Source organism: Podarcis muralis, chromosome W (assembly GCF_964188315.1).
Source record: "Podarcis muralis chromosome W, rPodMur119.hap1.1, whole genome shotgun sequence".
Classification (NCBI taxonomy): Eukaryota; Metazoa; Chordata; class Lepidosauria; order Squamata; family Lacertidae; genus Podarcis; species Podarcis muralis.
In genome coordinates this window covers 17,157,806-17,446,163 of record NC_135674.1, presented here as the reverse complement: position 1 = coordinate 17,446,163, position 288,358 = coordinate 17,157,806, and the positions used below count along the sequence as shown (strand labels likewise).

General features: G+C 45.3%; 2 pseudogenes; both read left to right on the top strand.

Moving 5' to 3' along the window:
- Positions 1–51,260: 51,260 nt before the first annotated feature.
- Positions 51,261–55,177, top strand: LOC144326421 (uncharacterized; annotated as a pseudogene).
- A 29,291-nt stretch (positions 55,178–84,468) lies between these two features.
- LOC144326420 (inositol polyphosphate 5-phosphatase OCRL-like) lies at positions 84,469–185,066 on the top strand (annotated as a pseudogene).
- The last annotated feature ends 103,292 nt before the right edge of the window (positions 185,067–288,358 follow it).

The window sequence follows — 288,358 nt, the reverse complement described above, 5'->3', positions numbered from 1 at the left end:
CTCCCAGGTCTTTGCTGCCAAAATACTATCACAATTGTTATATGGATCCCAGATCTGCAGCTTTAAAAACCTTACTCTCTTAGAGGCATTTCAAACTAAGTTTTTCCGTTGCCTGCTGGGGATCCCCTCTTGCGTATCCAACATAGCGGTCCGTTTGGAGGTTGGGCAAATTCCTATCAGTACTTGGATATGGATATTGAAGATCCATTATTGGCTAAAGCTTATTTTCTTCCCGGTTGGGCTGGCACCTTTAACCTTATTAGATACCTATCAATCCAGATGGAAAGCTACACTGCTGGAAAAGCTTAAAGGCTTGGGGATCCCACAGCAGACCCTGATAGCGACAGGCTTCGAGAAAGCTAGGACTACAATCCGCCAGCGTATCTGGGACGTAGAATTACAATGCCACATGAGCGAAATGATCAAACATCCAGCAATAAGGGACCACGGGAGAGGCTTCTCTCCAGCTAACTATCTGTCAGGTCTTCAGGTACCCAAATACAGACGGTCTTTTACCCTCGCCAGATTTAACGTTCTCCCTTCTGCCTTACTTCAGGGCAGATTTGAGGGTAAACCATACACAGCACGGGTCTGTCCTTGTGGCTCGTTGGAAGTTGAAACTGCTTCACATGTTCTATTACGTTGTCGTCTTTATGAGGATATACGTTTGACTTTTATTACACCTGTTTTGCAAAAGTCCAGGAAAGTATTGGAATACCATAGTTTAAAACTACTGCTAGAGGACAAGAAGCCCAAGACTACATTAAATGTAGCTAAATTCTGTGCGTCTGCAATCAATCGCAGGAAGCAAGTGGTATCCCATAATGTCCAATCCCCTAAATGTTAATTACAGGGGGCACGCTAACAATTTTAATTTTTATATTTAAATCCTAGTTATGGTCATATTGTCCCTTGTATTTCTGATATCTTTTATGATTTGTGATATTGTGTGTGTTGACGCTGGTCTGTGACCGTATTAATAAATTCATTCATTCATTCATTCATTCATCCTGAATGCATTCTGTACTGTTCTTGCCACCTCTTCGGTTTGTAGCTTCAACCATTGTGCTATCTCTGTTATTAGTTTCTCTCCAATATTCTCTCCTTGAACTTCAGGCACGGCTCTCAACCTAAGGTTCACTTCCCTCTGCCTTAATTCATTCATGGCAATTGCATCCCATATCTCCTCTTGTTATTTATTAATTTCCGATAGCCCCACTTTGATTTTCTCTTCCTCACGTTTCACTTCCTTCATTTCAATTCTTGTCTTTTTCATCCCCTCCTCCAGGGATAATGTTCTCTTAGATACCTCTTTAATTTGCCCTTTCAACTCACTTACGGTCTCATCAATTTTTCTGTCCATTTTCCCAATTCTCGTATCCACTTGTTCTAATTTTGTTTCTAGGTTCTTTTCACTTTGTCTGATTTCTGCAAACATTTTTAACATTTCTCCTTTAAAGTCTGATTCTTGCTTCGACCCCCTTCTATCAGCTGGTGTTCCCCCCTCACCTACTTTCTTCGGTTGGTGAGACATTTCCCCAAATATGCTTATATACTTCTTACAAACAAATCCAAATTAAATCTGAGAAAATAAATTCCCACCACCATTTCCCAGAACACAAATATCTGTTAAATCTTATCCAATTAAATATCCGTTAATGTCTGTTAATCTTATACCATTAAATTCAAACTTAATAATTTACACAATATAAATGTATAATTTATATAGTGTTGGATTTTTAGTTCAATCCTTTGTATGTTCCAATTTCCAATCTCCACTTTTAGTTCGGTTGTCTTCAGCCCAATCCGATCCTTAAACTTAAAACAGAAGTTTAGAACAGAGGCCCAAATGTAAATATTCTTCTTGCCACCAATTAGGCTACTCCTTATGGAAACCTGTTGTAATCCAATTGCAATCCAGTTTTATTCCAATTATACTCCAGTAATTAAAATCTTCTGCCACCAATTAGGCTAATCCTTTCCGAACCTTTATAATCCAATTTGTTTTATTTTATAATCCAATTTAGTTTTATAGTTATTCGAAGTAAAAAATTAGGAGTTAAAAAATAATCTCCTAATCTTTATCTCCCAGCATAGAGTAAAATAGTCCTTTTCAAAATTGAATCAAACTTATATCCATATAAGAAATAGTAAGAATGCGCAGCAAAAAATAAAAATAAAAATTTCCACCTATTAACCCTCCAAAAATTGAGCAGAAGTGTTCAAAATAAAGAAAAGGGATATGCCTTCTTTACCACAATTGCCTCCGTCTATCTGTAAAAAGAAACAATGGAGTCGGAACTGTCTTCCGTTGCGCAGTTTTTTAAAAAAGTGAAACTGGGAACGTTTTCCCTTTCTCCTTTCTCTCACAGTTGCAAAGAGGACCTTCAAATTCCAATATTTATCCCTCTGTCCCCCCTTTTAACTTTGTTACACTTTGTGTTACTGTATCTTCTTAAAAAGTTATTCCTTTGCAAGTTAGAAGGGGGAAAGAAACAATAGCCGCTAGCGGCAACTCATTTTCGCTTTCTCCCGTTTTGCTTTTGTTAATGCGTCTAAGCTGATTACAGATGACAGATGACCTCCGTATTTATTCCTTTTGTATCCGAATCCTTCCAAATGTTAAAATCAGTCTTTTAAAATCAATTTTGGGTCTGAATTTCTTGCGATTGAGAATTAAGCGCTTGCCCTGCAAGCTCGGGGCTTCGTTTTCCAGAGGTAGCTGTGGCTTCCCTTCAGCCCGCTTCTCCCCCCGCCGCACTCTTCGCTCCACCGGGAGTTGCCTGGCGGCCGGGTGGTCTGCGTTTCGGCTTCAGCGGGAACCAGAGTATCTGGACACCCTCCAGATACTACTTCTGGGGGCCACTGCGCCCTGTGGCACCCCAATTTTCCTCCAAAAAACACGGGATTCTCCGCTTGGAAAAATCCCCGCTTGTGGTGAGTTCGCGCTCAACCGGAAGTCCTCCTATATAATCGTTATTTAGAAGTGCGATAGGCCTATAGTTGTTAATAAGTAGATTGTCCGTTCCCTGTTTTGGAATTAATGCAATAAGGCTGTCTTTCCAAGAATCCGGCATGGTTCCGTCTTTTAAGATGTTGTTCATGATACTTCTTAATGGGTCAGACAGTAAGTCCTCAATTTTTTTATAATATATTGCCTGTAGGCCGTCTGGCCCTGGTGGCTTTCCTATCTTTGCTTCCTTAATTGCTCTTTGAATTTCGTACGATGTAATAGGGGCATTCAACAGTTCTTTTTGTTCTTTAGTAAGTTTTGGAAGACAGTTCTGTTCTAAATGTTCTTTAACTTCTTCTGTTGTTTCATTTCCTTCCTTATAGATTTCTCTAAAGAATTCGAGAAATCGTTTCTCTATTTCTTTAGGGTTGTTTATTATTTTGCCTTCGCACTTAACTCTATTTATAAGCCTTTCTGCCTCTCTCTTCTTTAATTGCCATGCTAATAACCAGGCTCAGGTTCTGTTTCAGGCTGTGTCTCTGTTTCAGGCTCTGGCGCTGTATCAAGCACTTTTTCAGGCTTAGGCTCAGGCTCAGACTTCTGCTCTTTATTAGGCTTTGTCTCAGTCTTTGGCTCTAGCACTTATTCTAGCTCTATTTCAGGCTCGGCCTGTGTCTCAGCCTTTGTCTCTGTTTCACGCTGTTTCAAGCCCTGTTTCTGCCTCTGCCTCTGTTTCAGGCTCTGGCACTCTATCAAGCACTGTTTCTGGCTCTGGCTCTCTTTTAGGCTCTGGTTCTGAATTAGGGTTTTGTTCTGGCTCTGGCTGTGTCTCTGGATCCAGCTGTGTCTCTGCTTCAGGCTCCTACGCTGTATCAAGCACTGTATCAGGCTCTGCCTCTCCCTCTGCCCCTGGCTACGTTTAAGCGTCAGGCTCAGTTTCAGACAGTGTCTCTGTTTCAGGATCCAGCACTCTATCAAGCACTATTTCAGACTCAGGCTGTGGATCTCGGCTGTGGCTGTGGATCTCGGCTGTGGCTCTAGGCTCCGTCTGTGGCTCTGTCTGTGGCTCTGGCTCTCTTTCAGGGTCTGGTTCTGAATGAAGATCTGGTTCTGACTCTGATTCAGGGTCTCATGATGGCTCTTCCTCTGCCTCTGGCCCAGCTATGTTTCAGGCTCTGGCTCTCTTTCAGGCTCTGGTTCTGAATTAGGGTTTTGTTTCTTTGTGACTTCCGGAGGCGGCGCGAAACTGTAATGGCGGTCCTCTTCACTCTTTGAAGAGGGGCTCCGCGGGAAAGGGTCGCACGCTGCGGCATAGCGGCGACCCACTAAGAAAAACCACGGGTAGAGTGAGCCCGTGGCCGTGGGACTCGGCGGGCACCAGAAGCTACCCTGAAATCACAGAAGGGACCCCGTAAGGGGCTCCGGAGTGAAGGAGGGGGAGCGGTGCTGTGAGTTCATCGCTCTTTCCGCGGAAGCGAAGCTGCGCAGCTGTTACAGATGAGCGCCGACCTTTCTTCCTAAAAGCAACGAATTGCAAGCAACATTCCCGTGAGTAATGGACATTAAAATTGGGAGATAACAATTTAAATCTGGCTGAAAGCGGGAGACGAGAAAAAGGAAGTCCGTCTTCCGGCATTGCTGACAAGATCAAAGCAAATATTTGAGAAGCGGGAAGCAAGCTAAAAAGGTCGCTGAAAGCAAAAACTTTCGTGCGCATATGAAGCTGTTTTCTTTAAAGGGAAGGGAAAGAATTGGTACTGAATTAAAGGGACTTTAAGCACTAAGTTAGAACTATCCTCCTGTTCTTTTGGGCTGCAATTTTAAAGAGCCAGATCGTCGGGCTGCCAGGCAGGAGAGAGCTGTTAAGCTGCGGATACAGTTACCGAAATCAAACGGAACTTAACTGATACTTTTGAGCAGAAATAGACTGGATTTGATATTGTTGCAGACACCTTCTATGAAACTTTGTTTGACTTTAAAAAGTGCTCTGGAGAACTTTTTGACTGTGCTGGGACTATTGCACTCTTTGAACTGAGATAAACTGGGATTTTAATGGCGGAAACTTCCTTCTTTGTTCCTGAAGTTTGGCAGAACTCCCCCTAGAGGGCTGTGGGATTACAAAGGTCTGGGAACTGATTTTAGTTTTGACTTTCTCTCTGCTGATTGTTTACAACTGGAGCTGTCTTTCCCATGGAATAACAGACAATTTGACCTTGAGTTTTGACAGATGTGTAATGAGCGGTGCAGGGAAAACAAGAGGAGCGAAAGCGAAAGAAGCCAAGGAGGCTAAGGAGAAAGAAAAGGAGAAAAAACCTGCACAACCTGCACAACTTGTACAAACAACTTTGACCCAAGGATGCCGTTCATCAGTCCCAGCTGTGCTGGTTGCACAGGAGAGGGAAGAAGACATGGCATTAGGTAGTTCTGAGGCAGTCTTGAAACAAATATTGGAGCAACTATCAACGTTAAATCAAAAGGTGGACAACCAGTCATTGAAAATTGACCAAGCAACATCCTCGATTCAAAAACTGACTGAACAGGTTTCACAGCATACACAAGCAATAGAAAATTTGCAAGGAGCAACGGCTCAAAACCGGGAATTAGCTGGAGAAGCCATTGAAAAAGTAGGATTATTACAGAAGGAGGTTGAGGAGATCAAAGGAGAAGTCAAGCCTTTGCACAAACAGGTAGGCGAACAACAAGCCTACCTGTCGATGGTGGAACTGAAGGAACGGCAGAATAACCTCAGATTAAGAGCCATACCAGAACTGGAGCAAGGAGATTTGATTGGATATTTGACACAAGAATTTTCCAAGTTCTGGGGTATAAAGGAAGATACAGACTTTAAAATTGTGTCGGCGTTTAGACTGGGAAGATTAGTAAGGAAAGACAGATCCAGAGACTGCTTGATAATTTTGAGATCAAGGGAAGAGAGAGACAAAATTTTAGGCCTTCACTTTAAGAAAGGAATTGAAATACAAGATAAAAGGGTGGAAATTTACCGAGACATCCCGAGACAACTATTGGACCTTAGAGCCACCTACACGGAGTTAGCAAAATTGTTGAGATACAACGCAATCCCTTATAGGTGGGAGTTCCCACAAGGACTATCTTTCACATATAAAGGAAAGAAGGTTAAAATTAGAACAACTGAAGACCAGCAAAAGTTCCTGCACGACTACGGGGAAGATCTCCAAAAAGGAGCAGCCTGGCCACTACCGTCACCTACACCTGCACCGCCGGGAGGCGAGCCAACACCTATACCCTCGGGATCTGAAGAATAGGAAGACACCACATCTTAAGAACAACAAAACAGAACAGGATGTCCCTGCAGCTACTTAGTTGGAACATAAATGGTGGAAACTCTCCGGAAAAAAGAAAGAGGATATTTCACATTTTAAAGAAAGAACAACTAGACGTAACTTGTCTACAAGAAACACACGTGACTAGGCTCCACAGGAAAGTGCTAATTAACAAAAGACTAGGCCAAGAATTTATTTCATCGGACAAGGTTAAGAAAAGAGGAGTGGTAATCTATGCAAAGGAGAACCTGTCACCAAAATTTCTATTTAAGGATGACCAAGGAAGAATTTTGGCAATTGAAATTCAAACACAAGGAGAGAAAATTTTGATATTAGGAATCTACGCACCAAACGATGGAAAATCAGAATTTTACAAGAAGCTGCATGAGATCATGCTGGACTATATGGACTATGCTAACATCATTATGATGGGAGATATGAATGGAGTGGTATCAACAAATATGGACAAATCACAAAATCAAAATTTAACAACAGACGGCAGACTCCCTAAAACTTTTTTTGAAATGACTGACAATATGGATTTGATTGACATATGGAGGACAAAGAACCCCTTAGGTAAAGAAGGAACTTTCTTCTCTGAGGCCCACCTGTCATGGACGCGAATCGACCAAATATGGACATCTAGAGGGCTGGCACCCAAAACAAGAAAAGTGGAAATCTGCCCAAAAACCTGCTCCGACCATAACGCTTTGAAAATGGAACTGAGACTTACTCCAACCGGATCCTTCAGATGGAGAATGAATGACACCTTGCTAAGAGATCAAGAGATTGTGAAGAAGGCCCAAAAAACATTAAAGGATTATTTTGAAATAAATTTGAATACCACGGTAGAGAAAAGAACAATCTGGGACGCCAGTAAAGCAGTTATGAGAGGGTTTCTGATACAACAGAATTCAATCAAGAAAAAACTCTGGAATGGAAAAAAGGAGAAAATCTTGGAGAAAATAAGTGAAGGAGAGAAAAAATTGAGAACTAAACCAAAGTCAAAGGAGGTGCTGAGAGAAATCAAATTCCATCAAGCACAATATTCGAAATTGATTAATCAAGAGATTGAATGGAAAATCAAACAAATGAAGCAGAGATCGTTTGAATCAGCAAACAAATGTGGAAAGCTGCTAGCATGGCAGCTGAAAAAAAGACAAAAGTTAAATACGGTTACAAATCTAGAGGTTGAAGGAAGAATGGTTCAGAAACCAGAAGAAATTAGGAAGTGCTTCCACAGATATTTTAAAGATCTTTATGCACAGGGGCCGCAGAAAGAGTCTGAGATAGACAACTTTTTAAAGACAAATGGACTATTAAAAATAAGTCAAGATAAAAGATCAATCTTGAACTGTAAAATAACCCAGCAGGAAATTGAAGGTGCCATTCAGAATATGCAATTTGGCAAATCTCCAGGCCCGGATGGGCTTACCTCCAAATACTATAAGACTTTGAAGGACTATTTGATACAACCTTTGATGGAGGTATGTAATCAGATTATGGAGGGGAAGAGGGCACCGGAAACGTGGAAAGAAGCATTCATCACATTGATACCCAAGTCAGAATCTGAAAAGACCCAGCTTAAGAACTACCGCCCCATCTCACTCCTGAATGTGGATTACAAAATATTTGCAGACATTTTGGCAAGCAGACTTAAAAAGGTACTAAATGAAGTAATTCATAAGGACCAAGCAGGCTTTCTCCCTGGCAGACATATGTTTGATAACACCAGGAACATTATTGACATTTTGGAGCTCTTGCAGACTAAGAGGAACACAAGGGCGGTGTTAATCTTTATTGATGCGGAGAAAGCCTTTGACAACATTTCTTGGATGTTTATGAAGAAAAACTTGGAAGGGATGGGAGTGGGGCGGGGGTTTGAAAATGGAATAGAAGCAATTTATTCAGAGCAAAAAGCAAATCTGATAGTGAACAATGTGGTGACGGAGGAATTTAAAATTGAAAAAGGGACACGACAGGGGTGCCCTCTATCCCCTCTCTTATTTATTTCAGTCCTGGAGGTGTTGCTGAACATGATTAGGGAGGACCGGCTGATACAAGGAATAGAGGTCGGAGTGAAACAATATAAACTGAAAGCCTTTGCAGATGACTTAGTTTTAACATTACAGGAGCCAGAATCTAGTACAAAAAGAGTTTTAGAACTTATTTCTGAGTTTGGTCGGGTGGCGGGATTTAAGTTGAACAAGCAAAAAACCAAGGTTCTGGCTAAGAATTTGACATCTACAGAAACAGAGGGGTATCAGAAAGAAACAGAATTAAGCGTGGTTAAAAAAGTGAAATACCTAGGGGTGTATTTGTCTTCCAGGAACTTGAATTTATTTAAAGATAATTATGAAAAATGTTGGTTGGAAATTAAAAAAGATTTGGAAATTTGGTCAAGATTGAAACTCACCTTGTCGGGTCGAATCGCAGCTATAAAAATGAATGTTTTGCCAAAAATGTTATTTCTGTTTCAAACCCTACAGATCGTGGACAGAGTGGAATGTTTTGGAAAATGGCAGAAGGATTTATCTAGGTTTGTCTGGCAGGGCAAAAAGCCCCGAATAAAATTTAAAATACTAACTGACTCGAAAGATAGAGGGGGGTTTGCCCTGCCGGACTTGAGGTTGTATTATGAAGCTGCAGCCTTCTGCTGGCTGAAGGATTGGTTTCTGTTGGAGAACACTGATGTCCTAGATCTGGAAGGGTTCGACAATGCTTTTGGTTGGCATGCATACTTGTGGTACGACAAGGTGAAAGTTCACAAATTGTTTAAAAATCATATTGTCAGAAAAGCAATTTTTGCCGTCTGGATGAAATACAAAGACCTATTAGAAGGTAAGACCCCGAGGTGGCTATCACCGATGGAGGCCAAGGCCCGAAAAAGACCCAATATGGAGGCCTACTGGCCAAAATATTGGGAACTAATTGAAAGAACTGGAGATAATTGGAAGTTGCAGAGCCAGGACAAATTAAAAAGTAAGGTGCGAGACTGGTTACATTATGCTCAAATTCAAGAGGTATTTAAAATGGATAAAAAAGTTGGTTTCCAGGTGGAGAAATCGAAACTAGAAACGGAACTGCTAGAGCCAAAGACTAAGGTACTTTCGAGAATGTATAATTTGCTGCTTAAATGGAATACACAGGACGAGACAGTTAAATCTGCTATGATAAAATGGGCACAGGATGTAGGGCACAACATTATGGCTGAGGACTGGGAAAGGTTATGGAGCACCGGTATGAAGTTTACGGCATGTAGTGCCTTGAAAGAGAATATCATGAAAATGGTATACCGGTGGTACATGACCCCAGTCAAGTTAGCAAAGATATATCACCTGTCTGATAATAAATGTTGGAAATGTAAAGAGGCAGAAGGGACATTCTTTCACCTCTGGTGGACCTGCCCAAGAGTGAAGACCTTCTGGGAAATGATCCATAATGAACTGAAAAAGGTATTTAGATATACCATTCCTAAGAAACCGGAGGCCTTCCTTTTGGGCATGGTGGACCGGAAGGTGCTAAAGAAGGATAGAACTTTGTTTATGTATGCAACTGCAGCAGCAAGAATTCTCATCGCAAAGCATTGGAAGACACAAGATTTACCCACACTGGAGGAATGGCAGACGCAGCTGATGGACTATATGGAGCTAGCGGAAATGACTGGCAGAATCAGAGATCTGAGCGAGGAAACAATAGAGGAGGACTGGAAAAAATTCAAAGAATATTTGCAAAAACATTATAAGTTGTTTGAATGTTAAGATTGTGCACGATTAGGAAATGGTATGCTTCTGCAATTTGATCAGATAAAGGGTAAACTAGGTTATAACAAAAAAGAGGAGACAATTTGAAACAAATATATTATGTTTATTTTGAAAGGAATCAGAATTGAACTACAACTTTTGGAATTTGGAAACATAATAACTGAAAGATACATTGGGTTGCGAAATAAGGTAACAAATTGCTGACACATACTGTATTACAGGGAATGTAGGGCCTGGAGGATGTGAGGAGGTCCAGCTGACATGATAAATTATGGAAAAATGACTTGATAAGCATATATTTTTTCTTTATTTTTTCTTTTATCTTTTTTCTTCTGTCATTATCTTCTTATTTCTTAAATTTGTTTCTTGTCTGTGGCTTTTGTACGTTGTGGACTTTGTGAATATATGGAAAGAAACGCAATAAAAAATCATTATAAAAATAAAAAAAATGAATTAGGGTTTTGTTCTGGCTCTGGCTGTGTCTCTGGCTCTGGCTCCAGCTCCAGCTTTGGCACTGTATCAAGTACTGTTGCAGACTCAGGCTGTGGCTCTAGGCTGTGGCTGCAGCTATGTTTTGCGCTCCGGCCCTGTATCAAGCCCTATTTCTGGCTCTGGCTCTGGCTCTGGCACTCTATCAAGGACTGTTTCAGACTCAGGCTGTGGCTGTGGCTCTTCCTCTGTTTCAGGCTCAGGCTCTGTTTGAGGCTATGTCTCTGTTTCAGGCTCCGGCACTGTATCAAGTACTGTTGCAGACTCAGGCTGTGGCTCTAGGCTGTGGCTGTGGCTGTTGCTCTGGTTCTGGCTGTGGCTCTTTTTCAGGCTCTGGTTCTGAATGAGGGCTTGGTTATGGCACTGATTCAGGGTCTCGCTCTGTCTCTGGCTGTGTCTCTGTTGCACCTCAAGCGGTGGTTTGTTGTTGTCGTTGTTGTTATTTTCTTTCTGGGGTGGGACAAATGTTTAGTTGGGGTGGGGATTATTTTAAGTTTAGCATAATTGTTTCTTGCTTTGTTTTTCTTTTACTATTTTTTTAGGTTATTGTATAGTTTGTATTTTGCTTTTTAAGGGGAAAGGGTCAGGGCTGCCTGGGAGGGGGCCTCAGCCAACAGAATGGCTGGGGCAGGTTCCCTACGGGGGGATGTATTGGAACACCCAATCTCTGTTATCGCGGGTGGGAGGAGCAGTTGCGCTAAGACCAGACCACGTCTTTACCGAAGATCTGGTTCTGACTCTGATTCTGATTGTCTGATTCTGGCTCTCTATCAAGGGCTGTTTCAGACTCAGGCTGTGGCTGTGGCTGTTGCTCTGGTTCTGGCTCTGGCTCTTTCTCAGGCTCTGGTTCTGAATGAGGGCTTGGTTCTGGCACTGATTCAGGGTCTCGCTCTGGCTCTGGCACTCTATCAAGGACTGTTTCAGACTTAGGCTGTGGCTCTGGCTCTGGCTCTGTTTCCATTCTTACAATGGAATGTACACAAAAAAATAATCCTTTCTATATAAATTTTCCAATGCATTCTGAAAACATAATAAATCCTTAATTGTTGTCCACCTCCTTTTAGTTCCTTTATCACTCGAATGCTAGCACGGAGTCAAAACTATTATTGTATTTTTGAACACATCTTGTATAACCATCCCATTTTTCTGCAAATTTTTGCTTTGAGATTCCTCTGAGTTTGCTAGTCAATTGAGCCGTCTCCACCAATTCCTGTAATTTGATTTGCCAATCTGTTATTTTTGGAGCCTCCTGATCTTTCCATCCCTTGGCCACAAGTATACGAGCTGCTGCGGTTGCATACATTAATACCTCTCTTAGATTTTTTGGGATCTCTTTAGCTAAAATACTTCATAGAAATGCCTCCGTTTTTTTCGTAAAAGTTATCCCCATCATCTTTTTTAATTCATCGTATATTCCCCCCCCCAAAAAAATATCGTAATCTTTTCACACGCCCACCACATGTGGCTCATGTCACCGTTATTTCCTCCACATCTCCAACAAGCATTCGCCAAATTTTTATACATTCTTGATCATCTGGAAGGAGTGAGGTACCACTTATGAGCCATTTTCATCATGTTCTCTCTTATATTATAGCTGGCTGTAAATTTCAAATTTACATTCCATCAGTTTTCCCCATCTTTTAGCATAATTGGACGGCCCACATCTTGGGCCCACTTTATCATTGAAGCCTTAACCTCCTCATCCATTACTTTGTAGTCTAAAAGAAGTCTATACATTTTTGCGATTATTTTGGTTTTACTATTCAGTAGTTCTCTTTCAAATCTTGAAGGCTCCTTTTCAAAACCTATCTGCTTATCCTGTCTGAACACTTCATTCACCTGGAAGTAATCTAGCCAACTAGAAAAGTGATCTTTTATTTTCTCATAACTTATCAATATTAGTTGACCCTCCTCCCCCCCTTAATATTGTGTTATACGTTATCCAGTTCTCTTTGATGTTGTTGCTTTTTTTAACAGCGATTGCTTCTAGTGGAGAGTTCCATCTTGGGGTTTTCTGTTCCAAATATCTTTTGTATTTTCCCCATACCTTATATACAGCATTTCTTATTATATGATTTGAAAAACTCCTATGCGTCTTTATTTTCCCATAATTAAGATAGCCATGCCACCCAAAACGGGTGTCATGACCTTCTAGATCTAAAATATCCCAATTTTTTTTAATAAATACCAATCTTTCAACCAGAGAAGACATGAGGCTTCGTAATATAGCTTCAAATCCGGTAACCCGTAGCCACCTCTTTCTACAGTATCTATTAATATCTTATGCTTTACTCTTGGTCTTTTACCCTTCCACAAAAATTTAGAACTTTCTTTTTGCCACTTGTTGATACTGCTGGTCTTTCCTGTAATTGGAATCGTTTGGAATAGAAAGAGTAGCTTCAGTAAAACTATCATTTTAATTACCGAAATACGGCCCAGGAATGATAAATTTAACCTTGTCCATGTCTCCAACTGTCTTTGGATATCTTTCCAACAATTGGTATAATTATCTTCATATAAGTTAATATTCTTTGGTGTTATCCATAATCCTAAATACTTGATTTTGGGGTAGATTTCAATGTGTATTATTTGTTCTAATTCTGCTTTTTCATCTGGCGACATATTTTTAAATATTAGTTTTGTCTTGTTTAAATTCATTTTGAACCCCGCAACTTTACTGTAGCCATATATTATTTCCAACGCCTTTCTTAAACTCTGTTTTGGTTGCTCCGTAGTTATAATTAAATCGTCAGCAAATGCCCTCGTTTTGTAACTTCTATTTCCCAGCATAATCCCTTTTATTTCTTTTTCTTCCCTAATTTGTTTACATAAAACTTCCAATGTTAATATGAAAATTAAGGGGGATAGTGTTGGGATACTGCCAGGGAGATAACGTCCATCTGAGCCCCCAAGCCGGCTGCCGGACGATCCATCGACCTCCCGTAGACTCGCAGTCACACAGTATCAGCAATTAGCGACACGAAGCCTCAGAAATAGCTTGCCACATTCTTAGGCTGGTGCACACTCTTTCAGCAGACTTCACACAGCAAAAGATGCACAGCAAGGGAGCATATTTACAGTTTATTCAACGTTGGTCAGAACAAAGAAAAGACATGACCGCCTGTTTCAGCGTTCAGGCACGAAGAGAGAAACGAAAGCAACTGAAAACATAAACATCCTGTGCAACAGGAAATACGCAGACTCTGTGACTCACAGCCTGCTCCCTTTTAAGGTGGAACGGAAATATCCTAACATCCTCCCCCTTTCCGTGTAACCTGTAGTACCTGTGGTTCAACCCAATTGCAACCTTTGTACGTAAACCTTAAGTTGTTCTCTGTTAACAACCTTAGACAACAGATCAGCAGGAATTTCATTTCCTGGCATGTAGGACACCTGAATGAGTCCTTTCTGAATACACTCTCTTGCACGATGTAGCTTAATCTGCAAGTACTTGGTTCTTTGCTTGCAACTCTCCGAGTTCAGCAAAGCCAGACAAGATCTATTGTCTTGATACACTTGTATAGGACATTTCACAGAAACCCCGATGTCCTTAAACAGTTGCATCAACCATTCACAATCCATGAGTGAAAATGACAGAGCATTGAGTTCTGCTTCACAGGAACTTAGGCTCACTGTCGTCTGCTTCTTGCACAACCAGTCAAACAGGCAGTGGTTGTACATGTAGCATACTCCAGAAGTGCTTGTACCATCCGTGGTGTCACTTCCAAAACTTGCATCTGCAAAGATTTCAAGACCTCCAGTCTTCTGACTGGTGAACCTCAGCCTGTAGTGCAAAGTCCCTTTCAAATAGCGGGCTATGCGCTTCAGAGCTTTCCAATCCTGAACAGTAGGATTGTTAGCATGTCTGCTAAGCAGGTTAGTGCTTACAGCAATGTCAGGTCTTGAGCATCTAGCAATGAAATTCAACTTGCCTAGAATACATCTGTACAGCGTAGTGTCAGAAAATGCTTCAGCAGTACTATCTACCTGGTAACCTGTCACCATCGGTGTGTCTGCTGGGTTTGCATCAACCAAATTCAACCTGGTTAATACATCAGCAATTTTCTGTGTCTGGTGTACCAGAAAATTACCTGCCCGGTCCCTCTCCACCTGCAGAGAAAGATAGTTGGATACCTCACCAAGATCCTTCATGTCAAAGTGCTCCTTCAGTTGAGCTAGGGTGCTTTGATAGAATGCCTGATTCTTCCAAAACATCAGAAGATCATCAACAAAACATAAACAATACAGTTTGTTTTGCCCCTCCTCCTTGACAAACACACATGGATCAGCTTTGCCCTGGTGAAAACCTAGAGAAAGCAATGTCTCAGTGAGTTTTGTGTTCCAACACCTGGCACTCTGCTTGAGACCATATAAGGATTTCCGCAGTTTACAGCCCATTCCCTTCTGTATCTGCATTCCATCAGGTGGAAGCATGTACAGCTCTTCGTTCAAAATCCCGTACAAAAAAGCTGTATTAATGTCATGATGGGAAACATGCAGTTTCTCCTCCGCAGCGATCTTGAGCATCAGCCGAATGCTCTCATATTTGACGGTGGTGTTAGAGGACATTCGGCACAGAAACATGTGTGTATACCTTTAAGAAGTTTCTGGGATTAATTGGCTGCAGGTGACCGTTGCTATAAAGGAAAAAGGCTGAGTTTTGTTGCCTGCCTGCAGGAATAACACCCACCAGAGTTTGTGTTTATTTGCTTAGTAATAAAGTCTTCGTTTTACTTTGGGTTTTTACACCTATGTCTCCTGGAGTCACTCTGTCCTCTGCCACCGGCTGGAAATCCCCCTCCAACAGGTTATGGGCCCAGTCCCCAGTCCTGAGTGGGCATAGACAGAGCGTGAAAAGAACCCAGAGACTGGAAGCAACTCAGCGTTTCTCAAGCAGCTGGCTGTGTGAAGGCATCGGCAGGGAGTGTCTGTTTGGGACCAGGAGCTGAACATTTCTTCAAGCCACGTGTGAGTAAGAACTGAGTGGAAAGCTGAAAGCTGGGTGGCGCCATGGCTGGACTTGGAGCTGGAGCTCAAGGGGGAGCTTCCTATTTTCCAGTAGAGAAACTGGGAGAGTCCAATTATATGTCATGGAGTTTACAGATGCAGGCGTTTTTAAAGAAAGAACAATGTTGGACTGCTATTGTTAACCCTCCTGTAAAAGAGGAGGATGAAGAAGTAGATGAAGCAGACCAAAGGCTGGAGGACAAAGCCTATGCCAATTTAATTCTGAGTTTAGAGAAGTCTCAGTTATCTCATGTGCGAGACCTTGAAACAGCAAGTGAGATTTGGCAAGCACTGAGAGCAATACATATTAGAGACACTGCTGGCAGCAAAATTACTCTAATGAGAGCTCTGTACCGAGCCAGACTAAGTGAGGGTGAATGTGTTTCAACACACCTTCAAAGAATGCGTGATTTATTTTCACAGTTAAATGAACTTGGGGAACATTTTTCTGAACAGAGAAAGGTTTATATTGTGCTGTCTTCACTTCCTGAGTCATGGGACAATTTAGTGATGACTCTGGAAGCAATCCCAGAAAGCCAATTAACAATGCATTTCTTAACTGGGCGTTTGCTTGATGAGGAGGAAAGACGCCATGAGAGGAAGGCCACAACCCCTCACCGTAACTCCAGAAATGGGAGGCAGTCCAGTAAAAGATATGCAACTGATGAGGAGCGGCAATCTAAAGAGGTTGTAGACCACAGAGAGGAAGCAGCGTTCACAGTTAGAAAATGCTATCGTTGTGGGTCAACCAAGCATTTAGTACGACAGTGCACTGTGTCTGTGGGAGAAAATACAAGACAAGGGCGGCCTGCGTTTGCTGGGAAGCGAGGAGACAGGAAGAGTCGAGTCCAGTATGTTTCTGCAGCAGTTCGAGGCACCAGTCACGACGTTGGACAAGACTGGATTTTAGACTCGGCAGCGACAAACATTTTTGTTAAGTCTGCACAAACCCTTGTAGAAAAGCAGCCTTGTAAATCTGTAAATGTAGTACTAGCTGATGGAACAGTGCATGAGTCAGCTGGAAAGGGTAGTGTGAATATCAACTGTTTAAGTACCAAGTTTACCAATGTTTTATGTGTACCAAGTTTAGAAAATAATTTGCTTTCAGTAACAAGTCTTGTTAAGCAGGGATTTAAAGTAACCTTTTCTGGTTCAGGCTGTAGAATAGAGAAAGCTGGAAAAGTAGTTACAGCGTCGCTACAAAATGGTTTGTTTGTTTTGAAAGACCAGCTAGTAAGTGAGTCTGGGGCATGTGTTAAAGCCTGTAATAGCGCCTTGCATGATGAGTGCCAGCATCTGTGGCATCGTCGTTTGGGGCATGCCAATTTCCGCAGTATTGCAAAAATGGCAGAATTAAGCAAGGGAATTAAAATGAAAAAATGTTCAGTTTTTCTAGACTGCAATACCTGCAAGGAGTCTAAAAGTCAGCGAGGGTCTTATCCTGAAAGTACTAGAATTAGCAAGAGGCCATTTGCTTTAGTACATTCAGACCTTTGTGGGCCATTTGCAGAGTCTGAAGGAGGAGCAAAGTTTTTTTTGGTTCTTGTGGATGATTATAGCCGGTATACTTGGGTATATTTGTTAAAACACAAAAGTGAAACTGGTCAACTGATTAAGAATTGGGTCAACTATATAGAAAGGCAGTTTCCCTACAAAGTTACCCAGTTGCAAAGTGACCGTGGAGGCGAGTTCATGTCTGAAGCCCTCCAAGTTTGGTTGAAAAAGCGTGGTATTAGTCACCGTAAATCGTGTCCTTTTTCGCCTGAAGAAAATTCAGTTGCAGAACGCAAGATAAGATCTTTACAAACAATGCTAGATTCAATGCTATGTGATTCTGGCCTATCCAGAAAGTATTGGGGGGAAGGAATTCTGTGTGCTAACTACATACAGAACAGATTGTTTCATTCTACCATAAACAACACCCCTCATTTTTTGCTTTATGGAAAAAAACCCTTTTTGGACCATGTTAAAACTTTTGGTTGCTGGGCTTGGGTTCACATCCCAAAAGGACAGAGAAGGAAAGGAGAGCCCAAGGCAAAGAAACTTAGGTTTGTTGGCTATCAAACTTGGTCAAAGGGGTATCGTTTTGCACTAGGGCGTGGCAGAGTTGTAATATCAAGACATGCAGAGTTTTGTGAGCAAGATGGTTGGGTTCGTTTACATGGAAATTCAGAAGTTATGTTATCTTCTGATGATACAGATAAATTTGTGAAATCTGAGGAAGAAAAGCCACAAATTAAAGAAAGTTCTGAAAGTGACAGTGATGAGGATTCAGGGGATGAGGATCCCAGTACACAATCTCCTAAAGCTGAACCAATTTCTCCTGAGCAGGATGAATCAGAAGGGGAAGATAGTTCAGAGGGGGAGAGTGTTCAAGTTAGAAGGTCACAAAGAAGCAATAAGGGGGTACCTCCAGAAAGGTTTACTATACAAGAAGCTAAAACTGTTGATGTGAAAAAGGAACCTCGTGATTATGAGGAAGTTTTAAAGTTACCACACCAGGAAATAGTAAGGTGGAAAAATGCAATGAAAGCAGAAATGAAATCTTTAGCAGAACACAATGTCTTTACCATTGAGCCATTGCCAGAAGGAAAAAAGGCAGTGGGCTGTAGATGGGTGTATAAAATAAAACACTTGGCAGATGGTGATGTTAAGTACAAAGCCAGGCTGGTAGCACGAGGCTTTACTCAAAGAAAAGGTGAAAGTTTTGATGAAACCTTTTCTCCTACTGCAAGGAGTGAAAGTGTACGCTTATTGCTAGCTCTTGCAGCACAACGTGGGTTTAAGGTAAACCATTTTGATATTGAAACAGCTTATCTTAACGCAAATCTGCAAGAAGAAATTTTTATGAATCAAGCGCCAGGTTTTGAGGCAGGAGAACAGAATTCTGTATATAGGCTGAACAAAGCAATTTATGGGCTCAAACAGTCAGCTAGAAATTGGAACGAATGTCTTGATAATGCTTTAAAAAATCTTGGTTTTAAAAGAAGCTTAGCTGATAACTGCTTGTACACTAAAGGAAAGGGTGATAAACAAGAATTGTGTTTGTGTTATGTTGATGATTTGCTTTACTCTACAAAAAGTGACAAGCAAGTGGAAAAATTTGCAGAACAACTAAGAAAGGTATTTAAAGTAAGAGATTTGGGTCCAGTAAAAAATTATCTCGGTTTAGAAATTCAAAGAACAAACGATGGAAGTTTTTTGTTGAGTCAAAAAGACAAAATAATGGAGTTACTTGAAAGAAACAATATGCAAAACTGCAAGGGAGTAAAAACCCCAATGGAAATAGGTTTTTTCAAAAATGAAGGAGAATGCACAGAACCTGTAAATCCTGAAATGTACCATTCAATAATTGGAAGTTTATTATACATTTCATTGTGGAGCAGACCAGATTTGAGTTATGCAGTTGGAATACTAAGCAGACTAGTAAGCTGTCCTACAGAAAATGCCTGGAAAGGTTTAAAACGTATTTTCCGGTATCTAAAGCAAACACTTGATTATTGTTTAAGATTACCATCTTCTGGGTCCACAAAATTGCAGTGTTACGTTGACAGTGATTGGGCCAACCTGCCTGATAAAAAATCAATTTCTGGAATGGTATTTCAATTTGGGGATTCTTTGATAGGTTGGAAATCCAAAAAACAAAGTATCGTGGCCACATCATCAACAGAGGCCGAATACTGTGCATTGTCGGAGTTATGCAATGAAGTAAAATTTTATGTTCAGATCCTCAAGGATATAAACGTACAGTGTGATTATCCCGTTCAAGTTATGGAAGATAATCAAGCCGTAATAACTTTGTCTGGGTCTGACCAGTTTAGAAACAAATCAAAGCATTTAGAAATTAAATATCAAAATGTAGCTGAAAATGTAAAAAAGAACCAGATAATGCTGAAGTATTGTGAAAGTACACAAAATGTGGCGGATGTATTTACAAAAGCGTTAACTTTTGAAAAACATGCACGACTGGTAGCAAAGTTGGGAGTTGCTGTGTGTGATATGTAAATAGGTTCTGTTCTGTTTAAAATACTATTGTTTCTGTTTGAATGAGAGGGGGTGTTAGAGGACATTCGGCACAGAAACATGTGTGTATACCTTTAAGAAGTTTCTGGGATTAATTGGCTGCAGGTGACCGTTGCTATAAAGGAAAAAGGCTGAGTTTTGTTGCCTGCCTGCAGGAATAACACCCACCAGAGTTTGTGTTTATTTGCTTAGTAATAAAGTCTTCGTTTTACTTTGGGTTTTTACACCTATGTCTCCTGGAGTCACTCTGTCCTCTGCCACCGGCTGGAAATCCCCCTCCAACAGGTGGGTGAGTAGGTCTCGTGGTAATCCTGTCCTGGTACCTGTGAAAAACCTCTGGCAACCAATCTGGCTTTGTGTCTGACAACCTTGCCATTCTGGTCTGTCTTGGCCTTGAAGACCCATTTGCTGCCAACCAGTCTCATTCCTGGGACTACCGGTACCAGTTCCCAAGTTTGGTTCCTGTTCAAGGAATCAACTTCAGCCTTCATGGCATTTAGCCAAGGCTCAGCATCTTTAGAGGTTAACTCCTGAACCTCTTTGAAGCTTGAAGGTTCCCACACCTTCTCTGAGCTACTAAGAACAGCAGTTGCCGTCTTAGCAAACTCATCAGCAAATCTCTTTGGAGGCCTGCCCTTCGTGGCTCTATCAGACCTGCGTACAAGACGCAAGTCTTCTGGACTCATCTCCTCTTTCTTTGGAGAAAAGTGACCAATGGTGAACAGTGGTTCTTCCAGTTCATTGTCAGACGCATCAGATGGTCTGACTGAGGCCTTTGCGCTCTTGTAGTCTGCTGTGTCATCACTGTCACTGACACCAGCAGCAGCGCCGCCCACTGAACTGGAATCCGAACTCTGATCATCATCATCATCATCCTCAGCTTCCTCAGCTTCCTCAGCATGATCTGCTTTTTTCACATCACCTACATCTTCCTCTGGGTAACTCTGGAAAATTCCCACATTTCCCCCCCACTTAGGATTGTACTCAACACTCCTTGTGAACTTTATGGATTTAGAGTCAGTCATCCATACTCTGTATGCACCTTTTTCGTACCCCATGAACAAACCATGTGCCCCACGCTTCCCAAGCTTGTTGCTTTGTGGGGTGTGTACCCACATGTCAGAACCAAAGATTCTCATGTGCTTGACGCATGGTTTCTTACCAAACATCTTCTCGTAGGGAGTAAAACCAATAGGTGATGACAGTCTCCTGTTAAAAGAATAAACAAACGTCGACAGAGCTTCCCCCCAAAACTTCTCAGGGAGGTTTGCATCATGCAACATTGTTTTCAGTCCTTGCAGCAACGTTTGATTTGCTCGCTCCACAAGCCCATTCATCCATGGCGATCTAGGCGTTGACAAGTCATGCTGGATTCCCTTCTCAGTCAGGAAAGCTTCAAACTGCTGAGAAGTGAACTCCCCGCCTCGATCAGTAAACAGACAGCCGATACGTTTACCGTGAGCATTCTCCAACCAAGCACAGAATGCTTTGAACCTAGGAAACGCTTGCGATTTCTGCTCGAGCATAAACACATGAATGTACCTGGAAAAAGAATCAATTAGAACCATGAAGTACCTTGCTCCTCCCAAAGAGGGCGCAAGAGGACCAACCAGGTCTGCGTGCACTAGCTGGTAGGGTTTGGAAGCCTGCCTGCTAGACTCCTTGCCTTTTGGGTTTTTTTTTAAAATATATTTATTAAAATTTTCAAAAAATCCAGAAAAGAAAAAGAAAAAACAGAGAAAAAAATTAAAAACATTCACCGTTTAAACCCTGTTTTCAATAACATATTTCCAAGACTTCCCCACACCTCCCCTTCTTGTATTCCAATTCCATTTATTTGGTTCAACAAGTTCTTGTCCCCAATTTTTAACCTTATTGTATTTAATTCATTGTTATATTTGATTCATTTTATATAACCAATTTTAACTTATAAACATCAGCCTTTATACATCAGTTCCCATTCTTGGAATCTTTTCCTAAGGTCGACCCCACTTCCCTTCCACGAATTCCCCATTTTATACTCATAACAAAACAAAATAAAAAAAACCAGAATATAATTATACACCCTTTGGATTCCCAAACTCCATCCCCCCTTTCCCGGTTTCGATCCCCAATGTCCATCAGTCTATCAGCTATCAGCCTGGAGACCTCACGTCCGAGGCTCTTAATTCTCTCTCAGTTCCTCTCTGCCGGTTTTTTTGATAGTCCTTTAGATCAAACACCAAATCTCGGAGAAGCTCTGTCTCGATAATGTCCATTTTTCTTCCAGCCAGACCTCCATATTTAAAAGTGGAGCTCGAATCTTGTTTCTTAATCCTTTTAAGTCTAAATGTCCCAAAAGCTCCAACTTCCATCTTGATCAAATTTGTAATCCATAGGTCTTCAGATCCCCACATAAGGAGATCTCTCCATTCTTCATTCTCCAATTCAAACCAAATTTTCATCATCCAGTTCTTATTTTCCTTTGTATCCTTCCTGACAGGCCTCTGGCTTTCCTTAATCTTCTGCGGCCTTGTAGCTCCTCCTTCCTTTCCCTCCAGATCATCATGTATTTCTTGTTCCACTTTCTCAGATTTCTCAGATTTCTTTTCCTGTTCAGCTGCAAAAACTTTTGATTCAGCTACAAGGACCTTTTGTTCAGCTGCAAAGACTTGAGTCAAGTCCCTTCCAGATTCAGTAAGTTTATTTACTGTTTCATTCAGTGTGGTAACCCTTGTAGCCAAAACATCACTTTGTTCTTGTAGCTTTCCCAGGAGAAAAAAAGTCCTATTCAACTCAATGAGTATTTTTCCACTTGCAGCCATTTTTGTAATGTCCCAGAACCCCCTTCTAGAGGGATTCTGGTTACTTAGTATTCTTTCCGATTCCAACCCAAAAGCCAAATTAACTTGTTCTTCTTTATTTTCAACAATTTATAACCAAACTGTAACAAATCTTTTTTTTTTTTTTTTTTTGCATTTTAAGATTTTATTGATTTCCAACTAGTTATACATTTTGTCCATATTACAACAAATCTTATCCGTTTTGGACGTCACTGACAATCGTTCGTAGTCATATCTTTAGTACACATTCCATTCTCTCATATTGCCATTTGTTTTTCCATTCCAATATTATTTCAAATAAACAATACTTATTGATTCTTTACAGTGCCTCTTTAAACCCCACTAGTGTTGTAGTTACAGCACAGTTATTTTCCAGATAACCCACAAATTTCTTCCAGTCCTCAATAAACTTTTGATCCTTAGTATATCTGATTTTCCCGGTTAATTTATCCAGTTCCACATATTCTATCAACTTTGCTCTCCACTCTTCTACCGTTGGGACTTCTTCCTGCTTCCACTTCTGGGCTAACACTATTCTGGCTGCCGTTACCGCGTACTGGAAAAGTTTACAGTCCTTTTTTCTGATATCCTTTCCTACAATGCCTAATAAAAAGGCTTCTGGTCTTTTCACAAAGGTGTATCTTAACATCTTTTTCATTTCATTGTAAACCTCTTCCCAAAAGCCTTTTACTTTCTTGCACTCCCACCACTGATGGTACAATATCCCTTCTTTATATTTACATTTCCAGCATTTGTTGTCTACCTTATACATCTTTGCCAATTTTACGGGTGACATGTACCACCTGTAAAGCATTTTCATCATATTTTCTTTCAATAACGTACATGCCGTAAATGTTATGTTCACTCTCCTCAACCTTTCCCAATCCTCAAGCTGAATATTATATCCGAAATCCCTTGCCCACTGTACCATCACCGATTTCACTTCCTCGTCCTTTGTATTCCACTCCAACAGTATTTTATACATTTTTGACAGATTTTTGCATTCATTATTTATTATATCTTTTTGGAAAACTGATTCTTTTTCTTCATAACCCCTTTCCTTCACCTCTTTTTTAAACATTTCGTTTATCTGGAAGTAGTGCAGCCAATCATATGTAAACATTTTAACCTGGTCATATGGTTTAACTTTCCACTTCCCTCCTTCATTGGTAACCATCTCTCCATACTTTCCCCACTTTTCTCTCATATTAGTTTTCTTTATACCCATTATCTCCAACGGGGATAGCCAATGTGGAGTTTTTGGTTCCAGTATGTTTTTATATCTTTCCCAAACCTCTATTAATGAACCTCTGAAGATGTGATTACCAAATCCCTTGTGCACCCTCTTTTTATCGCACCATAGGTACGCGTGCCACCCGAATTTGTTATTGAACCCTTCCAAATCTAATAATTCTTTGTTTTCTAACTTTACCCATTCTTTTAACCAGCACAAACATGCTGCCTCATAATACAGTCTCATGTCTGGTAGGGCGAAGCCACCTCTTTCCTTTGCGTCTGTTAATAACTTATATTTAATTTTTTTTTAAAATAATATTTATTAAAGTTTTAAGAATACAGAAAGTAAAGATGAAAGTACATTCAAAGCCTTATTTTCAAACATCCACTTTCTGGGACTCCCCCCTTCCCCCACCCCTACCATATTCCCCTTTCATATTGTTGTCTCCACAAGCTCTCACTTCTAATTTAAAACTTAATTTGTTTACCCCATTATTCAAATTTAAATTTATGCAATCCTTATCAATACCCTTGATAGAAAGACAAAAGATCTCTCCCCAAGGCCCACCCCATTTTCATTCCACAATTTCCCCTTTTTTGTTTTTTATAATAAAAACACACAGAATAGAAATGTAAAGAATAAAAAGTATAGTAGAAAAAAGAAAACCAATTCAGAAGATAGTTGCAAGCCTTTGGATTCTAATTCTCCCCCCCCCTTCCCCGGTTTAATTTCCCCCTGTCCACCAATCTATGTTTTCTGCCTGGAAATCTTAAATCCATCAATCCCATTTTTCCCCCCAACTCCTTGCAGGTTTTTCCCTTTTTTAGAATTATTTTTAAAATTAATTCCTTAAATCTTTAATCTTTAAAACTGTCAAGTTATAAAGCTCCCCCCATTGTTCTTTCAAGGTTGTAGTCCAGATTCCTCTTGTTCCGCTGCTAAGACGTTCTTATTCAGAAGTTTAGTAACTCTACATGGGTTGTTGTTATTCAGGAACAAAAACTTGCGTTCAGTCCCTTCCTTTCTTCAATAGAAAATTCTATTGTCTCCTTTTAGTCTGAACACCCTGTAGACAAAATACTGTTTCAGTTTTGCAGCTTTCCCAGGAGATAACCAGTTCTGTAAAATTCCGAAGTTTTTTTTCTGCTTACGCCCATCTTTGTAATGTCCCGAAACTCCTCTAGGGGGATTGTTGTAACTTTGTTTCCAAAAGTCCGGTTGTTGTCCGTGTTTTCGCCATTTTGTATTCAAGTCTTAACAAATTATAACAAATTGTAACAAATTTAGCCAGCAAAGTCCTTGTAATAAAATCCTCTTTAAAATTCCGACTTTGACAGCTACTTTGACAGCTGTCAAAATCTCCGGCTCTTTTCACCAGGCTCACTCCTCAATCGCCCCGGTTCCCAGGGGGGGGGGGTACGTTTTCCTTCTCCTTCAATTCTTCCTCCAGCACAGTTCTTGTAGTTTCCCATCATGGAATTCTTGGTTTTTATCAAAAATACCGTTCTTTTTGGGCCTTGGCTTCCCAATCCTTGTTTTAGAATGTCTACAATAGGGAGGGGGACTGACTTCCTTTTTGGATCCCCCCCCCCCCGCTCGTCTCAAATCCCAAAAAAAAAATTTTTTTTCTCCTTTTGAACCCGATTTCCAAATTACTCACGGGTTGTTGTTAAAAGTCCGAATTCTCAATGGAAGAAGTCAGGGCTCTCCGCCGGATGGCATGCGGCTTCGCTCGGCAGGGATAGCAGAGGACTCAAAGCACCACGCTTCTCCCTGGCACCCGATCCGTAGCCTTTAAAAAGGCTCCTTCACGAGTCGGGAGGGCGCTGACGGTGCCAGCCGAGTCTCCATGTCCACGGCCTCCGTGTCCGTGGTTTTTAAGGGTCCCCGCGTCGCCGGCGCGGTAGGACCCAGCCCCTGCCGAGCAGGCTCCCTCCGGAGCTGGAGGGAGTCCGCCATTCGGCGATGGCGCCAACCCGGAAGTGTGTTAATAACTTATATTTAATTCTGGGCTTCTTCCCTTCCCAGACATATCTTGAGATCACCTTTTGCCATTCTTTAAAATCTTTTCTACCTTTTATTATGGGTATCGTTTGAAATAAGAATAACAACTTAGGAAGCACCATCATTTTGACCATAGATATTCTTCCCCAGAATGATAGTTTCATTCTAGCCCAAACCTCCAAATCCTTTTTTATTCCGTTCCAAACTGGGGTATAATTATTTTGGTATAAATCAATATTCTTATTAGAGAGCCAGATTCCCAAATATTTGACCTTTTTTACCACCTCGATCTCCATTCGTTGCTGTAATAGCTCAATCTTATCTTGGTCCAAATTCTTAACGATCATTTTGGTCTTTCTCTTATTCAATTTAAATCCTGCTATATTTCCAAATTTTTCCATCTCCTCCAAAATCCCCTTTATACTTTCTATAGGTTCTTCCACCGTCAGAACCACATCATCTGCGTAGGCTTTGACTTTGTACTCATTTAGACCTAAAGTTACCCCTTTAATTTGCTTATTTTGTCTTATTGCGTTTAGTAGGACTTCCAGGACCACTATAAATAGCAGTGGCGAAAGCGGGCACCCCTGTCTTGTTCCTTTAGATATTTCTATATCTTCAGTGATAACGTTATTAACTATCAGTCTTGCTTTCTGTTCTGTATAAATTGCCTTTATGCCGTTAAGGAATTCTTGGCCCACCTCCATAACCTCCAAATTTTTCAACATGAAATCCCAGACTACGTTATCGAAAGCTTTCTCCGCGTCCACAAAGATTAAACTTGCTGGTTTATCGCACCTATCGGACAGATATTCGATAATATTAACTATATTTCTTGTATTATTTCTTATTTGTCTGCCCGGTAGGAAACCCGCTTGGTCTTTGTGTATAATTTTTGTTAGTATCTTTTTTAATCTTTTAGCTAGGATTCCAGCAAAAATCTTATAATCAGTATTTAATAAAGAGATAGGTCTATAGTTCTTAACTTGTGTTAGGTCCGAATCTTGTTTTGGAATTATTGTTATGAATGCTTCTTTCCATGTCCCTGGAATGTCCCTTTCTTTTAAGATGTTATTCATTACTTCTATCAGTGGGGCCATCAGCGTATCTTTCATTTCTTTGTAATAGCTTGATGTAAACCCGTCTGGGCCCGGTGCTTTCCCTCTTTTCAGTTCTTTTATCACTTCTTCTACCTCTTCTCTGTGTATTGGGGCGTTTAACTGTTCTTTTTGGTCTGTCGGGATCTTCCTCACCATTTTTTCTTTTAAGTATCTTTCTATTTTTTTCTTGTTGTTCCTTTCTTTATTCCTGTATAATTGCTTATAGAAGTCCACGAATCCTCTCCTAATTTCTTTCGGGTCTGTTATTTCTTCTCCATTTATTTGAATTTTACTAATTGTATTTTGTTCTTTCCTCCTTTTTACCTGCCAGGCAAGCCATTTTCCTGATTTATTAGCGAACTCAAAATTCTTCTGTCTTAGCCTTTTTATATTCCATTCAACCTCTTTATTTATTAACATTGCAAATTGAGTTTGGAGAGTCTTTATTTCCTGCTTTATCTTCTCATTATTGGGTTTTTTAATCAGTTTTTGTTCATTGTTCATAATCTGTCTCAAGATCTCTTTTGTCTTTTTTTTCTTTATTGTTTTTCCCCCACACATTTTGCTGTATAAGTAGGCCCCTCATTACTACCTTACTTGCGTCCCACACCACGCTTATTTTTATCCCTTTATCTAAGTTGTCCAGGAAATATTCAGACAGTTTTTTCCGTATTTTTTCAACGAATTTTTGATCATCCCATAGATTATCATTCAACCTCCATCTAAAAGTTCGCTCTTCGAAACCTTTTAGCTCCATTTCTATTGGGTTGTGGTCTGAAATGACTTTGGCCTGTATTTCGATTTTTTGGATTCTTGGTGTCAATTCGTTCGATACCCATATTTGGTCTATTCTTGACATTGATTGATTCGGTTCTGAGTGGTATGTAAATTGTTTCTCCAGAGGGTGCCTCAATCTCCATATGTCAATTAAATTACAGTTCTTAGTCATCATGAAAAATGTCTTAGGTAACTTCCCTTCTTTCTTCTTCGATTTCCTTAATCTGTCCATTTCTGTTGAGACTGTTGGGATACTGCCAGGGAGATAACGTCCATCTGAGCCCCAAGCCGGCTGCCGGACATCCATCTGCCTCCCGTAGTCACGCAGACACGCAGTATCATTTAGCGACACGAAGCCTTTGGATCCACATTCCTAGGCTGGTGCACACTCTTTCAGCAGACTCCACACAGCAAAAGATGCACAGCAGGAGAGTATATTTACAGTTTATTTAGCGTTGAACAGAACAAAGGAAAAACATGACCGTTCTGAGTCAGTGACTCCGACCGACTGAAATCGAAAGGAAACAGCAAACATAAAACATCCTCAACAGGAAATACGCAGACTCTGTGACTCACAAGCCTGCTCTCTCTTAAGGTGGAACGGAAATATCCTAACATCCTCCCCCTTTCCGTGTAACCTGTAGTACCTGTGGTTCACCCAATTGCAACCTCTGTGTGTAAACCTTAAGTTGTTCTTTGTTAACAACCTTAGACAACAGATCAGCAGGAATTTCATTTCCTGCCATGTAGGACACCCGAATCAGTCCTTTCTGAATACACTCTCTTGCACGATGTAGCTTAATCTGCAAGTACTTGGTTCTTTGCTTGCAACTCTCCGAGTTCAGCAAAGCCAAACACGATCTATTGTCTTGATACACTTGTATAGGACATTTCACAGAAACCCCGATGTCCTTAAACAGTTGCATCAACCATTCACAATCCATGAGTGAAAATGACAGAGCATTGAGTTCTGCTTCACAGGAACTTAGGCTCACTGTTGTTTGCTTCTTGCACAACCAGTCAAACAGGCAGTGGTTGTACATGTAGCACACTCCAGAAGTGCTTGTACCATCTGTGGTGTCACTTCCAAAACTTGCATCTGCAAAGATTTCAAGACCTCCAGTCTTCTGACTGGTGAACCTCAGCCTGTAGTGCATAGTCCCTTTCAAATAGCGGGCTATGCGCTTCAGAGCTTTCCAATCCTGAACCGTAGGATTGTTGGCATGTCTGCTAAGCAGATTACAGCTTACAGCTATGTCAGGTCTTGAACATCTGGCAATGAAATTCAGCTTGCCTAGAACGCATCTGTACAGCGTTGTGTCAGAAAACGCGTCAGCAGTACTGTCTACCTGGTAACCTGTCACCATCGGTGTGTCTGCTGGGTTTGCATCAACCAAATTCAACCTGGTTAATACATCAGCAATTTTCTGTGTTTGGTGTACCAGAAAATTACCTGCTTGGTCCTTCTCCACCTGCAGAGAAAGATAGTTGGATACCTCACCAAGATCCTTCATGTCAAAGTGCTCCTTCAGCTGAGCTAGGGTGCTTTGGTAAAAAGCCTGATTCTTCCAAAACATCAGAAGATCATCAACAAAACATAAACAATACAGTTTGTTTTGCCCCTCCTCCTTGACAAACACACATGGATCAGCTTTGCCCTGGTGAAAACCTAGAGAAAGCAACGTTTCAGTGAGTTTTGTGTTCCAATACCTAGCACTCTGCTTGAGACCATATAAGGATTTCCGCAGTTTACAGACCATTCCCTTCTGTATCTGCATCCCGTCAGGTGGAAGCATAAACAGCTCTTCGTTCAAAATCCCGTACAAAAAAGCTGTATTAATGTCGTGGTGGGAAACATGCAGTTTCTCCTCCGCAGCAATCTTGAGCATCAGCCGAATGCTCTCATATTTGACGGTGGGTGAGTAGGTCTCGTGGTAATCCTGTCCTGGTACCTGTGAAAAACCTCTGGCAACCAATCTGGCTTTGTGTCTGACAACCTTGCCATTCTGGTCTGTCTTGGCCTTGAAGACCCATTTGCTGCCAACCAGTCTCATACCTGGGACTACCGGTACCAGTTCCCAAGTTTGGTTCCTGTTCAAGGAATCAACTTCAGCCTTCATGGCATTAAGCCAAGGCTCAGCATCTTTAGAGGTTAACTCCTGAACCTCCTTGAAGCTTGAAGGTTCCCACACCTTCTCTGAGCTACTAAGAACAGCAGTTGCAGTCTTAGCAAACTCATCAGCAAATCTCTTAGGTCTGCCTTTGGTCGCCCTTTCAGACCTACGTACTAGACGCAAGTCTTCTGGACTCATCTCCTCTTTCTTAGGAGAAAAATGACCAATGGTGAACAGTGGTTCTTCCAGTTCATTGTCAGACGCATCAGATGGTCTGACTGAGGCCTTTGCACTCTTGTAGTCTGCTGTGTCATCACTCTCACTGACATCAGCAGCAGCGCCGCCCAATGAACTGGAATCCGAACTCTGATCATCATCATCATCCTCAGCAGCTTCCTCAGCTTTAGCTGCTCGCTTGACATCACCTTCATCCTCCTCTGGGTAACTCTGGAAAATTCCCACATTTTCCCCCCACTTAGGATTGTACTCAACACTCCTTGTGAACTTAATGGATTTAGAGTCAGTCATCCATACCCTGTATGCACCTTTTTCGTACCCCATGAACAAACCATGTGCCCCACGCTTCCCAAGCTTGTTGGTTTGTGGGGTGCGTACCCACATGTCAGAACCAAAAATTCTCATGTGTTTGGTGTTGGGTTTCTTGCCAAACATCTTCTCATAGGGGGTACAACCAATGGGTGATGACAATCTGCGATTATAGGAGTAAACCAGATTCCCCAAAGCTTCCCCCCAAAACTTATCAGGGAGATTGGCATCATGCAACAAGGTTTTCATTCCTTGCAGCAATGTCTGATTTGCTCTCTCCGCAAGCCCATTCATCCATGGCGATCTGGGGGTTGACATGTCATGCTGGATTCCCTTCTCAGTCAGGAAAGCTTCAAACTGCTGAGAAGTGAATTACCCGCCCCGATCGGTAAACAGACAGGAAATACGTTTACCGTGAGCATTCTCCAACCAAGCACAGAATGCTTTAAACTTCGGAAACGCTTGCGATTTCTGTTCGAGCAAAAACACATGAATGTACCTAGAAAAAGAATCAATTAGAACCATGAAGAACCTTGCTCCTCCTAAAGAGGGCGTAAGTGGCCCAACCAGGTCTGCGTGCACTAGCTGGTAGGGCTTGGAAGCCTGCCTGCTAGACTCTTTGCCTTTTGGAGCAACCTTCACCTTGTTCTCTGCACAAGATACACACCTCATGTGAAATTTACAGGGTTTGATGTTCAAACCCTCAACCACCTCTGGCATCTTGGCCAGTGCCTTCCAAGACCAAACCTTCGATGCGCTTCATGAATGCAACCTGCATGAAGAACTTTGTTAGTTTGTGCAACACAACAAGAATCAGCATTAGATACAACAGCAGTGTCCTCATAAGTTATATGGAACAAACCATCCATAAACTTTGCATGCAAATAGTCCTCTTTGCCTTTACTGATGACACAGACGCTCCTCTTGAAGGAAATCTGAAAACCACGTCCAGTAAGCTGCGGGACGCTCAACAAATTGCTTGCAGCTCCAGGAACATACAGAACATTACTGATGGTTGTATGCAAACTTGCAAGTTTCACAGTCCCTTCTCCTGCAATTTGCAACGTCCTTCCATCAGCCAGGTGGATCTCACCTTCCTGAGGCTTGAAGGAGATAAACAGGTGGCGATCCTTCGAAATATGGCGGCTGGCACCTGAATCGATAATAAACCTGCCTTTGGCTGTTGGAGCAGTCTTTACAGCAAGCAAACCCTTGTTTTCCACTGACTTGGGCTTTTGCAGCTTGCCCCCCTGCTGCTCCTGGCCAGCAGACGTGCCTTTAGCCTTTGGTGAAGCTGTGCCAGCAGACATAGCCTTGTCTTCCACTGGCGTGGGCTTTTGCAGCTTGCCCCCCTGCTTCTGGTCAGCAGACGTGCCTTTAGCCTTTGGTGAAGCAGTGCCAGCTAACAAAGCCTTGTTTTCCACTGGCGTGGGCTCTTCACCCCCCTTCTGCTTCGGGCCATCTGTAGGCATCTGTCTTTGTTTACCTTTGCCTTTCCGGCCTCTGCAAAGGCGATGACCTTGGTTCTCACGAGAAACAGAGCTCTCAGCTGCCGACTCCTTGGCTCCCTCTGGAGGCTGGAATGCTGCCTGGGATGACGTGACGGTCAGCTCCCCCTGCAGCTTGCAACCGGTGCCCTCAGCATCCCTGCATTCACTCGCATTCTGGGAAACAGCCAGGACCTCCGATGCAGTCAAACTCTGGGCTGGGACGACTGACTTGTGTGCTTTCATCAAAGCATACCACATTCCACGTGCAGTGGTGTTGCCAGCCAGCGTCTTAATTTCCTCAAGAGATACGGATAAGACTATTACGTCTATCGCCTTCGAATCATCGGCTTTCCATCTCTCTGTCAGAGGAACTGGGGGGGCCTCACTCACGGTATGCCACACCCTAAACTGACGCAGCAAACTCTCACACCATTTTGCCCAGGTTTCATAATTCTGCCCATGTAACTTAAGGCATTCAGCATTTGCCTCAGAAGCTTGGAAAAACTCCATTTCCAGCTTTCTGCTTTAGCCGTGAGTCTTTTTTAACTTCAGAGACTCCTTATCGTGGCAGCTCATTAATCACGATGCCTTTTGGCTCGGCTCCCAGGCCAATTAAGCCTTGCCGGACATCAAAGGCTCCGTCCGAGGTAAAACAGAAAAGCCTCCCTTTCTTTTGCTTTTCCCACGTACCTCTCAAACGCAGTCTGTTGCAGCTTTACTCTCCTGTAGGTGCTGTGAATCTGGGCCCGAAACCTTGTTGTTGGGATACTGCCAGGGAGATAACGTCCATCTGAGCCCCAAGCCGGCTGCCGGACATCCATCTGCCTCCCGTCGTCACGCAGACACGCAGTATCATTTAGCGACACGAAGCCTTTGGATCCACATTCCTAGGCTGGTGCACACTCTTTCAGCAGACTCCACACAGCAAAAGATGCACAGCAGGAGAGTATATTTACAGTTTATTTAGCGTTGAACAGAACAAAGGAAAACCTGACCGTTCTGAGTCAGTGACTCCGACCGACTGAAATCGAAAGGAAACAGCAAACATAAAACATCCTCAACAGGAAATACGCAGACTCTGTGACTCACAAGCCTGCTCTCTCTTAAGGTGGAACGGAAATATCCTAACAGAGACCACACCATTCATATCTCCCATTATTATAATTTTTTGGTCCATGTATTCAAATAGTTTCTCTTCCAATAATCTAAAAAATTCTGTCTTATTCCCGTTTGGTGCGTAAACCCCGACTATTATCAATTCTTCACCTTGCCATTTAATTTGAGCCGCTATTATTCTTCCTTCATCCTTAAATAATTGGCGAGATTCAATTTTATTTTTAATATATAGTACAACACCTCTTTTTTTCTCTTTATCCGAGGATATAAATTCATTCCCTAACCTCTTGTTAATAAGGATTTTCCTATGTTTTTTGGCCACGTGCGTTTCTTGGAGGCATATAATGTCCAAATTCTTCTTTTTTAGAATACGTTCAATTCCATTCCGTTTCTTCTTATCATTCATTCCATTAATGTTCCAGTTCCATAATTTTAGCGTCATTCTTCTTACCATTATTTAAATTTGGGTTTTGGCCTTATAATCTTTCTGTCTCTTCTCCTTCTTCTTCTTCTTGTTCTTCTTCTGATTCTCTCCCAGTCTGTTCTTCTTCTTCCCCTGATTCAAGTTCTTCCCTCAATCTTAATCCTCCTTCTGCTCCTTTAGCCTCTTCCTCTCCTTGTTGTAGCTCTTTATATCTTCTTGTAAATTTTCCTATTTCCTCAGGGCTTATCAATCTTCTTTTTACTCCTTTATAGAAGAATGAGACTCCTTCCGGAAATTCCCATCTGAAATCAATCTTGTTTTTCTTGAGCAATTGCACCAGTGGTTTGTAAGCTTCTCTTCGTTTCAGCAACCTTATTGGAATATCTTTGAATATGATTATGTAATTCCCGTCGATAAATAATCTCTTCTCTGTTTCTTTGCAAAATCAGATTTCTCATCTCTCTATCTTTAAATGTAACCAAACAATCGCCCGGGAATTTCTTTAGCCTACTTGATTTAATTTTCATTCTATATGCATTTTGTATTGTCTTTGCCACTTCTTCCTCCGATAGCTCCATCCACTGTGCAATTTCCTTTATCAGTCTTTCTTTTATATTTTCATTTTGTATTTCCGGTACTTGCCTCAGTCTTAAATTAACTTCTCTCTGTTTCAGTTCGTTCATTGCAATAGAATCTTTTATTTCTTCCTGTATTTTATTTAAGTCTGCAATCTCATTTCTCATCTTCTCTTCTTCCCGCTTCATCTCTTTCATTTCCTGTTTTATCTTCTTTAGACCCTCATCCACTCTCCTTGAAACCTCTTTAATCTGTCCTTTCAATTCACTGACTGTCTCCTCAATCTTTTTATCCATTTTCCCAATTTTGTTATCTACCTGTTCTAGTTTTGTCTCCAGATTTTTCTCACTTTGTTTTATTTCTGCAAACATCTTTAATATTTCTGTTCTAAATTCTGTTTCTTGCTTTGAAGCTCTCCTCTCTGTTGGGGTCCCCCCCTCTACCCCTTTTTTCTGTGTATGCGACATTTTCTTAAATATTGGAATATCAGATGTTTACACCGAATATTTCCTATACAATTACACTTACAATTACTATTAATTATTATTAGAATAACCACCAAAGATAGGAGATACGACCTAAAAGAAAAGATTATAGATCACAGCTTCTTTAGCCCTTCACCCACAAAGTCGTGTCGTTGAATATTGTCCTTTCCCCCCTAAAATTTAAGGGGGGTTAGTTGTCTGTCGACTCTGTCTGTATTCTTCTTGTCCCTATTCGGACTAATCCTTCCGAAGCGTTGTTTAAGCAGTGCTCTGATTTATAGTTCCAAATATAGTCCAAGGTATAATGACAAAAATTAGGAGAAGAATCAGCTTATAATTTCAAATATACTCAAAATTTTAAATTCCAAATTGACTGTAATTGTCTATGTTATTTTGTTTACCCCTTCCACAAAAAAAAGAAAAAAAGAACAAGAAAATTTCAATACTGGGCAGTTCCAAAAGTTCAACCCAGTAAGGGGGGAGAAGTCTCTCAGGCAAAGTTGTTACTCAGTTGTTTCACAAAACCTAAGATACCTCAGCCAAGGTTTTCAGCATTGAGATATCATATTTAACTTATTAAACTTAGACCGCTGGGAATCAAGCCCTATCAGACTTAGGTAGAAAGTTCTTAAATATTTTTCCCAGCAACCCTCCGTCAGCATTCACCTTGGTTTTCAATTTTCACTATTTTGGGATTTCAAAACAGAAGTAGAAAGAGTAGGTATTAATCAGGAACACCCAAACTGTAACAAATCTAACCAGCAAAGACAACAGATACAAAGTTCTCTTTCTTCCCCAACTTTGACAGCTAGTTTGACAGCTGTCAAAATCTTCTATGTCTCTTCAACAGGCTCTCTCACGGATCGCTCCCGGGTCCTGAGGGGGAGGTAACACTTCCACTCTCAAAGTTAACTTTTATCCTCCAGCAAAGTCACTTCTACTGCCAAAACGTGAAAGTAATTACTTTTATCCACCAAAAAAGAAGATTTTCTCTCAACCTTAGTTATTTGGTCCTTGTTTTAAGTTGTTTACAAGGCGGGGAGACGGACTTCCTCTTTGCGCCTTCCCCGATCGTGCCAATTCCAGAAAAAAATTTTATAAGTCCAATTTCCGTATTACTCACGGGTAGTTGCTTTTAGTCCAAATGTTCAAAGGAAGAAGTCAGCGCTCTCCGTCCATGGCATGCGGCTTCACTCCGTAGGGGGAGCAGTCAACTCTCAGCACCATGCCGCTTCCCGTCCCCCGTTCCGTAGCCTTTAAAAAGGCTCCTTCGCGGGTCGGGGGGGCGCAAATGGTGCCCGCTGAGTCACCAAGTCCACAGGCTTCCGCGCCTGTGGTTTCTAAGGGTCCCCGCGTCGCCGCCGCGGCAGGACCCGTCCCCTACTGAGCCGATTCCCTCCAGAGCTCGGAGGGAATCCGCCATTAGACGATGGCGCTAACCCGGAAGCCTTGACTCCTTGCCTTTTGGAGCAACCTTCACCTTGTTCTCTGCACAAGATACACATTTCATGTGAAATTTACAGGGTTTGATGTTCAAACCTTCAACCAACCCAGGCATCTTGGCCAGCGCTTGCCAAGAGAGGTGACAAAATCTTCGATGTGCATCGTGAATGCATCCTGCATGAAGAACTTTGTTAGTTTGTGCAACACAACAAGAATCAGCATTAGACACAGCAACAGCATTGTCATCATAAGTTATACAGAATAAGCCATCCATAAACTTTGCATGCAAAATGTCCTCTTTGCCTTTCCTGATGACACAGATGCTCCTCTTGAAGGAAATCTCAAAACCACGCCCAGTCAGCTGTGGGACACTTAGCAAATTGCCCACAGCTCCTGGAACAAAAAGTACATCTCTGATGGTAGTGTGCAGACTTGCAAGTTTCACAGTCCCTACTCCTGCAATTTGCAACGTCCTTCCATCAGCCAGGTGGATCTCTCCATCTTGAGGTGTGAAGGAGATAAAGAGGTGACGGTCTTTCGATAAATGGCGACTCGCACCAGAGTCCACAATAAACCTGGCGTTGGCCTTTAGAGCAGCTTTTCTGGCAAGCAAAACCTTGTTTTCCACCGGCGTGGGCTTTTGCTGCTTGCCCCCCTGCTCCTGGCCATCAGACTTGCCTTTAGCTTTTGGTGAAGCTGTACCAGCAAACAAAACCTTGTTTTCCACTGGCGTGGGCTCCTCACCCTCCCTCTGCTTCGGGCCATCTGCAGGCTTTTTCCTTTGTTTATTTCCAGTCTTTGGACAAAACTTCTGAGTATGACCTTGGTTCCCAGAGTTCCAGCACTTCACAGCTGCCAACGCTTTGGCTCCCCCTGGAGGCTGGAATGCTGTCCGGGATGACGTCACAGTCAACTCCCCCTGCAGCTTGCAACCGGTGCCCTCGGCATCCCTGCATTCATTCGCATTCTGGGAAACAGCCAGGACCTCCGACGCAGTCAAACTCTGGGCTGGGATGATTGGCAGATGGGCAGCTTTCAAAGCATTCCACATCTCACGTGCACTGGCCTTGCCAGCCAGGGTGATTAACTCTTCAGGAGCTACTGAGAGCAAAATTATCCCCATGGCTCTTGAGTCCTGTGCCGTCCATTCATCTGTCACAGGGGCTGGGGGGTCCTCAGAAACGGTATTCCACACTCCAAGCTTTCTCATCTGGCCCTCACAGTACCTTGCCCAGGTCTGATAGTTGTGGCCATTTAGCTTTAGTGGACACGGAGCAGCTTCTGAGGATTGTAAAAGATCCACCTCAGCTATTCACTTGAGCCGTGAGCCCTTTATGCCTTCAAAGACCTCTTATCTCAGCAGCTCATTAATCACAAATTTTCTGGCGGCGCTCCCAGACCTATTAGCCAGCCGGAGTTCAGAGACTCTTGCCCACAGTAAGCCTCATGTGCTTTTGCTCTTGCACATACCTCAGCAGTCTTTCGCAGTCTTACTCTCCTGTAAGTGCCGTGAATCTGGGCCCGGAACCTGTTGTTGGGATACTGCCAGGGAGATAACGTCCATCTGAGCCCCCAAGCTGGCGGCCGGACGATCCATCGACCTCCCGTAGACTCGCAGTCACGCAGTATCAGCAATTAGCGACACGAAGCCTCAGAAATAGCTTGCCACATTCTTAGGCTGGTGCACACTCTTTCAGCAGACTTCACACAGCAAAAGATGCACAGCAGGAGAGCATATTTACAGTTTATTCAACGTTGGTCAGAACAAAGAAAAGACATGACCGCCTGTTTCAGCGTTCAGGCACGAAGAGAGAAACGAAAGCAACTGAAAACATAAACATCCTGTGCAACAGGAAATACGCAGACTCTGTGACTCACAGCCTGCTCCCTTTTAAGGTGTAACGGAAATATCCTAACAGATAGTGGGCAACCTTGTCTGACCCCTTTACTGATTTCACACTCCTGTGATAAATTTCCATTGATTATGATTTTAGCTTTTTGTTTTGATTATATTGCTTCAATCCCTTTTATATACTGTATACCAAAATCCATATGGTGTAATAGACCTTTCATAAATTTCCAGGATACACTGTCGAAAGCTTTTTCTGCATCTATAGCCATGAAGACTGCCTTCTTTTCTATTCTTAAGTCTAAATACGCTAATAAGTTTATAATGTTTCTAGTGTTGCTATAAATGTGCCTCCCAGGCAAAAAGCCAGCTTGGTCATTGTGTATCATCTGATGGTGTTTCCTGCTTGGCAGGGGGTTGGACTCGATGGCCCTTGTGGTCTATTCCAACTCTATGATTCTATGATTCTATGTCCGGGCTGGTTGCATAGGAAACACTTCCTGGTCTCTTTCCAGCCCCTCCTCTCCTCCTTGGTTGCTGTGCTAACGGTCGAAGTGGTTTTGGCGCGCACAGCCCCCAATTCCATCGCCTCCTCCCCATTCTTCCTGGGCCCACCGCCAGTTCTACGCTCTGGAATCTCAGGAATGCGGTTTTCGCGCCAATATTTCCCGGCTGCACTCCTTCTCTCTGCCTCCCTAGTTTCCTTTCTCAATCCAATCTGAAGGCAGATTCTCACAAGTTCATCAAACTTAGAAGGTTCTGGCATTCTGGCCAGCTGGTCTTGAACCTCTGTGTTCAAGCCTCCTCTGAAAATCGCTTCCACCGGTGAAGAATCCATAGACCACTGTAGCTGGTGTATTAACGTAGCGAACTGAGCCCAGTAAACTCTTACTGGCCTGCTACCTTGTTTCAAGCTCAGGAGCTGTTGTGATGTAACCTTAGTATGCAAGGCACTTAGAAACACAGCGTCCATCATATCTATAAAGTCTTTTACACTCCTCAGGGCAGCGTGATTCCCTGCCATCAGAGGAACCACCCAATCTCTCGCATCTTTTTCTAGGTGAGCAATTATAAATCCAACTCATCCCTGATCCGATCTAAAGTCATTTTTCCTCAGCTCCAACATGTATATTACCTCTGTTCGGAAGCTAGAGTATCGCTGGCTGTTCCCATCAAATTTATTGAGGTGCAAGGGTACAATCTTGCTAGCCTTGTTTGCTCTCTCGGATTCCAACAATTTAACTTGCAGGTCCAATTTATTTGCAAGTTGTTCAACTTGCGACTGCAACAAAACATTTTGCTGCCAGACTGCCTCCATCGATAGCCCTCCTCCGGCTTCCCCAGCCCTCCCATTTTCCATCTTTGCATGGCCACATACCTGAGTTCCATTCTTTATGAGACAACCATCCCGCGTGAACTTAACACTATACCCTGCATTAATCAAACAGCTTACAGACAGTAGCACCTTAAAGACCAACTAAGTTAGTTCTTGGTATGAGCTTTCGTGTGCATGCACACTTCTTCAGATACCTGGTATCTGAAGGAGTGTGCATGCACACGAAAGCTCATACCAAGAACTAACTTAGTTGGTCTTTAAGGTGCTACTGGAAGGATTTTTTTTGTTTTGACTATGGCAGACCAACACGGCTACCTATCTGTAACTGGAGCTTACAGACAGTAAACAATAGTCCAAACTGCTGACAAACAGTGTCTCTGGTAGAGTAGTGTTCAAGCACTGCAGGAAACATGTTCAGCAAGATAGATTGAGTCTTTTCCATCGGCTGGCTTCCCCGGGGTCTTAAAGTCCTCCCGACTGTTGCAGATAATCCTGCTGCTCCCAGAGTCCAGCAACCATGTTCCTCGAGGTATCTTCCTTTCCTCTCGAGAAAATGCAGACACAAACTGAGCAGAACGCGTGTTCTTCTTCCCTGAAAAGAACCCCTTCTGCTTACGTTTCTGCATCGATTGCTGTCTCTGCTCCACGTCGTCTCCTGGAAGTCTTGCCCTGCATTGACGTTGGAGATGCCCGGGTTGGTTGCATCTATAGCACCTCCTCACCGCCATGGCCAAGTCCAAACCTTGGCGTTGCTCCATTAGCAGATTCTGCTGCTGGCCCCCTCGGCTGCAACTCCTCCGCTCTTGGAGTTCAGCCTGTTTATCTGACCTTCTTTCTGCTTCTTCGGTCAATCTTCCAACCACATATTCAAGTGTCAGATCTCGGGGACGCATACTCTCCATGCTGTTAATCATGGGCAACCAGCTTTCAGGCAAACTTGAAAGGCTAATGTATGTTTGGTCAGTCTCATCATAACGCTTACCTCTCTGCTGTAGTTGAAGAAACAGAGATTTCAGCCTTTGAAGATGAGTTGCCAAACTCTCACCTTCTTTCATAACAATCCTGAACAGCCTTCTGGTCAGAGAAATTATAGTTCCAGCAGTTTCTCTGACATGCATTGCCCTTAATAAATTCCAGCACTCAAACGCTGTGCTGGCATTTGCTACACGCAATAACTGAGAGTTGCTCAAACACAGCATAATTTGGGCACAAGCCCTTTCATCCAGCCGTTTTTCCTCAGCAGAGTCCCGTCTCAAAACCTCAGTTTCAACACAGTCCCATAGTCCATCTCTCCTTAACAACTGCTGCATTTTAATTGACCAACTCAGCCAGTTGCTCTCTGATAGAAGTTCAAAAGGGATGCCTCCCCCAATATTTACAACTTGGGAAGACTGGAAATCTGCCATCTCTGCTGGTGCTTGCTGAGCCCCTTCTTTGGGGCCTCCAGCAATCTCTCCTGACTCCCTCTTTAGAGTCTGACTGGACAGTCCTGGCTGGCACTCACCGGCTTCTAGCTGCTGCCTCTGTTGACCCTCAGGTCCCACCTGGCTCTGTAACTGGTGTAGCTGCTCTGTGAGTCACCTACTGTGGTCCTTCAGCAGTTCAAACTGTTCCAGTAGCCGACGCTGAGTGCTTTCCTGATCCTCAGATCCTAGCTGCTCCAGCGTCGCGGCAGACAGTTACAGCTTGCCACCAACTGCTCCAACGCACAGCCACTGGCTCCATACACCACCAGGACTCACCAGCTCCCTGCTAAGATGCTGTCCGTCGTTTTGCACTCTGCACATGCTCAGAAACACTGGGCCCATAACCTGTCAGTGTTTGTAAAAAAAAGGGGGGGTTCTGACCTCCCTTTGTCGCCTCAGGCTGGTCCTCGGACCCTTGTCGGCATAAAAGGGTCCACAAGAAAAGTGTCCTTGCAGAGTACTTTCTGCTTTTATTCTTAAAAGTCTTTCTGCAAAAGCGACTGACCAACTATACACACAACACTACCAGCTTTCACTAACCAACCAACCCAACCACAAACTAACATTTCTCACCCTATATATACAACCCGGTGCAGGCCGCTGACTCATGCTGACCCAGCTTTTTAAGCATTATAGAAACAGCAGCCAATTTTTAGGGATGTTTGTCCAGCCAGCAGGTAAACTTCCTGTTTCCTTCTGGGCTGGGACAGACTTCCTCTGCATGTGACTAGAGGTGGGTGTGGCCTCACCTGTGCAGGTAATGCCAAAAGCACAGGGCAGGGCAGCCATCTCTCTCTCTCTTTCACCACATGCATTGAAGAAACAACATCTACTGAGCCAAAGATGCCCTCTTGGCTCCCAGCCAAGAGAGAACAAAGGGACTGTCTTCTTAAGAGATAGATTCCAAGTGTATGTTACTTCATTAAGCTAAGTCTGCCTTCTGGGATCTGATTGTGAACAGAATGTGAGTAAACTCTTTTTTATACTTTTGTAAAAGACTGTCGTCTCTTCTATTTTTATGAGGGAATAAGGGGAAAATACCAGAACAGTTATTATAGAGGCTTTAGCGAGCCTGAGCAAACGCAGACGCTGCAAACTTAAAATAAAGGGGAATGTGTTACTCTGCTGAAATTGGGGAACTTGTTAACACAAGTTGGATAAGGATATAATCAGACAATATATCCTCTCCTGCATCCCTAAACATTCTCACAAAGGGTTAGTGGCCCCAGCATTGCATATTTTTGTGTATTTTTGAAGGATTGCGTTGGATTGTGATTTTGAGTTAAGTAGTATTTTTCTGAGAGAACTTTCTGGTAAGCACATGGTCTTTTGTTCCATTGTGCAGTGGGGATTAAGCAACCCCCCCCCCCCCTCAGAGTTCACAGTGACCCAAGGCAGTGAAGATTTGTTTTGTATTTTGAGATTTTTATTTTAAAATTTTGACAAATTTTTGAATTCTAAGATGGCTTGTTGTTGTTGTTGTTGTTTAGTCGTTTAGTCATGTCCGACTCTTCGTGACCCCATGGACCAGAGCACGCCAGGCACTCCTGTCTTCCACTGCCTCCCACAGTTTGGTCAAACTCATGCTGGTAGCTTCGAGAACACTATCCAACCATCTCGTCCTCTGTCATCCCCTTCTCCTTGTGCCCGCCATCTTTCCCAACATCAGGGTCTTTTCCAGGGAGTCTTCCCTTCTCATGAGGTGGCCAAAGTCTTAGAGCCTCAGCTTCACGATCTGTCCTTCCAGTGAGCACTCAGGGCTGATTTCCTTAAGAATGGATATGTTTGATCTTCTTGCAGTCCATGGGACTCTCAAGAGTCTCCTCCAGCACCATAATTCAAAAGCATCAATTCGTCGGCGATCAGCCTTCTTTATGGTCCAGCTCTCACTTCCATACATCACTACTGGGAAAACCATGGCTTTAACTATACGGACCTTTGTTGGCAAGGTGATGTCTCTGCTTTTTAAGACACTGTCTAGGTTTGCCATCGCCTTTCTCCCAAGGAGCAGGCGTCTTTTAATTTTGTGACTGCTAAGATGGCTAGAGCAGCTTTTGATAGTAATGCAAAACTAGGAATGCCTGTGCTAAATGAATACAATTTTGTGCACTGGAAGCAGTGCTTAATAGCATGTCTAGATTCAAAACACATTTTGGAAGCTATAGAAGACCCTCAGGCTACAGGAACAACTGAGGAAGCTTTAGCCAAGATAAGAGCTTGGAAACACAAGAACAGCGAAGCCAGACACATAATTTTGAGTGGACTTCATGATGAGCATCTATCATTAATAAATAGTAGAGATGATGCATCTCAAATCTTAAAAGATATTGAGCGCATGTAAGGAGAATCTACCAAGAACTCCTACAGAACCTTGATGTGTAAATTAACCAGACTGAGGATGAATTCAAAAGAGGAGTTCACAGAGCACATCAACAAGTTTACTGAGATTATTCAGAGGATTGATCTTACTCCCAAAGCTTTTGATGAAGATACAAAGACATCATTTTTGCTATCATCCCTAGGACCAAGGTTCAATGCATTTGTTAGCATCATGGACCACAGAGAAGGTCTAACTTTTAAAGACCTGATCAGTCATTTAAGAGAGGAATGCAGAGAGAGAGCCGAGTCTCCAGTAAGAAATGCTAGAAGCAAGGACAGTAATTATGCATCTAGGCAATTTACAAAGTCCAGAGAGATGCCCAAGAAAGTGGTTTGCTTCAATTGCAACAAGGAAGGGCACATTGCAAAGAACTGCAGAGCTCCTAGGACAAGGAAACCCCACCCCTTTAAGCCAAAAGGGGAAAAGAAGGGGAAATCTGAATGCACTTTGCTACTGCAAGAAAGGAATTTAGCTGTCCAGAATCGTGAAACTAAACGTAATAAGTGGATTATTGATTCTGGGGCAAGCTCACATTTTTCATTTGAAAAGGACTATTTTAATGAGATAAATGATGAAGAAGGATCTGAAATTGAGATTGCAGATGGCAGCATTGTTAAAGCAAAAGGTGCAGGTTCCATGGACCTGAAATTCAATATAAACAATGAATCTATTGAATCCACAGTTTCTAGAGTTTTGTATGTACCACAATTGAGCTGCAATTTACTCAGCGTGTCCACTTTGGACAGAAAAGGTTTCCAGATCACAGTTAGAAGTGAATATAAACACTAAAGCAGTTTTGATATTTGTGGATGCGGAGAAAGCCTTTGACAATATTTCTTGGAGTTTTATGAGGAAGAATCTCCGGGGGATGGGGGTAGGCCAAGGGTTTGAAAATGGTATAGGTGCAATATACTCTGAACAAAAAGCAAAGTTAATTGTAAACAATGTGGTTACGGAAGAATTTAAGATAGAAAAAGGGACACGTCAGGGGTGCCCAATCTCTCCATTACTTTTTATATCAGTCCTGGAGGTTTTGCTGAACATGATTAGAAGGGACCAGCTGGTTAAAGGAGTACAGGTCGGAGCTAAACAGTACAAATTGAGAGCATTTGCAGATGATCTGGTACTTACATTACAAGAGCCTGAATCTAGTACTAAAAGGGTCTTAGAATTAATTCAAGAGTTTGGTCAAGTAGCAGGATTTAAACTGAACAAGTTAAAAACTAAGGTATTGGAGAAAAATTTAACACCTATTGCAAAAGAGAGGTTTCAGAATGAGACAGGATTAACCGTGGTTAAGAAAGTGAAATATTTGGGGATTAATATGACAGCTAAAAATGTGAATTTATTTAAAGATAATTATGAGAAATCTTGGACAGAAGTGAAAAAAGATCTAGAAATCTGGTCAAATCTGAAGCTTTCCTTGTTTGGTCGAATTGCGGTTATAAAGATGAATGTATTGCCTAGAATGTTGTTTTTGTTCCAAACATTGCAAATAGTGGACAAGATGGACTGTTTCAAGAAGTGGCAGAAAGATATTTCGAAATTTGTCTGGCAGGGCAAGAAACCCAGAATAAAATTCAAGATTCTAACTGATGCAAAGGAAAGGGGGGATTTGCCCTGCCAGACTTTAAACTTTAAACTATACTATGAATCGGCAGCTTTCTGCTGGTTGAAAGACTGGCTACTTCTTGAGAACACAGACATTTCGGACCTAGAAGGTTTTAACAATACTTTTGGGTGGCATGCATATTTGTGGTATGACAAGGTTAAAGCTCACAAAGCCTTTAAAAATCATATTGTCAGGAAAGCACTATATAATGTCTGGATTAGATATAAAGACTTGTTAGAAAACAAAACTCCAAGGTGGCTGTCGCCAATGGAGGCAAAGGCTGGGAAAAAGCTCAATATGGAGTCCAAATGGCCGAGATATTGGGAAATTTTGGAACAAGAAGGGGACAAATTGAAATTGCAGAGTTTTGAGAAATTAAAATATAAAGTGCGAGATTGGCTTCATTATTATCAAATAATGGAGGTTTTTAAGATGGACAGGAAAATTGGCTTCCAGGTGGAAAAATCAAAATTGGAAACAGAATTGTTAGAATCCAATACTAAAAATCTGTCAAAAATGTATAACTTGCTGTTGAAATGGAATACGCAGGATGAAACGGTTAAATCAGCAATGATTAAGTGGGCACAGGATATTGGTCATAACATTATGTTTGCTGACTGGGAAAAGTTGTGGACCACCGGGATGAAATTTACGGCATGTAATGCCCTAAGTGAGAATATTATGAAAATGATTTATAGGTGGTACATGACCCCAGTCAAGCTTGCAAAAATTTATCACTTGCCTGATAATAAATGTTGGAAATGCAAAGAAAATGAAGGTACATTCTTTCACCTTTGGTGGACGTGCCCAAAGATTAAGGCGTTCTGGGAAATGATATATAATGAATTGAAAAAGGTATTTAAATATACCTTTCTGAAGAAACCAGAGGCCTTTCTCTTGGGTATTGTCGGCCAATTGGTGCCAAAGAAGGATAGAACATTCTTTATGTACGCTACAACAGCAGCAAGAATACTCATCGCAAAGTATTGTAGGACACAAGATCTACCCACCTTGGAAGAATGGCAGATGAAGGTGATAGACTATATGGGACTGGCAGAGATGACTGGCAGAATCCGAGACCAGGGAAGAGAGACAGCGGAAGAAGATTGGAAGAAATTCAAGGACTATCTTAAGAAATATTGCAAAATTAATGAATGTTAGAATGACGTTGGTTTAGAAATTATGTGGTTTCCAGCTGTAATGGATAAGTAAAAAAGAAAAGAAAGGCTAAAAATTAAATGAAAAATAAGGGAAAGGATTTGCTGAATTAATAAATTAGAAATTGGAATACAGAAAGGGGAGGTATGAGGAAGTCGGGGAAGTAAGTTATAAGAAAATAAGGGTTGAAATTATACCTGTTTTCATTTTTTTTTTTTGTATTACTGTATTGTCTTGTTTTGTCCTTATAAAATTTTTGAAACTTTAATAAAAAATTTAAAAAGAAAAAAAAAGAAAAGGTTTCCAGATCACGATTGAAAATGGAGAATGTAATGTGACTAAAAATGGTAAAGTGTTTGTTCAAGCCAAGCTAGTAAATGGTGTATATGTTGGGATACTGCCAGGGAGATAACGTCCATCTGAGCCCCCAAGTCGGCTGCCGGACGATCCATCGGCCTCCCGTAGTCACACAGTCACGCAGTATCAGCAATTAGCGGCACAAAGCCTTTGGAAATAGATTGCCACATTCCTAGGCTGGTGCACACTCTTTCAGCAGAATTCACACAGCAGAAGTTGCACAGCAGGAGAGCATATTTACAGTTTATTCAACGTTGGTCAGAGCAAACAGAAGACATGACCGTCTGCTTCAGCGTTCAAGCACAGAAAGAGAAAACGAAAGCAATAGCAAACATAAACATCCTGCAACAGGAACTACGCAGACTCTGTGACTCACAAGCCTGCTCTCTCTTAAGGTGGAACGGAAATATCCTAACATCCTCCCCCTTTCCGTGTAACCTGTAGTACCTGTGGTTCAACCCAATTGCAACCTCTGTACGTAAACCTTAAGTTGTTCTCTGTTAACAACCTTAGACAACAGATCAGCAGGAATTTCATTTCCTGCCATGTAGGACACCCGAATCAGTCCCTTTTGAATACACTCTCTTGCACGATGTAGCTTAATCTGCAAGTACTTGGTTCTCTGCTTGCAACTCTCCGAGTTCAGCAAAGCCAAACAAGATCTATTGTCTTGATACACTTGTATAGGACATTTCACAGAAACCCCGATGTCCTTAAACAGTTGCATCAACCATTCACAATCCATGAGTGAAAATGACAGAGCATTGAGTTCTGCTTCACAGGAACTTAGGCTCACTGTCGTCTGCTTCTTGCACAACCAGTCAAACAGGCAGTGGTTGTACATGTAGCATACTCCAGAAGTGCTTGTACCATCCGTGGTGTCACTTCCAAAACTTGCATCTGCAAAGATTTCAAGACCTCCAGTCTTCTGACTGGTGAACCTCAGCCTGTAGTGCATAGTCCCTTTCAAATAGCGGGCTATGCGCTTCAGAGCTTTCCAATCCTGAACAGTAGGATTGTTAGCATGTCTGCTAAGCAGGTTAGTGCTTACAGCTATATCAGGTCTTGAGCATCTAGCAATGAAATTCAACTTGCCTAGAATACATCTGTACAGCGTAGTGTCAGAAAACGCTTCAGCAGTACTATCTACCTGGTAACCTGTCACCATCGGTGTGTCTGCTGGGTTTGCATCAACCAAATTCAACCTGGTTAATACATCAGCAATTTTCTGTGTTTGGTGTACCAGAAAATTACCTGCTTGGTCCCTCTCCACCTGCAGAGAAAGATAGTTGGATACCTCACCAAGATCCTTCATGTCAAAGTGCTCCTTCAGTTGAGCTAGGGTGCTTTGATAGAAAGCCTGATTCTTCCAAAACATCAGAAGATCATCAACAAAACATAAACAATACAGTTTGTTTTGCCCCTCCTCCTTGACAAACACACATGGATCAGCTTTGCCCTGGTGAAAACCTAGAGAAAGCAACGTCTCAGTGAGTTTTGTGTTCCAACACCTGGCACTCTGCTTGAGACCATATAAGGATTTCCGCAGTTTACAGACCATTCCCTTCTGTATCTGCATTCCATCAGGTGGAAGCATAAACAGCTCCTCGTTCAAAAACCCGTACAAAAAAGCTGTATTAATATCATGATGGGAAACATGCAGTTTCTCCTCCACAGCAATCTTGAGCATCAGCCGAATGCTCTCATATTTGACGGTGGGCGAGTAAGTCTCGTGGTAATCCTGTCCTGGTACCTGTGAAAAACCTCTGGCAACCAATCTGGCTTTGTGTCTGACAACCTTGCCATTCTGGTCTGTCTTGGCCTTGAAGACCCATTTGCTGCCAACCAGTCTCATTCCTGGGACTACCGGTACCAGCTCCCAAGTTTGGTTCCTGTTCAAGGAATCAACTTCAGCCTTCATGGCATTAAGCCAAGGCTCAGCATCTTTAGAGGTTAACTCCTGAACCTCTTTGAAGCTTGAAGGTTCCCACACCTTCTCTGAGCTACTAAGAACAGCAGTTGCCGTCTTAGCAAACTCATCAGCAAATCTCTTTGGAGGTCTGCCTTTGGTCGCCCTTTCAGACCTGCGTACTAGACGCAAGTCTTCTGGACTCATCTCCTCTTTCTTAGGAGAAAAGTGACCAATGGTGAACAGTGGTTCTTCCAGTTCATTGTCAGATGCATCAGATGGTCTGACTGAGGCCTTTGCGCTCTTGTAGTCTGCTATGTCATCACTGTCACTGACACCAGCAGCAGCGCCGCCCACTGAACTGGAATCCGAACTCTGATCATCATCATCATCATCATCATCCTCATCATCATCATCATCCTCAGTTTCCTCAACATCATCTGCCTTTTTCACATCACCTTCATCCTCCTCTGGGTAACTCTGGAAAATTCCCACATTTCCCCCCCACTTAGGATTGTATTCAACACTCCTTGTGAACTTAATGGACTTAGAGTCAGTCATCCATACTCTGTATGCACCTTTTTCGTACCCCATGAACAAACCATGTGCCCCACGCTTCCCAAGCTTGTTGCTTTGTGGGGAGTGTACCCACATGTCAGAACCAAAGATTCTCAAGTGCTTGATGTTCGGTTTCTTACCAAACATCTTCTCGTACAGAGTACAACCAATAGCTGATGACAGTCTGCGATTAACGGTATAAACTACTGTTGACAGAGCTTCCCCCCAAAACTTCTCAGGGAGGTTGGCATCATGCAACAAGGTTTTCATTCCTTGCAGCAACGTTTGATTTGCTCGCTCCGCAAGCCCATTCATCCATGGCGATCTAGGCGTTGACATGTCATGCTGGATTCCCTTCTCAGTCAGGAAAGCTTCAAACTGCTGAGAAGTGAACTCCCCACCCCGATCGGTAAACAGACAGCCGATACGTTTACCGTGAGCATTCTCCAGCCAAGCACAGAATGCTTTGAACCTAGGAAACACTTGCGATTTCTGCTCGAGCATAAACACATGAATGTACCTGGAAAAAGAATCAATTAGAACCATGAAGTACCTTGCTCCTCCCAAAGAGGGTGCAAGAGGACCAACCAGGTCTGCATGCACTAGCTGGTAGGGTTTGGAAGCCTGCCTGCTAGACTCCTTGCCTTTTGGAGCAACCTTCACCTTGTTCTCTGCACAAGATACACATTTCATGTGAAATTTACAAGGTTTGATGTTCAAACCTTCAACCAATCCTGGCATCTTGGCCAGCGCTTGCCAAGACATGTGACAAAATCTTCGATGTGCATCGTGAATGCATCCTGCATGAAGAACCTTGTTAGTTTGTGCAACACAACAAGAATCAGCATTAGACACAACAGCATTGTCATCATAAGTTATACAGAATAAACCATCTATCAACTTTGCATGCAAAATGTCCTCTTTGCCTTTCCTGATGACACAGACGCTCCTCTTGAAGGAAATCTCAAAACCACGCAGAATCAGCTGTGGGACACTGAGCAAATTGTCCGCAGCTCCAGGAACATTAAGTACATCTCTGATGGTAGTGTGCAGACTTGCAAGTTTCACAGTCCCTTTTCCTGCAATTTGCAACGTCCTTCCATCAGCCAGGTAGATCTCTCCTTCTTGAGGTGTGAAGGAGATAAAGAGATGGCGGTCCTTCGAAAGATGGCGCGTGCACCCCGAATCCACAACAAACCTGGCTTTAGCCTTTGGAGCAGTCCTTGCAGCAAGCAAAACCTTGTTTTCCACCGGCGTGGGCTTTTGCCGCTTGCCCCCCTGCTCCTGGCAATCAGACTTGCCTTTAGCCTTTGGTGAAGCAGTGCCAGCAAACAATGCTTTGTTTTTCCCTGGCTTGGGCTCTTCACCCCCCTTCTGCTTCGGGCCATCTGCAGGCATCTTGCTTTGTTTACCTCTGGCCTTCCGGCCTCTGCAAAGGCGATGACCTTGGTTCCCACGAGAAACAGAGCTCTCAGCTGCCGACTCCTTGGCTCCCCCTGGAGGCTGGAATGCTGCTTTGGATGACGTGACAGTCAACTCCCCCTGCAGCTTGCAACCGGTGCCCTCAGCATCCCTGCATTCATTCGCATTCTGGGAAACAGCCAGGACCTCTGATGCATTCAAACTCTGGGCTGGGATGACTGGCAGATGGGCAGCTTTCAAAGCATTCCACATCTCACGTGCCATCACGTTGCCAGCAAGCGTAGCAATTTCCTCCAGAGAGACGGATAAGACTATTATGTCAATGGCCCTCGAAATCTGGGCCTCCCATTTCTCTGTCAGAGGATCTGGACGGGCTTGAGACACAGTATGCCAGACTCCATACTGACGCAGCAAACTCTCACACCATTTTGCCCAGGTCTGATAATTGTGCTGATTTAACTTTGGGCACTCAGCAGCTTCAGAAGCTTCAAAAGCGTGGAAAAACTCCATTCCAGGCTTTTTACTTGAGCCGTGAGCCTTTATGCCTTCAAAAACTTCTTATCTCGGCTCCCATTAATCACGAAGCCTTCTTGGCTCGGCTCCCAGGCCAATTAAGCCAGCCGGAGTTCTGAGACTCTTGCCGCGGCCCACAGAAAAGCCTCTGCTTTCGCTTTTCCAACACATACCTCAGCAGTCTGTCACAGCTTTACTCTCCTGTAAGTGCCGTGAATCTGGGCCCGAAACCTTGTTGTTGGGATACTGCCAGGGAGAGAACGTCCATCTGAGCCCCCAAGTCGGCTGCCGGACGATCCATCGGCCTCCCGTAGTCACGCAGTCACGCAGTATCAGCAATTAGCGGCACAAAGCCTTTGGAAATAGATTGCCACATTCCTAGGCTGGTGCACACTCTTTCAGCAGAATTCACACAGCAGAAGTTGCACAGCAGGAGAGCATATTTACAGTTTATTCAACGTTGGTCAGAGCAAACAGAAGACATGACCGTCTGCTTCAGCGTTCAAGCACAGACAGAGAAAACGAAAGCAATAGCAAACATAAACATCCTGCAACAGGAAATACGCAGACTCTGTGACTCACAAGCCTGCTCTCTCTTAAGGTGGAACAGAAATATCCTAACATCATATGAGATTGATCTTTCAGAGAAACAGTCTGCAAAAGTGGCACATTCCAGCCAGAAGGATGAGGCAGACCTGGACCTATGGCACAGAAGGCTTGGACACAGAGACACCAGCGTTATTCTGGATCTACAGAGAAGAGATCTTGTAAGAGGTTTGCAGGTAACAGAGAGCAACAAAGCTCCAGTAAAGTGTATAAGCTGTGTTACTGAAAAGGCTGTAAAACCTTCATTTCCACATTGTACAGAACACAGAAGCACCAAAGTGCTTGACATTGTGCACACTGACTTATGTGGACCCATGAATGTTCCTTCACTGGGAAAGAATAGATACATACTAATATTTGTTGATGATTTTTCAAAGTACTGTGTTGCATATTTCCTCAAAGAAGAGTGTGAGACAGTGGACATGTTCCAGGACTACATTGCCAAGGTCAAGAACAAGTTCCAAAGAGCTCCAGCTGTGTTAATGAGTGACAATGGAGGTGAGTACTGCTCAAGTGAAATTCAGGCTCTCCTGGCCAAGGAAGGAATTGCACACGTAACCACAATTCCCTACACACCACAGCAGAACGCCAGAGCAGAGAGAAAGTTTAGATCCATTATGGATATGACAAGATGCATGCTAAGAGATGCATCCCTGCCACAGAAGCTGTGGGCAGATGCGGCAAACACAGCAATTTATTTGCAGAACAGACTGCCAACCAAAGGAGCAGAGCACACACCATTTGAACTTTGGCATGGGAAAGTTCCCAATTTGTCACACATATGTGTGTTCGGAAGTCTGTGTTACTACCACGTCCCCAAAGAACACAGACACAAGCTTGACTCCAGGGCAAAAGCAGGTATCCTTGTGGGATACGCCTCTGGAGGCAAAGGATACAGAATCTTGGACTTACAAACTGGTAAGACAAATGCGCACCATGCAGTTTATTTTGATGAACATGGCAAAGCTGACACTAAGAACAGTGTTGTAGATTTTTCCGACGAGTCACAGAAAGGACTCAAGAATTTGTATACTTCCCTTCTGAAACCCCACAAAGTACTAATCTGCCTTCCAGTGTTATAGCCCCCCCCCCCAGGCGAAACACCAGAAGACGCAGAGGACCAGACCCCTGGCGGCACCAGAGACGAAGAGGAGGACTCAGATGAGGACATGCCAGCGTTGGAGGAGGAGGAGGGGGAAGCTGATGCGGTCGCAGAACCAGAGGTCAGACGCTCATCCAGAACCAACAAAGGTGTCCCACCATTACGGCTGTCCTACTTCGCAGGGTCGGCGTTTCCACAGGAACCTTCCACTTGGGAAGAGATACAGGAGATGCCAGCTGCTGAAGCCAGTCTCTGGAAGAAGGCCGCGCAGGAGGAGATGGATGCACTGCATCAAAACAAGACCTGGACACTCACTGAGCTGCCTCCCGGTAAGAAGGCCATAGGCAGTAAATGGGTTTTTAAGGTTAAGAAGGGGTCAGAAGGAGAAGTGCAGCGCTACAAAGCTAGACTTGTAGCACAGGGATTTTCACAACGTTTTGGTGAAGACTACGATGATATTTTTGCACCAACCGTGAGGTACAGCAGAGTAAGAATGCTTTTGAGCATTGCAGCCTCCAAGCAAATGAGGGTGAAACACATTGACATTGCTACTGCTTTTCTTCACGGGCAGATTTCTGAGGAAAATTACATGAAACAGCCCAAAGGTTTTGTAAAACCACATGAGGCCCATTTAGTATGCAAACTGCAAAGGGGACTTTACGGACTTAAGCAGGTTGCTAGAACCTGGAACCAAAAGTTGCATAAAATGCTGACACAACTTGGGTACAAGCAAAGCAATGCTGACAAGTGCTTGTACAGTAAGTCAAATAATGGACAATTCTCATATATTCTAGCATTTGTTGATGACCTGATTATTGCCACAGCAAGTGAAAAAGACTATGCACAGATAGTAAAACACCTTAGCAAAGAGGTGGAGGTCAAGGAGCTAGGAGATATTCAATACTACCTTGGGATCCAAGTGGAGAGAGAAGAGGACGGCTCATTTCTTCTCAGCCAGAGGCAAAAGATCCACGAACTGATTGAATGCATGCAGATGCAAGACGCGCACCCAGTTGCTACACCGATGGCTACTGACTTCTTGAAGAATCAGCAGGATTCGAAGCAGTTGCCAGACAACAGTGAATACAGGTCGGCGATTGGTAAACTTTTGTATTTAGTTACCACATGTAGACCTGACTTAGCAAATGCTGTGGGGATTGTTAGCAGAAAGGTGAATTCTCCCACTGAGCATGATTGGGCAGGTGTGAAAAGGGTGGTGCGGTATTTGAAGGGTACCATGAATTGTAAATTAAGGTTACCAGCTGTCAGAGATCCTAAGTTGGTTGGGTATACTGATGCAGATTGGGCTGGGGACAATGCTGACTATAAATCAACAAGTGGTCATGTTTTTATGTTTGGGGATGGACCTGTTGCATGGGGTAGTTATAAACAGAGCTGTATAGCATTATCTTCCACAGAATCAGAATACGTTGCAGCAACAGAAGCCTGCAGGGAGATCACCGGGCTTGATCAACTCATAAAGGACTTTGGGTTGGTGAGAAAGGGACCTGTCAGCTTGCTAGAGGACAATCAGAGTTGTCTGAAGCTGACGCAGAGTGAGAAGTTCCAAGCAAAAACAAAACATATTGGGGTGAAGTACCATTATATACGCAAGATGATCCAGGATGGACTTGTGGAACTGTCTTACTGCAGCACTGAAGAGATGACTGCTGACATCCTGACAAAGCCCCTGCCAAGAGAGAGTTTCCAGAACCTACGTGTCAAGCTGGGACTCTGGGTGGTTGAATAAAGTTATTTATGTTTTGTGCATGTTGTATTGACTGAGAAGGGGTATGTGGGATATGAAACACAAGAGCAGTCAAGTACAACATTCCTAGAGTGAACATGTTTACACATGGGGAGGGATGTTTGTCCAGCCAGCAGGTAAACTTCCTGTTTCCTTCTGGGCTGGGACAGACTTCCTCTGCATGTGACTAGAGGTGGGTGTGGCCTCACCTGTGCAGGTAATGACAAAAGCACAGGGCAGGGCAGCCATCTCTCTCTCTCTTTCACCACATTCATTGAAGAAACATCTACTGGGCCAAAGATGTCCTCTTGGCTTCCAGCCAAGAGAGGACAAAGGGACTGTCTTCTTAAGAGATAAATTCCAAGTGTATGTTACTTCATTAAGCTAAGTCTGCCTTCTGGGATCTGATTGTGAACAGAATGTGAGTAAACTCTTTTTTATACTTTTGTAAAAGACTGTGTCGTCTCTTCTATTTTATGAGGTAATAAGGGGAAATTACCAGAATAGTTATTATAGAGGCTTTAGCGAGCCTGAAGAAACGCAGCCACTGCAAACTTAAAACAAAGGAGAATGTGTTACTCTGCTGAAATTGAGGAACTTGTTAACACAAGTTGGATAAGGATATAATCAGACAATATATCCTCTCCTGCATCCCTGAACATTCCTACACAGTAACCCTCCAGCCTCTCCGGAGCTGCAGAGGCTCAGGACAGAGAGGCGGAGGGAACTAAGTTCTTCACAGGAGGAGTGCTCGCCTTAAGGCCAGGAGAGGCGAGTCACCTGTGGGCCGGGACCGCCCTATGCCTCAGAGGAGATAAAGGCCAGTCAGCCCAGTCCCAGGTTGCGGGAGCAACATCGTTGGTAACCTGTTCCTGCCAGACCCTGTTCTGCTCTTCCAGAGTTCCTGACCACGCCCGGCTCCTTGCTTTGGACCCCGCTTCGCCCTTGGCGGACAGCCTCCATACCCTCCACCTAGGACCGGAGTCAGACCATGCTGCACGGTACCCCCCCCCCCCGGGACCAGCACAGTTTGCTCCCGCCACACCCACACTCCCCCTTCGTTGGGGTGCGTTCGGGAAGAACCAGAAACCATGACTGACCAGGCGGTTGTGCTGGGGGCATTGGCCCAGGAAAACCAGGCCTGTACCCACACAGTGCAGCAGCTTAGAAACGCAGTTATGGCGCTTCAGCAGCGTTTGGACGCCAAGGCCCCAGTTTCTGGCAAGTACCCAGTGGCCCGGCCAGAGAAATTTGATGGGTTCCCGGCCAGCTTTCCCATGTTCCTTGCCCAGGCCAAGCTGTACATTCAGGGGCGAGCCCAGAATTTTCCTGATGATCGCACCAAGGTGCACTTCTTGATCAGCTTGCTGAAGGACCAGGCGGCCAAGTGGGCTTTGCCGCTGCTCCGGCAAGACTCTCCTTTGCTGACAGACTATGTGGGGTTTTGTAACCACTTGGAGACTGTGTTTGGCAACCCTCTGAAGGGTTAGGGTTAGGGTTAGGGCTGGGGCGTCATGGGTCATCCGGAGAACCTCAGCCCGCAGTGGTCCTGGCGGGATGTACAGGCAACCGTGGTGTAGCAGTAGGCCCTGGTGCACGACCATCCCCGGATACTGAGGGCATGACACCCCTGCCTCGTCCCCTTTGTTATCTCAATTCTTTCCGTAAGAGTGTTATTATTAATCTGGCATATTGTTCCAAGTAGATAAACTTAATTCCTTTCATAAATTTCGTTCCCATATCCATAATTTCTAAATTTCTTTTCATGAAGTACCAAGACACCTTATCGAATGCCTTCTCGGCATCCAAAAACATTAACACCGCTTGTTTTTCCCTTCTGGCATCCAAAAATTAAATTATATCAATGATGTTTCTAACATTATCCTTCAATTGTCTGCCAGGCAGGAAACCAGTTTGATTCTTCCCAATCTCCTCTCCAAACATTTGTTTAAACCAATTGGCTAATATACTAGCAAATAGTTTATAGTCATTGTTTAGGAGAGAGATTGGCCTGTAGTTTTTAACTCGAGTCACGTCTGTGTCTGGTTTAGGAAGCAAGATGATATGTGCTTCTTTCCAAGTCTCCGGAATTTTATTTCCTCCTAAAATGCTGTTCATCACTTCCGCCAATGGGGCAGACAGTTGTTCTGAACATTTCTTATAGTATTTGGCTGTCAAGCCATCTGGGCCTGGTGCCTTACCAATTACTGCTTGTTTTATTGCAATTTTAACTTCTATTTTTATGCTGGCATTAAGTTGGTTTTTCTTCTCCTTAGAAATTTCCTTCAATCTGTTCTGTTCCACATATTCTTCTATTTTTCCTTCATCCTCCTTTTCTTTTCTAACTAATTGTTTATAATATCTTTGAAATTTTTTCCTTATTTCATCTGGGTTTCCGATTGTTTTCCCTTCGACCGTAAGTTTCGTTATTGTATTCTGTTTTTGTCTCTTCCTTAATTGCCAGGCAAGCAATTTTCCTGCCTTATTCGCAAACTCAAAGTTCCTTGGGTTTAAAAATTTAATTTTCCATTCTATCTCTTGATTTATCAATATCGAAAATTGTGTTTGTAACATTTATATATATATTTTTAGCTTGGTTATCTTTGGGATTGTTTGCCAAATTCTTTTCATTGCTTATTATTTGTTTTAGTATCTCCTCCTTTTTGCTCTCTCTTAATCTTTTCTGGAATGCATTCTGCTGTATCCAGAATCCTCTTATTACCGCCTTTGATGCGTCCCATACTGTGTTAGTAGCCACTCCTTTGTTTAGGTTGAGCTCAAAATAGTCTTTCAATTTTTTTGTGCCTTTTCCAGTATTACTTGATTGTCCAGTAAACCATCATTCATCCTCCCCCTGAATGTAGCCTCTTCTTTCCCTTTCATTTCCCTTTTTATTGCATTATGGTCCAAAATAGTTTTGGGGGAAATTTCTATTTTTGTTACTCTTGTTACCGATTCTCTGGAAGTCCAAATATAATCAGTTCTTCCGGCACTCTGGTTTGGCTCAGAGAAGCGACTAAATTGTTTTTCTAGTGGGTGCTTCAGCCTCCAAATGTCTATCAGGTCATTGTTTTCTACCAAAGTAAAAAGTGTTTTGGGCAGCTTCCCTTGGTTTGCTATCCTTTTTCTTTCTGTTTTGTCCATTTCTAGGGAGACTACCCCATTAAAGTCTCCCATTAATATTATTCTTTGATCCATAAATTCAAGTAGTTTCTCCTCTAATTCTTTATAAAAGTCCGCTTTATTATCATTTGGGGCATAAATTGTTAGAGGGGGATTTTCCACTGGCGGCAAATGACAGAGACTGTGACTCTATGAGACAGGTGTAAAACCAAACTAAGCAAAGGCTTTATTTCAAAACAACAAACAGCAAAGCTTGTGGGTGTTTTTCCTGCAGGCAGAGTTCAAACTGCAGCTTTTCTCCTTTTGTAGCCATGGCCAGCTGCACCCAATCAGCCCAGAGCTTACAGAAACTGTTCTTAAAGGTACAAACATGTTTCTGTGCAGAATGATTCTTTCCCAACACCCCCTCTCATTCAAACAGAAACAACAGTACTTTAAACATATGCAGAACATATTTATACATCATGCACAACAATTCCTAATTTTGTCACTAGTTGTGCATGTTTCTCAAAAGTTAGTGCTTTCGTAAATATATCAGCCACATTTTGCATACTCTCACAGTATTTTAGCATTATCAGGTTTTGCTTCACATTTTCAGTCACATTTTGATACTTAATTTCTAAATGTTTGGATTTATTTTTAAACTGCTCAAACACAGCCAAAGTTATTACAGCTTGATTGTCTTCCCATATTTGAACTGGATAATCACATTGTATATCTAAATCACTGAGGATTTGAACATAAAATTTTATTTCATTACACAACTCTGATAAAGCACAGTATTCGGCCTCTGTTGAAGATGTGGCCATGATTCCTTGCTTTTTGGACTTCCAACCTATCAAGGAATCCCCAAATTGAAACACCATACCAGAAATGGATTTTCTATCAGGCAGGTTGGCCCAATCGCTGTCAACATAACACTGCAATTTTGTAGACCCTGAAGATGGTAATCTTAAACAATAAGCAAGTGTATGTTTTAAATACTGGAAAATACGTTTTAAACCCTTCCAGGCATTTTCTGTGGGACAGCTTGCTAGTCTGCTCAGTATTCCAACTGCATAACTCAAATCTGGTCTGCTCCACAATGAAATGTACAGTAAACTTCCAACTATTAAATTGTACATTTCAGGATTCACTGGTTCTGTGCATTCTCCTTCATTCTTGAAAAAACCTATTTCCATTGGGGTTTTTTACTCCCTTGCTATTTTGCATATTGTTTCTTTCAAGTAACTCCATTATTTTATCTCTTTGACTCAACAAAAAACTTCCATCGTTTGTCCTTTGAATTTCTAGACCAAGATAATTTTTTACTGGACCCAAATCTCTTACTTTAAATTCCTTTCTTAGTTGTTCTGCAAATTTTTCCACTTGCTTGTCATTTTTTTGTAGAAAAAAGCAAATCATCAACACAAGACAAACATATTTCTTGTTTATCACCCTTTCCTTTAGTGTACAAGCAGTTATCAGCTAAGCTCCTTTTAAAGCCAAGATTTTTTAAAGCATTATCAAGACACTCGTTCCAATTTCTAGCTGATTGTTTGAGCCCATAAATTGCTTTGTGTAACCTATATACAGAACTCTGTTCGCCTGCCTCAAATCCTGGTGCTTGATTCATAAAAATTTCTTCGTGCAGATTTACATTAAGATAAGCTGTTTCAATATCAAAATGGCTTACCTTAAACCCACGTTGTAATGCAACAGTTAGCAATAAACGTACACTTTCGCTCCTTGCAGTAGGAGAAAAGGTTTCATCAAAACTTTCACCTTTTCTTTGCGTAAAGCCTCGTGCTACCAGCCTAGCTTTGTACTTAACACTACCATCTGCCAAGTGTTTTATTTTATACACCCATCTGCAGTCCACTGCCTTTTTTCCTTTTGGCAATGGCTCAATAGTAAACACATTATGTTCTGCCAAAGATTTAATTTCTGCTCTCATTGCATTTTTCCACATTACTATTTCCTGGTGTGGTAACTTTAAAACCTCCTCATAATCACAAGGTTCTTTCTTCACATCAACAGTTTTAACTTCTTGTATAGTAAACCTTTCTGGAGGTAATCCCTTATTGCTTCTTTGTGATCTTCTAACTTGAACACTTTCCCCCTCTGAACTACCTCCCCCTTCTAATTCATCTTGCTCAGGAGAAATTGGTTCAGCTTTAGGAGATTGTGTACTGGGACCCTCATCCCCTGATTCCTCATCACTATCACTTTCAGAACTTTAATTTGTGGCTTGTCTTCCTCAGATTTCACAAATTTATCTGTATCATCTGAAGATAAAACAACTTCTGAATTTCCATGTAAACGAGCCCAACCATCTTGCTCACAAAACTCTGCATGTCTTGATATCACAACTTTGCCACGCCCTAGTGCAAAACGATACCCTTCTCTGTCCTTTTGGGATGTGAACCCAAGCCCAACAACCAAAAGTTTTAACATGGTCCAAAAAAGGTTTTTTCCCATAAAGCAAAAAAATGAGGGGTATTGTTTATGGTAGAATGAAACAATCTGTTCTGTATGTAATTAGCACAGAGAACTGCTTCCCCCCAAAACTTCCTGGACAAGCCAGAATCACATAACATAGAATCTGGCATTGTTTGCAAAGACCTTATGTTCTGCAACTGAATTTTCTTCAGGCAAAAAGGACACGATTTACGGTGACTAATACCACGTTTTTTCAACCATATCTGGAGGGCTTCAGACATGAACTCACCTCCACGGTCACTCTGCAGTTGGGTAACTTTGTAGGGAAACTGCCTTTCTATATAAGGTAAAGGTAAAGGTACCCCTGCCTGTACGGGCCAGTCTTGACAGACTCTAGGGTTGTGTGCTCATCTCACTCTATAGGCCGGGAGCCAGCGCTGTCCGCAGACACTTCCGGGTCACGTGGCCAGTGTGACGAAGCTACTCTGGCCAGCCAGAGCCGCACACGGAAACGCCGTTTACCTTCCCGCCTGTAAGCGGTCCCTATTTATCCACTTGCACCCGGGGGTGCTTTCGAACTGCTAGGTTGGCAGGCGCTGGGACCGAACTACGGGAGCGCACCCCGCCGCGGGGATTCGAACTGCCGACCATGTGATCGGCAAGTCCTAGGCGCTGAGGTTTTACCCACAGCGCCACCCGCGTCCCGCACCTTTCTATATAGTTGACCCAATTTTTAATCAGTTGACCAGTTTCACTTTTGTGTTTCAACAAGTATAGCGGCGACAATCATCCACAAGAACCAGAAAAAACTTTGCTCCTTCCTCAGATTCTGCAAATGGCCCACAAAGGTCTGAGTGTACTAAAGCAAATGGCTTCTTGCTAATTCTATTACTTTCAGGATAAGATCCCCGCTTACTTTTAGACTCCTTGCAGGTATTGCAGTCCAGAAAAACTGAACATTTTTCATTTTAATTCCCTTACTTAATTCTGGCATTTTTGCAATACTGCGGAAATTGGCATGCCCCAAACAACGATGCCACAGATGCTGGCACTCATCATGCAAGGCTCTATTACAGGCTTTAACACCGGCCCCAGACTCACTTATTAGCTGGTCTTTCAAAACAAACAAACCATTTTTAGTGACGCTGTAACCACTTTTCCAGCTTTCTCTATTTTACAACCTGAACCAGAGAAGGTTACCTTAAACCCCTGCTTAACAAGACTTGCAACTGAAAGCAAATTATTTTCTAAACTTGGTACACATAAAACATTGGTAAATTTGGTACTTAAACAGTTAATATTCACACTACCCTTTCCGGCTGACTCATGCACTGTTCCATCAGCTAGTACTACATTTACAGATTTACAAGGTTGCTTTTCTACAAGGGCTTGTGCAGACTTAACAAAAATGTTTGTCGCTGCTGAGTTTAAAATCCAGTCCTGTCCAACATTGTGACTGGTGCCTCGAACTGCTGCAGAAACATACTGGACTTGACTCTTCCTGTCTCCTCACTTCCCAGCAAACGCAGGCCGCCCTTTTCTTGTGTTTTCTCCCACAGACACAGTGCACTGACGTACTAAATGCTTGGTTGACCCACAACGATAGCATTTTCTGACTGTGAAAGCTGCTTCCTCTGTGTGGTCAACAACCTCTTTAGGTTGCCGCTCCTCATCAGTTGCATATCTTTTACTGGACCGCCTCCCATTTCCGGAGTTACGGTGAGGGGTTGTCGCCTTCCTCTCATTGCATCTTTCCTCCTCATCAAGCAAATGCCCAGTTAAGAAATGCATTGTTAATTGGCTTTCTGGAATTGCCACCAGAGTCATCACTAAATTATCCCATGACTCAGGAAGTGAAGACAGCACAATATAAACCTTTCTCTGCTCAGAAAAATGTTCCCCAAGTTCATTTAACTGTGAAAATAAATCACGCATTCTTTGAAGGTTTTTTGAAACACATTCACCCTCACTTAGTCTGGCTCGGTACAGAGCTCTCATTAGAGTAATTTTGCTGCCAGCAGTATCTCTAATGTGTATCGCTCTCAGTGCTTTCCAAATCTCACTTGCTGTTTCAAGGTCTTGCACATGAGATAATTGAGACTTCTCTAAACTCAAAATTAGATTGACATAGGCTTTGTCCTCCAGCCTTTGGTCTGCTTCATCTACTTCTTCATCCTCATCTTTTACAGGAGGGTTAACAATAACAGTCCAACACTGTTCTTTCTTTAAAAATGCCTGCATCTGTAAACTCCATGACATATAATTGGTCTCTCCCAGTTTCTCTACTGGAAAACATGAAGCTCCCCCTTGAGCTCCAGCTCCAAGTCCAGCCATGGCTCCACCCAGCTTTCAGCTTTCCACTCAGTCTTTACTCACACGTGGCTTGAAGAATTGTTCGGCTCCTGGTCTCAAACAGACACTCTCTGCAGACGCCTTCACACAGCCAGCTGCTTGAGAAACGCTGAGTTACTTCCAGTCTCTGGGTTCTTTTCACACTCTATCTCTGCCCACTCAGGACTGGGCCCATAACCTGTTAGAGGGGGATTTTCCACTGGTGGCAAATGACAGAGACTGTGACTCTATGAGACAGGTGTAAAACCAAACTAAAGAAGGACTTTATTTCAAAACAGCAAAGCTTGTGGGTGTTTTTCCTGCAGGCAGAGTTCAAACTGCAGCTTTTCTCCTTTTGTAGCCATGGCCAGCTGCACCCAATCAGCCCAGAGCTTACAGAAACTGTTCTTAAAGGTACAAACATGTTTCTGTGAAGAATGATTCTTTCCCAACATAAATTCCCACTATGATCAGTTTTTCGCCCTGTGTTACCATTTCAGCTGCTATAATTCTTCCTTTATCACCTTTGAAAATTTGGCGTGATTCATATTTTTCCTTTATATACAAAGCCACCCCCCTTTTCTTGCTATCATCTGCTGAAATGTATTCCTTACCCAATCTTTTATTTTTAAGAATTCTTTCATGTTTTTTCGCAACATGTGTTTCCTGTATACAGGTTACATCTAAATTCTGTTTTAATGATATATGTTCAATTTTATCACGTTTAATTTTGTTATCTAAAACATTCACATTCCACGATATTATTTTCAACCCCATTGTTATCAACAGTTTACCGGTAATACAAAGTCTTTATATCTTTAGGTTTCTTTCTCTTCTTCTTCCTCTTCTTCCAGTGGCGTATCATCTTCTTTCTTCCCCAGTTCTTTTCCATATCTTCTCATGAATTCTCCCATCTATTGGAGGGATTTGATCTTACATTTCTTATCCTTGTAGAAAAAGGATATCCCCTCCGGAAACTCCCACTTGTACCATATTTCATTTTTCCTTAGGATTTTTTTTAAAATAATTTTTATTAACAGACCAATCAAATCAAATCACATTAATTCCAAATTACAGAGCCAAATTTTAAATTTTTGTTGGGGGTACCCATATTTCAAGTTCCGAAAGGGATCCAATCATCTTGTTGCTGCTGCTTTGATATCCACAATTCTGTCCAATCCTTTCTTGTTGTTTTCCACGTCTCTTCATGTTATTTTCATATATTTTTCCTTTCTCTTTGTGGCCTCTGATAGTCTCTGCAAGCGAGTTGAAGACAAATGTTTTTGTAATCCTGTGTGGGTTTTCCCATTCATCCAAGAGTCATATTCAGACGGCTGCCGCCTTTCATCACTTCCATAGAGAAAACAATTTTACCGTTCGTTAATCTTCGCAGGCCTGTCACTCCCTTTCTCGATCTTCCGAGGAGGTTCTGCCAGGAGTCCAATATGATAACAACCATAGCTTCCTCCTCCTCGATCATCAATCTTTCGACAAAACCTGCCAACATGGCGACTCTCTTTTTATAGCTGCATCATTCCAAGAGCCCTTAAGCCAAGCCTTTGGTTAATAATTCATTTCCACACAGTTTTTTAATCATCCTGCTTATAGTCAATTGTGCAACGGTTCTTTCTTGGGGAGGGGTTGTTAGGTAATCACATAGAGAAAAAAGAAAAGTCCCCCCCCCCTTCCAGTCCCGTTCCAACATACCGACCCTTTGATGTATCTTCTTCTTGATTTATTGTCCTGTTGAATCCAACCCGTCGCTCTACTTCACAGAGGTCACTTCAATTAGCAGTCTTAACTCCCGTTCTTCACTTGAAATATGTGCATTTGCTTCTCTCTAATTGTTTGTTTTGAGCTCCTGCAACCAGTTCGTGCGATCAGAGACAGCGTCAGGGAGAGCCGTCTCCCACGGGTGCTGTACGCCTAGTGCCTTCACCCCCTTCTTTCGAACTCGGGGGTGATTTATGGCAACAGCAGGCGAGGCAGTGTTTCCCCATTCCCTGGGGTAACAAGGGAGGCTGCATACTCCCATATCAGCCTCTTAATTACCCTGTGTGAGACGGAGAGATGGTATTGTCGGCCATCTTCCAATGCGCCCCTGGCGGTCCCCCCATCCCCCCCCCTTAGGATTAGGGTAATGTCTCTGTATTCTTCTCGTCGTTTCAAAAAACTTTTCGGTGTTTCCTTGCAAATTATGATGAATTTATTATTTATGCATAACCTCTTTTTTCGGTTCGTTCTTAAAATTAAATCTTTCATATCTCTCGAATTCAGAAATACAAGGCAATCACCAGGAAGTTTTTTTTACCTCTTTCCGTCTTATATTTAATCCTGAAAGCCTTGTCTATTGTTTTTCCAACTTGTTCTTCATCCATTTCCAACCAAGTTGCTATTTCCTTTGTCAGTCTTTCCTTTATATTTTTCTCCTTCTTGCTCTATTACGCCTCTGAAGCAGAGATTTAATTCCATTTGTTTCATTTCCATAAAGGCAAGAGAATCCATAGTTTCTTCATGCATTTTTGCTAATTCGGCAATCTCTGATTTTATTCCCCCCCCCCCTGTAGTAATGTTGCGACACACACCCCTTCCTCACCTGTCCTACAATCCAGTGGGACCCGGCTAAAAGAGGGAAGGTAGTGCCACAACATTTACTTTTTTCAGGACAGAACACAACAAAAGGGGTAGTTGCTGCCACCACTCCCTTGTCCAGGGATAGCCCAGAAGATTAACCCAAGGGAGAAGGTTACTCTCCCTGGTTACTGGCTACCCCCACCCTGCAATTGCTTCCACAAAATGCAGGCAGAAATTCAACAGGTTCCACAAATTACAGGCAGGAATTCACAGGTTCAGTAGGAGGCTAAGTGGTCAGACTTTGGATTCAGACTTTCCCCAGAAAGTCACACAGAACAAATAGGAAAATCCTCTTTTTAAAATTTATTTAAAAAACAAGATTAAACATACTTAAAAGTAGGCACATCTCTTATATAGTTCAGACAGGAAAATAACAACATTGTAAAGCATCATTAGCTAATCATACTTACAAAACGAGAACACAAGAAAAGTTAAGGCAGTTCGTAAAGTCCTCAGCTGAATCCGCATCTCAAGAAGACAATAGGAATGCTTCATCACAAAGAACACGCATATGCATGACAACTGCCAGCATGATGGTAAGCCTGACAGAAGGGCAGATGTGCTGTGCGCTTGCAGGTTCCTTTCCTAAGGTTTTTATCCTTTAAAACCCCACGTATAATCGGAACCCCAAGACCAATCAGAATTCCTGATTAATTCCAAATTTACCAATGGTCACCAAGCTGGGTAATAATTCAGCGGGTGACAGCTGAAGCTTGTTTGTTCTCAAGACCTTGGGATCAAAAGGTTCCTCTCAAACGTCTCAGAGACACAGCAGAACCTCCTTTCTCCTGTAATGAGGTTTGATAGCCCTTGCTCACACAGGGACGTCACTTAGCACTGTATCGGGCTCTGCCTCTCCCTCTGCCCCTGGCTACGTTTAAGCGTCAGGCTCAGTTTCAGACAGTGTCTCTGTTTCAGGATCCAGCACTCTATCAAGCACTATTTCAGACTCAGGCTGTGGATCTCGGTTGTGGCTGTGGATCTCGGCTGTGGCTCTGTCTGTGGCTCTGGCTCTCTTTCAGGCTCTGGTTCTGAATGAAGATCTGGTTCTGACTCTGATTCAGGGTCTCATGATGGCTCTTCCTCTGCCTCTGGCCCAGCTCTGTTTCAGGCTCTGGCACTCTATCAAGCACTGTTTCTGGCTCTGGCTCTCTTTCAGGCTCTGGTTCTGAATTAGGGTTTTGTTCTGGCTCTGGCTGGGTCTCTGGCTCAGGCTGTGGCTCTAGGCTGTGGCTGCAGCTATGTTTTGTGCTCCGGCCCTGTATCAAGCCCTATTTCTGGCTCTGGCTCTGGCTCTGGCTCTGGCTCTGGCTCTGGCTCTGGCTCTGGCACTCTATCAAGGACTGTTTCAGACTCAGGCTGTGGCTGTGGCTCTGCCTCTGTTTGAGGCTGTGTCTCTGTTTCAGGCTCCGGCACTGTATCAAGTAGTGTGGCAGACTCAGGCTGTGGCTCTAGGCTGTGGCTGTGGCTGTTGCTCTGGTTCTGGCTGTGGCTCTTTTTCAGGCTCTGGTTCTGAATGAGGGCTTGGTTCTGGCACTGATTCAGGGTCTCGCTCTGTCTCTGGCTGTGTCTCTGTTTCAGGTTCTGACTGTGGCTGTGGCTTAGTTTCTGGCTTAGTTTCAGACTGTTTTTTCTGTTTCAGGCTCTGCCTCTGCCTCTGCACTCTGGCTGTGTCTCTGTTTCAGGCTCCTTCAATCTATCTAGCTGCAATCCAATTCCATCGGGCCTAGGGGGCAGGTCCCACACTAACCTCCACAGCTTGAGAAGCTCCAGGAAGGCCTTGGGACACTGTGGCTGCTGTGATTGTTTTTTTTGCAATACGGCTCCCTCCTGCAAGCCAATTCCATCGGGCCTAGTGGGCGGGGACCACACATACTTTGAACAGCTATCTGCAGCAAGTGGCGAAAATGTTTTTAAATGTTTTGAAAGCGTTATTAATTTATTGCACCTCAAACGGTGGTTTGTTGTTGTTGTTGTTGTTGCTATTTTCTTTCTGGGGTGGGACAAATGTTTAGTTGGGGCGGGGATTATTTTAAGTTTAGCATAATTGTTTCTTGCTTTGTTTTTCTTTTACTATTTTTTTAGGTTATTGTATAGTTTGTATTTTGCTTTTTAAGGGGAAAGTGTCAGGGCTGCCTGGGAGGGGGCCTCAGCCAACAGAATGGCTGGGGCAGGTTCCCTACGGGGGGATGTATTGGAACACCCAATCTCTGTTATCGCGGGTGGGAGGAGCAGTTGCGCTAAGACCAGACCACGTCTTTACCGAAGATCTGGTTCTGACTCTGATTCTGATTCTCTGATTCTGGCTCTCTATCAAGGGCTGTTTCAGACTCAGGCTGTGGCTGTGGCTGTTGCTCTGGTTCTGGCTCTGGCTCTTTCTCAGGCTCTGGTTCTGAATGAGGGCTTGGTTCTGGCACTCATTCAGGGTCTCGCTCTGGCTCTGGCACTCTATCAAGGACTGTTTCAGACTTTTTAAATACCAATCTTTCAACCAGAGAAGACATGAGGCTTCGTAATATAGCTTCAAATCCGGTAACCCGTAGCCACCTCTTTCTACAGTATCTATTAATATCTTATGCTTTACTCTTGGTCTTTTACCCTTCCACAAAAATTTAGAAATTTCTTTTTGCCACTTGTTGATACTGCTGGTCTTTCCTGTAATTGGAATCGTTTGGAATAGAAAGAGTAGCTTCGGTAAAACTATCATTTTAATTACCGAAATACGGCCCAGGAATGATAAATTTAACCTTGTCCATGTCTCCAACTGTCTTTGGATATCTTTCCAACAATTGGTATAGTTATCTTCATATAAGTTAATATTCTTTGGTGTTATCCATAATCCTAAATACTTGATTTTGGGGTAGATTTCAATGTGTATTATCTGTTCCAATTCTGCTTTTTCATCTGGCGACATATTTTTAACTAATAGTTTTGTCTTGTTTAAATTCATTTTGAACCCCGCAACTTTACCGTAGCCATATATTATTTCCAACGCCTTTCTTAAACTCTGTTTTGGTTGCTCCGTAGTTATAATTAAATTGTCAGCAAATGCCCTCATTTTGTAACTTCTATTTCTCAGCATAATCCCTTTTATTTCTTTTTCTTCTCTAATTTGTTTACATAAAACTTCCAATGTTAATATGAAAATTAAGGGGGATAGTGGGCAACCTTGTCTGACCCCTTTACTGATTTCACACTCCTGTGATAAATTTCCATTGATTATGATTTTAGCTTTTTGTTTTGATTATATTGCTTCAATCCCTTTTATGTACTGTATACCAAAATCCATATGGTGTAATATACCTTTCATAAATTTCCATGATATCCTGTCGAAAGCTTTTTCTGCATCTATAGCCATTAAGACTACCTTCTTTTCTATTCTTACGTCTAAATACGCTAATAAGTTTATAATGTTTCTAGTGTTGCTATAAATGTGCCTCCCGGGCAAAAAGCCAGCTTGGTCATTGTGTATCATCATCTGGAAGACTTTTTTTGATCTTTCGGCTAAAATATTTGCATATAATTTATAATCGTTATTTAGAAGTGTGATAGGCCTATAGTTGTTAATAAGTAGATTGTCCGTTCCCTGGTTTGGAATTAATGCAATAAGGCTATCTTTCCAAGAATCTGGCATGGTTCCATCTTTTAAGATGTTGTTCATGATACTTCTTAATGGGTCAGAAAGGAAGTCCTCAAATTTTTTATAATATATTGCTGGTAGGCCGTCTGGTCCTGGTGGCTTTCCTATCTTTGCTTCCTTAATTGCTCTTTGAATTTTGTACGATGTAATAGGGGCATTCAACAGTTCTTTTTGTTCTTTAGTAAGTTTCGGAAGACAGTTCTGTTCTAAATGTTCTTTAACTTCTGTTGTTTCATTTCCTTCGTTATAGAGTTCTCTAAAGAATTTGAGAAATCGTTTCTCTATTTCTTTAGGGTTGTTTATTATTTTGCCTTCACACTTAACTCTATTTATAAGCCTTTCTGCCTCTCTCTTCTTTAATTGCCATGCTAATAACCAGGCTCAGGTTCTGTTTCAGGCTGTGTCTCTGTTTCAGGCTCCGGCGCTGTATCAAACACTGTTGCAGACTCAGGCTGTGGCACTATGGCTGTAGCTGTGGCTCTGGTTCTGTTTCAGGCTCTGGCACTGTATCAAGCACTGTTTCAGGCTCAGGCTCAGGCTTCTGCTCTTTATTAGGCTTTGTCTCAGTCTTTGGCTCTAGCACTTATTCTAGCTCTATTTCAGGCTCGGCCTGTGTCTCAGCCTTTGTCTCTGTTTCACGCTGTTTCTTTGTTTCAGGCTCCGATGCTGTTTCAAGCCCTGTATCTGCCTCTGCCTCTGTTTCAGGCTCTGGCACTCTATCAAGCACTATTTCACACTCAGGCTGTGGATCTTGGCTGTGGCTGTGGATCTCGGCTGTGGCTCTAGGCTCCGTCTGTGGCTCTGTCTGTGGCTCCGGCTCTCTTTCAGGGTCTGGTTCTGAATGAAGATCTGGTTCTGACTCTGATTCAGGGTCTCATGATGGCTCTTCCTCTGCCTCTGTTTCAGGCTCAGGCTCAGGCTCTGGCCCAGCTATGTTTCTGGCTCTGGATTCTTCTCTTTTTAAGGCTCTGTTTCAATCTTTGGCTCAGGCACTTATTCTAGCTCTATTTCAGGCTCGGCCTGTGTGTCAGGCTTTGTCTCTGTTTCACGCTGTTTCTCTGTTTCAGGCTACGTAGATGTCAAATTGAGCTCCTCCGAGGAAAAGAGGGGATATAAATGCACTTAATGAATGAATAAATAACATCCGACCAGGGTGTTGTGTTGGAATGTGTGCCCCTCCTTCTCTTTTGTTCCCTTTTTCGTGCGCCCATTTGCTCCACGCAGAATAATAGAAGAACATAAGAACGTGGGGCGGTTGCCTTTTGCCAAGTCAGAGACTCCTGGTCTATAGAGCTCGGAATTGTCTACACTGACTGGCAGCATCTCCTCATGAGTCTTCTCCCAGCCCTGCTTGCTGGAGATGTCCCTGGGGACTAAGCCTGGGACCTTCTGAACTATAGCCCTTCTCCGCCCCTCATGGCGACCCCTGGTGGATAAAGCCATGTGAAGGCCAGTCGCAAGGCATCACAGGGTATGGGCACTCTGCATGCACTCAAAGGCACTGCAATGGTATTGCTAGAGAGTGTTGCGATGGGATTCAATCAGGAAGGGAGAACCCTGTACCTCTGCCACGTTAAGCTCCTTGGAGAATGAGGTGGGATATAAATGCAAACAAATATTTTGGACTACAACTCCCATCAACCACCACCAGCTGGGGCTGAGGGGAATTGTAGCTCAGAAACCTCCGGGATGAGGCCCAAGGTTTCATCACACCAAGGCACAGAACAGAAGAATCTGGCGGACACTGATGTCCATCTAACTCACCGGTATTGTCTGCTGTGCTGGCACCAGCTCTCCGGCCAAGGGTCCTTTTAAGAGGGGTGGGGGTGCCAGGGATTGAACCTGGAGCCTTTGGCATGCAAAGTGGGGGCACTTCACCACCGAGCAGATCTCTCCCCCCCCCATGGTGCCTGCTGTCAGAGGGGGCTCCGGCCAGCCAGGTTCTGCACAATGGGCGTGCCCAAGGGACTCCAGTGAGGCCCGCATCCCAGTCCACTGCTTGGCTGGACACTCAGCACTGCTCAGGATAGGAGGCTATTTCCTTGCAATGGTAGAAGAAGCTGAGCACCCGATTTAAACAAAAAATAAATAAACAATGTATTATGTAATATGCATAGCATGTATACAGGAAAAATAGAGCTTGCAAATTTTCTAATACACATGGGTCATCACTTCTTATTGCTGAGAATAAATTGAGGATCTTTGGGACTTCCGGTCAATCGTGGTACTGAGCGCAAGCAGGATTCAGCTCCCCGGAGAGAATCCGGCTTTTCGGAGGAAAAGGGGGGTTTGCAAGGGCGCCGCAGCCCCCAAAACCCCCAGGAGGAAGATCCAGGGGTCAGGTTCCCAGCACAGCCAAGAAGCGGTCTCTCCGCTGTCAGGAAAGCTCCTTATAGGAGCAGAAAGAGCGGCGAGATAGAGACGCCGGCGCGGGACGCCATTTTCTATCCTCGAAAAGCGCAGCCTCGAGCTTGCCCGGTATAGCGATTGATTCTAAAACAAAAAAAATCTGGATCCATTTAGTGGATAGAGCGTTAAATTTAAAAATTATCAATTCGGAAGCAGCGGGGTGGTAAAAAGGAGGTCAGCCCCAACTGGGATCTATCATTATATGCAGGAAGTACCTACGGAACAACAAAACAGTGAGTTGTTCTGCAGTGGAAACTTTTTTTATTAATTTAAACACACTACTGAATCGGAAACTGTATATTAAACTAAGGAGGGGGTTTAAAATCCTTAACTGAGGGTGATTTTGCCTTTTTTTACGTGAAACTCTGGGATCGCAGGAAGAGAATCTTCCGGGGGAACTTTTACTTTCGTTTTTAAAAGAACTGCGTAGTCATTTTTTAAAATTTTGTTGGGGATATCTTCAGTCTGGTTTTTGTTTTTCTTTCTTCTTATGCCCAAAAGCAGCATGTTAAGGAGCTGCTAAGCCCAAGCTGGATGTAAGACATTTGAAGTTCTTATTTTTATTTACTTCTTTTTTTTTTCTTGGGAAGAGCCGAGCGAAGAGGAATGATTGTTTACCCACTCCCCTCCCCCCCGCCTCTGGTATCTGAGGAGTGGATTATTAGGAGATTTGGAAAGATTGCCACGTTATTCTATTTGAATGCCAGATGGTGTTCTCTGGGAATATATAAATTGATTTAAAGGTTCTTCCCCTTCTTCGGTTTTCTTTGGTTTTTTGCAGCCTGCCGGCTGTTTGTCCTGTAAAGTGGATTAAGTGGGGTGGTTTTATTTTATTTCCCCCCCTCCCTTTTTAATTTTTGTGATTTTTCTATTTTTTTCTGGATTTTTCCCTTTTGCTTCTCCCTTTCGCCCCCTCCCCTTTCCCCCTTCCCTCTTAGTGGATATAACTAATTACTATCCTGTTGGAATTTTGAGACTTGTTGGATAAGTTTAGCCAAGCAAGTGGCACAATATATATTTTTTGTTTTTTGTTTTTTGTTTTTTTTTTTGAAATTTGGCTCAATTGGTTTAATCGTCTCCTTTTTTCTTTTTCTTTTGGTTTTTTTGTCTCGCCTGCTCCCCCCCCCCTTTCCCCCTTGGTTTCTTTTTTTGTCTTTTTTGGTTTTGTATGCTATCTTGGATTGGCCAAGCAAGTGGCAGAAATTGGGATTATAAATCCTTAACTTAAATGATTTTGGGACTTTGAAATTTATATAATATTTATGATATTGGATTGGCCACACAAGAGGCAGAAGGCTTATTGATTGGAAGTACAAGGGTGATATTGAGTGGTGATACAAGAAATAGCGAAGGGACAGAGTAATAAGAAAGAAGAAAACACAGGAAAAAGCGGGAGAAGGTGGGACACCTGTGGAAAGAAGAGGATCAAAGCAGGAATTGGAGTTTAAGCGAGATATTTTTAAAATGTTTACAGAAATTAAAAAAGATATTAAGCAAAGTGAAAAGAATCTGGAAACAAGATTAGATTTGGACAAAAAATTTGATATGACAGTTAATGAACTAAAGGGGCAGATGGAGGAAATAACAAAAAGAACTCAAAATTTGGAAGAAGGAATGAAACGGACAAAACAAGAAGTGAGAGAGATGAGGAGAGAGGAGGAGAAGGTTAAGGGAGAAGTGTCAGAAATTAATAAAACACAGGAAGAATTGTGGGACGCGATTGCCATGAATGTTCTGAGGCAAAGAGAACGTAATCTGAGATTTAGATCTGTGCCTGAAGTAGAAGGAGAAAATATTTTGGAGAAACTAACAACAGAGATAGCGCGATGGTAAAGCATGGAAGTGGAAGATGTTGCAAAGACAATACAGAATGCTTTTAGAATTAAAACAAGGACTGTTAAAGCAAAGAAATTTCCAGGTGATTGTTTAATTATTTTTAAAGATAGGGAGATGAGAAACATGATTTTACAGAAAAATAGAGAAAAAAGGCTTTGCATTGATGGATCGTTTACAATAATTTTTAAAGATGTTCCACTTTGGCTGTTGAAAAAACGCAATCAATATACCGTATTTTTCGCCCCATAGGGTGCACTGGCCCATAGGGTGCACCTAGGTTTTTTTTTTTTTGGGGGGGGGGGATAAAGAAAAAAATTTTTATTTCCCCCCCAGGCGCGGGGCTGGGGCGGGGGAAGCCCGAGCTTCCCCCGACCCCAGCCCCCAGAACAGGCTGCTATCCACAAGCCTAGGGAGCCCGGCGGGCAGTCGTGCCGGTCTCCCCAGGCTTGCGGATATCTGCCCAAAGCCTGGGGCATGCTACTCAGCGCGCCCCGGGCTTCGGGATGCAGGCAGCTCTCCGGAAGTCTTGGGAGACCGGCAGGAACTCCCGCGGGCTCCCAAGGCTTGCGGATAGCTTCCTGAAGCCTGGAGAGCGAGAGGGCGTCGGTGCGCACCGACCCCTCTCGCTCTCCAGGCTTCAGCGAAAGCCTGCATTCGCCCCATAGGACGCACACACATTTCCCCTTCATTTTTTGGAGCGGAAAAAGTGCGTCCTATAGGGCGAAAAATACGGTAAATCTCTGACACAGATACTAAGGAAAAATGGAATTGAATTTAAGTGGGAATTCCCAGAAGGGATTTCCTTTTACTATAAGGAGAAAAAGTTCAAATTTACAAATGTAGATGAAACACATAATTTTTTGAGAAGATATAAAGAATTGGGAAAAGTAGATGAAGAAGTGGAAGCAGGGCCGGCAGGACTGGAAGAAAAGGATAAAGACGTTAGTGAAGAAGCAGAAGAAGAGGAAGAAGAAGAACAAGTTTAAGACTTACTTTTTTTCTTTTCTTTCTTTCTTTTATTCTAAACAGGACACAAAATGGCACTAAAAATTTGGACATGGAATATTAATGGCGTTAATGATAAAAAGAAGAGAAATAAAATTGGACATTTCCTTAAAAAAAAGAATCTGGACATTATTTGTTTACAAGAAACTCATGTGGCTAGGAAACATAGAAGAGTACTGATTAATAAAAAATTAGGAAATGAATTTATTTCATCAGACAGAAGCAGGAAAAGAGGAGTGGTTTTGTATATAAAAATAAACTTGAAGCTCGGCAACTTTTTAAGGATGAAGAAGGTACAGTAATAACGGTACAAGTCATGTGGCAAGGTGGAAAACTGATAATTGTCAGAGTGTATGCACCAAATGGTAGTAAGGCTGAATTTTATAAAGATTTAGAATAAAAATTATATGAATTCGTGGATCAGAAAATCATAATAATGGGAGATATGAATGGAGTGGTATCGTTGGAAATGGATAGACTGAGAACAAGAGAAAAATCAAAAGAAGGAAAACTACCTAAGACTTTTTTTTCTATGATTGAGAACTGCAATTTAGTTGATGTCTGGAGATTAAGACACCCATTAGAAAAACAATTTACTTATTTTTCAGAGCCAAATCAATCAATGTCAAGAACAGATCAGGTTTGGGTAACCAGCGAATTAACACCAAGAGTTACAAAAATAGAAATACAACCAAAAATACTTTCGGATCACAATGCAATCAAGTGTGAGATAAAAGAAATAAAGGAAAAAAACTTTCCAATGGAGTTTAAATGAAAATTTATTAGACAACCAAAAAATAAAGGAGAAAGCGCAAAAGATGCTGACGGAGTATTTTGTGATTAATAGTAATAAAGAAACAAAAATGAACGTGGTCTGGGATGCTAGTAAAGCGGTTATGCGAGGCTTCTTCATACAGCAAAATAGTATCAGAAATAAATTTTGAGAAAAAGGAAAGAAAGAAATATTAAAACATATTATGGAAAATGAGAAGAAGCTAGTTAAAAACCCAAACAACGTGAAAATAAATCAGAATATTAAGATCTTACAGAGTCAATTTGCAATGATTATAAACCAAGAAGTTGAATGGAATATGAACAGACTGAGACAGAAAAACTTTGAATATGCTAATAAATCTGGAAAATGGTTGGCATGGCAAATTAAAAAAGGAAAGAACAGAGTGTAATAAATAAGATCACAGTGGAAGGAAAAGAAACAGATAATCCGAAATAAATCAGGAAAGAATTTGTAAAATTTTATAGACAATTATATAAAACAGCTGGGAAAAATGATGGAAAGAAGATAGAGGACCTCTTGAGACAGAAAGGGGTGCAACAAATTCCGACAGAAAAGAAAGACCGACTGAATGATCCAATTGAAAAAGAAGAAATTAAAGATGTTATAAAAGAATTGAAAAGTGGGGAAACACCGGGACCGGATGGATTTAAAGCAAAATACTATAAAGAAATGAAACAAACCCTACTTGAAGGAAGTTATGAATAATATATTAAGAAAAGGAGAATTACCAGAAACATGGAAAGAGGCATATATTACATTAATACCAAAACAAGATTCGGACTTAACGCAAGTATAGAATTATAGACCAATTTCGCTGTTAAATAATGATTATAAGTTATTCGCAAGTATATTGGCAAATAGATTGCAAAAGATTTTCAATGAGATAATTCATAAAGACCAAGCAGGTTTTTTACCTGGCAGACAGATGAAAGATAACATAAGAAATATAATAGAATATCTAACTGCCAAAAATAAAAAGCAAGCGATGTTAATTTTCGTTGATGCGGAAAAGGCCTTTGACAATATATCTTGGGAATTTATGCTGAAAAACTTAGAATTAATGAATACTGGACAATCCTTTTTAATAATAATAATAATAATAATAATAATAATAATAATAATAATAATAACAACAACAACAACAACAACAACAACAACAACAACAACAACAATAATTTTTATTTATATCCCGCCCTCCCCAGCCGAAGCCGGGCTCAGGGCGGCTAACAACAACAATAATAATAATAATAATAATAATAATAATAATAATAATAATAATAATAATAATTTATTATTTATACCCCGCCCATCTGGCTGAGTTTCCCCAGCCACTCTGGGCGGCTCCCAATCAGTGTTAAAAACAGTACAGCATTACATATTAAAAACTTCCCTGAACAGGGCTGCCTTAAGATGTCTTCCGAATATCAGGTAATTATTTATCTCTTTGACATCTAATGGAAGGGCGTTCCACAGGGCGGGCGCCACTACCGAGAAGGCCCTCTGTCTGGTTCCCTGTAGCCTCACTTCTCGCAATGAGGGAACCGCCAGAAGGCCCTCGGCGCTGGATCTCAGTGTCCGGGCTGAATGATGGGGGTGGAGACGCTCCTTCAGGTATACAGGACCGAGGCCGTTTAGGGCTTTAAAGGTCAGCACCAACACTTTGAATCGTGCTCGGAAACGTACTGGGAGCCAATGCAGGTCTCTCAGAACCGGTGTTATATGGTCCCGGCGGCCACTCCCAGTCACCAGTCTAGCTGCCGCATTCTGGATTAATTGCAGTTTCCGGGTCACCTTCAAAGGTAGCCCCACGTAGAGCGTGTTGCAGTAGTCCAAGCGTGAGATAACTAGAGCATGCACCACTCTGGCGAGACAGTTCGCGGGCAGGTAGGGTCTTAGCCTGCGTACCAGGTGGAGCTGGTAGACAGCTGCCCTGGACACAGAGTTAACCTGCGCCTCCATGGACAGCTGTGAGTCCAAAATGACTCCCAGGCTACGCACCTGGTCCTTTAGGGGCACAGTTACCCCATTCAAGACCAGGGAATCCCCCACACCAACCCGCTCCCTGTCCCCCAAAAACAGTACTTCTGTCTTGTCAGGATTCAACCTCAGTCTGTTAGCCGCCATCCATCCTCCAACCGCCTCCAGGCACTCACACAGGACCTTCACCGCCCTCACTGGTTCTGATTTAAAGGAGAGGTAGAGCTGGGTGTCATCTGCGTACTGATGAACACCCAGTCCAAACCCCCTGATGATCTCTCCCAGCGGCTTCATATAGATATTAAAAAGCATGGGGGAGAGGACAGAACCCTGAGGCACCCCACAAGTGAGAGCCCAGGGGTCTGAGCACTCATCCCCCACCACCACTTTCTGGACACGACCCAGGAGGAAGGAGCGGAACCACTGTATGACAGTGCCCCCAGCTCCCAGCCCCTCTAGACGGTCCAGAAGGATGTTATGGTCGATGGTGTCAAAGGCCGCTGAGAGATCCAGCAGAACTAGGAAACAGCTCTCACCTTTGTCCCTAGCCCGCCGGAGATCATCAACCAGCGCGACCAAGGCAGTTTCAGTCCCATGGTGAGACCTGAATCCCGATTGGAAGGGATCCAAATGGTCCGTTTCCTCCAGGCGTGCTTGGAGTTGTTCAGCAACCACCCGCTCAATCACCTTGCCCAAGAATGGTAGATTTGAGACTGGGCGATAGTTGGCCAAATTGGCCAGGTCTAAAGATGTTTTTTTAAGAAGCGGTTTAATGACCGCCTCTTTCAGCGGGTCTGGGAAGGCTCCCTCACAGAGGGAAGCATTCACCACCCCGCAGAGCCCATCGCCCAGCCCTTCCCGGCTCGCTTTTATCAGCCAGGATGGGCAAGGATCAAGGAGACAGGTGGTCGGTTTCACTTTTCCAAGCAGCCTGTCCACATCCTCGGAGGTAACAGACTGGAATTGATCCCATGTAACAGGACCAGACAGAACTCTAGCACTCTCCCGCCCTGGCCCTGCTCCCACGGTGGAGTCTACCTCCTTCTGAATCTGAGCGATTTTATCTGCAAAAAACTTTGCAAAAGCATTGCAGGAGATCTTGGGGTCCCTACCAGGCCCCGGTGGTACAGGTGGTTCCGATAGATTGCGAACCACCTGAAAAAGTCTCCTGCTGCTGTTTTCTGCAGATGCTATGGAGGCAGCGAAGAAGGCCCTCTTCGCCGTCGCCATTGCCACTTGGTAGGCTCGACGTTGAGCTCTAGCCCGTGTCCGGTCTGATTCAGAATGAGTTTTCCGCCACCGGCGCTCTAGCCGTCTCAACGATTGTTTCATCACCCTCAGCTCCGGGGAAAACCACGGGGCTGTCCGGGCTCCATGCAATCGGAGAGGGCGCTTCGGAGCCAGACAGTCAATAGCCCTGGTTAACTCCGCATTCCAGCGTGCCACCAGGGAGTCAGCTGAAAGGCCATCAACTTGGGATAAAGCATCCCCTACCACTCTCTGGAAGCCAATTGGATCCATTAAGTGGCGGGGGCGGACCATCTGAATTGGTCCCACCTCCCTGCAGAGGGGAAGGGTTGCGGAGAAGTCCAGTTGCACCAGGAAGTGATCTGACCATGGCACTTCTTTTGTTTCGCTTTTAGTTAGTGTCAGATCACCAGCATCCATAGAGGTGAACACCAAGTCTAAGGCATGTCCATGGCTATGAGTTGGGCCAAACTTATTCAGGGACAGCCCCATGGAGGCCATGCTTTCCACGAAGTCCCGAGCGGCCCCTTGTAAGGTCGTGTCGGCATGGATGTTAAAATCCCCCAGGACAACCAAGCTAGGTGTCTCCAGGAGCATATCCGCCACGACCTGAAGCAGCTCGGGCAGGGAATCCTTGGTGCAGCGGGGAGGTCGGTACACCAGTAGGAATCCTGTACTGCCCCTATTGCCCAACTTCCAGAACATGCACTCAGAGAACTGGGTCTTCCCAATAGGACGCCTGGTGCAGACTAATGACTTCCTAAAAATCACTGCAACCCCCCCTCCCCGCCCACATGACCTGGGTTGCTGTGCGTAAGAGAAACCTGGTGGGCAAGCAGCGGCAAGGACAGGCCCATCTGCTTCATCCAACCAGGTCTCTGTCACACATGCCAGGTCAAATCCTCCATCCACAATCAGGTCGTGGATGGCAGTGGTTTTATTCATCATTGACCTGGCATTGCACAGCAACACTTTCAGGTCATAAAACAGTACAAAAGTACAGCATAAGCAACACTCTAAAATCATTCATTCTAAAATTAATTAATTCAAGCCACTGGCAACCATTGGGCCAGAGCTCCGCGAAGATTGCCGAGGGAGGGAGTCAGGCTGTGCCCTGGCCAAAGGCCTGGTGGAACAGCTTTGTCTTGCAGTCCCTGCGGAAAGATGTCAAGTCCCGCAGGGCCCTGGTCTCTTGTGACAGAGTGTTCCACCAGATCGGAGCCACAGCCGAAAAAGCCCTGGCTCTAGTTGAGGCCAACCTAACTTCTCTGTGGCCTGGGACCTTCAAGATGTTTTTATTTGAAGACAGTAAGTTTCTCTGTGGGGCATACCAGGAGAGGCGGTCCCGTAGGTACGAGGGTCCTAGGCCGTATAGGGCTTTAAAGGTTAAAACCAGCACCTTAAACCTGATCCTGTACTCCACCGGGAGCCAGTGCAGCTGGTATAGCACCGGGTGAATGTGATCTCGCAGCGAAGACCTCGTAAGGAGTCTCACTGCAGCATTCTGCACCCGCTGGAGTTTCTGGGTCAGTCTCAAGGGCAGCCCCACGTAGAGCGAGTTACAATAATCCAGTCTGGAGGTGACCATCGCGTGGATCACAGTGGCTAGGTCAGGGCGAGAGAGGTAAGGAGCCAACTGCTTAGCTTGGCGGAGATGGAAAAATGCCGCCTTTGTTATAGCTGCAATCTGCGCCTCCATGGAAAGGGAGGTGTCGAAGATTACACCCAAACTCTTAACGGACGGTGCTGGCACTAATTGCGCCCCCGCAAGAGATGGGAGTTGCCCCCCCAATCCCATATCGCCCCATCCCAGCCACAGGACCTCTGTCTTCGAAGGATTTAGCTTCAACCGGCTCCCACGTAAACATCCAGCCACAGCTTCCAAACATCTGGTCAGTGTGTCTGGGGCCGAGTCAGGATGGCCATCCATCAACAGATAGAGTTGGGTGTCATCGGCATACTGATGGCAACCCAGGAATTAAAAGGAATTAAAGCTATCTATTCAGAACAAAGAGCAAAATTGATTGTGAATAACATAGTAACAGAGAGCATTGAGATTAAGAAAGGTACGAGACAAGGGTGTCCATTATCGCCACTGTTATTCATATTGGTACTGGAGGTTCTTCTAAGGACAATAAGGAATAATGAGACAATAAAGGGAATTTCAGTCGGTCGGAAAGAGTATAAAGTGAAAGCCTTTGCCGATTACTTGGTATTAACAATAGAAAATCCAACTATAAGTACTAAAGAAGTATTAGAAGAGATAGAACAGTTTGAGCAAGTAGCAGGTTTTAAACTGAACAAAAGGAAAACTAAAATGATAGTTAAAAATATGAAAAAGGACCTGGTGGAAGAGTTGCAACAAGAAATTGGTATTGAAGTGGTTAAAAAAGTTAAATATTTAGGAATTTGGTTAACAAATAAAAACATTGACCTCTTTCAAAATAATTATACACCGGTGTGGAATGGAATTAAAAGAGACTTGGAAATATGAGGAAGGATGAAATTGTCATTTTGGGGAAGGATTTCTGCTGTTAAAATGAATGTGCTACCAAAGATGTTATTTTTGTTTCAATCAATTCCAATAATCAAAGGGGCAACAATTTTTAAAGAATGGCAAAAAACAATTTCAAGATATATCCGGCAGGGGAAGAAGCCGAGAATACAGTATAAATTACACTGGTCAACAACAAATTTGTTGTCTGCATTTTTTCAGTTGATTTAGGACGAATCTGATGCGCTGAATCAAAAAATCACATTGGTTTTACTCAATCAGGTCAAGTTTTTTTAATGGAAAATCAATAAAATGATAAGTTGCCCCTGCCAAAGGGTTGCATGACATCTGGCTGAAGACTTTTTGTGTGATTTTTAAAGAAGTCATTAGTTTGCACGAGGCGTCCTATTGGGAAGACCCAGTTTTCCGAGTGCATGTTCTGGAAGTTGGGCAATAGGGGCAGTACAGGATTCCTTTTGGTGTACCGACCTCCCCACTGCACCAAGGATTCCCTAGCCGAGCTGCTTCAGGTCGTGGCGGATGTTCTCCTGGAGACACCTAGTTTGGTCGTCCTAGGGGATTTTAACATCCATGCCGACACGACCTTACAAGGGGCCGCTTGGGATTTCGTGGAAAGCATGGCCTCCATGGGGCTGTCCCTGAATAAGTCTGGCCCAACCCATAGCCGCGGACATGCCTTGGACCTGGTGTTTACCTCTATGGATGTTGGTGATCTGACACTAAGTAAAAGTGAAACGAAAGAAGTGCTATGGTCAGACCACTTCCTGGTGCAACTGGACTTCTCTGCAACCCATCCCCTCTGCAGGGAGGTGGGACCAATTCGGATGGTCCGCCCCCCGCCACTTAATGGATCCAAATGGTTTCCAGAGAGTGGTAGGGGATGCTTTATCCCATGTTGATGGCCTTTCAGCTGATTCCCTGGTGGCCCACTGGAATGTGGAGTTAACCAGGGCTATTGACTGTTTGGCTCCAAAGCGCCCTCTCCGATTGCATGGAGCCCGGACAGCCCCGTGGTTTTCCACGGATTTGAGGGCAATGAAACAATCGTTGAGACGGCTAGAGCGCCGGCGGCGGATAACTCATTCTGAATCTGACCGGACACAGGTTAGAGCTCAACGTCGAGCCTACCAAGTGGCGACGGCGACGGCGAAGAGGAGCTTCTTCACCACCTCTATTGCATCTGCAGAAAACAGCAGCAGGAGACATCGGGGCCCAGTACGGGCCACATGATCTCCGTCAATGATTTTGCAAAGTTTTTTGCAGATAAAATCGCTCAGATTCGGGAAGAAGTAGACTGCACCGTGGGAGCAGGGCCGGGGCGGGAGAGTGCTAGAGTTTTGTCTAGTCAAGTTGCGTGGGATCAATTCCAACCTGTTACCTCCGAGGATGTGGACAGGCTGCTGGGATGAGTGAAACCTGTTACGATATGAGAGCAATGCAGCTGCAAACTGCCAGCTCGATGTTTACATCACATGATGCGACTAGCTGTGGGAAAGAATCTTCCTGGAAGTTTACAGGCTGGAAAAGTCTTTGTGAAGTGTGTAATATGAGACCTTCCTGTTGTGTTTGTAAAGGAGGTCCTTGTGACTTGCTTGAAGGAGTCTGAAGTGATCGGATGTGTTTTCTTGTAGGCTTGTACGGTCAGAAATAAACATGATGTAAAAGGACTTTCTGACTACTCTTCTTTCCCCTGCCAAGGGGGAGAAGTGGGTGTGCATTTTCCACGCTGGGAAATGTCGCCTATTGAGATCTACCCTGGACTTGCGGGGATTGCAGCCAGGAAGGTCACCGGTAAACAAGCCGGGAGCCTGGGAGAGATGGGCCAGCCTCTCCTGTTAAGGCTTGTTTTCCAACATGTGGTAGCAGAGGATGGTTGATGGATCGTAAACATCCTCTGCAATGAGTTGTGGTAGCACGCGGATGGTGGCTACAAAGTAACGGCTAAGAACAGCTGGAGCACCGGTGGAGACGTGTTTTGCTGATAAGCGACGTTCCACGGACCCCTGATGATTGAAGATTGATGGCTGGATGGTGTACATGGATTGAAAATTCTCCGGTTCACTCTGATGCTGCCGTGTTTTTGGATTAAAACAGGCAGAGAAAGCCACATACTTCGCATTCCAGGGGAGCTGATAAAGTCTGCCGTCGCCTGCCAAGTGCCATTGTCTGCCAATGACTTTCGTGAGCACTTTTGAGCTAATTTATGAGCTAGTTAGCTTCAAAAGCAAAGAGAGAAAAGCAAGCCGAAGCGAAAGCGAGGCTGAGGCTGAGAGGCTGGAAATAGCTGTTGGAATTCCAGTGTTTGCTTGTTATCTCACTGACTCTTGGAAGGGACTTTCCAAGCGAGGCTAGCTGCCAGGTGCATAGCAGCTAGTAAACAGCACTATAGGCTTTTGGGTTTTTCAGCTCGTGACTGAGAGCTGAAGCTTGGATTCAAAATGGATGCCAAAAAAAGGGGAGGTTTACCTTATCCACTTCCCCTAAGAGAGAGAGACCGCCTTACTGCAATAGATGTCGCTGACAGGGGGAGCGATGCTAGCACCCCCACTGCTAATGCAAGTGAAGAGCAAGCTGTAGCTCTGAACATTGTCCGTTGTTACAATTGTGGACAGACTGGACATATTCAGAGGAACTGTAAGAAGCCATGTCAGCAGAAAGGAGCTAGAGGGAGCTCTGCAAAGCCTGAGGCCTCATGCAAAGGTCGTCCGAAGTCCCAGGTGAAACCTGCGAAGGCTTTGCTGTCGCTAAAAGTCACATCATTGGTGGAAAACGCTTTTGTTTTGGACACGGGAGTGACGCAGCACATGGCATCACGCCGGGAACTGTTTTCTACATTTGAGAAGCAAAGCTTCACAGTGAAACAGGCCAATGGTCAGGAGATCGCAGCGACTGGGTTTGGAACTGTTTACCTGGAGAGCCTGAACTTAACTATAAACAATGTGTATTTTGTTCCTGATCACCACCTGTCTCCTGGATCCTTGCCCATCCTGGCTTATAAAAGCAAGCCGGGAAGGACTGGGCGATGGGTTTTGTGGGGTGGTGAATGCTTCCCTCCGTGAGGGAGCCTTCCCAGACCCACTGAAAGAGGCGGTTATTAAACCGCTTCTTAAAAAAACATATTTAGACGAGGCCACGATGGCCAACTATCGCCCAGTCTCAAATCTTCCATTCTTGGGCAAGGTGATTGAGCGAGTGGTTGCTGAACAACTCCAAGCACGCCTGGAAGAAGCGGACCATTTGGATCCCTTCCAGTCGGGATTCAGGCCTCATCATGGGACTGAAACTGCCTTGGTCGCACTGGCTGATGATCTCCGGCAGGCTAGGGACAAAGGTGAGAGCTGTTTCCTAGTTCTGCTGGATCTCTCAGCGGCATTTGATACCATCGACCATAACATCCTTCTGGACCGTCTTGAGGGGCTGGGAGCTGAGGGCACTGTCATACAGTGGTTCCGCTCCTTCCTCCTGGGCCGTGTTCAGAAAGTGGTGGGGGGGGGGTTGAGTGTTCAGACCCCTGAGCTCTCACTTGTGGGGTGCCTCAGGGTTCTGTCCTCTCCCCCATGCTTTTCAACATTTACATGCAGCCGCTGGGAGAGATCATCAGGAGGTTTGGGCTGGGTGTTCATCAGTATGCGGATGATACCCAGATCTGCTTCTCTTTTAAATCAGAACCAGTGAAGGCGGTGAAGGTCCTGTGTGAGTGTCTGGAGGCGGTTGGAGGATGGATGGTGGCTAACAGATTGAGGTTGAATCCTGACAAGACAGAAGTAATGTTTTTGGGGGACAGGGGGCGGGCAGGTGTGGAGGATTCCCTGGTCCTGAATGGGGTAACTGTGCCCCTGAAGCACCAGGTGCGCAGCCTGGGAGTCATTTTGGACTCACAGCTGTCCATGGAGGCACAAGTTAATTCTGTGCCCAGGGCAGCTGTTTACCAGCTCCATCTGGTACGTAGGCTGAGACCCTACCTGCCTGCGGACTGTCTTGCCAGAGTGGTGCATGCTCTAGTTATCTCCCACTTGAACTACTGCAACGCGCTCTACGTGGGGCTACCTTTGAAGGTGACCCGGAAACTGCAATTAAACCAGAATGCGGCAGCTAGACTGGTGACTGGGAGCAGCCGCCAAGACCATATAACACCGGTCTTGAAAGACCTACATTGGCTCCCAGTACGTTTCCGAGCACAATTCAAAGTGTTGGTGCTGACCTTTAAAGCCCTAAACGGCCTCGGTCCAGTATACCTGAAGGAGCGTCTCCACCCCCATCGTTCTGCCCGGACGCTGAGGTCCAGCGCCGAGGGCCTTCTGGCGCTTCCCTCATTGCGAGAAGCAAAGCTACAGGGAACCAGGCAGAGGGCCTTCTCGGTAGTGGCACCCACCCTGTGGAACGCCCTTCCAGCAGATGTCAAAGTGATAAACAACTACCTGACATTCACAAGACATCTTAAGGCAGCCCTGTTCAGGGAACTTTTTAATGTGTGATATTTTAGTGTATTTTTGGTTTCTATGGAAGCCGCTCAGAGTGGCTGGGGAGGCCCAGCCAGATGGGCGGGGTATAAATAATAAATTATTATTATTATTATTATTATTATTATTATTATTATTATTATTATTATTACTAAAAGTTGAAGCTATGGTGGGGTGTGTGGGTGTCCGTCCGTCCATGTGGCCGCTGTGTATTCAACATTCCATCCCCTCCAAAGCATCCTAAGAACCTTAGTTTTCCTTTCACAGTGCTACGATTCCCAGCACCCTTAACAAACCATTGTTCCCAGGACTTTTTGGGTGTGGGTGGGAGGAGATGTGCTTTACATGTGTGGTGTGGTTGACTTCCGGGTCAGCGCCATTGGCGAATGGCGGAGTTCCTCCGACTGGAGGAACTGGCTCCGTGGAAACTGGGTCTTCCCACCGCGGCAAAGGTGGGGACCCGCTAGAAATCCCAGGCGGACTTTCCCCACAGAGAAGATGGCCATCTGGTGTGATGCCAGATTTTAATTAAGTTTGACGAAGGAGGATTGCTTTGGATTGATCTGGGTGGTGCCAAACTTGTGTGCTTCATAGAACAACGATCCTTCGGACCTGCACCTCCGGCACGAAGAGAAACTCCCCTGTTTAAGGTGAGGCCTTTGGGAGTTTCCCTTTCATCTGAGACCGACCCGCGGTGGGCCCTGTGATAAGCTTTGAAGGAGAAACTTATATTAGTCTTAGTCCTGGTGGGAGTAGGACTTCAAAGGAACGGTCTGTGTTGCTTACCGGTAGTCTCCTTATAGACCTAAATTGCCGGCTTGTGAGGGTGAAGGTGAAGACGCCGACTTTGAAATACTATCCCCCCTCTTCTTGATATCTGAATTATGGGATATGGGAAACGTCTTAGAGATTCCGAGGAGATAGTCCCCGCTCCCTTTCCGAGATCAAAGCAAAAAAGGGTTGAACCAGGTCACTTTAAAGAAGGGAGTAATCTACTGGATTGTTCCTACATGGTAGAAACTCAGAACCGTTTCAACCCACTGATTGATTGCGCGTCAGCACTTAAAGACGAAGAGCGAATAATTCCACAAATAACAAGCGATGTGGCCAACAGTAAGAGTGTAGTCTCGCCTCAGAAGGAGGAACTGGTCCTTGGCACGGCCAATCATATGACATTTGAACAGTCCCATTTAATAATCAAAACTTTGCACTGTATATTCAAAAGACTAGATGATCTTTCGTCCCAGCTGCACAGCCTTCAACAAAAGCTAGTTACTACTCCCCCAGCGTCAGCCGGTGTTAAGTCCCTTGAAGAGAGGAAGGGGACGAGGAGTTTGTCCTTAAATAACAAACGTACTGACAAATTTAAATACAACCTTAACCTTCAATTAGGTCATCAATCCTTGATCTTAACTCCAAGGAAAGTGAGCCTAACTATACAAAATGGGGACCCAAGATGGAGAACTCTGGGTGGTGCCAAGGAACTCCTAAAGGTGCTTTTAAATATGGAGGCAACACAAATTGACCTCTGTGCAGTCCTCCCCCTTGTCCATCATCATAAATCCCAGAGAGTCCTGCTTGCGTTCCAATCCACAAAAATTCCCACTATCATATTACGAAAGAAAGCATTTTTGTTTCGCTGTGGGATAGCACCAACGAGAGCCTTTATAGACCCTACGCCTAAACCCCTACTGTTGGAGGCAATAACCAAAGAGGGCTCAAAATCTGCTAAACCCGATCCACCAGTGGACACCGGAGTAGGTGTTCTACCCCAGGAGAAGAGTTATGTGGCCTCCACTCCCCTAGCAAAGAACAATGACCAACCGAAAAGTGGCATGATACCACCAGAAGAGATCGAACTCATTGCCTCCTTTGCTGATTTACCAGTGGTGGAACAAAAAGAAATTATTAATAGACTGGAATCGCTTAAAACCCAACTTATTAGGAAGCTCAGCACCAGAATACTCACGTACAGCGAACATGACTCCCTAGAAGAACCAGATCATATGGATCTCTCAATATCTAATGCTAAATGTATGTCGGCAATGGAGGATAAGATACAACCCCAAGAAGCAACTACCAGTCCTTCCCTCCAAGCAGAACAATCCTCTGTGCTCTTAATAGATTTACATGACTGTCCATTGAAAAACATACCTGAAGAAAGCAGCACACAACAGGAAAAATCCCCTTCTACACATTCATCGATGCCAGACCTGGAACCTTCTTATAGCACTGACCAATCAAGAGAAGAGGTGCCTTTGCAAACCCTCCCAAATAGCCCTCTCGCCCAGCCTTATCCCTTTTTGTGGAGTGTTACGGATTCAACAGCAAGACCAGTGACGGAACTGATTGAAGACCCAACAGGCCACATAAATCAAGTAGCCCAAAAGACCAGTAGCAGGCTACAGAGAGACCAAACTTCTGACGAGATAGCTGGTCCATCCTGGGTGGCCCACCAAACTCTTTTGGAAAAGGGGTCCGCCCCTGTTCAAAGTCCTACTCCTAGTAGATCGAGGGGCCAAGCTCAACAGTCAGATGACCTTGTAAATCCCACTCAGCCTTTACGAGAGGTTTTTCATCAGAGGAAGATAACTGATTTCTTTATTGGCTCCCCTCTTCCCGCATTAAAGTTGAGCCAATTTTCCGAATGACAGTCAATTGGAGGAACGGGGATACCCCAGCCTTCAATATTAAGTTGGAACATTGCTGGATGGAAAAGTAAAAAATTAGATCCAGAATTCCAAAAATATATTAATTCCTTTCTTATCATACTATTACAAGAAACTTGGGTGGAGGAGGAAATTGAGTTAAATGGCTTTGAGTTTATATGTCTGCCTGCTAGCCCGTCAACGAATGGTGGCCGCCCTAAAGGTGGCCTTACAATTGGTATCTCCCTCAAACTTTGGGCTAAACTTTCACTAGTGCATGCATTTCCGCCTTATGCTATTACCGGACTGATCTCTGGTGGAAACTTCACTTTATTGGTTACAAATGTCTATTTCCCTCCGGGAGGGTTAGCAGCTGATCTTACTTCTAGATGGGAATCCCTAGAGGACTTTTTACTTTCTTGTTATCTTAAATATCCCAATGTCCCCTCCATTACTGGAGGCGATTTTAACGCTCGGATAGCATCAAATCGGGAGGCTCTTAAAAAGTCTAAGTGGTGGGTTGACCCCGGCGTTCAAACTTACGATCTAGTATACACCCCCACTAGAATATCAAAGGATGTAAAAGTCAATAAGGCGGGAGTGATGCTTTATCAGATGACTCTATGCCTTAATTTAATTATATTAAATGGCAGGTGTCCTCCAGACATACCAGGAGAGTTCACCCACCTGGGGTTAAAATCAAACAGTGTTCTCGACTATGTATTGGTTTCCCGGGATCTATTTTTGAATGTCACCTCTTTTAAAATTGATAATGCCCAATTTAGTGACCATCTTCCCCTGACAACCAAGTTATGTGTTGACTGGCAGTTGCTCGACCGCTCCCACCCAATCCTGGTGATTGTGGAGTCGTCCACTAAAATAAAGGGGACTAGATAGTCCCCTGCCCTCGCTCATAGATATACGGATTTTATCCGAGAAAAGTTTTCTGGTGATCAGATGGACGTAGGAATAGTCCCGCGTGATCCTATTACCTGTATGAATTGTTTTTCTTGCCTGATAGAAGTTTTAACTCGCTTTTTTACTTCTACAACCTATGGAGCTAAAAACGATTATTTTAAATTTGGCGCCCCTTGGTTCAACTCTGCTTGCAAACTAGCCAGACTCCATCTACATACAATATATAATGACTATAAACTTTCCGGCGCTCCGGCCTTACCTCCATCTTATTCCCTGGCTAAAAAAGCATACAAACAGGCCCAGAAATCGGCCAAACGGGAGTGGCACTTAAATCGTTGGCAGACTATAATTTCTGCCTCAAAATCTCATAACTCCCGGAAATTTTGGTCCTTAATAAAGGGAAGAAACACGAAATATCCCTTAACGATGATCCCGGCCCCTACATGGGAGCAGTTCCTGAGAAAATATTTCTCAGTGGCAGAAGCTCCGGCCACTCATTGGAGACCTTCTAATCCCCTTCCCGTCTGGCCTAATACCGACCCTGCTGAAATCCTAGAATTGATAGCTGAGCTGAAAACTGGTAAGGCCCCTGGGCCAGATTTGGTCCCTGTTGAGGCTATAAAGCTTCACTCTGCATGGTGGGCAGGGATTTTAGCTAAAACGTTCGACGCAATAAATGCCACGGGCTTAATACCAGGAATGTGGAAGGAGGCCATTATTATTCCTATCTACAAAAAAGGCCCTCCTGGTGACCCAGGGAATTATCGGAATATCAGTCTGCTATCGTCCATCGGGAAAATATATGCCCGTTTTTTGCTGGCAAGGCTGATGAAGTGGTCAGTTGAGGCTGACCTGATTGGACATGAGCAAGCTGGATTTAGATTACCGTATTTTTCGCACGATTGGACGCACCGGACCATAGGACGCACCTAGTTTTTTGGGGGAGAAATAAAGAAAAAAAAATTCCCTTTATTTCCCCCCCCCAAAAGCAGGTCAGGGAAACCGAACCAGGTCGAGGAACAGCGGGATAGTGGCGCTGCGCCTCCCTGCTGTCCCCCGAGCTTGTGGGGCTGGCTGATGTCTGCCTAGCGTGCGGGGCGCTCTGCTTCAGGGCGCCCCACCCGCCGGGCGGCAGGCTGCTATCCGCAGCTTGGGGAGCCTTGCGGGGAACTGCTGCAGGGCTCCCCACGCTGCGGATGTATGCCTGGCGCGAGGGACGCTCTGCTTCAGGGCGCCCCACCCGCCGGGCGGCAGGATGCTATCCACAGCTTGGGGAGCCTTGCGGGGAACTGCTGCAGGGCTCCCCACGCTGCGGATGTATGCCTGGCGCGAGGGGCGCTCTGCTTCAGGGTGCCCCTCGCGCCGGGCGGCAGGCTGCTATCCGCAGTGTGGGGAGCCTTGCGGGGAACTCCTGCAAGGCTCTCCACGCTGCGGATGTGTTCCCGAAGCGCCGGGCGCTCTGCTTTCAGGGTGCCCGACGCTCCGGGAAGCAGGCTGCTATCCACAGCTTGGGGAGCCCTGTGGGGAACTGCTGCAGGGCTCCGCACGCTGCGGATGTCTGCCCGGCGCGAGGGGCGCTCTGCTTCAGGGCGCTCCTCGAGCCGGGCGGCAGGCTGCTATCCGCAGCTTGGGGAGCCTTGCGGGGAACTCCTGCAAGGGTCCCCACGCTGCGGATGTGTTCCCGAAGCGCCGGGCGCTCTGCTTTCAGGGTGCCCGACGCTCCGGGAAGCAGGCTGCTATCCGCAGCCTAGACACGGCTAGCGGAGCGCTAATCCCGAAGCTAGACGGCTAGCGGAGACCTTGCCGGCACCCAGAAGCTTGGGGCGCGCTGAGCTCCGCACGCCCCAAGCTTCGGGATTAATGCAGCGCTCCGCTAGCCGTGGGAGAGCTGGGTCTCCCACGGCTAGCGGATAGCTTCCTGAAGCCTGGAGAGCGAGAGGGGTCGGTGCGCACCGACCCCTCTCACTCTCCAGGCTTCACCGAAAGCCTGCATTCGCTCCATAGGACGCACACACATTTTCCCTTGCTTTTTAGGAGGGAAAAAGTGCGTCCTATGGTGCGAAAAATACGGTAAACCGATCCACAACAGACCAGGCAATTATTCTTTATCACTTAGCCCGGAAATACTTGACACCTCGACGGGGCCAACTCTGCGCAGCTTTCATAGATCTGAAAGCTGCGTTTGATATTCCGAGGAAACTACTATGGGATAAACTTGCCTGTTGGGGAATAGATAGAAGGCTATTGTGGCTTATCTCCCAACTTCATGCCAGGTCCGTGGCCAGGGTGAGATTATCCCCTGCTGGAGACCTGACTAACCCAGTGCCAGTAAATAAGGGTGTACGCCAGGGTTGTATTTTAGCGCCTCTTCTTTTTAACTTATTTATCAGTTATATGAGGAACCCATTAGCTGTCTCACAAAAATTTATCCACTCCCCTCGTATAGCAGATTACCGCTGTCCTTTACTTCTCTACGCAGATGATGCGGTACTACTCTCTTACTCCAGAGTGGGTTTAAGGAGGGCACTAAAGATTTTTGCGACATATTGCCATTCTAATCATCTGTCTATCAACCACACCAAGTCCAAAGTACTGATATTTTCAAGGAGTCGAAAACTTTATTCATGGAAACTGGAGGGCACGAAAATCGAACAAGTACATAAATTTAAATATTTAGGAATTTATTTTCAATATAATTTAGGGTGGAAAGCGCACGTTGAATATCTTCAAAACAAGACAAAAGCCCTATCACACTCCCTCCTCTGTTTTTTCTACTCTGAGGGGGCCTTATTCATCCCTGCGGCCTTGAAAGTGTATAGCATCAAAGTGATGGCCACAATGGCCTATGCTGCACCTTTATGGGCTGCCTTTGCAAATCTCTCACCTTTAGAGTCACTTCAAAGCCAATTCTTACGCCGACTTCTAAAATTACCAACATGCGTAAGTAATGCGGCTATCCGCTTAGAAATGAAGATCCCCTCAGTGGAGATAGTTATATGGAGGAGAGTTTTGATTTACTGGATATCCCTATGGCATAAACTCCCGAACCACTATCTCATTCAATGCATGTGGCGAGATGACTTCACAAATTTGTGGTCAGGAAAAATCCATGCCAAATTGCTGTCCTATGAGATCTCGCCCACTGAATTGCTCAAACTGGATCTAAATGTGGCAAAAAGGTGTATAAATCAAAGGCTGGATGATGTGGAGCTATACCAAAATTTCGTAGCTGGTGGTGGAGTCTGCTCGCCGCTAAATTTCGGCATAACCCCTATCTACCGCGCTCCGTCCTACTTAACATCGCTTATGGCCGCGTCTCACCGATATGCCTTCATTAGAGCTAGGTTTAATGTCTTTCCAACAAACGTGCTGAGACATAGATTCACTAAGGGCCAAGTCCCTTCAATGTGTGCGTGTGAAATGAAAACATCTGAATCTCTACATCATATTATGTTTATCTGCCCTTTGTACAGTTCAGCCCGTGCTAGTATACTAAACTCCATAATCCAGCCTATGGCTGACAAATCAGTAGACCTACAGCTTGCCTGGGTTCTTCAAGATGTGGATCCTTATATTACCCTACAGGTTGCTAAATTCCTAACAGCCGTCCTCTCGTACAAGAGACGGAATGGAATGTTAGCTGATTATTGATAGTTATAAGAATTTTCTATAATGACATCAGATATTGATTTTAGTGTAGTGCCTAAAATTTTTTAATCTTAATCTTAAACTTTTCTTATGAATGGCTAATATCTGTCCTTGTGAGTTGTGAACTGTGTTATACTACTTGTGGCTTGTACGAGTCCGCTATTTTATTTTATTTGATTTGTTTTGATTTGTTTTGTTTTGTTGTGTTGTGTTTCATGATGGGCGTAAAGCCGAATAAACATTTTGATTCCCAGGCGGAGGAAGCCTGGGAACGTGGGGTTTGGCAGGGCAGCAGGAGCGCCTCCCCTACTCGCGGGGAACCCCATTTCGGGGCTCCGGAGCGAAGTGGGGTGAGTGGCGCGGTGCTGCGAACTGATTGCTATTTTCACGGAGTGAAGCCGCACAGCCATCGCCGGAGAGCGCTGACTTTTTCCTGTGGACAATTGGACTCTAAACAAGTACCCGTGAGTAGAAACGGAAAATTGGATCAAGAAACATATTAATTTGGCATCGAAGCGGGAAGGTTCAAAACAGGAAGTCCGCCTTCCGCTTTTTGTAAATAGACTGAAGCAAAACCCTTGTAAGCTAATAGCCTGGAAAGTCGTTTATAAAGGTCGAAATTTCCTTCATTTATAACCACTAAAACCCCCCTGGAAGCAGGAGAAAGGGGGGGGGGACTTTGACTGTTTAAGCCTGCAGGAGAGGGAGTAAAGAAAGATAAGTTTCCACCGTCTCAAACCTGGGAACGGGGTGTCAGAGACAGAAATTGTCGGAGACGTTCATTGACTGTGAATGGAACATTTTGACAGATAGTTAAAAAAAGAGAGAAACAAACTGATTCCAATGTTGCCTTTTGCATTTTAAAGAAACAAAGTATTTGAAAAACGAAAGTAATCTTCCTTTGTTGGACTTGCTTTAAAAAGATGGATACAAATAGAAATTGTCTCCTCTAGAGGGAGCTTGTTAAATTGTTGCTGCAGTCTGCTTGGAGACTCTACAGCTGTAGGATTAAGATCGTGGGACCAGTCTTTTGACCTTGGACAAAATGTGTTGGGAGGAAGCTTTGGTGCTTGCTTTTTGCAAGACAAATGCACTGTTGGAGCAGATGCATGAGAAGATGGATTTAATAAATGAAAAGCTGGATTTGATGACGGCTGTAGGGAATACTGTCACAGAAATTATTCAGGGACCAACTCAGGAACCTGTTTTAACTGGGCAAGTTCAAGTGCAGAAGATAATGGATGAGGTTGCGGTAGCACCTCAAGCAATACAAATGGAGAGATCTGAGGCCCTGCAGGAGCATAAGCCACTGTTTTTGACGATTGCATTTGGAGTGGGCCAGGGGAAGTCTGGAGCTGAGGAGGCTCCTAATTTCGGAGGGACTCTGAAACATGCTGTTGAATATTTTTTGGATTATGTCGATGACCGCGGGGCGTGGGACTCTGGGGAGTGGGTTGGTCTGATGAGGGGAGGCAATTTTGGGCTGGAAACCCCCAGAGACCCACTCTTCAATGAGAAAGGAAAGAAATTAAGAGACCAACAAAAGACAAGGAAAAGTGCAAGTATAAACAAGAAGAAGATCTGCAGAAGGGGCATGGAAGAGACTTAAGAGCCTCGGACATAAGACTACCAGGTTGATGGACTAGATGGAATGGACAGTAAGGACTGACATAACCCGAGACCAGGAGGAAGGGACGTTGGATGGAGATTGGAAGAAAGTCTATAAAGAAAAATTGTTATACTGGGAATTTTTTGTTTGTTTGTTTAGTCATTTAGTCGTGTCCGACTCTTCGTGACCCCATGGACCAGAGCACGCCAGGCACCTCTGTCCTCCACTACCTCCCGCAGTTTGGTCAAACTCATGCTGGTAACCTCGAAAACACTATCCAACCATCTCGTCCTCTGTCGCCCCCTTCTCCTTGTGCCCTCCATCTTTCCCAGCATCAGTGACTTCTCCAGGGAGTCTTCTCTTCTCATGAGGTGGCCAGAGTACTGGAGCCTCAGCTTCACGATCTGTCCTTCCAGTGAGCACTCAGGGCTGATTTCCTTAAGAATGGATGCGTTTGATCTTCTTGCAGTCCATGGGACTCTCAAGAGTCTTCTCCAGCACCATAATTCAAAAGCATCAATTCTTCGGCGATCAGCCTTCTTTATGGTCCAGCTCTCACTTCCATACATCACTACTGGGAAAACCATGGCTTTAACTATACGGACCTTTGTTGGCAAGGTGACGTCTCTACTTCTCAAGATGCTGTCTAGGCCTGTCATTGCCCTTCTCCCAAGAAGCAGGCGTCTTTTAATTTCGTGGCTGCTGTCACCATCTGCAGTGATCATGGAGCCCAAGAAAGTGAAATCTCTCACTGCCTCCATTTCTTCCCCTTCTATTTGCCAGGAGGTGATGGGACCAGTGGCCATGATCTTCGTTTTTTTGATGTTGAGCTTCAGACCATATTTTGCGCTCTACTCTTTCACCCTCATTAAAAGGTTCTTTAATTCCTCCTCACTTTCTGCCATCAAGGTTGTGTCATCTGCATATCTGAGGTTGTTGATATTTCTTCCGGCAATCTTAATTCCAGCTTGGGATTCATCCAGCCCAGCCTTTCGCATGATGTATTCTGCATATAAATTAAATAAGTAGGGAGACAAAATACAGCCTTGTCGTACTCCTTTCCCAATTTTGAACCAATCAGTTGTTCCATATCCAGTTCTAACTGTAGCTTCTTCTCCCACATAGAGATTTCTCAGGAGACAGATGAGGTGATCAGGCACTCCCATTTCTTTAAGAACTTGCCATAGTTTGCTGTGGTCGACACAGTCAAAGGCTTTTGCATAGTCAATGAAGCAGAAGTAGATGTCTTTCTGGAACTCTCTAGCTTTCTCCATAATCCAGCGCATGTTTGCAATTTGGTCTCTGGTTCCTCTGCCTCTTCTAAATCCAGCTTGCACTTCTGGGAGTTCTCGGTCCACATACTGCTTGAGCCTTCCTTGTAGAACTTTGAGCATAACCTTGCTAGCGTGTGAAATGAGTGCAATTGTGCGGTAGTTTGAGCATTCTTTGGCACTGCCCTTCTTTGGGATTGGGATGTAGACTGATCTTCTCCAATCTTCTGGCCACTGCTGAGTTTTCCAAATTTGCTGGCATATTGAGTGTAGCACCTTAACAGCATCATCTTTTAAAATTTTAAATAGTTCAGCTGGAATACCATCACTTCCACTGGCCTTGTTATTTGCAGTGCTTTCTAAGGCCCATTTGACTTCACTTTCCAGGATGTCTGGCTCAAGGTCAGCAACCACACTACCTGGGGTGTACGAGACATCCATATCTTTCTGGTATAATTCCTCTGTTTATTCTTGCCACCTCTTCTTGATGTCTTCTGCTTCTGTTAGGTCCTTACCACTTTTGTCCTTTATTATGGTAATCTTTGTACGAAATGTTCCTTTCATATCTCCAATTTTCTTGAACAGATTCTGTTGTTTTCCTCTATTTGTTTGCATTGCTCGTTTAAGAAGGCCTTCTTGTCTCTCCTTGCTATTCTTTGGAAATCTGCATTCAATTTCCTGTATCTTTCACTATCTCCCTCGCATTTTGCTTGCCTTTTCTCCTCCGCTATTTGTAAGGCCTCGTTGGACAGCCACTTTGCGTTCTTGCATTTCCTTTTCATTGGGATGATTTTCATTGCTGCCTCCTGTACAATGTTACGAGCCTCCATCCATAGTTCTTCAGGCACTCTGTCCACCAAATCTAAATCCTTAAACCTGTTCCTCACTTCCACTGTGTATTCATAAGGGATTTGACTTAGATTGTATCTTACCGGCCCAGTGGTTTTTCCTACTTTCTTCAGTTTAAGCTTGAATTTTGCTATAAGAAGCTGATGATCTGAGCCACAGTCAGCTCCAGGTCTTGTTTTTGCTGACTGTATAGAGCTTCTCCATCTTTGGCTGCAGAGAATATAATCAATCTGATTTCGATGCTGCCCATCTGGTGATGTCCATGTGTAGAGTCGTCTCTTGTGTTGTTGGAAAAGCGTGTTTGTGATGACCAGCTTGTTCTCTTGACAGAACTCTATTAGCCTTTGCCCTGCTTCGTTTTGATCTCCAAGGCCAAACTTGCCAGTTGTTCCTTTTATCTCTTGACTCCCTACTTTAGCATTCCAATCCCCTATAATGAGAAGAACATCCTTCTTTGGTGTCACTTCTATAAGGTGTTGTAAGTCTTCATAGAATTGGTCAATTTCAGTTTCTTCAGCACCAGTAGTTGGTGCATAAACTTGGATTACTGTGATGTTATTTTTTTTAAAAAAAAAACTTGGATTTTTTTTTTTTTTTAACTTGGATTACTGTGATGTTAAAAGGTCTGCCTTGGATTCATATCGAGATCATTCTATAATTTTTGAGATTGCATCCCAGTACAGCTTTCGCCACTCTTTTGTTGACTATGAGGGCCACTCCATTTCTTTTACGGGTTTCTTGCCCACAGTAGTAGATGTGATGGTCATCTGAACTGAATTCGCCCATCCCTGTCCATTTTAGTTCACTGATGCCCAGGATGTCAATATTTATTCTTGCCATCTCATTTTTGACCACCTCCAACTTACCCAGGTTCATGGTTCTTACATTCCAGGTTCCTATGCAATATTTTTCTTTACAGCATTGGACTTTCCTTTCGCTTCCAGGCATATCCGCAACTGAGCGTCCTTTCGGCTTTGGCACAGCCGCTTCATCAGCTCTGGATCTACTTGTACTTGTCCTCCGCTCTTCCCCAGTAGCATGTTGGACGCCTTCCGACCTGAGGGGCTCATCTTCCAGCGTCATAACTTTTATATGCCTGTTGTCTTTGTCCATGGAGTTTTCTTGGCAAGGATACTGGAGTGGCTTGCCGGTTCCTCCTCCAGGTGGATCACGTTTGGTCAAAACTCTCCACTATGACCTGTTCATCTTGTGTGCCCTGCTCGGCATAGTTCATAGCTTCTCTGAGTTCTTCAAGCCCCTTCGCCACGGCAAGGCAGTGATCCATGAAGGGGACTGGGAATTAGTGTAAATTAATGAATACAAAAGGCCAAGTTAATTGTTAACAATGAGGTGACGGAGGAATTTAAGATAGAAAAAGGGACACGACAAGGTTGCCCAATTTCCCCATTGCTCTTTATATCAGTCCTGGAGGTTTTGTTGAATATGATTAGAAGGGACCAGCTGGTTAAAGGTATACAAGTCGGAGCTAAACAGTATAAACTGAGAGCATTCACAGACGATTTAGTATTGACATTACAGAAGCCAGAATCTAGTACCAAAAGAGTTTTGGAACTGATTCAAGAATTCGGTCAGGTTGCAGGATTTAAACTGAATAAGTTAAAAACAAAGGTTTTAGAGAAAAATTTAACAGTGATTGAAAGAGAGGTTTCAGAATGAGACAGGTTTAACAGTGGTTAAGAAAGTGAAAGAGAGAGATAATAGAGAGAGAGAGATAATATTTATTACGGCCATAGGCCCATACAGGTAAAAACAACACATAAGTGACAGCTTGTGCCGTGGGGAAAAGAAAAAACAGTCGCTAAAACACCACTATAACAATAAATACTATAAGATGGAAAGGCATGCTACGCCTTAATTAGCTTGTAGCGCTCCTTGGCGTCGCTTTTGGGAGAGGACAGTGACCAGGAACCTAGCCACTTTCAGGGTCGTGTGGGAATCCTTATCCTGCAAGATTTGGGCAAGGTGGAATTTTGGTGGGGTACCCTCTAGTTTCTGTATGATTGATCCCAACAAATTTGCCCGTGGCACATTGAACAGGGGGCAAGTGAACATAATGTGCTGGAGCGACTCCGGCGTCACCTTATCACATTCGCACGTGGCGGGGACTTGGCCCTTTGAGAATCTATGTCTCAGGACATTGGAGGGGAAAACGTTGAACCTCGCTTTGGTGAAGGCCAGTCTATGGGCAACAGTCGAAAGGGAGGATGGAACGCAATAAGTTAATGTGATACCAATGTTCTGGGGCGAACAAACACCTCCCCCCAGCGTATAATTTTGCTGCAAGTCGATGTCATCCAGTCTTTGACGGATCAGTCTTTGAGCAGTGATTTGATCTAGTTTTAGGGAATCTGAGGGAGAGATTCCATAGCTCAGGAGTTTGGCATGAATTTTACTAGTCCAAAGGCTGGAGAATTCATCTCGCCATAAGCATTGGACAAGGTGATGATTTGGTAATCTATGCCACAATGATAACCAGTAATTGAAGACTTGCTTCCACAGGCAAGTTTCTAAGGATGCGATCTTCAATTCTAGTCGCATGGCTGCGTTGCTTACGCACAGGGGGAGCATTAGGAGCCGGCGTAGGAATTGGCTTTGCAGAGTCTCAAGGGGAGCAAGATCTGTCATCACGGCCCAGAGCGGGGCAGCATAAGCAAGCACTGCAACCACTTTTGCCTTGAACACCTTTAGGGCCGAGGGAACATGCAGAGCTCCGTCCGAAAAGAAAAATCGGAGGAGCGCATATGACAGGGTTTTGGCCTTGTTAAGTAGATGTTGAATTTGAGCTTTCCATCCCAAGTTGTATTGAAAAATAACTCCTAGATATTGAAATTTTAGGACTTGCTCTATTTTTGCTCCACCAAGCTTCCATTTGTATAATCTCCGGCTTCTGGAGAAAATCAGAATCTTGGACTTAGCATGGTTGATGGTTAATTGGTTGAGTTGGCAATACGTGGCAAAGATCTTCAGAGCTCTGGTTAGTCCAACACGTGTATAAGATAGAATTACCGCGTCGTCCGCATATAAAAGGAGTGGGCAGCGGTAATCCGCTAGTCTAGGCGCGTGTGTACTTGGAGATGAGTTAACTAGGGGTGCTCGCATGTCGCTGATGAAAAGGTTGAATAGGCAGGGAGCCAATATACATCCTTGGCGCACTCCCTTGTTTATTGGTATCGAATTTGTGAGGTCGCCCGCAGGAGTAAGTCTCACTCTGGCAAGGGTACCTTCGTGGAGCTGACTTATGAGCCATAAGAGTCTTCTATCAAAGAAAGTGAAATACCTGGGGATTAACATGACAGCTAAAAATGGGAACTTATTTAAAAACAATTATGAAAAATGCTGGACGGAAGTGAAAAAAGATTTAGAAATTTGGTCAAATTTGAAGCTTTCACTGCTAGGCCGTATTGCTGTGATAAAGATGAATGTATTGCCAAGAATGTTATTTCTGTTTCAAACATTGCAAATTCTGGATAAAATGGATTGTTTCAAGAAGTGGCAGAGAGACATATCTAGATTTGTCTGGCAGGGCAAGAAGCCCAGAATAAAATTTAAAATATTAACGGATGCAAAGGAAAGAGGTGGATTTGCCCTGCCAGACCTTAAACATTATTATGAATCAGCAGCTTTCTGCTGGTTGAAAGAATGGCTACTTCTTGAAAACACAGACATCTTGTATTTAGAAGGTTTTAATAATGTATTTGGATGGCATGCATATTTATGGTATGATAAGGTCAAAGCACATAAAGCGTTTAAAAACCATATTGTCAGGAAAGCATTGTTTAATGTCTGGATAAGATATAAGGACTTGCTTGAAAATAAAACCCCAAGGTGGCTGTCACTGATGGAAGCGAAGGCTCAGAAAAAGCTCAATATGGAGGCCAAATGGCCAAAATATTGGGAAATTTTGGAACAAGTGGGAGACAAACTGAAATTGCAGAGTTATGAAAAACTAAAAAACAAAGTGTGAGATTGGCTTCATTATTATCAAATAATGGAGGCATACAATTTGGACAAAAAAAAATGGATTCCAGGTGGAAAAATCAAAATTGGAAACAGAACTGTTAGATTCCAAAACTAAGACTTTGTCAAGGATGTATAACTTGCTGTTGAAATGGAATACTCAGGATGAAACGGTGAAATCTGCTATGATTAAATGGGCACAAGATGTTGGTCATAACATTATGATGGCTTACTGGGAACAGTTATGGACCACAGGTATGAAGTTTACGGCATGTAATGCCTTAAGAGAGAATATTATGAAAATGATATACAGGTGGTACATGACACCAGTCAAGCTTGCAAAGATCTATCATTTGCCCGATAATAAATGTTGGAAATGTAAAGAAACTGAAGGTACATTCTTTCACCTTTGGTGGACGTGCCCAAGGATTAAGGCTTTCTGGGAGATGATATATAATGAAATGAAAAAGGTATTTAAATATACCTTTCTGAAGAAACCAGAGGCCTTTCTCCTGGGCATGGTCGGCCAATTGGTGCCAAAGAAGGATAGAACTTTCTTCATGTATGCCACAACAGCAGCAAGAATACTTATCGCAAAGCATTGGAAGACGCAAGATCTACCCACCCTGGAAGAATGGCAGATGAAGGTGATGGACTACATGGAACTGGCGGAAATGACTGGCAGAATCCGAGACCAGGGAGAAGAGTCGGTGGAAGAAGAATGGAAAAAGTTTAAAGATTACTTACAGAAATATTGCAAAATTAATGAATGTTAGAATGATGTTGGATAGAAGTTAAGTGGTTTTTAGCTGTAATGCTATAAAGGAATATGAAAAAATGGATTATTAACAGGTAAAAATTTAATGTTATAATACTTTATGATTAAAGACTAGGATAAAGAAAGAGGGAAGGATTTGCTGAACTAACAAATTGAATTGGAATACAAAAAAGGGAGGTGTGAGGAGGTCCGGGAAACAAGCAAATGAAAGATAAGTAATGGAAAGATTGAATTGTTTTTAACTATTTTTATTTTGTATTTTTCTTTTTTCTTTTTGTAATAATTTGAAAATCTCAATAAATATCTTTAAAAAAAATAAATTAATGAATATTGGGGAAAATGTTGGAATGAAACTATCGGGCTTTAGTAGAAATGATATAAGGAGTTATGTATAAATAAGTATTAAGTTTTAAGTTCTAAGGCATTTTACGGCAAGATAAGGTTAAACAAATAAAGGCAAATCGAATAACAGAATATGGTGAAAGATGAAAAGGATCTGTTGAGTTAAGTAATAGGTTAGACTGTTAAGATAACTATTTAATAAAAATTGAGAAAGATGGAAAGAATTTGCTGAAACAACTAATTAAGCTAGAATACAAAAAGGGAGGTGTGAGGAGGTCAATGAAACAGGCAAATGAAAGGTAAAGATATGCAAAAAGGGATGTGCAATTTTTTTCTTTTATTTTTTTGTTGTTGTGTTGTTTTGATTTTTTTATGTATTTTTTCCGTTTTTCTTTTTTCTTTTTTATATATTGTGGTGTTGTTTTTTCTTGTTTTTTCTTCTTTCTTTCTGTAATTTTGAAACTCTTAATAAATATTATTTTTTAAAAAAAATACATGTGTGGTGTGCAGGCATCTCCCAGCACATGTGTGTGGGGATTCAAGACTAACTCCTATGCTTTTCTTCCTTAGACCAGCTTGACGTTGAGAGCCACGTGGTAAGGAAGATCTCCAAGCACGCTTCCTAGGGGGTCCTCTTTAATCCTCAGATGTGCCCACAAAGGCATGATCCGGCACCCTCATGCCACAGCTGCCTCTGGAGTGACCCTCCCTCTGGTAAGAGGCATGCCTCACAGCTGAGTGCCTGGTTGTTTGTGTAGGGCGGAGGCTAGGAATCTTGTGGGCTCCCAGATATTGCCAGATCCAATGGCCTTCTGCCTCAGCCAGCATGGCCGACGGTCAGGGGTGATGGAATCCAACAACATCTAGAGGGCCACACAATTCCCCATCCCTGGTCTAGTGAATTTGAGGTTCTTGGTTTCTCTCCCTCTGCCCCCTTTTGCCTGGAAAAGCACTTTGGCAGATCCCTTTGGAGGATTTGGGTGTGACAAGCTGTAGCAGCGCACTGAATAAAACAACTTTGAGAAGCTGGAACACCAGGCTGTTTTCTTTTCTAATAAAAATATTCACTGTGCAGTTCACAGGCACAAAACACAATGTTGATATTGTCCAGGAAATGGGTTTTCAGTTGGAGGGCATGGGTTGCGTGAGAGCATGTTGTGTGGGATAACCAGTCTCATATAACCAACATGCTTCAGTCTACTTAGTGCATGAAGGGGTTAACACCATAGAGTAAACTGTCCTGCCATCTTAGCCATGTCTCTTACCTTGGGAGTGAGTTCTGATCTATTCTGGTATTCACTTCTTCAGCGTTTAATGTACTGTAGGTTTTTCCTTATTTTATGGTTTTATCTTTCTGTAAACGGCTTTGATGTTTCTTACCATCTGGTAGTGTATAAATTTTATGAAATAAATAAATAATTTTGAATAAATAAATAGGAAAATGTAAAACCACAACCTCGGAAATGAAAGCTACTGTCCTTCCAGACGGATGTTTTTGCGTGGAGGGGGGCCGTATTCTGCAATGTGCTATCGATGCAATAATAGTGCAGCTTTCTAATGGACTGTCCACGCAAACATCATTCTGCTTTCTCAGTTGCTCTGCAATGCTTCGCCAGAGATCTCGGAGGCCAAAGAGTTTGCTTTTCTGCTCAGTACAGGGGATCTTGCCAGCTCTTCACCCCTGACTGGCCGAATATGCCCATCTCTCGTCCATGCAGTTCCACAGCGTGCCTGGATGATGACTCAGATGGAGCTGGACACACCATTCCTGAAGGATGCAATAATATTGCAATTGTGGTGGGCCAACTACATGTCATTTTGCTTTGCAAGTTGTTCTGTGATGCTTCCTCTGTGCTACTATATTATTATCAGCCAGAGGGGCCCTCTTGAACTATAAAGTGCAACTTAAGTGGGACAAATCCCCCCCCCCCCATAACATTTAGATGGATTTAGGGGAGTGCAACTGGTTTGGTCACACTGGCGTGAAGCCTTGCGAGCCCCATAGGGGACACCGCAACTATGATGTTGAATAGACTTTGAGAGGCGTGGGGGCACTGAATTTTGGCATCGTACAGGGCTCCCCTGGAATTTGAGATGCCATGGTTCACCACTGAAGAACAGGTACCTGGTTTCAGCTGGAAGTTAGGAGGCACTGGTTGGAAGTGTCAGAGTATGTCTGTCCCGAAAGCTTTGCAGGCACGAACAGTACTGAATACAGTCTTGCATATAACTGCCCTCCTACTGTCATGAATAGAAACCATCATGAATCGACAAAAACGGGCATCTGGAAGGAACCACTATGCCAACAGGATGTCGGACTGAATGGGCCTTGGCCTGAACCAGCAAGGCTCTTCAAATGCGCTTATGTTCCCCTTACTTTGGGGACGCCTTGCAGGAGTCTCACCCCTCTCATGGCTATTCTTCTAGTGTGGACCAGTTCTACAAGCTCTCCCCCGAAAGCAGGTGCACCATCCAGAACATGCTGGCGCTGTATCTGAAGAAGAAAGCGAACACAGACCAGGAGTCAGGGACTTCTTTTTTTTAAAAAATAATCTTTATTAATTTTCCAAAAAGGTTACATAAAGTAAAAAAAAAGACAAAAAATCAAAACTCAAAAACATAAAAACATACAACACACAGAGAAAAAGAAAAAGAAAAGGGATTCACCACTTCACGCTTATTTTCAATAACTTCTTTTCACAACTTCCCCACATCTCCTCCTATTGTTTTCCAACTCCAGTTTATTTATTCTAGCAAGTTTTCCCCCTAAACATCCTGTACCTTATTTTATTAAAATTACTTAACCCTAATTTAATTAGATTCATTTTAGTTATGAAGTTATACTTTAGTTCATTATTGTACTTTAACATTTTATTAGCGTATATACCTTAATCCTCTATATAAAAATGAAAGAACAAACAAAGATATAAGCATAGATCTAAAAAAGAGATACCTTTCCTAAAATTGCCACTATTTCCCTCCCACGGATTCCCCATTCTTATAATGCTAATCTTTATTCTATAGAAAATAAAAAAAAGAAGAAAATTCCAAGCCCCCTTCGGACTGTTAAATCCCACCCTTCTCCCCCCGGTTTCAATCCTTAATCAAAGTACATTTAGTCCATCTTTTTAGCCTGGTGATCTCACGTCCGAGGCACGCAAATCTCTCACAATTCCTTTCAGCCGATTTCTTTGAAAGTCTCTCATACTTAGCTCCCAGGATCGAAGAATTATTTTCTCAATGCTGGCCGTGGTTCTTTCAGCTGGGCCTGCTTGCTTGTAACCAGTATTCCAACGCTGTTTCATAAGTCTATATGTCCCAAATAGTCCTGTTTTCACCTTGGTCAGTTTAGGTTTCTTCTTAGCAGGTCTCAGTCTCTCTTCTCTCTTATGTAGTGTCTCGGCCTTCATTTCCTTCAGCTCCTCTTGCTTGGCAGGTGTCTTTTCCTCCTCAATCTTAGGTTCTTTTCCTTGTCCAGCTGCCTGTGTTTTGAACAGCGAGTCCCTTTCCAAGTCAGTTAGTGTGTTTTCAGATAGCTTCGGGTTTGGTGGGCTCGTAGACAAAACAAGGCCTTTCTCATTCATCTGTAACAATTTTCCCACGAGGGAGGTCAGCTTCTCCAAGCCAGCACGTATTTCCTGTATTCCTTGTTTTAGTTCCATTCTTGCAATGTCCAAGAATCCCCTCTAGAGGGATTCTGGTTACTTAGTAATCTTTCCCTCTCCGATCCAAAAGTCAAATTTGTTTGTAACAATCTTTCCTTATTTGCAATATTTTGTAACGATTTAGTCGGTTAAAGTTTCAATTTTCAGTTCTTTCAGCTTTGACAGCTAGTTTGACAGCTGTCAAAAGTATCTATGTCTCAGCAGGCTCTTAACTCGGGTTGCTCCCGGGCTTGAGTAGGGTGGTACTTTATTCAAACAAAGTAATCTCTTGTCCTCCAGCACCTTAGCTTAGTTCTTTTAAATCCGTGAGGTTTATATCTTTTATCCAATCACACAAGTTTTGTCTTCAACAATACCAGCTTCTGCATTGTCAATTCCCACCTTGCTGCCCACGTGGAAGACTTCAAGCGCCGAAACCAGGATTAGAAGGATATCTGTGCTCAGATGAACTCCCTGCCCCCTGACCAGGGTCTGCTGCAGCTGACAATCATGAAACACGAGTGCGTTTCGAGGGCTTGGAGGAAGATAGCCTTGGCTGATGTAACTTGTTGGTCTCCGCTATCTGTAGAAGCAAATCGAGCCACGTTTCTGTAACTTTCCTGCCTGTGTGTAGCTCAAGGGTAGGCAGCATAGTGCTCTCCTAATGTTGATAGACCAAAATTCCCATAATCGCTAAGAATTGGCCTTGCTGACTGGGGCTCATGAGAGTTCCACTTCAGCAACACCAGGAGGGTGCAGTGTCGGCGATCCCTGCTGCAGCTGCACCACTAAGGTTTCTACTAGAGCAGCCAGAAGTGCCCAGCATTGTAGGCTCCTGCTTCATTCAGGGCAGGCAGATACTAAACATCTGTGGAAGTGAGTGCTGGGCTTAATTCATTAATTTCTGTTTATTGTGGGGATTTCTTCCCCAGAGTGGCTTATTTAAAATAATAATCAGAAATGCACCTCAAGATAATTTAAAGCATATAAACAGTACCTTAATAGCAGCAGATCTAAAGAGAGCAATGTTGTAGTCTAAATAAGCACATCTTCCTACAAGTGAATAGTAAATTATAGCAAATGTGGGCAACTTCTCCAGCAAAAGCAGAGCAGCCATTTTGCATGGAGAAGGCTGGGAATGATCTCTGAGTAAAAGCTGCTGCCAGTCCATGTAGTCAGTCCTATAGAATGGCTGGGGCAGGTTCCACAGGAGGGAATGTATTGGGACACCCGATCTCAGTGATCACGGGCCGGAGGAGGAGTTACGCTAAGACCAGACCATGTCATTACCGAGGAGGCAGGTTTAGTCGTTGTTTGAGGACTATCCCTGCCTCCAGGTCTGGTCGTGACCGGAAGGATACTGGAATCAGCAAGGGAAACCCACATGACCTGAAAGTGTTGCTGTGCAATGCCAGGTCAATGATGAATAAAACCACTGCCATCCACGACCTGATTGTGGATGGAGGATTTGACCTGGCATGTGTGACAGAGACCTGGTTGGATGAGGCAGATGGGCCTGTCCTTGCCGCTGCTTGCCCACCAGGTTTCTCTTACGCACAGCAACCCAGGTCATGTGGGCGGGGAGGGGGGGGTTGCAGTGATTTTTAGGAAGTCATTAGTCTGCACCAGGCGTCCTATTGGGAAGACCCATTTTTCTGAGTGCATGTTCTGGAAGTTGGGCAATAGGGGCAGTACAGGATTCCTATTGGTGTACCGACCTCCCCGCTGCACCAAGGATTCCCTGCCCGAGCTGCTTCAGGTCGTGGCGGATATGCTCCTGGAGACACCTAGCTTGGTTGTTCTGGGGGATTTTAACATCCATGCCGACACGACCTTACAAGGGGCCGCTCGGGACTTCGTGGAAAGCATGGCCTCCATGGGGTTGTCCCTGAATAAGTTTGGCCCAACTCATAGCTGTGGACATGCCTTAGACTTGGTGTTTACCTCTACGGATGTTGGTGATCTGACATTAACTAAAAGCAAAACAAAAGAAGTGCCATGATCAGATCACTTCCTGGTGCAACTGGAGTTCTCCGCGACCCTTCCCCTCTGCAGGGAGGTGGGGCCGATTCGGATAGTCCGCCCCCACCACTTAATGGATCCAATTGGCTTCCAGAGAGTGGTAGGGGATGTTTTATCCCAAGTTGATGGCCTTTCAGCTGATTCCCTGGTGGCTCGCTGGAATGCGGAGTTAACCAGGGCTATTGACTGTCTGGCTCCGAAGCGCCCTCTCCGATTGCATGGAGCCCGGATAGCCCCGTGGTTTTCCCCGGAGCTGAGGGTGATGAAACAATCGTTGAGACGGCTAGAGCGCCGGTGGCAGAAAACTCATTCTGAATCAGACCGGACACGGGCTAGAGCTCAACGTCGAGCCTACCAAGTGGCAATGGCGACGGCGAAGAGGGCCTTCTTCACCGCCTCCATTGCATCTGTAGAAAACAGCAGCAGGAGACTTTTTCAGGTGGTTCACAATCTATCGGAACCACCTGCACCACCGGGGCCTGGTAGGGACCCCAAGATCTCCTGCAATGCTTTTGCAAAGTTTTTTGGAGATAAAGTCGCTCAGATTCAGAAGGAGGTAGACTCCACCGTAGGAGCAGGGCCAGGGTGGGAGAGTGCTAGAGCTCTGTCTAGTCCTGTTACATGGGACCAATTCCAATCTGTTACCTCCGAGGATGTGGACAGGCTGCTTGGACAAGTGAAACCGACCACCTGTCTCCTTGATCCTTGCCCATCCTGGCTGATAAAAGCAAGCCGGGAAGGGCTGGGCGATGGGCTCCGCGGGGTGGTGAATGCTTCCCTCTGTGAGGGAGCCTTCCCAGACCTGCTGAAAGAGGCGGTCATTAAACCGCTTCTTAAAAAAACATCTTTAGACCCAGCCAATTTGGCCAACTATCGCCCAGTCTCAAATTTACCATTCTTGGGCAAGGTGATTGAGCGGGTGGTTGCCAGACAACTCCAAGCACGCCTGGAGGATGCGGACCATTTGGATCCCTTCCAATCGGGATTCAGGCCTCACCATGGGACTGAAACTGCCTTGGTCACGCTGGTTGATGATCTCCGGTGGGCTAGGGACAAAGGTGAGAGCTGTTTCCTAGTTCTGCTGGATCTCTCAGCGGCCTTTGACACCATCGACCATAACATCCTTCTGGACCGTCTAGAGGGGCTGGGAGCTGGGGGCACTGTTATACGGTGGTTCCGCTCCTTTCTCCTGGGCCGTGTCCAGAAAGTGGTGGTGGGGGATGAGTGTTCAGACCCCTGGGCTCTCACTTGTGGGGTGCCTCAGGGTTCCGTCCTCTCCCCCATGCTTTTTAATATCTATATGAAGTTGCTGGGAGAGATCATCAGGGGGTTTGGGCTGGGTCAGGGGTCTGCAACCTTTAAGACAAAAAGAGCCACTTGGACCCGTTTCTGAAGAAAAAAAAACCTGGGAGCCGCAAAACTCGTCATCATAAAAATAACTTTTTTGTCACTTTTTTAATTATTTCTTTGTTTGACCCCTCAGAATTACTCCTCCTCATAGAAATAAACGTTAAATTAACAAGTTACCTTTTTGTGTGTGTGTGTTCTTCACTCCCCTTCAAAACAGTGACCAGCGTACATGCCCCTTACAATGTAGCGGGCGGGCGGGAAGGTGACGTCAGGACGGTGCGTGACTAACGCACGCACTGCCTCCTCCCCTCGCTATGTGGCTCTTTTACACCTTTGCCGCGGCTCCGGAGCCGCGGGTTGCAGACCCCTGGGCTGGGTGTTCATCAGTATGCAGATGACACCCAGCTCTACCTCTCCTTTAAATCAGAACCAGTGAAGGCGGTGAAGGTCCTGTGTGAGTGCCTGGAGGCTGTTGGAGGATGGATGGCAGCTAATAGACTGAGGTTGAATCCTGACAAGACAGAAGTACTGTTTTTGGGGGACAGGGGGCAGGCGGGTGTGGGGGATTCCCTGGTCCTGAATGGGGTAACTGTGCCCCTGAAGCACCAGGTGCGCAGCCTGGGAGTCATTTTGGACTCACAGCTGTCCATGGAGGCACAAGTTAATTCTGTGCCCAGGGCAGCTGTTTACCAGCTCCATCTGGTACGTAGGCTGAGACCCTACCTGCCTGCGGACTGTCTCGCCAGAGTGGTGCATGCTCTAGTTATCTCATGCTTGGACTACTGCAACGCGCTCTACGTGGGGCTACCTTTGAAGGTGACCCGGAAACTGCAATTAATCCAGAATGCGGCAGCTAGACTGGTGACTGGGAGTGGCCGCCGGGACCACATAACACCGGTCTTGAAAGACCTACATTGGCTCCCAGTACGTTTCCGAGCACAATTCAAAGTGTTGGTGCTGACCTTTAAAGCCCTAAACGGCCTCGGTCCAGTATACCTGAAGGAGCGTCTCCATCCCCATCGTTCAGTCCGGACACTGAGATCCAGCGCCGAGGGCCTTCTGGCGGTTCCCTCATTGCGAGAAGTAAGGTTACAGGGAACCAGGCAGAGGGCCTTCTCGGTAGTGGCGCCTGCCCTGTGGAACGCCCTCCCAGCAGATGTCAAAGCAATAAACAACTATTTTACTTTTAAAAGTCATCTGAAGGCAGCCCTCTTTAGGGAAGTTTTTAATGTTTGATGCTGTACTGTTTTTAATATTCAGTTGGAAGCCGCCCAGAGTGGCTGGGGAAACCCAGCCAGATGGGCGGGGTATAAATAATAAATTATTATTATTATTATTATTATTATTATTATTATTATTATTATTATTATTATTATTATTATTATTATCCTGAGCTTGATGGGTCACTGGTCTGCCTCAATATAAGGTAGCTTCCTATGTTCCTGTGTACTGCAGCAGTGTTTGGAGGGCCACAAGCGCTCTACCCATGAATTAAAGAACCATGGGAAATTCTAAAAGTCTTCGCTGAAATGACATCAAAGCAGAGGCCAGGTGAACCTCTTTGGGAGAATATTCTGAAAGGTAGGGTGCCATTACTGAAAGAGCCATACTTGAAAGAGCAGGAGTTCCCTGGGAAAGGGCTGCCCCTGCTAAAGATTCTAGTCAGTGGAGAAGCAGTGCAAAAATTGTGGGAATGTTCAGGGATGCAGGAGAGGATATATTGTGAGATTATATCCTTATCCAACTTGTGCTAACAAGTTCCCAAAATATCAGCAGAGCAGGACATTCCCTTTTTAAGTTTGCAACAGTAATGTGTGCTCAGGTTCTCTAGAACCTCTATAATAATCACTCTGGTAATTTCCCCTTTGTTCCCTCTTAAAATACAAGACACGACACAGTCTTTTATAAAAGTATAATAAAGAGTTTACTCACGTTCTGTTCACAATAGGATCCCAGAAGGCAGACAGGCTTAATAAGGTAATATACATTTAGAATCTATCTTATAAGAAGATAGTCCCTTTCTCCTCTCTTGGCTGGGAGCCAAGAGAGCATCTTTAGCAGATGTTACTTCTTTGAAGGAAGATGGCAGAGAGAGAGAGATGGCTGCCCTGCCCTGTGCTTTTATCATTACCTGCACAGGTGAGGCCACACCCACCTCTGGTCACATGCGGAGGAAGTCTGTCCCAGGAAGTTTACCTGCTGGCTGGACAGACATCCCTCCCCATGTTTAAACATGTACACTCTAGGAATGTTGTAATTGACTGCTCCTGTGTTTTACATCCCACAAAAATAAGTGGGCCTTCTTCTGGTACCCTTTTCCCAAACCTTGAAACACTTTAAAGGCCAAATGGGATACTCTGAATTGGGCCTGGAACCAGTTCAAGAGCCAGTGTAGTTCACAGAGCACTAGCCTAATATGATCATACTGCCCAATTCTAGTTATCAGTCTTACTACATATTTCAGGAAGTGGCAGCAGGCTGCCCCCCACCCCCCGACCCCATGAGCTAGCCTGTAGCTGTGGTTTCTTTGCTTTTTTCCAGCATTGTCATCTGGTTGGGTGATCTGAACTACAGGCTTTGCCTTCCTGATGCCAACGATGTGAAAACTCTGATCACTAAAAATGAGCTTCAGAGACTTCTGACCTACGACCAGGTGAGAGACATATTTGTGTTATATGTGGTGGTTCAGGATATTGCCCTGTTTATTTCCTATGTCTGGGATACCCCAGCCTAGGCTAGAGAAACCACTTTCAGACAGTTAGGAGCAAAGTGTAGCTATAACATAGAATGACTGTGACTTCTACAAATGCTTTTTAAGGTTGCAGTTTTGTGCAACCTTAATTAGAAGCAAGTCCCAATTAAGTTGGAGGGTTGCCTTGGAATAAGTAGGACTGCTCTGCAATTTCCCAGTTAGAGGGCTTTCCTAGCTCAGCACACGCTCCAGATGTTGTTGGACTCCCATCAGCCCCAGCATAGCTGCTGTCCAGCAATATCTAAAGGTGTAAGGTTTCCTGCTCTAGGGTTTGCATCTATCTGGAAAATCTGCGTTGCTCACATGTTCTTATCAGCAGATACTTCCATTAAATCAAATTAAATTGCTGGTGCTTTTTGTTTTAAATTTTTCTCTCCAAGGTTTGTGTGTTCATAATGTTTACGACCTTTCTCCCACTTGGCATAAGGATCATTGGTATTTTGTGTTGAAACAGAGGCCTGATTGCTGCACCTTACGGTGGATTAAAACTCTGTGAGCGTAGTCATGCCTTAGCCCTTTTAGAAGGATGCTGCAAGGAAGGCGGGGGGGGGGCAGCCTCAGACTTCCAACATATGCAAAACCATCATAAAACATTAAAAACTTCCCTAAAGGTTGTATAGTTACTTATCTCCTTGACATCTGACGGGAGGGTGTCCCACAGGGCAGGTGCCACTACTCAGAAGGCCCTCTGCCTGGTTCCCTGTAACTTCGCTTCTCACAGTGAGGAAACCGCCAGAAGGCCCTCGGTGCTGGACCCTGATGCTGAACAATGGGGATGGAGACACTCTTTCAGGGCTGAGGCCATTTAGGGCTTTAAAGGTTGGCCTTAGAATTGTGCTCAGAAACGTACTGGGAGCCAACGTAGGATGCAAAAGGATGGTTTTGCAGTTGTTCATAGTGTTGGGGTGTATTCTGGTGGTTGTTAACAGTTTGTATGGATTATTGGTACATATACCATTGCATATTGTAGGTATGGCTAAACTGTGGTCTGCCAGATGTTATTGAGCTGCAGTTCCTGTTGGCTCCAGCCATCATGGCCAGTAATCAGGGATGATGGGAATTGTAGTTCTGCAGCATTGTGAGGGCCACGTGTCTGCTGCTCCTGAGTTAGAGGATTTTCCTGTCGTGTGATGCAGCAAAGTAATTTAAGATGACATGGGGCAAAAATGCACAAGCATCCTGTACCTTTAATAATTGTGTATAAGATAGGATTTCAGCAGGTATACCTCTTTTTTTGCACTTGGCTAACCTACTAGTAGGGATGCGGGTGGCGCTGTGGGTTAAACCACAGAGCCTAGGGCTTGCCGATCAGAAGGTCGGCGGTTCGAATCCCTGCAACCGAGTGAGCTCCCCTTGCTCTGTCCCTGCTCCTGCCAACCTAGCAGTTCGAAAGCACATCAAAGTGCAAGTAGATAAATAGGTACCGCTCCGGCGGGAAGGTAAACGCTGTTTCTGTGCGCTGCTCTGGTCCGCCAGAAGTGGCTTAGTCATGCTGGCCACATGACCCGGAAGCTGTACGCCGGCTCCCTCGGCCAATAAAGCGAGATGAGCGCCGCAACCCCAGAGTCGGTCACGAGTGGACCTAATGGTCAGGGGTCCCTTTACCTTTACCTTTAACTTTAACCTACTAGTACTTCCCCTTTGTCTTCCAGCACAATAGTGGCTGTTAATAGACTCCATTGTCAGGCAACAGGGGGTCTTTTGCTTCTCTGCTTATAAGCGATTTCTTTTTGGCTTTAGCTAAACATTCAGCGTACCCAAAAGACAGCTTTTGCTGATTTCACAGAGGGAGAGATCAAGTTCATCCCGACATACAAATTCGACTCTAAAACAGATCGCTGGGACTCCAGGTAAGCACCTGCTTGATAGTTGAGCCTTTGTAAGTAAGTCCTCTAAATCATTCTTCTGCAAGGCTTGTTTGTTTTTCCTAGTCTGCTGAGATGCTAGTAGTGTCCTGCCTTTCCATCCTCTTGAGCAGGCTAGTAAAAAAATATATTTTAAAAATTGCTTTCTGCTAAGCAAGCTGGTGGAGGAGGGATAGAGTTGAGCGCTGGATGGACTTATTTTCCTCTGCAGCCAGAATGGACACCAAGCAAAGGAGGGAGAGAGAGATCCAGCTCTCCTTCACCTGCTCACTTTGCTTGCATGGAATTCCGGGTTGCCAAAGGCTGCTAGGTGAACTGTGAAATGCAAGGCTGTGATATGTTGTCTTCCTCAACCCATCCCTGCTCAAAGTCTCTGTTTTGGCTCCTTTTCCACAAGCAGCCTTTCCCCCACATTTTTCCTGATAACCAGCATCCTCTGTTTCATGGTGTGTATAACCGATGTTGCAGTTCATTGAAAGGTGCAGCAGGCTGAATGAGAATCCTGTTTGTGTCAAGGAAGTCTGGGAATTAGACTTGGTGCTCTCTCAAGATGAGTCTGCCAGGGCATAAGAACATGAGAGCAGCCCTGCTGGATCAGGCCATTGGTCCATCTGGCCCAGCATCCTGTCCTTACATTGGCCAATGAGATGCCTCTTGGGGAGCCCACAAACAGGACCTGAGTGCAACAGCACGCTCCCCTCCTCCAAGCCATACTGCTTCTGTTGGTGGAGTATGTTCTGTGGCCATTATGGCTAGTAGCCATTGAGCCTCATCATCCATGATTTTGCATATTATTGTGGTTATTGACAACTGTAAGAAGCCACCTAGGCCTGCTAGTTTAATTTCTCTTGCTGTGGTACTGGGGAAATCAAAAGGACAGGCGGAACATGTAGTGACGAAGCCGGAAAACGGCAGGCTCCTTTGGGCAGCATTTCAGGTGCCAGAAATGGTATTTTTACATTTCTTGAAGCTTGGATCACTGAAAAAATAGTGTCTGAACAAGAATAACGGGGCCCATTGCTTTTGGGAAGGATCATAATTTGGTGGTGTGCCATATGCTTTGTATGCAGAGTCTCAAGTTGAAAGGCACCTCCACCTGAAAAAGGATTGGGCCACAGAGAGCTGCTGCCAGCTAGAGTAGACTTAATTATTTGTGGGTGTCAGGGAACTGCCATAGGAAGGACGGGAGGTGGAAAGGCTCACTGAGGTTGAGAGAGACGTAGCAGCTGAAGAGGGAACCAGTAGGGGGAGAGAAGGGACTCCAAGGGAAAGTGAGTCGGAGGGATGGCTCAGAGACACTTCCAGCGAAAACAGTGGGGAGGTCTCAAGACCTCCTATAGGGACACCCACTCCTCGCCGGAAACTGTCACGTCGAGAGTCCAGAAGACGTGTTTCCGTTAAGGAGCTTTTATGTTGGAAGAGATTCCGAAAGCGACCACTTTCGGATTCTGCTAGCGACTGACGCAGCCATGCCGGAGGGGCTCCGTCGCAGGCAGAGGTTTGAGAACTTGACCAAACTCTGAGGGACTTGCATTTTACGCACAAGCAGCTCATCATCCCATCACAGCAATCCGAAAGTCTCTGTAAGCAGCTTGTGCAGGGAAAGGCATCATGAGCAACCCAGCCGAAACCGGAGGAGCAGGAGGAGCTGGAGCCGGTCCAAACCTGGAAGAAAGGTACAGGGTGTTGGAGGTCCAGCTAGCGCTGCAAACGGCACGGCTCGAGGAGAGGAGGGCTCAGGATGCGGAAAAGGGAAAAACCACCCCGCTCGCCAGAAAGGGATTGGTGCAGAAGTTTGGGGGGGATCCCAGGAACTATCATGCCTTCAGAACAGAGATGCAATATGCTCTCAATCTGCAGTTTGATGACTTCCCCGACGAGGAGTCGCGAGTGGCTTTTGTGATTGGCCATCTCGAAGCGGGGGCGAAAGACTGGGTCAGGCCCCTGATGGCAGTGAATAATGAGATCCTAAAGGATACGCGGAAGTTTTTTCGCGCCATGGACCTGATGTTTTCCAGCGACATTGAGCAGGGAGTGGTGCGAAGGCAGTTAATGGCTTGCAAACAGGGGAGCCGATCTGTCCGTGAGTACTGGACTGAGTTTACCATGCTGATCCATAAGTTGGGGTGGGATCTATCGGCGGAACCCATCCAAATGCTTTTCGAAGAAGGGCTTTCTTCGGCGGTGAAAGACGAACTTTCCCGGGCGCCCAGGGCGGAGTCTATGGACCAGCTGACCAAATCCGCGCTGACCATAGGAGCACGCCAGGAGGCGAGGGCTTTGGAAAAGCGGGAAGGGAAAGGGGAACGTTGGAGGGAGTTCCGCATTCCAGACATTCCAGAGCCACCTTTCCCGCCGGCAGAGCCGATGGAAATTGGAACAGCGTGGGCGCGCGCAGTTTCAAATCCCAGTGAAGGGCGGAAGAAGGAGGGGAAGAGCGCCAAGAAATGTTATCTCTGCCAACAGCCAGGTCACTTTGCCAGAGTCTGCCCACAAAGAAAGGAATGGCAAGGGATGGCGGGAGCTGTTGGGGAAAAAGAGGAGGAAGGCAAGGAGCAAGTAAAAGCCAACGCCTGGCTGCCACCGTCGGGGCACAGCAGCCAGGCCAAAGAGCAGTGAAAGTGCCCACGCCGGAACCTCCAAGACCTGCCTTAGTGATAGAGGTGTTACTAGAGCTGCCAAACGGACACCCACTAAAGATCAAGGCGCTTTTGGATTCAGGCAGCTCCTGTAATTTCATGAGTAAGGAGTTTGCAGCTGAGCACCAGATACAGACTATCCCTTTAAGTAACCCCTTGCAGGTGACCACGATTGACGGCAGAGAGCTGTTAGCAGGAGAAGTCAGCCAACAGACGGTTCCAATGATAATGAGGGTGGCAAGGCACACCGAACGGATAGCGTTTAATGTGGCCACCTTGGGAGGAGCTCCCATTATTTTGGGGATGAGCTGGCTGGCACTCCACGATCCACTAGTGGGCTGGCATCAGAGGGTGGTCTCCTTTGGGTCAGCGCTTTGCCTAGAACACTGCAAAGAGGGGATGGTTCCGGGAGGAGCCAGAGTCACCCTAGCCGGGATGGAAGTAACGGATAAAGGGAAGGTGCCCCCGCAATACGCAGATCTGAGCAACGTATTCAGCGAAAGGGAAGCAGACAAACTGCCGCCGCATAGACCCTTTGACTGTCAAATCAATCTACTCCCTGGGGCCCAACTCCCAGTGGGCAAGCTGTACGCCATGTCAGACAGGGAGATGCAGGAGTTGAGGGAGTTCATTGACAAAAACCTGAAACGAGGTTTCATCAGAGAGTCCCGAGCGGTGGGGGGCAGCCCAGTGTTTTTTGTGGACAAAAAAAACACAGATAAGCCGAGGCTTGTAGTGGACTTTAGGGCCCTGAATGCAGTGTCGGAACCCCTGGCTTTCCCTATGCCCCGAATCGATGACATTTTGACTAGGGTGAGGAAGGGAAAGATTTTTACAAAACTGGACCTGCGGGGGGCGTACAACCTGATACGAATAAGGAAGGGGGATGAATGGAAGACCACCATGTTCACCCCTTTGGGAGCCTTTGAATATATCGTTATGCCCTTCGGTCTGCAAGCAGGCTCGGCGTGTTTTCAAGCCTTTATGAACCACGTCCTGGGACCTTTGCTCTACAAGAATTGTGTGGCCTTTTTAGACGACGTGTTGGTATATTCGGAGAATGAGGAGCAGCATGTGAGGGACGTTCGAGAAGTGTTGGGCAGGCTGCAAGCCAACCAGCTATGGGTGAAACTGGAGAAGTGTCAGTTTCATACCAAGGAGGTGGAATTCCTGGGATACCGCTTGTCAGACAAGGGATTGGCCATGGATCCAGGCAAGGTCCAGGCGGTACTGGAATGGAAAACACCGAAGACCAAGAAGGATGTGCAAAGATTCCTGGGGTTTGGGAACTTTTATCGGAAGTTCATCAAGAACTTTGCCCACTTGACGGCTCCCATCACCGACTGCCTCAGCAGCAAGAAGAAATTTGTTTGGACGGCGGAGGCGGAGCGAGCATTTGAAGAACTGAAAAGGGCATTCGCCTCGGAAGAGCAACTTCTGCATGTGGATTTACAAAAACCCATGAGAGTGGAAACCGATGCGTCAGACCGGGCGGTAGGGGCGGTGCTTCTTCAACCGGGAAGGAGTACGTCGGAGTGGAGACCGTGTGCCTTCTTCTCACGGAAGCTGAATAAATCCGAGAGGAACTACACGGTGTATGACCGGGAACTACTCGCCATTCACGAAGCGTTCCGGAGGTGGAGACATTTATTAATTGGGGCACAACATAAGGTGCAAGTGTGCACCGACCACAAGAATTTGGAGTATTGGAGAACGGCTCGAGTGCTCAACCAACGACAAGTGAGATGGGCACAGGAGTTCTCCAAATTCCACTTTGAAATTCGTTATGTGCCAAGCCCAGAAAACGTCAGGGCGGACGCTCTCTCACGTAAACCAGAGTATTTGGAGGGGGAGGGGGCAATCGAAGAGAGACATGTCATCCCTGAGGACCGCTGGGTGTGTGGGGCGGCGCTGGTGGGGCAACGAGAACTGGTAGAGGAAACGGAAAATGATGAATATGCCCAGGATAAGCTCAGAGGTCTCAGGGGGGAGGGCGAGAGCCCCGGGGGTTTGAGGAAAGAAATGGGGCATTGTATTACAAAGGGGCACTGTATATACCCGAAGGTGAATTGAGGGGGAGAGTACTCAAGCAGTTGCACGATAGTCCCACGGCGGGACATTTTGGGCAACACAAGACCATGTGGTTGGTTACCAGGGAATTTTGGTGGCCCAAGGTGAGGGAAGATGTAAGGGAGTATGTAAGAGGGTGTGACCAATGTCAGCGAGCTAAAGGGGAAAGGCGGGCGCCGGCAGGGTTATTAGAACCATTACCCACGCCAGAACGGCCTTGGGAAGCGGTATCGATAGATTTTATGACGGATCTGCCGAAGTCCAAGGGGAAAACAGCCATCATGGTAGTAGTAGACCTGTTAACTAAGATGTGCCACTTTGTAGCATGCTCGCATGCCGTCACAGCGGAAGAAACCGCGAAGTTGTTTGTAGAACACATTTTTAGGTTGCACGGCGCCCCCTTGAGGGTGATCTCAGACAGAGGCAAACAATTTACGTCCAGGTTCTGGAGGAAGCTCATGAGCTTGCTGCACGTGGAGGTCAATTTTTCGACTGCCCGGCACCCTGAAACCAACGGGCAGGCGGAAAGGGCAAATGGTATCCTCCAACAATACCTGAGGTGTTATGTCAATGACAGAGAGAACGATTGGGTCGAAAAGTTGGCGCTGGCAGAATTTGCCTACAATAATGCGGAGAATGTGTCTACAGGGATGAGCCCCTTTTTGGCTAATTATGGGTGTCACCCCAGGGCATTTCCAGGGGATGGAGGGGAGAGATGGAGCGTCCCAGCGGCCGAACATTTTGTAGAAGAGATGGAAGCGATCCATCATCAGCTCCAGCTCAACTTAGAAAGGGCCAAGGAACAATATAAGAAGCAGGCAGACAAGAACAGAAGGGAAGGTGAAACCATAAGGGTGGGGGATCAGGTGTGGCTGTCAACCCAAGGGTTGCCTTTCAAAGGGGGTTGTAAGAAATTGAGACCCAAAAGATTGGGACCCTTTGAGGTCATTCAGCAGGTCAACCCAGTGGCTTTCAAGCTCCGGTTGCCCAACCACATGAAATTGCACCCAGTGTTCCACAGGTCGTTACTGTCACCGTACAGGGGGGGACGTGAAGGGGAGCACGCCAGGGGGTCCGCCTTGGAAGAAAGGGAACGCAGCAACCATGTAGCGGAAATCCTCGATTCCAGGGGGAAGGGAAATCAGGTGGAGTATTTGGTGGCGTGGGAAGGGGAACCGGAGTCAGAAAACACCTGGGTGACTGCAGGGGATGTCAATGACGAGGTTTTAATAGAAACGTTCCACCAAAGGTTCCCGAGGAAACCTCAGCCTGTAGCAAGGTTTAGGAGGGAGTATTTCGGCACCACCGACGAGGAAGAGGAACTGGAAGGATTCGCGGAATCGGAGTTGGAAGAGGGAATTGACTCCGATGACGAGGAGTACCGGGAGACCAGGGACAGCAACAAGTGGAGGGAAGTGTTCGAGACTTCGGAAGATGAGGGAGGTTCTTTCAGGGGTTTTGCCTCCTCACCGCCCATAGAGGAGGGGACGGGAGGGGGTGAAGGGGGCCCTGGAGGGGAGGTGGATGTCAGGGAACTGCCATCGGAAGGACGGGAGGTGGAAAGGCTCACTAAGGTTGAGAGAGACGTAGCAGCTGAAGAGGGAACCAGTAGGGGGAGAGAAGGGACTCCAAGGGAAAGTGAGTCAGAGGGATGGCTCAGAGACACTTCCAGCGAAAACAGTGGGGAGGTCTCAAGATCTCCTATAGGGACACCCACTCCTCGCCGGAAACTGTCACGCCGAGAGTCCAGAAGACGTGTTTCCGTTAAGGAGCTTTTATGTTGGAAGAGATTCCGAAAGCGACCACTTTCGGATTCTGCTAGCGACTGACGCAGCCATGCCGGAGGGGCTCCGTCGCAGGCAGAGGTTTGAGAACTTGACCAAACTCTGAGGGACTTGCATTTTACGCACAAGCAGCTCATCATCCCATCACAGTGGGGTTGAAAGGGATCATGAGGGTCATCTAGTCCAACCCCCTGCAATGTAGGAATCAAAACTGGGGGAGGTCAGAAATTCATTCTGACCTGGTAGAAGGCAGCTTTTGATTTCCTGACAACTCTCTCCATGAGGCAAAATGCCTGCACACCTGCAAGGTCCGCCCCTTCAGAAGTTGGACTCCCAAGCCCCATCATCTCCAGCTCTTGACCGTGGTCAAGATCACAGGCCGTGTGTGGAGCCAAAGTTTGACTGTGTGAGCCTTGTGTGTTGCCTCAGCCAGTCCAACAGTCCTGGTGTCTCTCCTGTCTCCTTGCAGTGGGAAGTGCCGTGTGCCAGCATGGTGTGAGCCAATCCTCTGGAGAGGAGGCAGCGTGAATCAGCTCAGCTACTGAAGCCACATGGAATTGAAAAGGAGCGACCACAAGCCCGTCAGCTCCCTCTTCCTCACAGGGGTAACACCTGCCCTGGCCAGGGCTATCGTCTATTCAGGGTTTTAGTTGCCTGCTATGTGGCACCTCCTCGAATCTGGGCAGGCCCTGACCAACAACCAGGCCCCTTTCCACAGAGCTCCTCCTTGGCCAATGACTTCCGGTGCAAGGAGTGGGCAGGTTTTGGCTCTGTTAAATCCCTAGGCTTCCATTCTCCACTCTTCTGAGTAAACGCTGCTCCTGCAGGCATGGCAGACCACATGGGCTGAACTGTATACCTTAACCGTTGGCTCCATTCATCCAATGGAGCTTCTGTGGTACTTGGCTTGGAGCATTTGGCATCAGCCCATTGGCTCTGGAAGTCATAGCCGCTGCCATCCTGGGGAAGATCTCAGAGTTACAGTACTTGCCTCTTTCAGGGCTGGGAACAGGGGGGTGCATCAGGCATTTCTGCTCTTAACTCATGCCCCCCCTTTTTAGTCCATAGCCCCAACAAATGTGCTCTGTTCCCCCCCCCCCCCATAGGTGAAGGTTGTGGATGACCAACGGTACCAGAAAGTGTTTGAGGATATTGTTCAGTTGATGGACAGGATGGAGGAGGAATTCCTTCCCTCACTGGAGGGAGGTAAAGATGAATAGGATCCTCTCCAACCCCTTAAAGAGGGTTTGCTGCAAAAAGACCAGGGGGGAAAGAAGCCTGCTTTATAGCATGTCAGGCCCTTGGCCCATCTAGCTCAGTCTTGTTTATACTGTCTCCGAGTGGTTCCCCAGGATTTCCGGGGGATCTCTCCCAGCCCTACCTGGAGATGCTGGGGATAGAACCTGGGACCTTTGCATGCAAGGCAGATGCCCTTCCACTGAGCTGCAGCCTCTTCCTCTTCCTCGCACCTCTTCCTCGCAGGCAAATACTCCAGGGGTAGCCAGCGTGGTGCCCTCCAGATGCCCTCCCATCATCCCCAGCCAACATGGCCAGTGGCAATGGGAAGTTGCAAGTGTGGGAACGTTCAGGGATGCAGGAGAGGATATATTGTCTGATTATATCCTTATCTAACTTATGTTAACAAGTTCCCCAATTTCAGCAGAGTAAAACATTCCCCTTTATTTTAAGTTTGCAACGGCAGCGTTTGCTCAGGCTCGCTAAAGCCTCTTTAATAACTATTCTGGTAATTTCCCCTTATTCCCTCATAAAATAGAAGAGACGACACAGTCTTTTACAAAAGTATAAGAGTTTACTCACATTCTGTTCACAATCAGATCCCAGAAGGCAGACTTAGCTTAATGAAGTAACATATACTTGGAATCTATCTCTTAAGAAGACAGTCCCTTTGTCCTCTCTTGGCTGGGAGCCAAGAGGGCTTCTTTGACTCAGTAGATGTTGCTTCTTCGATGCATGTGGTGAAAGAAAGAAGGAAGAGAGAGATGGCTGCCCTGCCCTGTGCTTTTATCATTGCCTGTACAGGTGAGGCCACACCCACCTCTAGTCACATGTAGAGGAAGTCTGTCCCAGCCCAGAGGGAAACAGGAAGTTTACCTGCTGACTGGACAAACATCCCTCCCCATGTCTAAACATGTTCACTCTAGGAATGTTGTACTTGACTGCTCTTGTGTTTCACATCCCACAGCAAGTGCAGCAATATCTGGAGAGCCCCACATGGACACTCAAGAACAAACGTGGCCACTGTGAGGTGGCGTTTGGACCTGTTGCGTGTGCAGTCCCCTAAATGAGAGCCCGGGGCCAAGGACAAAGTTCCCCCTGGAGCACGTTTCCTTGCCATCTGCTGAAGGCAAGCACTCTCTTTCCTCCCCCCCCCCCCCATTTTGCTCTGCAGTTTTCATTTGAGAATGTGAAGTTCCGGCAGCTGCAGAAGGAGAAGTTCCAGATCACAAACAATGGGCAGGTCACCCTCCATTTCTCCTTTATCCCCAAGCTCAGTGACAGCCAGTATTGTAAGCCATGGCTTTGTGCTGAGCCCTGCGAGGGATACTTGGAGCCCAGTGAGTCTCTCTCTGGAATCATAGAACTGTAGAGTTGGAAAGGGACCCCAAGGGTCATCTAGGGAAGGCCTTTGTTTCCTTTTCATCCCCCCTTTTCTCCTCCTCTTCCCAACCCTCCTCCCTCAAACCTTGGGAGTTTTGTAGAGCAGGGGAGGCTTAACATTTGTGGGCTACATTGCCCCATGCTCAAGCCTCCAAGGGCCACACATCAAAGCAGGTGAGCCCAAAGTGTAAAAGTGTGTGACCAGCTTTAAACAAGCACACACACACACACACACAAATGAATTGAAGCCCCAAAATGCTGAAGGGTCCCAAAAAACCTTTTGGCATCGCAGGGAACCAGTGAGAGCAGTCCGTCAAAAAATAACTATTTTTTTTTAAAAAATGCCTATTTTTACGTTGTGGAGGCACAAAAATATCTTGGGGATCATATAGAACTAGCCAAACTTTTAAAAACTCAATGAAATGTAAACTATGGGAATTGAGTAGCTTCTTTTCCTAATTCTTGAAGTTAAGGTTTCCCACATACACCTGTGAGAACAGGATGCTGTACTAAATGGGCCATTGGCCTGATCCAGCAGGCTCCTATTGTGTCCTTCTGTTCAATTATTCACTATCTTAACTTTTAATTTACAGACAAGCAAACTTGGCTGTGTCAAAGAGTGTATCTACCTGACCTCCTCCCGTTTTAGGTGAGACGGTGGACATTTCCCTGGATGTGTACGTCAGCAAGGACTCTGTGACGCTTCTCAAATCAGGAGAAGATAAGATTGAGGATATCTTTCATAGAATCATAGAATCATAGAATCATAGAGTTGGAAGAGACCACAAGGGCCATCGAGTCCAACCCCCTGCCAAGCAGGAAACACCATCAGAGCACTCCTGACATATGGTTGTCAAGCCTCTGCTTAAAGACCTCCAAAGAAGGAGACTCCACCACACTCCTTGGCAGCAAATTCCACTGTCGAACAGCTCTTACTGTCAGGAAGTTCTTCCTAATGTTTAGGTGGAATCTTCTTTCTTGTAGTTTGGATCCATGAAAGAAGATCTTTGTCCTTCACCTTGACCGTGGCAAGGACTATTTCCTCACCATCAGTGGGAACTACCTACCAAGCTGCTTCAGGACCTCCTTGGAAGCTTTGTGCTGGATGAGGCAGGCGATTCACGTAGTTCCCGTCACCAAACTTATTGACCTGGCAGGGAAAGGGGTTGATTTACCTGGCAGGTTCATTTGCTGAATGTCTAACCTTCCCACTCTGCTTGCCTGCTTGAAAAACAGCTGCTCTTCCACTCAGAAATGTGTGGGCTGGGGGTCCTTTGCTGCATTCAGCTTCAGCTTCTGTAGCTGTGCATTCGCTTCCTGTGTGCTGTTCATGTCCTTTGTTTGCGGTGACTGAGTCATATCAAGTTCTTGTCTTCCCACCTGCCCTTTCGCAGGGCCACTAAATCGTGTGCACTAAATCGTGTGCATTTCCCTGCCATCTGCCCAGATACTGTTCAGCCAATGGGCTGTTTCTTTCTCTTCTCAGGGCCTGTGCCATTAACACACTTTGTTGTCTTTTCCCCACTTTTCTTTTGCTCTTGCCTTCCTCCTCTGATCTCAGGGAGAAGACAGCTTCCTAGAAAAGGTAACAGTTGGTTTGATATCCTCTAGATGTTCTTGTTCTTTCCTTTCCTGGAAGCGAAAGGAAAGTCCAATGCTGTAAAGAAAAATATTGCATAGGAACCTGGAATGTAAGAACCATGAACCTTGGTAAGTTGGATGTGGTCAAAAATGAGATGGCAAGAATAAATATTGACATCCTGGGCATCAGTGAACTAAAATGGATGGGAATGGGCAATTTCCTCCCCCCTCCCAGGGAAAGCCCTTGGATGACGCCCATGATTGGCAAAGAACGGAATCATCCCAGTGGATACATTCTCCGCGTTATTGTAAGCAAACTCTGCCAGGGCTAGTTTGTCCACCCAATCATTCTGTTTCTGACTTTCATAACACCGCAAATACTGTTGTAAAACAGCATTCGCCCTCTCCGCTTGCCCATTGGTCTCGGGGTGCCTAGCCGTTGTAAAGCTCACTTCCACCTGGAGCAGCCCCATGAGTTTGCGCCAAAATCGTGAGGTGAATTGAGCCCCCCGGTACGAAACCACCCATGCAGGTACCCCATGCAACCTAAACACATGCTCTACAAACAATTTGGCTGTTTCTTCCGCCGTCACTGCGTGCGAACAGGGCACAAAATGGCACATTTTGGTCAGGAGATCCACCACCACCATGACCGCGGTCTTACCCTTACATCTGGGCATATCAGTGATAAAATCCACCCCTACCACCTCCCATGGCTTCCCTGGTGTGGGCAGCGGTTCCAGCAACCCCGCTGGTGCCTCCCTTTCCCCTTTGGCCCTCTGGCATGTGTCGCACCCTCGCACATATTCCTTTACATCCTCTCTCACCCTTGGCCACCAAAATTCCCGTGTGGCCAGTAGCATGGTCTTATGCTGTCCAAAATGCCCTGCCATGCAGCTGTCGTGGAGTTGCTTGAGAATTCTGCCCCGAAGGTTTTCTCCTGGAACATACAAGGCCCCTTTATGGTACAGTAGCCCCCCTTTCACTTCAAAACCCCCCTCGGCACCCCCTTTTTCTCTTAACTCCCACATTTTTTGTCTGGCAAAGACATCGTCTCTGAGCAGTTGCATCAGTTCGTCGTCCTTGACTAACGTCCCCCCGCACATCCATTTGCTCTCAGGGAACATCAGTCTTGCCACCGGAGGACCTTCCCCCATCATATACTCGGGTTTCCGGGAGAGCGCATCCGCCCTTGCATTCTGCTCTCCCGGCACATATTGGATCTTGAAGTTGAAGTTGGCAAAGAACTCTGCCCATCTTATCTGTCTCTGGCACAACACCCGCGCCGTACGCCAGTACTCCAAATTGTTGTGGTCAGTGCACACCAAAATTTGGTGCTTTGCAGTCATATGGTGGCAACGCATCTGCCTCTTTCTCGCTGAATACCTCCTGTAGATCCCTGTAACACAGCGGAATCTCACTCGTCCCCGCTCTGCATGCTGCTGCCCTCCTGCCCTCACTTTGCCGAGGTAGCCCTTGAGCCAGGCAGTTCTCCATGCAGTGCGTCGAACCGAACGTCAGGGACCGTTGGTGCGAGGAAACCACCTGATCATGCAACGCCAACCAGCTCATGCCCAATATGATAGGCGGACCCGCCAGTGTGGCCACGTGAAAGGCGATGACCTCTGAGTGGGTAGCCACAAGCATTCAAATTGGAGGTGTTCGATGCGTCACTTCACCTCCCAGCAGTTCTCTTCCATCAATTGTGGTCACTTGCAGCGGAAAATCCAGAGGCCTCAGGTTCAGTTGGTGCTGCGCAGCAAACTCCTTGCTAAAAAAGGACGCTGACGCACCAGAATCAACGAGTGCCAACTCCTCCACCGTCTGTCCATTTGGGAGTTCTAGGACCACCTTCAACATTATGCTTGCTTTGGGGTGCCCAAGCCGAGGACTTTCTGTGTTCCTCCCGCCTGGCTGTTGCCCCGGTTCACCACCAGCCAGGCTTCTTCGTTTCCCGAAGGCTGGGGCTCCTCTGCCTCTGCCTGCTGGGTGGCCACCACCATTCCCTGCCAGTTACGACGCTCTGGACACACTCTGGCAAAGTGCCCAGTCTTCTGACACACAAAACATCTTTTTGCCGCTTGCCAGTCTTTTTTCTCCTTCCCGCCAGACCGTTGGGCTTTCAAACTCTCCCGCGCCCAGGCTATGCCTATTTCCATGGGCTCCGACTCTTGTTGACGTTCTGAGGCAGCTGCAGGCATCTCAAGAATGCGGTCACCATGGAAACTCGTCTCAAACCCACCCCAAGAGCAGCCTTTGTTAATTCATCCATATTTTTAGATCGTGGCCCCCTTGCAAGCTCGTCCTTAATTTCTGGGTTAAGTCCATTTTTAAAGAACGCTTGTACAGGTTCAGTCTCTAAATCCCAACCCAGTTTCTGCACGAGCATAGCAAATTCGGACCAGTAACTGTGTACCGTGGATTTGCCTTGTTTCAAAGCCAGCAGCTCCTCCTGCGTTTTGCCAATTAAACTTTGATCTGCATAGATAAAGTCCATAGCTTGCCAAAATTTGGCCTCATTTCTGAGGGCTTCATTCCCCGAGGCTATTAACGGCCTGATCCAGCTTCTAGCCCCTCCCGCCAGGTGTCTAATGATGTGAGCAGCTCTCTGGGCATCGTTCCCAAACTTGGCTGATTCAAGCTCTAAAAAATATAGCATCTCGGTCTTGAAAATCCAAGTAACTTTCCGGATCCCCATGGAACCGTTCCACCCACACTGGCTTGCACCCATCTGCCGATAGCCCACCTGGGGTTCCTCTCTGAGCAGCCCTGGCTTCCTCCAGACGGCTCTGCAGGTCGGCCAATCTTTGTTCCAGAGCGACATTTCGCTTTTTCAGCTCCAACACCTCCTTTTCCATTCTGAGGCTTATTCCTTATTCCACCAGCTTTCCAGCAGCAATTTGAAACGCGGCAAGCTGTCATAGGCTTTATGCTGTCAAGCCGGCATAGATAAAACTCCGGGCTCACAGCCAGTTCCAATCTATTTGATTTATTGACAAAGTTCAAAAGTACATCTCCTGTGTTTCAAATCACGTCCGACCCTTCCGGCACAGTTGCCACGTCTGCTTTCTTTTTCCTTTTTTTTACCCAACATGCAAGTCTGCGGAAACCACGCCCCTGACTCCCTCTGTTTACAGAATGACTGGTTTCAGGCTCATCCTCCTCCCTCCCTGCTTCTGGCTCGCTGTCAGACAACAGACTGCTAATGATCTCTTTCGGCTCTCTATAAGTGCTGGTTTCTCCCCTTAAATCTTTCCCCGTTTGACTCTCCCTGACATTCTCTGCAGCCAAAGATGGAGAAGCTCTATACAGTCAGCAAAAACAAGACCTGGAGCTGACTGTGGCTCAGATCATCAGCTTCTTATAGCAAAATTCAAGCTTAAACTGAAGAAAGTAGGAAAAACCACTGGGCCGGTAAGATACAATCTAAGTCAAAACCCTTATCAATACACAGTGGAAGTGAGGAACAGGTTTAAGGATTTAGATTTGGTGGACAGAGTGCCTGAAGAACTATGGATGGAGGCTCGTAACATTATACAGGAGGCAGCAACTAAAACCATCCCAATGAAAAGGAAATGCAAACATGCGCTGGATTATGGAGAAAGCTAGAGAGTTCCAGAAAGACATCTACTTCTGTTTCATTGACTATGCAAAAGCCTTTGACTGTGTTGACCACAGCAAACTATGGCAAGTTCTTAAAGAAATGGGAGTGTGTGATCACCTCATCTGTCTCCTGAGAAATCTCTATGTGGGAGAAGAAGCTACAGTTAGAACTGGATATGGAACAACTGACTGGTTCAAAATTGGGAAAGGAGTATGGCAAGGCTGTATATTGTCTCCCTGCTTATTTAACTTATGTGCAGAATTCATCATGCGAAAGGCTTTGCTGGATGAATCCCAAGCCGGAATTAAGATCGCCGGAAGAAATATCAACAACCTCAGATATGCAGATGACACAACCTTGATGGCAGAAAGTGAGGAGGAAATAAAGAACCTTTTAATGAGGGTGAAAGAGTAGAGTGCAAAATATGGTCTGAAGCTCAACATCAAAAAAACGAAGATCATGGCCACTGGGCCCATCACCTCCTGGCAAATAGAAGGGGAAGAAATGGAGGCAGTGAGAGATTTTACTTTCTTGGGCTCCATGATCACTGCAGATGGTGACAGCAGTCACGAAATTAAAAGACGCCTGCTCCTTGGGAGAAAGGCGATGGCAAACCTAGACAGCATCTTAAAAAGCAGAGACATCACCTTGCCAACAAAGGTCCGTATAGTTAAAGCCATGGTTATGGAAGTGAGAGCTGGACCATAAAGAAGGCTGATCGCCGAAGAATTGATGCTTTTGAATTATGGTGCTGGAGGAGACTCTTGAGAGTCCCATGGACTGCAAAAAGATCAAACCTATCCATTCTGAAGGAAATCAGCCCTGAGTGCTCACTGGAAGGACAGATCGTGAAGCTGAGGCTCCAGTACTTTGGCCACCTCATGAGAAGAGAAGACTCCCTGGAAAAGACCCTGATGTTGGGAAAGATGGAGGGCACAAATTGCGTATATTGGGGACAGCATTGGAAAAGCCTGCAAACACCCTCTAAACTTCCGGAAACCCTTTTGAAAGGCCTTTTGAAAACCAGCAGCACTTGCCAGACTCCCTGCAAAACTCCTTGCTCCAACTCTCCACAGGCCTGAAAGGTCGGTGCAAAAGTTCCTGGGAGGGAGTCTAGATGCTGTTTCCATGCCACTTTGCCGCTTTTGTGCTCTTTGGGGGGACATTTTTGCCCCTTCAAGTGCCCCTTCCAGCTTTGCGGCAGTGTGCATGTGCCTCGAAGGCACGTAAATGGAGTTGCACTTGTCAACGATCAGCAGCTGCTCCATGCAGTGGCAGCTGGTCCCTTAGGGCAAACCAGGCACTACCCCCAACAACCTCACTTTCCTCTCAGGCAACCCTCACCTGCCTGCCTTCTTACTCAAATCCAGTCCAGGTGGTGGCTCTAGCTCTCTGCTTTTTTCTCTTCCCTAGTCTCAACGTGGCCCTTGTAGAACTCGGAAGAGGAGAACCGAGACGAAACCAGAATTTGCCATCACTGCTTGTAACTGATTTTGCTCTGCTTGACTCTGGGTCCGCTTGCGATTGGCAGCACGGGAGGCAGAAAGCCCAGTCTCATGATGCAGGCGCCAGTCCCCTCTGGCCCCAAGAGCCAGTTTTCTCCTTGTCTCTGTGCTCAGCAACTGCTGCACAGGCTATGCCACTCTTGCTTACTCTTACCACCTGAGCACTGGCATTTGGGAAGCGGTAGTGGCTGCTTTAGGGACGCGGGTGGTGCTGTGGGTAAAACCTCAGTGCCTAGGACTTGCCAATCGTATGGTCGGCGGTTCGAATCCCCGCGGTGGGGTGAGCTCCCGTCTTTCGGTCCCAGCTCCTGCCCACCTAGCAGTTCCAAAGCACCCCTAAAGTGCAAGTAGATAAATAGGTACCGCTTTATAGCGGGGAGGTAAACGGCGTTTCCGTGTGCTGCGCTGGTGCTGGCTCGCCAGAGCAGCTTCGTCACGCTGGCCACGTGACCCGGAAGTGTCTTCGGACAGCGCCTCTTAAGTGAGATGAGCGCACAACCCTAGAGTCAGACACAACTGGCCCATACGGGCAGGGGTACCTTTACCTTTTAGTGGCTGCTTTGGGGTGGTTCAGGGAAATGTCACTCCTCTCGAAATCAGATATACTTGGGTGTATTATCATAGCCACAAGGAGACAGTGGTGACTGTCAATTTGGACAGCTGAAGACATTTAGAATCATAGAGGATATGTTTATCAGTGGCTACCGGTCAGGGCTATTTATTGCCACTATTATCATAAACCACATGCTTTTGATTACTAGTTTCTGGGGAACATGATGGACAGAGTGCTATTGTCCCCGTGTCCCTATGGACTCCCAAGGGCATGTGGTTGGCCATTGTGGGAACAAAATGCTGATCTAACCCAGCAAGGCTCCTGTGTTCTTTAGCATGCATCAGCTACTCTTGCACTAAGACTCTGATACAGTATGTGTCATTCCCCACACTAATACACTCTCTCTCTCTCTCTGAAGACAGGGGCGGGGAGTATTGGCGGTGGCGGGGGGGGGGGTGAATTGGGTCCTAATGAACAGCTTCCCTGGGGATGAGAGGAAGTGGAGTTGGGATCAAATTCTCCATCCTTGCCAACTCCTTTTAGTGATGGGCTGCTTGCCATTGCTGTGCTCCTAAAGCTCTCTTGCTCCCCCCTCCTCTCTTTCTCTTTCTCTTGAATGTGGTAGCTTGAGATAGAACTAACCACCCTGAACATTTCTGGAGAGGAAGATGGGAAGGAGGCAGGAGGCATTGTTCACCAGCTGCTGTGTGCTGCATTGCCCATACAAAGTAGTGGGCTGGGGCGCCAGCTGTTGTTCAGTTTCTACCACTGCCTCTGCAACGTGCTCTAGACAAGGGGTGGTGAACATGTGACCCCATCATCTCATCATGCTGGCTGGGGCTGCAGCCCATCAACCTATGAAGGCCCATCCATGTTCTGTTGCTGTTTTTGTTACTTATTTCCTGCCCTTCACCCTAAGGTCCCAGGGCAGGTTCCAACAATTTAAATAAAATGTTAGCCAAACCTCATGTCCACAGCTGCATATTTAGTAAGCTTTTGGGTGAACTGTACATCCAGAGTGGGAGGATTACTAGCTGCATATTAATAGGGGGAGGGGGAGCTTGGATTTGGGGTGCGAGCAATTTGTTTTTTGTTTTCCCACTTGAGATGCTTGTTGTGGCTAGGGCCGGGCGATATGTCAATAAAGATATATTTATATATATATATATATATATATATATAATTTTTATTAAGGTTTTTACATTACAAAATAGAAAAAGAAAAAATACAAAATACAAAATAAAAATAGTTAAAAACAATCAATCCTTTCATCACATTATTTTTCATTTACTTGTTTCCCGGACCTCCTCATACCTCCCTTTTTTGTATACCAGTTCAATTTATTAGCTCAGCAGTTTCTTTCCCTCTTTATTCTACCCAGATCTTAAATCTTAAATTATTATAACATTAAATTTTTACTTATAAAAAAACCATTTTTTCATATTCTTTTATACCATTTAACCATTGCCTGGTTAAACCCTTCGGACTGCACAGCCCATCTCCGCTTGACTGCCTCAGTCACTGGCAGAATCTGTCTGCGGAGCCAATGGAAATAGGTGGTGCGCGCGCCCAGGAGGTTTCAAACTCCAGCGAGGGTCGCAAAAGGGAGGGAAAGGATGTAAAAGCGACCAAGAAATGTTTCATTTGCCAGCGGCCAGGACATTTTGCCAGAGTCTGCCCACAAAGAAAGGCCTGGCAAGGAATGGTGGGGGCCGTGGGGGGAGAGGAGGAGGAGCAACCGACCCAGGAGCAGGGAAATGGAAACGCTTGGCTGCCAATCAGCGGGCACAGCAGCCAGGCCAACAACCAGTGAACGTGCCCAAACCAGATTCTCCAAGAGCAGCCATCGCCATAGAGGTGGTGCTAGAACTCCCGAATGGGCACCCAGTCAAGGTGCAGGCAATGCTGGACTCGGGGAGTTCATGCAACTTTTTCAGCAAGGACTTTGCCTTAGAGCATCAGCTTCACTTGCTACCTTTGGATGCACCCCTTGCAGTTACCACAATTGATGGGAGGGAACTGATTGTGGGAGAAGTGACCCACCAGACCCCACCGATGAGAATGAGAGTGTCTAGGCACTCAGAGACGATCGCCTTTCACGTTGCCTCATTAGCGGGTCCCCCAATAATATTAGGAATGAGCTGGCTAGCGCAACATGATCCTGTGGTGGCGTGGTACCAGAGGACAGTCAGCTTTGGGTCAGACTACTGCCTGCAGCACTGCCTAGGAGGGGAAACGCCGAGGATGAGTGTAGCCAGAGTGGCAAGTATGGCAGTGGAACGGAGAGGGGAGGTGCCGCCACAATATGCTGATCTGAAGGAGGTTTTTAGTGAGAAAGAGGCAGATAGGCTGCCCCCCCCCCCATAGGCCGTTTGACTGCCAAATCAATTTACTCCCAGGGGCGCAGCTGCCGGTGGGTAAGCTGTATGCCATGTCAGACAGGGAGATGAAGGAGTTATGGGAATTTATCGACAAGAACCTAAAGAGAGGATTTATAAGAGAATCAAAGGCAGTGGGGGGCAGTCCAGTATTTTTTGTGGACAAGAAAGACACTGATAAGCCCAGGCTCGTAGTGGACTTTTGGGCAGTCAATTTGGTGTCGGAACCCGTGACCAGAATTGACGACATTCTGACGAGAGTGAGGAAGAGAAAGATTTTCACCAAACTCGATCTAAGGGGGGGCTTACAACTTGATCAGGATGAGGGAGGGGGATGAATGGAAGACCACCATGTTCACACCCCTGGGGGCCTTTGAATATCTAGTTATGCCTTTTGGATTACAATCAGGCTCCGCCTGTTTTCAAGCTTTCATGCACCACGTGTTAGGGTCTCTGCTTTACAAGAACTGTGTAGCCTTCCTGGAAGACGTCTTGATTTATTCGGAAAACGAGGAGCAACATGTGCGAGATGTCAGGGAAGTGCTACAACGATTGCAGAAACACCAGTTGTGGGTCAAGCTAGAGAAATGTCAGTTTCATGCTCGAGAGGTGGAGTTCCTGGGGTACAAGTTGTCTGACAAAGGCTTAGCGATGGACCCAAGCAAGGTGCAAGCAGTATTGGAGTGGAAACCCCCAAGACACGGAAAGACGTGCAAAGGTTCTTAGGTTTCAGCAACTTCTACAGGAAGTTCATCAAGAACTTTGCCCACTTGACAGCACCAATCACGGACTGTCTCAGTAGTAAAAGGAAGTTTGTGTGGACGGAGGAAGCCCAGCGGTCCTTTGAAAGCTTGAAGAAGGCGTTCGCGTCGGAAGAGCAACTATTACACGTGGATTTGGAGAAACCACTGAGGTTGGAGACAGACGCATCAGACAGAGCCATCGGAGCTGTTCTTTTGCAGCCAGGATTGGGCAAGCAAGAATGGAAACCGTGTGCCTTTTTCTCGAGGAAGCTGAGCAAGTCGGAACAAAACTACACCGTGTACGACCAAGAACTGCTCGCAATCTACGCTGCCTTTCGTCGGTGGCACCATCTGCTGATAGGGGCGCAGCGCAAGATCCAGGTTTGCACAGATCACAAGAACTTGGAATACTGGAGGACAGCACGAGTGCTCAACCAGAGACAGATTCGCTGGGCGCAGGAATTCTCCAAGTTTTCTTTTGAAATCCGGTATGTGCCAGGGGAGCAAAACGTGAGAGCAGACGCTCTTTCGCGGAAACCAGAGTACTTCGAAGGAGAGGGGCCGCTGGAGACACGACACGTCATACCTGAGGACCGATGGGTGTGTGGGGGAACTCTGGTGGGCACGAGAGAACTGGCAGGGCTCACTAGGAATGATGAATTCGCCCAAACAAAAATCAGGGAACTCCGAGATGGGCGGGGAGCACCAGAAGGGTTTGAAGAGAAGGAAGGGGTGTTGTACTATAGGAGGGCAATGTACGTACCGGGGGAAGTTCTAAGAAGAAGGGTACTCAAACAACTACATGACACCCCCACAGCGGGACACTTTGGACAACACAAAACTATGATGTTGGTGACCAGGCAATTCTGGTGGCCAAGGGTGAGGGAAGATGTACGAGAATATGTACGAGGGTGCGACCGCTGCCAAAGGGCCAAAGGGGAACGCACGGTACCAGTGGGTTTACTGGAACCCTTACCCACACCAAACAAACCCTGGGAGGTGGTGTCTATTGATTTTATGACGGATTTGCCCAAATCAAGGGGGAAAACAGCAGTAATGGTAGTAGTCGACTTGCTAACCAAAATGTGTCATTTTATAGCCTGTTCACACGCGGTAACGGCAGAAGAAACGGCACGGTTGTTTGTAGAGCACATTTTTAGGTTGCATGGCGCCCCCTTGAGGGTTCTCTCCGACCGCGGAAAACAATTTACTTCCCGGTTCTGGAGGAAGCTCATGAGTCTGCTGCAAGTCGAGGTGAGTTTCTCGACAGCGAGACACCCAGAAACCAATGGGCAAGCAGAAAGGGCAAACAGCATACTCCAGCAATACTTGCGCTGTTACGTAAGCGAGAGGCAGAATGATTGGGTAGAGAAACTAGCGTTAGCGGAATTTGCGTACAATAACGCTGAACATGTGTCCACGGGAATGAGTCCGTTTATGGCCAACTATGGGTGTCATCCCAGGGCATTTCCGGGGAGTGAGGAACAAAGCTGGAGTGTGCCCGCTGCTGAACAGTTTGTGGAAGAAATGGAAGCTATACACCAACAACTTAAGATGAACCTAGAGCGGGCCAAGGAGAATTACAAGAAGCAAGCAGATAAGCGCCGCAGGGAAGGGGAAACCATACGGGTGGGGGATCGAGTGTGGCTATCCACCTCAAGGGTTACCCTTTAAAGGAGGGTGCAAGAAGTTGCAGCCTAGACGGCTGGGGCCATTTGAAGTCATACAACAGATAAACCCTGTGGCATTCAAGCTCAGGTTGCCCGACAGTATGAAAATACATCCTGTGTTCCACAGATCCTTGCTCTCACCACACAGAGAGGGGAGGGAGTTCGTGGGGCGGGAAGTAGAAGTCATGCCACAACCACAGGTAGAAGAAAGGGAACACCAAAACTCGGCCGCGGAAATAGTGGACTCAAGGTGGAGAGGTCGGCAAGTGGAGTACTTGGTGGCGTGGGAAGGAGAGCCCTTGTCGGAAAACACGTGGGTGCCAGCGGGAGCAGTTGGTGACGAGCATATGGTGGAAATGTTCCACCGCCGGTTCCCGGATAAGCCCAAGCCCTTAGAGAGATTCTGGGAGGAACAATTTGGCACCACAGATGACGAAGAGAGCTTCGAAGGGTTTTCAGAATCCGAGGAAGAATCGGTCCTAGCACAAGGGGGAGACTCAGCTTGGTGGAAGGGGAAGGAAATACGCGTGACACCAAGAGTCCAGGAGAGCAAGGGGAAGAGGAGGTGGAAGGGCTCCGGGATTCTTCCCTGGAAGTCAGTGAAGAGAGCCCAGGCACTCCGCTACCCACGCCCACCCTGCGCAGGAGACTCCCGCGCAATGAGAGGCGAAGACGATTAGGTGTCAAACAGCTTTTATGCTGGCAGAGGTTTAAGAAACGCCCACAGACAGATTCTGCCAGTGACTGAGGCAGTCAAGTGGAGATGGGCTGTGCAGTCCGAAGGGTTTAACCAGGCAACCAAGCACCCAAACGGGGTCGGCTTACGCACGAGTAACTCCAAATCACAACAGTTATCTTTAAATAAATTCCCATTTTTTGCTGTCATATTGATCCCCAAGTATTTAACTTTCTTAACCACTGTTAAGCCTGTCATGTTCTGAAACCTCTCTCTCTCAATTGGTGCTAAATGTTTCTCTAAAACCTTGGTTTTTGACTTATTCAGTTTAAACCCTGCGACCTGACCAAATTCTTGAATCAGTTCTAAAACCCTTTTAGTACTAGATTCTGGCTCCTGTAACGTCAATACTAAATCATCTGCAAATGCTCTCAGTTTGTACTGTTTGGCTCCGACCTGTATACCTTTAACCAACTGGTCCCTTCTAATCATGTTCAGCAAAACCTCCAGGACCGATATAAAAAGCAATGGGGAGATTGGGCAACCTTGTCGTGTCCCTTTTTCTATTTTAAATTCTTCCGTCACCACATTGTTTACAATTAATTTAGCCTTTTCTGAATATATTGCACTTATACCGTTTTCAAAACCTTGGCCTACCCCCATACCCTGTAAGTTCTTTTTCATAAAAGTCCAAGAAATGTTGTCAAAAGCTTTCTCCGCATCCACAAATATTAAAACTGCCTTAGTGTTTATATTCACTTGTAGTTTCTCTAGAATATTAATTATGTTTCTCACATTGTCAGATAAATGTCTTCCTGGGAGAAAGCCTGCTTGGTCTTTATGTATCTCTTCCACTAACACTCTTTTTAGTCTTTTAGCCAAAATATGTGCAAAAATTTTGTAATCCACATTAAGCAGTGATATGGGACAATAGTTCTTAAGCTGTGTCTTTTCAGTCTCTATTTTCGGTACAAGTGTGATATATGCTTCTTTCCACGACTCTGGTGCCCTTTCCCCCTCCATTATTTCATTACAGACCTCTTTCAAAGGTTGTACTAACCATTCCTTTAAAGATCTGTAGTATCTAGAAGTCAGTCCATCCGGTCCTGGAGAATTACCCAATTGCATATTCTGAATGGCACCTTCTATCTCCTGTTCAGCTATTTTATAGTTCAACATTGATTTATTTTCTTGAGAGATTTTTTGTAATCCATTTTTTTTCCAAAAATCGGTCTACATCGGTTTCTCTCTGTGGCCCTTGTGTATATAGTTGTTTGAAGTACCTCTGGAAGCAATTTCTGATCTCAGCTGGGTTCTGTATGTTCCTTCCTTCCACTTCTAAATTAGTGATTGTATTTAGTTTTTGTCTTTTTTTCATTTGCCAAGCCAACAGTTTCCCACATTTATTAGCCGACTCGAATGTCTTTTGTCTCATTTGTTTAATTTTCCATTCAATTTCTTGGTTCATCATTTTCATCAATTGTACTTGATATAACTTTATTTCTCTCAAAATCTCCTGCGACTTGGGTTTTGCTCTCAATTTTTTTTCACCTTCCTTTATTTTCTCCAAAATTTTATCCTTCTTCTCATTCTGGATTCTCTTTTTTAGTGCGTTCTGTTGTATCAAGAACCCTCTCATAACAGCCTTGCTAGCGTCCCAGATTACTCTTTTTTCCACATTGGTGTTCATATTTATCTCGAAGTAGTCTCTCAAGGTTTTTTGGGCCTTCTTTAACACTTCTTCATCTCTAAATAAGGTGTCATTCATCCTCCATCTGAAGGAACCAGTTGGTATTAGTTTCATTTCCATCTTGACAGCGTTATGGTCAGAGCAGGTTTTTGGGCAGATTTCCACTTTTCTTGTCTTTGGTGCCATTCCTCTAGTTACCCATATTTGGTCAATTCTAGTCCATGTCATTTTGGCTTCAGAAAGAAGGTTCCCTCCTTAGCCAAGGGGTTCTTTGTTCTCCAAATGTCAACTAAATCCAAGTTGTCTGCCATCTCAAAAAAAGTTTTCGGTAGTCTACCATCCTTGGTGACTACCTGTTTTTGTGCCTGTCCATATGTGTAGATACCACTCCATTCATGTCTCCCAGCAAAATTACATTGTAGTCCAAATAGTCCATCAGGATCTCATGCAACTTTTTTAAAAAATCAGATTTCCCCTCATTTGGTGCGTAAACACCTACTATCAAAAAATTTTCTCCCTGTGTTTGAATTTCAATTGCCACAAATATAAATTTCGGTAGTAATCTCTCTTTTGCGTAAATCACTACCCCTCTTTTTTTTTTACCTTGTCCGATGAAATAAACTCCTGACCAAGTCTTTTATTAATCAATAGTTTCCTGTGTAACCTTGTTATATGTGTTTCTTGTAAGCAAATCAGATCCAATTGTTCCTTTTTTAATAAATGAAACACCAGATCTCCTTTTCTGAGGGGAGTTCAAACCACTGCAATTCCAACTTAGTAGTTGCAGAGCCATGATGTAGTTACTATGCTTCTCCTCCAACTGCACCCAGTGCCTGTTCCTGTTCTGTTGGTGGTATCACCTTCTTCAAGCGGTCTTTTAATTCAGGAGGTAAGTCTGGTATATCCAAAGTTTCGCTTACAAGGGCTCTTAACTCTCCTGCAACTTTCTTCTGCAGGTCTTCTCCGTGGTCTCTCCAAAATTTAACTTTGTCGTCCTCTGATCTTATTTTTATCTTCTTGCCTTTGTAACTAAAAGACAGGCCTTGGGGGAATTCCCACCTGTCAGGGGTTCAGGGACAGAGGCACAGGTGAGGGAGGAGACAGAGAGCAAGGGGGAAGAATCCCAGGGCAGCGAGGAAGAGGATGACGATGACTTGAGGGATTCCGTGAGTCTTTCAAGTGAATCGGAGGATTCCCAGAAGGGGGCGCCTGTGGTCAGGCCAAGGGGAGTCACAGGGGGGACTCGCCAGGAGCAGGGGACCAGCGGGGGAACCCAAAGTGGGAGCTGGGAGTCGGGACCGGCTTCTCCGCCAGAGCGCAGTGAAGGGGGTGGAGATTCCAGAGTGACAGGAGAAGCAGGTCCGAAAGCAGAGAGGGAGGGGAGATCGGAACAAGACATCCTCCCGGAAGGGGAGGGGAGTAGTGCAGGGAGTAGTGTAACTGTCAAGAGGAAGGTTAGCGGTTGCGAACGCGCGCCAAGTTCAAATGTGGAGGCGCGCGGAAGAACAGGGAGCCCGGAGGAGGAGCCAGGTCCCAAAGCACGCAGGAGGGGGGAAGAGCTGTCTGGGGATTCCGCGTCAGGGGAATCCAGGAGGGGCAAAACCCCAGGGGGCAGGAAGACCCTGCGGAAAAGGAAGGAAAGGAAGAGGTGGAGCAGCACAGCCCTCTTAAACTGGTGCAGAGGAGGGACTGACTCAGAGGGGGCTTCAGCGGTCTAAGCGTAACAGACGTGGGGCTGCGCGCCTCGGCTGTGGAGCGTACAATGGACTTCAATAAACATTTTTGTATATAAACTGGACTTGGCGTTGGTCTCTTGTGAGCTGGGACCTGAGGCAGCCCTGACAGTAAGTCCCCTCTCCAAAAGAACGCAAATTTTTTTTGCAAAGCTCACGAAGTTTGGCAGCCATGAATGCGGAGGAACAGTTAGCAGCCCTCCGAAACGCAGTCTCCGAGCTTTCCACTGCGGTAGTGGTCTCCCAGAAGAAGAGTGAAGAAGCGGAGGCGCGATGCCACGATCTGCAAGTCAGGTGGGAACGTGCGTGCAAAGAGGGGTTCCCGGGGTCCAGATCAGAGGGAATCGGACTCGGAAGGCGGGGGGGGGGGGCAGTTTAGTAGCCCACTTCGATGGGAACCTGAAGCACTATCCCAGTTTCAGAGCAGACGTCGTATATGCACTGCATTTGCTTCGGAAAGACTTTAAAGATGAGGAGGAGAAAGTGGGTTTTATTGTGTCCCACTTGCATGGGGAAGCTAGAGCCTGGCTGCGCAATTTGTGGCGCGAAGATGGTCCTGCCCGCAGAGATTCTGACGAATTTATCAAAGGTATGGACGCTTGCTTCCAATCTACCGTGGACGTTGATGTGGCGCGTCGGGAGATGCATGGATTGCGGCAGGGCAAAGCAACAGTGCGTCAGTACCATTCTCGCTTTTTTGCACTGCTGAACGTACTGGGTTGGGAAAAGGACTCCAAAGCAGTGAGAGATTTGTTCTGGGAAGGGCTCCATGGCTCCATAAAGGATGAATTGGCCAGGGGAGACAGACCTCAGACCCTAGCAGACGTCGTGCAGAGGGCACTCACGATTGGAGTGCGGCACGAAGAACGTCCTTGGCACAGTGAAGAGGGTCGCCAGGTGCGCGCACCAGCTAAAGCGCCTCCCTTTATTCCCAGGGATCTGGGCCGTGCGCATCCCTCGCCTCTGCTGAGGCAGGGGGAGGAACCGATGGAGCTTGGTGGTGCTAAGGCTCAGACAGCGGCCGGAGCCCCAGCGTCCGGTGCAGTCAAGGCGAAGCCTCCTAGAGGGAGCAGGAAGTGTTACATCTGTGACAGTGTGCAGCACATGGCCAAAGAGTGTCCCCAGAGGCTCCAGAAGCACACTGCAGCATTAGCAACAGTAACAGAAGAGGTGCTTCACGGAGAGCAGCTTCAGGGAAACGGCAGTGCCTGGCTGGAAGCAGAAATGCTGGGGTTCAGCCAGGCGAGTCAGTAAAGCAGTCCCCAGCGATTTTGCAGCATACAGACCCCTTACCACCCAAGCCAGTGGTGCAGCTCACTGCAACGCTCCAGCTGCCCAATGGAACCACCCTGGAAGTCCCCATTACAATCGACTCCGGTAGCAACGCGGACTTCGTGGGGGTGCAGTTCATCAAGCAGCATCGCATAGCGCTTCTACCAGCCACACTGCCCCTGAACGTCATCACGGTCGATGGCAGGAAGTTGCTGGGCGGGCAAGTTGTACAACAGACGCCGCCCATGGTGATGCAGATTGGGAATCATCGCAAGGTCATCAGCTTCAATGTCACCCGCCTCTCAGACACGCCTATAGTGTTAGGCATGAGCTGGCTGGAAAGACACAGTCCAACATTAGCGTGGTACCAGCGGCAGCTCACCTTTGGCTCATCTTACTGCGCACAACATTGCATCCAGACAGGCCAGGAGGAGGAGGGCCAGGAGGAAGGGCGGCAGTTACACCTCGGCATGGTGCAGGCAGTCCCCCACAAGTACAAGGGGTTTTTGGAGGTCTTCTGCGAAAAAGAAGCTGACCAGTTGCCACCCCACCGGCCCTACGACTGTGCGATTGACTTTTTACCAGGGGCGACGCTGCCGACTGCCAAGCTGTATTCCATGTCTGAGGATGAGATGCAAGAACTCAGGGAGTTCATAGAGCACAATTTGAAGCGGGGATTCATCCGGGAATCGAAAAGCAGTGGGGGGCAGTCCTGTGTTTTTCGTGAAGAAAAAGGACACGCCCCAAAAGAGACTCATTGTGGACTATCGGGCCATAAACTCGATGACAAAGCCCAAGGCTTTTCCCATGCCCAAGATTGACGACCTGCTCGCGACGGTGAGGAAGGGGAAGATCTTCACCAAGTTGGATCTACGCGGAGCATACAATCTCATACGCATGCGTGAGGGCGATGAGTGGAAGACGGCCATGTTCACGCCGTTGGGTACCTATGAATACAGAGTTATGCCTTTTGGTCTCCAAAATGGCTCCCACTGTTTCCAAGCATTTATGCACCACGTGCTAGCGGGACTCCTCTACAAGAAGTGCGTATGCTTCCTCGATGACATCCTGATCTTCTCGGAATCGCAGGAAGCCCACGAGAGGGACGTAAAGGAGGTCCTGCAGAGACTACGGGAACACAGGCTCTACGCCAAACTGGAGAAGTGCCAGTTCGACGTGAAGGAGGTGGATTTCCTGGGCTACAGGCTATCCGACAAGGGACTAGCCATGGACAGCGTCAAGGTCTGCGCGGTGTTGGACTGGAAGAGCCCGTGCAATCGGAAGGAGGTCCAGAGGTTCGTCGGTTTCGCCAACTTTTACCGCAAATTCATCAGGGGTTTTGCGAAAGAAACGGCAGCGATTACGGACACTCTCAGTTCCAAAAAGAAGAAGTTCACCTGGACGGACCAGGCAGAGCAGTCCTTTCGGAAACTTAAGAGCCTCTTCGCATCCGAGGAACAGCTGCTGCACGTGAATCCCGGCAGGCCCATGCGGGTCGAGACTGACGCATCCGACAGAGCGGTTGGGGCCGTCCTTTTGCAGGAAGATCCGCAAGGGAACTGGAGGCCCTGTGCTTTCTATTCCCGGAAGCTCAGCAAGTCGGAACAGAACTACACCATCTGGGACAGGGAGTTGTTAGCCATTCACGCGGCTTTCAAAGCGTGGCGGCACTTCCTCATAGGAGCCAAGCACACCGTGCAGGTCCGCACGGACCACAAGAACCTAGAGTATTGGCGCACGGCGAAGCTCCAGAGCCAGAGGCACATGCGCTGGGCGGAATTCTTCGCGGATTTCGACTTCCGAATAGAGTACATCCCGGGAGACTCCAATGTCATAGCAGATGCGCTCTCCAGGAAACCGCAATATCTCGAGGAAGCGGCAACAGTGGCAGCCAAGCACATTTTCGCACCGCAGGCGTGGGCGTGCGCTTCAGCCGTCGTGGACCTGGACGCGGTGCGTTGCGCGCTGCAAACGGATCAGTTTGCACAATCCAAGATGGAAGAGCTACGCAGAGGTACAGCACGGGACGACGAGTTCCAGATACGCGACGGTCTGCTAACTCGCAAAGGTGCCCTCTACGTGCCGGGGGACGATCTCCGCACGAAGGTTCTGCAGCAGTTGCACGACGCACCCAGCGCGGGTCATTTCGGCAAGGAGAAGACAGCGGACTTGGTAGCCAGAGACTTTTGGTGGCCCCAAATGCGAGGAGAGGTCGCGGATTACGTCGCCAGGTGTGACACCTGTCAGAGGTCCAAGCCAGTGCACAAGAAGCCAGCGGGACTACTGGAACCGCTGGAGACGCCACTACAGCTGTGGGAGCGGGGTAGCGCTGGACTTTGTTACTGATCTGCCCAGCTCCCGAGGCAAGACGGCGGTACTTGTGGTTGTAGACCTGTTCACCAAGATGGCGCACTTCATTCCTTGCGCGAAGGCGGCGACAGCGGAACAGACCGCCAAACTGTTCATAGACCACGTATTCAGGGTGCACGGCTTGCCACGGTCCATCCTGTCCGACCGGGGTCGCCAATTCATTTCCAGTTTCTGGCAGAAGCTCCTAGGTATCCTGAACGTCAAGATCAACTTGGCGTCGGCAAGACATCCACAGACCAACGGCCAAGCGGAGAGGGTCAACGCCATCATGCAGCAGTACCTGCGATGTTACGCCAATCAACGACCTGCAGCTTGGGTAGACTACTTGCCGATGGCCGAGTTTGCCTACAACAACACGAAGCACGCGTCAACGGGGGTGACACCGTTCTTCGCCAACAATGGGCGACATCCCAGAACCTTCCCGGGGTTGGTGACGACGGGGGAGGGGGAGCCGCAGGGAGCTGACCATTTAGCAGCAGAACTGCAGGAGGTCCACGAGGAGCTTCGGCGGCACTTGGAGCTAGCTAAACAAGCCTATAAAGTGCAGGCAGACAGGCACAGGAGGGCAGGAGAAGACATCCAGGTGGGGGACTGTGTATGGTTAGCGGCCCAAGCGATGCCGGCCAAGTCGTTAGCTAAGAAGAAGCTAGGACACAGGCAGCTAGGGCCGTACCAAGTTGAGGCCAGGATCAATCCCGTAGCTTTTCGGTTGACCCTCCTGGATGGTTCCAGAATGCACCCGGTCTTTCATAGGTCGGTGCTCACTCCCTACAAGGCCCCACACAGATTTCAGGAGTCAGGGACGGCACCAGACCCACGCAGAGAGTCACCAAGAGGGGGGAAGTCACCGAGGGCCACGCCACTCAATGAGGTCACAGAAATTCTGGACTCGAGATGGGGGGAAGAGGGAGTACAATATCTTCTCGCCAGAGAAGGTACCCCGGCCAGCGCCAACAGTTGGGTGCCGGACTACGCTCTGGAGGAACCTCTTCTCAAAGACGAGTTCCATGCCCTTTTCCCACACAGGCCCATGCCAGCCGAGTATTTCGACGACTGGCTTTTTACGCCCACACTTTCAGCCAGCACTTTCCGGGGGTTCTCCTCCACAGAGGAGACGACGCCAGAATCGAGCCCTCCAAGGGGATCGTGCTCGGGGGTGGACACGGACCCCTCTTACTGGTGGGACGATCAACCAGAAGAGGACTGGCGCAGGAGGTGGCTGAGGGGTCCTTGGCAAACAGCACCGCCCGAAGCAACAGGGGGAGAGGAGGACGCGAACAACTTGGGGGATGAACCCGAGTTCGAGCACACATACACTGAACTGGAAGCAGAGGAGATCGATGTCGACGACCTGTGTCCAGCATCTACCCCCGCAACGACGGAGCTCCCAGAACCTGCGCCCGAGCGGCGGGAGGGGGAAGGGGGGGCTTCGAGGGGGGATGGATGTCAGGGGTTCAGGGACAGAGGCACAGGTGAGGGAGGAGACAGAGAGCGAGGGGGAAGAATCCCAGGGCAGCGAGGAAGAGGATGACGATGACTTGAGGGATTCCGTGAGTCTTTCAAGTGAATCGGAGGATTCCCAGAAGGGGGCGCCTGTGGTCAGGCCAAGGGGAGTCACAGGGGGGACTCGCCAGGAGCAGGGGACCAGCGGGGGAACCCAAAGTGGGAGCTGGGAGTCGGGACCGGCTTCTCCGCCAGAGCGCAGTGAAGGGGGTGGAGATTCCAGAGTGACAGGAGAAGCAGGTCCGAAAGCAGAGAGGGAGGGGAGATCGGAACAAGACATCCTCCCGGAAGGGGAGGGGAGTAGTGCAGGGAGTAGTGTAACTGTCAAGAGGAAGGTTAGCGGTTGCGAACGCGCGCCAAGTTCAAATGTGGAGGCGCGCGGAAGAACAGGGAGCCCGGAGGAGGAGCCAGGTCCCAAAGCACGCAGGAGGGGGGAAGAGCTGTCTGGGGATTCCGCGTCAGGGGAATCCAGGAGGGGCAAAACCCCAGGGGGCAGGAAGACCCTGCGGAAAAGGAAGGAAAGGAAGAGGTGGAGCAGCACAGCCCTCTTAAACTGGTGCAGAGGAGGGACTGACTCAGAGGGGACTTCAGCGGTCTAAGCGTAACAGACGTGGGGCTGCGCGCCTCGGCTGTGGAGCGTACAATGGACTTCAATAAACATTTTTGTATATAAACTGGACTTGGCGTTGGTCTCTTGTGAGCTGGGACCTGAGGCAGCCCTGACACCACCTGAAAAAGATTCCGTTTCTTCTCAGCAGAGCAGTCAAATCTCTATAATTGGACCTAAGGTCCAAAAGGTGTTTCGGAATATCCTTAAATATCTCCACTCTTGACTGATTTATTAGCAAGGTCTTCTGGAAGTGCAGACTCAGGATTTTGTCTCTCTCCTCTTTTGTTCGGAGGGTGATCAAACAGTCTCTCACTCTGTTCTTTCTCCCTCCTTTTCCAAGTCTAAAAGCACTCACGGAGGACCACTTCCGGAGGCGGCGCGAAACTGTAATGGCGGTCCTCTTCGTTCTCTGAAGAGGGGCTCCGCGGAAAAGGGTCGCACGCTGCGGCATAGCGGCGACCCACTAAGAAAAACCACGGGTAGAGTGAGCCCGTGGCCGTGGGACTCGGCGGGCACCAGAAGCGACCCCGAAAACGCAGAAGGAACCCCGTAAGGGGCTCCGGAGTGTTGAAGGAGTTGCGGTGCTGTGAGTTCATCGCTCTTTCCGCGGAAGCGAAGCCGCGCGGCTGTTACTGATGAGCGCCGACCTTTCTTCCTGAAAACATCAGGCTGCAATCAACATACCCGTGAGTAAGGGCATTAATTCGGAAACTAAATTGTTGAATTTGGCTGAAAACGGGAGACGAGAAAAAGGAAGTCCGTCTCCCGACCTTGCTAGCAAGATCAAAGCAAAGACTTTGAGAAGCGGGAAGCGCTTTAAAAGGGAGCTGTCAAAGTTGGGGCTTTCGTGCGTTCATGGACTTGGTTTCTAAAAGGAAAAGAATAGAACCTTTTTTAAGCTAAAAGGACTTTAAATTGGAGCTATCTTCTTGCTGTGGATTACAAAAGACAAAGAGCCAGATCGCTGGGCTGCCAGACAGGAGTGAACTGTCAAACTGCGGAAACTGTTACTGTGTTACTTTTGAGCATAATAGACTGGATTTGACACTGTTGCAGACACCTTTCTTGAAACTTTGTTAAACTTAAAAAGAGCTCTGGGGAACCTCTCTTTTGCTCCGGGACTATAGAGCTTTTGGACTGGGACTATAGGGACTTTAAATGGCGGAAAAACTTCCTTCTTTTTTCTGAACTCTGGTGGCACTCCCCCTAGAGGATTTTGGAATTATAAAAGCCTGGGAACTGCTTTTTATTTTGACTTTCTCTCTACTGATTGTTTACAAACTGGATCTGCCTTTCCCATGGGATAATAGTTAAGTTGACCTTGAACATTGACAGATGTGGAATGAGCGGCACAGGAAGAACAAGAGCAGCTAAAGCCAAGGAAGCAAAGGAAAAAGAAAAAGAAAAAAAGCCTGGGCAACTGGTACAAACAACTTTGATCCAAGGACGTAGATCATCGGTCCCAGCCGTACTGGTACCACAAAAGGCGGAAGCTGAAAAGTTTGCAGAGGAAGATATGGCAGCAGGAGGATCCGAAGTAGTTTTGAAACAAATTTTGGAACAACTGTCAACTTTGAACCAAAAGGTGGACAATCAATCTTTAAAAATAGACCAAGCTACATCCTCGATTCAGAAATTGACGGAGCAGGTTTCCCAGCATACACAAGCAATTGGAAACCTACAAGGAGCAACAGCTGAAAATCGTCAATTAGCTGGGGAAGCCACTCAAAAAGCTGAGCAAGCGATAAAGGAGGTCGAGGAGATCAAGGGAGAAGTCAAGCCTCTGCGCAAACAGATTGGTGAACAACAAGCCTACCTGTCAATGGTGGAATTGAAAAACCGTGAGAACAACCTCAGACTTAGAGCGATTCCAGAACTGGAACAAGGAGATTTGAGTGGTTATCTGACAACAGAATTTTCCAAGTTCTGGGGTTTAAAAGAGGACACAGACTTCAAAATTGTATCGGCATTCAGATTGGGAAGACTGGTAAGGAAGGACAGATCCAGGGACTGTTTGATAAAGAACAAGAGAGGAGAGAGACAAGATATTAGGCCTTCACTTTAAAAATTCACTTGAAATACAGGGTAAAAGGGCCGAGATCTACAGAGATATACCGAAGCAACTATTGGACCTTAGAGCGGCCTACACAGAACTGGCAAAACTGTTGAGACAAAACGGAATTCCTTATAGGTGGGAATTTCCACAAGGACTATCTTTTACCTATAAAGAAAAGAAGGTCAAAATCAAATCGACAGAAGACCAGCAAAAGTTCCTACACGAACATGGAGAAGACCTCCAAAAAGGAGCCGCAGCAGCTTGGCCGATACCGGGCCTAACATCTGGAGCTGGACCATCGCCCATACCCTCGGGAGCAGAAGAAAAGAAGGAGACCCCACAATAGGACCAACAAATTAGTACAGGATGTCTCTGCAGCTATTAAGTTGGAATATAAATGGTGGAAATTCCCCGGAAAAAAGAAGGAAAATATTTCACATCTTGAAAAAAGAACATTTGGACATTATTTGTTTGCAAGAAACCCATGTGACTAGGCTCCACAGGAAAGTACTAATTAACAAAAGATTGGGCCAGGAATTTATTTCATCTGACAGAGTCAAGAAAAGAGGAGTGGTAATCTACGCAAAGGAGAGCCTTTCACCGAAATTCTTATTTAAAGATGAACAAGGAAGAATTTTGGCGATCGAAATTCAGACACAGGGAGAAAAATTCCTGATATTAGGAATATATGCACCCAACGACGGGAAATCGGAATTTTTTAAGAAGCTGCATGAGACTATGCTGGACTATTTGGATTATTCCAACATCATTATGATGGGAGACATGAATGGGGTGGTATCTACAAATATGGATAAGTCACAAAACCAAAATTTGTCAAAAGATGGCAGACTGCCTAAAACCTTTTTTGAACTTACTGACAATATGGACTTGATTGACATATGGAGGACAAAGAACCCCTTAGGTAAAGAAGGAACTTTCTTTTCTGAGGCCCACCTGTCATGGACAAGGATCGACCAAATCTGGACAACTAGAGGGCTGGCACCTAAGACTAGAAAAGTGGAAATCTGCCCAAAAACCTGCTCCGACCATAACGCCTTGAAAGTGAAATTGAGACTTACTCCAACCGGTTCCTTCAGATGGAAAATGAATGACACCTTACTAAGGGATCAGGAGGTTGTGAAGAAGGCCCAAAAAACTCTAAGAGATTATTTTGAAATAAATTTGAATACTACGGTAGAAAAAAGAACCATCTGGGACGCAAGTAAAGCAGTTATGAGAGGGTTTCTGATACAACAAAATACGATCAAGAAAAAACTCTGGAATGGAAAAAAGGAGATGATTTTGGAGAAGATAAGAGAAGGAGAGAAAAAATTGAGAATTAATCCAAAATCGAAGGAGGTGCTGAGAGAAATTAAATTCCATCAAGCACAATATTCGAAATTGATAAATCAAGAGGTTGAATGGAAAATTAAACAAATGAAGCAAAAATCGTTTGAATCAGCAAATAAATGTGGAAAGCTGCTGGCATGGCAGTTGAAAAAGAGACAAAAACTGAATACAGTTACAAATCTAGAGATTGAAGGGAGAATTGTTCAGAAACCGGAAGAAATTAGAAAGTGTTTCCAGAGATACTTCAAAGAACTTTATGCACAGGGGCCACAGAAAGAGTTTGAGATAGACCGATTTTTAAAAACCAATGGACTACCAAAAGTAACTCAGGAGAAGAGAACAATCCTGAACTGTAAAATAACGCAACAGGAAATTGAAGGTGCTATTCAGAACATGCAATTAGGTAAGTCTCCAGGCCCTGATGGACTTACCTCCAAATACTATAAGACTTTGAAAGACTACTTGATACAACCTCTGATGGAGGTATGCAACCAGATTATGGAGGGGAAGAAGGCACCGGAGTCATGGAAAGAAGCCTTCATCACATTGATTCCAAAAGTGGAAACTGAAAAGACTCAACTTAAGAACTACCGTCCCATCTCACTCCTAAATGTGGATTACAAATTTTTTGCAGATATTCTGGCAAGTAGACTTAAAAAAGTTTTGAATGAAGTAATTCACAAAGACCAGGCCGGCTTTCTCCCTGGTAGGCACTTGTTTGATAACACTAGGAACATTATCGATATTTTGGAACTTTTACAAACAAATATCAACACGAGAGCAGTGTTAATTTTCATTGATGCGGAGAAGGCCTTTGACAACATTTCTTGGATGTTTATGAAGAAGAACTTGGAAGGGATGGGAGTGGGACGGGGGTTTGAAAATGGTATAGAAGCAATTTATTCAGAGCAAAAAGCCAAATTGATAGTGAACAATGTGGTGACAGAGGAGTTCAAAATTGAAAAAGGGACACGACAGGGGTGCCCACTATCCCCTCTGTTATTTATTTCAGTACTGGAGGTCCTTCTGAACATGATTAGGGAGGACCGGCTGGTGCAAGGTATACAGGTCGGAGTGAAACAATATAAATTGAAAGCACTTGCAGATGACTTGGTTTTAACATTACAGGAGCCAGTATCTAGTACAAAAAGAGTTCTAGAACTGATTCATGAATTTGGTCGGGTGGCGGGATTTAAGCTAAACAAGCAAAAGACCAAGGTTTTGGCTAAAAATTTGACACACACAGAAACAGATGGGTTCCAGAAAGAAACAGAACTAAGTGTTGTTAAAAAAGTGAAATACCTAGGGGTTCATTTGACTGCCAAAAATTTGAATTTATTCAAGGACAATTACGAAAAATGTTGGTCGGAAATTAAGAAGGATTTGGAAATTTGGTCAAGATTGAAACTTTCCTTGTTGGGTAGAATTGCAGCTATAAAGATGAATGTATTGCCGAAAATGCTATTTTTGTTTCAGGCCCTACAGATCGTGGACAGAGTGGAATGTTTTGGAAAGTGGCAGAAGGATATATCTAAGTTTGTCTGGCAGGGCAAAAAGCCCCGAATAAAGTTTAAAATACTAACTGATTCGAAAGAAAGAGGGGGGTTTGCCCTGCCGGACATGAGGTTGTACTATGAATCTGCAGCCTTCTGCTGGTTGAAGGATTGGTTTTTGCTGGAGAACACTGATGTCCTGGATCTGGAAGGGTTTGATAATGCTTTTGGCTGGCATGCATATTTGTGGTACGACAAGGTTAAAGCTCATAAACTCTTTAAAAACCATATTGTCAGAAGAGCAATTTTCGCGGTCTGGTTAAAATATAAAGACTTACTGGAGAGCAAGACCCCGGGGTGGCTATCACCGGTAGAGGCCAAGGCTAGAAAAAGACCCAATATGGAGGCCTACTGGCCAAAATATAGGGAAATAATTGAAAAAACTGGAGACAATTGGAGGCTGCAGAGCCAAGACAAGTTAAAAGATAAGGTGCAGGACTGGTTACACTATGCTCAAATTCAAGAGGTGTTTAAAATAGATAAAAAAGTTGGTTTCCAAGTGGAAAAATAGAAATTAGAGACAGAATTGTTAGAACCAAAAACTAAGATATTATCGAAAATGTATAATTTGCTGCTTAAGTGGAATACACAGGATGAGACAGTTAAATCTGCCATGATAAAATGGGCACAGGATATTGGACACAACATTATGTTTGAAGACTGGGAAAGGTTATGGAACACCGGTATGAAGTTTACGGCATGTAATGCCTTGAAAGAAAACATTATGAAAATGATATACCGGTGGTACATGACCCCAGTCAAGTTAGCTAAGATATACCATCTGTCTGATAATAAATGTTGGAAATGTAAGGAGGCAGAAGGGACATTCTTTCACCTTTGGTGGACCTGCCCAAAAGTGAAAGCCTACTGGGAAATGATTCACAATGAGTTAAAAAAGGTATTTAGGTATACCTTCCCTAAGAAACCAGAGGCCTTCCTATTGGGCATGGTGGACCAGAGGGTGTCAAAGAAGGACAGAACTTTGTTTATGTACGCTACCACAGCAGCAAGAATTCTTCTTGCAAAGCACTGGAAGACTCAAGATCTACCCACGCTGGAGGAGTGGCAGACGCAGTTGATGGACTATATGCAACTAGCTGAAATGACTGGCAGAATCCGAGATCTGGGAGAGGAAACAATGGAAGAGGACTGGAAAAAATTTAAGGACTATTTGCAAAAACATTATAAGTTGTATGAATGTTAAGAAATATGCACGATTAGGAAATTTTTGCTTTAGCAACTTGATTAGGTAAACTGAAAATTAAGACAAGAAAAAAGAGGTGGTAATATGAATCAACTTTATTATGTTAATTTTAAATGTACAAAGTTTGGGATATGAGATTGTGAATTTGGAAACATAATAACTGAAAGATACAGTAAGTTAAGAAACAAGGTAACAAATTGCTGAAACTTTTATTGCAAAGAACGCAGGGTCTGGAGGATGTGGGGAAGTCCACCTGGAATACTGAAAAAACTATTGAAAGTTGAACAGAAATAACCTTTTTTTTAAAATATATATTACTTCTCTTTGTATTTGTTTCTTGCACTTTCTTATTGTTATCTTGTGTTTATGAACCTAAGAAAAGAAACTCAATAAAAAATATTTATAAAAAAATAAAAAAATAAAAAATAAAAGCACTCACTATCTTGAAGCTGTCCTTCTCCAAATCTGGATTCCAGAAGTCTGCAAATTCCTGTGTAAGAAATTCAATCAAATTATCTTTCTCCCGTTCAGGAACCGCCCTGACCCTTAAATTTGCTTGTTTCTCCCTCAACTCAATCATAGACAATATTGATCTGTGGTCTTCTAGTTGTTTATGTATCGGTGGTATCTTCTCTTCTACAACGGTGGCTGTAGTGGTTGCAATTTCTTTTGCCTCATCGGCTGTCTTTCGTATCAAAGTTGATTCCTGTAGTAATTTCTGAATAGTCTCAGTATTAGTATTTACCTTCTGTCCCAAATTATTAATGCTTGTAGTGTTTTGATTAATACTTGTGGTGTTTTGGTCAATTTTACTCGATGCCTCGGCTACTTGTTTGCTTACTTTATCCAAAGATTCATTTATTTTACTAAGTGCCTGGGCCAGGGCATCGTCAGCAGCCATACCTTTAGGTTTAGATTGTGCCAATGGGGTTGCTGTTGGCAAGCCAGCAGGGCCAGATGTCGAAGCTCTCCTTTGCAGCCCACCGTCTGTACGAAGTACTCTGCCAGACCTGGTTGCTTGTAGCGAATCTAACTTGTCTTTCCCATCTGCCATAACCCTCCAGATAAAAGTCAAGGTCAGTCACACACTCAGAGTCAGAGTCAGAGTCTGTCAAGGCCAGTCACACACTCAGAGTCAGAGTTTGTTTTGAAATGGAAAATTCCCTTAGTCCAGCTGCAGTTGCAACAATTTCAAAGTTCCTCTAGGGGGACACAGTAGCAGCAACAGTCAATAATGTCTTAAAGTAACTTACTTTTCCCTTTCGCCCCCCCAGTCTCAAAAGGACAACAGTTTCTATTTCAATTATTTCCTGATACTTTGAAATCAGGAGAAACCAGTCAGTAATATTGTGTCTTAATTGTAGCCTCAGACGCAGAGTTAACTGTCAAAAGAAAAGGTACTCTTATCAACAGCACGTTTCCCAATACGGCATTTTTACTGTTCACTGGGAGCCGGTCTCAGGGATTTGAGCAGTGGATTTTAGCTGCTCTTGCTCTCTCTTTTTGCAGGGAAATACCGTTCAAATCCTTTCCCCCCTCCTCCCCTGCATCAAAGGGGAAAAATCGCTTGTTTGATACTCGGATTGTAATCCTTAGGAACGTCCTTTGAGGTTTCCGCTTACAAGTTCATTGCTTTACTCCATTTACAAGAACGGAAGGCAGACTTCCTGTTTATGCCTCTCCGCATTCGGTGCCAAATCGTTTATACAGTTCCTTTAATTCCGAAATTGACCTACTCACGGATCGTTGTTTTAGTGCAAAATTTTCAGGAAAAAGGCAGCGCTCTCTGGCAACGGCTACGCGGCTTCACTCCACGGAAGAAGCAGACGACTCACAGCACAGCGCCACTTCCCCGCTCCGCTCCGGAGCCCTTAACTGGACTCCTTCACCGATTGGGGGGGCGCAAAAGGTGCCCGCCGAGTCCCACGGCCACAGGCTTCACCCGCCTGTGATTTTTGAAGGGTCCCCGCTGCGCCGTAGCGGTATAGACCCGATTTCCGCAGAGCCAGTCTCCTCCAAGTTAGAGGGAATCCGCCATTGCCGATGGCGCCACCCCGGAAGTCCCAATAAAGATATACCGTATTTTTCGCTCTATAACACTCACCTGACCATAACACGCACATCGTTTTTAGAGGAGGAAAACAAGGGAAAAAACATTCTGAATGAAACAGTGGATGTATCATTTTTGTGCTTCATGCTGTGGCCACAGACATGTGATCTGATGGTGAATTTGGGGTGACCCAATGCAAAAATCCTGAGAATTCCTGTGGATCCATGCTTTGTAACCACGTTTTTGCACCATTGCAGCCCCAGGCAACAGTGGGTGCGTGATTTTTTGGGTGCAGGCTGTAGCCATGGACATGCTATGTGATCTGATGGTGAATTTGGGGTGACCCAATGCAAAGATCCTGAGAATCCCTGTGGATCCATGCTTTGTAACCACATTTTTGCACCATTGCAGCCCCAGGCAACAGTGGGTGCGTGCTTTTTTTGGGTGCAGGCTGTAGCCATGGACATGCTATGTGATCTGATGGTGAATTTGGGGTGACCCAATGCAAAGATCCTGAGAATCCCTGTGGATCCATGCTTTGTAACCACATTTTTGCACCATTGCAGCCCCAGGCAACAGTGGGTGCGTGCTTTTTTTGGGTGCAGGCTGTAGCCATGGACATGCTATGTGATCTGATGGTGAATTTGGGGTGACCCAATGCAAAGATCCTGAGGATCCATGTGGATCCATGCTTTTTAACCACGTTTTTGCACCATTGCAGCCCCAGGCAACAGTGGGTGCGTGATTTTTTTGGTGCAGGCTGTAGCCATGGACATGCTATGTGATCTGATGGTGAATTTGGGGTGACCCAATGCAAAGATCCTGAGGATCCATGTTGATCTATGCTTTGTAACCACATTTTAAGTGGGGAGCGAAGGAAAAACAAAGAAGGGACATGAGAGGGGTGTGCAGAGAAGCAGCTGGCTAAGAATGCTGGAGAGGGATTTAACGGGTGGGAGGAATGAAAGGCAAAAGTTCCCCCCCAAGCCAGCCATCTCTCTCTCTCTCTCTCTCTCTCTCTCTCTCTCTCTCTCTCTCTCTCTCTCTCCCTCCCTCCCCCCCTCTCTCTCCCTCCCCCCCTCTCCCTCTCCCTCCCCCACTCTCTCTCCCTCTCCCCCAGCAGCACCGGAGCACAGAGAGGAATTAGAAAGAACGACACTCTGCTTGCCTGGAGGGGAGGGGCTTTCCCTGCTCTTTGTTCCGTTTCAGCAAACACAGCAACGAAACAGAGAAGGGTGGGCAGTAAGACCCTGAGGCAGAATGCAGGAAAGCTGCCACTTCCTCTTTTCAGGTTTCCCTTCTCCGTGACTCGCGATTTGACTTTTGCTTGATTTTTTGGCTCCAGGGACCACACATTCGCTCTATAACACGCACAGACATTTCCCCTTCCTTTTTAGGAGACAAAATCTGCGTGTTATAGAGGGGGAAATACGGTATTTTCAAGTCAGCTTGAAGTCTAGATAGTGAGACTGGTTTCATAATTTCTGACCTGGCAATATATTGCGAATCATGATGTGTGTGTGTACTATGCAAAAAACACAATGTGGGGGGAAACTGTGAAGCCAGACAATGCTTCTCTAGATTCCTGCAGCCCCTGTGGACTCTGCTGGTTCAGCTTTCCCCTGCCCTCCTGCAGGGGGCAGCAAATCACAAGAGAGCAGGCACCAGCAAAAATCACAATGCGGGGAAAACCGTGAAGCCAGCCAATGCCTCTACATAGCTCCATCTTATTTCAGACATAGTGATATATTGGTGTATTGCAATGTTTAGCTAGTGATATATCACAGTGTTGAAAGCCAGCTATCGCCCAGCCCTAGTTGTGGCCTCAGAGGGCAAGACTTGTCCACCCAGCTGGAGCAAGGAAAGAATGCATACAGGCACACATTCTGTCAGGCTCTCATGCCAGTCCCGCTTGTCATTGGACCTCCAGGAGAAGCAGTTTCTGGATATAGTACCCCAGGATGGTGATGACTCCACTGAGCGGCCAAGGAGATCTGGCTTTTGGTGGACCACCTCTTCAAGAATGCCTGCCACCAGGTGAGCTGAGGGGGACTGTACTATTTAAAGGATGGGTGTTGGCTGGAATCCAGTACCAGTTTTGGGGTGTGCAGGTTCCAAACGTCACAATTGATTTATATCTTAGCTACCGACTCGCTCTTACAAACTCCTGCTGTGAGTATAGTGGCACCTTGGTGGAGTGGCAGTGGGTGGGACATCCAGCATATGGTATTCCTTAGAGCGGCTCAGAAAAACCCAAGTGTTCACAACCATTATCTGTCTATCCCTAGCAAAGCGGCTCTCTGAGACTTGCCACTAGAAGAAGCGGGGAATGATTTCACTCTCACATTGCCCCAAATCATGAGAAGGGTAGTAGGAATGCTACTGTGGAAAGCAGGCAGGATAAAATTCTCAGCCCTTGTGCCAGCTCTCTTGGTGATGGGCTTCACTCCATTGTTGCATTCCTCGACCTCACATTATGCACCCCAGGGCTGGATTGTTCTTCATGCTATCCAGGATGTACCTCATCCCTTCCTAATGCATGGGTGATACTCTGCTTCAGGAGGACCTCTTCCAGACCCCGGGCATGCAGGACGAGCTGCAGGAGATAACTGAGTGCCTGGACACCAGCATTCCCGAGACGATCCGTATCCTCTTTGGGGGACATTGTTGGGGAGCAGGGCTGCTTGGTGGTTTTCTTTCGCTCTTGGCTGGAGTGGACCTCACTTTTATATACCTGGTGGCTTAGGTTCCTTTTTTTTTTTTTTAAGATATTTATTAAGATTTTCAAAATATTACAAAATGAAAAAAGAAAAAAAATACAAAATAAAAATAGTTAAAAACAATTCCATCTTTCCATTACTTATCTTTCATTTGCTTGTTTCCCGGACCTCCTCACACCTCCCTTTTTTGTACAGTGGTGCCTCGCAAGACGAAATTAATTCGTTCCGCAAGTCTCTTCGTCTTGCGAGTTTTTCGTCTTGCGATGCACGGTTTCCCATAGGAATGCATTGAAAATCAATTAATGCGTTCCTATGGAAACCGCCTTCAGACCAGGTCCGGGGACAGTCTGTCCCCCGACCTCTTCTGAAGGCTGGGGGGGGGGGGGACAAGGGCTTTTCTTCCCACCCCCAGCATTTAAAAAAACCCCGGGACAGCGGAGGACTTCTCCGCTGTCCGGGGCGATCTTAAAATGCTGGTGGGCGGCATTTTAAAATCACCCCGGGACAGCGGAGGACTTCTCCGCTGTCCGGGGCGATTTAAAAGCCCCTGGGAAGGCAGGCAGGGGGGACAAAGACTTTTGCCCCCCGCCAGCCTTCAGAAGAGGTCCAGGACCTCTTCTGAAGGCGGGCGGGGGGGGAAAGTCTTTGCTCCCCCCCGCCTGCCTTCAAAAGCCTTCCGGGACAGCGGAGAAACGCACTGCGTTTCTCCGCTCTCCCGGGAAGGCAGGCAGGGGGGAACAAAGACTTTTGCCCCCCGCCGGCCTTCAGAAGGTGTTCCCGCCCCGCCGCCCAGCTTCGGAGCATCCTTCCGAAGCCGGGCGGCGGCGGGAAGTGTTCCCGCCCCGCCGCCCGGCTTCGGAGCAGCCTTCCGAAGCCGGGCGGCGACGGGAGGTGTTCCAGCCCCGCCGCCCGGCTTCGGAGGAGCCTTCCGAAGCCGGGCGGCGGCGGGAGGTGTTCCCGCCCCGCCACCCAGCTTCGGAGGAGGTCCGAGGACAGTGGGGAAGACGCGCTGCGCTTCCCCGCTGTCCCGGAGATTTCCCTATGGGCTTTCGTCTTGCGAAGGAAGCCCATAGGGAAATTCGTTTTGCGAAGCGCCTCCAAAACGGAAAACCCTTTCGTCTAGCGGGTTTTCCGTCTTGCGAGGCGTTCGTCTTGCGGGGCACCACTGTATTCCAGTTCAGTTTGTTAGTTCAGCAAATCCTTTCCCTCTTTGTTTGTCCTAGCCTTTAATCTTAGAATATTTTAACATTAAGTTTTTACCTGTTAATAAGCCATTTTTTCATATTCCTTTATGGCATTATAGCTAAAAACCACTTAACTTCTTATCCAACATCATTCTAACATTCATTAATTTTACAGTATTTCTGTAAGTAGACTTTAAACTTTTTCCAATCTTCTTCCACCGACTCTTCTCCCTGGTCTCGGATTCTGCCAGTCATTTCCGCCAGTTCCATGTAGTCCATCACCTTCATCTGCCATTCTTCCAGGGTGGGTAGATCTTGCGTCTTCCAATGCTTTGCGATAAGTATTCTTGCTGCTGTTGTGGCATACATAAAGAAAGTTCTATCCTTCTTTGGCACCAATTGGCCGACCATGCCCAGGAGAAAGGCCTCTGGTTTCTTCTGAAAGGTATATTTAAATACCTTTTTCATTTCATTTCATTTCATTTCATTTCATTATATATCATCTCCCAGAAAGCCTTAATCCTAGGGCACGTCCATCAAAGGTGAAAGAATGTACCTTCAGTTTCTTTACATTTCCAACACTTATTATCGGGCAGATGATAGATCTTTGCAAGCTTGACTGGTGTCATGTACCACCTGTATATCATTTTCATAATATTCTCTCTTAAGGCATTACATGCCGTAAACTTCATACCTGTGGTCCATAACTGTTCCCAGTCAGCCATCATAATGTTATGACCAACATCTTGTGCCCATTTAATCATAGCAGATTTCACCGTTTCATCCTGAGTATTCCATTTCAACAGCAAGTTATACATCCTTGACAAAGTCTTAGTTTTGGAATCTAACAGTTCTATTTCCAATTTTGATTTTTTCACCTGGAATCCATTTTTTTTGTCCAAATTGTATGCCTCCATTATTTGATAATAATGAAGCCAATCTCGCACTTTGTTTTTTAATTTTTCATAACTCTGCAATTTCAGTTTGTCTCCCGCTTGTTCCAAAATTTCCCAATATTTCGGCCATTTGGCCTCCATATTGAGCTTTTTCTGAGCCTTCGCTTCCATCGGTGACAACCACCTTGGGGTTTTATTTTCAAGCAAGTCCTTATATCTTATCCAGACATTAAACAATGCTTTCCTGACAATGTGGTTTATATACCTGGTGGCGTAGGTTCCTAGGCCACCCCATCCTTAAGGCTCTGGGACACAGCAAAATGAAATGCCCACAGTAAAGTCCAGTCATGCATCCAAACAGCTTAACAGCTTTAACCCCCATTTGAAAACATCAGCCTGGCTAGATAGAGCAGAGGTGGGGAATCTTTTTAAAAAAATATATATTATTTTTATTCAATTTTTCCAATACAAAATTTATACAATTCATACATCTTTTTTTTATATCCGTTCTCTTTTCGACTTCCCTCAACTTGACTGATACTCCTTCCCTTCTTAATTTCTTTTTTTAAAAAATAATTTTTATTAACAGGCCAATCACATCACATTATCATATCACATTAGTTCCAAATTGTACAGCCAAATTTTAAATTTTGTTGGGGGTGCCCATACATCAAGCTCGGCTCGAGTCCAAAACAGCTTCACTTATCTTACTGCTTTCATTAGACAGTTCTGTCCAGTTTGACAGTCCTTTATTACTTCCTTTCTCTTCTTGTTGTTATCATAAATTCCTTTCTTTGCGATCTCTGATGGTTTTCACAAGCAGGTTGAAAGCTGGCATTCTATGTGGATTTTTGTACTCTTCCAAAAATCATATCGATCAGGGACAGCCTCTGTACAACGCTTCCATACACAAGATTAGTCTCCGATCTGTCCTTTATTTTTCAAATAAATCAAATGAGTCTGGGGGCTCTGTCAGGTCAAACTTGCATTCCACCATTCCTTCTCGTTCAAACAGTCCTGATTCTCCTCCCCCAGTCCTTCTTCCTCCGACAAGCCTGTCTTATCGAGACGCCATATTTTAACTGCGTCATAAGAATTTTCCACTTTTCTCACCATTCTCCAGTCTTCTTTCCTGTTTTAATCCATCCCACATAGTTCTTAAAATCCTGCCTGTGATTCATAAAAACGCAACGATCTTGTTTCTATCTGGGCTGAAGGGTTATTTATGTCACATCATGCAGGGGGGAAAAAGAGTTTTTTCCTCCACACCCCCCCTTCATTCCAAACATACAGTCTCCTTGTGGTAATTCATCAGAAGATTTACTTATCTGTCCGTCACTCCTGGTCGCAGAGATCCATTAATCAGCAGTCTTATCTTCGAGCTTTACTTGATGTATGTGCTTTCAGCTTCCGTTCCAATCGTATATTTCCAATTATAATTCCAAGCTGAAGCAACCAGCACGCGCTGATTGGAATCGGCGTCAGGAAGATCTGACTTCACCGAGGGCCTTTTGCCAAGTGTTCGGCACCCCCATCACTCGTATCAGGGGGTGCATTGTGAACACCGCTGGCAGGGCAGAGCCCCCCCGCATCCTGGGGGAGCTTAGGAAGGCTGCATACTTCCCATAGCAGCCCCTTAGTACCTCGTATGGGTCAGAGAGATGTTATTGTCAGCCATCTTCCAACGCACCACCTGGTGGCCTCCCTCCCTTCTTCCCTTCTTAATTTCTTACACATTTCTATTTTTTTAAAAAAAAGATATTTATTAAGGTTTTTTAAAAGTTTGTATAAAATAGAAAAAACAGAAAACAGAAAAAACAAAAATACATACATACAAAACACATACAACAACAAGTATAATTTCAATCCCTTATATTCGTAAAACTTACTTTCCCGACCTCCTCATACCTCCCCTTTCTGTATTCCAGTCTCTAATTAATTCAATTCAGCAAATCCCTCCCCTAATTTCTATTTAGTTTTTGACCTTTCTTTTCTTATTTACCTAATCATTACAGCTAAAAACCACTTAGTTTCTGAATCAACATCGTTCTAACATTCAATAATTTTACAATGTTTCTTAAGGTAGTCCTTAAATTTCTTCCAATCTTCTTCCGCTGTCTCTTTTCCCTGGTCTCGGATTCTGCCGGTCATTTCTGCCAGTCCCATATAGTCTATAACCTTCATCTGCCATTCTTCCACGGTGGGTAGATCTTCTGTCTTCCAATACTTTGCGATGAGTATTCTTGCTGCTGTTGTGGCATACATAAAAAATGTTCTGTCCTTCTTTGACACCAATTGGTCGACCATACCCAGGAGAAAGGCCTCTGGTTTCTTCAAAAAGGTATATTTAAATACCTTTTTCATTTCATTATAAATCATTTCCCAGAATGCCTTAATCCTTGGGCATGTCCACCAGAGGTGAAAGAATGTACCTTCAGTCTCTTTACATTTCCAGCACTTATTATCAGGCAAGTGGTAAATTTTTGCAAGCTTGACTGGGGTCATGTACCACCTATAAATCATTTTCATAATATTTTCTTTTAAGGCATTACATGCCGTGAATTTAATACCGGTGGTCCACAACCATTCCCAGTCCTCAAACATAATGTTATGACCAATGTCTTGTGCCCACTTGATCATAGCTGATTTAACTATTTCATCCTGTGTATTCCATTTCAACAGCAAGTTGTACATTTTTGACAAGTTCTTAGTTTTGGATTCTAACAATTCTGTCTCCAATTTTGATTTTTCCACCTGGAAACCAATTTTCCTGTCTAACTTATAAGTCTCCATTGCTTGATAATAATGAAGCCAGTCTCGCACTTTGTCTTTCAATTTCTCATAACTCTGCAATTTCAGTTTATCCCCTTCTTGTTCCAAAATTTCCCAATATTTCGGCCATTTAGACTCCATATTGAGTTTTTTCACAGCCTTTGCCTCCATTGGGGACAACCACCTTGGAGTTTTATTTTCCAGCAAATCTTTATATTTGATCCAGACATTATACAATGCTTTCCTGACAATATGGTTTTTAAAAGCTTTATGAGCTTTAACCTTGTCGTACCACAGATATGCATGCCACCCAAAAGTGTTATTAAAACCTTCTAAGTCCAAAATGTCTGTATTCTCCAGAAGTAGCCAGTCTTTCAACCAGCAGAAAGCTGCTGATTCATAATATAATTTAAGGTCTGGCAGGGCTAATCCACCCCTTTCCTTTGCATCCATTAATATCTTGAATTTTATTCTGGGCTTCTTGCCCTGCCAGACAAATCTAGAAATATCTAGAACAAAAATAACATTCTAGGCAATACATTCATCTTTATAGCTGCAATTCGACCCAACAAGGAAAGCTTCAAATTTGACCAAATTTCTAAATCTTTTTTCACTTCTGTCCAACATTTCTCATAATTATCTTTAAACAAATTCGCATTTTTAGCTGTCATGTTAATCCCCAAATATTTCACTTTCTTAACCACAGCTAAACCTGTCTCATTCTGAAACCTCTCCCTTTCCATAGGTGTTAAATTTTTCTCCAATACCTTAGTTTTAAATTTGTTCAGTTTAAATCCTGCTACTTGACCAAACTCTTGAATTATTTCTAGAACCCTTTTAGTACTAGATTCTGGCTCTTGTAAAGTAAGTACCAGATCATCTGCAAATGCTCTCAATTTGTACTTTTTAGCTCCGACCTGTACCCCTTTAACCAGCTGATCCCTTCTAATCATGTTCAGCAAAACCTCCAGGACTGATATAAAAAGTAATGGGGAGATTGGGCACCCCTGACGTGTCCCTTTTTCTATCCTAAATTCTTCCATAACCACATTATTTACAATCAACTTTGCTTTTTGCTCTGAATATATTGCACCTATACCGTTTTCAAACCCTTGGCCTACCCCCATCCCCCGGAGATTCTTCCTCATAAAACTCCAAGAAATATTGTCAAAGGCTTTCTCCGCGTCCACAAATATCAAAACTGCTTTAGTGTTTATATTCACTTCTAGCTTTTCCAAAATGTCAATTATGTTCCTTACATTATCTGACAAATGTCTTCTTGGGAGAAAGCCCGCTTGGTCTCTATGGATCTCCTCCATCAATACTTTTTTCAGTCTCTTAGCCAAAATGTCAGCAAAGATTTTGTAATCCACATTTAATAAAGAAATAGGGCGGTAGTTCTTAAGTTGAGTCTTTTCAGTCTCAGTCTTCGGTATAAGTGTAATATAAGCCTCTTTCCACGTTTCTGGTGCCCTTTTCCCCTCCAAAATTTCATTACAAACTTCCTTCATAGGTTGTAATAGCCACTCCTTCAACATTTTATAATATCTGGAAGTAAGCCCATCCGGTCCCGGGGACTTGCCCAGTTGCATGTTTTGAATGGCACCTTCTATTTCCTGCTCAGCTATTTTCTGATTCAACACTATTTTACTTTCATGAGAAATTTTTTGTAATCCGTGTGTCTTAAGAAATTGGTCTATGTCCATTTCTTTCTGCGGCCCTTGTGAGTATAATTGTTTAAAATATCTCTGGAAGCAATCTCTAATTTCATTTGGCTTACATATGTTCTTTCCTTCCACTTCTAGATTTGTAACCGTATTAAGTTTTTGTCTTTTCCTCATTTGCCAAGCCAATAATTTACCACATTTGTCTGCTGATTCAAATGTCTTTTGTCTCATTTGTTTAATTTTCCATTCTATTTCTTGATTCATCAGTTCCATATATTGTGTTTGGTATAATTTAATTTCTCTCAAAATCTCTTGGGACTTTGGTTTTGATCTTAATTTCCTTTCCCCTTCTTTTATCTTCTCCAAAATCTTATCTTTTTTCTCATTTTGGCTTCTCTTTTTTATTGCATTTTGTTGTATCAGAAATCCTCGCATAACGGCTTTACTTGCGTCCCAGATTACTCTTTCTTCAACATTGGTGTTCATATTTATTTCAAAATAGTCTCTCAACGTTTTTTGGGCCTTTTTATAAACTTCTTCATCTCTGAATAAGGTGTCATTCATCCTCCATCTGAAGGAGCCAGTTGTTATTTGCTTCATCTCCATTTTTACTGCATTGTGGTTGGAGCAAGTTTTTGGGCAGATTTCCACTTTCTTTATCTTTGGTGCCATTCCTCTAGTAACCCAAATTTGGTCAATTCTGGTCCATGTCATTTTGGCTTCAGAAAAGAAGGTTCCCTCTCTTTCAAGAGGATTCTTTATTCTCCAAATATCAATTAAATCCATATTGTCAGTCATTTCAAAAAAAGTTTTTGGTAATCTTCCATCCTTGGTAAGTATCTGTCTTTGTGCTTTGTCCATATTTGTAGATACAACTCCATTCATATCTCCCATTAATATTAGGTTGTAGTCCAAATAGTCCAACAAAATCTCATGCAACTTCTTAAAAAATTCAGATTTCCCCTCATTCGGTGCATAAATTCCTACAATCAAAAATTTCTCTCCTTGGACTTGAATTTCAATTGCTAAAAATCTTCCTTGTTCATCTTTGAAAATAAATTTCGGTAGCAATTTTTCCTTTGCATATATCACAACTCCTCTTTTTTGACTTTGTCAGATGAAATAAATTCTTGTCCCAATCTTTTATTCACCAATATTTTCCTGTGTAACCTCATCACATGTGTTTCTTGTAGACAAATCAAGTCCAATTGTTCTTTCTTCAATATATGGAAGACAGCTTTCCTCTTTCGGGGCATATTGATACCATTACAATTCCAGCTTAGAAGTTGCAGAGCCATGATGAGACTATTTACTTACTCCTGCTGCTCCAAGTAGTTGTTCTTCCTCTGTCGGTGGTTTCAACCCGAATGATAAGTTTGATATGTCCAGTGTTCCTTTTCCTGATGGCGTCAGTTCCTCCCCAGATTCCACCTCCTTCTGAAGATCCTCTTCGTGGTCTCTCAAAAACTTGTCTTTATCACTCAGTGTCCTTATTCATACCTTCCTTCCTTTGTATTTAAAAGATAGGCCTTGTGGGAATTCCCACCTGAAGAATATCTTGGTTTTTTTTCAGTAGAACAACCAGATCTCTGTAGTGGGTTCTTACATCCAAGATATGCTTCGGGATATCTTTGAAGATCTCCACATAAGAACTTTCAATCTCCAAGGTTTTTTGGTAGTGCAGATTCAAAATTTTATCTCTTTCTTCTTTTGATCTTAATGTTATCAAGCAATCTCTTGCCTTATTCTTCCTTTGTCTTGTGCCAAGCCTAAATGCACTCACTATCTTAAATTCTTCCTTCTCCAGGCCCTGTTGCCAAAAGTCCAAAAATTCTTTTGTTAGGAAGTCCGCCAGGTTATCTCTCTCACTTTCCGGAACTGATCTGATCCTTAGATTTCTCTCTTTTCTTTGCAATTCAATCATAGACAAGGTCAGATCATGATCCTCCAGTTTCTTAATGACCAGTGGTATCCCCTCCTGGGTGGCCACAGCAATTTCTTTTGCTTCCTCGGCAATCTTTCGAGTTGTAGCCGAATCCTCCAAAAGTCTTACAATAGTCTCTGTATTAGAATTTACCTTCCTTCCCAATTCGTCGATACTTTTCGTGTTCAAATCAATTTTTGCTGAGACCTCAGCCACTTGTTTATTAGTTTCCACAATTTGTTTATTAGTTTCCGCAACTTGTTTGCTTGTCTCTGTTCCCTGCTTCGTTAAATATTCCAAAGATGCATTAATTTTGCCAAGTGCCTGTGCCAGAGCGTCTTCTGTTGACATAGCTCTTACTTTTGTTTGAGAGGCAGCAGCTGCTCCTGTGCCTCCAGATGTTGAAGCTCTTCGCTGGTGGGAAATATCAGTCTTGTATTGTCTACCAGATCTTAAACTTAAACTTTTTTCTTCAAATTTCCCCTTTTCTTTATCCATAACACTCTCATTCAGAGCCAAGGTCACGTCCCACACTTTTGCTTTGGAAAGGAAATTTCCACTGGTTCCACTGGTTCTTACTTCTAGTGGCTTAGTTGTTGTTGTTGCAACAAAGTCTCTACTAGGGGGAAAAGTTCCAACTTCACTTTAAAATTTTATAACCAATGTCTCTTTAAAAGCCCCCTTTTCTCCCCCTTTTCTCCAGTTAGCCACAGTTTCAATTTATCTTCAGTGCTATTTTATGTAAAAGTCCATCCACAGACACTGTATCTTTACACACAGTTAATGCTACAAACAATCCCAATGTACTGACAGTCCACCATTCAATTTCCCTCTCAAGGCAGTCCGACTCCAGAGATCAAAGCAGCGGATGTTCTTTTTAAATTCGTTCCTTTCTTGCAGGCATAAAGAGTTCAGTTTCCACCCCCCCACCACTCCTGCAAAACGGGGGGGGGGGGGGAATACTCTTCCAAACGATAGATTACTAATTTCAGGAAAATGTTCACTCTTAAGTTACAGCTTACAGTCACTTTGCTTTGGATTATCTACAGGACGGAAAGGCAGACTTCCTTTTTGTACCTTTCCCCGTACTAGTGCCAAAATTCTTGAACATTTGATTTCAAATTAAATCCGTTGATCCTACTCACGAGTAGTTGTTTTTGAGTCCAAATTCTTAGGAAGAAATCAGCGCTCTCCGATCATGGCGATGCGGCTTCACTCCACGGGCTGGGTAGACGACCCTCAGCACCACCCCACTCACCCGCTACTGCTCCGAAGCCTTTAAAAAGGCTCCTTTGTGGTTTTGGGGGGGCGCAAAAGGTGCCCGCCGGGTCTCCTCATTCACAGGCTTCCGCGCCTGTGATTTTTAAGGGTCCCCGCTTCGCCGTAGCTGCAGGACCCGAACCCGCGGAGCAGACTTCCCCCGGAGCTCAGGGGAAAATCCGCCATTAATCGCTGGCGCTGACCGGAAGTGGCCAATTTCTTACACATTTCTAAAACCTTACTTCCATTATTTATATAAATTAAGTCTTATTTTACTCACATTCTGACATTTCTTCTTACAGAGCTTCGTTAAAACTTACAAGCGTTATTTGATTATCACTTAATTTATGCATATACTCTGTAAACTTTTCCCAATCTTCTATAAATCTCTGAACTCGTCGATTTCGGATCCTTCCCGTCAATCTATCAAGTTCTGCGTAGTCCGTCATCTTCATTCTCCATTCGTCTAGTGTAGGTAGCTCCTCTTGCTTCCATTTCTGTGCCATCAATATTCTTGCTGCAGTCACTGCATATAAAAATAACTTCCTTTCTCTCTTATTTATCTCGCTCCCTGTAATACCAAGTAAGAACGCTTCTGGTTTCTTAACAAAAGTGTATTTAAACATTTTCTTCAATTCATTATATATCATTTCCCAAAAGCTTCTTACTTTCTTACATTCCCACCACATATGATAGAATGTACCCTCTTTTTCTTTACATTTCCAACATTTGTTACATCCTTGCTAACTTCACTGGTGTTACATACCATCGATACATCATTTTCACCACATTTTCTTTTATTGTTGTGCATGCAGTGAATCTTAAACCTTCTTTCCATAATTTCTCCCAATCCTCCATCTGTATATTATATCCAAAATCTTTGGCCCAGTCAATCATAACCGATTTTACCTCTTCATCCTTTGTATGCCATTCTAATAATATCTTATACATTTTGGCCACAACTTTAAAATCATTATTTATTATTTCTTTCTGAAATTTCGACTCTTTATCATCAAAGCCTCTTAATGTCAGATCTTTTTTAAACATTTCATTGACTTGAAAATAATGCAGCCAATCATTAGTATATTCTTTAACTACCTCAAACGACTTCAGCCTCCATTTACCTTCTGTTTTTGTTATTAGGTTCTGATATGTTACCCATCCCCCTTTCATATTGATTTTTTTCACACTCAACGCCTCTAGTGGTGACAACCAATACGGAGTTTTTACTTCCAACAGATTTTTATACCTTTCCCAAACTTCTATCAAAGACCTTCTTATGAGTTTGTGGGGAGGACCGCTCCCCCTGCAAGCCCATTCTCTACCTTGGTCCTGGGGGCGGGCCCCATACTCACCTCCGCAGCTTATGGAGCTCCAGGGAGGCCTTGGGTGTGTGGGGTGGGGTGGGTTTTAGTTGGGTGTGGGAATTTGTTTAATTTAATTACATTGTTTTTGTAACTTTGTTTTTTGTTTTTATAGTTTTATTGTTCTGTTAGTTTGTTTTTTGTATAGGCTTTAATTTGATTTTAAGGGGAGGGGTCAGGGCTGCCTGGGAGTGGGTCCCAGCAAACAAAATGGCTGGGGCAGGTTCCACAGGGGGGGATGCACTCGGACAACCGATCTCAGTGATCATGGGTAGGAGGAGGAGTTACGCTAAGACCAGACCATGTCATTACCGAGGAAGCAGGCTTAGTCATTGTCTGAGGACTATCCCTGCCTCCAGGTCTGGTCCTGACTGGAAGGATACTGGAATCAACAAGGGAAACCCACATGACCTGAAAGTGTTGCTGTGCAATGCCAGGTCAATGATGAATAAAACCACTGCCATCCACGACCTGATTGTGGATGGAGGATTTGACCTGGCACGTGTGACAGAGACCTGGTTGGATGAAGCAGATGGGCCTGTCCTTGCTGCTGCTTGTCCACCAGGTTTCTCTTACGCACAGCATCCCAGGCCTTGTGGGCGGGGGGGGGGGGGGTTGCAGTGATTTTTAGGAAGTCATTAGTTTGCACCAGGCGTCCTATTGGAAAGACCCAGTTCTCTGAGTGCATGTTCTGGAAGTTGGGCAATAGGGGCAGTACAGGATTCCTATTGGTGTACCGACCTCCCCGCTGCACCAAGGATTCCCTGCCCGAGCTGCTTCAGGTCGTGGCGGGTGTCCTCCTGGAGACACCTAGTTTGGTCGTCCTAGGGGATTTTAACATCCATGCCGACACGACCTTACAAGGGGCCGCTCGGGACATCGTGGAAAGCATGGCCTCCATGGGGCTGTCCCTGAATAAGTCTGGCCCAACTCATAGCCACGGGCATGCCTTAGACCTGGTGTTCACCTCTATGGATGTTGGTGATCTGACACTAAGTAAAAGCGAAACCAAAGAAGTGCCATGGTCAGATCACTTCCTGGTGCAACTGGACTTCTCCGCGACCCTTCCCCTCTGCAGGGAGGCGGGACCGAGTCAGATGGTCCGCCCCTGCCACTTAATGGATCCAAATGGTTTCCAGAGAGTGGTAGGGGATGTTTTATCCCATGTTGATGGCCTTTCAGCTGATTCTCTGGTGGCCCGCTGGAATGTGGAGTTAACCAGGGCTATTGACTGTTTGGCTCCAAAGCGCCCTCTCCGATTGCATGGAGCCCGGACAGCTCTGTGGTTTTCCACGGATCTGTGGGCAATGAAACAATCATTGAGACGGCTAGAGCGCCGGTGGCGGATAACCCATTCTGAATCTGACCGGACACAGGTTAGAGCTCAATGTTGAGCCTACCAAGTGGCGATAGCGACGGCGAAGAAGACTTTCTTCACCGCCTCTATTGCATCTGCGGAAAACAGCAGCAGGAGACTCTTTCAGGTGGTTCACAATTTAGGGGAACCACCTGCGACATTGGGGCCCAGTACGGGCCACATGATCTCCTGCAATGACTTTGCAAAGTTTTTTGCAGATAAAGTCGCTCAGATTCGAGAAGAGGTAGACTCCACCGTGGGAGCAGGGCCGGGGCGGGAGAGTGCTAGAGTCCTGTCTAGTCAAGTTGTGTGGGATCAATTCCAATCTGTTAACCCCGAGGATGTGGACAGGCTGCCTGGACGAGTGAAACCAACCACTTGTCTCCTTGATCCTTGCCCATCCTGGCTTATAAAAGCTAGCCGGGAAGGACTGGGCGATGGGCTTCGTGGGGTGGTGAATGCTTCCCTCAGTGAGGGAGCCTTCCCAGACCCGCTGAAAGAGGCGGTTATTAAACCGCTTCTTTAAAAACCATCTTTAGATGTGGCCACGATAGCCAACTATCGCCCAGTCTCAAATCTTCCATTCTTGGGCAAGGTGATTGAGCGAGTGGTTGCTGAACAACTCCAGGCACGTCTGGAAGAAGCGGACCATTTGGATCCCTTCAGCTCATCATGGGACTGAAACTGCCTTGGCTGCACTGGTTGATGATCTCCGGCGGGCTAGGGACAAAGGTGAGAGCTGTTTCCTAGTTCTGCTGGATCTCTCAGCGGCGTTTGATACCTTCGACCATAACATCCTTCTGGACCGTCTTGAGGGGCTGGGAGCTGGGGGCACTGTTATACAGTGGTTCCGCTCCTTCCTCCTGGGCCGTGTTCAGAAAGTGGTGGTGGGGGATGAGTGTTCAGACCCCTGGGCCCTCACTTGTGGGGTGCCTCAGGGTTCTGTCCTCTCCCCCATGCTTTTCAACATTTACATGCAGCCGCTGGGAGAGATCATCAGGGGATTTGGGCTGGGTGTTCATCAGTATGCGGATGATACCCAGCTCTACCTCTCTTTCAAATCAGAACCAGTGAAGGCAGTGAAGGTCCTGTGTGAGTGCCTGGAGGCGGTTGGAGGTTGGATGGCGGCTAACAGATTGAGGTTGAATCCTGACAAGACAGAAGTACTGTTTTGGGGGGACAGGAGGCGGGCAGGTGTGGAGGATTCCTTGGTCCTGAATGGGGTAACTGTGCCCCTGAAGGACCAGGTGCGCAGCCTGGGAGTCATTTTGTTTTTTTTTTTAAAAAATTTTTTTATTAGTTTTACAAAATTTTAAGAACAAACAGACACTTAAAAAGACATACAAACACGTATAATTTCATAATGTTTTTCATAAACCTCTTTTCTGAGACTCCCCCGTACCCCCCCTTTCTGCATCTCAATGTCCATAGTTTTATAGCAACTCCCAATTGTTACTTTCCAACCTCTGTCCTTAGTTATCTCTGTAATCTGACCTTATATCACTGTATCCCTTTGTTCCTAAAAACCATAACATTCTAACATTCATCAAGTTTATAATAATCCTTAAGATAACTTTTAAATTTTCTCCATTCTTCTTCCACCGTCTCTTTTCCTTGGTCACGGATTCTGCCTGTCATCTCGGCCAGTGTCATATAGTCCATCACTTTCGTCTGCCATTCTTCCAGAGTGGGTAGATCTTGTGTCTTCCAATACTTTGCGATAAGTATTCTTGCTGCGGTTGTAGCATACATAAAAAAAGTTCTATCCCTCTTTGACACCAATTGGCCGACAATGCCCAAGAGAAAGGCCTCTGGTTTTTTAAGGAAAGTACTTTTAAGTACCTTTTTCATTTCATTATAGATCATTTCCCAGAAAGCCTTAATCTTCGGGCATGTCCACCAAAGGTGATAGAAGGTACCTTCAGTCTCTTTACATTTCCAACATTTGTTATCGGGCAAATGATAAATTTTTGCCAGCTTGACTGGGGTCATGTACCACCTATAAACCATTTTCATAATGTTTTCCTTTAAGGCATTACATGCCGTGAATTTTATACCGGTGTTCCATAACCATTCCCAGTCAGCTGACATAATGTTATGGCCCACATCCTGTGCCCACTTAATCATAGCTGATTTGACTGTTTCATCCTGAGTATTCCATTTTAGCAACAAGTTATACATTCTTGATAAATTCTTAGTATTGGATTCTAACAGTTCAGTCTCTAGTTTTGATTTTTCAACCTGAACGCCAATTTTCCTGTCCTGTTTAAAAAACTCCATTATTTGATGATATTGAAGCCAATTTTGTACTTTATGTTTCAATTTCTCATAACTTTGTAATTTCCACTTATCTCCATCCTGTTCCAAGATTTCCCAATACTTCGGCCATCCGACCTCCATATTGAGTTTCTTCACTGTTTTAGCCTCCACTGGTGACACCCATCTAGGGGTTTTGTTTTCCAACAGATCTTTATATCTTATCCATACATTAAACAATGCTTTTCTAACAATGTGATTTTTAAAGGCACTATGCAGCTTGATTTTGTCATACCATAGATATGCATGCCAACCAAAAACATTGTTAAAACCTTCCAGATCCAAAATGTCTGTGTTCTCAAGGAGCATCCATTCTTTCAGCCAGCAAAAAGCTGCTGCCTCATAGTACAATTTTAAGTCCGGCAGGGCAAAACCCCCTCTTTCTTTAGCGTCTGTCAGTATTTTAAATTTAATTCTGGGCTTTTTGCCCTGCCAGACAAATTTCGAAATATCTTTCTGCCACCTCTTAAAACATTCCATCTTGTCAAGAATCTGCAAGGTCTGAAACAAAAATAACATTCTAGGCAATACATTCATTTTAATCACTGCAATTCGGCCTAACATTGACAATTTCAAATTTAACCATATTTCTAGATCTTTTTTAATCTCTGACCAACATTTTTCATAATTATCCTTATACAAATTCACATTTTTAGATGTCAAATAAACCCCTAGGTATTTCACCTTCTTAACCACTGTCAACCCTGTCTCCTCTTGGAATTTCTCCTTTTCCATATCTGTTAAATTTTTTCCTAAGACTTTGGTTTTTTGTTTATTCAACTTAAATCCAGCTACCTGGCCAAACTGTTGGATTATTTCTAGAACCTTTTTCGTACTAGTGTTTGGCTCTTGCAAAGTCAATACTAGGTCATCTGCAAATGCTCTTAACTTATAATGTTTAGCTCCGACCTGCACTCCTTTAACCTGCTGGTCATTCCTAATCATATTCAGCAACACCTCCAGAACTGAAATGAAAAGCAATGGGGAAATTGGGCACCCCTGTCGTGTCCCTTTTTCTATCTTAAGCTCCTCAGTTATCACATTATTTACAATCAATTTAGCTTTTTGTTCAGAATATATTGCAGCCATACCATTCTCAAAGCCTTGTCCTACCCCCATCCCATGAAGATTCTTTGTCATAAAGCTCCAAGTAATATTGTCAAAGGCTTTCTCCGCGTCCACAAAAATCAGTACTGCTTTAGTATTTATATTCACCTCTAGCTTTTCCAAAATATCTATTATATTCCTTACATTGTCAGCTAGGTGTCTTTTTGGGAGAAAGCCTGCTTGATTCTTGTGAATCTTTTCCATCAACACTTTTTTAAATCTTTTTGCCAAAATGTCTGCAAAAATTTTGTAATCCACATTAAGTAGTGATATTGGGCGGTAGTTCTTCAGTTGAGTCTTTTCAGTCTCTGTCTTTGGTATGAGTGAAATGTATGCTTCTTTCCAGGATTCAGGTGCCTTTTTTCCCTCAAGAATCTCATCACAGACTTCTTTTAGTGGTTGAATCAACCATTCCTTCAAGGATTTGTAGTATCTAGAAGTCAATCCATCTGGTCCTGGAGATTTGCCCAATTGCATATTCTGAATGGCATCCTCTATCTCTTGTTCTGTTATTCTCTGGTTCAGATCCATCTTACTTTGATGAGAGATTTTTTGTAATCCATACTTATCAAGGAATTTGTCTATATCTTCTTCATTTTGCGGACCTTGGGTATAAAGTTTTTTAAAATAACTCAAGAAGCAATTTCTAATTTCATTAGGTTTAGATATGTTCTTTCCATCCACTTCTAGACTTGTAACTGTATTTAATTTCTGCCTTTTCTTCAATTGCCATGCCAGAAGTTTGCCACATTTATTTGCTGATTCAAACGTCTTTTGTTTCATTTGCTTTATCTTCCATTCAATCTCTTGGTTCATCAATTCCATATATTGTGTTTGATATAACTTAATCTCTCTTAAAATCTCCTGGGACTTTGGCTTTACTCTTAATTTTTTCTCTCCTTCCTTTATCTTTTCCAAAATCTTTTCTTTTTTCTCATTTTGTTTTTTCCTCTTTATTGAGTTTTGTTGAATCAAGAAACCTCGCATCACCGCTTTACTTGCGTCCCAGATCACTCTTTTCTCCACATCAGCCCTCAAATTTATTTCAAAGTAGCCTTTTAAGGTTTTTTGGGCCTTCATAAGAATCTCCTTATCTCGAAAGAGGGTGTCATTCATTCTCCATCTAAATTGACCAGTTATTGTAAATTTCATTTCCATCTTCACAGCGTTATGGTCGGAGCAAGTTTTTGGGCAGATTTCTACCTTCTTAATCTTTGGAGCCATGCCACTAGTAATCCAAATTTGATCAATTCTGGTCCAGGTCATCATTGCTTGGGAGAAAAAGGTTCCCTCTCTCTCCAGAGGGTTCCTTGTTCTCCATATATCTATCAAGTCCATGTTTTCCGTCATTTCAAAGAAGGTCTTAGGGAGTCTCCCTTCCTTGGTAACTGTTAGTCTTTGTGCCTTGTCCATGTTAGTGGAGACCACACCGTTCATATCTCCCATAATTATCATGTTGTAATCCAAATAGTCCGTTAGAGTTTCATGAAGTCTCTTGAAGAAGTCAGATTTACCTTCATTTGGTGCGTAGATTCCAACAACCAAAAATTTTTCTCCTTGTACTTGTATCTCCACTGCCAAATATCTCCCTTGTTCATCTTTAAACATCATTTTTGGAGCCCATTTCTCTTTTACATATATCACAACTCCTCTTTTTTTTACCTTGTCTGATGAAATAAATTCTTGTCCTAGTCTTTTATTTGTAAGTAATCTCCTGTGGGCTCTAGTTATGTGGGTTTCTTGTAGGCATATCAAGTCCAATTGTTCTCTGTTCAAAATGTGAAAAACTTGTCTTCTCTTCGAAGGCCCATTGAGCCCATTACAATTCCAACTAAGGAATTGCAGAGCCATTTTGTTATTTCTCTGACACTCCTCCAACAGCTCCAAGTTGTTGCTCTTCCTCTGAAGGTGGTGGTTTGTGTCCACGCGAAAGATTCAGAATGTCTAATGCTCTCCTCTGTTCTGCGATTGGGTCCACAGTCCCCTTCTGCAGGTCCTCTTGATTTCTTCCCAAGAATTTGTCTTTGTCTTGAATAGTCTTTATTTTCACCTTCTTTCCCTTGTAATCAAAGGACAGTCCCTGTGGGAATTCCCACCTGAAGCGAATGGAATTTTTCTTTAACAAAAGAGCCAAATCCTTATAAAAGTTTCTCAAATCCAAGATATATTTTGGAATATCTTTAAAAATCTGTGCAGTTGAGTTTCCAATTTGCAAGGCCTTTTCAAAGTGTAGTCCTAATATTTTGTCTCTTTCTTCCTTAGATCTAAGTGTAATCAGGCAGTCTCTCGGGGTTTTTCTGTCCTGCTTTTTGCCCAGTCTAAAGGCCGTTGTAATTTTAAATTCGTCTTCCTCCAGATCCCAGCAATCAGCAAACTCCTGTGTTAAAAACTCCGCAAGGTTATCACTTTCGTTCTCTGGAATCAATCTCAATTTCAGATTTCTCTCTTTTCTCTGTAATTCCCACAGAGCCAGAGTTGCGTCGTGCTCATGGACCTTCTTGGCAATCGGTTCTAAATTCTCCTGTGTCTCTCCAGCGATAGCTCTCGCTTCTTCAGCAATTTTACGTGTAGTGGAATTTTCCTCAACCAGTTTGTTTATAGATTCTGTATTCTGGTCTAGTCTTGCTGATATTTCTGTTAGTTTTTGTGTATTTTCTGAAGTCTGTTTTGTCAGAGACTCCAGGGATTGATTTATCTTAAGCAGGGCTTCTGTCACGGCTTCCATAGAGACAGCTGTCACTTTTTCTTGTCCTGTTGTTCCTGCAAGTCCGGCAGTTACACCTGTAATTGAGCCTCTTTTCTTTGATTGTTGTTGTTGCTGCAGCTGGTACTGTTGTTGTTGTTTGGTCTTGGCTCTTGTGACTATCTCTTCTTGTGAGCCACTCATGTCAAGGTCGCTTCCCACGGGAGCTGTTCCCCACTGGAAAATTCCACTGTCTTAGGCAGTGCCAACCTTTACCTTACCCTCTAGGGGGAGCAAATCAAAATGGCCAAATATAAAATGTCCAAATACAAAGGCAAGGAGAATATCCAAGTACGTAGGAAAGGGAGAAAGAGAAAAAATACAGCAAGTATAACTGGAGGCTTGTAGCTGCAAATTGCCACAATTTCCCAGTAGATACTGTCTCAGCTTACTCTGATGTACTGTATCCAGGCAATGCAGAATTTTGTATCACAGTGTAACTTTCACTGGAAAAGTCAATTCAGTGTCCTATTGCCTAAAAGGCAGACCGTTTCATGCTCTTAAACAGCTGAGGCAGCAGAGGATTTTTCTTTTAAATAAATTATGCAGTTGCCAGAGTCACTCTTGCCTCCCCTCTGCCCTGCTAGCTAGAGGGGAGATCTAAAGTCCAAATGTCGGGTTTGATTAAATACAAGCAAAGTCTTTAACGGATGCAGCTTTACAGTTCCGTTGCTTTCACTTTCATGCAGTCGGGGGGAGGCAGACTTCCTTAATTTTAACCTCCCCGCTTTCAACCAAATCTCCAAATTTTAGTTCCAAATAGAGGTTCCATTTTACTCACGGGTTTTTTTTTGTCCGTAATTTACAGGAAGGAATCGGCGCTCTCCACTAATAGCGACGCGGCTTCACCCTGCGGGCTGGGTAGCGATTCTCAGCACCGCGCTCCCCCGATGTTGTTCCAGAGCCTTTAAAAAGGCTCTTTCTGCGGTAAAGGGGGGGCGCTTTTGGTGCCCACCGAATCTCCTCGTTCACAGGCTTCCGCGCCTGTGATTTTAGGGGTCCCCCGCTTGCCGTAGCGGGCCAGACCCGAACTCGCAGGGCAGTCCTTCTCCGGAGCTCGGAAAAAGGACCGCCATTAGCGCTGGCGCCGACCGGGAGTCATTTTGGACTCACAGCTGTCCATGGAGGCACAGGTCAAATCTGTGTCCAGGGCAGCTGTTTACCAGCTCCATCTGGTACTCAGGCTGAGACCCTATCTGCCTGCGGACTGCCTCGCCAGAGTGGTGCATGCTCTGATTATCTCCCACTTGGATTACTGCAATGCGCTCTACGTGGGGCTACCTTTGAAGGTGACCCGGAAACTACAACTAATCCAGAACGCGGCAGCTAGACTGGTGACTGGGAGCGGCCGCAGAGACCACATAACACCGGACTTGAAAGACCAACATTGGCTCCCAGTACGTTTCCGAGCACAATTCAAAGTGTTGGTGCTGACCTTTAAAGCCCTAAATGGCCTTGGTCCAGTATATCTGAAGGAGCGTCTCCACCCCCATCGTTCTACCTGGACATTGAGGTCCAGCACCGAGGGCCCGTGGGAACCCAACAGTAACTCTGACTGTGGAATGTAAACAATTGTCTTGTGACAAGCATTTTGCTGCTCAGTGAGGAAAATAGAAACCAACAGCCTCCCCCTTTCTGTGAACATCACTGGGCAGCATGTTCGTACAATATCAGTACAAACCCAACTTCTGCACATAGGTACAGTGTTGATCCCTTTATACAATCTTGGACAATACATCAGCAGGAATTTCAGTACCTGGCATATAGGACACCGTTACGAGTCCCTTCTGAACACATTCCCTAGCATGTTGCAGTTTCAATTGCAAATGCTTCGTGCTTTGCTTACAACCTTCAGAATTCAGCAAAGCCAAACATGCTTTGTTGTCCTGGTAAACCTGGATTGGACATTTGACAGGAATTTTCATGTCTTTGCACAATTGTAACAACCATTCACAATCCTTAAGTGAATAAGACAGTGCATTCAGTTGAGCTTCACAAGTACTTAAGCTAACTGTTGTTTGCTTCTTGCACAACCAATCAAATAGACCCTGATTGTACATGTAGCAAACTCCAGACATACTTTTCCTGTCTGTAGTGTCACTTCCAAAACTTGCATCTGCAAATATTTCAAGACCACCAGACTTCTGATTGTTAAATCTCAGTCTGTAATGCATAGTGCCTTTCAAATAGCGAGGTATGCATTTCAGAGCTTTCCAATCCTTAACACTAGGATTGTTGACTTGTCTGCTTAGCAAATTACAGCTAACAGCAATGTCTGGTCTTGAACATCTGGCAATGAAGTTTAGCTTACCTAGCACACTTCTGTACAGTGTAGTGTCAGAAAATGCTCCTTCAGTGTCGTCTACCTGATAACCTGTTGTCATCGGTGTGTCTACAGGGTTAGCATCTATCAGGTTTAGTTTGCTTAACACATCAGCAATTTTCCGTGACTGGTGTACTAGAATGTTACCATCTTGATCTCTCTCTATTTCCAGAGATAGGTAGTTGTTTACCTCACCAAGATCTTTCATGTCAAAGTGCTCTTTCAGTTGAGCTAGGGCGTTATTGTACATTGTGACATCCTTCCAAAAGAACAAAATATCATCAACATAAAACAAGCAATACAGCTTCTTTTGCCCCTCCTCTTTGACAAATACACAAGGATCAGCTTTCCCTTGCTGAAAACCTAGAGAAAACAATACTTCAGTGAATTTTGTGTGCCAGCACCGTGCACTCCGTTTGAGACCATAAAGGGATTTCTTCAGAGAACAAACAAATCCCTGTTTTACCTGTACGCCATCAGGTGGAAGCATATAAAGTGATTCACCTAGAGATCCGTACAAAAATGCTGTATTCACGTTGTGGTGAGAAATGTGTAGATTCTCCTCTGCAGCAAGCTTGAGCATAAGCCTAATGCTCTCATACCTCACGGTGGGTGAGTAGGTCTCGTGATAATCTTCTCCTGGTACCTGTGAAAAACCTCTGGCTACCAATCTGGCTTTGTGTCTGACTATCTTGCCATTTTGATCTGTCTTCGCTTTGAGGACCCATTTGCTTCCAAGCAGTTTCATTCCTGGAACTACTGGAACTAGCTCCCATGTTTTGTTCCTCTCTAAGGAATCAAGCTCAGCCTTCATGGCATTTAACCATGGCTCATCCTCCTTTGAATCCAAAACCTGGATTTCTTGGAAACTTGAAGGTTCAAATACCTTCTTGGAGCTTTTAACAGATGCTACTGCTGTTTTAGTAAATTCATCAGCAAATCTCTTTGGAGGTCTGCCTTTAGTGGCTCTTTGTGACCTGCGAATTAGCCATAGGTCTTCAACACTCTCCTCTTCCTTCTTAGGAGAAAAGTGGCCTATAGTGAACAATGGTTCCTCCATTTCTCAATCAGAGCCTTCAGAGGGTCGCATAGAGGCTTTCGCACTCTTGAAATCCTCTGAATCATCTGATTCAGTCTCAGACTCAGGATCAGGACCTTGATCAGTGGGTGTGGGTTGTTGCGGCAGCTGTGGCTGTTGTTGCTGCTGCTGTTGCCTATCCTCAGTCTCTTCACTGTCATCAGGATAACATTGGAAAATTCCCACATTCTCCCCCCACTTGGCATTGTACTCAACACTTCTTGTGAGCCTAATTGTCTTAGTCATCATTATTCTGTAAGAACCTTTCTGATACCCTAGAAAGATACCATGCAATTCACGCTTGCCTAACTTGGAGCTTTGTGGTGTGTGAACCCACATGTCAGAACCAAAAATTCTCATGTGTTTGATGTATGGCTTCTTGCCAAACATCTTCTCATAGGGGGTACAACCAATCGATGATGATAATCTCCGATTATAACTGTAAACAAAACAGGAGAGAGATTCGGCCCAATAACTCTCTGGAAGATTGGCATCATGCAGCAAGGTTTTCAGGCCTTGAAGCAATGTCTGATTTGCTCTCTCACAAAGTCCGTTCTGCCATGGCGAGCAAGGACTAGACAAATTGTGCTGAATTCCTTTCTCAGTCAGAAAAGCTTCAAACTGCTGAGAAGTGAATTCCCCCCTGAGATCAGTGAAAAGAGTTTTTATCTTCTTACCATGCACATTTTCCAACCAAGCACAGAATTCCTTGAACCTAGGAAATGCATTTGATTTCTGCTTGAGATTGTACACATAAATATACCTGGAAAATGCATCAATGAGAACCATGAAGTACCTGTTGTCACCCAAAGAGGGCGATAGTGGACCAACTACCGTATTTTTCGCTCGATAACACAGACCTGACCATAACACGCACATAGTTTTAGAGGAGGAAAACAAGAAAAAAAAATCTGAATGAAACAGTGGATGTATCATTTTTGTGCTTCATGCTGTGGCCACAGACATGTGATTTGATGGTGAGTTTGGGGTAGCCCAATGCAAAAATCCTGAGAATCCATGTGGATCTGTGCTTTGTAACCACGTTTTTGCACCATTGCAGCCCCAGGCTCCAAGTGGGGAGAATCAGAACTTACAGGGTTAAACAGTTCTGAGTGACGTCTCACATTCTGAGGCGTGGCTATGTTCACAGAGGGGAGTGTTTCTCTGTGTGTCTTTTTTCTTTCGCTTGTGCCGAGAAGCGGAGAGGATGCCGGCCGATTCACCGGGCTGATTTATGTTGTTATTCTACTCATTAAAGGCTATTGGAGATAAGAGAAAAGCCTGCTTTGCAGTCTGAGTTATTACCCACACAAGCAACAGTTTTCCCCGCTGTGTAAACTCTGCTAAAAGGGCCGAAGAGGCTGGAAGAGGTTTTTACCGGCACGGACAGCAGTGGCGCAGCTAAGAAGAGTGCCGGACGCCATCTTGGCCCCATAGGTTATGGGAGTCAGCCAAGCTTTGGAAGCTGTTGCTGAGTTGTGCCTGTGTGGGGGGAAAGCCAGCTGAGGAGAAGCTGGAGCCAGTTGGAGCTGTGCCTAACGTTTGAGGCAGAGAGGAGCTCGCTGGGGAGGATCTGGTCTGCTGAACCTGGTGCCGGAGGAGCTGCTGTTACGTGAGTAGGCTCAGCCCCGGGGGAGAAGGAAAATGGCTCAGGCCCAACAACATGGCTTTGAGCTTAAGCTGCCATGTCAGAAACTGACTAGCCAAAATTGGCTGGTGTGGAGTTTTCAAGCAGAACTGCTGCTGGTGGGGGAGCGGCTTTGGGATGTCATAAAGCCACCCCACAATGCAACTGGGAAAGCAGCGGCTGAGAGGGCTGCAGAACAAAGTGAAAGTGAGAAGCGTGTGCTTGATTTTTTGGCAGAAAATGTGGATGCCCATCTGGTGCCAGTTGTCCTGGATGCTAAAAGGCCAGAGGCTGCTTGGCTAGCACTCCGTGAAGCTTGTGAAGCTGGGGTGGGAAGTAAAGGCCAAGATTTGGCTGCATCTGAAGGGGAGAGGCAAAATGGTGCCGGCCACATTTTTGAGAGCCGATACACAGCTGGGAGGAGCTGGGAGCCCCCACAGGGGGGCGAAGGGACTGTTGCTGTTGCTGGCAATGCTGCTAGTGCTTATGCTGAGCCTGGGAGCTGTATGGATGCTGCAATGTGTCTGTGTGAGGAGCCAAGAGAGAGGCCAAGTGTTGGGAGCCCTTTACCCACCAGAGGGGGTGCAGGAAAACGTCCTGGGAGCCCTGGGAGCAGTGGGGGGGGCAGTGAGCGGTGAAAGCTCAGAGACGCCTCGTTCTCCAAAAGCTACGAAGAGTTGTTTACGTCGTGAGTCGGAGCCTGGGAAGCTGAAAAGAGCTAAAGGCTCCAAGGTCGGCCACCTGCAGCAAAGACAGATAAGAGCTTCGGAGTTGTGTGGGAACGCTGAGACAAGTCCGGTCTCCAAGGCAACTGAGAGAGTTGCATCTACGGAAGCTGTGAAGGTCGTGGGCAAGTCTTCCTGCCGGGGGAAGTCTGTTGCCGTGACAACCAGAGATGACATCTGCAGAGGCCCCAAGGACGGGGGCAGCGAGAAGGACAGTCCTTATCACCTAGCTGCCTCTATGGCAACGCTAAGGGACAACTCCAGTGAGGAGAGAGTGTTGCGTTGGGTCATAGACTCTGGAGCGAGTCATCATCTAATGCCACCTAGTGATGAAATGTGGAACTGCAGGGCTGTTTCAACTGGGAAAACAGTTATTTTTGCTGATGGGTCACAGAGACATTTAACCACTGTTGGAAATGTGTTTCTTTCTTTCTTGCAGGCGGAGCTGGAGGTCTACGTTGTGCCTGAGATGAAACACTGTCTTTTATCTGTATCTTGTCTCTTACAGGAGGGGTACAAGGTTTGCTTTGAAAACAATGTCTGTTCTATTTCCAGGGGTGGGAGACAACTGGTCAGTGTTGCATGTCAGAACAACCTCTTTGTTCTGGAGACACCTCTGGAGGGTGAGGGGGATGCTGAGGAAGCACAGGCGAAGTGTGCAAACGTTCCACCTCATGATTCATGTGCTCATTTGTGGCACAGGAGAATGTCACATGGCTATTGGGAAGGTATCCAGAAGTTGCCCCAGTACACTGTAGGGTGCAAGATAAAAGCATGTGACCGATCCCTAGATTGTAGGGCATGCAGAAGGGCAAAGGTGAAAGGGTGCAGTTATCCCAGGTTGGAGAGGGTAACCACAAAGCCTTTTGAGCTTGTGCACACAGACCTTTTTGGGCCCATGCCAGAGAGTCTGGGCGGGGCAAGATTTGCACTGATGCTGACAGATGATTTTAGCCAAAATGGCTGGGTCTTCTCGCTGAAGGAGAAAAGCGAGGCAGCGCAACTGATCAAAGATTGGGTTGCGGCAGTGGAACTACAGTTTTCCACCAAGGTGCAGGGGTTCAAGAGTGACCGAAGTGCAGAGTTTACTGGGTCTGCTCTGCAGAGTTTCTTCCGCCAGAAGGGAATACGTCACTGGTTGACGGTTGCTACTTCTCCTCAGGAGATTGGCGTGGCGGAGCATAGGAGTAGAACACTGGCTAAAGCTACTGACGTTCTACTGTGTGACTCTGGTTTGCCTCAAAGTTTTTGGGGGGAGGAGATAAAGACGGCCAATTTCACAATGAACAGGTCCTACAATTCAGTGGTAGGTGACACCCCGTATTTCTTGCTCCACGGAAAGAAGCCGAAGCTTCATTTCTTCCGTGTGTTTGGTTGCCAAGCTTGGGTGCTTGTGCCAAAGGGTCAACGAAAGGAAGGTGACCCGAGGTCCCAGAAAATGATCTTTTGTGGGTATGAACCTGCGACAAAGGGGTGGAGGTTTGCATATCCAGAAGGTGATCAGTCCAAGATTCTAATCAGCAAACATGCTGAGTTCTGTGAGCAGAATGGTTGGTCAAGGCTCCATGCGAGTCCTGACGTTCTCTCAGAATGTCTGTCTGATTCTGAGGAGGAGGGAGAGGCAGAAGCTGAACCTGTTGATGAGGACCAGGTCACTGACCAAGGTCAAGAACAGGGTTGGGCATCTCCACAGGTTGTTAAAAGAGAGCCCAAGAGTGAGCCTTCGTCTCCCGTTAGCAAAGTTCAGAAGGCCCGAAGACGCAGTAAGTCAGAGGGGGAGTCTTCTGGTACCAGTGAAACACTTGCTGGACCCAGTGGGTCAGAAGGAGCACCTGAGACTGTGCTCAGACGGTCCGCACGCACCACGAAGGGAGTACCACCTGAGAGGTTTCAGGTCACCAGCGCATGGGTTGGTTTCGCACAGTGCAAACCTGAGAGTTTTGAGGAGGTTCAACAGTTGCCTGAGACAGACGCCAGGAAGGGGCAAAAGGCAATGGGAAAGGAGTTGAACTCAAAGAGGTTTGTAGATGTGTCCTCACAGTTTCCCTCAGGATGCGAGACGAGAGGGGGTGTGGGGAGAATCAGAACTTACAGGGTTAAACAGTTCTGAGTGACGTCTCACATTCTGAGGCGAGGCTATGTTCACAGAGGGGAGTGTTTCTCTGTGTGTCTTTTTTCTTTCGCTTGTGCCGAGAAGCGGAGAGGATGCCGGCCAATTCACTGGGCTGATTTATGTTGTTATTCTACTCATTAAAGGCTATTGGAGATAAGAGAAAAGCCTGCTTTGCAGTCTGAGTTATTACCCACACAAGCAACAGTTTTCCCCGCTGTGTAAACTCTGCTAAAAGGGCCGAAGAGGCTGGAAGAGGTTTTTACCGGCACGGACAGCAGTGGCGCAGCTAAGAAGAGTGCCGGACGCCATCTTGGCCCCATAGTGGGTGCGTGATTTTTTTGGTGCAGGCTGTAGCCATGGATATGCTATGTGATCTGATGGTGAATTTGGGGTGACCCAATGCAAAGATCCTGAGGATCCATGTGGATCCGTGCTTTGTAACCACGTTTTAAGTGGGGAGGGAAGGAAAAACATAGAAGGGACAAGGACCACCGAGAGGGGTGTGCGGAGAAGCAGCTGGCTAAGAATGCAGGAGAGGGGTTTTACCGGAGGGAGGAAAGGAAGGCAAAAGTTCCCCCACCCACCCACCCACCCACCCACTCACCCAAGCCAGCCAGCTCTCTCTCTCTCTCTCTCTCTCTCTCTCTCTCTCTCTCTCTCTCTCTCTCTCTCTCCCACCTGCATGTTGCCTGCGAGTTCCTAGACGCAGCAGCAGCAGCACCGGAGCACAGAGAGGAATTACCGGTAGAAGGAAGGACGCTCTGCTTTGCCCTCTGCTTGCCTGGAGGGGAGGGGTTTTCTCTGCTCTTTGTTCCGTTTGAGCAAACACAGTAAAGAAACAGAAGAGGGTGGGCAGTAAGACCCTGAGGCAGAATGCAGGAAAGCAACAGCTTTCTCTCTCGGGAGGCTCAAACGCACGTGTGGCTGCCTGCGATCAGTTTACCACACCGAGAATGAAGATAAACTGGTAAAATAAGGGGGCTGGGTTAAAGCTAAAGGGGAAACCTCAAAGATCCCTCAAGAACAAGGCAGGGGTTCAGGGCTCCCAAAGCCGAGCTGCAGCCTTAGAAGGGAAAAATGGGGCTTTCGGAGGTGGTTTTTACTGCCCCGCTGCTTCCAATTTTTTAAAAGGCAAATTGCAGGAGAAGATGCAGCAGTCAGTCACTCTCACTCCCTCCAAGCACCCACGCTAGCGAACAAACACACAGGCAACCACACACTCACAAAGCACACACACTAGCAAACACACAGTCGCGCTGCACACGCAATCAAGCGATCAGAACGGCCAAACCTCCTAGCAAGCACTTCCCTGGCTTCTGCTGACCGCAACGAAGATGACCCTCGAAGAAAATGTGTGATGCACTCGGGCTAGTCAGCTCCAGGGACCACACATTCGCTCAATAACACGCATAGACATTTCCCCTTACTTTTTAGGAGAAAAAATCTGCGTGTTATAGAGGGAAAAATACGGTAAATCAGCATGCACTACCTGGTATGGTTCCTGTAGCTTGTCTACTAGATACCTTACCTTTTGCAGCCATTTTCACCTTGTTTGCTGCGCATGCCTTACACTTAATGTGGTACCTGCAGGGTTTAATAGTCATACCTTCAACCAAGGCAGGCATTTTAGATACTGCCTCAAAATGTAAATGACCAAATTTCCTGTGAAAATCATGAATACATCCTGCATGCAAAACCTTGTTAGAACCTGCAATGCAACAAGTTTCATCCTGCACATCATCATCATAATACAACACAAACAAACGATCAACATATTCAGCATACAATACATAATCGTTTTTCTTTGTGATGGTGCACTTCTTGTTCTTGAAGGAAACATCAATGTTCCGTTCATTCAGCTGCGCAACGCTGAGTAGATTGTGTGCAGCATCTGGAACGTAGAGAACATCGTGTATCGACAAGTCCAAACTCTGAAGAACAACAGTTCCGTAGCCTTGACTGGAGATCGTGTGGTCATCCGCCTGGTGAATCGCACCTTCCTGCGGTGTAAAAGACACGAACAGTTGCTTGTCGTTGCATATGTGTCTGGTGGCTCCTGAATCAATTACGAAGAAAGATCTAGACGTCTTCTGGACCTTTGAAACCTTTGGAGTGAAGCGTGAGACCATTGCCTTGTGCTGCGTTGTCCTGGACACCAGACCTTTGCCTTTGCCTTTTCCACGCGTTGAGCTTTCGCTGCGCTGCTCTGTTGTCTTGGCCCTGGGATATCTGCATTCCCTCTTCATATGGCCTAGATGTCCACACGAGTAGCATTTCACTGCCTTCAAAGCTTTGGCGCCATCTGGTGGTTCCACTGCATTCTGGGATGACGTCTGTGAAGACTCCCCCTTACCGATGCAGCTAGCACCTCGGCGGTCAGCTTCATTCTGAATCACAGCAGTAACATGCTCTACTGTGATCTGAGCAGTTGGCAAAACAGCAATCTGAGTGGCAACGGACTCCCAACTTGAACCCAAAGAATGTAGTATCATGAAGGAATACACAGCCTCTGGAAAGGTGAGTCCTCTCTGTTGCAGCTCATGTCTCAGATTCTGCATCTCCATCAGATGAGCACGCACATCTGCACCTTCAGCAAGTGCCATATCATGCAGCTTGGCATAGTAGAACAAAGAAGCACCAGCCTCTGTTCTCAAATGAGCGTCTCTTAAAGTGTCCCAAATCTCTCTGGCTGAGGTCTTATCACGCAATAGACAAAGCTCTCCTGGGGATACTAGCAATGTAAGAGTTCCCCTTGCTTTGAAATCCTTAGCTGCCCATTCATCTGTCATCGGAGCTGGGGGTGTGTGTCTGTAATAACATTAAACAGACCCTCTTTTCGCAGAAGAGCCTCTGCGTACAACACCCATTCCACGTAATTCTTTCTATTGAGCTTAGGAATCCCACAAGCATCAGCCAGCCTTGCATTAGCCATCTCTGCTGCATTAATCAAGCTGCGTCTGTGTTTACTGCAGCTCCATTCCAAAGCACTTCCGTTTCAAGCCTCTGCCGAGCCTCTGCAGTAGCAAAAAGCTTCTTCGGCTTAAAAGTTCAAAGTCCAGCCTTAAAGCCATTAATTAGGAGCTGGCAGGCTTCCTGGTAGCAAGATCACATACCTCTCATCAATCTTCTTGATGCGCAGAGCAGATAACGCCAATCTGTCCCTCTGTTCCTCTGCCGGCATTCCGATTCCGATTTCTGGAGTCCATAACAAAAAATGTGAGATTTTGATCAGCTCCGGCCCATCTGGAGCTGATACAGGCTCGTCTTATCTTGAGCCCAAGCAGAGTAGTCACACAACGAAAGGATGAGGAGATATTGTGCTACATGCTAAAGTTTATTTACACTCTATGCTGAGAGCATACAAACATGCATCTTGCCTCTGTGAGAGCAGAGAAGCAACTCCTCTCGACACAAAGAAACCGAGAGAACACTGAAAAACAGGAAACCAGTGTACGTCACATCCAGTCTCCCATTCCCGTGGGAACCCAACAGTAACTCTGACTGTGGAATGTAAACAATTGTCTTGTGACAAGCATTTTGCTGCTCAGTGAGGGAAATAGAAACCAACAAGGACAAAGCTTCTTGCTTTGGACCAGCCTGGGAAGGAGGCAGGGTGCAGGTAACAGGATAGAACACTTTCCTTGCCAGGCTGTCAATAGCTGGCAGTAACCACTCGGTGGCCGAAGCTCTGCTCATCTTCCTGGAGGCAGTGCCAGAACCAGTCCTTTGCTATGAACTGTATCAGCGCTGCCTTGAGTGCTCACATGACAGCCACCTCTGTCGCCAGGTCGGCCCCAGAGCCCCATCTCTTCCTGGCTGGATTGTGGTGTGTACAGAAGCATAGAATCAGAAGGGATTTCCAAAGTCATCTAGTCCAAATGTTGCAGCGAGTAACAGGAAATCCACTAAAACATCCCTGAAAGCTAGTAAACCAGCACACTGGCAGGAGGGTTAGGCTGGTCTGGGAAGCCTTGTTAACTGCAGAGGTTGCTGATGTCTCCTTTGATAACCATCCCTCTCGGTTGTGGAGGGGGGTGGGGTGCGCACATGTTGCCTTTTTGCTTTCTGACAAGGAGTTGTAACAATAGCTCACCTGTTTCAGTGAACCTTGCTTCAATTTCCAACACAGGAAGCGGCCATATACTGAATCAGACCCCTGGGCCATCTAGCTCAGTATTGTCGAAATTGACAAGCAGTGGCTCTCCAGGATTTCAGACAAGGGATGTTCCCTACCCTCCTGGGAGATGCTGGGGGTGGAACCTGAGACTTTCTGCATGAAAAGCAGAGCTATGGCCCTTCCCCCAAGATATCTCAGTTGGTAGAGCATAAGACTCTTAATCTCAGTGTCATGAGTTCGAGCCCCACCTTAGGCATTGCAGGGGGTTCGATTAGTTAACCCTCGTGGTCCCTTCCGACTCTACAGTTGTATTATTCCCCAAAGTTCCCAGCAGAGTTCTAGTCCGGTTACCATTTTAGAAAGTCTTTTTTTTATGCCAGGTCTAAACCTGCAAACATAAAAAGTACACCGTGCTAGTGATCCATGCCCCTCCTCTAGCAAAGCTCTGCACTGAAACTCCAAACCGCCCCTCCCTGTCTTGCAGGTGATCTGCCAGTTGCCGCGGTCGCACCAGAACGTGTTCCGCTTCGTAACGGCTTTCCTGTGGAAGCTGCTGAAATACTCTGAGAGCAACAACGTCAGTGCCAACATGCTAGGTAAGGCCTGCCTGTCCTGGCTGGGAGCTGGCCTTCCTCCTGCTCCCGCCTCCTCTCATGCAAATGTTTTCGCTTCCCTGCAGACACCCTCTTCGCAAGCCTCCTGCTACGGCCTCTGCCCAAAGTTCTGACGAAGCAGAGCCCACAGGAGCGTCAGCGTGCCATCGGCTTCCTCCTGGGCTTCCCGCTGGGGGCAGATGACTACTAAAGGTGCCAAGCGTGACTGGAGACGAAGTTGGGAGGGAAGAGGCAAGGCCCAGCCTCTGTTCTCTGGTGCCTGCCCTTCCCCTTGTGCCATCTTGCCATATGAAAGCTCCCTTCCCTGTGCTTCGCCCTTTCCACCTTTTCCTCTTGACTCCTGACACAGTTGCACACTTGGTTTTCCACATGGTTCCAGGGCATTGGCAGCAGGTTAAGGGTGCTTTGGGAGGGACTTTGTTGGAGGACAGTCATTCCCCTGCCCATCCTACCACCACTGCTGCTCTCAGTCCCTGCGCAGTAGTCCACGCTCTCCCCTTCTGCTGCAGCTGAGCATGTGCTACTCTTGGTGGGTACAAGGCATAAGGATTCCTAGCCTGTCCTGGGATTGCAGGACCTCTTTCTCTGCTCCCCAGCCTTGATGCTCATCAAGAAGGGGCAGGGCAGCCACTGTGGCCCACGTACTCCTTAGCCTGCTCTGTATAGTTCAGATATCTGTCCCCATTCTGCCAAGTAGACTTCTAGGGTGTTCATTCTTCATGAAACAGAAAGCACTGCCTAAAGGGACCAGGGAGGAGGAGGGGGCACAGGCTGGGCAGCAGGAGGGGAGCTGAGGCAGTGGGTACAGCTGGTGTGATGGCCTGGGATTCCGAGTCTGAGAGCGATCCGGAGGAATCCCAGCCGGCACAGGAGTCCCCGCCTCCAGGGGCGGCTGAACTGGGGCAAGGCCTAGATGCTGAGGAACCTCAAGAGCAGGCACCAGGTGAAACCATTCTGGCCCCAGAGGTGCTGGAAGACTCAGTGGCTACAGGTGAGCCTCCCCCGGGGCCCAGTAACCCTTCGGCCTCTCCTGATCTGCAGAGGCTTAGGGCAGAGAGGCGAAGGGAACTGGTGTCTCCCAGGAGGAGTGCTCGCCTTAAGGCCAAGAGAGGCGGGGCTTCTGGGGGCCGGGACCGCCCCCGGCCTTAGAAGAAGATAAAGGTCAGGCAGCCCGGTCCCAGGTTGCGGGAGCAACGTCGTTGTGGAGTACCTGCTTTACCCAGTCCTTGATCTGCACTCCCAGTGTGCCTGTTCCTCGCCCGGCTTCCTGTTCCTGACTATCCGGTGTTCCTGTTCCTCGCCTGGACTCCTGCTTCTGCCCTACCAGTGTTCCTGTTCCTCGCCTGGACTCCTGCTTCTGCCCTACCAGTGTTCCTGTTCCTCGCCTGGCTTCCTGCTTCTGCCCTACCAGCGTTCCTGTTACCCCGCCCGGCTCCCTGTCTCGGACCTCGCGTCTCATCTAGTGATCATCTACCCTGCTAGAGACTCTGGACTGATCTTGGGCTACGGTAATAGTACCTTATCCCCCCTGGGACCAGCACAGCTGGGTTGGGTTGGGCTCCCCACCCGACCCCAAGTTCTGCAACTTTTGTCTTTCTGGTTTTCTGTCCTGGATTCCTGTACTTGGTGCACACACACACTTAATTTATTGGGAAACGGTTGTTTCAAAATAAAATATCCATTGTGCAGAGATTGTTCTGGTGTTTGGAGGGGAGCTACACTTGCCTTTGCTGGTTTCTCCACTGCTCTGAAGCTCAGCCAGACTTTCCAAATGTAGTCTTCTTGGGCCCTCGCAACACACATGAGGGAGAGGCTGTGGAGAGGGGGTGCTGCATGGGGCATCAGGTCGTGCAGATACCATGGAATCTGACTTAGCTCTTCACAACAAGGCTTGCAGGTGCAGAAAGAGGGCTACATTGCTTCCCCAAGGTGTTTCTCAATTGCTCTCCTTCCTCATACTGCTTGCAGCTTGCAAGTTTCAGCCCAGCAGCAGCTGGCTGCGAATTATTGCATAGACTCTTGAGGGGAGGTCTGCCCTCCCCTCTCCCCATTAAGCTTTGTCTCCAGGGCTTAGTGGTAGGAGGGAGAACAGAGGAAGAAAAAGAACTGGGCTTGGCTTAAGTGGGGGGGAGGGTGGGGGGGGTTATGAGAGCATATGTGCACCTGGTGCCAAGGGATAAGGCTGCAGAACTGAGCAGAGCACACTTAAGAGCAGGAGGAGCTGAGCCCTGCTCCCGCCACCACCACCAACAGCAACTCCTAGATGTCCAGTTGTTCTTCTCAAGGGAGTCCCAAAAATGACCAAAGGAGACTGGAGCTCTGAGAGCAGCTATGGAGACTGCAGAGTCTGAATGGGAGCTCTTTTATTATTTATTTTCATTTGAAGTGGGATGGAGTGGAGGCTAGATGGATCACTTTGAGGGGGGGGGGGAAGCAGGTGGAGAGCAGTGGAACGGGATTGGGAACTTCCCCCTTCCCCACTGAAATAATCCACCTGGGCACCCTAGGAATTGGCAGGGCCAACCTGCGCATGAGGCGTTGCGAGGCCATTGGCTCAAGGGCAGATCAAGGTCCATAGAGCACCATGCTTGCAGCCATGCCACTATTGTGACCCCGGTCAGGCCCTTGTGAGGGTTTCGCCAACACAACCTGCTCCTCTCCAGCCTCCTTTCCTAAAGGAGAAGCAGAGGCAGGGCTCAGGGTGTTTCTGCCTCAAGCAAAAACATCCTCAGCTGGTCCGGGCAGTGGACATTAGAAATTGCTTTTGATATGGAAAAGAGTGGAATGAAGGAAAGTGGAGGGAGGGGAGTGTATTAAAGGAAAATGGATGAGTTTTCTGTTGTGACGTGGGGTTTGTGATTTCAGCTCTCTTGACATAATATGCTGGAGTCAGTTCTCTAGTAACACTTCTTTATTAAAGCAAAACAAGACTGCCCTGAGGAGGGGAGAGCTACATTTATAGGGACAGGGAACTAGCTAGAAAGGATACATTTTGGAGGGAACAATATCAGGCAATCACAGTCCTGCCTTTTGGAGGAAACCAGTAAGACAGAGGATCCAAATACAGCAGCTTAAATGAACCAATAGTAGCTGTACCCTCTGGAACCAAAAGGCAGTTACTTTACCCTAATGCAAATACAGACAATAATAATACAGATATAAAATCCTTTGACTCAATACACAACACCCCTCCCCCCCTAGTGAGCACAGCAGACGTAATCTCTCAGGTACTGTGGGGTCCTACAACTTCTACTTGATCTCCTGACAACAGGTGTTGCCGGTTCTGGATTGGGTGTTACCTGTGGTAGGGGGGCTGCTATAGGGGTTTCGTCAGGAACAGATGGAGTCCCAGACATCGCAGGGTCCCCTACCTGTACCTCGCCATCCTGAGGACTAGCAGACCCTGGTTCATTTGCTGAAGCCCCTGGTGACTGCACCTCTGGGCCATTTTCACTCTGGTCTTGCAGCTCTGCGTCGTTAGCCAGGGATGAATTATCTGACTCCTCCCTGCTGAGCGCCCGGCGCCTCAGCTGATCTATATGTCTCTTCCAAACTTGCCCATTTTCCAAGGTCACATAATAGGACACAGGTCCACTAGCCCGGGTGACCACACCAGCCACCCACCGCAAACCTCGTGAATAGTTCCTCACCCAGACCAGATCTTCAGGGGCAAGATACCTTGTTGTGTCAGTCTCAGCCTGGGGGGTTGCTCTTGAAGTACGGTTTGGCATTTTATCCGGGTGGACATAATCCAGCACCGTTACCAGTCTTCTACCCAAGAGCAGCTCAGCTGGCGACTTGCCCGTCGCAGTACACGGCGTCGCATGCTGCAAAAATAACATTCGCTCGATGCGAGCTGACCAGTTACCCTCCATTAAGCGCGCAATGGATTCTTTGGCTGTTCTTATCATGCGCTCAGCCTGCCCATTGGAGGATGGGTGAAAGGGCGCGGATGTGACCCCTCTTATGAAGTTATCAGCCAAGAATGCCCTGAATTCTTGGGATACAAAAGCTGCCCCATTATCTGATACAATGGTCTCAGGTAACCTGTGGGTTGCAAACAGCTGCCTCAACACCTTGATTACGGCAGCTGATGCCATGCTAGGGACCATCGCCACTTCTAACCATTTGGAATATGCATCGACGATAACCAAAAAGACCTTCCCCTGGAATGGCCCAGCAAAATCTAAGCGCAGCCGGCTCCAGGGAGATCTGGACTGCTCCCACCAGTGAACTGGTGCTCTGGCCACTTCTGGCCGCACCTCTTGGCATGCCTTGCATGTTCGTACCCATTGTTCTATGTTCTGGTCCATTCCAGGCCATCACACATAACATCGGGCTAGCGACTTCATCCTGACCATTCCCGGGTGTCCCATGTGAAGCGTCTCAAGAACCCTGTTTCTCAGTGGTGCTGGGATGATCACCCTATCTCCCCACAGGAGACAACCCTTATGCATGGACAACTCGTGCTGCCTTGTCGCATAAGGCCTGAATTTGTCTTCATGCGGACCACCTGGCCACCCCCTCCCCACCCAAGTGAGCACACGGGAGAGAACAGCATCTTTCCTCGTTTTCTCAGCTATATCAGTAGCCGTTACAGGAGCCCCCGGAAGTGTTTCCAGCATCATTATGTGCTCCGCTGGAGCAGGATCCTCATTGCTCCCGCCAGGAAGGGGCAATCGACTCAGCGCATCAGCGTGGCACAACCGTTTCCCCGGCACATGGGTCAAGGTGTACTGGAACCCGATCAGGAATATAGACCAACGCAACATTCTGGGGGAGAGAATTTGTGGCGTTTGTTTGTTCGGGTTGAACAACCCTAACAGTGGTTTGTGGTCCGTTTCAATGGAGAAATGGCGACCGTACACATAATCATGGAACTTTTTGATTCCTGCCACAATTGCAAGCGCCTCTTTGTCAATTTGAGCATAGTTGCGCTCCGTGGGTGACAACGTACGGGAATAGAAAGAGATGGGCTTTTCCGACCCATCCGGTTCCCTATGACTCAGCACCGCCCCCAGGCCGTATTGAGAGGCATCACATGCCAGGACCAGCGGCTTCGACTCATCATAATGAGCAAGGACGCTCCTGCTACTCAGCATTCCTCGCAAGGAGTCAAAAGCCTTCTGCTGCCCCTGCCCCCATCGCCACACATTCTTTTTCTGCAACAGTCTATGTAATGGTTCAGCTACCGAAGCTTTCTGGGGTAAGAACGAATGATAAAAGTTAATAAGTCCCAGGAATGACTGCAACTCCGTCTTGTTCTGTGGTCGTGGTGCCTCGATGATGGCCTTAATCTTAGCATCTGTGGGGTGGATGCCTGATGCATCAATTTTAAACCCCAAGAAATCCACAGTTGGCACCCCAAAACTGCATTTTTCCTTTTTCAGTTGCAACCCCACCTCCTTGAACTTGAGCAACACTGCACGGACACGCGCAACCAGTTCCTGTGGGTCTTTTCCAGCAATCAAAACGTCATCAAAAAATGGCAAGACCCCCGGCAGACCTCTTAACAGGCGTTCCATGAGCCCTTGAAAAATCCCTGGGGCCACACAAACTCCAAATTGTAATCTGTTAACTCTGAACGCCCCTTTATGTGTGACAATAGTGTTGGGAAACTGCCAGGGAGATATTGTCCATCATGGCCCCAAGCCGGCTGCCGAACGTCCATCGATCTCCCGTAGCCAGGCAGATCCAGCAGTTAGCGACACAAAGCCTCAGAAATAGATTGCCACATTCCAGGCTTGTGCACACTGTTCTTTATCAGCAGAAACCACAGCCAGAAAGCTTGCACCGTAGAAGAGAGCATAATTTACAGACTTTATTTAGCGTTGAACAGAACAAAGGAAAAACATGACCGTTCTGAGTCAGTGACTCCGACCGACTGAAATCGAAAGGAAACAGCAAGCATAAACATCCTGTGACTAGGACATGCGCAGACTCTGTGACTCTCAAAGCCTGCTCTCTCTTAAGGTGGAACGGAAATATCCTAACATCCTCCCCCTTTCCGTGTAACCTGTTGTACCTGTGGTTCACTCAATTGCAACCTTTGTACATAAACCTTATGTTGTTCTCTGTTAACAACCTTAGACAACAGATCAGCAGGAATTTCGTTTCCTGGCATGTAGGACACCTGAATCAGTCCTTTCTGAATACACTCTCTTGCACGATGTAGCTTAATCTGCAAGTACTTGGTTCTTTGCTTGCAACTCTCGGAGTTCAGCAAAGCCAAACACGATCTATTGTCTTGATACACTTGTATAGGACATTTCACAGAAACCCCGATGTCCTTAAACAGTTGCATCAACCATTCACAATCCATGAGTGAAAATGACAGAGCATTGAGTTCTGCTTCACAGGAACTTAGGCTCACTGTTGTTTGCTTCTTGCACAACCAGTCAAACAGGCAGTGGTTGTACATGTAGCATACTCCAGAAGTGCTTGTACCATCTGTGGTGTCCCTTCCAAAACTTGCATCTGCAAAGATTTCAAGACCTCCAGTCTTCTGACTGGTGAACCTCAGCCTGTAGTGCATAGTCCCTTTCAAATAGCGGGCTATGCGCTTCAGAGCTTTCCAATCCTGAACCGTAGGATTGTTGGCATGTCTGCTAAGCAGATTACAGCTTACAGCAATGTCAGGTCTTGAACATCTGGCAATGAAATTCAGCTTGCCTAGAATGCATCTGTACAGCGTTGTGTCAGAAAACGCTTCAGCAGTACTATCTACCTGGTAACCTGTCACCATCGGTGTGTCTGCTGGGTTTGCATCAACCAAATTCAACCTGGTTAATACATCAGCAATTTTCTGTGTTTGGTGTACCAGAAAATTACCTGCTTGGTCCTTCTCCACCTGCAGAGAAAGATAGTTGGATACCTCACCAAGATCCTTCATGTCAAAGTGCTCCTTCAGCTGAGCTAGGGTGCTTTGGTAGAAAGCCTGATTCTTCCAAAACATCAGAAGATCATCAACAAAACATAAACAATACAGTTTGTTTTGCCCCTCCTCCTTGACAAACACACATGGATCAGCTTTGCCCTGGTGAAAACCTAGAGAAAACAATGTTTCAGTGAGTTTTGTGTTCCAACACCTAGCACTCTGCTTGAGACCATATAAGGATTTCCGCAATTTACAGACCATTCCCTTCCGTATCTCCATCCCATCTGGTGGAAGCATGAACAGCTCTTCGTTCAAAATCCCGTACAAAAAAGCTGTATTAATGTCGTGGTGGGAAACATGCAGTTTCTCCTCCGCAGCGATCTTGAGCATCAGCCGAATGCTCTCATATTTGACAGTGGGAGAGTAGGTCTCGTGGTAATCCTGTCCTGGTACCTGTGAAAAACCTCTGGCAACCAATCTGGCTTTGTGTCTGACAACCTCGCCATTCTGGTCTGTCTTGGCCTTGAAGACCCATTTGCTGCCAACCAGTCTCATACCTGGGACTATCGGTACCAGTTCCCAAGTTTGGTTCCTGTTCAAGGAATCAACTTCAGCCTTCATGGCATTAAGCCAAGGCTCAGCATCTTTAGAGGTTAACTCCTGAACCTCTTTGAAGCTTGAAGGTTCCCACACCTTCTCTGAGCTACTAAGAACAGCAGTTGCAGTCTTAGCAAACTCATCAGCAAATCTCTTTGGAGGTCTGCCTTTGGTCGCCCTTTCAGACCTACGTACTAGACGCAAGTCTTCTGGACTCATCTCCTCTTTCTTAGGAGAAAAATGACCAATGGTGAACAGTGGTTCTTCCAGTTCATTGTCAGACGCATCAGATGGTCTGACTGAGGCCTTTGCACTCTTGTAGTCTGCTGTGTCATCACTCTCACTGACATCAGCAGCAGCGCCGCCCAATGAACTGGAATCCGAACTCTGATCATCATCATCATCATCATCATCCTCATCCTCAGTTTCCTCAGCAGCTTTCTCAGCTTTAGCTGCTTGCTTGACATCACCTTCATCCTCCTCTGGGTAACTCTGGAAAATTCCCACATTTTCCCCCCACTTAGGATTGTACTCAACACTCCTTGTGAACTTAATGGATTTAGAGTTAGTCATCCATACCCTGTATGCACCTTTTTCGTACCCCATGAACAAACCATGTGCCCCACGCTTCCCAAGCTTGTTGGTTTGTGGGGTGCGTACCCACATGTCAGAACCAAAAATTCTCATGTGTTTGGTGTTGGGTTTCTTGCCAAACATCTTCTCATAGGGGGTACAACCAATGGGTGATGACAATCTGCGATTAACGGTATAAACCAGATTCCCTAAAGCCTCCCCCCAAAACTTATCAGGGAGATTGGCATCATGCAACAAGGTTTTCATTCCTTGCAGCAATGTTTGATTTGCTCTCTCCGCAAGCCCATTCATCCATGGCGATCTGGGGGTTGACATGTCATGCTGGATTCCCTTCTCAGTCAGGAAAGCTTCAAACTGCTGAGAAGTGAATTCCCCGCCCCGATCGGTAAAAAGACAGCCGATACGTTTACCGTGAGCATTCTCCAACCAAGCACAGAATGCCTTAAACTTCGGAAACGCTTGCGATTTCTGTTCGAGCAAAAACACATGAATGTACCTAGAAAAAGAATCAATTAGAACCATGAAGAACCTTGCTCCTCCTAAAGAGGGCGTAAGTGGCCCAACCAGGTCTGCGTGCACTAGCTGGTAGGGCTTGGAAGCCTGCCTGCTAGACTCTTTGCCTTTTGGAGCAACCTTCACCTTGTTCTCTGCACAAGATACACATTTCATGTGAAATTTACAGGGTTTGATGTTCAAACCTTCAACCAACTCTGGCATCTTGGCCAGTGCCTTCCAAGAGAGGTGACCAAACCTTCGATGCGCTTCATGAATGCAACCTGCATGAAGAACTTTGTTAGTTTGTGCAACACAACAAGAATCAGCATTAGATACAACAGCAGTGTCCTCATAAGTTATATGGAACAAACCATCCATAAACTTTGCATGCAAATAGTCCTCTTTGCCTTTACTGATGACACAGACGCTCCTCTTGAAGGAAATCTGAAAACCACGTCCAGTAAGCTGCGGGACGCTCAGCAAATTGTCCGCAGCTCCAGGAACATACAGAACATTACTGATGGTTGTATGCAAACTTGCAAGTTTCACAGTCCCTTCTCCTGCAATTTGCAACGTCCTTCCATCAGCCAGGTGGATCTCACCTTCCTGAGGCTTGAAGGAGATAAAGAGGTGCCGATCCTTTGAGATGTGGCGAGTACAGCCCGAATCAACAACAAAGCTGCCTTTGGCTGTTGGAGCAGCCTTCACAGCAAGCAAACCCTTGTTTTCCACTTGCTTGGGCTTTTGCAGCTTGCCCCCCTGCTGCTCCTGGCCAGCAGACGTGCCTTTAGCCTTTGGTGAAGCTGTGCCAGCAGACATAACCTTGTCTTCCACTGGCGTGGGCTTTTGCAGCTTGCCCCCCTGCTTCTGGTCAGCAGACGTGCCTTTAGCCTTTGGTGAAGCAGTGCCAGCTAACAAAGCCTTGTTTTCCACTGGCGTGGGCTCTTCACCCTCCCTCTGCTTCTGGCCATCTGCAGACGCCTGTTTACCTTTGCCTTTCCGGCCTCTGCAAAGGCGATGACCTTGGTTCTCACGAGAAACAGAGCTCTCAGCTGCCGACTCCTTGGCTCCCCCTGGAGGCTGGAATGCTGCCTGGGATGACGTGACGGTCAGCTCCCCCTGCAGCTTGCAACCGGTGCCCTCAGCATCCCTGCATTCACTCGCATTCTGGGAAACAGCCAGGACCTCCGATGCAGTCAAACTCTGGGCTGGGACGACTGACTTGTGAGCTTTCAGCAACGCATACCACATTCCACGTGCAGTGGTGTTGCCTGCCAGCGTCTTAATTTCCTCAAGAGATACGGATAAGACTATTACGTCAATCGCCCTCGAATTCTGGGCCTCCCATTTCTCTGTCAGAGGATCTGGGGGGGCTTGAGACACAGTATGCCACACTCCATACTGACGCAGCAAACTCTCACACCATTTTGCCCAGGTCTGATAATTGTGCCGATTTAACTTTGGGCACTCAGCAGCTACTTCTGAGGATTGTAAAAGATCCATCTCAGGTCTTTACGTGAGCCCAAGTCTTTATGCCTTCAAAGACTTATTATCTCGGCAGCCCATTAATCACGAACTCCCTGGCTTGGCTCCCAGGCCAATTAAGCCTTGCCGGAGTTCAAAGGCTCCTTGTTGAGGTAAACAGAAAAGCCTCCGCTCTCGCTGCTTTCACTTTTCACATACCTCTCAAACGCAGTCTGTTGCAACTTTACTCTCCTGTAGGTGCTGTGAATCTGGGCCCGAAACCTTGTTGTTGGGAAACTGCCAGGGAGATATTGTCCATCATGGCCCCAAGCCGGCTGCCGAACGTCCATCGATCTCCCGTAGCCAGGCAGATCCAGCAGTTAGCGACACAAAGCCTCAGAAATAGATTGCCACATTCCAGGCTTGTGCACACTGTTCTTTATCAGCAGAAACCACAGCCAGAAAGCTTGCACCGTAGAAGAGAGCATAATTTACAGACTTTATTTAGCGTTGAACAGAACAAAGGAAAAACATGACCGTTCTGAGTCAGTGACTCCGACCGACTGAAATCGAAAGGAAACAGCAAGCATAAACATCCTGTGACTAGGACATGCGCAGACTCTGTGACTCTCAAAGCCTGCTCTCTCTTAAGGTGGAACGGAAATATCCTAACAAATAGTCTGTGCTTCCGCTGATTGTGGGGTTACTGGCAGCTGTTGGTAAGCTTGTGCCAGGTCAATTTTGGTGAACACCTTGTCCCCCAGCCAGTTTAGCCAACAGATGTGATACGACTGGAATGGGGTATGAGTTTCCCCTGAGTGCCTTATTGATAGTACATTTGTAATCTGCACAGATCCTGACTTCCCCATTTGCTTTAAGGGGCGTGACGACTGGAGTCTCCCACTTAGCAGAGTCCATGGGTGAGAGAACTCCCTGCTTGACCAATTTATCCAGCTCTGCTTCGATCTTGGGTTGCAGTGCAAATGGCACTCGCCTTGGTTTGAGTCGGATTGGGGCCACCCCAGGGTCCAATTCGAAGTCAACTGGGGGCCCTTTATAACAACCCAGTTTTCCATTAAAGAGACCAGCAAATTCTTTGCATAATGCCTCGCTCATCTCAGGGCAGGTTTGGATTGAATTAAGCCCTGATATACTCAGTCCCAGGGCGGGGAACCAGTCAGTACCCAGGAGACTGGGGCGACTGCCCTTCGCAATCACCAGTTTGAGTACCGCCTGTTTGTCCTGGAACTGTACTCTCACGGCACACATTCCCATGACATGGATGCGGCCCGCTGAGTATGGCTGCAAAGTTGCCGGGAAGGGCTCCAGAGGGGGCAACTTACCCCTGGGGAAGAATGTCCTCGCGTTCTGGTCTGACACGATAGTGAATCCAGATCCGGAGTCCACCTCCATGTCGCACAGCTGACCCTCAATCTTCACCTTGACGTGTGCCTTGCCTTGCGCTGGAAACTGCACGACCCTCCCATTGATCTCTGTTACGTAGTGGCAGTCCTTTAGAACCTGGTTTGCTGTGGGCGGTCTGCGATGCTCCAGTCTAGGTGCTCCTGTCGCTCCCAACGCCGCCGATCTACAGACCCTGGCGATGTGACCTGTCTTCCCGCACGTCCGGCACATAGCATCCCGGAAACGACAACTCTTCCACTCATGGTTTCCGCCACAACCAGGGCACCTGCCTCGGTGATCTTTGTGCACTGTGCAGGCCTGACGCACTGACTCGACCCCACGGACTGGGCTCTGGCTCGGAGTAGCCTCTAGCTCGTCCATGGCATGCGCAACTTCTATCTGTGGCTTAGGGGCCTTGCGACTGGCATCAAGCTCCTCTCTTTCATAATTCTCCGTGGCGGTGGCCTCCTTCAAGGCTGAAGCAAGGGTAACCTCTTCTTTAGCCACGATGCGTCTTCTGGCTTTCTTGCTGCTCAGACCACCGATAAACCGATCCAGGAGAGTCTCTTCCAGATCTTGGAAGTCGCAGTGCTGAGCGAGCTTCTGCAGTTCAGCTAGAAATGCAGATACAGACTCCCCAGCACGCTGCTGCCTCTTATGAAACTCCATCCGCCGGGCCATCTTGGTCTCAGTAGGCGCCAAATGGCTTGTTAGGCAGGCAAGAATATCTTTGAGAGATGTCTCACTTAGCTTCGCTAGAGCAAGCAATGCCTTGGCCAGCTTGAAGATCTCAAGCCCACAGTAGCTCAGGAATGTGGCCCTTCTTTTGCTGGCATCGGTGATCCCTTGAGCCACTGCGAAGAACTCGAAGCGTTCGACGTAGTCTTCCCACGTGTGGGGCTCTGATGGCTGGAAGGGCTCCAATACCATTGGACTCTCCATTGTCCTGTGGCAGGGTCGTCTTCTCAGCTGGCCAGTGAGTCTTGTTCTTAGCTACAATCCGGACTCTGAGGCAGGGCTGCGTTTAACCGCTCCTCAGCATTCCGGATCCCACCTTCGTCGCCAGTTGTGACGTGGGGTTTGTGATTTCAGCTCTCTTGACATAATATGCTGGAGTCAGTTCTCTAGTAACACTTCTTTATTAAAGCAAAACAAGACTGCCCTGAGGAGGGGAGAGCTACATTTATAGGGACAGGGAACTAGCTAGAAAGGATACATTTTGGAGGGAACAATATCAGGCAATCACAGTCCTGCCTTTTGGAGGAAACCAATAAGACAGAGGATCCAAATACAGCAGCTTAAATGAACCAATAGTAGCTGTACCCTCTGGAACCAAAAGGCAGTTACTTTACCCTAATGCAAATACAGACAATAATAATACAGATATAAAACCCTTTGACTCAATACACATTTTCCAAACTAAAATTGGGATTGAAGACAGAGCTCTATTGAGTCACAAAAGGGGCTTTGGATTGGATTGATCTTTATTACGGCCATTGGCTCGTCACACGACAGTTTCCCATACCAACCAACATAATGTACTTGAACCTCCAAATTTAAAAACCGCCAAAACTTACAAAAAACAGACAAGAACCAAAGCAAAACAAAAGACCAACATCATGCATTACAATAAATTTGTAACATAAACATCGCCCTCTGCTCATAAATTAATAGAAGACATCAATGGTGATATCACCTAATTACATCCTAAAACATAGATCATGGTTTAAAGGGATTATCCGAGCCGCACAGGAGTCCGATTTGTATCAAGAATCTGGCAACCATGAGTGATCTTAGGGGGTCATCATCATTTAATAGATATCTCAGTTTGGCTTCAATCATATCATCGGCAATTCCCTTTAGATATTGAGCAAGAAACTTGCTCCTGGCCGATGAGTGAAAAGCACAATCAAGAATTATGTGATGCAACGATTCCGGTGCCCCACAATTACAATCACATAAGAGCGATATCTGTCCATTGGAGAATCTATTTCTCAGCACGTTCGATGGGAAGGTGTTAAATCTTGCCTTTACAAAGGCATATCTATGAGCCGAAGAAGTTAAGGAATTCAAATAGTTTGGGAGCCTTAAGAGGGGTAATAAACCAAGGTTTAGAGGTGAGCAGGTACCATTGCCCAAGACCATTTTCTGCTGCAAGTCCATCTCCTCTAGTTTACAGGTTATTGTTCTTTTAGCTGGAACTATGTCCTGCTCTAGTAATTTGGATGGGGAGATTCCCATTGCCGTAATTTTCAGCTGTAAATTTTTTACCCATGGGCTCTGGAAATCATCTCTCCACATACATTGTATCAAGTACAAGTTTGGGAGATTGTGCCATAGAGATAACCAGTGACAAAGTGTGTGCTTCCACAGAGCGTTTTCCAGGGATACAGTATTAAGTTCCATGCGTAACGCTGTATTACTTACACAGTTGGGCAGTTTCAATATCCCTCTTAAAAACTGATTTTGAATAACCTCTAGGTGAGATAGGTTGACAAAAGTCCCCCAAATTGAGATGGCATAAGCAATTGTCGGGATCACCTTGGCCTTGAAGACTTTCAACGCCGATGGGATATGAAGGGCCCCATCGGTGAAGAAGAATCGCAAGATCGCCAAGGAGATAGCTTTGGCTCTATTTGTAACATAGGCTACATGGGCCTTCCATCTAAGGTTATGTTGTAACCAAACTCCCAAGTATTGGGATCTATAGACTTGTTCGATGACTCTCCCATCAATTCTCCAATTATGGAGTTTCCGGCTCTTTGAGAAAATTAGGATCTTAGATTTTCCATAATTAATTGTAAGGGAATTTGCGTTACAATATGATCCAAAATTTTTTAAGGCCCTCCTGAGACCTACTCTAGAAAAAGAAAGGATGACTGCGTCATCCGCATATAGTAACAAAGGGCAGCGATAAAGTGCTAGGCGGGGTGCATGAATCCTTTCTTGAGCCTCTATTAGGGGAGTCCTCATGTCGCTTATGAACAAATTGAACAGGAATGGAGCCAATATACAACCCTGTCGGACACCTCTGTTAATGGGAATTGAATTGGTGAGATCACCCTCCAGGGTGAGTCTCACTCTAGCCGCTGAGTTTGTCAGGAAAAAGCACCAAGGCAAAAGCCAGCTCCAGATGGCTGGAATGCAAAACAGGATGTTGTGTTTTGCAGATGTACTGTTGGAGAAAAGGTGGAGCCTATTCTCTGTACTGAGCACCGGATGTTAGCTCAGAATGTCATCTGACCTGTGCTGGAAGTGCAGGGGCGGAGTTGTGTGACTCTCCTAATGGAGTCTGAAGGGTGCAGTCACGATTCTATGTGCTGCTGAGTAACAGGAATAAAAAGTCATGTAAAAGGACTCCTGTCTGTCTCATTTCCCCTCCTGGGGGGGAAAGCAAGGAGAGAGAAGCAGAGGGTGTGTTCTCCTCACGACTAATGAGAAGAATCGCCGGGTTTGTTTACCTAGCCTGCCGGCAGTCGCAGACGGATGATAAACACAGTATCTCGCTCAATTGCCTCGGGGGAGGCCAGGTACCTCTGCCTGTGAGCCAAGATACTAACATATGGCAGCATTCGGATGGTTGCGATTCATCGACCTCTGCATGAGAGGCTGGTGAAGTGTCCTCCTCTGCTCCGAGGGAGAAGATAAGCGTCTGATAGCAGCCAGAGGCTCAATAGACGGCTGGTGGAAAGACGAAGTGTTTTCCAAGGCAACATAGTTCAAGGTATGCTGCATTTCGGGCTAAAATTGTGAACGCAGTTTGATTAATTCACTGGTTCACGGAGCTGTGTTTCAAAGAAAACAATAGCTCCGGGAGAAGAGGCCTGCAGCTTGGAAGCTCAGCCTGCATTCCACAAATTATTGTGGTTAAGATAAGAAGTCCTGTATGCACTGTTGCTAAGTAACGGAAAGTTGGAAAGTTACTGGCAAAGGGGCTGGACTGTGAGTGTGAGCCTGGGAAAGCGAAACAAAACCAGAGAATGTTTTGGCTACAAGTTTACATGCTCTTGGAGGGACTTTCCGTAGCAGCCAGAGTTTAGCTGCCAGGTGCCAAAGAGCGTAAACAACTTGCAGTTTGCCTGCCTGAGAAAGAAAAAAACAACTGTTGGATTTTACAGTTTGTTTGAGAGTGTGAGCTGGAGGCTTTGGCTTCAAGATGGATGCCAAGAAGGGAGCGCTGCCTTACCCACCTCCCTTATCTAATGACAATTATTCATCTTGGTCTGTAAAGATGAAGGCCCTGCTGCAGAATCAGAGGCTTTTTGATGTGATTGAAAACCCCATCCCTGCAGCTCCAACCAGAGGTTGGGAGTCACAGAATGTGAGGGCCAGGACTGCTATAATTCTGTGTGTCTCAGATCAGCAGCTTGTGCATATCCAGCATTTAGAAAATGTGAAAGAAGTTTGGGATACGCTGCGTACAACGCATCAGAGAGATGCTGGTTCTTCAGCGTTGCTGTATTTTGAGAAGTTAACCAATCTGAGACTAGCGCCTGATGGAGATGTTCAAGCGCACCTGACAGAAATGAAGTTTCTGCGTCAACAGATGGTGGAACGCAATTTCCGTCTACAGGAGGAAGTGTTTTGCTTCATGATGATAAACAGCCTTAATCGCACCTACAAGGTTGTTGCCAGTCAGCTTGGTTCCCTTCCTGCTCAAGACCTGACTTCGGAGAGAGTGTGTGCTGTGGTCCTGAATGAACACGACAGACTTGCTGCCCTGGAAGTGAAGGACAGGGGGAGGAAAGAACAGAGTTCAAATCTTCCCACTGCTGAATCTACTGGAGAGCGTGTTGCAGCATTGAGTGCTGTCCGATGCTACAATTGTGGACAGACTGGGCATCTACAGCGAAACTGTAAGAAGCCGCGTCAGTCAAGAGGAGCAAAGAGCAGCTCTACGAAGCCTGAGGCATCAGGCAAAAGCCGTTCCAAGTGCCAGGTGAAACCTGCAAAGGCTATGATGGCGAAAGGAACCACGCCAGATGTTGGGAACGCATTCATAATCGACACGGGATGCACGAAACATTTGTGCCCGCACCGAGAACTGTTTTCGACGTTGAAGAAGCAAAGCTTCACTGTGAAACAGGCCAACGGTCAAGAGTTGGAAGCGACCGGAATTGGGACTGTGTATCTTGAAAGTCTGAACTTGACTATAAGCGATGTTTACCTGGTTCCAGAACTGAGATTTAATCTGCTGAGTGTGTCGCAGATTGCAAAGAAAGGACTGAAACTGTCCTATGATGCTAAAAGCTGCAAGATCTTCAAAGATGGAGAACTGTTTCTTACTGCCAAAGAGAAAGATGGACTGTATTTGTTGACTTTTGATCAAAGTGATTACATGAAATGTAATTCTTCTGATTCTAACGCAATTTCTCTTGCAGGTGTGACCAAGACGGACGCCAGGAAGGTGGCCAAGAAGGTCGACAGAGCATTTCAGCGGGTGTATGCTGATGTGATTGGTCCTCTAGAACCATCTAGAGGCGGTGCAAAATATTACCTTGTGTGTGTGGATTGTTTCACAAATTATTCTTGGGTCTATTTGATGGAGAAACCGCAAGAAACTTTAGAAAAGTTTCAGGAGTTTTGTGACAAGGTTAAAAATATGCATGATGCTAACATTGATTGTCTTTTCACAGATGGCAAACAAGTTTTTCTGTTACAGAAGTTTCAGAAGTTCCTGGATGGGAAAGGGATAGACCACAAAGTTTCTGTTTCGCCAGAAGCGTGGGACAGAGGGGTCTGTGTGAAAGTGAACAAAGAATAGCAAAAGGGGATGCATGCGCAATTGCTGAGTTCACATTTGCCACATGATTATTGGGCCGAATCTCTAGCGTCCTATCTTCACGTGTGGTTGAGAAAGATCTCAACAGAGTTGGGATGTTCTCCTTTTGAGAAGCTGTTCAAAAGAAAACCTTCTGTTGCCTATTTTAAGGTTTTCGGGTCTCAAGTGAGAACAGAAGCTCCAGGTGGGGTAAAGAATGCCAGAGGCATTTTCGTGGGTTATGAAAAAGGTCTCTATAGAGTAATTTTGTCTGAATCTGGTCAGGTGATTCTCACAAAGTTTCTAGAGAATGCTCCAGAAAAAGAGCGGGTTATAGAACACACATTTCCCACAGAGAGCGATTCAGATGATGATGATTTTTCTGATGTCACAGATTACAGTGGTACTGATGATGACAGTGATAGCTCAGAGAGTTCAGTTGTAACAGTCATTGAGAGAAAATCTCACACAATGGATAGACCTTCACAGATGAAGGAAGAACCACTGTTAGCCAATGCTACTGGTTCTCAACAAAGTCCAGAGGTTGAACCAGTGAGCACAGAGAATCAGAACCTCATACGCAGGTCTGAGAGAGTCACAAAGGGTGTACCACCAAAGAGATACTCAAAAGAGTTTGCTAACTTAGCTGTTGCATGTGTTGCTATTGTTAACAACTCTAAGCAGGTTAAAGCATTGTCTAAGTCAGAGACAAAGACACAACAGAGAGTAGCACGCCAAGGTAATGCAGAAGCACTCATTCCTTGGAAGCCAGACAACCAGAGAGGTACACTGGTGAAACCAGTGGTGGGAAGTTTCAAGGGTGGAACTGAAACAACAGGGGACTGTTATATGTATAACAACTGTTTGTTTTCTTCTCTGGATCATGTTTTGCCTATTGATGCTTTTGGGGGAGGATGTCAGGAAAAAGCACCAAGGCAAAAGCCAGCTCCAGATGGCTGGAATGCAAAACAGGATGTTGTGTTTTGCAGATATACTGTTGGAGAAAAGGTGGAGCCTATTCTCTGTACTGAGCACCGGATGTTAGCTCAGAATGTCATCTGACCTGTGCTGGAAGTGCAGGGGCGGAGTTGTGTGACTCTCCTAATGGAGTCTGAAGGGTGCAGTCACGATTCTATGTGCTGCTGAGTAACAGGAATAAAAAGTCATGTAAAAGGAGTTTGATTATTAGCCAGAGAAGCCTTCTGTCGATGCCCCAGCGGGTGAGTTTTTCCCAGAGGATGCTCCTGGGGATACTATCGAATGCTGCCTTTAGGTCAATGAATGCCACACAGAGTTGGCCACCCTTTGGGGTGGAATATTTCCAGGCAAGATGCTGTAAAATTAGAATATGATTAATTGTTGACTGTTTTGGGCGGAATCCAGCTTGTTCGGGCCCAATTAATTTTTTCTCTTCGGCCCATTGGATAAGTCTGTTCAACAGGAAGCGGGCATACAGTTTCCCCACTATTGAGAGCAGACTGATATTTCTGTAATTCCCCGGGTCATCTGGTGAGCCCTTTTTGTGGATTGGAACGATAACAGCGTCCTTCCATACTTCCGGGATCATTCCAGAGTTGTTAACGGCATCGAAGATGGTCGCCAGGACTTTGGCCCACCAGTCTGCGTGGTATTTTATAGCTTCTGCCGGGATCAGGTCTGGTCCAGGCGCTTTCCCTGTTTTAAGTTTAACGATCAAGTCATGGATGTCTTCCGGATCGGTGGGGAGCCAGAGGGGAAGCTGATCTTGAAATTCATCTCTTGTGTTAGCAATACAGTCAGTTGTGGCAAAGTAATTTTTTAAGTAAGATTCCCAAACCGGGGCAGGAATAATAGTTAAAGGGTATCTTTTAGTTCTTTTATTTACCAGGAGCCAAAATTGTCTGGAGTTCCGTGATGATGAGGCTTCTATGATTGCCCGCCATTGATTCACTTGCCATTCCTGTCTGGCTCCCTTTTGAATTTGCTTGTAGGCCGATTTTGCTTGGAAATATTCTTTTGGCAAGACCGTTGCCCCTGAGGCTTTATACTCTTTGTAGATGTTACCAAGAAGTTGTCTAGCCTGTTTACAAGCACTATTGAACCACAATGCACCTATCTTCCTTTGTGTTTGATTTATTTTATGCGTCGGGACAGAGAAAAAAGACGTTAGATCTTCCGACAGATTCGAGAATAGTCTTAGAGTTTGGTCATAATCATAATAATCCTCAATTAAGCCTGAATATGCTTGTTTTAGTCCTTGTTGGAAATATGCTGAGTATTTTTGGGCCTGTAGTTCGGACCATTTTACACTTTTGATTTGCAATACTGAGTTCGTAATCAGATGTGTTGGGTGTCTGTCTCCATCTGGGGTCCAGTCTATAGTCATTGTGGCGACCAACGGTAGGTGGTCGCTCAGTTGAATATTTTCAACTTTAAAATGGGAAAATTTGGGGAATATGTCATGAGATACTAACATATAATCCAGGACACTGTTTGCAGAGGAGCTTATGTGTGTAAACTCACCCGGTACGTCAGGCGGGCAGTTCCCGTTTAGAATCACTAAGTTTAGCCGTAGTACCAATTGGTAAAGAAGGGTTCCTGCTTCATTTACCCTTTTGTCTTTGGAAAGTCTTTGATTATGGAGGGAGAGGTCATTAATGAATTCTGGGGTTATCCACCATTTGGCTTTGATTAAAGACTCCCAGTTTGTTGCAATGCGAGCATTGAAGTCCCCTGCTATAACATTGGGTATATTGGGGTATTTGGAGTGACAAAGAATGAGATGTTCCTCCAAGATTCCCCATTTATTGTATAAGTCTACAATGTTGCCTCCAGGAGGAAGATAAACATTTGTTATAACAAGTTCAAAGTTTTTCCCCGTAATCAGGGCTGTAATTGCAAAGGTGGAAGCATTTACAAGCGTGAGTTTTGCCTGTATTTTCAAGGAAATTGCTATAACTAATCCTCCACTAGGCCAGCCTCCTTTAGTAGACGGGCATGCCGGTAATGATGTAACATCAAAACCATTAATATCTACTCTCCCCTCTTCCCATGTTTCCTGCAAGAGAATTACTTGGTGTGAGTTTATTAGTTTTACAAAGTCCGGGTCAGATTTTTTCCCCTTCCAACCTGCTATGTTCCAGCTTAAAAGGGAGAACGGGGGAGGATTTGACTGAGGTTTGGGTAGTCACAATGGAGAAGGGGGGAACGCTGATCTTGGAGGGTTGTCAAATTTAAAGAAGTCAGTAATTTTCCTTTAACTAATAGTAGATGACTTCTCTCCTTTTGGCGCAGGTGTGCCTCTTGAGCTATTTGTAATTATGCTCTGCTCGCCCGATCCTATAGGGGTAGTGTCCTGGTTTGGTCTAGTCTCCTCTCTGAAATCCCTTGTTTTATCAGAGAGCTTGTCACCTAGGGGAGCAGAGATTAAGTCGGTACAAGTTTTAACTATTATTAGATTTTCCTTCCGTGGGTATATCATCTTATTTATATGGCCCAAGGGGTCTTCTGTCCAGTCCGTATCGATAGCGGATTGAACTTCTAAATCATCAGCTAGAGATTATCCGTCCGATGATGATGACTCCAGGTCAGGCATTGAGGAATGTGTCGAAATTTTGTTTACATTTTGCTGTTCTTTAGTAGGTATACCCATTCCGGCAGGTGCAGGAAAAGCTGGTTCCAGATTAACTAATAGGGGTGGCGAGACGATTGTCTGTATCGTTGCCTTGGATTTTATGGACCTATTTTGGGGCTGTGGGCTAAATTTGAGAAGGTCCACTGAGCCTCCAATGGCCCTGTTGGTTTGAATTTCTTTGTTTCTTATTTTGCTTTTGGCCTGAGACATCTTCTCTCTTAATTTATCTAATTTATTTATTATTTTTTCTTTTTCTTGTGACTGTAATTCGTCAAATGAATTCATAAGGGCGCTTTCATCATTGGATATTCTGGAACCACCCAAGTTCGTTCCTGGTTGTGGACTGCAAGCAATCTCCTCCGTTCTCTGTGGCGAAAGCAACATCTCTTTGTCTGGCGATTTTGTAGAGCTTGTTTCTGAATCTAATATCTCTTTCTCTTTTTCCACAAGTAGTGGTTTTACTATGCTGTCCGCAAAAACCCTTGTGGGTATGATTTTTGTTTTAATAAATTTCCATTTTTGTCTTATTATTAATAAGGGTAGTCTCAGCGAACGGAAGGCTAAAATAACTTTGTGAGGGCCATTTGATTGAGTTAGCGGAAGTAAAGCATGAAGATCAATATGAACTATGCTTATTCTCAGGATTTTACTTAGGGCAATTTTAGCTCCTTCCAAGCTTGACCAGTCCCATATCTCAGACCTTATCGTTAGGCACACCTTCTTAGGTTGCAATGTTAGATTTTGCTTACACACGAGATCGTTTAGTTTGTATTTTCTCATCCCCTTTGCCCCAGAGTTTGATGGGGCTATCACTGGAGGTCCCCTCTGGTAGTTATTTTTGAGGGCAGTTTTGGCAACCATATCCATCACTTTTTCCGTTAGCTTGGAAATTGAGCACGTCAGAAAGTCTATCTTTTTAAATATGCAGTCCAGTGTCCTAATGACTAGTTGTAAATGGGAGGACTCATTTCCCAGCTGGTTTTCTTTATCCCGGATCTTTTTCCCATCCACATCGGGCCCACCCTTGATGGGAGTGCTCATTAGATTACAAGTGTGTAAGGTGGTATTTTGGGACTTGGGAATGTTATTAGCTACATCCAAGTCACTTAGTGGAAGAAATCTATTGTATGTAGTAACTGCTGCTTGAAAATTTGACTGGTCTCTTCTTTCTTTAGCTTGTAGCTTGGGGCTAGGGACAAGCAGTAATTCCTCTGCTTCTCTGAGGCGTTTCCTCTTGCCCATAGCCACAGTAGATATGAGCTAAATAGTATAAATAATACAGGAGAGAAGAAAGGGACTTCCTACCACAGTCAATGATTTAGTTATACAGCTGAGTATTTAACTCCAGGGATTTCTCCACAGTTCGTTGAAGAGCTATAATAGAGTCAAATTCCAATAAAGATTTACCCCTGTTGAGGGCTCAAGTAGGTCATCTCGGCTCAGTCCTCTTCACGATTAATTGTTCAAGGGAAGGGCTCTCAATTTAAATCTTTATCCAGTCCCCCATCCCTCCCCTATTCGGTCTCCGGGAAAAGTGCAGGCAGGCTTTACTTGGAACAGAAAGGTCTCACCGCTTTGTGAACTTCCAGGCTTTTGTTTTGTTTAATTTAAACTTCCGTCTCCTCTCTCTTCACCCCTCTCTGCCGAAAACTTCTTCTTCACCTCTCAGAGTGTAATTTCAGCAGCCCGAAGCCTCGCAGCCTCGCAGCTTTCCACTCTCGCTGTTAGGATGACAAAGTGCAGCTGGAGAAGACGGCTCGAGAGGGAGGCTGGGTCCTCAAGCCCGTCGGGTTCAACTGCCCGTCCAGGCACCCGAGGACTCCTATGATCTCCTCTGGTCCTCTGGTCCTCCCCTGGCCTGGCTTCAAAACTTCGGCTTGGCTCTTTCCCTTCCCCAAGTATTAAAACTCCGCTCAGACCCTGTCTCCAGGCTACAGCTACAGCAAAGGTGATCCAGTGCTCTGGAGTAATTTTAACCAACGCTTGCCTTCTAGTTCCTTGTGTAGCCGGCGATTCGGTGCCCTTCCAACAAGGGAGACAAATTACTAAGTCACTTGTAGGTAAATGCTAAGGTTTAAATGCCTTAGGTAGCAATTAAAACCGGTAAAAAGAAAAAAAACCTAATAAAACTGTTAAAAACTGATAGAAAAACTACACTACTAGCATGGAGCTTAGAGCAGGACTGCCCTTACCGGCGCCATCTTGGAAGGTTTCACAAAAGGGGCTTCTGCCAGCCCAGTGGAATTTTCGGCTCCCCACATCCCAGCGTCTTAAAACACAAGAAGAGCTTGGGGAGTCAATTTTGTGCATAAGGTAGATGTTTGGCATGGTCTGTCCTTGATGTGAAAAGAGGATCCTTTCAATATTTACTTTGGTGAACTACAGCTCCCACAACAACAACAACTCTGAAGGTGACGCAGGTGTTCAGAGCGGGGTGCTGATAATGCCAAGGTCATAAGTTTGATCCCTGTATAGGCCAACTGCATTATTCCTGCATTGTAGGGGATTGAACTAGATCAGTGGTTCCTAATTAGCTAATTACTGAGGACCCCTTATTTTTCAAAAGCCAAGCCGCAGACCCCCTACTTTTGAAAAATTTGATAACTCTATGGTAGTTACCTCTGCAAAGCAATTTTTTGAACAAAATGTGGGGTAATAAGCAAAGGATTTTAGGTATACTAAAAACAACAACACCGCCCATAAAATTTATGATATTGCCATGCAAAAATGACAAAAGATTAGTTGGAGGGAGGCAAGGGATGGGGCCACGGACCCCTGATTGGGAATAACGGAACTAGATGGTCCTCGGTGTCCCTTCCAACTCCACAATTCTATGATCCTATGTCTTAAACACAAATCTTGAGGAATTGTGTGTGTGTGTGTGTTTCTGTTTTAACTTTCCCAGCCTTTGCTTTATTCTGATTTGCGCTTGCGTCCCTACTCCCCACGTGTAGAATTGCTATACGTTTGGATTTTCCTGGACATTCAAGCATTTCCCACATGGACACTTGTTTCCAACGGCCAAATCCCGGCAATTCCGAGCGGATGGCAACCCTACCCACTTGTGCCAGATTGCCTGGCATACATTACAAGCATCTAGTCACATAGATTATCCAGAATCCAGGGGCTAGCCGACCTGACTAGAAGAGACCATGACCAGAAGGAGGAGGAGTACCAGGAAGAATGGACAAAATTCAAAGATTTAGCTAAATATGTCAAGATAACCTAATTGGAAAAGCTTGCAAATATGAGATAGGTTTAGGATTTAAATATGTAAGGATAAGATTTAAGATGTTTAAAGCTAGATTAGAAAGAATGAAAGATGTTAAGTGATCAAGTTATTTTTTGAGAAGATTGATTTTGGAAAACTGTTAAAATGAAATACAATGAAATTCAACCAGGGGGATTTGAGGAAGTCACTTAACAATGTTATCAAGATTGGTTTAATTACAATTAGGATGTATGTTTGTTTGTTGGTCTTAATTTTTTGGGGGGGAAATTAATTAAAAAAGCCTGAAAAAAGCAACATAGATTATCCAGAATCCCAAGCAACGACACTGTGAAACTTTCATAGGAATAAAAGGTAGGGGGAAAGGAGGCACAATGTCAAGCAGGCAACAGAATAAACCCGAGCACTGTGGGTCTAAAACCGGCCCCTGAATCTCTTGCTCCCCACTCTGCCCTTCTAACAATACCATTTTTTTGCTTGCTGGATGGCTGTGTGCAATGAGACCTCAGTCACTGAGGAAGGGTGCTGGCCCAGTGGGAGGAGTATGTGCTTGGCATGCAGGCGATCCAAAAATCCATTCAAGAGCAAAATTCCAGTTCTCATGTTTTCTGTATACATGGCTAATTTAAAGGGGAATAGCATGGTGCCTTCCACAGAGTCAGACCATTGAGCCGCCTAACTCCTTAAGGGAGGACCAGAGCTCACTGGTGATGCAGGTCCCAGAACAGTCTCCAGCCTCTCCAGGTGAAACTGAAAACATCACCTGCCTGGAACCTTGTGGAGCCACTGCCAATCAGTACAGACAGTGCTGAGTTAGGTAGCTATGATCCATCCACCATCACCCTTTGCCCGAAGCAAAGGCACATCGCTGGTCCAAATCTTTGAAAGAAGTTCCCTGCTCACCAAGCCACCTGCCCTCCTTTATGCATTGCCGATGGCTTATCAAAGGGATCCTCACTGCAAGTCTCATCAAGGCAGACAGCTTGATGAAATCTTGGTGCCCTTTCTTAGGAAATGCTAACAGGGACAATGGCACCAGTTGCCCTCTGGACTCACAGGGTGCAGCTGATTTTGGAGCCATCAATTGTACACATTTGGAATGGCCCTTGAGAAAGGATAGTCTGCCTATAGTCAGTAGCTTACCACCTTGCTGTTTGTTAAAAACTTGAATAAAAAGCATGCTTAAAATAAAACAGGAAAAATGAAATTTTGCTGGCTTCTTGAGAAAAGAATAATGCCTAATTATTTGTATCTGCTTTTAAATGTTGTTTCTCTTTTCTTTGTAATGAGTTTTACTGGGTCTGTGGTCATTTTAAGTTGCTTACCTTCACTAAAATATATAAATCTACTCGACTGGAAACTTTTATTATCCAAATTCAAACCCACTGTGGATAGCAAAATTCCTGGAGTGGGGAGGAGGGTTCAATGTTCTAATAGATTAGATATGGACAGTCCTTCAGTACAGAAAAACTTGACACTTTGAAACCTTTGAGTCCTTTCCAAAAGGACTTCACCCACTATTTAGGGGGGAAGTATGTCAGAACTGACCTTCTGCAGTACTGATTCCACATTCTTGGACTCCTAATCTTACACGTAAATTAGAGCTGGAACCATCTCAGGCCCTTTGGCTCTTGAAATGACCATGACCTATTGAGCAGAATCAACCTCTCTGGTGACTAAACCCCACTTGCTTTTACAAAATAAATTAACAGAGGAAAATCATGGAAGAAATAAAATGGCTTTTGAAATTAACAAAGGTGATTCCTATTATCCACATGTATTACGGGACATGTTAAAAGTGCCCCTAAGGGGAAATTCTGTAAGCAAAGGTAGCAGGCTTTGAAAAGCTTATGCAGATACACAAGGACACATTGCTGAAAGAAACAAAGGGATTTGGAGTGACCATGAGTGAACAGGTAGTACCAGAATGTACAGAATTGTACCTAGAAAAAGGTTACAATTGGATTACCTTTTTGTAAACAAAAACAACAACAACCCCCAAAATAAAACTCAGAAGCAGCAGGACTCCTTAGGAACTCTTAAAAAAACAAAACACAAAACTGCATATCCCTACCTAGTCACCAAATGTGAGGGGAAACGTAAACCAGCATCTTACACTGCTTTAAATGATAACCAGATTCTACATTTTTTTACCACACCAGAAGTAAAAGCACAGGGCATTAATAAGTTTTTGAAAAATCATGAATTCATTTGTAGGCAAGGGAAAGCTTTCTGAAATGTACAAAATCTTACTAAGACACACAATCTGTTGAAATGACAAAGCAGCGGACGAGATTTGGGGACAGTGGTGTGCCACCTGAGGAAATGTTCCTTTCCATTCACCTTAAGCAAAGATGTGGTGACCTTGTGCATCCATAAATAACTTTCAGAAATGTATTTCATTACTTCCCAAACCTTATCAATGGGCTACCAAATGGCATTTCTTTCTATTCTTGATGAAACTGGGGAAGCAGCTTTAGAAGAAGGGGTTGCTGACATTCACTGGCCAGGAAAACACCTGATGCCAATATGATGGCATAGCAGTGTCCGCAAATTGTGGGTGGTGCATTGATGGAGAAACTAAGGCAACAAATGGGGACATGACGCCACCTGTGTTCTAAAGATACATTTCATGTGACAGTGATTTATTGGGACCCCGCTAATTGATTTGCGATCCTCACTTAGCTATTTATGGCAGCCAGGTCCGGCGCGCTTCCCTCAGCTGCGCCACTCAGCTCCGTCGTCCAGTAGCTCTCAGTCACACCTTAGCAGAGATAAACACAGCGGTGAAAACTGTCACGGCCTTTGACAAACACACACAGAGTCCAGGTTTGTCCATTTCAGTTCTTTATTCCGACATTCCCCAGGGATCTCCTGGGCTCACCGCAGCCATGACAAAACTGCGACTTTCCCCCTCAAAGACCAGAGAGGAAGAGACAGAACTCCTCCCAAGCTCCTCCCAGCTTCTAAAGCTGACGTCAGAATGTTGAGGCATCATGGGAACAACTTAACCAGTTAAGTTCCAAACCTCACACCCCCTCTTGCCGAACCATTCTGACAAGACCTTTTTTGAGTTCAACACCTCCCCCTTTGCCTTGTGCCCCTTCCCGGCATCTTTCCCAGGCACCTGTTGAACCCCTTCAACACTCCCAGAATCACACTGTGCGACACTTTTCCACGCACCTGTGACCTGATACCCTACTGACCCATTAGGGCCAGCAGTTGTGTCTTCTCCGTCAGACTCTTCCCCCTCTGACTTGACAACCCGTCCGTGAGCTTTCTCCATTACGCTTACCGGAGATGAAGCCTCACACCTGGACACTCCTTTCACAACCCTTGGAGATGCCCAAACCTGCCCTGAACCCTGGCCCTGGACTTGGTCCCCATCACCGGGTTCTGAACCCTGATTCTGGACCTGATCCCCATCACCGGGTTCAGCCACAGCCTCCCTTCTCCCTTGAGAAGACTTTGCACCCGTCACCTGGTGACGTATTCCCTTTTCCTTGAAAAATTCCTCCAGAGCAGACCCAGTAAACTGTGACCCTCGGTCGCTCTTGAACCCTTGCACCGTGGTGGAAAACCTTAGTTCCACCTCCGCAACCCAATCCTGGATCAGTTGCGTCGCCTCCCCCTGTGATTTGAGAGAGAGACACCAGCCAACCTGGCTGTGGCCATCTGTCAGCGATAGCACATACCTGGCCCCACCCAGACTCTCACACCTCATGGGTCCTGACAGATCTGTGTGAACAAGCTCAAAAGCTTCTTTGGATACCCTCCCAAACCCGGGAAAACCAAGTACCTTTGCACCTTTGCATGCCCTGCACCCTTGGGACCTCCCACATTTCCGGAGTTTACACCCTTTTGTGCACCTGTGCAACTTTTGCACATGACTGGGAACCTTAGCACACTGCACCTGTGCTTTTCCAGCATTCCCACCACCCTCCAGAGGTGTCTCCAGAACAAAGAAATTGTTCTCCCTTTTCATGTTGACCAGTTGTCGCCCCCCTCTGAAAATGGAACAGGTGTCATTTTCAAAGCAAATTTTGAACCCCTGCTTCATTAGAGCAGATACAGATAACCGACAACTATTCAGTCCCGGCACAACGTAGACCTCTAGCTCCTCCTGTAAAGGAGAGAAAAACACGTTAGCCACAGCAGAAACCGACTTTTTCATTCCGTCTGCTAACATAACAATTGTTCCTGTTGAAACAGCCCTGCAGTTCCGCATTTTGCCAGCAGGCTTGCCTATCAGGTGCTGCCTGATAGTAGAATCCAAAACACCCAGCGTGTCACCGTGTCCTGGCTGGAGTTGTTCTTCACAGTTGCCATAGAAGCAGTGATAAGAAAACAACCCTCCCCAGCGTCTGAGACACGTCCTTCCCTTGCGTTCCCACGCTGGCCTCCTCTCCCAGACTGACTCCCATGGGAACTCAGCTGGTTGACCTTGGGACCTTCCTGCCCAGCTGTCTCCGCTCTCCATGGGCAGCAGCGTCGCAAGCGTCCCGTTGCATTACACGTGTAGCAATGACGAACTCCAGTGGAAAAACACTGCCCTGGGCTCCTCCCAGCTGGCCTCCTTCCGGAAAAGCACTCCTTGCCAGCTCCGCCCCCTTCATTCCAGCACGTACAGTGGAAAACCTTTTTAAACGTGCCTTTGGAAACCTTCGCCCCCCCCCCGACCTGCTCAGCAGCACTCCTTGTGGCTAAAGCATCAGGGACAGGGGCTCCAGCCATCTTTAGGCTTTTGTCCAGGGCTCTGGCTTCCTGCTGAAGCTTCACAGCACACGCAGCACATTCCCAGACAGCCCTTTTAGACTCTGCAAACCTGGCAGCAACAGCAACAGTGCCAATAGTCCCTTCGCCCCCCCTCTGGGGCCCCACAGCCCATCCCAGCTGTGCACCGGCTCCCACGAAGGTGGTCAGCGCCATCTTGCCTTCCTGTTCTGAAGCAGCCATCACCCAGCCCTTGCTTCCGCCTCCAGCCTCACAGGCTTCCTGGAAAGCTAGCCAAACGGCCTCTGGCTTCCTGGCACCCAGAACAGTAGACTTCAGACCAGCAGCCAGGCTGCCCAACTTCTTAAAGTGAGCATGGAATGTCCTCCAAGACCTGGCAGCCTGCCATCATCTTCCGTTCTCCCAAGGGGCCCCAAGCTGTACTTACAGGCAGTTTCAGCTTCTCAGGCTCTCCCTTTTCCGTGGAGAAACGATCCCTTGCTGCTCTCAGCTCCCAGCTCCGCAGCAACACAGGCAACCACTTTGCGTCTTTCAGTCAGCCGCTTTTAGCTCCGCAGCTACTCCTTTGCCTCTTAACACCAGGCAAAAAATCTCAGCATCTCCTGCCGCTCCGTTGCTCTGAACCGCAACTTCAAACGCATTCCGGCACTTCCAGTGACAGTTTTACAAGCGGTAATTAAGTACCCATAACCTGTGGAATCGCAGTTTTGTCATGGCTGCGGTGAGCCCAGGAGATCCCTGGGGAATGTCGGAATAAAGAACTGAAATGGACAAACCTGGACTCTGTGTGTGTTTGTCAAAGGCCGTGACAGTTTTCACCGCTGTGTTTATCTCTGCTAAGGTGTGACTGAGAGCTACTGGACGACGGAGCTGAGTGGCGCAGCTGAGGGAAGCGCGCCGGACCTGGCTGCCATAAATAGCTGATTGATTTGCGATCCTCAATTAGCTATTTATGGCAGCCAAGTCCGGCGCGCTTCCCTCAGCTGCGCCACTCAGCTCCGTCGTCCAGTAGCTCTCAGTCACACCTTAGCAGAGATAAACACAGCGGTGAAAACTGTCACGGCCTTTGACAAACACACACAGAGTCCAGGTTTGTCCATTTCAGTTCTTTATTCCGACATTCCCCAGGGATCTCCTGGGCTCACCGCAGCCATGACAAAACTGCGACTTTCCCCCTCAAAGACCAGAGAGGAAGAGACAGAACTCCTCCCAAGCTCCTCCCAGCTTCTAAAGCTGACGTCAGAATATTGAGGCATCATGGGAACAACTTAACCAGTTAAGTTCCAAACCTCACATTTCACACAATGTGGGTTTTCTTTATTAAACATGTAAAGATTATGATGGGCTTCTTCAAATGCCCATAGCCTCTTACAAGCAGAGGTTTTAGATTAATTTTCTGTAAACATCTGTAATAAATAGTTGGCACTGAAAATACGACCAAACAATGCAATGCTGGACTCATCCCTCCCGTCAACGTGCCTGGAAAGCACGGGTCCAAGTAGTTTCCACCTTACTCTGCTCCTTTCTCTGTGAAAGCCTGCTCTTTAGCTTTCACATTGGAGCAAACGTCAATCCACCCCCTCCCAAATAAACATTTTTTATGAGCCCCCTACTCTGTGTGTGCTTTCTTTGGCTCCTGTCTCAATGTGCAGAAATTGAGCACATGAATTTTTCAGCATCATGAGTTTCGCCCAAGACAGTGTCGAGATAAGGTGTGTTTGCGTGGCTCCACACTTGCAGTTATTGGTGCTTTGGCTAAGAGGAGTGCATGCACTTTCAGCAAGACATAGCTAGCTAGCTAGCTAGACAGTTTACATCACTTTGCTACAGTTTAAATTTCTGCATGCCATCTGCTGTTATGGAACAAGTCATCCCCATGATCCCTCTAGCCCAGTGTTCTCTAGGGTGGCCCACAGAAGCTCTCAAGGGTTTCAGACAAAACATTTGTTCACTTCAGCATATAGTAGTCAAAAGAAATGTATGATCTAGAAGGTCACAGGCTCCCCCATCTTTGGGGTAGAGGTTTGACGTCTGAGACTAGTTCTGCAGTACTCATAAACATTTCACTCTTTAGAGATGAGTAGTCGGCACCGTCCGAGTATAGGAGGAGGGGGGTGGGGGTGGAATACAGGGTTGAGAAATAGAAGAATGCGTTCAATCTCCGACACTAAGCCAGAGCCAATTATGAAGATTTACCAGTTGTTTATAGATCAAATGCATGGATCATGCAGCTGCAAAGAGGTCTACCCAGCCGCTCCCACAGGCAACATGGAATTCTTCTGTGCAATTTACTGTGCTGCTGCTGTTGTTGTTGTTAAAGATGTAAGACAAGCCTATATTGCACTTCATTAAAAATGCCAGGTCACTTCACAACAATATATTGATGGACTCAGTAGAATCAGCAATCAATACTGGGGCACGGGCCTTGGTTGGCACCCTTGCGCCAGTCCTGAGGAGGCTCAAGACCAGGGGTCAGCAACCTTTTTCAGCTGTGGGCTGGTCCACCGTCCCTCAGAGCATGTGGGGGGCCAGACTATATTTTTGGGGGGTGGGGGTGGGGGGAAATGAACGAGTTCCTATGCCCCACAAAGAACCCAGAGATGCATTTTAAATGAAAGGACACATTCTACTCATGTAAAAACACATTGATTCCCGGACTGTCCGTGGGCCGGATTGAGAAGACGATTGGGCCGCATCCGGCCCCCGGGCCTTCGGTTGCCTACCCCTGCTCAAGGCAATAACTTTCTGCACTTCACGTTAATGCAGAAGACGGCCCAGTTGTGCTCAGATGCTCAAAATTCCCTTTTCACCTTTGAAACGGGAAGTCCGATGCCTGGTCCTGCAACTCCCTGCACTTCACGTTAATGCAGAAGACGGCTCAGTTGTGCTCAGATGCTCAAAATTCCCTTTTCAGACTTCCGGTTTGGGTCGCGGACAGCGAGGAAGCGCAGAAAACCCCTGTTAGGGTTTTCTGAGCAACACGGAGGCTTGGGGGAGTCGCAAAGGCACTGCGCCCCCCAAAAATCTCAAGGGGGAGGCCCTTGGGGGATAGGCTGCCCAGCAGCGTGGGAGCGCTTTCGCCGTTTTTTCGGGGGGGGGGGGGTGTTTACGGAAGAAACTTGAGGACGACGGGACCGTGAGCGCAAATGGGAGAGCACCGACTCCGTGTTGTGATGCCTCTAGCTTCTGCTGAGAAAGGTGACGAACCTCCACAAATATAAAAATGGATTCCCCTGTGTATCGTGATTTAACATACTTTAAAAAATTGGAGATTAAGCGAGGGGAATCCTGGATGTTTTAAGATTTCGGCAGGGAATCTATCCGGTTGAGGACAGAAAATGGCGCAGGTTACAGAGTCGCAGGAATAAGAAAGGAAGTAGCTAGCTGCCTGCCTGCCTGAGTGAGTACAGAACGAAAGTCCATGGCAACTTTGTCAAGGCAAATTTACTGCTAAATACAAAGTAACAAAGAAGACGCCTGTTTGAGATTGGACTCTACTCCCCCCGCTTACTTTCTTTTTCTTTTTCTTTTGGGACATAGTTTCTAATAACTAACCAAACTTAGCGGTTGGGGAGAACAAAGAGAGACAGTAATAATTCACTGCGAGTGGCACTGAAGGGACAAAATATAAAAAGACAGAAGGGAAAAGACAGAAAGAATCCATAACGGGCGCTCTGGAAATTTGAACACAGTGAGCTAAAGTATAGTGGGGAGCGCAAAGTTCTCCAAGGAGACCTATAGCCCCCACGTATTCCCCCCCTTTTTTCGTATTTTTCCTTCCTCCCCTTTCGCCTTTCTGTTCGGGACTAGTTTCTTTTTCCATGGCTTAATAACTATAGCGATTAATCCCTCTACTCTCTTTGGTGCATGAATATGAGATCCTGAGAGCAACATAACACTAAAAAAAAAAGGGGTGGGAAGCTTTAAGTAATATTATCGTATCCAAGAACGGTAGATCCTGATTCAAACGGCTCCTTTGGTGCGGGATTTGTACTTTAATCAGCTGGAATAGAACTTGAGAGTAACTTTGAGCATTAGACCTCTCCTTTTTATAGGGGGGCTGCGTTTCTAGCTAGCCAGAGTTGACTCCGAACGTAACATATTTACTCAAGCTCACATTGGACATATACTTACCACTCACGCTTTGGGATTTTGTTGGACATTTTTACAACAATTGAAACAAACAAGAAAGCTGTAAAATAAGGGGTGATTCCCCCCTTTTCTTTCTTTTTTATTTCTGCGGACACTAATTGGACCGGATTGTGTTACCTCTCTATATTTAATATCCTATCTATGTTGGATTAGGCCGACAAGTGGCTGAAGAATTTAGAGCTGCTCTGGCCTGGACAGATTAACTTCTGTGAAACATTTTGGGAGACATTTTTGAATCAGACTGTACCTTTTCCGTATACTTTAAAATATTGCTGACTTGACCTAGCCCAGTCACCTATTTTAAATTGAAGGGAAAGTCTCTACTGTTGGGTTAATATCCTTACCGGTTCGACATATCTTATTGTTGGGTCAATTCTTTTTATGGTTGGTTAATATCCTTACTGCCTTGGGAAAATATTTATATCTTTGTGTGATAGGACCATTTGATTGAACACAGCGGGATACCTAAAGTAACCAATTGGAAGAAATATTTTGAATTGAATTTTGGGACCGAGGGAGTGGAAGGGAGGACTTAAAGGGCTCATCTAATGATGTTTTTTGTCTTCTGGTATATAAAGGATTGATGAATAATTGAAAGTGTAACAAGTTAGGTTCGGAAGTCATACCCGCAGATACAGCCCAGGTACTGAGACATTCCGTAAGATTTTAGATATTTTTGGATGTGGCTGAGGAGCATAATTTAACAATTCTCATAGAAGGGACTTCTGAGCTCTATAAAAAGAAAATCTCTGAAAAAGGAAGAAAGAGACCGTGAGCCCTTTAAGGGAGAGACTTAGCTGTAAAATATATAAAGAGTGAAAATAAGGGTATAATGCTGGGGGAAAATGGGGAAAAGGCAGGGGGGACTCCAGGTGAAAGGAAGACATCCCGACAAGAAGAAATCAAAGATCTAGACTTTCTATGGTTAAAAATTAAGGAGGAATTTAAACAAAGTGAACTGCACATGGAAAATAAATTAGGAGAAGTGCAGGAGATGATAGATAGAAAGATAGAAGGAGCAGTAGGAGAACTTTCCATTAAGATCCAAGACTTATCAGCCAAATCAAAAACAATTGAAGAAACTAATAAAAAAAATCCAAAAAGAGATGAGAGAACAGAAAAAGGAGACAGAAAAAATAAAAGAAGAAATGAGAGAGGTGAATAAAAGGCAGGATCAAATATGGGATAACTTAGCAATGACAGAAATGCGACAGAAACATCTTCATCTAAAATTCAGGGGAGTAGGAGAAGAAGCGAATGAGAACATAAAAGAGAAAATGATTAAGGAGTTAACTAAATGGCTGGAATTGAAAGAAGAAGAGGTAGCATATACGATAGAGAATGTTTTTAGAATAAGAATGAGATCCCAACAAACCAAGTTAAAAAAACCTCTTGGGGACTGTCTAGTAATCTTTAATTCAATTGAGATGAAGAACTTAATACTAACAAGTTACAAAAAAAACCCTAACAATTGAAGGCAGACCAATCATTATCTTGCGCAAACGGGAAGGATATAGACAAATAGGCGTTCTGAAAAGAAATGCCATACAATATAGATGGGAGTTCCCTGAAGGGATTGCCTTCTTTTTTAAAGACAAAAGATTCAAGTTGACAGATACCCAAGAGGTGGAAAAATTCCTGAGAAGGTATGAGAAAGAGCTTGGGAAGGTTGAAGATAGTTCAAGAGATAGAGAGGGAAGCAAAAACGAGAGAAGAGGAAAGAAGGGGACAGGAAGGGAAAAGGACGAGAAAGAAGACGAAGAAGAAGAAGTAGAAGAGGAAGAGGAAGAAGGCTCCGTGGGGGGTGAAGAAGTAGAAGGGGAAGAATATACAGGGAACAGAAGCTCTAAAACACAATTTTGAAAACTTAAATTGAATAAATAGAATCTAATTATAATAATGTCTTTGAAATTGTTGTCCTGGAATGTGAACGGTTTAAATGAAAAACTTAAAAGGAATAAAATAGAGAAGGTTTTGAGGAACAAGAACTATGATGTGATTTGTTGTCAAGAGACACACGTCGCCAAAAAACATAAACATATATTGATAAATAAAAGGTTGGGAGTTGAATTTATTAACTCAGATGTAAATAAAAAAAGAGGGTTGGTGATTTACGTCAAGGAGAAATGGGAACCTGTATTAATTTGCAAAGATGATGAAGGAAGAATCTTGGGAGTACAAATCACTCACCAAGGGGAAAAATTTAATGTGGTAACCGTTTATGCCCCAAACACAAATAAAGCAGAGTTTTTCAAAAAATTGGAGCAAGTATTATTAGAATTAGAAAATCACAAATTAATTCTGCTCGGAGATTTGAATGGAGTACCAATACCAGAACTAGATAGAAGTGAAAAAAAGAGGAAATTGAACCAAGGGAAACTTCCAAAATCATTTAATAACCTCGAGGAAAATCTAGACCTGTTTGATATTTGGAGGCATAAAAACCCAATAACGAAACAATTCACACACTTTTCAGAACCACACCAGAGCTGGGGCAGAATTGATCAGATATGGGCCTCAAGAGAACTATCGATAAGAACAACGAAATGTGAAATACAACCCAGAACCCTTTCGGACCGCAGCCCAATAGCTTTGGAAATAAAATGTAAAACACCAGGCCCGTACAGGTGGAGAATGAATGAATATTTATTTGAAAATGATGAGGTGATCGGGAAGGCTAAAAGTACCCTGAAAGACTATTTTGACTTAAACCTAAATAAAGAAACAAAAATTGATATAGTATGGGACGCCAGCAAGGCAGTTTTAAGAGGATTCTTAATTCAACAAAACAATTACAGAAGGAAACTGAGAGAATCAAAGAAAGAAGAAATTATTATTCAATTAAGAGACTGTGAGAAAAAATTAATAATAAACCCCAGGGATGAAAGGACTAAACAAATTTCTAAAATGTTACAAACACAATACTCAACATTAATAAGCCAAGAAGTAGAATGGAGAATTAAATCAATGAAGCAAAAATATTTTGAATCCGCAAATAAAACGGGGAGACTACTGGCTTGGCAACTAAGAAAAAGGAAAAAACAAAATGTGATTAACAAAATAAAAACAGAAGAGCAAATACTAGAAGATCCCAATGAAATAAAGGAAAAGTTCCTTCAATTCTATGAAAAGCTGTATAAAAAGGAAGATGAGGACATAGCAGAGATAGAAAAATATCTGGGAAGAAATGGAGGAGAACCTTTGATGGATGAAGAAAAAACTCAAATAAATTAATAACAACAGATGAGATTAAGGAGGCAATTAAGAAGATGAAACCAGGGAAAGCACCAGGTCCAGATGGTCTGTCATCTAAGTACTATAAAGTTTTAGAGGAGTATTTGGCCCCGGTGCTATGTGATGTAATGAATAATATTCTACGAGGAGGGAGGATACCCGATTCCTGGAAAGAGGCACACATCACGCTGATACCTAAATTAGACTCTGATAAATTGGATATAAGAAATTATAGACCGATATCACTACTCAATAACGACTACAAAATCTTCACAGAAATAATGGCAAATAGACTTAAGAAATACTTAATAAAATCTATCCATAAAGATCAAGCCAGATTCCTCCCCAACAGGCAATTAAAAGATAACGTAAGGCACATAATAAATATTATTGAATATTTGGAGTTCAAGAATGATATCCCCGCGGCATTAATTTTCATTGACGCCGAAAAGGCTTTTGACAATTTATCCTGGCGGTTTTTATTAAAATGTATGGAGAGAGTAGGGATAATAGTGATTTATTCAAGCCAAAGGGCTAAACTAATTATTAATAATAATCTAACTAACTCGTTTGTGATTTTGAAGGGTACGAGACAGGGGTGCCCTCTGTCCCCTCTTTTATTTATTATAGTGCTGGAAGTAATTACAAATAAAATAAGAAAAACATCAGAAATAAGAGGAATCAGAATTGGGGTAAAAGAGTATAAACTAAAGGCCTACGCTGATGACTTGGTAATATCGTTAGAGGATCCAGTAAAAAGTGTCGGTAAAGTTTTAGAGCTACTAGAGGAATTTGGAAAATTGTCCGGCTTTAAGTTAAATAAAGTAAAAACCAAGATGTTGACAAAGAATTTGGCCGAAGACTTAAGAAACCAGCTAGAGCTGCAAACAGGAATCAAGGTGGTGAAAAAGGTGAAATATCTGGGAATATGGGTCTTCACGAAAAATATAAACTTAGTAGAAGATAACTATACTAAGATTTGGAGAGAGATTAAAAAAGACTTAGATGTCTGGAGTAGGATAAAACTTTCCTGGTCAGGAAGAATGGCTGTAATTAAGATGAGTATTCTCCCAAGACTGCTGTTTTTGTTTCAGAATATGATTAGAGGTACGGCAATGTTTAAAGACTGGCAGAAAACCCTTTCCAAATTCATTTGGCAGGGCAAAAGAGCAAGAATTAAATTTAAACTACTTACAGATTGAAGAGATAGAGGAGGGTTTGCTGTCCCGAACTTGAAACTTTACTATGAAGCCTCGTGCCTATGTTGGATTAAAGAATGGATTCTCTTGAAAAACACAGATTTGTTAGACTTAGAGGGATTTAACACCAGATTCGGGTGGCACACATATCTGTGGCAGAATAAAGAGGGTACACAAAGGCTTCTCTAACCACTTCATTAGAGGTTCTTAGCTTGAGGTATGGGATAGAAATAAAAGACTTATTGAAAAAGACATCCCCTGGTGGTTATCACCAATTGACATCATAACAATCAAAAAACTAAACATGGAAAGTGAAAGATGGACCTATGAAGACCTCCTGGTAAGATCAGAAAAAGGTTGGAAAATCAGAACATACGAAGAGTTAAAGGATAAATTAACAGGATGGCTACAATTCCACCAAATTAATGCCCTTTGGAACGAACATAAAAAAACAGGAATGAATGAGAAAAAGTCCAGATATCAGGTGGAAATACTAGAAGGTAATTCCAAACTCTTATCCAAAATGTATAACCAACTACTAGACTGGGATACTAAGGATGAAGAAATAAAGGAAGTTATGGTCAAATGGGCTATAGATCTGGGATATAACCTAGAATATGACAGGTGGGTGAAACTTTGGAACAAGGATATGAAATTCACAGCATGTGTTGTTCTCCGAGAAAATATGGAAAAAATGATGTACCGATGGTACATCACCCCTGTAAAATTGGAAAAAATGTATAAGACCGGAGATGAAACATGCTGGAAATGCAAAACCAAAGAAGGTAATTTCCATCACATGTGGTGGACTTGTGAAGAAGTGAAAAGGTTCTGGGGACTTGTTTATGATGAATTAAAGAAAATATTGAAATATACCTTCCCCCAAAAACCCGAAGCTTTCCTCCTGGGAATGGTTGGAGAGGAGATCAAGAATGAAGACCAAACAATGTTTCAATACGCAACGGTAGCCGCCAGGATATTGCTAGCGCAAAATTGGAAAACCCCTAATATCCCAACTATTAGAGAATGGCAAACTAAATTATTCGAGTATATAGAATTAGCAAAGATGACACAAAAAATCAGGCATCAAAAAAGTGTAAAATTTAATAATGATTGGAATAAATTTATAACATACATAGAAGCAAATTTAGGAAATATTAAAATCACAGTAATAATAATAATAATAATAAATTTTATTTATATCCCGCCCTCCCCAGCCGAAGCCAGGCTCAGGGCGGCTAACAACAATCAAATAATCAAACAGTCAAATAATCACACATTCTAAAAATATTTCATTATAAAAATTAATTAAAATCAAATTGATGGCAACCGATTAAGCAAAATTCTGTGCAGGTTGCCAGAGGAGGGAGTCAGGCTGCGCCCTGACCAAAGGCCTGGTGGAACAACTCTGTCTTGCAGGCCCTGCACCACCGCCTCCTTCAGTTCCCCTGGGAATATCCCGGTGCCAAGGGACAAATTGATGATATCCCCCAGGGGGGCCCGCACCTCGTCTGGACACGCTCTAATCAGCCATGACGGGCACGGGTCAAGAGGACAGGTGGTGGGCTTTCCAGCTTGGAGGAATCTGTCCACATCGGCTGGAGATATCCAGTCAAAGTGGTCCAATACTGGACCCGAGGACAGTCGAGGGGCCTCCAGTTCCTTTATTGTATCCAAATTGGCAGGGAGGTCATGGCGGAGCAACAGGACCTTCTCCGCAAAAAAGCTCGCAAATGCCTCACAGCTGTGTGTCAGATTGTTATTTAAATTTGGCTGTCCTTCAAGGGACGTTAAAGACTGAATTATACTAAATAATTGCGCCGGGCGAGAGCTAGCGGATGCAATGGAGGCCGAGAAGTAAGACTTCTTAGCGGCCTTCACTGCCATCTCATAGGTTTTCATAAAAACCCTATAAGATGTTCTTGAGGCTCCGTCACGGGCACCCCACCATACTCGCTCTAGCCGTCTGAGGTCCCGCTTCATTTTCCAAAGCTCCTCGGTAAACCAGGGAGCCCGGTTTCTGCGGGGTCACAGAGGGCGCTTAGGTGCGATCTCATCGATGGCTGCCAGGAGCTGGGTATTCCAGCCCTCAACAAGCTCAGTCAATGAGTCGCCAGGGGGAGCAAGGTCCCGCAAGGCTTGACGGAATCTATCAGGGTCCATCAGCCTCTGCGGGCGAGCCCAAATCGGCTCGCCACCTAAGCAGGGTGGGGGTGGAAAGTCAATCCTGGCTTTCAGAGCGTAGTGATCAGACCATGGCACCTTCATCGAAGGAGACATGATCACATCTATACCGGCGCCAAAGATCAAATCCAGCGTGTGGCCTGCTTGATGTGTGGGGCCCAAAACAAACTGGGAGAGCCCTAGTGTCGCCATGGAAGACACCAGGTCCAGAGCCTGTGAGGAGGGAGTGGCATCAGCATGGAAGTTGAAGTCTCCCAATACCAATAGGTTAGGGAACTCCAAGGCCCAGCCGGCCACCGCCTCCAGCAGGCCTGACAGGGTGGCTGCTGGTGCGCTAGGTGGCCGGTACACCAGCCAGACAGCCAAGCTCTCCTCGGAGTCCCACACTAGGCCAACACATTCAATGCCGGGGATCGATGGTGATGGTAGAGCCCTGAAAGAACAATCTTCCCGGATTAATACTGCCACCCCTCCCCCCCAGCCCACAGTCCGTGACTGGTGGAGGACGGAGAAACCCGGGGGCGCCATCTCTCGTAAGGTAACAGTTACCCCTTCGCTCACCCAGGTCTCCGTCACACAAGCCAGGTCGACCCCCTGCGAGGTAAAGAAATCTCGCAGGGTGGCGGTTTTGTTGCCTATAGACCTGGCATTGCACAACACCAGTGACGGAGGTGAGTAATCCTTGCTCACCCTACCCTCGTCTCTCGGGATGGGGCGCAGATTGGAAGGGGTACGAGCATATCTATATCTCGAACCCCTTCGCCTATAACATCTGCCCCCACCGCCATACCTCCCTCGCCCCTCCACGGTAGCAATCCCAAGCCTCATACTAACCTCCATTTACAAAATAGAAAAACAAAACAACCAAAAACAATTATGCCCGAACAAAACCAATCCCCACCCCACTCAATATCCAACCCCAAAACAAAACAAGATGGAACAAAACAAAAATACATAGATAAAAACCACCATTCACGGTGGTACAACAAAGTAAACAATAAAAACACCTTTAAAACACCTTAAAATATATATAAACATCTTTAACATTTGCTGCAGCAGCACCAGTGTCCTTAAAGCTATCACGGAGGTGAGCCTGGGCCCCGCCCCCTAGGCCAGATGGAATTAGCCTGAGGAGGGAGAGGCCTTCTCCGACACTCACGATGCAGCAGCAGCGATGTCCCAGGCCTCAATGAGGCCTCTTAAAGCTGTAGCGAAGGTAAGCCTGGGCCCCGCCCCCTAGGCCAGATGGAATTAGCCTGAGGAGGGAGAGGCCTTCTCCGACACTCACGATGCAGCAGCAGCGATGTCCCAGGCCTCAATGAGGCCTCTTAAAGCTGTAGCGAAGGTAAGCATGGGGCCCCGCCCCCTAGGCCAGATGGAATTAGCCTGAGGAGGGAGAGGCCTTCTCCGACACTCACGATGCAGCAGCAGCGATGTCCCAGGCCTCAATGAGGCCTCTTAAAGCTGTAGCGAAGGTAAGCCTGGGCCCCGCCCCCTAGGCCAGATGGAATTAGCCTGAGGAGGGAGAGGCCTTCTCCAACACTCACGATACAGCAGCAGCGATGTCCCAGGCCTCAATGAGGCCTCTTAAAGCTGTGGCGAAGGTGAGCCTGGGCCCCGCCCCCTAGGCCAGATGGAATTAGCCTGAGGAGGGAGAGGCCTTCTCCAACACTCACGATGCAGCAGCAGCGATGTCCCAGGCCTCAATGAGGCCTCTTAAAGCTGTAGCGAAGGTGAGCCTGGGCCCCGCCCCCTAGGCCAGATGGAATTAGCCTGAGGAGGGAGAGGCCTTCTCCAACACTCACGATGCAGCAGCAGCGATGTCCCAGGCCTCAATGATGTCCCAGGCCTCTTAAAGCTGTGGTGAAGGTGAGCCTGGGCCCCGCCCTCTAGGCCAGATGGAATTAGCCTGAGGAGAGAGAGGCCTTCTCCAATACTCATGATGCAGCAGCAGTAGGGGTTACATAAAACCTGCGATGTACAGATGTTGTAAAATGATACTGCAGAAAGGTATGGTGGTTATATAGTCCAAAACCGAGATGGAGGGAAGTCAATCAATGTTATATTATGAATTAATGTTGGCAAAATTCCCTTTTCACCTTTGAATCTTTGGAGGGTCTGTTTCAATTGGCATCGGGACAGCTCACCTAGCAGCGCAGCTGCCTTTATTGCAGAGGCAGGAAGTTTCCTTCCTTTCATATTCTGGGTTTCTGTACTTACATAAAAATAAAAAAATGGTTTATGCTGTTTTTTAGAAGTCATGAATGAACTCTCACAACTCGTTGGTAAGGTAGCTTGCTTGCGTTTCGAGAAATCGTATAAGAGGAGCATTCATAGGAAGTTGCACTTGACAGAGTCAATCTAGCCTAGCACTGCCTACACTGACTGGCAGCAACGCTGCAGGGTTTTCAGACAGGGGACAGTCCCAGCCCTGTCTGGTGGAGATCCTGGACTGAACCTGGGATCTCCTGCACGCAAAGCAAGGCCTCCCTAAACTTGGGAGGCGTGAGCTCTCTACTGTATTTCAACAAATGCTTGGGTGGCCTCTCTTGAGAAATGTTGCAAGAAAATGTATGAACTGGTTTGTGATAAAAAGTGATTCGTAAAGCTGCAAAAAAGTGATTCGTAAAGCTGCAAACAGCAAGTGTCCCAAAGTTAGGGAGAAAACATCGTTGGGTGGGTTGTGAAGGAAACAGTGTCCTACCCATCTTTGTGACATCTCTTGCTGCTTGTAGAAAAGACAGAAGCTACACATACCGTTGTGGGTTAGTTGGGAGGAGTTGGCTGAACTGGGACGGAGAAGCAAGCAAGCAAGCGAGGGAGCAACAGGGGAGATAGGTGTAGACTTTTCTTTTATTTGCTTTAACTTTATCATTTCATTTTCATTTGTATATTTTGTGCACATATTTTCCTGTATATTTTAGACAGAGAGGAGTAGCAATAGGGTTAGAGGCAAGGTTCAGAGTTAGTGTTATGTGAGCATTTTAAAGCAGTTTATTTTAAACAGGAGGGGATTTCACCTGAAGAGATGGCCAGCATCGTGAATCTGTAAGTAGGATTTCTTCTGCTTCTTTTTTATGATCTTCTGGGGCGAGGGCTTGGGGTCCCCCACACGGCCAGCATCCCCATGGAATTTATCCCCTTCCTGAACAGCTTAACTTCTCTTCCCACCCCCCTCCCTTTCCCCGCCTTTCCATTGTCAGTGGGCACCTAGGGTACAAATAACCAGAAACCTCATCAAACTATACCTCCACAACTACAACCCCTCGTGGCGACAAATCAACAAATACCCGAGGAGATGCAACAACACCAAATGCTCCTTTCCTTGTTGATACGATGTCCCGCAGCCGAAGTAGTGTGTGAAATGACACGGCTCTGCCTGCAACTGTTAGGCTACCCGTATTTGTGTTATGGCTATGCTGCAAAGACTCCCTGTCTTCTCTCTCTCTCTCTCTCTCTCTCTCTCTCTCTCTCTCTCTCTCTCTCTCTCTCTCTCTCTCTCTCTCTCTCTCTCTCACACACACACACACACACACACACACATCATTTTGGTTGTAGGCTTCTGTCTCAGGTTTGTGGGAATGTTCAGGGATGCAGGAGAGGATATATTGACTGATTATATCCTTAACCAACTTGTAAAACATTCCCCTTTATTTTAAGTTTGCAACAGCTGCGTTTGCTCAGGCTCGCTAAAGCCTCTATAATAACTGTTCTGGTATTTTCCCCTTATTCCCTCATAAAATAGAAGAGACGACACAGTCTTTTACAAAAGTATAAAAAGAGTTTACTCACATTCTGTTCACAATCAGATCCCAGAAGGCAGACTTAGCTTAATGAAGTAACATACACTTGGAATCTATCTCTTAAGAAGACAATCCCTTTGTCCTCTCTTGGGAAGCCAAGAGGGCATCTTTAGCTCAGTAGATGTTGTTTCTTTGATGCATGTGGTGTAAGAGAGAGAGATGGCTGCCCTGCCCTGTGCTTTTGTCATTACCTGCACAGGTGAGGCCACACCCACCTCTAGTCACATGTACAGGAAGTCTGTCCCAGCCCAGAAGGAAACAGGAAGTTTACCTGCTGGCTGGACAAACATCCCTCCTCATGTGTAAACATGTTCACTCTAGGAATGTTGGACTTGACTGCTCTTGTGTTTCACATCCCACAAGGTTTTGAAATGTGTTGGGGAGGGGGGTTTACTGGGTTGTTTTTCACCTTTATTATGCATTTTGTGTTTTTATATTGCGATTTTTATGTTGTAACCAGTGCTTTTTTTCTATTAAAAAAATGTTTGGGGTACTCTGATTTTGACTCATTTTATAGTTCAAATCGGGGAAAATAAATGCAGTACAGTAAATGGGCAAAAGTGCAAAGATTCACAAAATGTTTAGGGGTATGCGTACCCCTGCATCCCCCCCCAGAAAAAGCACTGGTTGTAACTGAGGCCTGTGGGTATAGGGCGGTATAACAACAACAACAAGGTCTGCCCCTCTCCTTCTCTTCTAGGTTCAGGCGACTGAGGGACATGGCAGCCCGCAAGAAGAAGAGGACCCGCAAAGTCCCCAAGAAGTCCAGGGTTGCTGTGGGCCCACGTGAGCAAATGCTTCCTTTTCATTTTGGAGCGTAAGGAGGGGTGGCCTTAATGCTCTAATACTCAACTGTGGAAAATAAGTAGAAATTAACTAACCTGCCCCTTTCCTTCTTCTCTTGTTGCAGATGGTTCAGAGACTGGCAGGGTCTTGGCACCACCTGTGGTTAGTATTTGAGAAAACAGCACTACATACTAAATCCCTCACCCACCCCCATCCACCAGTGCTGTTTATACTCCCATTTTGGCGGTCTCAGATGCAGATAAGCCCTCCTGCCATGAACTGACAGCCTGACTCTTGCCATTTCAGCAACTGGAGAAGGATGAGATGTTCCTCTCCTGAGTGCTGGCCACTTGCTCGGAGGCCTGCCAGAGAGAAAAGCACAGGTTGAGGTACTCCAAAAAGATGGCCGTCAAGGCAATTGCGGTGAGTGAGAGGTTGCATGAGGTATCCAGGGGTGAGGGGGGCAGGAGAGCTGGGGATGAGATTGGGGGGATGCTGGGCAGAAGGAAGGCCTGGCGGGGTCTGGCCAAGAGAAGGGTTGTGCAGGCATTTGGCATGAAATTGCCAATTCCTGGCCTTTGACAATATCTCTTGGAATATTATGAAGAAAAATCTTAAGGGAATGGGAGGGGGTCGGGGGTTTGAAAATGGTATAGATGCAATCTATTCAGAACAAAAAGCAAAACTGATAGTTAATAATGTGGTGTCAGAAGAGTTTAAAATTGAAAAAGGAACACGACAGGGTTGCCCTATCTCTCCATTGCTATTTATTTCGGTCCTGGAGGTGCTCTTGAACATGATTAGGAGGGACCGGTTGATTAAAGGAATTCAGGTCAGAGCTAAACAATATAAACTCAAGGCCTTTGCAGATGACCTGGTTTTGACATTACAGGAGCCAGAATCTAGTACGAAAAGAGTTTTAGAACTGATTCAAGAATTTGGTCAGGTGGCAGGATTTAAATTATTATTTTTTTAAAAAAAATATTTTTTATTGAGTTTCTTTTCTTAGAGTCATAGACACAAAGTTAAAATAAGAAAATACAAGAAACAAAAACAAAGAAAAATGATAAAAAGATTATTACAATCCAACTTTCAATAGTTTTCCCAATATTCCAAATGGACTTCCCCACGTCCTCACGACTTTGCGTTCTTTGCAATAAAAGTTTCAGCAATTTGTTACCTTGTTTCTTAACTTACTGTATCTTTCAGTTATTATGTTTCTAATTTCACAATATTGTATCCCAACTTTGTACATTTAAAGTTCACATAATAAAATTGTTTCATATTTACCACCTCTTTTTTCCTGTCTTAATTTTCAGTTTACCTAGTCAAGTTGCTAAAAGCAAAAGTTTCCTAATCGTGCGTATTTCTTAACATTCATACAACTTATAATGTTTTTGCAAATAGTCCTTAAATTTTTTCCAGTCCTCTTCCATTGTTTCCTCCCCCAAATCTCGGATTCTGCCAGTCATCTCAGCCAGTTCCATGTAGTCCATCAACTGCGTCTGCCACTCCTCCAGCGTGGGTAAATCTTGAGTCTTCCAGTGCTTTGCAATAAGGATTCTTGCTGCTGTGGTAGCATACATAAACAAAGTTCTATCCTTCTTTGACACCTTCTGGTCCACCATGCCCAATAGGAAGGCCTCTGGTTTCTTGGGAAAGGTATACCTAAATACCTTTTTTAACTCGTTGTAAATCATTTCCCAGTAGGCCTTCACTTTTGGGCAGGTCCACCAGAGATGGAAGAATGTCCCTTCTGCCTCCTTACATTTCCAACATTTGTTATCAGACAGGTGATATATCTTAGCAAGCTTGACTGGGGTCATGTACCACCGGTATATCATTTTCATAATGTTTTCCTTCAAGGCATTACATGCCGTGAACTTCATTCCGGTGTTCCATAACCTTTCCCAGTCTTCAAACATAATGTTGTGTCCAATATCCTGTGCCCATTTTATCATGGCAGATTTGACTGTCTCGTCCTGTGTATTCCATTTAAGCAGCAAGTTATACATTTTCGAAAGTATCTTAGTTTTTGGTTCTAACAATTCCGTCTCTAATTTCGATTTTTCCACCTGGAAACCAACTTTTTTATCCATTTTAAAAACCTCTTGGATTTGAGCATAATGTAACCAATCCCGCACCTTGTTTTTTAATTTGTCTTGGCTCTGCAGCCTCCAATTGTCTCCAATTTTTTCAATTATTTCCCAGTATTTTGGCCAGTAGGCCTCCATGTTGGGTCTTTTCCTGGTCTTGGCCTCCACCGGTGATAGCCACCTCGGGGTCTTGCCCTCCAGTAAGTCTTTATATTTCAACCAGACCGCAAAAATTGCTCTTCTGACAATATGGTTTTTAAACAATTTATGAACTTTATGACAATATTCGGGGCTTTTTGCCCTGCCAGACAAACTTTGATATATCCTTCTGCCACTTTCCAAAGCATTCCACTCTGTCCACGATCTGTAGGGACTGAAACAAAAATAGCATTTTCGGCAATACATTCATCTTTATAGCTGCAATTCTGCCCAACAAGGAAAGTTTCAATCTTGACCAAATTTCCAAATCCTTCTTAATTTCCAACCAGCATTTTTCATAATTGTCTTTAAATAAATTCAAATTTTTCGCAGTCAAATAGACCCCTAGGTATTTCACTTTTTTAACAACATTTAATTCTGTTTCTTTCTGGAACCCCTCTGTTTCTGTAGGTGTCAAATTTTTGGCCAAAACCTTGGTCTTTTGCTTGTTCAGCTTAAATCCCGCCACCCGACCAAATTCATGAATCAGTTCTAAAACTCTTTTTGTACTAGATACTGGCTCCTGTAGTGTTAAGACTAAATCGTCTGCGAAAGCTTTCAATTTATATTGTTTCACTCCGACCTCTATTCCTTGTACCAACCGGTCCTCCCTGATCATGTTCAACAGAACCTCCAGGACTGAGATAAATAAAAGAGGAGATAGAGGGCACCCCTGTCGTGTCCCTTTTTCAATTTTAAACTCCTCTGTCACCACATTGTTCACTATCAATTTAGCCTTTTGCTCTGTGTAAATTGCTTGTATTCCATTTTCAAACCCCCGTCCCACTCCCATCCCTTCCAAATTTTTCTTCATAAACATCCAAGAAATATTGTCAAAGGCTTTCTCTGCATCAATAAAAATTAACACCGCTCTCCTGTTGATATTTGTTTGTAAAAGTTCCAAAATATCAATAATGTTCCTGGTGTTATCAAACAAATGTCTACCTGGGAGAAAGCCAGCCTGGTCCTTGTGAATTACTTCATTCAAAACTTTTTTAAGTCTACTTGCCAGAATGTCTGCAAAGATTTTGTAATCCACATTTAGGAGTGAGATGGGACGGTAGTTCTTAAGTTGAGTCTTTTCAGTTTCCACCTTAGGAATCAATGTGATGAAGGCTTCTTTCCACGACTCCGGTGCCTTCTTCCCCTCCATAATCTGGTTGCATACCTCTAACAAAGGTTGTATCAAATAGTCCTTCAAAGTCTTATAATATTTGGAGGTAAGTCCATCCGGGCCTGGAGATTTGCCTAGTTGCATATTCTGAATGGCACCTTCAATTTCCTGTTGTGTTATTTTACAGTTCAGGATTGTTCTCTTTTCTTGAGTTACTTTTGGTAATCCGTTAGATTTTAAAAATTGGTCTATCTCGAACTCTTTCTGTGGCCCCTGTGCATAAAGTTCTTTGAAGTATCTCTGGAAACACCTTCTGATTTCTGAACAATTCTCCCATCAATCTCTAGATTTGTAACTGTATTCAATTTTTGTCTTTTTTTCAACTGCCATGCTAGCAGTTTTCCACATTTATTTGCTGATTCAAATGATCTTTGCTTCATTTGTTTAATTTTCCATTCAACCTCTTGATTTATCAATTTCGAATATTGTGCTTGATGAAATTTGATTTCTCTCAGCACCTCCTTCGATTTTGGATTAGTTCTCAATTTTTTCTCCCCTTCTCTTATTTTCTCCAAGATCTTCTCCTTTTTTCCATTCCAGAGTCTTTTCTTAATCGTGTTTTGTTGTATCAGAAACCCTCTCATAACTGCTTTACTTGCGTCCCAGATCGTTCTTTTTTCTACCGTTGTATTCAAGTTTATTTCAAAATAATCTCTTAGAGTTTTTTGGGCCTTCTTCACAACCTCCTGATCCCTTAGTAAGGTGTCATTCATTTTCCATCTGAAGGAACCGGTTGGAGTAAGTCTCAATTCCACTTTCAAGGCGTTATGGTCGGAGCAGGTTTTTGGGCAGATTTCCACTTTTCTAGTCTTAGGTGCCAGCCCTCTAGTTGTCCATATTTGGTCGATTCTTGTCCATGACAAATGGGCCTCAGAAAAGAAAGTTCCTTCTTTACCTAAGGGGTTTTTTGTCCTCCATATGTCAATCAAGTCCATATTGTCAGTTAGTTCGAAAAAAGTTTTAGGCAGTCTGCCATCCTTTGTTAAGTTTTGACTTTGTGACTTATCCATGTTTGTAGATACGACCCCATTCATGTCTCCCATCATGATGATGTTGGAGTAATCCAAATAGTCCAGCATAGTCTCGTGCAGCTTCTTAAAAAATTCTGATTTCCCATCGTTGGGTGCATATATTCCTAATATCAGGAATTTTTCTCCCTGTGTCTGAATTTCAATCGCCAAAATTCTTCCTTGTTCATCTTTAAATAAAAATTTCGGTGACAGACTCTCCTTTGCATAGATTACCACTCCTCTTTTCTTAACTCTGTCCGATGAGATAAATTCCTGGCCTAATCTTTTGTTGATTAGCACTTTCCGGTGAAGCCTGGTCACATGAGTTTCTTGCAAACAGATAATGTCCAAATGTTCTTTTTTCAAGATATGAAATATTTTCCTTCTTTTTTCCGGGGAATTTCCACCATTTATATTCCAACTTAATAGCTGCAGAGACATCCTGTACTAGTTTGTTGATCCTATTGTGGGGTCTCCTCCTTTTCCTCTGCTCCCGAGGGTATGGACGATGGTCCAGCTCCAGGTGTTTGACCCGGTAGTGGCCAAGCTGCTGCTGCTCCTTTTTGGAGGTCTTCTCCGTGATCGTGTAGGAACTTTTGCTGGTCTTCTATCGATTTGATTTTAACCTTCTTTTCTTTATATGTGAAAGATAATCCTTGTGGGAATTCCCACCTATAAGTAATTCCGTTTTGTCTCAACAATTTTGCCAATTCTGTATAAGCGGCTCTGAGGTCCAATAGTTGTTTCGGTATATCTCTGTAAATTTCAGCCCTTTTATCTTGTATTTCAAGTGATTTTTTAAAGTGAAGGCCTAATATCTTGTCTCTCTCTTCCCTTGATCTCAAAATTATCAAACAGTCTCTGGATCTGTCCTTCCTTACCACTCTTCCCAGTCTGAATGCTGAAACAATTTTAAAATCGTTGTCTTCTTTTATACCCCAGAACTTGGAAAATTCTGTTGTCAGATAACCAATCAAATCTCCTTGTTCAAGTTCTGGAATGGCTCTCAGTCTGAGGTTGTTCTCTCGATTTTTCTATTCCACCATTGACAGATAGGCTTGTTGTTCACCAATCTGTTTGTGGAGGGGCTTGACTTCTCCCTTGATCTCCTCGACCTCCTTATTCGCTTGCTCTGCTTTTTGAATGGCTTCCACAGCTAGTTTACGGTTTTCAGCCGTTGCTCCTTGCAAATTTTCAATTGCTTGTGTATGCTGGGAAACCTGATCAGTCAATTTCTGAATCAAGGATATAGATTGGTCGGTTTTTGATGATTGATCATCCACTTTCTGATTTAAGGTTGACAGTTGTTCCAAAATTTGTTTCAAAACTGCTTCGGATCCTCCTGTTGCCATATCTTCCACTGCAGATTTTTCAGCTTCCGCCTTCTGTGCTACCAGCACAGCTGGGACCGATGATCTACGTGCTTGGGTCAGGGTTGTTTGAACAAGTTGTGCAGGTTTTTTTCCTTTTCTTTTTCTTTTGCTTCCTTAGCTTTGGCTGCTCTTGTTTTCCCTGCGCCACTCATTCCACATCTGCCAATGTTCAAGGTCAAGTTATCTATTGTCCCATGAGAAAGGCAGATCCAGTTTACAAACAGTCAATAGAGAGAAAGTCAAAATAAAAAGCAGTTCCCAGGCCTTTATAATTCCAAAGTCCTCTAGGGGGAGTGCCACCAATATTTAGAAGAAAGAAGGAGGTTTTTCCGCCATTAAAGTCCCTAAAATCCCAATACAAAAACTCAATAGTCCCGGAACAAAAGAGAGGTTCTCCAGAGCTCTTTTTAAGTTTAACAAAGTCTCAAAAAAGGTGTCTGCAACAGTGTCAAGTCTGTTATGCTCAAAAGTAACAGTTGTACTTCATTAACAGTTTCCGCAGTTTAACAATTCTCTCCTGTCTGGCAGCCCGACGATTTGGCTCTTTAATCTTAGTAGTCCATAAACAAAGAGGATAGCTCCAATTTAAAGTCCCTTTAGCTTGAAAAAGTCTATTCTTTCCCTTTTAAAAGCCAGTTCCACAAACGCACGAAAGTCCCAACTTTTGACAGTTCCCTTTTAAAGCGCTTTCCACTTCTCAAAGTCTTTGCTTTGATCTTGCAAGCAGAATCGGAGGACGGACTTCCTTTTTCTCGTCTCCCGTTTTCAGCCAAATTCAACAATTTAGACTCCAAATTTACTGCCCCTTACTCACGGGTATGTTGCTTGTAGCCTGATGTTTGAAGAAGAAAGGTCGGCGCTCATCAGTAACAGCCACGCGGCTTCGCTTCCGCGGAAAGAGCGATGAACTCACAGCACCGCTCCCCCTTCTGCGCTCCGGAGCCCCTTACGGGGTTCCTTCTGCGTTTTCGGGGTCGCTTCTGGTGCCCGCCGAGTCCCACGGCCACGGGCTCACTCTACCCGTGGTTTTTCTTAGTGGGTCGCCGCTATGCCGCAGCGTGCGACCCTTTTCCGCGGAGCCCCTCTTCAGAGAGTGAAGAGGACCGCCATTACCGTTTCGCGCCGCCTCCGGAAGTCCTCGGCAGGATTTAAATTAAACAAGCAAAAAACTAAGGTTTTGGAGAAAAATTTGACAATAATGGAAAAAGAAAGGTTTCAGAAGGAGACAGATTTAAATGTGGTGAAGAAAGTGAAATACCTAGGGATAAATATGACGGCCAAAAATCTGAATTTATTTAAAGATAACTATGAAAAATGTTGGTCAGAGGTTAAAAAAGATTTAGAAATCTGGTCAAAATTGAAGCTTTCCTTGTTGGGTCGAATTGCTGCTATAAAGATGAATGTATTGCCAAAAATGTTGTTTTTGTTTCAAACTTTGCAGATTGTGGACAGGATGGAATGTTTCAAGGGGTGGCAGAGAGACATTTCTAAGTTTGTCTGGCAGGGCAAAAAGCCCAGAATAAAATTTAAAATATTGACTGATGCTAAAGAAAGAGGGGGGTTTGCCCTGCCAGACATGAAGTTGTACTATGAATCAGCAGCATTCTGCTGGTTGAAAGACTGGCTACTTCTTGAGAACACTGACATTTTGGATTTGGAAGGGTTTAACAATGTGTTTGGGTGGCATGCATATCTGTGGTACAACAAGGTTAAAGCTCATAAAGCATTCAAGAACCATATTGTCAGGAAAGCAGTGTTTAATGTCTGGACAAGATATAAAGATTTATTAGAAAACAAGACCCCAAGGTGGTTGTCACCCATGGAAGCTAAGGCTCGGAAAAGACTCAATATGGAGGCCAAGTGGCCGAAATATTGGGAGATATTAGAACAAAACGGAGATACATTGAGATTGCAGAGTTTTGAGAAACTAAAAGATAAAGTGCGAGATTGGCTACATTATTATCAAATTAGAGAGGTTTTTAATATGGATAAAAAAATAGGCTTCCAGGTGGAAAAATCGAAATTAGAAACAGAATTGTTAGAACCTAAAACTAAGGTACATTCAAGAATGTATAACTTGCTGTTAAAATGGAACACTCAGGATGAAACGGTCAAATCAGCTATGATTAAGTGGGTGCAAGACATTGGTCATAATATTATGTTTGCTGACTGGGAACGGTTATGGACCACCGGTGTGAAATTCACGGCATGTAATGCCTTAAAAGAAAATATTATGAAAATGATATATAGGTGGTACATGACCCCAGTCAAGCTTGCAAAAGTATATCATTTGCCTGATAATAAATGTTGGAAATGTAAAGAAACTGAGGGAACATTCTTTCACCTTTGGTGGACGTGCCCAAAGGTCAAGGCTTTCTGGGAAATGATCTATAATGAATTGAAAAAGGTATTTAAATATACCTTCCCTAAGAAACCAGAGGCCTTCCTCTTGGGCATTGTCGGCCAAATGGTGCCAAAGAAGGATAGAACTTTCTTTATGTATGCAACAACAGCAGCAAGAATACTTATCGCAAAGCACTGGAAGACACAAGATTTGCCCACTCTGGAAGAATGGCAGATGCAAGTGATAGACTACATGGAATTGGCAGAAATGACTGGCAGAATCCGAGACCTGGGAGAAGAGCTAGTGGAAGAGGATTGGAAGAAATTTAAAGACTACCTGCAAAAACATTGCAAAATGTTTGAATGCTAAAATGATGCAGGATATAAAGACAATATGGCATTAGTGACATAGTTGAAAGGAATATGTAAAAAATGTTTTATAAGAATAAGGGTGAAAAGTTAGAATAACATTATGTCAAATTTAAACAAAATGATATGAAGGGAAAAATTGGAGACATAATAGTTGAAATGTATAACATAGAATAAGATTTGAAAAAGGGTAAGGCACTGCTGAATACGATTGTGTAAAAGGGAACACAGAAAAGGGAGATGTGAGGAAGTCAGGAAGGAGGGTTATGAAAACAATAAGTAAGAAACTGGATTTTTATGTCTTTTTTATGTCTTTTTTCTTCTACTTTTTTATGTTTTGTATTGCATTTTTCTGTTTTTATTTGATTGTGATAATGTTCTTTCTTTCTTTCTTTCTTTCTTTCTTTCTTTCTTTCTTTCTTTCTTTCTTTCTTTCTTTCTTTCTTTCTTTTTTGGTTTTGAATGTGAAGTTTGTTTTACTGTTTAAAATTTCAATAAATATCTTTTAAAAAATAAATAAATTGCCAATTCCTGCACTGAGTTTGGGGTTGGAGGAATCCACCTGATGTCCATAGGGAAATGACGTTTTCCCCCTCCGCCCTCTGTTCTCTATCAGGATCTCATGGGACGGATTGCGTGCTTTACGCAGCCTGAATTGGTCCTTGCTACGGCACTGGAAGCCCTTTACCAACTGAGGTATACTGGGTTTTTTGAGCTTGATGAGCTGGCGGGAGGGGGGGGGAGGGGAGCAGAATGTGGAAAGGTGTTACCAGATCTTGCCACTTCAGTGAATTAGATTGGAATAATTGCTTACAATTTCTTGGGTTTCTTGTGTTCAAAAAACTTTATTTATGCAGCAGCTATTTACAGGATGAGTGGAGATGTGAGAGAGAAAATAGAAGATATATTGTCTAGAGATGACTGCGAAATGGCTCAGCTTTTAGGGGTGGGATTAACTAAGACCTAGAGGCTTGCAACAAAGTGCCAGGTAGACTGCCACATAAACAGTGCCCTCATGTGTTTATTTTAATTTTACCTTTATTCATTTTTACCCTGTAAAATTGATACGCTGCTTGATTGTAAAAAGTGGTTTAAGCTAACACATGCATTCACTAGAAGTTCAAGAGAATGGCCGCTCCCCACTTAAAACGGAGGGCGCCCTTTACGTGGACGCGCACAGCCCTAGATCTGGAGCGGCCCCATCAGCATAGGCTTGGCTTTGCCTTCCCTCAGGTGGGATACCTGGAGGTCTCTGCCTACCTCAGTCAGTTGTCCAATCCCACCTGGGGGAAGCGTTGCTAAGGAGACCAGGCCAGGGAGGGGAGGGATTACCTGCCCACACAATAGAGGGAGGATCTTACCTGGGAATCCTCACTTGGCTCCAGAGCTTCTCCCACCCTACCCACCATCAGTTAATGTCTTCTTTTGCAGGTTAACTTTTCTTCATAGGTTTTGCAGGTTAACTTATCTTCACAGGTATGCGGGCGCTGCTACGTTAAGGTTGCTGTTAAAGGGCCGGAAAGGAATTTCCCTGCATTGTCAGGTTTCGCCTTTCCCATAGCAAAACGTCACAACTTTGGCGGTATCAGGCCTTGGGCGGAATCCTTTAGTCCATCTTCCTCTTTGTGGCGGCGATACCAGGGTTCCCCGTTAAAGGGGTTTCTGAAGGGAGGCTTTAACCGTACGCCGAAAGGTCGTCATTGCTCTCCCCTGCGGCGGCAGCGTAACGGGGACGGCTATCTCTGCTCGAACATATATTCTCCAGAGCTGGCCCATCCCCCCCCCCCACACACTGGATAACCCTGAAGCTCCCTAGGTCCCCGGCTGGGGACTGGGGAGGGAGAACGCCCAACGACTGAGCCAAGGTCTACCCACATTTGAAATTTAATAAAGTTGTGGCCAATTTAATCCCATAGCACGTTGTCTTGAGTCGTTATTCCACGTGACGGGGGGACCGCTCGGGATCTGGGGACTCCGCCTGTCCACGCAATGAAATGTATTTGATGCCCCCCCCCCCCAATATGAGGCAGAGTCTAAAAACATTTCCCTCCTTCTCTCCAGCCTCATGAAGCCCAAATTACCACTGAAGCTCTACAGCCTGATTGTGCATGCAGCCTCCAGGGCGGTCATTGAGGTAAAAACTGAGCCCGACAAGCAGGTAAGTTGTTAGCCTTGAAATTTGACTTCTATAGTTGTTTCTTCTTCACACGCTTTAAGCATTCCTCCCATTGTTCAACATCTGATCTCTCTTTCCCCTGTTTGGCGCATCCTCTCCCTTCCTCAACGAACCCATGTGCATGAAAATTGCCATTGCCTGCAGGAGTTAGAGGAACGTTATACTCTGATGCTGGGAGGCCTCCTCTGGGAGGCCCCAAGCACTAAGATCCTGAACTTGCTGATGAATGTAAGTATATTGATGGCCTCAGTGGCTGTTTGACCTAGAAAGCTTTCATGGAGAAGCTGCCACCTAGCATATACTTTCTCAGCAGTGCACCTCTTGGTAAGGCAAGCTGGCCACATGGAATTGCCCAGACAGCCAAAGGAGGGCCTTGGATGCAGAGCTACAATTTGGGCCTGGAGGACATTGCCATTTTAGAACAGAAACGGATCTCTCTCTGAGAGTGTAAAGGGCTTCACAGTGGTCTGCCTCTTTTCCCCAGACCAGCCTCCTGATTCTGAGGTCCCCTTTCCTCCCACAGGAACTGAGAGGTTACACAACAAGTGCGATTGCAGCGGAGAGGCAACTGGCAGCCAGTGGCATTAGCTCGCTGATGTCCTATGCAAGAACGCTCAGTTGCCTGAAGGTAAGTCTCTCACCTTTGGCACCTTAACAGCCCCAAGAAAATTGAAGCCCACGTTTTCTTGAAACCCACATTTTCAAGATGGAGGGTGAGGGAACAGCTGCAGTCGCCTGCAGTTCCTGCACAATGTTTGCCATCTTGCCAAAGGTTGCAGGCAGCTTTACCTGCAGCAATTGTATGTTGATTGCCCTCTTAGAAGACAAAGTCCAGCAACTGGAGGAACGTGTAACTACGCTCCAAAGAATTAGAGAGCTGGAGCTCTTCTTGGAAGCAACAGAGAACACCGTCTCCACCAAGGAGGAGACAGGGGACACCCCTGAGAAGGAGGCTAGTTCACCAACACAGGTGCCAGATATATGGAGAAACGTGACTCAAAGAAATAGGAGGCCCAGGGTTCGCTCTGATTGTTTAGAAATACACAATCGCTTTGAAGTCCTCTCCCCTAGCATGGAAGACGAAGAACAGACTCCATTTGAGGCTCTCTCCCTCATTACAGTCGATCAGGTATATGAAGACGAGCAGCAAAGTCAATCCTCAGGGAATGTGCAGGCGACCTTGGAACGGACAGCTCACGGAAGAACCCCGACCAAACCTAAGAGGAGGCGTGTAGTGGTGATAGGGGATTCCCTACTGAGGGGAACAGAAGCAGTGATCTGTGGGCCTGACAAGATGTCTCGGGAGGTGTGCTGTCTCCCCGGGGCTAAGATCCAAGATGTAACTGAACGACTGCAAGGAATCATAAAACCCACTGACAAATACCCCTTCCTCTTGGTTCATGTGGGAACCAATGACACTGCAAGCAATAGCCTCCAGAAGATCAAAAGAGACTACAAGGCTCTGGGCAGGAAATTGAAGCAATTAAATGCACAAATTGTCATCTCATCTGTCCTCCCAGTTGAACGACGTGGTCCAGGGAGAGAGGGAAAAATAGTGGAAGTGAACAGCTGGCTTCGCAAATGGTGTAAACAGGAACGGTTTGGATTCTTAGATCACGGACTGCAGTTTCTTGAAGATGGACTTCTGGCAAGCGATGGGGGGCACCTCACAACGGTTGGGAGGAATGTTTTTGCCAAAAATCTCAGAAACCTCATCAGGAGGGCTTTAAACTGACTAATGTGGGGGAGGGAGACAGTGCTCCTGAAGGTAGGAGTCTATCAATTGATGAAGATGATCATCCAAATGTCATAGACCAAATGGAGCAAACAGCACGCAGACCTAGTGGTGGGAGGAAAAAATCCTTAAATAAGAGACACGGGGGAATGATTAATGGACTTCAATGTCTGTACACTAATGTGCAAAGCATGGGAAATAAACAAGATGAGCTTGAGCTCTTGGTACAGCAAACTAAATATGACATAATAGGCATCACTGAAACTTGGTGGGATAAGTCCCACGATTGGAATGTAATAATGGAGGGATACAATCTATTTCAGAGAAACAGACCAGACAAGAAAGGAGGAGGAGTGGCGTTATATGTCAGGGATGTGTATACCTGTGAAGAGATCCAAGATTTAGAACCTCAAAGCCAAAGTGAGAGCATTTGGGTCAAAATTAAGGGAGAGAAGAATAACAGAGACCTCATTGTGGGAGTTTACTATAGATCCCCAAGCCAAATGGAGGACATAGATGATGCCTTCCTGGAACAGATGGCCAAGCATGCAAAAGGAAGGGAGATAGTAGTAATGGGGGACTTCAATTACCCGGATATTTGTTGGATGTCAAACTCAGCCAAGAGCATAAGGTCAAACAGATTCCTCACTGGCCTTGCAGACAACTTCATTGTCCAGAAAGTGGGAGAAGCAACAAGAGGAACAGCCATTTTAGATCTGGTCCTAACCAATGTTGATGACCTGCTTAGTGGAGTAAAAGTGGAAGGATCATTAGGCGCGAGTGATCATGCTCTTCTGAAGTTTACTATACAGCGGAAAGGAGCAGCCAAGCATACTAGGACTCAATTTCTTGACTTTAAGAAAGCCGACTTTATAAAACTTAGGGAAGTGCTGGGTGAGATCCCATGGACAGTAATACTAAAAGGAAAGGGAGTTCATGATGGCTGGGAGTTTGTTAAGAGGGAGATAGTAAAAGCACAACTTCAGGCAATACCAATGAGACAGAAACATGGAAGGTGCCTAAAGAAGCCAGGGTGGCTATCTAAAGAACTTTTAACTGAGTTAAGATTAAAAAAGGACGTGTACAAAAAATGGAAAAGGGGGGAAACCACCAAAGAGGAATTCAAACAAATAGCCAGCACATGTAGACACAAAGTCAGAAAAGCTAAAGCACAGAATGAACTCAGGCTTGCTAGAGAGGTTAAAAGCAACAAAAAAGGCTTTTATGGGTATGTCCGTAGCAAAAGGAAGAACAAAGAAACAGTGGGGTCACTCAGAGGAGAAGATGGTGAAATGCAAACAGGGGACACAGAAAGGGCTGAACTCCTCAATGCCTTCTTTGCCTCAGTCTTCTCCGAGAAAGAAAACAATGCCCGACCTGAAGAATTTGAAGCAAATGATTCAGCAGAGGAAACACAGCCCAGAATAACTAAGGAGATAGTACAAGAATACTTGGCTAGTTTAGATGTATTCAAGTCTCCAGGGCCAGATGAACTGCATCCAAGAGTATTAAAAGAACTGGCAGATGTGATCTCAGAACCACTGGCAGTCATCTTTGAGAATTCCTGGAGAACAGGCGAAGTCCCGGCAGACTGGAGGAGGGCAAATGTTGTCCCTATTTTCAAAAAGGGGGAAAGAGAGGACCCAAATAATTATCGCCCAGTCAGTCTGACATCAATACCAGGGAAGATTCTGGAGCAGATCATTAAGCAAACGGTCTGTGAGCACCTAGAAAGGAATGCTGTGACCACCAATAGTCAGCATGGATTTCTGAAAAATAAGTCATGTCAGACTAACCTGATCTCGTTTTTTGACAGAATTACAAGCCTGGTAGATGAAGGGAACGCAGTGGATGTAGCCTACCTTGATTTCATCAAGGCATTCGACAAGGTGCCCCATGATATTCTTGTAAAGAAGCTGGTAAAATGCGGTCTTGACTATGCTACCACTCAGTGGATTTGTAACTGGCTGACTGACCGAACTCAAAGGGTGCTCATCAATGGTTCCTCTTCATCCTGGAGAAGAGTGACTAGTGGGGTGCCACAGGGTTCTGTCTTGGGCCCGGTCTTATTCAACATCTTTATGAACGACTTGGATGATGGACTCAAGGGCATCCTGATCAAATTTGCAGATGGCACCAAACTGGGAGGGGTGGCTAACACCCCAGAGGACAGGATCACACTTCAAAACGACCTTGACAGATTAGAGAACTGGGCCAAAACAAACAAGATGAACTTTAACAGGGAGAAATGTAAAGTATTGCACTTGGGCAAAAAAAAATGAGAGGCACAAATACAAGATGGGTGACACCTGGCTTGAGAGCAGTACATGTGAAAAGGATCTAGGAGTCTTGGTTGACCACAAACTTGACATGAGCCAACAGTGTGACGCGGCAGCTAAAAAAGCCAATGCAATTCTGGGCTGCATCAATAGGAGTATAGCATCTAGATCAAGGGAAGTAATAGCGCCACTGTATTCTGCTCTGGTCAGACCTCACCTGGAGTACTGTGTCCAGTTCTAGGCACCACAGTTCAAGAAGGACACTGACAAACTGGAACGTGTCCAGTGGAGGGCAACCAAAATGGTCCAAGGGCTGGAAAAGATGCCTTATGAGGAACGGCTAAGGGAGCTGGGCATGTTTAGCCTGGAGAAGAGGAGGTTAAGGGGTGATACGATAGCCATGTTCAAATATATAAAAGGATGTCATATAGTGGAGGGAGAAAGGTTGTTTTCTGCTGCTCCAGAGAAGCGGACACGGAGCAATGGATCCAAACTACAAGAAAGAAGATTCCACCTAAACATTAGGAAGAACTTCCTGACAGTAAGAGCTGTTCGACAGTGGAATTTGCTGCCAAGGAGTGTGGTGGAGTCTCCTTCTTTGGAGGTCTTTAAGCAGAGGCTTGACAACCATATGTCAGGAGTGCTCTGATGGTGTTTCCTGCTTGGCAGGGGGTTGGACTCGATGGCCCTTGTGGTCTATTCCAACTCTATGATTCTATGATTCTAAGAGGCTCCCAGAGTGGCTTGTGAAAGGATTCCCACAGTAGGAATCACAGTCTGGTATCAGGCACACAACACAATGTGTTTCCCTGGGATGCCGGACAAGGCTGGAGACATTTCCTGCCCTCTTCCTTGATCTTACACTTCCACCTCTGCCTAGTAGGCTGCAGGACCCATTGAGGTCGCCTGGGGCAAGGGATTGGGGCCAGGCAATAGAACTCACTCATCCCATGATGGAAGCAAGTCTTCCCTGGCTTGGGTCTGCTTCCATGTTCTCTTGCACCCATTATTTGGGGAGGGTTTAGGATCAGATCAGTCATCTGATCCAGTACTGTCTTTTCTTTTCTCTACAGCATGTTCTCGTCTCTCTGGAGCTGGCTCACTTCTGCTCCAAAGAAGGTAACACCCACAGCCTGGGGACATGGGACGCACTTTGCAGACTAAGGAGAGCCCACTCAGTAGCTGCAGCATCCTTGCTTGATGCAGACCTCCTGGGTCATGTGGCTATGAAATCCTGCCACAGAACAAACATGGCTATTTCTCTCCAGGGCCAAACTGCAGGCTTGGAAGGAGTCGTTGCCACCAAAGACAGGATCCATAAAGCCTCATTGTAAATAGGGTGGAATGGGTGCCAGGTAAATTTGGTGAATCAGTAAATGTGGCATAAATTCATCTCTCTTCTCCTTCATTCTCTTCCAGATGACATAATACTTGATGTCAATTTCGATTATGGGGATAAGACACAAGTTTAAAGGCTCAGCAATGATGGAGCGGCAATTTTTGCTTGCTGTTTCATTGTGTGTTGCTAATTGTGATCATTGCTGTTGTTTCAGAAATCTTTCCTATGCAATATTACTTTTTTATTGCTTTTAAATTGTTGCTTTTTAAATTGTCCTTGTAAAGGAAAGTGTTCTGCTAATGTTGATTGTATTCTGAATTGCTTCAAGAAGCCTCATAGCAATGAATAATATTAAGAGTAATAATTATTTTACCTGCCTTAATTATAATAAAGCATTGACATGCATATTTTAAATTAGCGGTTAAGGTCTTAAACTACACATTTTAATAGTTTCACATCTGTATTATTTACTGTGTTCTAGCTTATAGATTTTGATTTTAACCTACATATATATGAGAGCCAGTGTGGTGTAGTGGTTAAGAGCGGTAGTCTCGTAATCTGGGGAACCAGGTTCGCGTCTCCGCTCCTCCACATGCAGCCAGTAAATTGTCTCTGCCTCCATTTTTTGGTATTGAGGGAAATGCTCTATAAAATAATCAGAAAACATCAGGGTTGTAGTCAACATCAGTCCTTTCCATAGCAGACCTATTTAAATTGATGGGCACAAATTACGTGGATGTGTTGATTTTGATGCATCTATTCTGAGTAAAACTCAGTTGACTACTACTCACAGGATATCATGGAATTGTAGAGTTGGAAGGGACCACAAGAGTCATCTAGTCCACCCCCCTGCAATGCAGGAATATTTTGCCCAACGTGGGGCTCGAACCCACGACCCTGAGATGAAGAGTCTCACACTCTACTGACTGAGCTAGGGGCAGATATATTGTTTGATAAATTGTCCCTTTAAAACATTTTGGTTTTATCCTCTCTGCAGGAGTTGCTATGCCTGATCATTCCATCTAGTTCTGTCGAAAGAGAGATGGGGGTTGTTTTCTGATTTCTTAATTGTGAATATTTTAGGGGGAGGGGAGGCATAGGTGGAAAAGAGATACTCAGATGGACCAGAGTGAAATGGGGCTGAGTGAAATTGGGGCTTCGGGATGGCTTGGGGAAGTCTAAAAGTGTCACATCCAAACCAAAATTCTTGGTTGTTGGCTGCCCCTGCCTTCTGTCATCATTTGAGTTTTCCTCTGCTTCCCTTTCAAGCTGCTGTCTGGAAGGAGGCCAAAGCCCACTTAAACATAAGAATGATTATAAGAAAGCATTCATTCAACAGCCAGAGTTGAATGAAGATGATGTGTTAGGAGGAGAATGAGATAATTAGACCATTCTGCAACACACACACACACACACACACACTGCAATCCGAACCTCAGTACTGTTATGAGGACAGAGATGTCCTCTCTGAATGAGCACAAGGTTTTTACACCAGTAGCAGCGCCTGAGGGGGCAAAGATTGTAGGCTGCAGGTGGGTGTACAAACTTAAACCTCTGGTGACAGGAGAGTACAAATACAAAGCTCGTTTAGTGGCTCAAGGATACTCTCAGAGGCCTGGAAAAGATTATGACGAGACTTTTTCCCCTACTGCAAAGGGGGACAGTGTAAGGCTGATTTTAACGCTTGGAGCAAAGAGAAAACTCCTGTTAAACCATTTTGACATTCAGACTGCATATTTACATGCATCAATATCAGAAGACCTGTATCTAGCCGAACCGCCTGGTTATGAGACAGGTTCCAATAGAGTGTTAAAATTAAACAAAGCTCTATACGGTCTCAAACAGGCTGCAAGATCTTGGAACAAATGTTTCAATGAGGCTTTAGTGTCATTTGGTTTCAAGCACAGTACAGCTGACAATTGTGTTTATGTACGTGGTACAGGCAGTGATCAAGAGTTTTGTCTGATTTATGTAGATGATGTTTTGTATGCCTGCAAAACAGATAAACAAACTAAAAGATTTGCCAAGCAATTGTCCAGTAAGTTCAAAGTGAAAGACTTAGGCCCGGTTAGGACATATCTAGGGTTGGAAGTGTGCTGGGCCCAAGATGGCAGCTGCCTAATTAGTCAGCAGAACAAAGTTAAACAACTACTGACTACATACAGGATGCAGGATTGCAAAGGGGCAGTGGTGCCTATGGATCCAGGTTTCATAAAAACACTTCATATAGATGAGAGTCCTGAATTTGAACATCCTGATGTATATCACTCTGTAAATGGAAGTTTATTGTATATAGCACAGTGGTCCAGACCTGATATTAGCTATGCAGTAGGCATATTAAGTAGATTGGTCTCAAAACCCACACTAAATGCCTGGAAAGGGGTAAAACAAGTTCTGAGGTACCTCAAACAGACAATTGGCTATATGTTACAATTAAATTCTTCAGAGGATGAAATGTTGAGTTGCTACTGTGATAGTGACTGGGGAAATTTGCCAGATAGAAAATCTGTCACAGGACTAGTCATAATGGTCGGTGGAGCTTTAATCAGCTGGCGGTCACGCAAGCAAGACGTTGTAAGTGTGTCATCAACGGAATCAGAGTACGCCGCATTGAGTGAATTGTGCAACGAGGTGATTTATTTTAAGCATTTGTTAGCAGATTTAAATGTAAATTGTGGAGAACCAGTACAAGTTTACATTGATAATCAAGCTTGTATAACCTTAAGTAAAACAGAGGGTTTCAAATCGCGTTCCAAACATATCTCTGTAAAATACCAAAATGTACGTTGCTGTGTACAAGACAATGTAATCACCTGTACTTATGTATCAAGTGAAGAAAATGTAGCAGATGTATTAACTAAACCACTGGCAAAGATAAAGAACAAGCGAATGTGCAAGGGTTTAGGTTTGCTGGAAAAATGATCTCCTACATAGGTGTATTTGATGTTAATTGTTCAGCAGAATCTGTGAGGGGGTGTTCAGTTTCTGTTAATTGGTTCTCGTGGGAAACTTACAGATTCTGGCTTCTCACAATTAACTCAAGGCAGTGTCAATTTACTCTTGGCAGAAAGCCCAGGTCTGCTTGACCTAGAAACTACTTACTCTGATTGGTTAACGACCAGCACTCTACTCTGTTATCTAGGATTGCTAGCACAGTTTTGGTGTGAGGTGTGTTAGGAGTAGAAGTGCTGTGTATGGTTAAGAGAGAGAGAGAAAGGAAGGATTTATTTTGCTTTGATTTGTATGCAGAAACTCTGCTGGTTTTATTTTTCCTTTTTAATAAATCCTGTAAATAGTTATTCTGAGTCTAGCTGACTAGTCATTACTGCCGCAACTATCTTCCTCGCTGTGCAGGAAAACTCTGCTACGTTTGGGCTAAAGCCAATAGGGCTATGCCTGACACTTCAAAGTTCCATGAGACTCCACCGTGGGAGCAGGGCCGGGGCGGGAGAGTGCTAGAGTCCTGTCTAGTCAAGTTGTGTGGGATCAATTCCAATCTGTTAACCCCGAGGATGTGGACAGGCTGCCTGGACGAGTGAAACCAACCACTTGTCTCCTTGATCCTTGCCCATCCTGGCTTATAAAAGCTAGCCGGGAAGGACTGGGCGATGGGCTTCGTGGGGTGGTGAATGCTTCCCTCCGTGAGGGAGCCTTCCCAGACCCGCTGAAAGAGGCGGTTATTAAACCGCTTCTTAAAAAACCATCTTTAGATGCGGCCACGATAGCCAACTATCGCCCAGTCTCAAATCTTCCATTCTTGGGCAAGGTGATTGAGCGAGTGGTTGCTGACCAACTCCAGGCACGCCTGGAAGAAGCGGACCATTTGGATCCCTTCCAGTCGGGATTCAGGGCTCATCATGGGACTGAAACTGCCTTGGTCGCACTGGTTGATGATCTCCGGCGGGCTAGGGACAAAGGTGAGAGCTGTTTCCTAGTTCTGCTGGATCTCTCAGCGGCGTTTGATACCATCGACCATAACATCCTTCTGGACCGTCAAGTTGACCACAAACTTGACATGAGCCAACAGTGTGACGCGGCAGCTAAAAAAGCCAATGCAATTCTGGGCTGCATCAATAGGAGTATAGCATCTAGATCAAGGGAAGTAATAGTGCCACTGTATTCTGCTCTGGTCAGACCTCACCTGGAGTACTGTGTCCAGTTCTGGGCACCACAGTTCAAGAAGGACACTGACAAACTGGAACGTGTCCAGAGGAGGGCAACCAAAATGGTCAAAGGCCTGGAAACGATGCCTTATGAGGAACGGCTAAGGGAGCTGGGCATGTTTAGCCTGGAGAAGAGGAGGTTAAGGGGTGATATGATAGCCATGTTCAAATATATAAAAGGATGTCACATAGAGGAGGGAGAAAGGTTGTTTTCTGCTGCTCCAGAGAAGCGGACACGGAGCAATGGATCCAAACTACAAGAAAGAAGATTCCGCCTAAACATTAGGAGGAACTTCCTGACAGTAAGAGCTGTTCGACAGTGGAATTTGCTGCCAAGGAGTGTGGTGGAGTCTCCGTCTTTGGAGGTCTTTAAGCAGAGGCTTGACAACCATATGTCAGGAGTGCTCTGATGGTGTTTCCTGCTTGGCAGGGGGTTGGACTCGATGGACCTTGTGGTCTCTTCCAACTCTATGATTCTATGATTCTATGAGGGGCTGGGAGCTGGGGGCACTGTTATACAGTGGTTCCGCTCCTTCCTCCTGGGCCGTGTTCAGAAAGTGGTGGTGGGGGATGAGTGTTCAGACCCCTGGGCCCTCACTTGTGGGGTGCCTCAGGGTTCTGTCCTCTCCCCCATGCTTTTCAACATCTACATGAAGCCGCTGGGAGAGATCATCAGGGGATTTGGGCTGGGTGTTCATCAGTATGCGGATGATACCCAGCTCTACCTCTCTTTCAAATCAGAACCATTGAAGGCAGTGAAGGTCCTGTGTGAGTGCCTGGAGGCGGTTGGAGGTTGGATGGCGGCTAATAGATTGAGGTTGAATCCTGACAAGACAGAAGTACTGTTTTTGGGGGACAGGAGGCGGGCAGGTGTGGAGGATTCCCTGGTCTTGAATGGGGTAACTGTGCCCCTGAAGGACCAGGTGTGCAGCCTGGGAGTCATTTTGGACTCACAGCTGTCCATGGAGGCACAGGTCAAATCTGTGTCCAGGGCAGCTGTTTACCAGCTCCATCTGGTACGCAGGCTGAGACCCTATCTGCCTGCGGACTGCCTTGCCAGAGTGGTGCATGCTCTGGTTATCTCCCACTTGGATTACTGCAATGCGCTCTACGTGGGGCTACCTTTGAAGGTGACCCGGAAACTTCAACTAATCCAGAACGCGGCAGCTAGACTGGTGACTGGGAGCGGCCGCAGAGACCACATAACACCGGTCTTGAAAGACCTACATTGGCTCCCAGTACGTTTCCGAGCACAATTCAAAGTGTTGGTGCTGACCTTTAAAGCCCTAAACGGCCTTGGTCCAGTATATCTGAAGGAGCGTCTCCACCCCCATCATTCTATCCGGACACTGAGGTCCAGCACCGAGGGCCTTCTGGCGGTTCCCTCACTGCGAGAAGCCAAGTTACAGGGAACCAGGCAGAGGGCCTTCTCGGTAGTGGCGCCTTCCCTGTGGAACACCCTCCCACCAGATGTCAAAGAGAACAACAACTACCAGGCTTTTAGAAGACATCTGAAGGCAGCCCTGTTTCGGGAAGCTTTTAATGTTTGATGTATTATAGTATTTTAATATTCTTTTGGAAGCCGCCCAGAGTGGCTGGGGAGGCCCAGCCAGATGGGCGGGGTATAAATAATAAATTATTATTATTTATTATTATAAATCAATTATAATAATACAATAAGAATAGCAACAAGAATTATTTACCAAATCTAAATAATCTGATAGAAAATTGAGGGAGGGGTGATCTCTCCATCGGCTGCAGTCTTTGGACACAACATTTCAATGAACATTATTATTATTAATTATTTATTTCATTTCTATACCACTTTATGTTTTCAAGAAAAATCTCAAAGCAGTTTACAGCATATTAAAACATAAATAAAACAATCTGAAGAATGTCAAATATAGAGTATACAGTTAAAGCAACATAGTTAACAAAAAACTGAAATATTAAAGATTTCAGAATAAAACATTACAAGGGAAGTCAACTACAGAATACATATTTAACACAAAGTTAACAAAAACAAAACAAAAAACTTAAGCATTCCCCCACCCAAAACCAACATTGCTAAGTAAAGTCAAATATAAAATGCACATTTAAAACAGCAGACTTAACAAGAGAATAAAATATTATCATAAGCATGACACGGCTGTTTAGCAGGCACAAAAGGATGGGGCAAAAGAATCCAATAGTTTGGGTTTCTTGTCAAGCTGAGCGATGACCCTCTGGTCTCACCAGGAGCCTCTTTAGTAGAGCTAGTGTCTGGGCCCTGCCCCCCAGGCCAGGTGGAAAGGGCCTTGCAGGTAGCAGCCTTCACAACTCACAACCGGGCAAGGCCATCATGATGACACACAGTTCAATAGGGCAAGGTTTCTGGCAGGTAGTCATCTAAAGTCTACCAGATTGTCCACGCAGACCTTGTCGGTCCACTTGCAACCTCTCTAGGTGGAGCAAAGTACTTCATGGTATTGATTGATGCTTTTTCCAGGTACATTCATGTGTTCATGCTCAAGCAGAAATCAGAAGCGTTTCTTAGGTTCAAGGAATTCTGTGCTTGGTAGCAAAATGTCCATGGAAAGCAACTGCAAAACCATTGGTTGGCTTTCATTGAGTTCTGTGGACACAGTAAAAAAAAGCTGCCATCTGGTTTCTCTCTGGATGTTCGGATTGTTGAACACAGATTTGCTCTCCACCGTAACCATGTCTCTCAGCATACCACTTTATTTCCCCCCAGATAGGTGGCTACTATTCACTTGTAGGAAGATGTGCTTATTTAGATTACAACATTGCAGTGGGAGCAAAAGCCACCTTTCTTCTCTCAAGAGGGTTAGTCTAGTTTCTGTTGTTACGGAAAAATCCAGGTGGGAGGCTGCTTGGAGCCTGTGGGTCCCTGCGGAACAAAGAAGGAGTCCAGCCACCAACCGGAGCAAATAGCGTAGACCAAAGTTTATTGCACAACAGGTTCAAAGAGGAATTGAACCCCGAGAACGGGGTGACAAGGACTTTTAAAAGTTCGTATCTTATCCCAGCAGACAGTTCACTAAACATCACCACTCCATCAGAAAAGGGGAGGGTTATACATGATTAACATAGGAGGAATGTGTTGGGGTAACATGCAAATACAGGATATGTCTTGGGAAGTACATTCTAAGCACCTACTGCAAGAGGACAATAGAACTTTGGTTTGCATAGTCTGCCACCTGGGTAAGTCCGGAGGATAGCTTTTGCCCAGCGATTGTCACCTACGGGTAAAGTACCTTCCTGTGAGTACGTGACCTCCCGCTTGGGGAATTCTGGCGGGGACCGAGGGGTTCCCAAGTCCTTGGCCAACGAAGCAGACTGGCGGTGGAATGAAGAGAATCGGTGAAACCAGTGATTTTCTATGAATTTCCAAGTGTTTTTAGGCTTTTTTAATACAGACGGTTCTTTTCGGAAGTGGCCTGGCCTGACATTGCTACATTGTATCTACCTGGACCATAAAGAAGGCTGATCGCCGAAGAATTGATGCTTTTGAATTCTGGTGCTGGAGGAGACTCTTGAGAGTCCCATGGACTGCAAGAAGATCTTTTTATTATTATTATTATTCAAAGTTATAACAAGACATATTATCCAAAAACATATCCTTATTCCCCCCCATTTTTCCTCCCCCCCCCCCAGAAGCCACCCCACCCCCCGACTTCCCTCAGTTCCAGTCTTTGGTTTCTCTAATAATGCTGTTTTCTGCATGTTACAAAGTTGTATAGATCCTCAAACTGTTTAGCTGATTATTATCAGTAAAAAAATTGTGAATGTTTATTCAAAAACTGCCAAGGAGTCCAGTTCTCTTTGTTGCATTTTCAGATACTTTGTGAAAGGTTCCCATTCATCCTTAAAGTCACTGTTATCCTTGTCCCGTAGCTTATATGTCAATTTTGCCAGTTCTGCATAGTCCATCAATTTTTTTTTGCCATGGTTCTTTAGTTGGGGTTTCTTCAGTCTTCCATCCTGCAAGAAGATCAAACCTATCCATTCTTAAGGAGTGCTCACTGGAAGGACAGATCGTGAAGCTGAGGCTCCAATACTTTGGCCACCTCATGAGAAGAGAAGACTCCATGGAAAAGACCCTGATGTTGGGAAAGATTGAGGGCACAAGGAGAAGGGGACGACAGAGGACGAGATGGTTGGACAGTGTTCTCGAAGCTACCAGCATGAGTTTGACCAAACTGCGGGAGGCAGTGGAAGATAGGAGTGCCTGGCGTGCTCTGGTCCATGGGGTCACGAAGAGGCGGACATGACAAAATGACTAAACAACATCTAGTTTTGATTGGATTAACAGGGTAACGACGTTTCGATTGACTCAGTCCGTTGTTCTCGCAGCGGGAGCTGTCATCACCTTGTCAGCGCTCACTGGAGTGTGCAAAACAGCTGGAGCTGAGCTGCCAGTGCAGAGCCATGGCATTGCTGCGATTGGTTGAAGGGCTACATTCAACACCATCTGATTGGCTAGAGTGCATCCTCATGCAAATACATTGTCGTGTATAGCATCGGGATACGGGGTCAGAAATGGCGCTTTCTTCTTTTGGACTTTTGTGTGGTGCTTGGTGCAACGTTGTGATGGGGCGAGGGGAGTCCTAGTGTGGCAGGGTTCCATTGAGATCATCGCCTCGGGCTCTACGTCTCTTACTCGGGAGTAAGACTTCGTTCATATGCCCCCCCCCCTCCATTCCGTAACACTATTCATATGGACTTCATGGAGTGTGCACTCTTGCAGGGTCTGCTTCCAGAAACTACTATTGCAGATGTATATATTTTGGCAGAAATGGTTTACAAATATGCACGATGGCAAGCAGGCAGACAGGAACAGTTACAAAGCAACCTTGGTCCTGCCTAGCCTGGAAGCTGTTTCCAACTAGTGAACTAGAAACCTTTCAGCAACCTTTACAACCATCTTTAAACCCCGAAGTTTGTATTTTCTTTAGCTTTCTCTAGAGAAGGGGCTGTTTTGTATATTGGAGCAGAATAGTGTATAAGCTCTAATGTTTTGTTTAAAGCAAGCCCTTGTTAAGTACCGTCAGCTGAATTGGGCTTGTGCCCAGATCTTAGCACACTAACCGATAAAACAGGTGAGGGTAACCTCTGGCCCTCCAGACATTGCTGAACTACAATTCTCATCATCCTGCCCATTGGCAATGCTGGCTGGGGCTGAGGAATTTCAAGGAAGCTTTCGACTTGCCCCTACCTACACCTACCTACCCACTGAACGAAGGAGCAAGAAAGCAAAAGGCAAGTTCAGAATTCCAGAGTTTTCCAAATGCCATGGCATCTCAGTGGGGCTCCCTTGCCAATTGATGGTAAAGCAAGCCATTGGACAGGCCATCATGCATGAGGATGGTTTTTCAAATGGATTTGAATCACACTTTGACTTTTTTCTAATTCAAGATAGTGCCTCACGAAAGCATGGAGCTTTGCAGAGTCCTTTGGAGACTGTGGAAAAGATTGCGCAAGAGAGAGGCTTGGCACCAGAAGAAATTCATAACTTGCTGAACATCGCACTCAGTGCCAAGCTTGGTAAAGAAAACATGTTTTGCCTTCTCTTTCCCCTTGGCAGTAAAGTATGTCAAAGTAGCTGCATTGCCCTGCCTTCTCCCTAAACAAGAACCTGGGCTGCTTCTTGCTTGTGAGAAATTATCAATAGTGAAGATGTTCAGAATGTTAAGCAGTGTCTTTCAATGTCTTGCAGGCACAGTGATAAGCACTAGGCTACTGAAGAATCTGATTCCCATTTCCGTAATAACAGAGGATTCTCTTCTTTCAGCTGTGTCTTGGCTCTGTGCTCGCAAGTGTTCTAGTGACTTTCAGGTAACTTGGAAAGCATGGTAATGATGTCTTGGTTCTGAAGAATGATATTTCCCCCAGTCTGACTTAGTTATCCTGTTACAGATAGGTAGCCGTGTTGGTCTGCCATAGTCAAAACAAAAAAAAATTCCTTCCAGTAGCACCTTAAAGACCAACTAAGTTAGTTCTTGGTATGAGCTTTCGTGTGCATGCACACTTCTTCAGATACACTGAAACAGAACTTCTGAAGATACCTGAAGAAGTGTGCATGCACATGAAAGGTCATACCAAGAACTAACTTAGTTGGTCTTTAAGGTGCTACTGGAAGGAATTTTTTTGTTTTGACTATGGCAGACCAACACGGCTACCTATCTGTTACTTCTGTTTGCAGTTGCTACAGGGGTCCTAGGTGGGTTCAAGACAGGAGCATCCAGCTGTGGTTTGGTTGCTTTTGTCAGGCTGGGCGAACATAGGGGGAGAACAGCTGGGGGGGGGCTTATTTCTTGGAATGTACTTGGGGAATTATTTTCACATATTTTCACATATGGGGAGGGGTTTGGTCTTTGGCGAGTCTCCCTTGTCAATCTCTTTGGTGCCTTGAGCTTTGATTTTTTTTTTGTGGGTATAGGAGGTGATGATAATAAGTTGAAGAGTTTCTGCGACTGTTTTTTGCTGATATGTTGGGTTTTTCTAGACGGCTTAAAGTTTTTGATGTTTTTAGTTTTCTTAGTCTTGGGTTCCGGTTTTCTTTTGCGTGAGTTCTTTTTGGGTGGTATGTGGATTCTAGCAACTGTGTCCAGGGTCTGATCTGTGGCTCTTTTTGCTTGTTTGAAATTCTCCACAAGCGTCAGGAGTAGGCCATTTGTTACTGCTAGGAAGTTTTTTATATTGTAGAGGTCTGTGCGTATCTGATCTCTTTGATTGTGTAACTGGTCACCCCTCTCTTCTATACTGTTGGCATTCACTGAGGGCTGAGGGTCTTGCTGGTTTTCCCTGAGATTCTGGGGGTCTTGCTGGTTTTCCCTGAGATTCTGGGGGTCTTGCTGGTTTTCCCTGGGATTCTGAGTTGCTTTTTGGTGCTCGGGGTCATTGGGGTTGGGGGAATTGGTTATCAAGGCGTTCTCAGCTAGGTCCAGTTCCTGCGCCCAGCTCATGGAATAATTTGGTCTTTCATACTTAGTTTGTAAGTCTTTGCATTGTAATGTCCAATCCAGCACAGTAGGGGCAATTTCTTTTGGAGTGCTCTCGTGCTGTGGATTCTTATTCCCTTCTTTATGGGGGAAGTAATTGGTGATTTTACTTTGCTTCCTTCGGGGCTCCCTCTCCCCCTGAGGTGATATTGGTGCTATTCCCAGGTCCATATAATTCTTTCTTGTGAGGACCATGTTGAGCGTGGAAAAAGGTAATAAATCAGAATGGTTTACTGCAGCAAAGTAATAGGGCTTGTGCCAGGGGATAAAATGAAGCAGAACTTGCCTTCAGTTTCAGCCGCCGAAGGAGAGGGGAAGCAGCGAGGCTCAGCTGTGCTGGGACCAACGGCAGTTGGTTTTCCAGAGAGAGAGAGAGATGCTGAGCCGGAGCTAATTAGGGCCTTCTCCGGCGCTTTCCAGACTTTCTGTAACTCAGGCCCTTGACCTAGGCTTTGTAAATTAATAGCTGCCAACTAACAAAGATAATACTGAGGTTGATAAAAGCTAATAAAAACTGATAAAAAGCTAATAAAAACTGATAAAAATAATAAAAACAGCATCAACTGATGTGGAGCTCAAGTCGACGCTACTACTAACGACGACGCCATCGAACATTTAGAAAAGTACAGCATTTTGAGGAAAAATACATTTGAGTCGAAAAATACATTCAGATCCATTCTTAAAGTCAATGAGAAAGATACAGCGAAAACGATACAATTCGATACAGTGAAAAACGATCCATTCCCCAAGGCACAGTTGACCTTCTTGTAGGGTGTTAAGGCAGAATACGATCTATTTGATATTGGTAGGGTCCTTCTCCTTCATTCCCCTCTCTGACCCTGACTCTCTTACAACACAGTGACCGTCCCAGAGTGTGGGCACAACTTCTGCCGGTCCGGCCTGATCCAGTGCAGCGGGGCAAAAAGGAGGCTGGCTTCCTGTCCTCAATGCCGAGTTGGAGTCCAGAGAAGGAGCCTTGTCCACAATCAGCAATTGGCTACCTTTGTCGAAGTAGCCAAGACTCTCAGTCTTCAAGAGGGAAAGGAGGAGTCTGTGAGAAGCACCAGGAGCCCCTGAAACTCTTTTGCAAGGAGGATGAAGCCCCCATCTGTGTGGTTTGTGGCAGATCCAAGAAGCACAAACACCATGAGTTGATTCCTCTGGAAGAGGCTGTCGAGGAATACAAGGTACCTTGAGGGGGAGAAATAACTGTGTATTCTTCTTGGCAGGTTATCTTTTTAATTCTCAGATGCAAATTAGGCATGGTGTTAATTGGTGGTTGTTTATTACCTTAGAAGCAGCCAAGGGGAAGCCTGAGGGCTGCTGGGATGGCTGGGAGGAGGGAGTGCTCACCACCCCACCCCCACCCCCACCCCCACACAGGAGGGAGGAGGAGACACCGAACCAAGTCCTTATATAGACATTTGAAATTGCCCACCCTGGAGCCCAAGACCACCCCTCCATACATCATACATACATCACAGAAGGGGCGGTCTACAACAGACTCCTGTCTGGCAGGAAACCTGTTGATGGGTTTACCTGGCTGTTCATGGGTTTACCTGGATATTCTTTTGTGATGAGAACTACTTACAGTATTTATGTGTTTATATCTTAGACCTTCTAATTCTCCTAACACCAGGAATTGACCAGATGGTGCAGGATGCCTCCCCCCCCCCCAAGTATCTGTTGGAAGCAGATTTAGGAGTGGGGGGTGGAAGCACCTACTGGTGGGGAGCACACTTATTATGGGGATGCTTCTTCCTCCTCCTCCTCCTCTTCCCACTTCTCCCTGGGGCTGCCAGGAGCTGAGGCGGCCTCAGATTAAGCAAGCAAACTGGCGAGGGGCCCTTGCTGTTGGGAATGGACAGGCAAGTCCCAGGCCCCTGGGGGGCAGCGGGGGCAGCTCAGAGACCAAGAGGAGGACTCCTAAGGAGAGGGGAGAGGAGAGGAGGCTGAGAGAGCACTCCGCAAGGGAGGCTGTTCGAGAAAGGGGGAGGGGAGGCAAGCTCGGCAAGCAAGGGGGGACCTAACTGGTCTCCTGAGCCCCACAGGGGTGCTGCAGAAAGAAGGGAGTTGGTCCAGGGAGCCGTGGACCCAAAAAGGTTGAAAACCTCTGTACTTTTATTTCCTCCAGTAAATTACTTTGCTATTATAGCAAGGCCACTGGACCCAAGAAGCCAGTATAATATTCATCTCCTCTCTTTGTGTCTCAATCAAAGCTGAGTTTTCCCTTTTCTTGTCAGGGAGAGATCTGTCGCCGCCTGGAAATTTGGAGGAAAGAGAGAGGGGAAATTTTGGCCTATCAAGCAGACCTGGACAAGGAAAGGAAAGATCTCCTTGTAAATGTCACTATTGTTACTAGTAAGGGAACAAGCACTTCAAGAAGCAAGTCAGGACTGAGGAGGGATGGGGAAATCTGCCCATTTCAACTTCTCCCCATTTCTCCTTTTTCCATATCGGTTTGTTATTTATTTATTATTCTGAAAATGAATCAAATGCCAGGGTGACTACCTTCTCGTATCAATATTTTGATACGTGCTTTACCCTCATAAATACATTTTTTGTGAACATTACCTGACTGGGTCAACCTTGAAAAATTCAGAGGTGTGAATTTCAAAAGATTGCTATTTTGGTCTCCATATTTTTCCAAGAATTGCAAATTAGGTAAGTTCACCTTTGAATGCATCTAAGTGGAGTTTATTTCCCATTGTTGTTTATTATGTGAAAAGCAGTCAAGGAGAAGCCTGAGGACTTGTGAGCTGAGAGGGTGGAAGCAATTCAATTCCAATCATAATTCTCTTGCTGATGCTTTGAAGGCTGACCATCTTCCTCACTCAGACCTCCTCAGAAACGGAGAGGCTGAAGACTGTGGAGAAGTTCAGACAACTGCGCCAGTTCCTGGAAGAAGAAGAAGAAAAGCGTCTGCTGAATCATGTGGAAGAGGTGGAGAAGGAGATTGCAGGGAGAAGGGATGAACAGCTGGCCAGACTCTGCAGGAAACTCTGCTCTCTTGAGAGGATCATCCAGGTGATGGAGGAAAAGGGTCAGCAGCCAGCAAGTGAACTGCTGCAGGTAAGACGGTAGCAGGAGCAGCCCAAGGCTCCAAGAAAAGGCTGCCTCCCATTCTTTCTGTGCCCCTTTCATGTACGCAAGGTGTGTAGGGGCTCAGTTGACGGAGCCTCGAGTCAGGTTTGTAATGGACAGGAACACCCCAGAGACCTGGGATGCTGAACTCACCTGAATGCCGACTAGAGATTCTTCAGTCTTCTTGATGGAACGGGAGGGGATTTTCTGCTCCTTGCTGATGATTTGCCTCCGAATGCCGTCCCGCTGGGCAATGCTGCCTTCCTGCCCTGCCCTGGGCTTCGCCAAGGATGCATTCAGGCCTCCTTCAGACAAGAGCCAGTCTCTTGACCAAGCTTCTCTTCCCGTTCCCTCCACAACTTCTGGGTTGACCCCCTTCCTCATAAATCCTGATCAGCCCAAAATGGTGCTCGTCACAGTGACCAAAGAGCAAGACAGAGGGACTCATCCAGACTGCGCCATCTTCTCCACTCACAACCCCATATGGCCAGACGTAAAGTGCTTCTGAACGCCCTCTTTAAGGAGGCTGAGAAGGCTGACATACTGGCAAAGGCAGCCCGGTGTTTCAGCTTCTCAAAGTTGTTTTATTCAGTGCGCTGCTACAGCTTGTCACACCCAAATCCTCCAAAGGAATCTGCCAAAGTGCTTTTCCAGGCAAAAGGGGGCAGAAGGAGTGAAACCAAGAACCTCAAATTCACTAGACCAGGGATGGGGAATTCTGTGGCCCTAGATGTTGTTGGATTCCATCACCCCTGACCGTTGGCCATGCTGGCTGAGGCAGAAGGCCATTGGATCTGGCAATATCTGGGAGCCCACAAGATTCCCTGCCCCCGCCCTACACAAACAACCAGGCACTCAGCTGTGAGGCATGCCTCTTACCGGAGGGAGGGTCACTCCAGAGGCAGCTGTGGCATGAGGGTGCTGGATCATGCCTTTGTGGGCACATCTGAGGATTAAAGAGGACCCCCTGTTGGCTATTTGCAGTTTAGTAGCGCTGCAGAGAGCTTGCTGGGGAGACCATGCATTAAAAAGGGACTCAAAAATAACTTAAACAAGGTTTTAATAACAAAAATAAAAACTCCTTTTACACTAAATACATCAACAACAAACCAGACCCAACCACCAACCAACCCCCAGGGTAATGGGAGAGCTAGGTGCTCCTCCTTATATACTACACCCAATTGCTGACACAGCTTAATCAATACAACTCAGCAGCACCTGCTATGTTTCACAGCTGTAAAGCTGGGTCTCGTTATTTTGCTCTGGCCCTTGCTCTGGCCCCTTAAAGACATACACATCGAGTGGAACAATGATGAACCTTTACATTTAAAGTAACCATTCAACATTTCCCCTGCGGTTCATCATTGTGGAACAAAAACATAAAGCATATTTTGTACATGTCTTTCATGTGTAACCTTTGGAAGTGCTTTTGTAAAGATGTCCGCAATTTGATTGTCACCTGGAATATATTCAAATACAACCATTTCGTCAGCAATTAGTTTCTTTACAAACTGTAAACTTAATCTTAAGACTCTAGTGCGCTGCGTATTGGTTTCTGAACATAGGATAGCAAGTCCACTCTGGGAATCAAGGTAAACTTTTACTGGTAGTGTTACTTGCATCTGTAGGTGTGCAAATACTTGCAGATACCATTCCACATCATGAGTGGCCTGAACGCATGCACATATAATTCACTCTCTGTTGTGGAGAGACAAATAATGGTTTGTGTCTGGGACTTCCATTCAAATGGACAACCGTTATAACAAAACACCATACCAGACACACCCCTGCAATTATTTTGTTCCACTGCATGAGATGCATCGCAGAAAATTTCAAAACCTTTGTCAATACTTGATGTAAATTGCAACCTATAATGTTTGGTGTGTTTAAGGTACATTACCACTCTCTTAAGAGCAGAGAAACATTGCGTAGTAGGCTTTTCCACAAATTTTGCCAGAAAGTGAAAAGCATAAGTTATATCTGGTCTTCAGATTCTTTGAATGAAATTTAGCTTGCCTATAGCAGAACGATACAAAGTTTTGTTAGGAAAGGGCTTATCTTCACCTGTAAAGGTGAAACCACACACCAGAGGCGTTTCCTTCCTGTTTGCATTTTCTAAACATAGCATTTCGACTAGATCATCAATTTTTGCAGTTTGATGAACCAGAAAAGATCCATTTTTGCCTTTCTCAATTTGCATGGATAAGTAATTTTTAGCTATGCCTAATTCCACCACATCAAATTTCTTCTGTAACTGTGATACTACCAGTTCATATTCCTGTTTAGTTTTTGTAGAAATTAACACGTGATCTACATACACACATATTTTTGTTACAGAGTTTGCCCTTTCCTTTATAAACACACAATTGTCTGCCTTTCCTTGTGAAAAACCAATATCCAGCAATTCTTTTGCTAAAGTTTGGTGCCAATTCCTTCCACTTTGGTGCAGACCATAAAGGGATTTATTTAATTTGCATACCAAACCTTCAGCGGCATCTATGCCTTCAGGAACACGCATAAAAATTTGTTCTTTTAAATCTGCAAACAAATATGCAGTTTTTATATCTAGGTGATAAACAGAATGTCCACGTTGTGATGCATCTTTTAACAAAAGCTTAACTGTTTCATATTTTACACTTGGTGAATAACACAAATCATAATCTTTGCCTGGAATTTGTTGAAAACCCCTAGCAACTAATCTAGCCTTGTACCTTACAACTTCATTTTTGTCATTCATTTTAACTCCATAAACCCATTTTGAATCAATGAGTCTCATATCTGGGGTTTGTGGTACAAGAGACCAAGTGTTATGCTTTTTTTAAAGAAGCTATCTCAGAGTTCATAGCTTTATACCAATTTACAGCTTGGTGCTTAGGTAAATTCCGAACATCATTGTAGCTTTTTGGCTCAAAAACCGCCTTATTGGCATACACAGTATTAAAATGTTCATCTGCAAAACATTGTGGCTTCTGCCTCTTTCTATCTGAACGTCTCAGTCCGGAAGGAGAGTCAGACTCCTCAGACTTAATGGGACTAAGTGAACTACTAGTTTCAGGATGTAAATCATCATTGTCAGGCTGAAGAGATGCCTGTAGGCTAAGCTCAAGGTCAGAAAACTCAAGAGAATCTAACCTCCCCTCTGGTGCCTGTGACTTTAAATCCTCAAACAAATTATCAGATTCAACAGGCTTTTCATCTTCTCCCATTAATTCAGAAGCACTATCATTCCCTGCTGCTGCTGCTTCTTCCTCAGTATTATCTATGCCATCAGTATCTTGGAAAACAGCAACTCCATTCCAATTTACAGTTTGTATCATGCTTCTGGGTAATATGAAATTTGCCAGTTGCTGGTATGTAAATTCTGTACACCCCCTGCTGGTAGCCCATTAATTTTCCCTGAACACTACGCTCACCCAATTTCTGCTTAGCGGGATAATGTATTATTACATCTGAACCCCAAATGCATAGGTATTTCAGATTAGGGCGTTTTTTAAACAGCTTCTCATAGGGGGTGACATCTAAAGCATAATGATAACTGCGATTTCTAACATAACAAAAGGCATTGAGCGCTTCAGCCCAAAAGACTTTGGGCAGATTAGCATTGTGCAGATAAGTTTTAACCCCTGCCTGCAGGTCACGCTGCACAACTTCAACAAGCCCATTTTGCCAGGGACTTCGGGGGCAAGATAACTCGTGAGTAGTCTCCTGCGCTTCCAGGAAATTCTCAAAATCCTCAGAAACAAATTCCCCGCCCCGGTCAGAAAACAGATTCTTAATTGGTTTGTTAAAGTGCGTTTTTACCCAGTTGCAAAAAACCTTGTACTTCTCAAATGCTTGGGACTTCTCAGCTATTGCATAAGTCCAACAATATCTACTATACTGGTCTATGAGAGTAAGCCAGTACTTAGAACCTCCTAATGATGGTGGGAGTGGCCCAACTAAATCACAATGTACACGCTCAAATGGCTCAGTTACTTTCCTATCTGAGCACCTACCCTTGCGTGCAACCTTAATCTTATTCTTGCAACAGGATAGACATTGCATAAAGAGTTTACATGGTTTTAAGTTGAGGCCATTAACAATATTCTTTGTCTTAATTACATCAGCAAAATTCAGATGCCCTAGAACTCTGTGTGCCTCATGGACACACCCGGAATGTGGCCTTACATTCCTCAACCCCTGGCTTGACTGTGCTGCTGTGCAATTTATAGGCGATTGGGAGTAGGTGTGAAAATACAGTCTATATAAACCATCAGAGTCCCAGGCATACAATAGACGTTTGTTCCCATCGAAAAACTCACACATTGACTTTAAGAAACGCACAGTTATGCCTTGACGAGCAAAACACCTTACTGACAATAAATTGTCCACTGATGGGCAAAAATGCAGTTCACTATTGTAATGTTTAAAGAGTCAAGTTTAACAGTACCCCTGCCAAGCGACTGCAAGACTTGTGAATTGGCTAAATGTACGTTGCCAATTTCCTCTTCGAAAGAAATAAACTTCGATGGTTGCAAATATGCTGAGATGCTCCTGAGTCCACAATAAATGAATTCCACTTGGCACCTTTAATTCTTTTATGATCTAATGAGTATAAAAATTTGTCAAAAATGTATAAAATGTTGCTGGAATGGCATACAAAAGATGAAGAGGTCAAATCGGTAATGCTACATTGGGCCAGAGATTTTGGGTATAATATACAATATGATGATTGGATGAAATTATGGAATGAGAGGTTAAAATTTACGGCCTGTACTGCGTTGAAGGAAAACATAATGAAAATGGTATACAGATGGTATACAACGCCAGTAAAACTGGCTAAAATGTATAAAACATGCAATATGTGTTGGGAATGTAAAGAAAAAGAAGGAACTTTCTATCATATGTGGTGGGAGTGTAAAAGGGTGAAAGGCTTCTGGGAAATGATATACAATGAATTGAAAAAGATGTTGAAATATACGTTTAAGAAACCGGAGGCCTTACTAGGATTGGTAGGTAATGAAATTAATAAGAAAGATTGTAAACTTTACGCAGTAACAGCAGCGAGAATACTTCTGGCACAAAGATGGAAGCAGGATGAAATTCCAACGGTGGAAGAATGGAGAGCGAAATTGACTGAATACGCAGAATTGGACAAACTAACAGGGAAGATTTGATACCAGAGAGACCAAAAGTTCGAGAACTGGGGGAGATTTACAAAATATCTGAAAAGCATATGTGATGTACAGACAACGCTTGTTGGTTTTCAAGAGACTCTGTGAAAAATTAAGAAATATTGTAAAAAAGAGTAAGAAGGGAGAGGTGATTTTTAAAGGCAATATTAAGTTTAGAAATGCGTTAACATAAATTTAAACGAAAGATTGGCAGAGAAACTGAGGGAAGTCAAAAATTGATGAATGTGTGATAAAATGTGAATTGATTGTATAAAAATGTTTTGAAAATGAATAAAAATATTTTTTTTTAAAAAAAAAAATTCTTTTACGATCTGTTGTCCGAGCATGAAAAGCTCACAGCTCGTTTCTGTCTTTACGGTACGATGTCGGCTGCTGGGCTGACGACCGTGACTGACGAACAGAAACAGACTTGGGAGTACTTTGCTTTCTTTTGGATCTGCAGTCCTTTGCAAATGTCCTTGCTTATTGCCGAACCAATAACGCTTGGCAGCTTTAAATGCAGTCGTATCACCACAAGTTTGCATATGGCGTTCCTCATTACTTCTGGAAATAGGAGTGCTTATGGCACAAGCCTCCCTTCTGTCCAACTCGCCCATTAATCTTGCTGTTACCCCTTCCACAGTTAATTGTGCTGGTGGAACGGCAGATATCTGGCTAGCTATACCATCAAAGTCCTCATTAAGGGAACAAAGATCATGGAACTTTGAAGTGTCAGGCATAGCCCTACTGGCTTTAGCCCAAACGTAGCAGAGTTTTCCTGCACAGCGAGGAAGCTAGTTGCGGCAGTAATGACAAGTCAGCTAGACTCAGAATAACTATTTACAGGATTTATTAAAAGGAAAAAATAAAACCAGCAGAGTTTCTGCATACAAAACAAAGCAAAATAAATCCTCTCTTTCTCTCTCTCTCAAAACCATACACAGCACTTCTACTCCTAACAACACCTCAACTCAAACTGAGCTAGCAATCCCTTGATAACAGAGCAGAGTGCTGGTCGTTAACCAATCAGAGTGAGTAGTTTCTAGGTCAAGCAGACCTGGGCTTTCTGCCAAGAGTAAATTGACACCAGCTTGAGTTAATTGTGCGAAGCTAGAATCTGCAAGTTTCCCACGAGAACCAATTAACAGAAACTGAAACAGAAACTGAACACCCCCTCACAGATTCTGCTGAACAATTAACACCAAATACACCTATGTAGGAGATTATTTTTCCAGCAAACCTAAACCCTTGCACATTCGCTTGTTCTTTATCTTTGCCAATGGTTTAGTTAACACATCTGCTACATTTTCTTCACTTGATACATAAGTACAGGTGATTACATTGTCTTGTACACAGCAACGTACATTTTGGTATTTTACAGAGATATGTTTAGAACGCGATTTGAAACCCTCTGTTTTACTTAAGGTTATACAAGCTTGATTATCAATGTAAACTTGTACTGGTTCTCCACAATTTACATTTAAATCTGTTAACAAATGCTTGAAATAAATCACCTCGTTGCACAATTCACTCAATGCGGCGTACTCTGATTCCGTTGATGACACACTTACAACGTCTTGCTTGCGTGACCGCCAGCTGATTAAAGCTCCACCGACCATTATGACTAGTCCTGTGACAGATTTTCTATCCGGCAAATTTCCCCAGTCACTATCACAGTAGCAACTCAACATTTCGTCCTCTGAAGAATTTAATTGTAACATATAGCCAATTGTCTGTTTGAGATACCTCAGAACTTGTTTTACCCCTTTCCAGGCATTTAGTGTGGGTTTTGAGACCAATCTACTTAATATGCCTACTGCATAGCTAATATCAGGTCTGGACCACTGTGCTAGATACAATAAACTTCCAATTACAGAGTGATATACATCAGGATGTTCAAATTCAGGACTCTCATCTATATGAAGTGTTTTTATGAAACCTGGATCCATAGGCACCACTGCCCCTTTGCAATCCTGCATCCTGTATGTAGTCAGTAGTTGTTTAACTTTGTTCTGCTGACTAATTAGACAGATGCCATCTTGGGCCCAGCACACTTCCAACCCTAGATATGTCCTAACCGGGCCTAAGTCTCGTCATAATCTTTTCCAGGCCTCTGAGAGTATCCTTGAGCCACTAAACGAGCTTTGTATTTGTACTCTCCTGTCACCAGAGGTTTAAGTTTGTACACCCACCTGCAGCCTTCAATCTTTGCCCCCTCAGGCGCTGCTACTGGTGTAAAAACCTTGTGCTCATTCAGAGAGGACATCTCTTCCTCCATTGCCTGTTTCCAGCGCTCTGCCTCCTCTTTTGGTAACTTTAACACCTCCTGAAAACTCTTGGGTTCTGCAATTACACTAAACACATTTGCAGTATCTGGGGAAAAACGCACCGGAGGCACTCCTTTGTTTTGTCTTTTAGATCTTCTGGGAGAAAATTTTTCTTCTGACCCACTTTCCTCCTCAGAACTATGACCTCTCTTTTGTTGCTTAGCAACTGGTCTTTGGCTAACTTCACTTTCCTGAGAGCTCTTATCTGAACTTTCCTCCCCCTCAGACTCTGATTCTCTATGTCTACCTTCAGAGTCATGAAGCTCCTGGGAAGGTTCAAACCAAACCTCAGTATTGGCATGTAGTCTCTCCCAGCCACTATGTTCACAAAAACTGGCATTCCTGGAGATCACAATGCCATTTGTCCCTTCAGCAAAACGGAAACCTTTTCCCAGCTCCTGGTAACCCACAAACACTAACTGTTTGGTCTTAGGATCTCCCTTCTTCCTCATTTGTTTTGGAATTAATACCCAGGCTTTTGATCCAAACACATGCAAATGGTCAATTTTGGGTTTTTTCTGAAACAATTTAAAGTACGGGGTTGTACCTATTGTTTGATGAAAGAGCCTGTTTTGGAGATAACACGCGGTGAGCATGCTCTCCCCCCAATAAGACATGGGTAAATCAGCATCATCAAGCATGGCAAACATCATATCTTGTAAAGATCTGTTTTTTCGTTCTGCCACGCCATTCTCCTCTGGGGAAAAAGCGTTCGTTTTTCTATGCCCAATGCCACGCTTTTGTAACCAATCTTTAAAAGCATTTGACATAAATTCGCCACCTCTGTCCGTCTGAATCCTTTTGAGTTTAATGGACAGAAATCTTTCCACAGATGCCACCCAGCCTTTAAACTTAGTGAACACATCACCCTTATTTTTCATGGGAAAAACCCAGGAGTAACGCGTGGCGTCATCCACAATTGTTAGTGAAAAGCGCGATCCACCCCTGCTTACAGCAAATGGACCAATTACGTCCATGTGAACCAGCTGTAGCGGTGACTCACTAACTCTGTCACTTCTGGGGTAAGAGACTCTGTGGGTTTTGACCTTTTTACAAACATTACAATCAAGGTACTTGTTACAACTCTTTAAATTACCCCCATCAGCCAATTCAGACATTTTTAGTACACTTTTCCAGCAAGCATGCCCCATTTTCCTATGCAATAAGTGCACACAGTTGTCATGTATAGCTTTGTTATTCACTGCAGGCTGAGATTTACTGACTACTGCTGCAACTTGAGATCCTGCTTTAAGCCAAAACAAGCCTCCCTCTGACTTAGCAGTGCCTAAAATCTCACCAGCCTTCTTAATAATGCAACTGTCTCCTTCAAAATGCACTTTAAACCCAGCTTTTAGCAAACAATCTACAGACATCAGATTGCTCCTTAATGACGGCACACAAAGTACATTTTGCAGGCATTCACGAAGACAAGGAACAAAAACTGCACCCCCCGAAATCACTTCGGAAGTACTTCCGTCTGCTAGAGCCACCTGGCTGCGCTGTGCTGAGTTCTTGGAAACAAACAAGTCATCTGAGTTCACGATGTGGCGAGATGCTCCCGAATCGACCACCCAGACCGCTTGTTTCTCATCAGCAATCTTGACCTCGCCGGTCACCAGCTGAGCCGACTGTTTTCGTTTGAAGAATTTCTTTTTATGCTGCTGCTGCTGCTGATCTCGTCTCTGCTCTTGCACCGGCAACTGAGACTTGACCAACTCCGGACATTGTCGTTTTAGATGCACTGAAGACCCACATCGGAAACAACGCCTAACAGCAAACGCTGACTCCTCACCGGTACGCTCCTTTTGCTTCACCTCCGGCACGGCATGAGAACTCCTTCCAAACCGCCCACCTGTAGAAGCCTCTGCAGCCAACGACCTTTCTTGCCTCTTCTGCCATTCTTCAATCAAACGCCCAGTAACGTAACTGACTGATAAATCACGCTCCTGTATGCCTTCTAGAGACAAAACTAAATTATCCCAGCTTTCCGGGAGAGAACTCAAAATAATAGCCACCTTCTCCTGCTGGTCTAACGCACAGTCTCTTTCCTGTAGCGCAGCAAACTTTAACTGTAAACTGTGTAGGTGTTCCTGCATTGTAACCCCAGGCTGTAACATTGCCTTGTACAATGCCTTGCGAATGAACAGCTTGGAAACCGCTGTCTCACGCACATGGAGTTCTTTAAGTGCTTGCCATACATCTCTAGCTGTCTTGATTCCCCTCACATACGGCAACTGGGAATCTTCCAGCCCCAAGACAATTGTGGCCCTTGCTCTTTGGTCTTTATCGAGGTCTTCATCATCAGGCTTCGCAGGAAACTTACTCACCACTTGCCAGAGACGATCCCTCTGCAGCACTGCCTGCATGCGTTCCGACCACAGCAAGTAATTGGAGTCATTCAGACGCTCAAAAGCCATCTGACCTGGTTGTGAGGCCATCTTGAGAGCAATGTCCCTGGAACCCGGAACCAGCTACTCACGACCACCGAGAGAGAAAACAGGAACCACAGCACCCAGCACTCACACGCTGCAGCTGTTGTCCTTGTGTCCGCTGCGTCACCAGCTCACCACAGTCAGGAACCAGCCAGGAACAACAACCTCTGGAACTACTGGAACCAACGCCGTTGATGCTGACACCACCGCAACTCAGGCTGGCAGCACAATGCCCATAACCTCATGGAACTTTGAAGTGTCAGGCATAGCCCTACTGGCTTTAGCCCAAACGTAGCAGAGTTTTCCTGCACAGCGAGGAAGCTAGTTGCGGCAGTAATGACAAGTCAGCTAGACTCAGAATAACTATTTACAGGATTTATTAAAAGGAAAAAATAAAACCAGCAGAGTTTCTGCATACAAAACAAAGCAAAATAAATCCTCTCTTTCTCTCTCTCTCAAAACCATACACAGCACTTCTACTCCTAACAACACCTCAACTCAAACTGAGCTAGCAATCCCTTGATAACAGAGCAGAGTGCTGGTCGTTAACCAATCAGAGTGAGTAGTTTCTAGGTCAAGCAGACCTGGGCTTTCTGCCAAGAGTAAATTGACACCAGCTTGAGTTAATTGTGCGAAGCTAGAATCTGCAAGTTTCCCACGAGAACCAATTAACAGAAACTGAAACAGAAACTGATAAAAACATACTGAATATCAGGTATCTCCATGTCCCTTCGAATTAATTCGCCGCGTATTGCCTCCAGACGTCTCAAGTGTGCTGCCAAATCACCACCAGGCTGCAACTTCGTCTGGTACAGCTGTTTGAAAAACGTCAATGCAGACGGTGACTCTTTTCTAACATGCACTGCAGCAAGACTGTCCCACATTTCTTTGGCAGTTTTCTTACTCCTTATATAGACTACTTGCTGGTCCTTGACTGCCAAATTATTTATCGCCCTGGCTTTTGCATCTCCTTTCGACCAAGCATTAGTCACAGGGTCAGGAGGGTCATCAGTTACATAGGTCCATACTTCTCTAGAGGTCAAAAGTGCCTCCACCCGAAAAGACCATAAACTATAGTTCTCATCTGTCAGCTGTGGGAAGACCAGAGCCTTCTCAGCTTCTGGAACCCGGTCAACCATTCTGGAACTCTTCCAGACCCACAGAACTACACCAACAGTAGAAGGAGTTTTCAAACCTTTCTCAGAGTCCAAAAATATGCATTCATCCACTCAGCAGCTGGGCCCATAACCAAAGATGTTGGCTATTTGCAGTTTAGTAGCGCTGCAGAGAGCTTGCTGGGAAGACCATGCATTAAAAAGGGACTCAAAAATAACTTAAACAAGGTTTTAATAACAAAAACAAAAACTCCTTTTACACTAAATACATCAACAACAAACCAGACCCAACCACCAACCCATCCCCCAGGGTAATGGGAGAGCTAGGTGCTCCTCCTTATATACTACACCCAATTGCTGACACAGCTTAATCAATACAACTCAGCAGCACCTGCTATGTTTCACAGCTGTAAAGCTGGGTCTCGTTATTTTGCTCTGGCCCCTTAAAGACATACACATCGAGTGGAACAATGATGAACCTTTACATTTAAAGTAACCATTCAACACCCCCTAGGAAGCGTGCTTTGAATGTTGAATACATCTTCCTTACCACGTGGCTCTCTGGCAAAAACACAACAGTACTAACAGCCATATGGAACCACACCTCAAAGCTGGATCAGACTTCCCAGATCCTGTAGCCTACATCAGGAGGAAGACTGGGGCAGAGGGGCCTAGAGTGGGAGTCAGAGCTGCTCTTAGGGCTGCATGTCTGAAGCATGGGCAGAAATCTTTGGGTGTGAGGTTGCATGGGGCTGTCTCTTTGTGTTTTGGTGATGCCAAGCCGCCAGCCAGCCACAGGCAGGCAACCAAGTGGCTTCAGGGGCAAGCTCCTTTGCAAAGCCAGTGTGACTTCACCAAATGCAATGGCAATGGCAGAGTGACCATTCGGCCTGTGTTCTGCTTCGCTGTGAAATGGTGTGTGTTCCTCAACCCAGAGAACCTCTCGTTCAACGTCAAGCTGGTCTAAGTAAGAAAAGCATAAGAGTTAGTCTTGAATCCCCACACACATGTGCTGGGAGATGCCGGCACACCACACATGTAAAGCACATCTCCTCCCACCCACACCCAAAAAGTCCTGGGAACAATGGTTTGTTAAGGGTGCTGGGAATCGTAGCACTGTGAAAGGAAAACTAAGGTTCTTAGGATGCTTTGGAGGGGGTGGAATGTTGAATACACATAGATGGATGGACACACCCACACCCACACACACCCCAGCATAGCTTCAACTTTTAGCACAAAAAGTCTTCAGCCAGATGTCATGCAACCCTTTCCAAGAATTGTGAATTAGGTAAGTTCACCTTTGAATGCAGCTAAATGGAGTTTAGAAGAATTGATACTTTTGAATTATGGTGCTGGAGGAGACTCTTGAGAGTCCCATGGACTGCAAGAAGATCAAACCTCTCCATTCTGAAGGAAATCAGCCCTGAGTGCTCACTGGAAGGACAGATCCAGTCACGCTTGGCACCTTTCGTAGTCATCCGCCCCCAGCAGGAAGCCCATGAGGAAGCCGATGGCACGCTGACGCTCCTGTGGGCTCTGCTTCGTCAGAACTTTGGGCAGAGGCCGTAGCAGGAGGCTTGCGAAGAGGGTGGCTGCAGGGAAGCGAAAACATTTGCATGAGAGGAGGCGGGAGCAGGAGGAAGGCCAGCTCCCAGCCAGGACAGGCAGGCCTTCCCTGGCATGTTGGCACTGACGTTGTTGCTCTCAGAGTATTTCAGCAGCTTCCACAGGAAAGCCATCACGAAGCGGAACACGTTCTGGTGCGACCACGGCAACTGGCAGATCACCTGCAAGACAGGGAGGGGCAGTTTGGAGTTTCAGTGCAGAGCTTTGCTAGAGGAGGGGCATGGATCACCAGCACGGTGTACTTTTTATGTTTGCAGGTTTAGACCTGGCATTAAAAAAAAAGACTTTCTAAAATGGTAACCGGACTAGAACTCTGCTGGGAACTTTGGGGAATAATACAACTGTCGAGTCAGAAGGGACCACGAGGGTTAACTAATCGAACCCCCTGCAATGCCTAAGGTGGGGCTCGAACTCATGACACTGAGATCAAGAGTCTTATGCTCTACCACCTGAGATATCTTGGGGGAAGGGCCATTGCTCTGCTTTTCATGCAGAAAGTCTCTCTTTTTTTGGAATAAATTTTTATTGATTTTCCAAGAAAATTATACAATTGTATCCAAATTTTTTAACAAATTAAATCTTTTGGACTTCCTTCAACTGCTCTGGTAATCATCCATAGTTGTTCTTCAGTACACATTCCCTTCATTATATTGCCATTTGTCTACCCTCCCTCTTCTATTTCTTTTTGACAATACATCTTAACTTTTACAGTGCTTCTTGAAACCCCACTAGTGTTGTTTGCACATCACACACATTTTTTTCAGATACTCTACAAACTTTTCCCAGTCTTCGGTAAATTTTTGGTTTCTCACATATCTAATTTTCCCAGTTAATTTGTCCAATTCCGCATAGTCTGTCAGTTTCATTCTCCATTCTTGTATCGTCGGTATTTCCTCTTGTTTCCATTTCTGGGCCAATAAAATTCTTGCTGCTGTAACTGCATACTGAAAAAGTTTACAATCCTTTCTTCTTATTTCTTTTCCTGTAATCCCTAAAAGAAAAGCTTCTGGTTTCTTTACAAAGGTATATTTTAACATCTTCTTCAATTCATTATATATCGCTTCCCAGAAACTCTTCACTTTCTTACATTCCCACCACATATGATAAAACGTTCCTTTTTTTCCTTTACATTTCCAACACTTATTACATGTCTTATACATTTTTGATAATTTTACCGGTGTGATGTACCATCTATAAAACATTTTCATCACATTTTCCTTCAATACCATGCATGCAGTAAATTTTAGATTTTCTTTCCACAATTTTTCCCAATCATCAAATTGAATATTATACCCAAAGTCTTTGGCCCATTGTATCATAACCGATTTAACCTCTTCATCTTTCGTATACCATTCCAATAATATCTTATACATTTTTGACAAAATTTTACATTCTTTATTTATTATATCTGTTTGAAACTTTGAATCTTTTTCTCCATAACCACTTTCTTTTATATATTTTTAAAACTTTTCATTTACTTGAAAATAATGCAACCAATCATATACATACTCTTTCACTTGTTCGTATGGTTTCAATTTCCATTTTCCTCCTTCTTTGGTTACCATTTCACCATATGTAATCCATTTACTTCTCATATTAATTTTCTTTACACTCATAACCTCCAACGGAAATAACCAGTGTGGTACTCTTGGTTCCAATAAATTTTTATACCTGTCCCATACTTCTATTAATGAATTCCTGAAGATGTGGTTCCCAAAACCTTTGTGAACTTTCTTCTTATCACACCATAAGTATGTGTGCCATCCAAATCTGCTATCAAAACCTTCCAAGTCTAATAATTCCTTATTTTCTAATTTTATCCTTTCCTTTAACCAACATAGGCATGCTGCTTCATAATATAATTTCATATCTGGCAGGGCAAAGCCTCCTCTTTCTTTTGCATCCTTTAGTAACTTATATTTTATTCTTGGCTTTTCCCCCTGCCAGATATACCTTGAAATCACTCTTTGCCATTCTTTGAAAATCCCTACCCCCTTTATAATGGGGATAGTCTGAAATAGAAATAACATCTTTGGAAGCACACTCATCTTTATTGTAGAAATTCTGCCCCAAAAGGACAGTTTCATTCTACCCCACACCTCCAGGTCGTTCCTTATTCCTTTCCAAACCGGTATATAATTGTTCTGGAACAGGTCAATATTTTTAAGAGTTAACCAAATTCCCAAGTATTTTACCTTTTTCACCACCTCTATCTCTGTCAATTGCTGCATTGTTTCTATCGTATTTTGCTCCATATTTTTAGCCATTATTTTTGTTTTTTTCTTATTCAGCCTAAACCCGGCCACTTTTCCAAATTGTTCAATCTCCTCCAGTACTACTTTTACACTTTCCATTGGTTCTTCAATCGTAATTACCAGATCATCGGCAAAGGCTTTAACTTTATAGTCATTCTGACCTACTGTCACCCCTTTTATTGAACTGTTTCGTCTGATCGTACTTAAAAAGACCTCTAGGACCGTTATAAATAACAATGGCGAGAGCGGACAACCCTGTCTCGTTCCTTTAGATATTTTTATATCTTCCGTGATTACATTATTAACTATCAGTTTAGCTCTCTGTTCTGTATATATTGCCTTAATTCCGTTGAAGAAATCTTTCCCCACATCCATATATTCCAAATTTTTCAACATAAAATCCCATGCTATATTATCAAAGGCCTTTTCTGCATCCACAAACATTAATATCACTTGTTTCTCATTCCTGGCAGTCAGATATTCCAAAATATTAATTATATTTCTTATATTATCTTTCATTTGTCTGCCCGGCAGGAAACCTGCTTGATCTTTGTGGATGATTCTTGTCAATATCTTTTTCATTCTCTTCGCTAAAATTCCCGCAAATATTTTATAGTCTGTGTTCAACAGTGAAATAAGCCTATAATTTTTAACTTGAGTTAAATCAGAATCTTGTTTTGGGATCAAAGTAATGAATGCTTCTTTCCACGTTTCTGGAATTTCTCTTACTTTTAAAATATTGTTCATAACTTCTTTCAATGGTATCATCAAAACATTTCTCATCTCTTTGTAGTAGCCTGATGTAAATCCATCTGGTCCCGGGGCCTTTCCCCTCTTCAACTCTTTTATAGCCTCTTTAATCTCATCAATTTCAATTGGGGTGTTCAGCTGGTCTCTTTGTTCTGTCGGGATCTTCTGCACCTTTTTATCTTTTAAAAATCTTTCTATTTTCTTCATATTATTCTTTTCCTTATTTCTATATAGTTGTCTATAAAAATCCAATAACCCCTTTCTTATTTCTTTCGGATTAGATGTCTCTTCACCATTTACAATAATATTGTTGATTGTATTCTGCTCCTTTCTCTTTTTAATTTGCCACGCAAGCCATTTCCCTGATTTGTTAGCGAATTCAAAGTTTTTCTGTCTTAATCTTTTAATATTCCATTCTACTTCTTTGTTTATTATCATTGCAAATTGAGTTTGTAGAATCTTGATTTCTTGCTTGATTTTTAAATTATTGGGTTTTTTGATTAATTTTTGCTCATTGTCCATAATCTGCTTTAAAATTTCTTTTTTCCCTTTTTCCCTATTTTTATTCTTCAATGAATTCTGCTGAATAAAAAATCCTCTCATGACTGCTTTGCTTGCGTCCCAAACAATGTTCATCTTTGTACCTTTGTTGATGTTATCCATAAAATATTCGGTTAGCTTCTTTTGGGCTTTTCTATGATCTTCTCCTCGTCCAACAGATAATCATTGATTCTCCATCTAAAAGTTCTTTCTTCTTTTAGTTTTAGTGATATTTTATTAGATTTTTCAAAAAAATTAACAACCAACGAAAATCAACACAAATCACAAAAACAAACCACCGACATCAGAAATTCAAACAAAACAAAAAAAAAGACAGCAAAAAAGAAAAATGTAGAAGAAAAATTTAGCATTAAAAAATCTCTCTTTCATATTGATAACCTTCAAAACCTTATTCTCTTTGCTTCCACCCGCCTTCCCTTCTTGTATCCACTTTAAAAATTAGTTCAGCAAGATCATTCATTATTTGTATTAATCCTTTATCCCTCCCTTTATAATCTTATTTATCTTAATCGCTAGAACCCCTTCATTTCATTTTTCAGAGCTCTCAGCATTCATAAATTTTACAGTATTTTTGTAGATAAACTTTAAACTTCTTCCAATCCTCTTCCACCTGCTCTTCTCCTTGATCTCGGATTCTGCCGGTCATTTCTGCCAGTTCCATATAGTCTATAACTTTCATCTGCCATTCTTCCAAGGTGGGTAGATCTTGCGTCTTCCAATGCTTTGCGATAAGTATTCTTGCTGCTGCTGTAGCATACATAAAATAAGTTCTATCCTTCTTTGGCACCAATTGGCCGACGATGCCCAGGAGAAAGGCCTCTGGTTTCTTCAGAAAAGTATACTTAAATACCTTTTTCAGTTCATTATAGATCATTTCCCAGAACGCCTTAATCCTTGGGCACGTCCACCAAAGGTGAAAGAATGTTCCTTCAGTTTCTTTACATTTCCAACATTTGTTATCAGGCAAATGATAAATTTTTGCAAGCTTGACTGGTGTCATGTACCACCTATAGATCATTTTCATAATATTTTCTCTTAAGGCATTACATGCCGTAAAATTCATACCGGTGGTCCACAACCGTTCCCAGTCAGCAAACATAATATTATGGCCAATGTCTTGTGCCCATTTTATCATAGCCGATTTAACCGTTTCATCCTCAGTATTCCATTTCAACAGCATGTCATACATTCTCGACAGTATCTTAGCATTGGGTTCTAACAGTTCTGTTTCCAACTTTGATTTTTCCACCTGGAAGCCATTTTTCCTGTCCAAATTATAGGCCTCTCTTACTTGGAAATAATTGTCAGGGGTTCAGGGACAGAGGCACAGGTGAGGGAGGAGACAGAGAGCGAGGGGGAAGAATCCCAGGGCAGCGAGGAAGAGGATGACGATGACTTGAGGGATTCCGTGAGTCTTTCAAGTGAATCGGAGGATTCCCAGAAGGGGGCGCCTGTGGTCAGGCCAAGGGGAGTCACAGGGGGGACTCGTCAGGAGCAGGGGACCAGCGGGGGAACCCAAAGTGGGAGCTGGGAGTCGGGACCGGCTTCTCCGCCAGAGCGCAGTGAAGGGGGTGGAGATTCCAGAGTGACAGGAGAAGCAGGTCCGAAAGCAGAGAGGGAGGAGAGATCGGAACAAGACATCCTCCCGGAAGGGGAGGGGAGTAGTGCAGGGAGTAGTTTAACTGTCAAGAGGAAGGTTAGCGGTTGCGAACGCGCGCCAAGTTCAAATGTGGAGGCGCGCGGAAGAACAGGGAGCCCGGAGGAGGAGCCAGGTCCCAAAGCACGCAGGAGGGGGGAAGAGCTGTCTGGGGATTCCGCGTCAGGGGAATCCAGGAGGGGCGAAACCCCAGGGGGCAGGAAGACCCTGCGGGAAAGGAAGGAAAGGAAGAGGTGGAGCAGCACAGCCCTCTTAAACTGGTGCAGAGGAGGGACTGACTCAGAGGGGACTTCAGCGGTCTAAGCGTAACAGACGTGGGGCTGCGCGCCTCGGCTGTGGAGCGTACAATGAACTTCAATAAACATTTTTGTATATAAACTGGACTTGGCGTTGGTCTCTTGTGAGCTGGGACCTGAGGCAGCCCTGACAGTAAGTCCCCTCTCCAAAAGAACGCAAATTTTTTTTTTGCAAAGCTCACGAAGTTTGGCAGCCATGAATGCGGAGGAACAGTTAGCAGCCCTCCGAAACGCAGTCTCCGAGCTTTCCACTGCGGTAGTGGTCTCCCAGAAGAAGAGTGAAGAAGCGGAGGAGCGATGCCACGATCTGCAAGTCAGGTGGGAATGTGCGTGCAAAGAGGGGTTCCCGGGGTCCAGATCAGAGGGAATCGGACTCGGAAGGCGGGGGGGCAGTTTAGTAGCCCACTTCGATGGGAACCTGAAGCACTATCCCAGTTTCAGAGCAGACGTCGTGCATGCGCTTCATTTGCTTCGGAAAGACTTTAAAGATGAGGAGGAGAAAGTGGGTTTTATTGTGTCCCACTTACATGGGGAAGCTAGAGCCTGGCTGCGCAATTTGTGGCGCGAAGATGGTCCTGCCCGCAGAGATTCTGACGAATTTATCAAAGCTATGGACGCTTGCTTCCAATCTACCGTGGACGTTGATGTGGCGCGTCGGGAGATGCATGGATTGCGGCAGGGCAAAGCAACAGTGCGTCAGTACCATTCTCGCTTTTTTGCATTGCTGAACGTACTGGGTTGGGAAAAGGACTCCAAAGCAGTGAGAGATTTGTTCTGGGAAGGGCTCCATGGCTCCATAAAGGATGAATTGGCCAGGGGAGACAGACCTCAGACCCTAGCAGACGTCGTGCAGAGGGCACTCACGATTGGAGTGCGGCACGAAGAACGTCCTTGGCACAGTGAAGAGGGTCGCCAGGTGCGCGCACCAGCTACAGCGCCTCCCTTTATTCCCAGGGATCTGGGCCGTGCGCATCCCTCGCCTCTGCTGAGGCAGGGGGAGGAACCGATGGAGCTTGGTGGTGCTAAGGCTCAGACAGCGGCCGGAGCCCCAGCGTCCAGTGCAGTCAAGGTGAAGCCTCCTAGAGGGAGCAGGAAGTGTTACATCTGTGACAGTGTGCAGCACATGGCCAAAGAGTGTCCCCAGAGGCTCCAGAAGCACACTGCAGCATTAGCAACAGTAACAGAAGAGTTGATTCACGGAGAGCAGCTTCAGGGAAACGGCAGTGCCTGGCTGGAAGCAGAAATGCTGGGGTTCAGCCAGGCGAGTCAGTAAAGCAGTCCCCAGCGATTTTGCAGCATACAGACCCCTTACCACCCAAGCCAGTGGTGCAGCTCACTGCAACGCTCCAGCTGCCCAATGGAACCATCCTGGAAGTCCCCATTACAATCGACTCCGGTAGCAACGCGGACTTCGTGGGGGTGCAGTTCATCAAGCAGCATCGCATAGCGCTTCTACCAGCCACACTGCCCCTGAACGTCGTCACGGTCGATGGCAGGAAGTTGCTGGGCGGGCAAGTTGTACAACAGACGCCGCCCATGGTGATGCAGATTGGGAATCATCGCGAGGTCATCAGCTTCAATGTCACCCGCCTGTCAGACACGCCTATAGTGTTAGGCATGAGCTGGCTGGATAGACACAGTCCAACATTAGCGTGGTACCAGCGGCAGCTCACCTTTGGCTCATCTTACTGCGCACAACATTGCATCCAGACAGGCCAGGAGGAGGAGGGCCAGGAGGAAGGGCGGCAGTTACACCTCGGCATGGTGCAGGCAGTGCCCCACAAGTACAAGGGGTTTTTGGAGGTCTTCTGATAGAAAGAAGCTGACCAGTTGCCACCCCACCGGCCCTACGACTGTGCGATTGACCTTTTGCCAGGGGCGACGCTGCCGACTGCCAAGCTGTATTCCATGTCTGAGGATGAGATGCAAGAACTCAGGGAGTTCATAGAGCACAATTTGAAGCGGGGATTCATCCGGGAATCCAAAGCAGTGGGGGGCAGTCCTGTGTTTTTCGTGAAGAAAAAGGACACGCCCCAAAAGAGACTCATTGTGGACTATCGGGCCATAAACTCGATGACAAAGCCCAAAGCTTTTCCCATGCCCAAGATTGACGACCTGCTCGCGACGGTGAGGAAGGGGAAGATCTTCACCAAGTTGGATCTACGCGGAGCATACAATCTCATACGCATGCGTGAGGGCGATGAGTGGAAGACGGCCATGTTCATGCCGTTGGGTACCTATGAATACAGAGTTATGCCTTTTGGTCTCCAAAATGGCTCCCACTGTTTCCAAGCATTTATGCACCACGTGCTAGCGGGACTCCTCTACAAGAAGTGCGTATGCTTCCTCGATGACATCCTGATCTTCTCGGAATCGCAGGAAGCTCACGAGAGGGACGTAAAGGAGGTCCTGCAGAGACTACGAGAACACAGGCTCTACGCCAAACTGGAGAAGTGCCAGTTCGACGTGAAGGAGGTGGATTTCCTGGGCTACAGGCTATCCGACAAGGGACTAGCCATGGACAGCGTCAAGGTCCGCACGGTGTTGGACTGGAAGAGCCCGCGCAATCGGAAGGAGGTCCAGAGGTTCGTCGGTTTCGCCAACTTTTACCGCAAATTCATCAGGGGTTTCGCGAAAGAAACGGCAGCGATCACGGACACTCTCGGTTCCAAAAAGAAGAAGTTCACCTGGACGGACCAGGCAGAGCAGTCCTTTCGGAAACTTAAGAGCCTCTTCGCATCCGAGGAACAGCTGCTGCACGTGAATCCCGGCAGGCCCATGCGGGTCGAGACTGACGCATCCGACAGAGCGGTTGGGGCCGTCCTTTTGCAGGAAGATCCGCAAGGGAACTGGAGGCCCTGTGCTTTCTATTCCCGGAAGCTCAGCAAGTCGGAACAGAACTACACCATCTGGGACAGGGAGTTGTTGGCCATTCACGCGGCTTTCAAAGCGTGGCGGCACTTCCTCATAGGAGCCAAGCACACCGTGCAGGTCCGCACGGACCACAAGAACCTAGAGTATTGGCGCACGGCGAAGCTCCAGAGCCAGAGGCACATGCGCTGGGCGGAATTCTTCGCGGATTTCGACTTCCGAATAGAGTACATCCCGGGAGACTCCAATGTCATAGCAGATGCGCTCTCCAGGAAACCGCAATATCTCGAGGAAGCGGCAACAGTGGCAGCCAAGCACATTTTCGCACCGCAGGCGTGGGCGTGCGCTTCAGCCGTCGTGGACCTGGACGCGGTGCGTTGCGCGCTGCAAACGGATCAGTTTGCACAATCCAAGATGGAAGAGCTACGCAGAGGTACAGCACGGGACGATGAGTTCCAGATACGCGACGGTCTGCTAACTCGCAAAGATGCCCTCTACGTGCCGGGGGACGATCTCCGCGCGAAGGTTCTGCAGCAGTTGCACGACGCACCCAGCGCGGGTCATTTCGGCAAGGAGAAGACAGCGGACTTGGTAGCCAGAGACTTTTGGTGGCCCCAAATGCGAGGAGAGGTCGCGGATTACGTCGCCAGGTGTGACACCTGTCAGAGGTCCAAGCCAGTGCACAAGAAGCCAGCGGGACTACTGGAACCGCTGGAGACGCCACTACAGCCGTGGGAGCGGGTAGCGCTGGACTTTGTTACTGATCTGCCCAGCTCCCGAGGCAAGACGGCGGTACTTGTGGTTGTAGACCTGTTCACCAAGATGGAGCACTTCATTCCTTGCGCGAAGGTGGCGACAGCGGAACAGACCGCCAAACTGTTCATAGACCACGTATTCAGGGTGCACGGCTTGCCACGGTCCATCCTGTCCGACCGGGGTCGCCAATTCATTTCCAGTTTCTGGCAGAAGCTCCTAGGTATCCTGAACGTCAAGATCAACTTAGCGTCGGCAAGACATCCACAGACCAACGGCCAAGCGGAAAGGGTCAACGCCATCATGCAGCAGTACCTGCAATGTTACGCCAATCAACGACCTGCAGTTTGGGTGGACTACTTGCCGATGGCCGAGTTTGCCTACAACAACACGAAGCACGCGTCAACGGGGGTGACACCGTTCTTCGCCAACAATGGGCGACATCCCAGAACCTTCCCGGGGTTGGTGACGACGGGGGAGGGGGAGCCGCAGGGAGCTGACCATTTAGCAGCAGAACTGCAGGAGGTCCACGAGGAGCTTCGGCGGCACTTGGAGCTAGCTAAACAAGCCTATAAAGTGCAGGCAGACAGGCACAGGAGGGCAGGAGAAGACATCCAGGTGGGGGACTGGGTATGGTTAGCGGCCCAAGCGATGCCGGCCAAGTCGTTAGCTAAGAAGAAGCTAGGACACAGGCAGCTAGGGCCGTACCAAGTTGAGGCCAGGATCAATCCCGTAGCTTTTCGGTTGACCCTCCCGGACGGTTCCAGAATGCACCCGGTCTTTCATAGGTCGGTGCTCACTCCCTACAAGGCCCCACACAGATTTCTGCAGTCAGGGACGGCACCAGACCCACGCAGAGAGTCACCAAGAGGGGGGAAGTCACCGAGGGCCACGCCACTCAACGAGGTCACAGAAATTCTGGACTCGAGATGGGGGGAAGAGGGAGTAGAATATCTTCTCACCAGAGAAGGTACCCCGGCCAGCGCCAACAGTTGGGTGCCGGACTACGCTCTGGAGGAACCTCTTCTCAAAGACGAGTTCCATGCCCTTTTCCCACACAGGCCCATGCCAGCCGAGTATTTCGACGACTGGCTTTTTACGCCCACACTTTCAGCCAGCACTTTCCGGGGGTTCTCCTCCGCAGAGGAGACGACGCCAGAATCGAGCCCTCCAAGGGGATCGTGCTCGGGGGTGGACACGGACCCCTCTTACTGGTGGGACGATCAACCAGAAGAGGACTGGCGCAGGAGGTGGCTGAGGGGTCCTTGGCAAACAGCACCGCCCGAAGTAACAGGGGGAGAGGAGGACGCGAACAACTTGGGGGATGAACCCGAGTTCGAGCACACATACACTGAATTGGAAGCAGAGGAGATCGACGTCGACGACCTGTGTCCAGCATCTACCCCCGCAACGACGGAGCTCCCAGAACCTGCGCCCGAGCGGCGGGAGGGGGGAAGGGGGGGCTTCGAGGGGGGATGGATGTCAGGGGTTCAGGGACAGAGGCACAGGTGAGGGAGGAGACAGAGAGCGAGGGGGAAGAATCCCAGGGCAGCGAGGAAGAGGATGACGATGACTTGAGGGATTCCTTGAGTCTTTCAAGTGAATCGGAGGATTCCCAGAAGGGGGCGCCTGTGGTCAGGCCAAGGGGAGTCACAGGGGGGACTCGTCAGGAGCAGGGGACCAGCGGGGGAACCCAAAGTGGGAGCTGGGAGTCGGGACCGGCTTCTCCGCCAGAGCGCAGTGAAGGGGGTGGAGATTCCAGAGTGACAGGAGAAGCAGGTCCGAAAGCAGAGAGGGAGGAGAGATCGGAACAAGACATCCTCCCGGAAGGGGAGGGGAGTAGTGCAGGGAGTAGTGTAACTGTCAAGAGGAAGGTTAGCGGTTGCGAACGCGCGCCAAGTTCAAATGTGGAGGCGCGCGGAAGAACAGGAAGCCCGGAGGAGGAGCCAGGTCCCAAAGCACGCAGGAGGGGGGAAGAGCTGTCTGGGGATTCCGCGTCAGGGGAATCCAGGAGGGGCGAAACCCCAGGGGGCAGGAAGACCCTGCGGAAAAGGAAGGAAAGGAAGAGGTGGAGCAGCACAGCCCTCTTAAACTGGTGCAGAGGAGGGACTGACTCAGAGGGGACTTCAGCGGTCTAAGCGTAACAGACGTGGGGCTGCGCGCCTCGGCTGTGGAGTGTACAATGAACTTCAATAAACATTTTTGTATATAAACTGGACTTGGCGTTGGTCTCTTGTGAGCTGGGACCTGAGGCAGCCCTGTCAGTAAGTCCCCTCTCCAAAAGAACGCAAAATTTTTTTTTGCAAAGCTCACAAAGTTTGGCAGCCATGAATGCGGAGGAACAGTTAGCAGCCCTCCGAAACGCAGTCTCCGAGCTTTCCACTGCGGTAGTGGTCTCCCAGAAGAAGAGTGAAGAAGCGGAGGAGCGATGCCACGATCTGCAAGTCAGGTGGGAACATGCGTGCAAAGAGGGGTTCCCGGGGTCCAGATCAGAGGGAATCGGACTCGGAAGGCGGGGGGGGGGCAGTTTAGTAGCCCACTTTGATGGGAACCTGAAGCACTATCCCAGTTTCAGAGCAGACGTCGTATATGCGCTGCATTTGCTTCGGAAAGACTTTAAAGATGAGGAGGAGAAAGTGGGTTTTATTGTGTCCCACTTACATGGGGAAGCTAGACCCCTGCCTCCCACTCACCTGGCTGGCGCCCACGCCCTCGGCCAGGCACCCAACCAGGTGCCTTCAAGGGGAGGCGTGTACAGCAGCCTAAATTGCTGCGGCGCCAGCCTCCAGCCCTCACTTTTCGTTGTCCTGTCGCAAGTCAACAGATCTAACCTCATTGCTGTCTGCAGAAGCCAGGGAAGTATTTCGCAAGGCTTAGAGTGGGAGGGGGGCTGTTTATTGCTATCGGAGCTAATTCCTTGTGATTGGAGTACTGGGAGAGTTTGGATCTTTGCTTGGATGTAAATTGCTTCAGTTTACTTTTCGTTGGGCTAACTTCCCTATTTCCCCCCACTTCTGGTGTTCGGTTTAATGTCAGGGTTGTTAAGCAGGGGGTTCCTAGTTTCCTATTTCCAAATCTGCTAGTCTGCTGTCTCCCCCCCACTCCTAGTGCCTGGTTACACACACACAAACACACACAAAGTATCCTTTTCTGGCTAGCCCCGCTCATTTCGCACGCGAGTGCAAGCGGTCCGAATTTGGTTTCGCCACTGTGTGTGCTGGGGGAGTGTGTGTCTACTTGTGATCCCCTGCGCCCCGCTGCAGCAGAGTTACTAATATTACCACAAAACCGGCTTTTATTACCTTACCCTCCGTTTGCCTTAGCCCACGTGGCCGCTACCATTTATCCGCCAGCTACTTTTAAGCCTCCCGCCAAACAGCTGACGGGAGCAATTTAAACAGCTGTTTTGGCAGTAATTCTCCAGAGTTGCTGTAGACAGCGGGACATTTGTTGGGGCTCCCCAGGGGGTTCCCCCCCCCCGAGCTGCAGCCTACAGTGAGCGCGGCTCACGTTGCTTGGGTTCGCCGTTGCTTTCTTACGAAGAAAAACCACTGTTAAATTACAGTTCTTCAAACCCCCCCCCCCCCCGTATTCGCTCCTCCTGCGTCCGTGATTTAAAAAACAAAACAAACAAAACGCTTGCTTCTCCCCCTTCTCCCCCTCCCGCCGTGGCTTTAACAAAGCAGTGAGAGCACGGGGAGTGTTGTGGGAGCGTGTGGGGTCTGCATAAAAGGCGGATCTACATGGATCCTCATGGATCCTACACTTTTAAAAAAATAATTCCAACAAATGCAGTGTCAAATCACACCTAGAAGGCACGCCTACAAACTGGACTATAAAAAACGTGGATCCAACACTTTGCCGTGCTGCAGCACCACAAAAACATGGATCCGAGGTACGGATCCTCATGAATTCATATGATTTTTATATTGAAACAAAATAAAAACACCATGCTACTGTAGACCACATCTTAGTCGGTAGGAGGAACCAAAAAAATCACGCATCCACTGTTTCGTGGTGCCGCAATGGCGCAAAAACATGGTTAAAAAACACGGATCCTCATGAATCCTCATGATTTTTGCACTAGATCAGCCCAAACTCACTGTCAAATTACACATCATGTCCAGGGGCACAGCATCCACCACAGAAATCACAGATCCATGGCTTCCTGGCCATACCATGGCCCAAAACGTGGTTTTCAAGAACGGATCCTCATGGATCCTCACACATTTTGCATTTGGCAAACCCAAACTCACTGTCAAATCACACATCATAGCCAGGGGCACAGCCTACAACACAGAAAACTCGGATCCACTCCTGCCTTGCCATACTGTGGCCCAAAAACGTGGTTCCGAAGCACAGATCCTAATGGATCCTCATGATTTTTGCACTAGATCAGCCGAAAGTCATCATCAGATCAAACATCATGAACAGGGGCGCAGCTTACATCACAAAAAACTCGGATCCACAGCTTCCTGGCCACTCCATGGCCCAAAAACGTGGTTTTGAAGCACGGATCCTCATGGATCCTCACGCTTTTTGCATTGGGCCAACCCAAACTCACTGTCAAATCACACATCATGTCCAGGGGCACAGCCTGCACCACAAAAATCATGGATCCACGGCTTCCTGGCCATACCGTGGCCCAAAAACGTGGTTCCAAACCATGGATCCTCATGATTTTTGCACAAGACCAGCCCAAAGTCACCATCAGATCAAACATCATGGCCAGGGGCACAGCATCCACCACAAAAATCATGGATCCACGGCTTCCTGGCCATACCGTGGCCCAAAAACGTGGTTCCGAACCACGGATCCTCGTGGATCTTCACGCTTTTTGCATTGGACCACCCCAAACTCACTGTCAAATCACACATCATGTCCAGGGGCACAGCCTGCACCACAAAAATCATGGATCCATGACTTCCTGGTAAATCCATGGCCCGAAAATGTGGTTTTGAAGCACGGATCCTCATGGATCCTCACGCTTTTTGCATTGGGCCAACCCAAACTCACTGTCAAATCACACATCATGTCCAGGGGCACATCCTGCACCACAAAAAAATCGGATCCACTGATTCCTGGCAACGCCATGGCCCAAAAACGTGGTTTTGAAGCACGGATCCTCATGGATCCTCACGCTTTTTGCATTGGGCCAACCCAAACTCACTGTCAAATTACACATCATGTCCAGGGGCACAGCCTGCACCACAAAAATCATGGATCCACGGCTTCCTGGCCATACCGTGGCCCAAAAACGTGGTTCCGAACCATGGATCCTCATGATTTTTGCACAAGACCAGCCCAAAGTCACCATCAGATCAAACATCATGGCCAGGGGCACAGCATCCACCACAAAAATCACGGATCCATGGCTTCCTGGCCATACCGTGGCCCAAAAACGTGGTACTGAAGTATGGATCATCATGGATCCTCATGATTTTTGCACAAGACCAGCCCAAAGTCACCATCAGATCAAAAATCATGGCCAGGGGCACAGCATCCACCACAAAAATCATGGATCCACGGCTTCCTGGCCATACCGTGGCCCAAAAACGTGGTTCCGAACCACGGATCCTCGTGGATCTTCATGCTTTTTGCATTGGACCACCCCAAACTCACTGTCAAATCACACATCATGTCCAGGGGCACAGCCTGCACCACAAAAATCATGGATCCATGACTTCCTGGTAAATCCATGGCCCGAAAATGTGGTTTTGAAGCACGGATCCTCATGGATCCTCACGCTTTTTGCATTGAGCTACCCTAAATTCACTGTCAAATCACACATCATGTCCAGGGGCACAGCCTGCACCACAGAAAACTCAGATCCACGGTCATCTGGCAACGGCATGGCCCAAAAACGTGGTTTTGAATGTCGGATCCGCACGGATCCTAGCGCTTTTGGCATTGGGCCACCCCAAATTCACTGTCATATCACACATCATGTCCAGGGGCACAGCCTACACAACAAAAAACTCGGATCCACGGTTATCTGGCAACGCCATGGACCAAAAACGTGGTTTCGAAGCACGGATCCTCATGGATCCTCATTATTTTTGCACTAGATCAGCCCAAAGTCACCATCAGATCAAACATCATGGCCAGGGGCACAGCATCCACCACAAAAAACACGGATCCACGGCTTCCTGGCCATACCGTGGCCCAAAAACGTGGTTTTGAAAGTCAGATCCTCACGGATCCTAACGCCTTTTGCATTGGGCCACCCCAAATTCACTGTCAAATAACACATCATGTCCAGGGGCACAGCCTGCACCACAGAAAACTCGGATCCACGGTCCTCTGGCAATGGCACGGCCCAAAAACGTGGTTTTGAAGGTCGGATCTGCACGGATCCTAACGCTTTTTGCACTAGATCAGCCCAAATTCACCGTCAAATCACACATCATGGCCAGGGGCACAGCCCGGACCACAAAAAACTGAGATCCACGGCTTCCTGGCAACTCCATAGCCCAAAAACATGGTTTTGAAGCACGGATCCTCATGGATCCTCATGCTTTTTGGAGCATCTCCACGCCCATTGTTCTGCCCAGACACTGATGTCCAGCACCAAGGGCCTTTTGGTGGTTCCCTCACTGTGAGAAGCAAAGCGACAAGGAACCAGGCAGAGGGCCTTCTTCATAGTGGCGCCCGCCCTGTGGAATGTCCTCCCATTAGATGTCAAAGAGATAAACAACTACCTGACATTTAGAAGACATCTGACGGCAGCCCTGTTTAGGGACGTTTTTAATGTGTGACTTTTTAATGTATTTTTATTTCATTTTTTTTGGAAGCCACCCAGAGTGGCTCGGGAAACCCAGCCAGATGGGCAGGGTACAAATATATTAGTAGTAGTAGTAGTAGTAGTAGTAATACTTTGTAGGATTTGATAATCTTTATAGGTCTTTTAAATTTCTAATCTATCTATCTATCCCCTCCCCCTTTTCCCTTTCTGTACTTCCCTATCCTTATAAAATTGAATATATATATATTTTTAAAATTTACGGCTCCACAGTTTTCTGGGTCGCCCCATATTCATTACCCGACCACCTATGCTGCTCATGGCCAGATCACTTTGGGGCACTGCCATGCTGTAAAAAGATTCTCATGAAGCACAGATCCCCATGGATCCTTAGGTTTTTTATGTTTGGTCACCCTGAAATCACTATCAAATCACACATGATGTATATGACCACAGAATGAACCACAAAAACCAC